General features: G+C 40.1%; 1 protein-coding gene across 3 annotated transcripts; it reads left to right on the top strand.

Annotated features, from left to right (window-relative positions):
• Positions 1 to 52,484: 52,484 nt before the first annotated feature.
• On the top strand, positions 52,485 to 220,020 carry FAM136A (family with sequence similarity 136 member A). Of its 3 annotated transcripts, XM_044083135.1 has the most exons (4): positions 161,948 to 162,294; positions 174,067 to 174,207; positions 191,305 to 191,403; positions 219,549 to 219,665. In XM_044083135.1, exons 1-3 carry the CDS (start codon positions 162,121 to 162,123, stop codon positions 191,380 to 191,382), a joined length of 393 nt encoding a protein of 130 aa, XP_043939070.1. In that variant the 5' UTR covers positions 161,948 to 162,120; the 3' UTR covers positions 191,383 to 191,403; positions 219,549 to 219,665. The 3 variants fall into 3 exon arrangements, with proteins under 3 accessions (XP_043939071.1, XP_043939070.1, XP_043939069.1); XM_044083136.1 differs by lacking the exons at positions 161,948 to 162,294; positions 191,305 to 191,403 and adding an exon at positions 52,485 to 52,663 and having other exon boundaries at positions 219,549 to 220,020; XM_044083134.1 differs by lacking the exon at positions 191,305 to 191,403 and having other exon boundaries at positions 162,074 to 162,294; positions 219,549 to 220,020.
• Positions 220,021 to 285,499: the final 65,479 nt, after the last annotated feature.

The following is a 285,499-nucleotide window of genomic DNA, read 5'->3' as shown; positions in this document are numbered from 1 at the left end:
ACTCTCACTCCTAATCACCATCAACACTCTCTAACACTCCCGACTTCCTCATACAATACCACAACTCCTCTCTAGGCACCCTTTCATATGCTCTCTCTAAATCCCATCAACACTCTCAGAGCAAACAACACATCTGTAGTATATAGTGTACATATATATGTATGAAACCATACTGCTGATAGCTAATCATCACCTCCCTTCTTAACCTAGCTTCCACTACTCTTTCCCATAACATCATGCTGTAACTGATCAGTTTAATCCCTCTGTAGTTACTACAGCTCTGCACATCACCCTTATTCTTAAAAGTCGGTAGCAAAACACTTTTTCTCTATTCCTCAGGCATCCTCTCACTTTCCAAGACTTCATTAAACAGTCTAGTTAAAAACTCCACTGCCATTTCACCTAAACAGCTTCATGCTTCCACAGGTATGTCATCTGGACCCAACAGCCTTTCCATTCTTCATCCTCTTCATAGCTATCCTTACTTCCTCCTTGCTAATCCACTGCACTTCATGATTCACTATATCCGCACATCATCCAACCTTCTGTCCCTCTCATTTTCTTTATTCAACAACCCCTCAAAGTACTCTTTACATCTGCCTAACACACTCTCCTCGCTTGTGAGTACATTTCCTTCATTATCCGTTATTTTGCATCTTTACTAGCTCGGTCCCTCTGTCTAACCAAATGGTACAGGTCCTTTTCTCCCTCCTTAGTGTCTAAGCCTTTATAAATTCATACACCTTATCCTTAGCCTTCACCACCTTTCTATTTGCCATGCACCTCATCTCCTTATACTCTTGTCTACTTCATCTCTTTGACAATCCCACTTCTTCTTCGCCACCTTCTTTCTCTGTATACTTTCCTGTACTTCTTCATTCCACCACCAGGTCTCCTTGTCCTCCTTCCTCCAGGTCTCCTTGTCCTCCTTCCTCTTTCCATATGTCACACCAAGCACCTTTCTAGCCATCTTTCTTACTAGCTCTGCTGCAGTTAGCCAGCTATTTGGTAACTCTTCACTGCCACCCAGTGTCTGTCTTAACTCTTCCCTGAATATCAACTCACAATTACCCTTTTTCAATTTCCACCATTTGATCCTTGGTGCTGCCCTCACACTTTCTTCATCTTCTTGATCACCAATGTCATCCTACAAACCACCATCCTATGCTGCCTAACTACACTTTCCCCTGCCACCACTTTAGAGTCTCCAATTTCCTTCAGACTGGCCCTTCTACATCAGACACAATCCACCTATGTGCATCTTCCTCCACTCTTGTGTGTCACCTTATGTTTCTCCCTCCTGTTTTTGCAAAATCCAATACCATATGACCTTCTGCATTCCTTTGCTTAACACCATACCCATCACTTCCTCATCCCCTCTGTTCCCTTCACCAACATGCCCACTGAAATCTGCTCCAATCACCAGTCTCTCACCCTTGGGTACAGTCATCACCACTTCGTCCAACTCACTCCAAAATTTTCTTTCGTATCTATTGCACACCTAACTTGTGGAGCATATGCACTAACAACATTCATCATTACACCATCAATTTCCAGCTTCATAAATGTCACTCGGACACACTTTTCACCTCCAAAATACTCTTAGCATACTGTTCCTTCAGGATAATGTCTACGCTATTTCTCCTCCCATCCACACCATGACAAAACAATTTGAAACCACCTCCGAATCACCTAGCCTTGCTCCCCTTCCATCTGGTTTCTTGTACACACAATATATCAACCTTCCTTCAGTCCATCATATCAGCTAGCACTCTCCCTATACCAGTCATAATGTCAGCATTCAAAGTTCCGACCCTCACTATCACAGTCCTAGCCATTACCTGCCTTCGGGCATGCCTTCCCCCTCTTCTTCAGCCAACAGTAGCCCAATTTCTGCCAGCAACCCGGGCCTCGACCGATCTGGTAGTCTCACAAGGGATAATTGGGCTAGGCTTAAAATGGCTCACAAGGGCAGTTAGCCTAGTATTAACCTATGAACCTATGAATCATCAGGGTTCCTTTTGAAGAGGGCCAAAGAGGAACTCTGCTTGACATGTATGGTCAGTATATTCCAGAGTCTGGGGAGTCTCTGGGTCAGAAACCTATCCCTCCAGCATGTTTTGTTCATTGTGACGACAAGGTTTAGATCCCTGTAGCATGTGCCTCTGAGGGATTGGGATTTCTTTAAGTGTAGCATATCCATCAGCTCTGGGTTTGACATGGCCTTGTATGTTAAGCAGAGATCACGTCTGAGTATACGATACAGTTTGGCTTCGTCAAGGGCAGATCATGCCTTTTGAACTTGGTCGACTTCTTCGAAACAGTCACCAAGGCCATTGATGAGGGAAAGGCAGTCCATACAGCCTACCTTGACCTTGCAAAGGCCTTCGACACAATACCCCACTCGGGTAGTGTAGAAAAACTTACCAGCTTAAATGTAAACCCATATGTCACAAGATGGGTTGCAAACTGGCTTAAGGACAGAACCCACAGGGTTAGAGTTGCTGGCGCTATGTCAGACTCCAAGCCAGTCACAAGTGGTGTCCCACAGGGCTCGGTCCTTGGCCCCCTATTGTTCGGCATCTACTTCTCAGAAGTACAGGCCAACATGGGAGGACTTTGGCTGACAAAGTTTGCAGACGACTGCAAACTGGGCGCCATAGTGGAAAGTGCATCGGACACGGATATCCTTCAGAAGGGACTCACGGAAACAGATAGCTGGTGCCAGAGCCAAGGCCTGAAGTTAAACGCCAAAAAATGTACAGTCATACCAGTCGGGGAAAAACTAAGGTAACCCCAAGCTACCATATAGGTGGCAATCCACTAAGCACAGAAGAGGTTATCAGGGACCTGGGGACCCAGGTTGACAGTGGCCTTTCTTTTGACACTCACGTTGCTAAAGTGGTTAGAAAGACCTTCTACATTGCCCACCTGATCATGAAGGGATTCACATCCAGATCTAGTGAGGTCATTGTTCCCCTGTACTCTTCACTTTAGTACAATGCCCCATTTGGGATGTATCTCACCCTACATCTGCAGCAATTGGAGAGACCCCAAAAGTTCCTCACCAAAAGGATAAAGGGACTCCAAAATCCGTCATATGCTGCCAGATTGAAGAAACTCCAGCTCTATTCAGTTGCATACCGTCTGCTCAGAGGTGACATGTGCCTGACATACAAGGCCATGTCCAACCCGGAATTAATGGACATGCTCGACCTCAAAAAATCCAAAACCACTAGAGCAAGCGACTTAAACCTTAGCACGGATATAAATAGGACGTGCTGGAGGGAAAGATTTATCACTGAGAGACTCCCTATGCTGTGGAATAAAATCCCGATCCATGTGAGGCAGAGCACCTCGCTGGCTCTGTTCAAGAGAAATCTTGACCTGTGGATGGGAGATCGTAGGTTTATCCCGGGAATCATCTCTGTGTCACTGCTGGACAGAGGCACAACAAACTAATGGGCACAGTATTTTTTCATATAAGGGGTGGCGTAAGCCACAAAAATTTGGGCTAGGCTTATAAATGCCTTAGGGCAGATAGCCTAGTATAAACCTATGAACCTATATGCGACAGAGTATAGGTGGAGTTTTTTTAGACTGTCAGCACAGGGCATCTGCTTTAGGCCTGTGATTCTTTTATTGAGGTATTTCTGCTGCCTTTCCAGTTGTCTTGAGAGGTACATATCAAACTGGGCGTTGTATTCTATAATGGGTCTAATGAGGGATGCATACACTGGGACAATGACCTCCTTTTTTCTGGATGAAAACCCCTTAGTGATGAGGGGTGCCCCAGAGAAGGATTTCCGCACTGTTGTGGCGATGTGGTTATCGAAGGTGAGACTACTGTCCACCTCTGTCCCCAAGTCTCATCACACTTTCGGTGTTTAGTGTACTGCCACCTATGTGGCAATTCACGGGTACATGTTTTTTTTTTCCCCAAAGGGGATAACTATACATTTCTTGGCATTGAGCTTGAGCCCATGGCTCCAGTACCAAGCATCTGTTTCTGTAAGGCCCTTTTGTAGAATATCCACATCATTTGGGGAATCAGTAATGGCTCCCAGTTTGCAGTCATCTGTGAACTTTGTTAGCCAGAGTCCCTTAGTGTTGGCCTGTACTTCAGAGAAGTAGATGCCAAACAAGAGCGGTCCCAGGACTGAACCCTGAGGTACTCCAATTGTCACTTACTTTTACAGTGTGGGTTCTGTCACTAAGTCAGTTGGCAACCCATCGAGTGACGTAGGGATTAATGCCCAGCTTAGTAAGTTTATCTAAGATTCCAGAGTGCAGGATGGTGTCGAAGGCCTTGGCGAGGTGGACCACCTTACCCTTGTCCATGGCTCTGGAGACTGATTCAAAGAAGTCAATCAGGTTCAGGAGACAAGTTCAGCCCTTCACAAACCCAAACTGCATGGGGTCCAGTGTTTGAAGGTTGCCAATGTCTTTGTTTATAAGTTCCATGATAATACGTTCCATGGCCTTGCAGATCAGGCTTGTCAGACTGATGGGGCGGTAGTTCCCAGGATCCAAGATGGATCCCCCCTTGTGGAGTGGGATAACTGCAGCTCTGCACCACTCAGTGGGCACGAAGCATGAGGTGAGGCTATGATTAAACATGACACTTAGGTGAGGTGCCAATTCATTTTGTAGTTCATGTAGTACATAGCCTGGGATGTCATCTGGTCCCATGAATGCTGTATTCTTAGCTTTGGAAAGTGCATTTTTTACCTGTGTGGCCGTTATTACTGGAATTTGGCAAACTTTCGGTATTGAGATGGGCCCTTTAGGGGGTGGGGGGTAAAGTTTGCACTGAATCGATCTGTCAGGATATTGGCTATATCCTTCAGATAAGTACATTTAATGCCATTCTGTTGTAGCTCAGAGCAGATCTGAGCATTGGGATTTAGATTCTTGACATAGCTATAGAATGCCTTGTGGTTGTCTTTGAAATCTTTGGCAATTTTATTTTCATAACTAGCTTTGGAGGATTTTATGAGTTATCTCAGCTTCTTACTGAGCTGGTAAGGGAGTTTTTTGCATCCTGGGATTTTCCTTTTTTCTGCAACAGTTTCTTCGTTTTGTTGTAAAGTTTATGGCAAGGGACCACCAGATTTCCTTCCTTTTTTTGGAGGAGAGTGTCTTGGTTCTATTGGGGATGGCACGATTCATGCACGAGTGGATGTGCTCGAACAGTGCCTTAGTGTAGGATTCAGCAGTCCAACTTTCGGTTCCCATCTGCATGGCCGTCGTGAAGTTTGTCACTTCTAACTTCAGTAGTATGAAGTTGGCTTTGGAGAATTTTTTTATGGAGGTTTCCTTACTTGGGGGGGTGGGGGTGGGATGTGGATGTCAAGGGTGATTAGCTTATGGTCAGACCTGACCAACGAGGGGGTGACCATAGGTGTGGAGCATCGATTTCCCATGTTGGTAATGACCAGGTCTAGGATATTGGAGCTCCTGGTGGGACTAAGGATTAGTTGATCCAGGGCATTGGAATTTATGAATTCCAAGAACCGTTGGGCAAAGGTGTTGCTATACGGGCAGTTTTCCCAGTTAATTGCAGGGTAGTTGAAATCACCCAGTATTAGGGTGTTTAGTTGTCTCAATATTTTCCAGTATGTTTAGAAAGGTGTAGTGAGAATCTTGGGGCATGGTGGGGGATCTGTAGCAAGCTACAATTTGGATTGCAGTCTTACCTAGTGTTAACTGCACCTGGAGAATTTCAGACGCATTGTGTTGGGCAACTAGCCTGGTGGTGTGAATATCCTTTGTGAATATGGACACTCTTCCACCTTTAGTGTTTCGGTCCTGGTTTGGTGGCCGAAAAGTGTGGTAAAAGTTGTAGCCTGGTATTGCAGGGGTTCTCTCTGGAGCCTTGAACCAGGTCTCAGTTACTGCACAGATATCAATGTTCTCCATTTTTAGGCGTGCCTAGAGAGAGTGCGGGTGTTGCCTCGTGCTGATATCTGGTATATTTTAAAGTGTATTTGAGGAGGCCGTGTCAGGCTTGTCTTTACACCCTCAGCATATGTTATGGGCCTAGCCTGGTCATGTGTTGTGACTGATGGGCTGCTTTTGTGATGTATGGTGTTTACCAATAGTGGACTGGTGCAAGAGGCTTGCCTCTGTTTCTCAAATATTTACATCTTTCAACGGTTTACTATGAATAGGTAAAAGCATTGTACAGTCTGTAAGTATTAGGAAGTTGCTACACTGCTTTAGAATACTTTAATACAATTAGTGACCACAGAAGGGGTGAGCAGATTGTTGCACTGCAACATTGCATTGCAGGGAGACTACTATCGGAGACCCTGAAGATTTATGGGTAAGTATTTAGAATGATACACCAAGGTTAGCTTAGATGGTAGCAAATCTAGCAGTACTCCGTGAAAAGATGGAATTAAGCTTTGTTGTACAAAGCACTGATAATTCCACACAACTGTTTGTTCAGTTTCATTGAACAAGTCATGATTGTTTATGTAGACTACCGTTTTCAGGGAAACGGTAAATTAACTTAGATATATTCAGTTCTTTGGAACTAGCGCACACCCACACACACTAAAGGCATTACTTTTAGCTTAATATGTACTCTACTATTAGTTTAGAAACTCTGGGCTCCTCTATTACATAAACCAAATGATGTTCATCATGTTATACGGCTGCAGTCATCACACTTGGGTTATCCTGCTGTCAGGCGGTCCTGCAGTCGGCCGAATCCCAAAGTCTTGGTCCGGCGTCGGTTGTCATCGCTTCTTCCCTGACGTCAGTGCAACAGGGGGATAAGAGAGGCAGCCAACGCCATTTTCTTCAGTCTTTCTTGCCGCGCGGTGCCCAAAGCAGAAGCAGTTTGCAAGTGCTGGTCGGCTAGCTCCTGAGATTTTTGAATCGAATTTCAGCCAGAGTTCTTCTCTAAAGCTAAGTACCCCATTGGGGAAACTTTCCTTGCCTCAGACCGATGTCAGACAAAGTTAATAATTGCATTTCTTGTGGGAAGCAAATACCTCATAAGGATTTTTATTCTTATTGTATTCCTTTCCTAGGCCCAGACCACAACGTCTCTGGTTGTCGGTTTTGTGCTAGGTTCAAAAAATGTACAATCAAGCGTCGGGCAGATTTCACCCAACATTATTTTGGCAGAAAATTTAACTATAGCATGTCGTCGGAGCAACCGACATCAGCAATGATTAAAAAATGCAAGGGTAAGGACAGGCAACCAAGGCCAAGACCAGATACCGAGGCCTCAGCAAGGCCTGCCGCCGGTTCTCCGGTTTTCAGCGAGGTGCCTACGCAGCACCTGACTACCGCTGATTTAGAAATTCTGACGGCCTCCCAGACAGAATCAGCTGGGCCTCAGGAGCCGGTTCCATCTCACCCCTCGGACGCCAACCCTGACGGTGATCCACAGATTTTGGACAGGCCTTCGGTTTCTGAAGGTGTCTTCAAACCAACAACTATCTCTATTAAGTCTTATGCTAAACTTAAAGCCCCCTTAAAAGTTAGGAAACCAGGTCCACAGACCCCCCCCCCCCCACAGGCCCCTATGCCTAAAAAACAGATGCTTAAGATGGCTGAGGATTTAATTACCCTTATCAGGGGTTCACAACCCCCTCCTGACAAAAGGCCAAGACTGGAGGAAGATTATCCTTCCTCTGACCAAGCATCCATTTCCTCAGCTAACTCTGAGGACCAGGATTATTCCTTTCCTCCTTATGAAGACTCAGATGCTGAAGAGTCCATTCCCTCTGTCTCCCCACCTGAAGACTACTCTTTTGGGGAAACTTTACACACCATGAGGAACACTTCCACTGGGAAGGCCAAGGTTACTCTGACTAAGAAAAGACTCCGTGAGTTTCTTCTTCTTCCACAGCATAGACCCCTTGCAATTCTTCCAGTTTTAGACATTTTGGATGGTGTTTACACTGAATCTAGTCTAAACCCAGATTCCTTACCCCCTGCACCAGCTAAACCAGACAGATACTACCGAGTTCCTGATTCTCATAAGTTTCTATATAAAAGCCCTGTTGCAGACCCCAAAACCATTTCCCAGGGTCCCAAAGGGGTGAAGGTCACTACTGCTAAGAATCCACTACCTTCTGAAAGAAATTCCAGAGCATTAGAAAGATGGGGGAAGAAAGTGTATACGTCTGCCACTTTGGCCATGAGGGCCTTAAACTGCCAATTCCACATGCTAAAATACCAGCAGTACTTGATTACACAGTTAAAGCAGAAAATGATCCCTCAGACAGATCAACCTGATTTCAAAGAGATGCAGGATTTGCTGCATGCAGCAGAACAGGTAGGAAAGCATACTTTACAGTGTGGTTTTGATTCATTGGAAGCCTCATGTAGAGCTGCTGTCACAGGATCTGTAATACGTAGACATGCTAAGAGCAAGCCTTACCAGAACATGTCAAAGCAAAGTTATTGGATGCTCCATTGCAGAAAGATGTGTTATTTGGTGTCAAAGCAGAGGAAGTTTTAAAGAAAATGGAAGAAAAGGCAAAATCTATGCAGACAGACAACCTCCTCGTTTCCGCAGAAACAGGCCATCAAAAAACTGGTCCTTTCCTGCATCAGACAGACCCCAAAGGGGTAGGTACAGACGCCCAAGGGGCAGAGGCCAGCCACAAGGTTCTTTCAGGCCTAGACAATGGCATACAACAACTCAAAGAGACGAAAGATCTCAACCCTTCAGGAAACAAACACAATGACTTCCCTCTTCACCTGCCAAGCAAAATTGCCCTGGCAGCACCTTTGGGAGGAAAACTGGCTCTATTTCCACAAAATTGGTGCATCATAACAAAGGACAAATGGGTTCTGGATATTATTACCCGAGGCTACAGATTTCATTTTCACACTTTACCACAGATGAGAGGCATGCCAAATCTGCCTCCAAGTCAATGGTCAGAGGCACAAACGCAAATTTCAGCTCTCATGGATATGAAAGCAATTCAAAAGTTACCTACAAAGGAGCAAGGTCAAGGTTTTTACTCAAGGCTATTTCTAGTACCAAGAAAGGACAAAGCCTGGAGACCCATTTTAGACCTCTCAATTCTAAACACATACCTGGAGGTACCCAAATTCAAAATGCTCACACTACAGCAGCTTCTTCCCATGCTGGGCAAGGAGTCTTGGCTGGTAACGTTGGACCTCAAAGAGGCATACCTGCATGTCCCTATCAGACAAGATTGCAGAAGATACCTCAGATTTTTGGCAGGTACAACACATTATAAATTCTCTGCATTGCCCTTTGGCTTATCTACTGCGCCCAGAGTATTTATGAAATGCCTGGCATCAGTAATTGTATACTGCAGACAAGGAGGAATACAAATTTATCCATATCTGGATGACTGCCTGGTCCAAGCGGACAGCAAGGCCATTCTATTACAGCATCTGGCATTTGTAACAAAAGCTGCTAAGTTGCCTAGGGTACACAGTAAACAAAAGGAAGTCAAAGCTAATACCCTCACAAGACATATAATATTCCTGGGTACAGCATCTGGCATTTGTAACAAAAGCTGCTAAGTTGCCTAGGGTACACAGTAAACAAAAGGAAGTCAAAGCTAATACCCTCACAAGACATATAATATTCCTGGGTGCCAGCTTAAATACAACGGCCCAGATGGCTTATCTCATGCCAGACAAACAAAAACAACTGACTCAATACTTCAAAAAGATGGCAACTTTTACCCAGCTCACTGCAAGGAAAATCCTGCAGGCATTGGGGTTCATGGCATCCTGCATTCAACTAATTCCACATGCAAAGCTGCATATGAGGAAATTACAATGGTACCTGAAACGTGTATGGACTCAACACAGGCACAGCCTTGAAACAAGTATACCTCTCATTCCCTGCATTCAAAAAGAGTTCCTATGGTGGGCTCAAGCATGTCAAATAAACAAGGGTCTTCCTTTTGTCTTACCTCCAGCAAACCAAACTATGACAACAGATTCTTCAGTCTACGCCTGGGGAGCACACATGGCAGGACAGTGCATACAGGGCAAATGGTCTGCAAAACAAATGCATCTGCACATCAACCAAAAGGAGATGCTAGGTGTGCAAAATGCACGGACAGCCTTCAAGGACCTCTTGCATCCAGGACAACTACTAATAAGGACAGACAACACCACAGTTATGTGGTACATAAACAAACAGGGAGGAACACACTCCTACCCTTTATGCAGACAGGCAATGACGTGGAACACAGCATTGACTTACCAAGTACAACTGCAAGCACAATTCCTGCCAGGAAAGGAAAACGTATTGGCAGACGAATTAAGCAGAAATGTGGCAGATCCTCACGAGTGGAGACTACGCCCACAAGTATTTTCAATGATAACTCAAAGGTGGGGATACCCAGACATAGATCTATTTGCCTCCCCCAACAATTGTCAACTACAGAAATTTTGCACAAGGACTTATTCCCTAGTCTGGAAAGTGGATGCCCTATCATTCAGTTGGACAGCATTGACAGTCTATGCCTTCCCACCACTACCTCTCTTGACCAAGGTATTACTGAAAGTCAGATCAGAGAGACCACAAATGATCCTCATTGCTCCGGACTGGCCACGTCAGCACTGGTACCCATTACTAAGGACCTTGACCCACAGCCCTCCATAGATCTTACCTCAATTCCCACTTCTGTTGACTCAGCAAAACTCTCAGATCCTTCACAGTCAGCTCAGGACTTTAAATTTAGCTGCATGGAGAATACCTTGAATTATCAATCAACACTTCACTCAAAGGACATCCTGAATGTCATTTTAGAGGCCAGGAGGCCCAGCACCAGAAAAACTTACTCAGACAAATGGAAAAGATTTTGTGCATGGAACCAGGCTAAAGACCAAAATCCTTGGATACCAAACATTCCTCAAATACTGCAATACTTAACCGAGATGCTACACAAAGGCATTTCTTTCTCATCCATTAAGATCCATGCTTCAGCCATTTCAGCTCAATATAATACGGATCCTCCCATATTCTCACACCCTTTACTAAGGCAGTTTCTCAGAGGGGCTAAGAATATAAGACCCCCCCAGAAAACCCCCAACGCCAGCCTGGGACCTCAACTTCGTTTTAGAAAAATTAACGCTGCCTCCTTTCGAACCAGCCCTCTCAGCAGAACTACAATACTTGTCATGGAAAACAGCTCTGTTGCTGGCTATCACCTCAGCTCGCAGGGTCTCAGTACTACAGGCACTTATGGCAGTGGAACCTTTCATCATTTTCCATCAGGACAGAGTCTCTTTACGAACTAATCCTACCTTTATGCCAAAGGTAGTATAGATTGTGGCTTTGAATCAGACCATTCATTTACCCACCTTTTATCCAAACCCCCAGAATAAAGGAGAAAGACTCCTTCACTCTTTGGACATTCACAGACAGCTACGTTACTATTTGGATAAGACAAAGACCTTCAGAAAAACTGACCAACTCTTTGTATCCTATGCTGCAGGTTCACAAGGAAAGGCTATTTCAAAACAGACCATCTCCAAATGGATAGCACATCGTATCTGCTTTTGCTACTCGCACCATGGGAAAGCAGTGCCCGTTAATATTAGGTCCCATTCTACCAGGGCTACAGCAACCTCAGCAGCCTCTCAGGGGGTTTCCAACCAAGGACATTCTGGAGCCAGCTACTTGGAGTTCAGTGCACACCTTTACCAAGCACTACCACCTTCCATTATACTCAAAAACCAGGGTAGTTTTGCCACTGCAGTTCTGCAGGGCATCCTAGCTTCACCTAACCCAGTTTAGTACCAGCCACCCATCCATAGCTTTGGGATTCAACCCAAGTGTGATGACTACAGCAGTATAACACGATGAACATAGTACAGTTTTGTACCTACCATAAATGTAGATGTTCGAGTGTATATACTGCTGCAATCCAGGTTACCCTCCCACCATCCCCTCTACATACCAGGGTGTTAGTTATAACTCCATGTACATCAATCTATTGGATGCATGTCTATATGGTGTATTTGCTAACAGCTAGTACTATTGTTTATCTACTAGGGTATTTTTGCATAGTTATTTGTATTGCCTTCCTAGTTGGGGGCACCTGACATCTGGGGCAAGAAAAACTGAAGAAAATGGCGTCAGCTGCCTCTTTTATCCCCCTGTCGCACTGACGTCAGGAAAGAAGCGACGACAACCGATGCCGGACCAAGACTTTCGGATTCGGCCGACTGCGGGACCGCCTGACGACAGGATAACCCAAGTGTGATGACTGCAGCAGTATATACACTTGAACATCTACATTTATGGTAGGTACAAAACTGTACTTTTTGCTTCTAAATTATTAACAGTACACTTCACAGTGTATTTTCTACTGAGGTACTGTTAAGTACATTTTATTTCAGTAGCATGACAAGATGTTAATTTCATATTTAGCTTTTGGCATGTCTCTTTTTAACTTTGCATTAGACTGAAATATGTAACAGTCATAAAACTAAATGCACAGAGATCTACTGCCACTTTGTGGTGGCTTTAGTATAGAAGCTATTATTATTATCATTATTAGTATTATTATTTTACAGTTGTTAGCTTAAAGGAGAACTCCATCCATATATCAAGTTTTTATTCCGAAAAAGTGATTTCCCTTCCCCTATAATTCAACCCCACACACGCCATGTACAGAAAAAGCATAATTTAATAATAATTCCACCTGTTTTATGTCTAAACTTATTTCTGTTTGCAATTCTTTCCTGCACATGTTCTTTGTGTTTCACTGTTGCAGTCATCACATTTGGGTTATCCCTGCCAGGGTAGCCCTCGGCCGGCCCGCATACCAGAGGCCTAGTATTTCTGCATCTGTTGTTGTCGCTTCAGGACTGACGCCAGGTCATCAGTAGTATAAAGTAAGGCAGCCGACATCATTACATCTGTCTTTCTTGCCGTGGAGCCTGAAGCAGAAGCAGATGTTCATCGTGTTACCCTGCTGCAGTCATCACACTTGGGTTATCCTGCCGTCGGGCGGTCCCGCAGTCGGCCTGAGTTCCAAAGTCTTGGTCCGGCGTTGGTTGCTGTCGCTTCTTCCCCGACGTCAGTGTGCCAGGGGTATACAAGAGGCATCCGATGTCATTTTCTTCAGTCTCTCTTGCCATGCGGTGCCCAAAGTAGAAGCAGTTCACAAGTGCCGGTCGGCTGACTCCTGAGATTTTTGATTCGAATTTCAGTCCGAAGTCTTCAATAAAGCTAAGTACCCCGTTGGGGAACCTTTTCTTGCCTCAGTCCGATGTCAGAAAAAGTTAACAATTGCATTTCTTGTGGGAAGCAAATACCTCATAAGGACTTCCATCCTTATTGTATTCCTTGCCTAGGCCCAGACCACGACGTCACAGGTTGTTGGTTTTGTGCTAGGTTTAATAAACGAACTATCAAACGCTGTTTTGACTTCGCTCGACATTACTTCGGTAGGAAATTTAATTATATCATGCAGTCAGAGCAGCCGATGACCGGCATGCATAAAAAATGCAAGGAGAAGGACAGGCAGCCTAGGAACAAGCCAGACTCCAAGGCCTCTGCTGGGCCTGTCGCCGGTTCTCCGGTTTTCAGTGAAGCGCCTACGCAGCCCCTGACGACCGCAGAATTGGAACCCCAGACAGCTGCGGATTCTCAAGCGGAGTGTACTAGGCCGACGCAGCCATCCTTATTAGGCCCTTCTGACACCGGAGCAGAAGGAGACCCCAGTGCAGTGGAAACACCTTCGGTTGCAGAAGGTGTCTTCAGACCGACTACACTCACCATTAAATCTTATGCTAAGCTTAAAACTCCTTTAAAACCAAAAAAAGACTGTGCATCAGTCTGCAGTTCAAGGCCCCATGCCTAAGAAACAGATGCTTAAGATGGCTGAAGATTTGATTACCCTAATCAGGGGTTCCCATCCCCCTCCAGATAAAAGACCAAGACAAGAGGAGGATTATGCTTCCTCTGACCAGGTTTCTATTTTCTCAGATTCTTCTGAGGAACAGGATTATGCTTCCTCTGACCAGGTTTCTATTTCCTCAGATTCTTCTGAGGAACAGGATTACACTATTCCCCCTTATGAAGACTCTGATGCTGAAGACTCTATTCCCTCAGCATCTCCCCCTGAAGACTACTCCTTTGGGGAAACTTTACATACCATGAGGGACATTTCCACTGGGAAGGCCAGGACTACTCTGATTCTAAGAAAAGGCTCCGAGAGTTCCTTTTACTACCCCAGCACAGACCACTTGCTATCCCTCCAGTTTTAGATATTGTGGATGATGTTTACTTGGAGTCTAGTCTAAATCCAGACTCTCTACCTCCTGCTCCAGCCAAACCAGACAGATACTACAGAGTACCTGATTCACACAAATTCCTTTATAAAAGCCCTGTGGATGACCCAGAAACAATTTCCCAGGGTCCCAAGGGGGCTAAAGCTTCTATGGCTAAAAATCCTGTGCCCTCTGAAAGGGATTCCAGAGCCCTAGATAGATGGGGAAAGAAAATATACACCTCAGCAACTCTGGCTATGAGAGCATTAAATTGTCAGTTTCACATGCTGAAATATCAGCAATTCCTAATGTCTCAATTAAAACAAAAACTGTGCACACATTCTGAACAGTCTGAATTCAAGGAAATGCAGGATCTGTTGCATGCAGCTGAACAGGTGGGCAAACACTTTACGATGTGGATTTGATTCATTGGAAGCTTCTTGTAGAGCAGCTGTTGGGTCTGTCATACGTAGACATGCTTGGTTAAAAGAACAAACCCTACCTGATCATGTTAAAGCAAAATTATTGGATGCACCTCTACAGCAGGATGTATTATTTGGTGTCAAAGCAGAAGAGGTTTTAAAGAAAATGGAGGATAAAGCAAAGTCTATGCAGACTGTCAAGGATTTTTTACAGGTACAATCTCCTCATTTCAGCAGAAATTGGCCAACAAAAAAATGGTCCTTTCCAGCTTCTGACAGATCACAGAGGGCCAAATGACACCCAAGGGGCAGAGTTCAGTCACAAGGCCCTTACAAACCTCGCCAATGAGGTACTGCTACCCAGAAAGGAGGAGAAGACAGGCCCCAAGCTAGCAGAAGACAAACGCAATGACTCAATCCTCAAACTACCAAGCAAATCTCTCCTGGCAGCTCCCTTGGGAGGAAAATTAGCATTTTTTGCAGACAACTGGCACATCATCACAAAAGACAAATGGATCCTAAACATTGTCTCACAGGGATACAGATTCCACTTTCACACCTTGCCAAGGATAAAAGGAATGCCAAACCTACAACAGCTGACTCAATATTTCAAAGTAATGGCAACAAAGACCCAACTACCAGCAAGAACAATTCTGCAGGCCTTGGGATTCATGGCATCTTGCATACTACTAGTACCATTTGCAAAACTGCATTTGAGGAAATTACAATGGTACATGAAAAGCGTATGGACTCAGCATAGCCACAGCTTGGAAACAATGATAGCACTCATTCCCTGCCTTCAACAGGAGTGTCTATGGTGGGCACAGGCATGTCACCTCAACAAGGGTCAGCCTTTCACCTTACCCACAGCCAGGCAAACTATGACAACAGATGCATCGGACTATGCCTGGTGAGCACACATGGCAGGACAGTGCATTCAGGGCAAATGACTACAGATCAAAGGCATCTGCATATCAATCAAAAAGAAATGCTAGCAGTACAGAATGCCCCAACAGCTTTCAAGGACCTCTTACACCCAGGACAACTAATAATAAAGACGGCCAATACCACAGTTATGTGGTAAATAAACAAGCAAGGGGGCACACATTCCTACCCTCTATGCAGGCAAGCAATGACCTTGTGGAACACAGCACTGTCTTACCAGGTTCAATTACAAGCACAATTCCTGCCAGGAAAGAAAAACACATTGGCAGACAACCTAAGCAGAAACATCATGGATCCACAAGAGTGGAAACTAGATCCACAAGTATTTGCAATGATAGTTCAAAAATGGGGACGCCCAGACATAGATCTGTTTGCCAGCCTCTAAAACTACCAACTTCAAAAATTTTGCACAAGGACATTCCATCCACAAGCTTGGAAAGTGGACGCCCTCTCAATCAGTTGGAAAACATCAACAGTGTATACCTTTCCTCCACTGCCTCTTCTAGCAAAAGTACTGCTGAAAGTCAGATTAGAGAGGCCACAAATTATACTCATTGCACCAGACTGGCCACTCCAATTCTAAGGAACATGGCCCACCATGGATTTTAGCACAAATTCCTCACCTGCTCACCCAGCGAGACAATCAGATTCTACACAGCCAGCTCAAGACTTTAAACCTGGCTGCATGGCAAATTACCTAAACAACCAGCCAACACCTCTATCCAAAGCTGTTATGGATGTCATTCTGGAGGCCAGGAGGCCCAGCGCAAGGAAAACCTATTCAGACAAATGGAAAAGATTTTGCACCTGGAACCAGGCTAAAGGCCAAAATCCCCTTGATCCAAACATTCCTCAGATTCTACAATATTTAACTGAGATGTTGCACAAAGGACTTTCCTTTTCATCTATTAAGATCCACGCCTCAGCAATTTCAGCTCATTACAACACGGATCCTCCTTTATTCTCACATCCACTCCTACGACAGTACCTCAGAGGAGCTAAGAACATAAGACCGCCCAGGAGAGCACCAACACCTACTTGGGATCTCAACTTTGTTCTGGAAAAAGCTTACACTGCCACCCTTTGAACCAGCTTTTTCAGCAGATTTAAAATGTCTTTCATGGAAAACTGCCCTGCTACTAGCAATAACCTCAGCTAGAAGAGCCTCAGAGCTACAGGCAGTAATGGCAATGGAGCCTTTCCTCATTTTTCAGCAAGACAGAGTCTCTCTACGAACTAACCCTTCCTTTATGCCAAAGGTGGTATCCAGTGTGGCCCTAAACCAAACCATTCATTTGCCCACCTTCTTCCCAAATCCCCAGAACAAAGGAGTAAGAATCCTGCACTCTTTGGACATTCACAGGCAATTACGTTACTACTTGGATAAAACTAAGGCTTTCAGAAAATCTGACCACCTCTTCGTAACCTATGCTGCAGGACCACAAGGAAAAGCTATCTCAAAACAGACCATTTCTAAACGGATAGGGCATTGCATACATTTCTGCTACACGCATCATGGGAAACTGGTACCTGCTAACATTAGGTCCCACTCCACCAGGGCTACAGCTACATCAGCAGCCTTTCTCAAGGGACTGCCAACCAAGGATATTCTGGAAGCTGCAACTTGGACTTCAGTGCACACCTTCACCAAACACTATCACTTATCTCTATATTCTAAGACTAGAGCTGGTTTCGCCACTGCAGTTCTGCAGGGCCTACTAGCTTCTTCTAACCGTGTTTAACTCCACCGCCCATCCTTAGCTTTGGGATTCAACCCATGTGTGATGACTGCAGCAGGGTAACACAATGAACATAGTACAGTTTTGTACCTACCATAAATGTAGATGTTCGAGTGTTCACCCTGCTGCAGTCCAGGTTACCCTCCCTCCATCCCCTCTGAACTAGCTGAACTTATCTATACCCCTCTATCCTATACAACCTCTGTGGTGTATTTGTTTGTGCCTGAAGGTTTTGTTTATATATATATATATATATATATATATATATATATATAGCACCTGACATCTTGGGCAAGAAAAACTGAAGAAAATGGCGTTGGATGCCTCATATATGTATATCTATATCTATATCTATATCTATATACCCCTGGCGCACTGACGTCAGGGAAGAAGTGACAGCAACCGACGCCGGACCAAGACTTTGGAACTCAGGCCGACTGCGGGACCGCCTGACGGCAGGATAACCCAAGTGTGATGACTGCAGCAGGGTGAACACTCGAACATCTACATTTATGGTAGGTACAAAACTGTACTTTTGCACAAGTGCCGGTCGGCCGCTACCTTAGTTTCATCTACCGAATTGAAGTTGAAGTCTTCTAAAGCTAAGTATCCCATTGGGGATCCTTTTCTCTTGCAATAACCGACATCAGAAAAAGTTAATAATGTCTCGCCTGTGGAAAGCAAATACCACACTGAGACTTCCATTATTACTTGCATCACTTGTTTAGGCCCAGACCACGACATCCCCCATTGTCGCTTCTGTGCTTTTTTCAACACCAGAACTGTCCGTCGTCAGGCCTTTATTGTAGCCAGATATTTTCGCTTACAGTCTTCGAATTCCAATATGGCTTCGGTAAGCCATCTGACAGCAGATCTTCTGAAAAAAATGTAAAGATAAAGACAGAGACAAACCACACAGGTCCAAACATACCAATGATGCTTCCGTTAAGCTAGTCATCAGTTCTCCGGTCCTCAGTGAGTCACTTTCGCAGCCCCTGATGCCTGCATCTGTGGATTTGCAGGCCGCTACAGATACCCTTTTGGAGTCTGGTATGCCACAAAAACTCTTCTTCGGCAAAGGATCATGCAGTTGTCTCTACCTTGGATGGGTTTGGAGCCACGGAGCAGGCAGTGGCTTCCAAGGAAGTCCTTCACACTACCGATTCTCGACACAAACCAACATCTTCTTTCATGACTACCGTTCTTTGGAAAACTATAAAGTTTCTTAGGCCCAGGGTATGAACCACACCCAAGAAACCGACAACCCACTCTCAGGCACCTGCTTCCTTGCCTCAGTCTCAAATGCTTAATATGGCGGAAGACCTTATCATGCTGATCAGGGGAAACCAAGCTACTCCCTCCAAAAGGAAAAAGAGATCTGTTCCCTGTAGTTTTTTTCTGAACAAGAGTCCGATGACTCTGATGCATCTGAATATGAAGACATGCAACCCCTCTCTACTTATGAGGATTCTGATGCAAAGGATTCCATCCCTTCAGCCTCTCCCCAGAGGATTTTTCCTTTGGGAAAAACCTGCATACCTTAAGGGAGCATTTCCAATGGGAGAGTCAAGACTGCCCTCAGTCTAAAAAGAGACTCAGGGAATTCCTAGATCTTCCACAGCACAGACCCATGGCCATCCCCCCAGTCCTGGATGTTGTGGAGGATGTTTTCCTGGAATCCAGCTTGACTGCTGACACCCTCCCTCCTGCGCCCAGAAAAAACAGACAGGTACTATAGAGTCCCCGACCTACACAAATGTCTTTTTAAAAAATCCTACTGCTGACCCTGAGGTAATTTCTCAAGAGCCTAATAAAGGGATAAAAGCAACCTCTGCTAAGAATCCCATCCCCTCAGACAGGGATTCCCGAGCACTAGACAGATGGGGTAAAAAAGTATACACCTCAGCTACTCTTGCTATCAGGGCACTAAATTGTCAGTTCCATTTGCTAGCAACATACCCTGGAACTCCTCAAACAAAAAATGTCTTCCTTTCCTGCTTGGGCAGAATCTAAAGAATTACAAGAGTTAATGCATTCTGCAAGTCAAGTAACTGAACACACCTTGCACTCTGCATTTGATGCCCTAGAAGCTTCTTGCAGGGCAGCAGTCACTGGATCTGTCATTAGAAGGTATGCATGGCTTAAGGAACAGCCCCTGCCAGTCCATGTCAAATCTAAATTGTTGGATGCCCCCTTGCACAAAGGCAACTTGTTTGGCACTAAGGCAGAAGAGGTCTTAAAAAAGATTGAAGAAAAAGCAAAATGTATGCAAACACTTAAGGATTTTTTAGCAGTCCAGCCACCCAGGTTCAGCAGGCATAGTCTCACCAAACACTGGTCCTTTCCTGCTCCCACCAAGCCAGTCCAGCTTAGGCCCTGGGGAACCAGACCCCCAGACAGCAGCCACAGGGAATGCAGAGATCTAAGCAGTGGACTACCTCCACTTCAAAACCAGGGAGTTCTAAGCCACCCCCTTATGGTAAGAACTCACAATGACTCGCCTCCCTCACTCCCTCCTTCTGCCCACCTTCACTTACCCCTAGGAGGAAAACTCTCCTTTCACGCAAGCACCTGGGCCACCATTACCAGTGACCACTGGGTTATGAATATAGTGTCTCAGGGATACAAATCTTCATTCCGCACCTTTCCAACCCCAAAAGGGTTCCCAGATCTACCTCCAAACCAGTGGGCAGAGGCTCAAAAGCAAATCCTTTCCCTGCTTTCTATGAGGGCAGTAGAGCACATTCCTGCAGAACAGATGAGCCAAAGTTTCTACTCCAGACTTTTTCTGGTGCCCCATCCTCGATCTATCCATTCTAAACACCTTCCTGGTGATCCCAAAATTCAGAATGCTCACGCTCCAGCAGCTGCTACCCATGCTTTCCAAGGACGCTTGGCTAGCCACTCTGGACCTGAAAGAGGCCTACCTCCACATTCCTATCAGGGAATCATGCAGGAAATATCTCCGTTTCATAGATTCATAGGTTCATGGGTAGGTACTAGGCTATCAGCCCAAGGGCCTACATAAGCCTAGCCAGCAAGGTTCCATAGGTTAACACCACCCAAGAAAGTTATTTTCCTGTGCCACTGTCCATCAGAGACACAGAAGTGATCCCTGGGGTGTATTTCCTATTTCCCATCCACTCAAGATTTTTCTTGAAGAGTGCTAATGAAGAACTTTGCTTGACATAGATGGGTAGCTTGTTCCAGAGTATAGGAAGTCTCTGGGGCAGGAATCTATCCCTCCAGCATGTCCTGTTTATTGTGGTGATCAGGGCAGGATCTCAACACTTTCAATTCTCTCCGCTTCCCTTTGGCTTATCTACTGCTCCAGAGTTTTCACAAAATGTCTGTCTTTGACCATTGCCTTTTGCAGACAAAGAAATATCCAGATTTACCCATACTTAGACGACTGCCTTATTCAGGCAGACAGCCAGAAAAAGCTGCTCAAGCACCTGGTCTTTGTAAAGACCCTACTAACTTCCCTAGAGTACACAATCAACAAAAAGAAGTCCAAACAGGTGCCCACCCAAAGGATTATCTTCCTGGGAGCAAGCCTGGACACAGCATCCCAGATGGCATTCCTTACACCAGAAAAACAAATTTTCCGGACGGACTACTTCTCTCAACTAGCTACCAGGCCCTAGTTATCTGCAAGGAAGATCCTGAAAGCTCTGGGGTTCATGGTGTCTTGCATACTACTCATTCCATATGCCAGACTGCATATGAGAAAACTTCAGTGGTACCTAAAAAGCCTTTAGTGTCAACACTCAAGACCTGGAGACTCTTATACCCATGATACCTTGCCTCAGAAAAGATTTTCTTTGGTCAGCAACAGCATGCTCCCACAACAAGTGACTGCTTTTCTCACCACCCCCCACCTGCCAGACCCTCACCACAGACGCATCAGACTACGCTTGGAGTGCACACCTGGATGGCAGGTACATACAGGGCCAATGGAGCCTGCAGCAAATCCCTCTGCACATCAACCAAAATGTGATGATGGCTGTCCAGCATGCCTCGATAGCTTTCAAACCCCTTCTCTCCCCAGGGGCTCTCCTGATCAAAACAGACAACACCACTGTGATGTGGTATATCAACAAGCAGGAAGGAACTCACTCCTACCCTCTATGCAGGCTGGTCATGACTCTTTGGCACACAGCCTCTGCCATGCAACTGCACTTGTTAGCACAATTCCTACCAAGCTGTCTCAACTCTCTGGCAGACCAATTAAGCAGAAATCTTCAAGACCCACACGAGTGGCAGCTCAACAGAAGAATCTTCACCCTAATAAGTCAGAAATGGGGCACCCCGAAGGCTGACCTCTTTGGCTCCCACACCAACCATCAGCGCAGCAAGTTCTGCACCAGGCAGCATTACAGCATGGCTTGGAAATTAGATGCCCTGTCCTTCCCCTGGGTCAATCTATTGGTCTTTGCCTTTCCTCCACTACCTCGCATCCCCAGGGTACTGCTCAAAATAAGAGAGGAAAAACCAAGGACAATTCTTATAGCTCCAGACTGGCCTCGCCAGCACTGATACCCCTTGCTGCGCAGCCTGGCCTCGCCAGCACTGATACCCCTTGCTGCGCAGCCTGTCCCCACTACCACCATGGCATCTTCTTCAGATTCCAAACCTCCTGACCCAGAGGGAAGGGGAATTTATGCATCCCCATTTGCAGACACTCAGTTTGGCAGCTTGGCTTATTCCCTGAACCCGGATCAATCTACCAACCTCAATAAACAGTTTCTAGATGTTATCCATGAGGCCAGATGCCCTAGCACTAGAAAGTCTTGTGCTGACAAATGGAAAAGGTTCTGCACCTTGATCCTTCCCTCTCATCCTGGATTACTTAGCTGACCTACTACACAGTGGCCTATCTTTCTCCTCAATAAAAATTCATGCCTCTGCTGTTTCTGCTCATTTTCCCACTGAGCAGCCCCTTTTCTCCCAACCCTTTGATCAAACAGTTCCTAAGATGGGCTAGCAACTTGAGGCCACCCAGAAGGGCACCAACCCCAACTTAGGACCTTTACTTTGTATTGGAAAACCTCACCCTGCCCCCTTTTGAACCAGCTTCTGCAGAGCTAATATTTTTCTCCTGGAAGACAGCATTCCTTCTGGCCATCACTTCAGCCAGAAGAGTGTCCGAGCTGCAAGTGCTCATGGCTGTGAAACCCTTCATCATCCTCCATGCTGACAGGGTATCCCTCAGAACTAACCCATCCTTCATGCCCAAGGTGGTGTTCAGTGTGGCTCTCAACCAAGCCATTCATTTGCCCACCTTTTTTCCTAACCCCCCAGAATAAGGGGAAATAGATTCTGCACTCTCTAGATGTGCACAGACAGCTCAGATTTCATCTAGACAGGGCTAAATCCTTCAGAAAGTCTGATCAATTGCTAGTTAGCTTTGCTACAGGGGCAGAAGGCAAAGCCATCTCCAAACAAACCATTTCCAAATGGATAGCACACTGCATCCATTTCTGCTACAAACAACTTGGAAAGCCTCCCTCCAAGGGGGTCAGGACTCATTCCACCAGAGCAGCCTCCACCTCTGCAGCTTTCCTCAGAGGAGTCCCCACCAGGGACATCCTGGAGGCTGCCACCTGGACATCTGTTCACACTTTTACCAAACATTATCATTTGCCTCTCTTCTCCAAATCCAGGGTAGAGTTTGCCTCTGCAGTCTTGCAGGGTATCCTAGCCAACCCCTAGTTTCTTTGACTGCCTGCACCCATTTCCTCAGCTTTGGGAATCAACCCAATTGTGAGGACTGCAACAGTGAAACGAAGAACATAGTACAGTTGTGAACACTTACCACAAATGTAGATGTTCGAGTGTATTTCACTGTTGTTGCAGTCCTGGTTTCCCTCCCTCCCCTTTCTTCTCTTTCCTTACAGGAAGGTCATCTACTTTGACCTGGACTTTAGAGAAATAGCTGCCAAACAGTAAGAGGGCCCAACACCGACCCCTGTGGTACTCCACTGGTGACAGGTCTACCGGAGGAGGTGGAGTCAACAATTTTGAGATTGCGTGTTCTGTCAGTGAGCCAATTGGCTACCCATCTAGTAATGTAAGGGTTGAGCCCCATCTGGGAGAGTTTCTCAATGATGCCAGAGTAGGGAATTTTGTCAAAAGCATTGGCAAGGTTGAGATAGGCGGTGAACACGGTCTTACCTTCATCCATGGCTTTGGTGACATTCTCAAAGAAGTCCACCAGGTTTAATAAGCACAATTGACCGTTAATGAAGTCAAACTGGGTTGGGTCCAGCGTTTGGAGGTCACCTATGTCCTTGTTAAGGTCCTTGATGATTCTTTCCATGGCCATGCAGGTTAGACTTATGGGCCTGCAGTTCCCAGGGTCAGATGATGCCCCCCCCCCCTTTGTGCAGGGGATTACTGTTACTGTTCTCCATTCTGCGTTCTCAAGCTCTGATTAAAAAGAACACCAAGTGGGTCCACTAGGCCTTGTTTTCCATTGTTTAGCAAACAACCTGGGATATTATTTGGTCCCACTGAGGCTGTGTTTTTGGCCTTGGCAAGTGGAGAGATGACCTGTTCTATAGAAATACTAGACAGAGGGCTGATGTCAGGTATGCTTTGGGATATGGTAGATGGGGATAGGGGGTGAAGTTTGCACTGAGAATTGTATGCTTTCTTTAGTAAAGGTTTGCCTTTCTTATGAATTATTTGTAACATATTGTCTTTAAAGCTATACACTATTTTAAAGTGGTACATTCCGAGTACTTTTAGACTTTTTTTTTGGTTATAGTGATGCTGTTTAGTAGAATTCACTTTAGTTTCCAACACCAACTCAAAGAAAAAAGCAAAATGCAAACATTTTAAAAAAAGCATTCTTAAATTATATATATGTGTGTGTGTGTATATATATATATATATATATATATATATATATATATATATATATATATATATATGTGTGTGTGTGTGTGTGTGTGTGTGTGTGTGTGTGTGTATATATATATATATATATATATATATATATATATATATATATATATATATGTATGTATGTATGTGTGTGTGTGTATATATATAAGCAGGATAACAGATATATATATATATATATATAAGCAGGATAACACCAATCCCCCACTATGAGTGGTAGAGGTTAATTCCAAATAATGCTACAGACTGATATCAGTTGGCCTTTCATGTAGAGCATTTAAGTGGTCTGCCCAACAAATCCAGTATTATAAATGACCATCCCTCTCCAAATACAGAAGCCAGGGGAGCCATTTGGGGCCATATGTTTTAACCCATATTTTTCCATTTAGGCCTCTTGTCTTCAACTTCAGCTGTCACCTCCTTAATTAATGGTTAAGAAAGTTTCATTTCTTCATTACAACATTTTTGGCCATGATCCTTAATCACATCCAGTAAATTCTGGCCATTGCTAAGCAGGCCCTCAATTACAAAAGACCCCATAAATTACAGCTTAGGCTCCAAACAAAGATCTTCCCATATGCTTAATATCACAAGTGATCGACACGACTTGAGAGAGAACAATTTAGGCCAGGCTCCCCAAAAAATGTTGTCATGTTTCTGGAGAGCTTAAACTGTGACATCTCCAGCAAAAGTCTGGTACCCCAGGATATATTTTTTCTCAGATGATTGTGGGTATTAAAGTACTTGAGCATGTACTCCCAAAGAAAGATCCTAAGGTACCTATACCTACTCATATATTTAGTGACCAAACATTTACAGGGCCAGAACCTTTAAAAGTATTCGGGCATCTGAAACATTTGTCCAGTTGCCCCTGATCAAATTAAAAAAGTACTGACGTAGGTGTTGAAATACATTTATATATTTTTTTAATTAATCTTACAAGTTCAGCCTCCCCGTTTAGTATATTTGTTAAATGTTTTCTCCAGTTCACTGGTGAGACCCTACTCTCTGGTATGCTTTAACTGCTCTTTATAATAAGACTTAAGAATCCTATTAGATTAAAAAGTTTCCTTTCCTTTTGTTAAAGTTGTCCAGAGATTTCTTGTATGAATGAAAATTGCTTCCCTAATTAGTAGTATTCAAACACCTGCACAACCAAGCCTGAATTGCTATGTATCATACACCTTTAGCCCAACAGGCCTTAACTGGAGTGAAATACAGTACAACTTATTTGCTTAAAACATAGTCACAAATTCATTACTTAGTCTTCCTAAATTTCTTTACCATCCCAGTTTACGCAATATCCCTTACCTCTGAACAATAGTAAAAAATGAAAACTCTCTTCTTCAGCCCATTCCTGTTGCATAGTTATCTAAATCATGTCATAATTTAAATTGGACTATTTGCAGAGAAAGCTCAGTCAGATTGCCAAGTAATAGAGTTGGAAAGCAGGCAAAGCTAATTTCCCTTAATTATAAGGAAGCATTCATTTATTTATTTAGCAACACCCTAGGCTTTGCTTTCAGCTATATACATTGAATTACAATGTTTCTAGTTATGGCAAATAATTTTAGTGAGGTGGGCCAAGTTTTGTTTGCAAAAAGATAAAGTGGGAGATGAAACATTTTTTCACAAAGGCCATATGGTCGATATCCAATAACTGACCAACTGATCTTCCAGCTTGACACCATAACTTTCATTTTTCCTATGTAGTTCATTGGATAGCAAACTCTCTCACAAAGAGAGCCATATAAGTTAGGGTGGGTGACTATAACTCCCCCAGAAAATTTTTTTCTAACAGTGTACCCATGGTTTAGTGCTTGGGCCACGCCTGTTTGGCATTTGTTTTTCAGAGGTCAGTGTTAATGCTAAGTGTTCGTGGCTGACCAAACTTGTAGAAGATTGCAAACTTGGGACCATCATAAACTCACCAGAGAATACCAAAATCCTCCAAGACAGCCTGTCCCAAGCAAATAGCTGGTGTCAAAACCATGTAGTAAAACTAACTGCTAAGAAGTGTATAATCAAATTGTATCTTTTGGGAAGCATGACTTTCCTTGTAAATAAAACACTGATGACACACTCCTGAACATTGTTCCTGTAGTTAGGGATCTGGAAACCTATATCGATAAGGAACTGTTCTTTGGTCACTATGTATCCAGTATTCTTTGTAAGTCTTTTCTCATTGCACAGCTTATGTCTACAGATGTTGTATCAGTTCCAAGGATGTAATTGTTCCACTGTACTTAGCACTCATTAGAACAATCATTGAATATAATACCCCTTTTGATGTATACTTGTCCAAACATTTGTCAGAACTGGAAAGAACACAATGCCTTCTCATTAAAAAATAAATAAGTAAATCAAGGGCTTAAGTCATAAAATCTATGTAGACCGTCTCAAAGTATTGTTCCTCATGTCAGTATCATACAGGCTACTGAGAGGCGACCTCTGCCTTGTGTGTAGAGCTTCGGCAGGCAGCCGTCTCTCATACCCGTTACACATTTGCAAGTTCAGTTGTCATGAACACTCGTTCAAGGAATCTCCATCTCTTTTGCAAAATAAACTAAACATGTTGGAGGGATAAGTTTGTATCACAGAGAAATTCACTTCTATGGAAACATCATCTGCTTCACATAAAACAAAGTGCTTCTCTTACTCTAGCCAAACATAATTTGGATGAATGGATGAGTAACAGTAAATTCACCCCCGTCCCTTGTGGGTAGAAGATGCATGTAAATGTTCCCACTTGTCCTTGTTTACCCCATCTCTGGGTTATTTGTATGCAAAATATAAGGGCTAAAAACTACTATGGGAATGTACGGCTAGGCTTCTTAAGATCCTCCCAGATCAATAGCAAGGTGACCATTTTGTTACAGGACCTAAACTGGGATGCTTGAGGGCCACCCCGGGAAGCCAGGTCTGCAATCCTATTCTCCCAGCCCCCTTGGGAGTGGAGATAGGGCAGCCATTTCATCTTGCTCTGGGGCAGGCAGGTTGGCCTCTTGTCCTTCACCAGGCAATGTGGAGATGCCACTCTGTGAATAGCACCACCCAGGAGGCAAGAGGCTACCATGCCAGGAGGCTTGAAGCGAAGCACATTCGTCGGCACTTGACACTGTGGGGGTGAAAGAGACTGGGGCGTGCTGCAAAAAGTGCAGAGATGGGGGGACCCAGGGCCATCTCCCCTTGAATTTGAAGGCCCTAGGTGCAAGGCAAAGTGGAGAACCGGTGTCACGGAAGTCTGGATGAGGGACTGTCTGAGACTTCATGGCCCAGCAGAGTTCCAAGAGGCTGGAAAGATCCCCAGAGAGGCTCCTAGAGCATGCATTACACTGCATGATTTGGCAGCAGTTAGGAGATATGTAACCCTGGAAAAGAGCTCTCTCTCCTGGGTAGAAGTGGAACCCCGGGGGGGTCAGTTCCGATGGAAGTATGGAAGGGAGAGAGAGAGAAATGGAAAGTGACTGGTACAGGACAGCTCTTGCCTGGGTGAGGGGGTACAGACTAAGCCCCCTCTGGGACAGAAGTCTGGAAGGGGGAAGAGAGGCAGATGGGTGAAGGGGGGGGGGGTCAGGAAAAACTCCCCACAATGGAAATCCATAAGGGAGCATTAGGGCAGACAGCAGCAGGACCTGGAGATCTCCTTTCTGGGTGAGTGGGGTCAGGCACCCCCATGATGGAAGTCCTTAAGGGAGCAACTGGTGGACAGGGGTGGGGCCTGGAGAGCTCCTGCCTAGGTAAGTGGGGTCAGGCAGAACTCCCCATGATGGAAGTCCTTGAGGGAGCACCGGGGTGGACAGCAGAGGGGTCTGGAGAGCTCCTGCCAGGGTGAAGGCATCCAACTTCACCCCATAACCGACAGCATCCTTGAAATATCTCAAAGTCTACAGAGCTGCTCTGGATGGGAAAGCAGGGGGACTCTGAAGCCTTCATGAGAGAGGATCTGCACCTCAATGGCCAAGGGGAGTTCCAGAGGAGCAGACGGGATTGGAGGGAAGCTCCCCTGAGAGGGTCCGAGGGCATGAGCGATCTGGCATGATTTGGCAGCCTGCAGAAGACATGCAGGCGGCAGAGTCCCCTGACATGGGGGTGCCATGGCTGGGGAAGGTCTCTTGGCTAGGTCAAAGGGGAGGACTGTAGGGTTTGGCCCTGACAGAAGTCAGTACGGGAGCGCCAGGCAGATGGGTGTAGGGCCTGGACAGCTCCTGCCTGGGTGAATGGGGTGAAGCGGAACCCCCCCCCCATGATGGAAGTCTTTGAGGGAGGGAGGGAGTGACTGATGGTGGCAGGGCCTGGAAGACTCCTGCCAAGGCGAAGGCATCCAACCTTACCCCATACACAATGGCATCCCTGAAAAATTGCAAAGTCCCCAGAGCTGCTTAGGATGGGAAAGCAGGGGGACTGGCCACCCTGGGAAACCAAGTCACCAGTCAGATTGAGCAGTCTAAACTGAGACATTTCTGTGTCCCAAGGACAAAGTTTGGGATTCCAGGACTGAGACTTCCAAACTGGGACTGTCCTGGAAAAGGTGGGATCATTGGTCACCTTGATCAATAGCCTAGTAAGTGCCTATAAACATGTAAATAATTTTACATTACTTTTAATTGAAGAAGCTACCTTTATAGCTAAATGCTTTACCCAATTTTAGTTCCATATGCCTATAAAGTGACTAAGAAAACTTCTTGTCAGGCTGTAGTTTATGCAAACAACCTGTGTCTTCCCCACATTCACCTTGTATCCAGAAATTTTCCCTAAATCCTATATTAAGTCAAACAGTTGATGTCCTCACTTTTAATCAGTTAGGTATAATAATAGATCATCCACATAGAGAACTAGCTTAGACTCCCAGGCAGCCCACATGTTGTCTCTTATTTCAGATTTGCATATAGCTTAAACCAAAGGTTCTACTTAAATAGCAAAATGTAGGGAAAGTGGTCAACCTTGTTTAGTGCGCTTATGAAGGTAGAAGGGATCTGAAAGCCTCCCATTAGCTTTAACCCTGGAGCTGGAACCATAAAGTGTTTGCCACAAGTATAAGAATCAGGAAAACAATCCTCCCTTCACATCTATTTTTTTGTATATACATTTTACACAGTTGAAAGATTTTTTTTCAGCACTGAGTGAAATTACAGTTGGTGGGTTTCCCATGGTTACATCTTGTTCTAACTGCAACATTTTGCAGGTGCGTTTGCCCTTTACCTCTCATTGAAGCTGTGCCAGAGTGGATAGATTAACCTAATCACAACTTCAGTCTCATCATGGATATTCCCATAAAACATCTATAATCAGAATTCAAAGTAGCTACTGACCTGTACAATGTTGGCAGGAGGGGATCTTGGGCTTTCCCTTCTTTAAGAAGAACTGCGATTGCTGCTTCTTTCCAACTACCTGGCTTTTTTTTTTTTTAACCATTTCTTAAACTGTGTTGAAGAGCTTCTGAAAATTATCAAGAGCTGGTCTGTCATTCAAAGCATCAAACTCCCTGGGTAGACTGTCTGGTTTTGGGTCTGTAATATTCTTTGTACCTTCTCGTTCTCACAGATAGCCATTGTGTACCCATGATATTTTTTGGAAATACTCTCAGGTTTATCCCTCTAGAAAACTGTCCAATACTTCACTTACCTGGTCAGAAAGGACAGGGAAAATTATATAACTCCCTAATTTCACTTACCTGGTCAGAAAGGACAGGGGATAACTCCCTAAAGATTTTTGTGACCTGTAGAGTACCTACTTCTACCCAATTAGCCATTACATTTTTTAACCTTATGGCTATCCCAGCTACTTTCTTTTGCCATAAACATAGGGACAGTGATCTTTGAGATACTATGAGATTCTCAAAATATTTAATCTTAGCATTCACTTTCCTAAAGTCCTCCTTTCTGTCTATAATACTTTAAATTTCTGATTGTGCCTCTGCTGCCGACTTTACATGCCCATCTGTTTTTAGTAACTAATCCTGCTAGGAACTGAGCAACTAATCTACCCATAAACTCATTCCTTCTTTCTTCCAAACTTCCTTTGATGTGATGTCATTTTCATTTATTCCTCAACTGATGGATTCGGATCAGAGACTCTGATCCAACTTGGCCACTTCTTCCAGAGTGTAGGATCCTAGAACTCTTGAGCTCCTCCCTTTACCCATAATGCCCCATCAACCTAACATACTGGCAGCAAATGAGATCTGAGGTATGTTAGAAGAGTATATGAGAGGGAAGAAAAAGTTAAATTATAAAAAAATAGATCAAGACTCGTGTAAGACCAACAAGGAAACACTTGAATAATGCACTACAACACTTGAGAGTTCACAACCCACTTCTGTACTTAGTGAGCTCTGAAGCGTTGTAGTGCATTACCACAAAAATAAACAGTTTCTTGTGTGTGACCATGCAAATGGAAGTGAAACTCGGACTTAAATCCTTCTATTATAAAACAAATTTAATACGTGCACTGGTTAGCGCTTTCACAATAGCTTCTTCAGACCATCAAGCACATTACTAAACACACAGCCTTAAATACTAATTACAGTTATGATGTAACTCCATTCTAAAATACGTTAAACTTTAAATAGCAAAAAAACGCTTGCTTATAAATGTTATATAAAATCAAACAGATTATGAATATTAAAACACACAAATGTAAAATTTAAATATAACTAAATAGACTATTGATTCTAAAGCATCTAAATATAATCAGATATTCAGCGAGCTTTCAAAATTGGTTTAAGAGAAGCTCTTTCATTGAGACCATGGTTTCTATCTGCTCAATCCATTCTTAAACAACAAGAAACTTTATATAACCGGTTCCCGAGTTGTATGGTGGACCGGGCTTTAGGCAATTTATTAGATGGTGTATTGGTTTATGAAAAAAGTACAGTTTTGTACCTACCATAAATGTAGATGTTCGAAGATCCACATTGCTGCAGTCCTTACTTATGGGTAGTCCGCTGTCCTCGGTCGGCCCGAATACCAAAGTATTAGGCTGACGTCGGTCATGGGCGCCTAGATCTGACATCAGAGCGTCAGGGTATAAAGGCGCATGACCGACGTCATATCCTCAGTCTTTTCTTGCCCCAGATGCCAGAAGGCCAAACCAGAAGGGCCACAGCCAAAAACAGAATATCTCCCAAAAACATGCCCAACAACAACCATCACCTAAAGCATAGCACCAAGTCAAACTACAGTGGGGAAGGAGGGAGGGTAAATTGGACTGCAGCAATGTGGATCTTCGAACATCTACATTTATGGTAGGTACAAAACTGTACTATGTTCTTCATCTCACATTGCTGCAGTCCTTACTTATGGGTAGAATCCCAAAGCAACGGGAAAGGGAGGATGGTAAAAATCATAAAGCATTAGGGGCCGCTAAAATGCCCTGTAAAATTGCAGTGGCAAATCCAGCCCTAGACTTAGAATAAAGAGGAAGGTGGTAGTGTTTAGAAAAGGTATGCACTGAACTCCAAGTAGCTGCCTCCAAAATGTCTTTTGTAGCTACCCCCCTTAGAAAGGCCGTAGAAGTAGCAGTAGCCCTTAGTGGAATGAGGCCTGATTCCAGCAGGAATCTCCTTACCATGATGGGAATAACAGAAAGAAATACCAAACCCAATCCATTTAGAAATAGTTTGTTTTGAAACAGGTTTACCCTGTGAACCCAAAGCAAAAGAAACAAACAATTGCTGAGACTGTCTGAACTCCTTGGTTCTGCTCAAATAATAACGCAACTGCCTGTGAATATCCAAAGTATGCAAAATTTTCTCCCTTTATTTTGGGGTTTGCATAAAAAGTAGGCAAATGAATAGTTTGATTTAAGGCCACACTAGAAACCACTTTAGGCATAAAGGAAGGATTAGTACGCAAAGATACCCTATCCTTATGAAAAATCAGGAAAGGCTCCACTGCCATGAAGGCCTGTAATTCAGAAACCCTTCTTGCAGAGGTAATGGCCAACAAAAAAGCAGTTTTCCATGACAAATACTTTAACTCGGCAGTAGCTGCAGGCTCAAAAGGTTGTAGAGTAAGTTTTTCCAACACAAAATTGAGATCCCAAGCAGGAGTAGGAGCTCTACGTGGGGGTCTTATATTCTTTGCCCCTCTATGAAATTGCTTAAACCAAGGATGGGAGAATAAAGGAGGGTCACAATCATAATGAGCAGAAATGGCTGCAGCATGAACCTTTATTGAGGAGAAAGACAAACCCTTGTCCAATAACTCAGTAAGATATTGAAGAGCAACACTTAAAAATCAGGTTTGGAGACATCAAAGTCCTTTCCTTTGCTCCAAATAAAAAATCTCCTCCATTTATCAGCGTAAACTTTCCTGGTACTAGGCCTCCTGGCCTCCAAAATAACATTCAAAACTTGTTGTGGAAGCTGAGACCCTCCAGAGTCTAAAACAGAATATGCCAGGCTGTTAGATGCAGAGACTGAATCTTGACATTGAGGAAGTGACTGTCCTCTTGTGACAAAAGGTGCGGAATCAAAGGCAGAGGCCATGGAGGTTCTCGCACTAAACTCCTCAGTAGTGGGTACCAGTGTTGTCGAGGCCAATCCGGTGCTATCAAAATCATGGTTGGCTTGTCTTGTCTGGCCTTCAAAAGTACCTTGGGAAGAAGAGGCAGAGGTGGGAAGGCATATACATGCAGATTGTTCCAACTGAATGATAGAGCATCCACCTTCCAAGCTGTGTGATGAAACATTTTTGTGCAAAACTTTGGCAACTGGTAATTTAGTGGAGAAGCGAACAGTATGTCTGGAGTTCCCCATAACACTGTCAACTGTTGAAATACATGAGGATCCAATTTCCACTCGTGAGGATCCACTATTTGTCTGCTCAATACATCCGCTAAGGAGTTCTGTGCTCCTGGTAGAAACCTTGCCTGAAGATTGAGGTGTAGATTGAGAGCAGTTTCCCACAGAATCATCGCTTGCCTGCAAAGAGGGTAAGAATGGGTTCCCCCCTGCTTGTTGATGTACCACATGACAGTAGTGTTGTCTGTTTGAATCAACACCTGCCCTGGGTGAAGGAAATCTTTGAAAGCCATCAATGCAAACTGGACTGCTAACATTTCCTTTAAGTTGATATGCAAATGCTGGAGTTTGACAGGCCACGTGTTTTGCACCCATTTTCCATCTAGGTGTGCTCCCCAAGCCTTGTCCGAGGCATCTGTCGTTAGAATCTGACTCGCCTCTGGCCGGGTCACAGAGAGTCCCTTGTTTAGGTGACATTCCTGAGCCCACCACAAAAACTCCTTCTGAATGCAAGGTAGTATCTGAATGACAGTGTCTAGATCTTGGCAGTGCTGAGTTCACACATTTTTGAGATACCATTGAAGCTTCCTCATATGCAATTTGGCATTGGGAAGCACCAGAATACAAGATGCCATGAACCCCAAGGCTTGAAGGACTGTCCTTGCAGTCAGCCTGGACCGTAGAGACATTTGCTGGAAATAAAGAGAAAGGCTTCTTTGTTTGTCCGGGGTCAAAAAGGCCATCTGGGAAGCTGTATTCAGTCTCACACCCAGAAAGCACATGTCCTGAGAGGGTACTAGACTGGACTTTGTTTCGTTCACAGAATACCCTAGGCATCTTAACACTGCCATCACATACTGTAAATGATGAAGAAGTTCGTCCTTTTCTTGTGCAATAATCAGGCAGTCGTCCAAATAAGGATAAATCTGTATTCCTCAGTCTGAAAAATGCTATCACTGGAGCCAGAACCTTTGTGAACACTCTGGGCGCAGTAGATAAGCCAAAGGGCAATGCAGAGAACGGATAATGTAAATTTCCAGTCCGAAAACGCAGGTACCTCCTGCAACTGGGCCTGATAGGAACATGAAGGTAAGCCTCTTTGAGATCCAGAGTAACCATCCAGTGCTCTTTTCCCAACAGAGGTAAAAGTTGTTGTAAAGTCAGCATCTTGCACTTTGGAATGTCCAGGTAAGTGTTGAGGATAGATAAATCCAAAATTGGTCTCCACGTGTTCCCTTTCTTTGGAACTAGAAACAGGCGAGAATAAAATCCTTGGCCCACTTCTGACAGAGGAACTGGCTGTATAGCTCCTATTTGAAGAAGTAAAGAAATTTGTGAGCCTCTATCCTTTGCCGAGGAGGGACGTCTGGCATGCCTTTGAAAGGAGGCATGGTGTGGAAATAGAACTTGTAACCTCGGTTTATAATGTCCAATACCCATTTGTCCTGGGTGACTAAATGCCAATTTTGCTTGAAAAGAGCCAACTTTCCTCCCAAAGGAGCTGCCAGGCAAGAAGAATCTGGCAGCTGAAAATGCAGGTCATTGGGCCAGTTTACGAAAGGACTGGCCCCTGCCCTCACCAGCAGATTGAGCAGGCGAACTCCATTGTCTCGGCCTGAAGGTACTCTGAGCTCTGCCCCTACCACGCCTAGATCTACCCCTAGACTGAGAGTCAGAAGAAGGGTACGTCCACCCCTTAGTAGGCCAATTTCTACTAAACTTTGGAGGTTGTACCTGCAAAAAATCTTTAACAGTCTGCATAGACTTAGCCTTGTCTTCCATTTTCTTTAAGACTGACTCCACAGGAGGACCAAACAAAACTTCAGACTGTAAAGGGGCATCCAGAATTCTAGACTTAACATGCTCAGACAAATTCTGATCCTTAAGCCAGGCGTGCCTACGAATAACTGAACCAGTGGCAGCTACCCTAGAAGAAGCCTGTAAAGCATCAAAACCACACTGCAAAGAGTGCTTACCCACCTGTTCAGAAACATGCACTAAATCCTGCAATTCTTTACACTCTATGCCCTCTGCCAAAGCATCCACTTTAGATCTTAGCTGAGAAAGGAGGAAATTCTGATACTTCAACATATGAAACTGGCAGTTCAAAGCTCTCATTGCTAAAGTAGAAGAGGTATACACCTTCTTACCCCATCTATCCAAAGCTCTAGCTTCCTTATCCAGAGGAACCGGATTCTTAACAACAGAGGCTCTAACACCCTTAGGCCCCTGACTAATAGTTTCTGGGTCCGCCCTAGGACTCTTATACAGATATTTATGAGCCTCAGGCACCCTGTAATACCTGTCCGGTTTAACTGGGGCAGGAGGCACAGAATCTGGATTAAGGGAAGCTTCCGAGAAAACATCTGAAACAACATCCAAAACCGGAGGTATAGCTAAGGGCCTATGCTGTGGTAAAAACAAGAACTCCCTAAGCCTCTTCCGTGAATCAGAGTAATCCTGCCCCTCCCACTTAAAATGCTCCCTCATGGAATGCAGGGTCTCTGAAAAAGAAAAATCCTCTGGAGGAGAAGCAGAAGGAGTGGAATCCTCTGCATCAGAATCAGAATAAGGAGGGAAATCTTGTATGTCTTCAGCAGAAGACTCTGAATCATCTGAGGCCTGCTCCAAACTTTCCAACTCTGGCTCCATCCTGGGCCTCTTATCAGGAGGGGGCATAGAACCTCTAATTAAAGTAATCAAATCCTCTGCCATTTTAAGCATGTGCTTTTTAGGCACAGACCCTGAAGAACCAGAACTGACACCAGAGGAAGGCAAAACAGACCTGCTCTTAGAAGGAGCCTTAGAAACAGTAGCAGAAGGTCTAACCACCTTAGGCATAGAAGGGAGAATAGTAACCTGAGAGGCCCCTTCAGCCTGACCTGCCTCCTGAGAGGCCACATCTTGTAAAATCAAAGTTTCCCCCTGGGACTCAACAGAAACTTCAGCCGGATCCACCTGTTCAGCTGTAGCTTCTAAAGGTCCGGCGTCCAAAACGGACGAATCATCCTGCCTAGGCTTTAAAGATTTGTCTTTGCGCTTCTTAGTAGAAGCAGGCGTCGGAACATCCGACGGCATATTATAATTACACCTTTTGCCAAAGACTAACCTAGCGCAATCTAACCTCCGTTTTATAGTGCGCTTATTAAACCTAGCACAAAACCGACACCCGACTACGTCATGCTCCGGTCCCAAACAAGGAATACAAAGCGAGTGGTAATCCCTATGCGGTACCTGTTTCCCACAAGAAATACAATTATTCACTTTTTCTGACATCCGGCACGTAACTGAGGCAAGAAAAAACAAAAATATTCCCCAACGGGGTACTTAGCCCAACTTGGCATCGGTCTGAAACTCCGAAAACGAAAAATTTCAGAACGCCGAACGGCACTTGCAACGCTGCTTCTGCATCGGACCATGCGGCAAAAAAGACTGAGGATATGACGTCGGTCATGCGCCTTTATACCCTGACGCTCTGATGTCAGATCTAGGCGCCCATGACCGACGTCAGCCTAATACTTTGGTATTCGGGCCGACCGAGGACAGCGGACTACCCGTAAGTAAGGACTGCAGCGGACTACCCATAAGTAAGGACTGCAGCAATGTGAGATGAACAACATCGCTTTTTGCAACAGAAACAGACAAAAATTGACAGACACTAGAGATTTTAAAGAAGGCCATGTCTTCACTTGGCCTAGGACTAAGAGCTATGGGACAAGAGAACAACCATAAAAAGGTCCCAGTTATCCAGCCACAAAGAGATAGATTGGAAAGCAGTATAGGTAAATTGTCTGCTGACATTTTGACATCTGCACAGGACACTGATAATTTTGATAATTCAGTGGATACTGCTTCCATTGAAAATAATATTGTTAAGACACGTTGATGGTCTGAAGAAGCTATTGTGAAAGCGCTAACCAGTGCACGTATTAAATTTGTTTTATAATAGAAGGATTTAAGTCAGAGTTTCATTTCCATTTGCATGGTTACACATCAAGAAACTGTTTATTTTTGTGGTTATCAGCTTTATTTACACTTGGTGTGTGACGTTCACTCCTACGGGTGTATTATTTTGTTTTCTCGTTGTAGTGCATTATTCAAGTGTTTCCTTGCTGGTCTTGCACGAGTCTTGATCTTTTTTTTGTAATTTAACTCTTTCTGGATGGATTTACAGCACATCAGCAAGTCAGATGACATCAGAAATACTTGGTCTAGGGATCTAAACCTCTTCTACAACATCAGTAGAGCAGTTTGGAGGTACAGGTGTATCTCACAGAGGATAGTGCTGCTCTGGAACATACTCCCCATCCACATAAAATTCATCCCTGTCCATATTCATGCACAACTTTGATCTATGGATAGGAAACAGAAAATTTACCCCAGGACTGTCCCCTGTACTACGAATAGACAGAAGAAGCTCCTAAATGCTTTGTCCCATGCATGGGTCCCCTCAAATTATTTATGGTGTCATCTCAGTTATTCTCATGAGGGGTGATATATATAATTATCGACCACAGGATGGGTAAGGCCAATCTCTAACTAATGGGATTGGTTAATTTAAGCACAAAAAAGGAAACTAACTAGGCTTAAAATGGTTTGCAAATTGTAGCTGGCCTAGTACTTATCTATGACCCTATGAGAGCCTGTACTAAATCCATTCTTTTATAGATAAGATGTGCATGTATTTGAAGGGTAGTGATCGAGTGATGTTTCCGCTTTTATTTCTCTTAGTTTTCTGAGGAAGTTGGTGTATCGTAACTGACAAAAAGCTTGGGAGAAGCTTAAACCTAATAAATTTTGTTCGTTTTACATTTTGGCGACTTGGAGTTTTATTTTGGTGTTCTCGAGGGACGGAGGAGTTTCGTTCATCTCATCTCTTTTACAGTGAAACCATGAGCTCAGTCCACTTGTCATCCGAGCATGGGTGACTTTGTACTGGCCAGTAGTCATTCCTCGATCCACTCATTTCTCCAGTTTTCTCTGGTGTAGTCCTTTCAGCCACCACAAACCAGGGGTCAGTCACAGTGTCTGAGATGAGCATTGGAGAATTATCTTTACTGGAACATAGAGATATAATGGGGATGCTGTTGGATATACCTAGGGGAACAGGCCTCTTGATTGAGCAGCTATTCTTTTTCCAAGTCGGTCACTTAAAAAAAAAAATAAAAGGTTAAACTTTGCTAATCTGATGATATGGTATCTATAAAAAACATTTGATTTTCATACTTCAGCCAAAAAATTGTTACAGACCTGTAAATCAGGTCAGGCAAAATATTCCAGAAGAAGACATGTCAAATGATTCTGAAATAATCAGAGACAGGGCTTCTCCTGCAGCTTCAAAAGCCCAAACCTTCAGTGCCGAGGAAAACTAGTCCTCAAATTCCCCTGGAGGAACTTTCTTTTTCTCTGATTATTGCAAGGATGAATGATGCATTTTTATGGAAACATGAATGTTCCCCTGGAATTGAGAAGATATGTTACAGGTGTATACGCCTCATTCTGTGTGTATTCCTCCTCTAGTATCAGCCTTGAAGGATGTATGTTATGCTGCCTGTAATAACCCTGATTCAAATCCTTCATTGCCCAAAAAGCAGAACAGGCTTTACAGAATTTTTTAAACAAGCATTTGATTTGATGTTGTCATTTTCATTAATTCCTCAACTTTTGGGTTTGGAACAGACTCTCAGATCCGACTTGGATGCTTTTTCCAGCTTGTGGAACCCTGAAACTCTCAAGCTCCTCCCTTACCCATAATGCACCAGACACCTAACATACCTCAGATCTCATTTGCTGCCTTCAAATACAGATGGGGCCATTATAAACTTTCAGGTTAGCTTGCTAGTTTTTGTGAGTACAAGTCTTTTTCAAGAAATGTTGTCTTGAAACTTCTTTACTGCTTTCCTCCTTTTTGTGTGTTACACTTTTCATGTGAATCTTATTACCATAGCTGGTATTTTTTTTCCTTGCACTAGTTTTAGTACCTTTCTAATTAGCATCATTGGTAACTTTTTTTCCTTTTTTCCCTTGTTTTACACATTAAAAAAAATCTTGTATAACTGTGTAGTTCTGTTATAGATTCAGTTAGCTCAAATGTCAGAATCCTCTGGGTTTTAAAAAATGTATAGCCTGCGGCCAGAAAATACCAGTCAGAAGCACACTAAATGTGTTTATTATCTAGGCCGTGTACATCTAGACTCAAGTTATGACATCTGCAAAGCTTTCAATCCCAGAGCTTTGATAGATCGCTTTGGGTCCAAAGACCAGTGTTAGTACTACCCCACCAATATTGGCTCCTTCTCTGATCTGACTTTTGTTTTCAGAGAAGTTGGATCTGAAGATTCCAGAGTTATCCACATCAGATCCAAAGATTGTTGTATATTCAACTCCAGTAATGTCTCTGAGTGGACTAGCTTTGAGCACTTCTGAGCCGGATGACTCTCAGAGCTGTAGCTCGAGATCTGGGGTGTTGGAGTCAACTCCAAGATTCAGAGCCGTCTCTGCCCCTTGGAGCTTTGGTGTTAGATAGCTCAGCTTTGACTCCTCCTTTGGGTAATCTGCCTTTAGAACAAAGGGAGATGATAGGCCAGAAGCATGTCTTTTCAGAGCCATCAGTTTATTTCTCTCAGAGGCATTCTTTTTTCGAGGTGGTAGAGAGCTTTCTCTATTCGTAGAGTCAGGACATCTCCCTCTCTCGGCTCCGACTTCCTAACCCCACTCGTCTCTTGGCCTTGAGCCTCAACTTCCTATGTCATGAGGACAGCAAGCCCAGGTAAATCACCAGTATACTCAGCAAGCTTTAGTAATTTCTTGTAATACTTCTCTGGAGCATCCCAACGAAGAGGTTCTGAGAAAGAAAATGTGCAAGAGGAGGCACTTAGACTCTCCACAAGAGTCTGTCACAGAGGATACTGATTTTGATGTGAGGGAAGAGTCCCCATAGTCAAGAGGATACTGATTTTGATGTGAGGGAAGAGTCCCCATAGTCACCACCTGATGACGTCTCCTTTGGATTCTAAAATTCTAAAAATTTTAAAGCAAAGGGGTGGCTGGTCTCCCATCAACCCTTCCCAAGAGGAGTCAGTATTCCTGGAGGCTTTTGGAGCTGGCCTGTCTACCTCCTGGGTGACTCCACCTGCCAACAGGGTCATTGATTTGGTCTCTCAATGGGCATGGAAGGAACCTGACACCATTGAGCCAATTCCCAAGTGACCAGATAGGATCTTGGCACCACTGAAGGACAGAGAGTTCTACAGTAAGGGAGTACCAGTTGATGCTGTGGTTGTAGCAGCATCCACAAAGAAGGAACTAGCAGAACAGAGTTCCTCTGTCCACCCCCCAACAGGAAGTCTTGAACTTTAGACAAATTCAGGAAACATGTATATGCTTCAGTGACTTCTGCCCTTGAGTCACTGAATTATTTGGCACACTTGACAAGACTCCAGAGGGACTTGATTAAGGAACCTACCAAATCCCTCTCTGGCACAATTTTTCCTGATGCAGAGAACACTATTACCTTGCACTTGGCTACCCTCCAATCTATTTCAAATTCGTCCACGAGATTCATCTCACATGCAGCTGAAATACCTCATGGGCAGTGGTTTCATGCATTTCCATCAGGAGCCATGCTTGGATGTACATGTATGATTCGGCAGAGCCCTTCATGTCTTCCTTTGTGAACGCTTCCTTTAATGGAAGTTCTTTATTTGGCCCCAAAGTAAAAGACACACACTCCATGTGTGAGCAGGAAGGTAAAACCCTGTCTGCTGTGGTGTATGTTTTTTGATCCCTGAAAGGACTTCTTCTAGGAACCAACAAGGTGAATGAAAAATGTGGGTCAGAAAGTTCCAGGGTCTCTTTCAAGATCCACATGGAGATAGTTCCTCCAGGGGCAAAGGGGGGAATTCTAATGGAAGGCACCATCCATGCAGCAGAGATGGTCTGCAGAACCAGGGATCTAGAAGTACCTTCTGTGACAGATCCTACCAGTGCTCCTGAAAGGAGGCCCAACTGTCCATCTCTGAAATCAGTCAGGGGTTATTTATCCCTGCACCAGAGAGCCTGGCTAGAGATTACAAAAGATTCATGGGTGCAGAGGATTATATAATACTCTTTTCCCTACAACCCCCTTTGATAGTAAACAAAGTCCCTGATGTTACACCCAATCAGAGGGAAGCAGCAGCACTAGAAATAAAAAAGCTGCTAGCTAGAAAAAAAAATCCAAGAAGTGCCCCCAGACCAGAGAGGGTCTGGAAAAGATTCGTTTTAGTGCCAAAGAATTCGGGGCTGGAGATCAATTTTGGATCTCAGCAATCTGAACAAGTCAGTTCAATACACCAAGTTCCAGATGGTCACAATTTAGTCTATTCTACCTTTTCTACACAAGGACGACTGGATGTGCTCAGTAAATTTTCAGAATGCATACTGCCACATCAATATGAACAGACAGTCCAGGAAATATGTACGCTTCGGACTGGGAGCCAGTCATTACCAATTCAGAGCTCTGCCTTTCGGTCTCATAACAACCCCCAGTGTGTTCACCAAGTGTAATGGCAGCAGTAGTAGCTCACTTGAGGCTACAGAGATTCTGGGTGTTTCCATATTTGAACTACTGGTTCGTAACGTCTCCAACCAGGCTTCATCTGATGAAAGCACAAGACTATATACTCCAGTTATGCTCTTACTTGGGAATTACCATCAATTACAAGAAATCTCAACTCAAACCAGCTCAAGTATTGGAGTTCATTGGATATATGGTAATTATGACAGCCTCTCTACATCCATCAGGAATTCAAAACATTCATTTCCAGGTCAAAAAGATCATTCAAAGTTCTCTTTCAGCTCAACTGATCCTTCAAGCATTGGGATCAATATCTGCTGTCATTTTGGTACTATTAGCAAAGTACAAAGAGAATACTTCAGTGGACCTTAGAGACTCAATGGTCCATTCTATAGCAGCCAGATAAAGATAGCACAGGATTGCAAGAATTACCTCCTATGGTGGATTTATTCCGGTCAAATAATAGAAGGTCATCCCTTTGTTTTCCCTCAACTGAAAGCCGATCACAGACACTTCTCAGATTAGGTGTGCGTGTGTGTGTGTGTGTGTGTGGGGGGGGGGGGGGGCGCATTTCTTGTGAAAGACAATTCAAGGCATATGGTCCCCAGAAGAGGCCAATACACGCATCAGTATTCTGGAAAAGAAAGCTGTCCTAGCACTGCAGGCATTTCAAGACATTCTCCCCTCTGGGACTATTGCAATTCAGATGGACAATATATCCATAGTCGGTTACATTAATAAACAGGGGGGACCAAATCCTACCCCCTCTGTTGAGAAGCCACGAGAGTGTGGCAAAGGGAGATCTCAAACAATTGGTTTCTAAGAGCAACACACATTCTGGGGAATTCCAATGTGATTGCAGACAAGTTTATCAGGTCCATTCTAATGCCTCACTGGTGTTCCCTCAATATGAAGGTGGTAGGATTTTCTGCCACTGGGAACAACCATACTGCAATCTCTTTGCATCTCCGTAAACTATAAGAGCAGCAGGTTCTTTGCCTTGATCCCCCCCACCAGGGGAGTCACCAAGGGACACTCTACTTTATTGGCTCCTGGTCTCCTTTGTGCTTATCCCGTTACCCCTAATCCCTAAATTTCTTCAGAAAGCATTTCAATTGAAGAGCACAGTTATCCTCATTGCCCCTTATTTGGTTTCCCTTTCTTTGATTTCATCTTTGTTCCCCATCAGATAAAGAAGTTAGGTACTCACCATAACATTCCATCTGTGTTGTCCTTTCTCATTCTTATCAACTTCCCTCCCTCCAACCCCCTCCATGTTTAACTTTTGGAAGGATTGAAAAATGCTGAAGGAGTCCAGTGTTTTTTTTATTTGAGCTCCAGATGCTGTTCTCTCTTTATTGCATTATCCTCACAGGCTTAAGGGGCAGCAAACAAGATCTGAGGTATGTTAGGTGTCTGGGGCATTATGGGTAAGGGAAGAACTCGAGTTTGTGTTCTATAAGCTGGAAAAAGAGGCCGAGTCAGATATGAACCCAACAGTAGAGGAAGAATGAAAATAGATGACACAAATAGAATTTTATGGTGAGCACAACTTCTTTTTTTCTTACCTTAGGTGCAACCATATTAACATCTTCTCTAGCAGGGATCAGGCTCCCGGTGACAGCAAATCCTTCCCCAGTGGACACGGAGGAGATGATTTTGGACAGATTTGGTAAGAGCTACTGTATCTTCCCAGAAGGCAATGCCTGTCTCAGTTTTATTGTTTCCAATATTTCTCAAGTATGTAAATATGCCTTAAGGAGTGTGCATGATTGTGCTGATACTGTATCTAGGGCAACTGTTTTGAGGAGGTATGCCTGGGTATGAAGTCAAACACTTTCTGATGAGGTAAAGTTTGAAGTTTTGAATCCACCTTTAGACAAGGGGGCAGTTATTTGGCCATTCTGCTACTCGGGTCCTCCAACAATTGAGAGAGGGAAATTAATTCAGGTAGTTTCTAAGATTTTTCACTCCCCTTCCAAATCTCTCAGATCCTCTTTCATGCCTAAGAAACAAAGCAAAATAAGCAATCTCTGCCTTCTCAGACCAAACAGGAAAACAAAGAGATGGCAGGAGGAGAATAAGAAATGAGGATCCTGTCCTACAAAAAAAGGGAGAGTCTACAACTTCATAATGGCTATTAGCATTCTTCCTTCCTCTTCCTCCCTTAGTCTATCAAAATCTGCCCCAACAGCTGTCTCTGTACATTCCCCTTTATTGTGACGCTCATGGGTGTTAAAGGTGGTTTAGGATGCATACATGTGGCACTGAATACAGAAAACTCCTTTTAAAGGAGTGAGTTACACACTGGGAACCAAACAGAATATTTTCCTCAGGTTTTTCTGCATTTGCTGAGCCTAGGAGTCATCGAACCAGTGCCATTAGGGTCTATGTCATAAAATTGAAACGCAAACTCTCAAACGCTCACATGGGCGAATAATCATAAACTCGAAATTGGTATTGTGGGGGCACCCCCCCACTAAATATATATTCCTACTCCAAGATCACACTACAGTGAGGAAAGGGCAAATATTCCGATCTTCACTGTACTGTGATCCCAAAATACCAATTTCAAGTTTATGATTATTCGCTCATGTGAGCGTTTGAGACTTTGCATTTTTGTCATTCTAAAGTAGACCCTGCTGTTATATTAAAGGGGCAAAGACTTCTATGCCAAAATGTTTTTGGTACCAAAGAAAGTGTCTTCTTGGAGACCAGTTCTAGATCTTTCCTTTCTAAATGTGGAAATTCCAAAAGTCAAGATGTTGAACTCTTCAGAGTCTACTACTTTTCATTCCCCAGGAAAGCTTTATGGTAAAATTGGGCCTAAAAGATGTATACCATCACATTCCCATAGTCAAAGGTGTCAAGAAATTTCTTAGATTTTAAGTATCTGAATCTCACATTCCCATAGTCAAAGGTGTCAAGAAATTTCTTAGATTTTAAGTATCTGGATCACACTTTCAGTCTCTGCATTACCCTTTGGGTTACCTACCGCTCCAAGGGTGTTTACAAAGTGTCTCACTTCAGTCATAGCTCACCACAGGCTGAATGGCACTCACATTTTTCCTTCTTTAATCAACTTATCTTAGCAGAGTCTTCTCCCAGATGTCAGTAGTCCTTAACATTTTTTTTCTCTGCTGACTAATCTGGGATTCCAGATAAACATTCAGATATCCTTCCTGAGCACTTCACATTGTCTTTCTAGGATGATTTGTAGACACTCTGCAGCAAAACATTTTTTGATGCAGGAGAAGGTAGATTTTTATCCAAAAACCTTCATAAGCTTCTCAACTCAGCCTCAGACGTCAGCCGGACAGTTTCTCAGATTTCTGGGCTTCACGGCATCTATGACTCTTATGATTTCTCTTGACAAGTTACATGTGAGATAGATTCAGTGATATCTAAAAAACACATGGACTCAGCACTTACAGAATCTGGATTTTCAGATACCAATCTGGGGCTTTATAAAAGAGGAACTGCACTGGTGGAGACTGCAAATACAAGCAAATTCAGGTCTTCCCTTTTCCTCTTCAACCTGTAAGTCAACCTGTAACTACAGATACCTCAGATTTTGCTTGGCGTGCAGTTTCCATGAGGGAAAAGGTGCAAGGCCTGTGGGATTCTTCAGACAGACCAAAGCAAATAAAAATATGTTGGCTGTGATTCATGCCTTAAATCTGTTCATCTTCTGTGGTCTCCCAGACCTCTCCAGGTGATTACAAACACCACCACAGTGAGGTGGTACATCAGCAAGCAAGGCAGTAGAAGATCATACCCTCTATGCAGACTGGCTGTGATCACTTGGGAGTTAGCTCTTCAGCACTGTTTATCCCTCCAAGCCTTTTACATTACGTGAGAGCAAAACAAAGTGGTAGACAAGCTGAGCAAGAAAAGGACAAACTCTCATGAATGTAAACTGAATGGGGGGGGGGGGGTCTTCCAGAAATTGAACAAGTTGTGGGGAACACTTCAAGTAGATCTCTGTGCCTCCTTTCAAAGCAGACAACAGATTATGCTCCATGACTTCATGCAAAGAGGCATGGAAAACAGATTTTTTTTTATTGGATGAGAATGTTCCTTTATGCATTTCTACCCTTTTCACCAATATGCAGCATAATTCTGAAGATTCAAAGGGATTCTCCAAAAATAATTCTGCTACCCCCCACCCCTTTGGCACAGACATCAGTTCTCCCTTTCTGTGGAAGTGGAAATTACCACAATCTTCCTCACACAATGGTCGTACTCACACAAGATGGGGTAGCTTGATGTATGCCAATCTCAAACATCTTCAACTAACTGCAAGGATTACTCATTTCCAATACCTTTTAGGCACCTGTTTTCAGAGGGCATGCAGCAGGTACTAAAGGAGTCTAACAAAAAAAAAAAAAAAAAAAAGTGTCACTATTTCTCATTTGTGCGTAGTCAGTAACCAGGGCCCTTTCAGGAATTATGTGCCACTGCTGCTCAAATATTTTTGTGAGTTACTAGCCTCTGGCCTTTCATACACCTCTGTCAAGGTACAGCTAATGGCCATTTCAGCATGGATCCTCCACTGTCTTCAATGTTTTAGTCAGTTTCTGAAAGAAGCGTTACATCTGAGACCACCACACAAACAGGTTGCTTGTTCCTCTTAACTTTGTGCTGGAAAAGTTAACCACATCTCCATTTGAACTTGCATGTCAAGCAGATTTAAGGTTCATTATATGGAAAACTGTTATTCTCACTGACCTGACATCCGAAGAGAATGTCATGAGTTGCAAGCTCTCATGGTAAGTGAACCCTCTCTGATCTTCCATAAGGACAGAATGTCATTAAGAGCAAATCCCTTGTTCATGCCCGAGGTTGTTTTAGAGTTTACTTTGAATCAAGCCATCAATCTCCCAGAACCAGGGAGAAAGGTTTTACATACTCTGGATGTGCATAGGCTGATCAGGTGCTATTTAGCAGTACCCAATCCTTTAGAAAAGTTGATCAGCTCTTTGTTTCTTATGCTGGGACTAAGGACAATGCATATCAAAACAGACTACTTACAGGTGGCTGTCCTCAGCTATTGCCTTTTGTTATATCCACCATGGTAAACCTGTTCTGGACAGTATCAAGGCACAGTCTACGAGGGCCTTGTTTTCTTCAGTGGCATATTGGAAAGGGCTGGAATCTAGAATCATTCTAGAGGCAGCAATATGGTCCACTGTGCATACCTTTACAAAGGCATTACAAACTGGATTTTTTTTCTAGATTCAGGACTGGTTTTGCTAGGGCCATTCTCCAGGGGCTCCTGGATCAATATTCTTCCTCCTTCCAAACTGGATATGCTTTGCTAATAACCCATATAGCCTAAAGGCTAATGCAGCAGTGGGAATGATGAACATAGTACAGTTGTGTAAGTTATACTTACCCATAAAAGTAGATATTCGAATTCCTCACTGTGCTGCAGTAGTTGCACCCACCCTCCATCTCCTTAACATTGCATATAATTATGGTTGAGAAATAGTTTTGTGGTTATATCTTTGATTATTTCAGGATGAGTACACTACTACTAAACTATTAGGCAAACATGGCCTGAAGATTTTCTACTCTGAAAACTGATTTTTCTCTCCTCAGGGCTGAGGGGTGAGAAAAGAGAAATGAGGGGATTATTGAATCCAACAAAATTTAAGTTCAGGTAAAATTAAATATCAGCACTCCTTGGTTTTCAGTCGCCTATGTCATAGACATGTAGCCAATTCAAAAACAGTCAAACAGGTGACCAGCATCTCACTTGGCAGTATTTTTGCTAAGTAAACACTTCAAATGTAACACATTTCCTGTTCAAAGACTTCAGGATTTCCAACATCACGCCCTGCAATTTCAGATTCAAAACTGCTGTCTCCCTTGCAGCCATTTTCCCACAAAACAATTTATAAAGTACCTTGGTTGACTTCTGAGGCTGCTTTTCTAAGGCAACACATGATCCTTTCATCTGGTGTGACTTTTCTTTCTACAGACAATCAGCTTTTTTGCAGACCTCAGTTCATCACCTTCTTAGTTTCAGTGATGAAAGATTTAACAACCTGGGGGGGGCAAGGCATTAAGTCTGTGCACCTACATCGACTTATGGATAGGAGTGAGTGCATTTCCACCTTTTGTGACCAGGAGAGTCCTGTTTTCAGCAAGTCCTTTTATCTTTAAACAGCAAAAGCTACCTTGATTTCCAAAGAAGAAATAACCTGCCTTTGAGAAAGTAGGTAGCAAATCATGGGGTTTTCTCAAGACTCTGGACAGCTATTTGATGTGTCCATTCTGTTTCATTCTCCCCTTCAGAAACACCAGTAAACTTGGCTCGCTGTTTGATAAATCAGTAATGGTTTGTTCCCTCTTCACATGAAGGAAAGACATAGAATCAAGCCTGGTCTTCCAACTCCACAATCTTGGGCTTGATTTCCCTTAGTGGTGGCTTGGTTGTTGGTAACACAGAATGACTTCCTTTGTATCTGTATTCAAAGTAGCTGTTTCATCCAAATGGACTGTAACAACCTATTCCTTTTCAAGTCTTACTGCTTCTGCCACAGAGAGAGTTTTCTCCACTGTAGCCTCCAACCTGGTTACCACAGCTGTAGTTCATGCAAGTATCAGGAGCTCTCCTGGTTCCCTCTGGCAAACATTGCTATCCATAATGACAGTTTGCTGCGTATTGTCTTATTGAGCAGGGCTAATCAAAGTGAAAAAACTGTGCACCTCCCATCCAAGTATATTCACAAATGAAGACTTGCTGGCCCACATTAGCAAAAACAAAACAAAAAAAGTCAAGTATCAAAACCAAAAAAAAGAGAGAGACAAAGTTTACCCTGACAATATTTCCCTCACTTCTATAATGCTTTTAATCCTGCACAGGAATGGGCAACCTGATAACTCACTTCACTAGTGCAGAGCATAAAAGAAAGGGAACAAATTGTAAATGCTCAAGGACACAACTCCCCCAGAAGTCTTTAATGATGCTTTTTGTGCTGCTTCTGAATTTATTCAGCTTTCTGCTGCTATGTGAAGATAATTTTAAAATAAAAAAATGCAGCATCAAAGCCCTACTTGATGGGTCCTTGGGTTGATATATCCTCACCAATCAAAATTATATACTTTTTATGTAAAATCTTATATTCTGGGGATGTCTGTAAATCTGTACTTATGCATGTCATATGTAACATGCCAGTTGAGTAAAACACTTGCATTCCTTGCACCCAGCAGTTCTTGTTTGCTGTTCAAACAGTTCATATTTTTATACAGACAACTTTATTGACTCATTTCAAAATCCACATAACTTTACTACGTAGATCAGTTTCAGAAACTGAGTTTTCCAATGTATGTAACATACACTGTAGTGCAAAAAGGCGGAGAAAAAAATGGGCAAGTTAACAGACCTTTTCAGCTTGCAATATTACATATGTTGCTATAGTGTCATAAGCAACATTTAATCTGTTACTCATATTGATGAGTCTTCACAGTTAAGAACTGTATGTGCCCCCAGCTTTAACCCAGTAAGTAACTGTTTAACAATTTTTTTATTGTAATATTCAGTAATTCATAATCACCTTGCTGCCTTTGTAATAATTTAGCTGCCCAATAAGTTACTCATGTGATCTATTTTTCATGTTTCACTCTTGGCTCTACACCTAACATTATAAGATTTTGCCACTCCCTTTATTGGATTTCATTGTTTTTGGATTTCATTGTTTTGTAAACCTTTTCTATCATTGCTGGCTTTGCTGCTTTCCATAATCAGGTAATCTACTATTTCTGCAATCATCAGTACTGTAAGTTAGTTTTGGTGGGGGGTAGTTATATCTTCATATACCAGTGCCTCTGAAACTTTGCTAGCCGGAGAACCCCTTTTATAAAGGAAATATTTTGGTAGACCCCTAAAGGTGGCAGTACACATACATTATGTTTGGATCAACTCCCCACCCCACCCCCGCCACGCAGCCATTTCAGTGTCCCATTACTTGGCTATTTCTCCCCAGTTGTCATAAACACTGTTTAAAGGCTATTTCTCCCCAGTTGTCATAAACACTGTTTAAAATTCTCAGTATGCATACTGTTTTCTGCTTTACTTCTACAACGATTACAGATTTTGGATTTAATTTAAAACTTCTATTTCAAATTTTATAGCACAAACCCAGGCAGACATTTGCTAAAGCTAAACAAAGCAATACAGTCTCACAATGAAAACAGACTTAGCATTAAAACCTATCTGCCTTTGAAACTCACATTCACTGAAACCCACATTCAAAGAAAATGCATCTGGCAAGTGTTGGATTAAGTTTACCTTTGGACTGTTTTCAAACCATAGGTCCTCTGTGAACAATTTTAGGATCATTCAAAAGTTCTTTGATTCACCTTCTTAACTGTACAATTAAATTTTAATACACAATAAATTATATCCCTTGTGTAATGCAGCACCACTTGGTAGTATGTGTTTTAAATGTATAGTTTTGCACATTTTTCCCGTAAGCAATAAAACAAAACATGAACGAATAATGACAAAACTGGCCAATTCAGTACATTTCAACCATAAAAGGCCATTCAAATGTCTGTCATTACAATCCACCAGTATCAGTCAATATACACAATCTCTGCAGAAGTAAAAGCAATGTGAATAATTCCACCTTAAAGAGATCTGCAACTAATGAAAAGGTTGCTGCTAGCAAACAACTTTATTTCAGCGTTTCATCTACAAATTCGGTGCCAGCTTCCCTTGAAGTATAAATTGCCTACTTAGTTTACATTAAAAAAATGGTAAGCTGGTAATATTGCATGGATGTCGCACTGAAAACAGGTTCATAGTTAGTAGGCATCTCATCCAAAGGAGGACATATTCAGGACTTCAATACCCCACCCCATAAAAATGCAATTCAGCAATACATCAATATGCTGTGGGAGTAGAACCCACAGCCTTCTGCATTAAAAGGCAAGTACATCACCTGTTGTGCTACTAGCACTGCTTTGAAATTTTCTACCACAATAGTGATATCATTTGCTAGCTAAACAAAGCAGTTGCACATTGTAAACAGACTTAGCATGAGCAGCAGTAAACTTTCTTCCCCTGAAGTTCACAATTCCTTGAAAATGCACTTAAAACTAAATTCCATGAAAAATGCGCCTGTCATAATGGGGGTACAAAAGGTGAAAACTAAGGACATATTTTGATTATTGCTCTTATGAACACAGAACGTTAATAGAACAACAAGTTTTGGATTAGTACGAATTTTCTGAAGGCTATGAAGTCTAAAGCTCAAATGTCTGACTTCAGTACTCAACGATTTGTCAGGGATTTTCCAGAAAAACAGAATTTTATTAGAAACAGACTGAAAATATGAGGCAAAAACCTGGACAGCTGAAGGGCATGCTGTCTACCTCTTACACACACACGAAAGAGTTGGAAAGGCTACTTCAGTTACCGGTTAACAAATAACTAAGTAATCACAAGTTCAGCGAGTTTCGCAAATAACGCAAGTGAAGGGCACAAAGCCTTACTCCCATCTAAGGAGTTACTAGGTTCTGCCTGAAATGCACCCTTACTTTTGAATATACACCTCGCTAAATAAACTCATCAGCTACTCAAGCCACACATTGCCACACATTCTTTACATTGTCTCAAGTTTAAAAAAAAGTTACTGCCCTTGCTTTAAGAAGATAGCAAGCATCATGACCATGCAACACCTTGCCCCACAGCTGCAAAATGAGATCAGCCATACCTTACTACACAACCTCCTAACCTCCAGACTACCGAGATCTCGTAGCTCCTCCTAATAAAGTTAGGCAGATTTGGCTGGAAGCAGCCAGGTATGTCTTCTCTGTAGACTACTTTGAGATTGAAGGAGCTTTTTACCAAAGTTAGAATTACTGCTTTATTTGTTTAAGGCCACCCTAAACAGATGCTCAAATTTCCAGAATTCTAACAAGGCTCAAAAGTATTTTTAACTTAAGCGCTTCAGTACAAACTCCGCTGAAGTTAACCTGCAGGAAAATAAGTATTTATATCTCTCACTGAGCAAGCAATCTGGCATCAGTTTCAAAGAAATGATTTGCCAGAAAAAAATACAATGTGGTAGTGCAAATAAGAAATGTTCACCCCCCAAACAGCTTAACAACATTACAGATGACTGACTGCTAGTAATTTCTACACACGAAGTCACAGAAACACGTCCAAAAAGAAAATGTAAACTGCTTTACTCCATTTTAACGCAACCCACCTTTGCTGTTTTCTTACCGCAGTTCTCACTACAGTACCTCACATGAGAAACTAAAATTTCCAGAATTCTAACAAGGCTCAAAAGTATTTTTAACTTAAGCGCTTCAGTACAAACTCCGCTGAAGTTAACCTGCAGGAAAATAAGTATTTATATCTCTCACTGAGCAAGCAATCTGGCATCAGTTTCAAAGAAATGATTTGCCAGAAAAAAATACAATGTGGTAGTGCAAATAAGAAATGTTCACCCCCCAAACAGCTTAACAACATTACAGATGACTGACTGCTAGTAATTTCTACACACGAAGTCACAGAAACACGTCCAAAAAGAAAATGTAAACTGCTTTACTCCATTTTAACGCAACCCACCTTTGCTGTTTTCTTACCGCAGTTCTCACTACAGTACCTCACATGAGAAACTAAAGGTGAAACTAAAGTTGTGAAGAAAGTTGTCACAGACTTGCACAGTCTAGAACAGTAATCCCCAAAGTTCAGGCATTGAGTTATGTTACACCCACTTTGGCGTGTACGCAAAGTCCTCCTTAAAGGAGAAGACACTTGCATCGCAAAGTAGAGAGTTTTTTTTTGTGTGTGTGTGTGTTTAAATTGTCAACCTGGAGCTGCAAAAGTAGAAGGGCGCACCTCCCCCTCATCCTATGGTTCTGCCGCCTTAGAGGGTAAGTGAGCAGATGTTCAGCGTCAGCTGCAAACACGGAAGTTGTTCCTTCTTCTCCTCTAAAAACTAAGGACAAGCAGCTGCTTAGGTGTAGACGTGGAAATTTGTTTTTTTTTTTTTTAATACATTTTGGATGAGCGGCACAACTTTTCTTTCCGCATTTACAGGGTCGGGTCGGGTCGTGGATGATGCCCGAAATCCAGGTAGGTGCAAGTGAGTTGCGGACCCCTACATTTTATTGTACGGACCCCAGTTTCGGAAACACTGTCATTACCATCAGATAAAGCAATGTAGTGAGCAATACCACTGTTTCAAAGACTTCACTGTTGAGGTGCCATATCTCTTCTTTAAATCCCTCTAACACCCTATAGCTCCATAATACATTCTTCCCATGTACTCACCTCTCCCATTCATAGCACTCAACTTTCCAACTCCAAAATGTAGAAAACTTCCTCTCATAATGTGGAATAAATGGACAAATTGTGGGACACTCACTAACAACTGTAACTAGGAAGCTCACATGATGGATAAAAAGTGATTTGATATTGTCTCAACTTGTGGGTATGTCTGATCCATCTAGATCCAATGCTGTCAACTTCAGATTTTGGATCCAAGAATCAGGCTCCTCGTTCCTTCCCATAATTCCCCTCCACCCTAACAGCTCCTCAGATCTTGTTTGTTTCTTGAACATGCAGGATGTGGTCACCAGGGCTCCATACTTAACCTTTGTGTTCTGAGGAATTCTTTCAGATAAGTCTCTTGTTTCTACAGGATCTTCTTGCTCTGTACATTTTTGAATAGTATATTTCTGAATATAGCAGGTCTTTAGCTTTGTAGTTACTGTTATTGTTATAGTTCTTTTCTCAGTCTTGCTGTTGAGCATTTCCCAACCTTTCTTCCTCCCTTCCCTCTGATATAAAAAAGAGAAGTACATTTTTTCTAGTTTTTAGTTAGAGTTCAGCCTGATAAGATCTTGATTTCACCCAGAGACAGACCACACTGAAGCAAGGGGCCTGCAGTGGATGCCATTGTGGTGGCGGCCACTAAGAAAGAACTCTTCAAGAAGAGTTCTTCTCTCTATCTCTTGAGTAGGGAGTCTCGTGCCCTGGACAGGTATGGAAAGTAAATTTTTGCCTTAGCAGATTAGCCCTATGTGCGTTGAACTATCTTGCCCATCTGACTAGAATTCAGAGAGCTTTGATCAAAGAGCTGTCCAAATGCCCCTTTTGAGGGGTTCACCTTGTTTGGACCTAATATTAAAGACACACTAGGAGTGAACAGGATGGCAAAACTTTGTCTGCAGTTGGCTTTCACTTTTCCATCCCACAAAGGTCTTTCTCTTGAAACCATAAGAATGGGAAATTAATATGGTTCTGAAAATCCCAAGGTTTTGCTCAGGACACTCCTGGAGACAGACCCCCCCCCCTCCCCAGGGGCAGAGGGGCACCATTGGAATCACATTAGAAGCAGAGATGGCCTCCAACACCAAGAGTTTCATGGGCCATTCACCAACAAATCCTTCCAGCACTCCTGATCCTGCAAGATTGCCCAACTGCTGCATTTTGGAGGCAATCGGGGGCACTTATCTCTGCACCATCAGACCTGGTCAGCCATCACTCTTAGGTCATGGGTACTGAGTAATAACCAGAGACTGCTACATCACCTTTCTGTTTCCCCCAAAACTGTCGCAAAAAAGCCATTCCGATGTTCTGCCCCCACAAAGAAAGGCAAATTCCCAAGAGAGTGTAAGGCTGCTAGACAAAGGAACCATCCAGAAAGGTCCAGACCAACAAGGATCTGGAGTCTACTCGAGATTATTTTTAGTAATGAAAAATAAATGGGGACCTTAGGCCAGTTAGTCAGCTAAATCAATTTGTAAAACAAAGTACATTCTGAATAATCAGGGTGCAGTCCATAATACCTCTGCTGAGGAAGGACAATTGGATGTGGTTGTTGGACCTGCAAGATGCCTTCTATCACATCAAGATATTAAGGTAGTTGAGAAGGTTCTTTCACTTTTGGCTGGGAGCTAGTCATTTTCAGTTCAGAATGTTGTTGTTTGTGCTCACCACAGCCCTCAGGCATTCATCAAGTGTATGGTAGTTGTAGCAGCACATGTCAGACTGTAGGAGATTAGGGTTTTCTCTTACCTAGATGAGACTCATGGCTGCAACCACAATGGCTCTAATAATCTGAGTCAGAGACTCCTTGCTGCATTTGCACTCATACGTACAAATCACGATCAAGCTGGAAAAATTCAAGCTGATTCCAGTCCAAACCATAGAATTCATAGGATGCCATCTGAGCACCACCACTCGAACTGTGCTAGACTTTCTATGTCAAGAATAGTAACCTGCACTAACAAGCTTCACAAGTCCTCTCTCATCAGCATCTGCTAGTGAGATTCATCCTTCATCTTTTAGGCACTATGGCAGCATCCATCACTCTTGTCTCTCATGGCAGATTCCGCATGAGGACCCTCTCCATTCATTGGTCCATTCTTCATCACCCAGCCTTGTTGAGACTTGTTTGCAAGCCCCACTAACACCAAATGCCGCAACTCTTTTGCCTTAATTCCCCAAGAAAGACGGTTCCCGAGGGGATGCCTTGGTCCACTCTCTTTTATGATTACCCTCCAATTCTACTGATAACTTAATTTCTTCAGAAAGTTGTCTGGTGCAAGGCAAAGGTGATTCTCAGCATCCCCTTGTGGCCTCGACAAGTATGGTTCCCATTCCTGTTGCCTTATCAGGTGTACCCAACCTAGGTGCTGGATCCCCTTCCAGATCTGATCCCTCACCCGTCCGGCAAGCCTCACCCTGACATTAAATCCCTAAGTCTGGTCACTTGGTTGCTCCACTTCAGTGATGACCAGAAACTCCAGGCTTTTGTCCAGTGTTATTCACATTTTATTGTCATCTCAGAAGCCTTCTACCAGGAAAGGTCACAGAAACAAGTATAACAGATTTTCTATCAGGGATTCTGCCAAAGGTCTAGATCCTTTTTCTGCTCCTTTACCATCAATTCTAGACTTTCTTGCAGACATTTTCCATGCAGACGTTAGCTATCCCATGGTTTAAGTTCAATTGGCAGCTATTTCAAATTTTCACATATGTGAAAAGCAGACCCCTGTTGCTGTTGAGGGAGGTGCATTTGGAGAAGGGAAGGAGCCTGGACCTTGGATCCAAAGGTTGAAGTTGCCAGCATAAGATCTGGTTGGATCAGTCAAACCTGCAAGTTGAGTCAGATGGAAAAAGACAACTAGGATCTAGCATTATGCTAAGTACATAACTTTGTTTACTTTATAGTTACAAATTATTTTCATGAATTAATATGATTCTGTATTGTTAACTGTGCACATTGGTTGACAAAGTTCTTATAACTGAATGTGTGACAAACCCTTTCAATGTGGAACACTGAGGAGCATGGGCTTTTTAACTCTTAAAATGAAGAGCACTCCTTATAATGAGGTGCACTTGAGGAGTATGCCCCCATTCTGCACCTCCAACAACTTCAATCTGCATATCCTTTATAACCTATATGGGGTATAGAAGTATATGTGAAGGCACTTCCATGCAAATATGCTGCACCATCATGGTTTTGTGGTGTACCTTAGTAACCTATTTATTTTGGCCCATGTCTCCAAGATGTGTTTAACATGAACACAGTATCTGAGTAACTCAGACAGGGCTTTCACTGCCCATCTGACACGGCATTTTCCATCAAAAGACGTTTTCTGGCTTGCAATAACAAAGTAACCAACTCGGGTTGGAATAGGGTGAATTATTAACCTATCTTCAATTTTTCTGCTGTTTTGAAGAGTCCTGTCTTTATATTCCAGTCCCCATGTATTTTTCAGGTAATATCGTAAACCAGCATGTAATCTATCCAGGTTCCCTTTCTAATGTGCTCCATGTAGACAATATTAGTCACTTGGCTTGACCAGTTCATCAGTCTTTGCATCAGAATCTTTTCACATTCTTGAAACTCAGGTAAGACAGTAGTATTAACCAAGGCAGAATTTGATTCTTTACCATATATTGTCATAAGGTTTCCAACATCAGCTTGAGAGAGAGTGGAGTATTCCTCCTTCCCTTTAACCACGGTCAAAAGATTAGTTCCCTATCCATTGCCTGTACTACTTCCGTACAATTACTATTTGTTTTCAAACAGAATTATATACCTGTGCCTATAGTATTTATTTATAGTGGCTTAACTGAGTTACCTGTTTGTAGTCTTTGGGGTCTAGTACTCCTAAGCCTCTTAAATCCATTTGGGCACATAACTTTATCCATGCCACCCTTGATCTTCTACCCGCCCATGAGATACTGATTATCTTCTAACTGAACTCAGTCATGGCTGCTCTGTAAAGGACTGAAAAAAATAATGTGGGGCAAAACAAAATCTTTCATTGCTTAAATGCATTCATCCAGCTCCAATAAAATTTGTTTCATGAGCTATTTCCTCTCCCATATTTCTCTGTACTCATCTGTTCCTGTGACTGAATCCTCGAGTTTATGTGAATCAGATAACCAATTATTTGACCAGGCTAACCCTGTTCAAGGAAAGAAAATACTGCCTCAGTGCTGTGGAAGGGACAAAGTTTATGAACACCTCCCTGGTCTTTTTCTGATTTATCTTACAGACAGAGAACTGTCCAGATGTCACCAGCTGTTCAAATATCTGCTTATGGTTGCATTCTGGATTGGCCAAGTACAGAGTATATCATCTGCATTTAAAGACATTATAATCTTCTATCCTGCTATCTAGTAACCCCTTAATCCAGACCTTTTTAATTTAGCTAAATGCTCCAAATACAGAGAAAATGACCAGGGGAAGCAAACAGCCCTATTTTGTACCTCTAGTGAGGCCAAATGCTTCATATAGTCCCATGTGTTTTTTAAACTTGCCTCTGATTCCTGATGGAAATCTATTGTCAGGTGGTTCATAGGTTGGTACTAGGCTATCGGCCCTAGGGCCTATACAAGCCTAGCCATAACAATTCCTTGGCTATTTATTCCCACAGTATTTACTTCCCTGGACCGCTGCCTAGCAGGGCAATTGACATGATCCCCGGGGTGAATTTCCTACCTCCCATCCAGTCATCAAGGTTCCTTTTGAAGAGGGCCAAAGAGGCGCTCTGCTTGACATGTATGGGCAGTCTATTCTAGAGTCTGGGGAGTCTCTGGGTCAGGAACCTATCCCTCCAGCATGTTTTGTTCATTGTGATGACAAGGTTTAGATCCCTGGAGCATGTGTCTCTGAGGGATTGGGATTTCTTTAAGTGTACCATGTCCAACAGCTCTGGGTTTGACATGGCCTTGTATGTTGAGCAGAGATCACCACTGAGTAGACAATATGTGTCAGAGTGTAGGTGGAGTTTTTTTTAGACGGTCAGCATAGGGCATCTGCTTTAGGCCTGTGATTCTTTTAGTGAGGTATTTCTGCGGCCTTTCCAGTTGTTGCAGATGTCTTGAGAGGTACATACCAAATGGGGCATTGTATTGTATAATGGGTGTAATGAGGGATAAGTACAGTGGGACAATGACCTCCTATTTTCTGGATGAAAAGCCCTTAGTGATGAGGTGTACCACATAGAAGGACTTCCTGACTGTTGTGGCAATGTGGTTATCGAAGGTGAGACCACTGCGCACCTGTCTCCCTAAGTCTCTTATCACACTTTCGGTGTTTAGTGTACTGCCACCTATGTGGTAATTCATGGGTACATGTTTTTTCCCAAAGGGGATAACTATACATTTCTTGGCATTGAGCTTAAGCCCATTGCTCCTGAACCAAGCATCTGTTTCTGTAAGGCCCTTTTGTAGAATATCCATTTCATCTGGGAATTCAGTAATGGCTCCCAGTTTGCAGTCATCTGTGAACTTTGTTAGCCAGAGTCCCTTAGTGCTGGCCTGTACTTCAGAGAAGTAGATGCCAAACAATAGCGGTCCCAGAACTGAACCCTGAGGTACTCCACTTGTCACTTGCATGGAGCTGGATTTGGAGTCAGCTACTTTTACGGTGTGGGTTCTGTCAGTAAGCTAGTTGGCAACCCATCGAGTGACGTAGGAATTAATGCCCAGTTTAGTAACGTTATCTATGATTCCAGAGTGGAGGATGGTGTCAAAGGCCTTGGCGAGGTCCAGACAGGCTGTGTGGACCACCCTACCCTTGTCCACGGCTTTGGAGACTGATTTGAAGAAGTCAATCAGGTTCAGTAGACAAGATCGGCGCTTCACAAACCCAAATTGCGTGGGGTCCAGTGTTTGAAGGTTGCCAATGTCTTTGTTTATAAGTTCCATGATAATACATTCCATGGCCTTGCAGATCAGGCTCATCAGACTGATGGGACGGTAGTTCCCGGGATCCAAGGTGGACCCCCCCCTTGTGGAGTGGGATAACTGTAGCTGTGCGCCACTTAGTTGGCATGAAGTCTGCGGTGAGGCTATGATTAAACATAACACTTAGGTGAGGTGCCAGTTCATTTTGTAGTCCGTGTAGTATACAGCATGGGATGTCTTTTGGTCCCATGAATGCTGTATTCTTAGCTTTGAAGAGCGCATTTTTTACCTGTGTGGCCATTATTACTGGAATTTGGCAATCTTTTGGTATTGAGATAGGCCCTTGAGGGGGTAAGAGGGGGTTGAAGTTTGCACTGAATCGATCTGCCAGGATATTGTCAATATCCTTGGGATCAGTATATTTAATGCCATTCTGTTGTAGCTCAGAGCAGATCTGAGCATTGCCATTTAGATTCTTGACATAGCTATAGAATGCCTTGTGGTTGTCTTTGGAATCTTTGGCATTTTTATTTTCATAACTAGCTTTGGAGGATTTTATGAGGGATCTCAGCTTCTTACTGAGGCTGGTAAGGGAGTTTTTTGCATCCCGATTTTCCTCTCTTCTGCAACAGTTTCTTCCTTTTGTTGTAAAGTTTGTTTATGGCAAGTGACCACCAGATTCGCTTCCTTTTTTTGGAGGAGAGCATCTTGGTTCTGTTGGGGATGGCACGATTCATGCACGAGAGGATGTGCTCATACAGTGCTTTAGTGAAGGATTCAGCAGTCAAACTTTCAGTTCCCGTCTGCATGGGTGTCATGAAGTTTGTCACTTCTGACTTGAGTAGCATGAAGCTGGCTTTGGAGAAGTTTTTTATGGAGGTTTCCTTACTGGGGCGTGGGGGTGGGATGTGGATGTCAAGGCTGATTAGCTTATGGTCAGACCTGACCAACAAGGGGGTGACCATAGGTGTGGAGCATCGATTTCCCATGTTGGTAATGACCAGGTCTAGGATATTGGACCCCCCTGGTTGGACTAAGGATTAGTTGATCCAGGGTGTTGTAATTTATAAATTCCAAGAACCGTTGGGCAAAGGTGTTGGTACAAGAGTAGTTTTCCCAGTTAATGGCAGGGTAGTTGAAATCACCCAGTATTAGGGTGTTTGGTTGTATTTTAATATTTTCCAGTATGTTTAGAAAGGTGTAGTGAGAATCTTGGGGGCATGGTGGGGGATCTGTAGCAAGCTACAATTTGGATTGCAGTCTTACCTAGTGTTAGTTGCACCTGGAGAATTTCAGACACATTGTGTTGGGCAATTAGCCTGGTATTGTGAATATCCTTGGTGAATATGGACACTCCTCCACCTTTAGTGTTTCAGCCCTGGTTTGGTGGACGAAGGTGTGGTAAGAGTTGTAGCCTGGTATTGCAGGGGTGCTCTCTGGAGCCTTGAACCAGGTCTCAGTTACTGCACAGATATTGATGTTCTCCATTTTTAGGAGTGTCTCGAGGGAGTGCATTTTGAGGTTTAGACATCTGAGTAACATTACCTTCAGATTTTGCATTCTTGTACCTGTTACAGTGGTGGTTTTGTCCTTTGCCTAAAAAAGGCACTATAGGGGTGGCAGGAGCCTTAGCCAGTAACCTAAATCCCAGGGGCAACAGGTGCAGACCATCTCTGGCAAAGCATCGTGGTCTGTCGATCATGTCATCCCAGGCAGACAGATACTGGATCCCCTTTGAATGACACCAGAAGCTTAGCCAATTGTTTAAGTCAATCATTTTGTTCTTATACTGTAGTATCATTCTGGGCAAAGGCAGGATGCTACTCAGGGCTAGGGTCATACCTGCCTGGGCCACATGATCCAAGAGCTCTTCCATGTCTCTTTTCATGTAGTCCAGGGATGTACGTCTCAAGTCATTCATTCCAACATGGGCAATGACAGAGTCATATTTGTACTTGTTGTGGAGTGACTTGAGTGCATGCGTTTTGTGGCAGATCCTGGCACTCTACAGGCAGCTGACTGTAATTTTCTCCTTGTTCAGCCTGGTGAGTGGGACATCAGTGTGCCTGACTATAGAGTCACTATGACTAAAGTGTTGGGTACATTGTCCTGCCTTAGGGGCAGCTGTTGGGTGGCACACTGGTCTTGTGAGCTATGTGACACTTTGGTTGTGATTGGTGTTTGTTTGCATTTCAGCTTTGGAGGTCCTTGTTGCTTGGGCAGGTTACTGTTAAGGACCTCCACATATGTGGGTTTAGTGTTGCTATGTGTGAGTGTTAGTGGTGTGGGTTTAGAAGGGCTATGTGTTGGTTGAGGTGCAGTGCGGGTGTTAACCTTCTCCTCTTGACTGTCTAGCACAATCTTGGGTGGAGAGAGCTTTGCTTCCAGTTTACTATGTAAGTGCATCTCTTGCAGGTGGTAGGAGGAGAGGGTTGTCTATGTACATGAGGCAATTGCTGCATTGCCCCAGTATGCCCAGATTCACCAGGTGGACAGGAGAAATCACCGGGAGCTGACCCTTGGATATGCCTGGTTTGCTGGGGGTTTTTTTTGTAAAGTACAAGAGCTGTTTTCCCCTTACCTTAGCAAGGTAATTTGCAGTTATAGGCTGTTTAGTGCCTACGATTAATTTCTCATTATTAACAAGGAAAGTTGAGTGCTTGTATCAGTTTAAGACTTCCTAGTGCTTTCCAGCAGGTTTTAAAGCAAGCGCTAGTCACAGGGATGCTTAAAGGTAAGATTAAAAAAAATGGTTTCTCCTAAACACTGCAGTGTGCACTAGAGGAGTTAGATATGAAAGTATGTAACTTAAGTTTTACCTGTCTAAAAAGTTAAGTTTTAGTGGAGAGTCACTATTTTTAAAACAGCAAGATAGATTGAAAGGGGTGGTCACTTTTGTATTCTGGTACTATGGAATACAGTAGGATGGCCAATAAATTTAAATATTTGAAGGGGATTGATTTCACAAAATGATAATTTTGTGCTTACTCACACAAGCCAGTAAAAACAGAGAGGAAATAAGATATATGGTCAAATTAACATAAGGGGAAGGCAACTAGAAAGACAGTGATGTTTAAGAGCACTACAGTAACTGGGTGGGAGGGTGAGAAAAAAATTTCTGCCTGACTCACAAGAGACAGAGCTGTGGTTTATTTTCAAGTTTTAATGTGCAGTTAAAAGCAGAATAGAAGTAAAACACAAGGGAAATAAAACAAAACACAGTATTCAAAATAGAAAAAGGCAATAAAGTAATACAAGTAAAAAGCAAACTAACCTTTCCCTCACAGCAAAGTGTAGCAGAGTCTAGGTGAGCCTTTCTAGTAAAGCAGTTGGGACAGTCTTTGGGGGCTATCCCAAACCTTATCAGTACTTTTCTCAAATATGTCCACTTGTTCCCCTCAAATGCCTTTTCTACATCTAAGCTAAAAGTGACACCTGTTTTCCTCTATTTTTAGAGTCCTGCACCAGTGCCATTCTTAAACTGACGGAATACTACATAAGGAGACTTCAGAGCCCTTGGTTATTCCTACTTGGAGCCATGGGTAGTCACATGACATATCCCTGTCAATGTTAACTCTTTCTTAAAGCCGCAGTCTATATCATCATACGTTACATCATCATTTTTAAAAAACAGCTATGGTAAAGAAATGCGATATGTTCTTCTAGTCATCTGCTGTAGTATTCATAACATGAGGGAGTTCCCTGCCGTAGGCCAGTATACAAAAGACTTCACTACTGTAGGGTGCATGGTATGTCACACGTAGGCTGTGATCGAATGTCGGCCATAAAGGTGACATACTCATGCACAGAACCTCTCAGCCACCAGAACTGAATGCCAGATTCCAACGTACAGTCTGCCTCAGAGTCATTTGCGATTCATCTAAATTCAGATAAGTGCCCTGTTGGGGAATTGTTTGACTTTTGTTACTGTCTTTCATTAGGGTTCATATCATCCAAGAGGGACAAGTGCCAGTGTGGATGACAAATTCCACACAAGGATAGCCACTTCCAGTGTCTATTCTGCTTAGACCCAAAAAACAACCACAAAAACTACTCTACTTGTCAGGCGTTTGTCCGAAAGACTTTAAGGAGTAGATTATGCTCCCTAGCTATCTACCTTGAGAACCAGCTCTTAAAGCTTCTAGCAAAAAGTGCTGTGGTGGGATCCCTGGGGCCTGAAGCCAAGTTGACTTTGAAGTGGAAGTCAAAAAAGCAAAGGCCTGAACCTTCTGCTGTACCTCTGGATACCAACATCTCTCTCTCAAGGTGGAGGACAGCCCAGAAACATGCCCAGTTCACAGCTCAGATCTGCAATGTCCAGGCTGCCCTGGATCCGAGCATTAGCATGTCAGTAGAGGATGAGTAGGCATATGTGTCAGATGTCTGAGGGTAACCATGGCTCATGATTATGAAAGGCCCTATGGGCTTCCACAAATCCTTGTTAGGGAAGAGGTATATTCTGACATGATCAAATGTAGACTTGCATGGGAAAAAGAAACAAAAAAAACTCACAAGCATTTGTCTCCACCAAAAGAATCTGCTAGTGATTGGCAGCAATTCACTCAGGGCCTTTTCAATGCCCTTTTGTCACTTAGGCCTCCTCCAGGTTTTACAACCCCCCTCCCCACCCAGTACTGTCTCTCCACTTAAAAGAACTAGAGAAGGGGATACATCTGAGGAAGAGGCATCTTCAGAGGATGAATCCCTGGCTTACTCTTCTTAGATCCCTTCCCCCTGGATTATGCCTCCCCTGAAGAGGAATCAAATGGCACAGACTAACCAATGGAAGACTTGTCTTTTGGAGACACCCTACCTAAGATGAGAGATCATTTTAAATGGGATAGTACTCAAGTATCTGAAGTACAAAAAAGATACTATGACCTGTTACAGGTGGAATCACCTAGCCCATCATCTGTCCCTTCTGTCTTGCCTGCCTTTCTTGATGCTTTTGCCTCAGCTTCCCAGGCACCAAATTCCCAGCTACCTTCCCCCACAAAGCCACACCACTTCTACAAGGTCACAGGGGACTGTACATTTCTCTTCAGATGCCCTTCTGTAATTTCTGTGGCTTCTGATAAGCCATCATTGCTGCCCTCCACTACCCTCTTAGAACATCTGATAAGGATAGCAGGATCCTGGATAGACTAGGCAAAAATGTGGGTTCTGGCGTGTAGCTCGCAAGACATTTCCCTGCGAGCTACATCGCCGAAACCAAATGGCTGCAGCAGCACTTTGCCGTAGTGCAATATGGCTGAAAAGCATAGCCGCTGCAGCTGTAATCTATGAACGGAGATATTAGACCTGGTGGTGATCCTTACAGACAGCGGTCCAGCTGTATTCAAGCAGAGACAGCCATACTGGATGTGTAACACATTCCTTATTCTCATTCAAGGAATGCATTTATTTAATTATTTATTTTGTTGACAGACGTCTGAAAACAAAATAAATAAATAATTACATAAATGCATTCCTTGAATGAGAATAAGGAATGTATTACACATCCAGTACGGCTGTCTCTGCTTGAATACAGCTAGACAGCTGTCTGTAAGGATCGCCACCAGGTCTAATATCTCCGTTCATAAATTACAGCTGCAGCGGCTATGCTTTTCAGCCATATTGCACTACGGCAAAGTGCTGCTGCAGCCATTTGGTTTCGACAATGTAGCTCGCAGGGAAATGTCTTGTGAGCTACACGCCGGAACCCCAAAAATGTACACACTTCTGTCACTCTAGCATTCAGGGCCATAAATTACCAAACACATATGACCAAATTTGCATTAGAACTTGTGTCCCAACTTTCTCAGGTAATTGCAGGCCTACCCGACTCAAAAAAATAAAATATTGGCTACTTCTTTGCTTGGTGCTTCTTCTCAAGTAGCACGTCACTCCATAAAATGCAGCTATGATGCTGCAGAGGCTTCTGCCAGAGCAGCTGCTTCTGGATCAGTAATAAGAAGATTTTCTTGGCTAAGACTTCAGTCTTACCTGAGGACATAAAAGCCAAACTTATGGGTGCTCCTCCAGATAATTCTGCCTTGTTTGTACCTACAGATGCTAACCTGTTCAAATCTTTGCAGGAAAAGGGTAAGGAGCTGCAGGAATTGAAACATATTTTTGTTTCCCCAGTACCCAAGTTCCAAAGAAATTACTGTGCAAAGCCTGTATTTGTGCTTAAACATTCCCATCACACACAACCCCAAACAAAAAGAGTGACAGAAGGCCACAACAGCCTATGTCCCCACTGGCAATCCCGAAACTTAAGCTGCCCTTTCCAGACAAGCCATCCTGTCTTTGACTGCTTTCCTCTTCCCACCCACATTCCACTTTCCCAGTGCCTTCTCCTCTCCCTACCAGCCTGGGAAAGCATAACTCAAGATGCCTGGGTCCTCTTAGTTGATCAAAAAGGGTACTTCATGGTGTGGGATCAACTACCCACATTCAGGGGCATCCCTCAACCTCCCAAGGAACAACTTGCCTTTTTCCCAGGGATGTGTTTCTAGACATTGTCCACTAGTGGGGTATTTCTCATACAGACCTTTTTGCCTCCTCCATGAACAGACAACTTCCACAGTTTTGTGCCAGAGAGCCCCATCCTCTGGTCTGGAATGTGGATGCCTTTTTATCTCTTGGAAGGGGATGTTTCTATATGCATTCCCTCCCCTTCCCCTCATACCAAAGGTCCTGTACAAAGTTCAGCAGGACAAACCAAACATCTTGCTGGTGACTCCCTTTTGGCCAAGACAGCACTGGTTCCCTCTCCTCCTGCATTTTGCCAAGGGTGATCACTACAAATTATCTCACAGAGTGGACCTCCTCACACAAGACAAAAGAACCCTCATCCATCCCCACTTGGCGACTCTTCAGTTGACCCTGTAGGTGATAGGGTACTAATCCCTTTCAGACATCTCTTCTCTGTGGATGTGCTCACAGTCCTGCAGGAGGCCAGGAAACCAAACACCAGAAAATCTTACTTAGGAAAATGGAGGAGATTTTCAGTCTGGTGTATGAAATGAAATCAGGACCCATTAACTGGGTAAACTCCCCAGATTTTGACTTATTTGTGTAAATTGCTCAAAGCTGGTTTGGCTTACTCCTCAGTAAAAGCTCATATGTCAGCCATATCTGCCTCTATCTCCCCCCCTCTTAGCTAGCAGATTTGAGGCATAATTCATTAAAAGTGTCCTACACATTAGGTCTCCCAGGAAACCTATTCCACCTCCTTGGACCTTAATTTTGTTTTGGAAAAGCTAACTCTCCCACCCTTTGAGCCAGCTTCCTCAGCTTCTCTTTAGCAGTGTTCCTGGAAACTGTGTTACTCCTAGCCTTAACTTCTGCCAGACGAGTGTCTGAACTTGTAGGCCCTTATGGTATCTCCACCCCTTCTAGTCTTCCAGAAAGACAGGGTCTCTCTGCAGACAAACCCCTCATTTACGCCTACACTTACCTACCTTTTTCCCTTCTCCCCAGAACTCGAGTGAGAGGATCCTCCATACTTCAGATGTCCACAGACAACTTGGATTTTATTTGGATAAAACCAAGGTTGTTAGAAAGTCAGATCAGCTTTTTTTTCTTACAACCCCAGGCCTCTGGAGTAGGCTGTATCCAAGCAGACTCCTTCCTCCTGGATTTCCAAGATTATTTCCTTCTGCTACACTCACCATGATAAGACTCTCCATTCCCCTGTTAGGACTTATTCCACCAGGGCTGTTGCTTCATCTTGGGCCTTTGTCAAGGGATTGGACAATAACTCAGTTCTTGAAGCAGCTACATGGAGCTCGGTCCATACCGTCACCAAAACAGTACAAGTTAGTTGTAATTTCTAAATCTAGAGCAGGATTTGACAGAAACATACTGCAGGGCTTCCTGGAAAGCTCCTCAGCTACAGCCTCCTCCCTTACTTCAGGAGCCTTGGTATTTTTTGTTATGTTATGAATACTGTAACAGATGAATGGGAGGACATAGAATAGTTGTGTAAAATCTTACCGTAATGATAGATTTCCTTCTCTTCACTGTTGCAGTATTCCTATCCCTCCCTCCTTTCCCCTGGCCTTGCTTCTTCTAGGATGATTCTTACCATACTTCCTTAGGCTGGCATTCCCCCTGGGGCAGTTAGATCTGAGTATGGTGTGTGTGTACATTACTATTATGGCCAATGTCCAATTGCAGCGTATGTATGATGTACTACGTACCCTACAGTAGTGAAGTCTTTTCTGCACTGGCTGACTTCAGGTCACCTACAGCGGGGGGCTCTCTCATGTTATGAATACTGCAACAGAGAACAGAAGGACATCTATCATTATGGTAAGATTTTACACAACTATTCTATATTTAGAATTATATGCATCTATTGCAATATGTGGTATAGCTGCATTATTGTTATATCAGTTTGCCACTTTTATATACACACATTTTAAGAACCAAACATATTTCAACATTCAAACGTAATGGCATTGATAAAAGAATGTTTTGCAATTGTGTAAATCGCTTTACAAATTTTAGTCTATATATTATACAGAGTCATACTATCTTGTCATTTTTAAAATCAGTCAGCAATATTTGGAATGTTATTTAGGAATTTTTTGCATAATTCTCTAGAATTTCATTTTTAGTTATAACAAAATCTGAAGAAGTTTTCTGAAGTAAAACTATTTATTTATTTTTATTATTATTTATTTACATTTGTTTACCAAGAAATTCCGACTGGACACAGGTCCATTTTCAGTGGAGGCCCAGGGAGAAAAGCTCCCATACAAGCAAAACAAGTAAAATATGTGGTAAACATGAACAGCAAGGATATGGGTGCATAAAAAGTAGCAATACACATTAAAAAGTAATAATGCATGTAGAAGTGACATTGTGAACATAAGATGACATAGAATGCACACATTATAATATGTTGATAACTATGTTTACATAAATGATAAGAATAAACAATTACACCATCTAAACTGTTTAAATTGACAGTTATAGTTAAGTACACGTACAGACATATACCTGACATACATGATATGGTGATGTAAGCAGGAAGCGTTAGAGGAAAAATCAGAGGGAGATGAAAAGAAAGGGGGGATATAATGATCTGACTATGGGAGGCAGGGGAGGAGATAAGGTAAGGAGAGGAACATAAGCGAACATAGGAAAAATATGTCTCTAGCACTTACATCTTCAGTTTGCTCTGCTTTTGTATCTCTACTATGAATGTTTTCTGGTGGGTCTTGATGCAGAAAAAGCATTTGACAGAGTAAGCTGAGACTTTATGAGAAGAGCAGTGGAAGCATTTGTATTCCCTGATAAAATTGTAAGGTTGATAGGGATCAGAGGCAAAAATTAAAGTGGGTGGGGTCATCTCTGATAATTTCTGCTTGAGCTGAGGAATGAGGCAAGGGTGTCCTCTTTCTGTTTGCATTATGTTTAGAACCATTGACAAAGAAAATAAGAGGCTCAGAAATTCAGGGATATAATTGGTATGGTAGTCAAGAAAAGCTGTCTCTGTTTTCAGATTAAATTATTTTATACCTGACAAAACCGGAGAGAGACATTACAGTGTTGTGGTACATTTTGAGACAGTTTCAGATCTTTTCAGGATACAAAATGAATGAAGCTAAAACAAAGGCACTAGAGGCAAATTATGTACCCAAATACGAATTAGTTCAGCAATATCCATACTCATAGGGACATGATAAAATGAAGTATTTAGGAGTACAGATTAAGAATGATTCCGGTGTACCAGCTAAAGATATGTGGAAAGAGACTAAACAAAAGATAATACAAAAACTGAGAAAATGGAAGCTCTGTTATATGGATATCGATAGTAAGATACAAGCAGTTAAAATGTTTTTAGTCCCTTTAGTCACAGATCAGACATATTTTTATCAACCAGTGGAGAAGTTGTGGATAAAAATTAATAAAGAGCTGAAGGATTTTATGGGAAGATGGCAAGATTCAAGTAGGATAATTTTATTCTTCCAATAGAACAAGGTGGACTGAGATTACCCGATTGAATGGGTATTTCAGAGCAACACAGTTAAGGCTCCTATACATAGCACAAGCAGAAAATTACAGTTCAAAGTGATGATGAAACAGGGGGGAAGCTAAGCTTAAGAGATAAGGAGAGAGTGGGATTTTGGATGCAAAAGAAGAATAACAATAACCATACAGAATACTATATTCGTAAAATATCAGAAAGTATTCTAAGAACTAAGCCAACATGAAAATGGAGAAATGAGATTCTACTGATAGGGATGACTGCAATTAGGGGTACAGAAAATATGCAAGATAGGGCTAGAATTTACTAGAGAAAACTGGGAAAAGAACCAAGTTATTGTGAGCAAATAATTAGAGAGGGAAAGGTAACAGAATGGGAAGAGGTCAAGAATATGTTTGGACTGCAGGCTTGAGACTACCTTCCCCATCAATGATTGATATCAGAATATAGGTAAAGAGAAAAGAAAAGGGAAATCCTACATAAAAGACTAGCACAGGTGGAATTTTTTGAAGAATGAAAAACAAAAGCTGCTGTTAAAAAAGAGATAATTAGTAGGGCATATAAAATATTGCATGATAACTATAGAAATCAGTCAAAGGAGTTTAGAAAGGACTGGGAAGTGAGACTGGCTAAACAATTCACAAAGAAACAATGGGTGGATATATGGGGTCTATATTATTTGAACAAAGTTTTACAACTTTGAATACTATATGGGCGACACCATATGGTCGAAGTTATAAAACTTCGAATAGTGAAAAAAAAAAGTCATCTAACGTGTTAAAGAGGCTACATATCACTTCACTTAAAACTCATTTCACCTAAACTCATTTCACTGAGACCAAATCACTGAAAGTTTATTTCACCTAAAACTCATTTCACTGACAAGTAGTACTCTAAGGCAAGTCAAAGGTATATGCCCTTTACCCTGCTGTAGTGCAATCTTGCTGTTAGTATATATAGTAAAGGGGGTGTGCAGCCTCCCACATTGGCGAGTATGGGGGGCATAGCCCCCCACCTAGTTGACCTTTACCAAATAATGTAAAACAAAACCAGACAACATAAAACCAAAATAAGTGGGGGGGCTATGCTCCCCACACCCCACAATGTGGGGGGGGCTGCGCCCCCACACCCCCCTAACTATATATACTAACACCAGGATCACACTACAGTGGGGAAAAGGACATATACTTTTGACTTGCCTTATTGTACTACTTGTTACTGAAGTGAGTATTAGGTGAAATGAGTTTTAGGTGACATGATATTTAGGTGAGTTGGTCTCAGTGAAATGAGTTTAGGTGAAGTGATCCGTACCTGTTAAAGCAGGGGGGTAAACCCCCCTGCACCCCCCACACCACCCGCTCTTTAAATATACCAACTCCCTTTACTGCATTACAGTGCGGTCTCGGAGTTGTTATATTGCCCCCCTGCCTACAACCCTTAGTTTAGGGTTTAGTGTTTTATTTTTTTTTTTTCCAGTATTCAAAGTTTTATAACTTCGACCATATGCTATCGCCCATATGGTATTCGATGTTATAAAACTTTGTTCAAATAATATAGACCCAGTATATGTATGTCTCCCAAACATGCAACAAAGTCTAGAAGATTTACGATCTTTGCGTGGAAGTGTTTACATAGGTATTTTTATATCCCAAGTACACTCCAAAGAATTTTTCCTCAGGAAGACCGCAATTGTTGGTGATGTAATGAGGGAAGAAAGAGGTAGTTGGGAACATATTTCTGTGGAGTGTAAAGAGTTGGCTGATAAACATTCCCTGCAGGCTACCTTGTCAGAAATGCTGGGTGAGTGAGTTGGCATAACTAAGAAAATTATTTTTTGAGATTTGATACAGAATCGGAATTGCCTATACATGGTAAGGTCTTGCTGAATTTAATTTAGGTGCTCATTTATTTAAGTGATGTTGAACACACACTGATGTTGACCATTCCAAGCCTTGAAGCGAGAATATGGGGTCATTACTTTAGAATCCTGGAGGACAATGTTGTGCAGATTCATGCCTTGATGGTGTTGCATCTTCTGGGCTCCATAGTAGCTATTATCTTAATTGTGCCATTTGCATACTCTCAGAATATGGATGTTGCAGTGGACTGTGAAATGTTAATGGCTAACCAGCAATCATATGCTCATTAACCTCTGTTTGATAAGACTATTGTGACCAGGCGATGTAACTTTGGACATTCTCCACTCATCTATAATATATTTGAAGCCCAACCTGCTACAGATTCAAATAACTGGTATTCCATCTTCACTGGGGAAGCTCAACTAGGCTCCCACACTGCACACAAGATGTGAGCCACCAGAATCAGCCAGTTGGAGCTCAGAATGGTTCCCCTGTCCTTGAAGTCATTGGAGAGTGAGAAGCTTCTAGGGCTTTTCCTTATCTGATTACACAACCAGTCCATCATGTGCTTTCCTAAGTGAGCACGGAGGGACAAAACCATAGCCCCTGTACAGGGCAACAATACTTGTCTGGTAGTAAGCTACATATGGGGAAAACACTGTTCTCAGTATTCTCAAAAGATTGTAACTCAGGATCATCAACTATGTGGATTATCCAAGCCGTTTCTACAGTCTTTTGTTGGATTTGTAGATGCAGAACTGGTATCTGTTGGGATCTTTTAAAGTGGGCACCCTGAAGATCAGCTTATTTAGAATGAGAAAAAAGGTAGAAGTTGATGCAGTATCTCTTTCCTGTGGCATGGAAGTTTCCCATATGTATTCCCACTTATTCCAGACTCAATATAAAGTACAAGGAAGAAAGACAAAAATTTCTTCTCACTTTCCCTTGGCTTCTAAGAAGGGCATGGTTTCAGATTTTAAAATCACTGGCAATTCAGGAAGCCCTTTCAGTCCACATCAGGGAAGTCTCCCTTTGTTTAGGTGACAGCCAGCACCACTTAAGGGACTATTTTGTTAACTAATATCCACTACCAGCATCAAATTTGCCACCTGGGGCCTCAGAGATGGTTGACGCTATTAAGAAACCTTCCTTATAGCAGGTCAATTCCTCTGAGTGAAAACAGTTTTCAATTTGGGTATGGTGGTACATAATATCATCCTGTTATGTCAATTATATATGTTGTGGATGCATCTCAAAATACCTGTATGATACTTAATTAGTAGGGCATATGAAACATTACATGATAATCATAGGAATCAATCAGTGGATGTTAGAAAAGATTGGAAAAGGAGATTGGATTAGTAATTCACAAAGAAACAATGAGAGGATATATGTATGGCTGTCAAATATGCAACAACATTTAGAAAAGTTAGAATTTTTGCTTGGAAGTGTTTGCATGGATATTTTTATACCACTAAGAAGACTCTGAATAATTTTTCCTTAGGCAGTTTGCAAATGCTGGAGGTGCAATAGGGAAAAAGAGGTAATTGTGAACATATTTTTTGGGAGTGTAATGAGTTGGCATACTTAAAATTTCTCTGCATACTATGTTGGAAATACTGGGTGAGCAAATTGGTGTAGTTAAGGAAATGATTTATTGCTTTTTGTTTTTTTGATTTGGGATACAATATCTAAATTACCTAGACATAGTAAGACCTTGCTAAGTTTAATTCTTGTGGCTGCCAAAAGAAAAGCAATTACTAGAAAATGGAAATCAAAGTATACACCAACTGTACTTGAAGCAGTGAATATACTGAGATAAAAGAACTGGAACTGGGATCTTTAAAAAAGGGTAGCAGTAAATTACGTAAAAAATGGGAACTGTGGGAACATTACATGCAGAATAACATTTTGGAGAAGGAATGAGGTTTAAGGGAAGGCAGGAACTGAGTGAGCTATGTAATGCTGTTTTGACAATGACTGTACAGATTATATGTGATGTATAATGTTTGTAACAGAGCAGACATCTATATGGTTTGTTTTTATTTATATAATTGCATGATTGCCTATGTCAAAGTGATAATTCAGTAAAGATGATTAAAAAAAAGATAATTGTATCATTTAGGTCTAAGTATTTCATGGTCAGGGTGTATGTATCAGTTTGTGCTCAACATGATCTTATGGAGTGTAAGATTGTGGCCCAGCTCTTGGTCAAGTAGATATTTTAACTAGACCTACATCTCTGTCCTCCTATGAACAATAATTTCCTTGTATAGGACTTGCACCTCAAGTTAGATAGGATTGCCTGTCAATCAGCAGTTTTTTTATTTTTTGCTTTGGAAAATGCTTTTCCTAGTGGCTATTCTCTGACCATCAGCATTACTTTAGGCTTTTATGTGTTGGGAGCCTTTTCTACTCGTTCACAAAGGTGGTATGCCACTAAAGATGAACCACTGATTCCTTCTGAGAGTGGTTTTGGGGATGTCGCTGCACCCCTCTATCGATCTTACAGTTTTATTTGTAGTGGGAAAAAAAACAGGGGAAGAGAGCCCTTCACATCCAAAATGCGTGCTTGGGTTTGCTGTAGAAGTTTAGAAGATGGACCAGTTCATCTCCTTTTTGTGAGGCAGGAAAGGGTTTGCAGTTGCCAAGCATTTACTTTCTAAATGGACTGCCAGCTACATTATTTTTCATGATAAGACAATGCTGTGGTCAAAGTTTACCCCATGTGAGAAGTGACTGCTCCCACTGTTTGCTTCAAGAATATCTTTATTGCCAATGTAATAACCACAAACCGAACTGCAAAAAACAAAAATCACTCAAAAAAAAAAATAACTGAAGATGCCCATTACACTTACAACACAAAATTTATTGTATGAGCATTTTCATCCACAAAAACACACTGGACCTCGTTTGATAAAACTGGACACCATTGAATCACATTTAAATACTTGAAACAATGCTGCCATCTAGTGGATATAAATATAAAACACATAGTATTACAATAAAATTAGGTTCATAGGTTCATACTAGGCTATCTGCCCTAGGGCATCTATAAGCCTAGCCAGAGTGTGTTTGGCTTTCACCACCCATTTTAAATTAATTTTGCTATGCCTTTTTTGAGGTTAGTATACTGTGCCTCTGTCTAACAGTGACACAGAAGTGATAGCTGGGGTAAACCTATGATCTCCCATCCACTCATCAAGATTCCTCTTGAAGAGAGTCAATGTGGGACTCTGCCTAACCTGGCCTGGGATTTTATTCCAGAGTGAAGGGAGCCTCTGGGTTATGAATCTGTCCCTCCAGCATGTCCTATTTATTTCAGTGCTGAGGTTCAAGTCTCTCGAGCATGTAGCTCGATGGGATTTGGATTTTCTGAGGTGCAGCATGTCCATTAATTCCGGGTTGGACATGGCTTTATACGTCAGGCACAGATCGCCTCTGAGCAGGCGGTATGCCGCTGAGTAGAGCTGGAGTTTCTTTAACCGGGCAGCATATGGCATCTGTTTGAGCCCTTTGATCCTCTTGGTGAGGTACTTTTGGGGTCTTTCCAGTTGCTGCAGGTGTCTGGTAAGGTACATCCCAAAAGGGGTATTGTACTCAATTATGGGCCTGATGAGGGATGAGTAAAGAGGTACGATGACCTCCCCTGATCTAGATGTGAATCCCTTCATGATTAGGTGGGCTATATAAAATGTTTTTCTAACCACTTTGGCCACGTGGTTGTCAAATGAGAGATTGCTATCAACTTGGGTCCCCAGGTCCCTAATGACTTCTTCTGTACTTAATGGATTACCACCTATGTGGTAATTTGTGGGCACTTTGTTTTTGCCAAAGGGATGACTATACACTTTTGGCGTTTAGCTTGAGGCCATGGCTCTGGCACCAGTTGTCTGTTTCTATGAGGCCCTTTTGGAGGATGCTTGTGTCGGCTGGAGAGTTGATTATGGCGCCCAGTTTGCAGTCCTCTGCGAACTTGGTCAGCCACAGTCCTTCCGTGTTGGCCTGTACCGCCGAGAAATATATACCGAACAAGAGAGGTCCCAGGACTGAGCCTTGTGGGACGCCACTTGTAACTGGTTTGGAGTCTGACATGGCTCCAGCAATTCTAACCATGTGGGTTCTGTCCTTGAGCCAGTTTGCAACCCATCTAGTGACATAGGGGTTTATATTTAAGCTGGTGAGCTTATCTATAATGCCCGAGTGGGGTATTGTATCGAAGGCTTTTGCGAGGTCCAGGTAGGCTGTGTGGACCACCTTCCCCTCGTCAATGGCCTTGGTGACTGTTTGTTTCAAAGAAATCGACCAGGTTTAAGAGGCAGGATCTGCCCTTAAAAAGCCAAACTGGGTAGGATCCAGTGTCTGTAGGTCCCTAATATCTTTATTTATGAGGTCCATGATGATCCTTTCCATAGCTTTGCAGACCAAGCTAGTCAGGCTTATGGGGCGATAGTGTCCAGGATCCGTTGAGGCACCACCTTTGTGGAGAAGGGACCACTGTTGCTGTACGCCACTCTTTGGGTACATATCCTGTAGTAAGGCTAGGATTGAACAGTAGTTTTATGTTTGGGTTTAGCTCTTCTTGGAGTTCATGTAGGACGCAGCCCGGGACACCATCTGGTCCCATTGATGCTGTGTTTTTTGCTTTGGAGAGGGCGGCTTTACCTGAGCATCTGAGATGTCAGGGGGGCAGCACTCTGTTGGGATAGATATTTGCCCTTTTGGTGGGGAGAGGGGGAGAAGTTTGCACTGAACCTGTCAGCTAGGATGTTGGCAATGTCTGTGGGCTCGGTGTACTTTTTGTCATTTTGGACTAATTCTGAGCATATCTGGGAATTCCCACCCAGGTTCCTAACATAACTAAAGAAAGCCTTGTGATTATCCTTAGTGTCCTGTGCAATTTTTCTCTTGAAGCTGGCCTTAGACGATTTTATGAGTGCCCGTAGTTTTTTGCTAATACTGATCAGAGATGCCTTCCCTTTTTGGGATTTTGCTCTATCATGTAGTAGCTTCCTCCTTCTATTGTATAGTTTGTTTATGGCTGGGGTCCACCAGACAGGACGTCTGCCTTTGGAGGATTGGGTCTTGGTTTTATTTGGGATTGCATGATCCATGCATTCCTGAAGGTGTTCATAGAATGCGATTATAAAGGATTCTGCGGTCTGGGCCGTATTTTCCACAGGCCCGGGGGGCTTTGAAGGATTTCGCCTCGGTTTTGAGGTGTGTGAAATTTGCTTTAGAGAAGTTTTTCACTGTGGTTTTCTGGGCAGGGGGTGGGGTCGGGATGTGAATATCCAGTGAGATTAGTTTATGGTCTGATCTTACCAGTGAGGGATACACTTCTGGTCTGGAGCATAGTGTCCCCATGTTGGTGATGATCAGTTCCAGTATGTTTTCCCCTCTTGTGGGAGTGGTAACAAGCTGTTCCATAGCATTTGAGTTTATAAATTCTAGGAACCTTTGGGCTAGGGTGTTGGAGCTAGAGTAATGCTCCCAGTCTATGTTTGGGTAGTTGAAGTCGCCCAATATAATGGTGTTTGGAGAGACCTTCATATTTTCCAGTATTCTCAGGAAGGCCAATTGGGGTTCCTGTGTTTGGGAGGGTGGTCTGTAGCAGCTATAAACTGGAAGGCAGTTTTACCCACAGTTAGTTGCACATGGATAGTCTCTGATGCTTTGTGCTGTGCCACCAACCTGGAGGTGTGGGTATCTTTGACGAATATTGATACTCCCCCTCCTTTTGTGGTTCGGTCCAAGTTTTGGGGCCGAAAAGCATGGTATGAGGTATAACCTGGTAGTGCTGGGGTGCTCTCGGGAGCCTTGAACCAGGTTTTTGTTACTGCACAGATATCGATGTTCTCCATGCTAAGGAGAGTTTCGAGTGCGTGCATCTTGAGGTTTAGACTTCTGGCTTTGAGTAGCATTACTCTTAGTTTCTTATCCCTTGTGATACCTATGGATGTGGGTTTGTCTTTTGAGCCTTGCCTAAAAAAGGCACTATGGGGGTAGCAAGAGCCTTTGCCAATATCTGAAAGCCCAGGGTGACAGGTGCAAGCCGTCCCTAGCGAAGCATCGTGGCTTGTCGAGCATGTCATCCCAGGCTGACAGGCATTGGATCCCCTTTGAATGACACCAACACTTAAGCCAATTGTTGAAATTGATCATCTTGTCTTCATATTGTGGCATCATTCTTGGTGAGGGTAAGATGCTACTCAAGGTCAGGGTCATACTGGCCTGGGCTACATGCTCAGAGAGCTCCTCTATGTCTCTTTTCATGTAGTCCAGGGAGGTACGTCTCAGGTCATTCACACCAGCATGGACAATGACTGAGTCATATTTGTACTTGCCTTGGAGTGACCTGAGTGCTTGTGTTATGTGGCGGATCCTAGCGCCCGACAGGCAGCTCACTGTGACCTTCTCCTTGTTCAGCCTGGTGAGCGGGACGTCAGTGTGCCTGACGATGGAGTCACCTATTACAAGTGTATCAGGTGTGTTGTTTAGCCTTAAGGGCTGTGACTGTTAGGCACACTGGCTTTGTGATCTATGTGTTGCACGTGTTTTGTTTTGGGGTAGCGGTTGCTTGGGTGTCTGCTTTGGAGGTCTCTGCTGCTTAGGCAGATTTTTATTTAGAGCCTCCAAGTATGTTTTTGTGTGTTTATGTGTTTGGTTTGTTGTCATGGTAGGTCTATGTGAGACTGGAATTGTAGTGAGTGTGGTTTCCTTCTCCTCCTGACTGGTTACGCCAGTACTGAGTTGAGAGAGCTTAGCCTCCAGTTTGGCTATATGGTTGCATCTCTCACATGTGTTGGAATTTGTTGGGAGGAGGAGAGGGTTGTCTGTGTACATGAGGCAGTTGTAACATTGCCTCAAGATTCCCAGATTCACCAGCTGGACTGGAGAGGAGATTGACAACTGACCTTTGGACATGCTAGAATAGTATTGGGAATTCCTTTATAATTGAAAAAAGGGGCAATGGGGAACAAGGTACTCAAGGGGAGTTTGTGAGGGTGTAGTGCTTTTAATTTTTTAGAGCTGACTTATATAATTGCTTTAGTGAGCAAGTGCCAGGTAACTTAAATGCAATGTGTTACAGGTAACTTAAATGCAAAAACGACAAACAGTAACTTTCTTTCAAGTGAAACAAGGAAATAAGTACAGTAAGCAATGCAGATATCACTAGGGATCCACAGAAGTGCTAAAAGGCCGCGTTTTAGGTGGAATTAGCGTTTCAGGGAAATAAACAAACAACAAGCATACAAATAAAGCTAGATGCAACAGGCCTGGATCTAGTCTATGCTACAGCAAACAAGGTGTACCAATTTCAGTAAGAAACAGTTAGAATATGCAGGCACTATAAGCCTTTAACCAGAAATTCCCTGCTCAGAAGGGCAGAGTCCAGCCTCTCCTCCCACAAGAGTGCAGACCGCAATCCTTCTTAACGTAAAATAACTGGCCTGAAGCCCAAGTGCTTAAACCAGAACTAATACACTTTTAGAATAACAGACACTGAGCTCTCAATCAGCAGTTCCCAACTTAGAAGGATGTAAGCTACCTGTCCTGCCACCACAGTGCAGGCCACAAACCTTCCTAATGTAAAACAACTGGTCTGAAGCCCAAGTGCTTAATCCAAAAGACTTAGAAATGATAGCTACACTTTAATCAAGTTACTACCAGCAGTAATAAATACAACTGAATACTTTAAAGAATGCCTGGATTAGTGCTCAAGTTATATAAACACAGCTAGATTCAGCAGGCCTGGATCTAGTCTATGCTACAGCAAACAAGGTGTACCAATTTCAGTAAGAAGCAGTTCAAATATGCAGGCACTATAAGCTTTAACCAGAAATTCCCAGCTCAGAAGGACAGAGTCCAGCCTCTCCTCCCACAAGAGTGCAGAACACGAACCCTCTTAATGTAAAATAACTGGCCTCAAGCCCAAGTGCTTAAACCAGAATTAATACACTTTTAGAATAACAGACACTGAGCCCTCAATCAGCAGTTCCCAACTTAGAAGGATGTAAGTTACCTGTTCTGCCACTACAGTGCAGACCACAAACCTTCCTAATGTAAAACTAGTCTGAAGCCCAGGTGCTTAAACTAAAAGGCTTACAATGAGTTACACCAAGCAGTAATAAATACAATTGAGTACTTTTAAGATGATGCAAAAGCAAAATAAAGTAGGAAAAAAACACAAATACAGTAAAAGCAGATAAAAAAAAAAAAAAAAAAAATTATTTATTTATTTATTTATTTATTTTATTTTGGAAAGAGAGAAAGGAGTAGCAGAAACTAAGCTGATTGGCCTTCTCAAATGCCCTCCCTGTACTGGGTAGAATGAGGTAATGACACTAGACTGGGAGGAGGGTCCCAGATCAAATTTACACTAGGGGCGGGCAACTGCAAAGCCACCAACTATAAAAACACTATACCAACAGGGAAGGAGGGTGGGAAACAAACTGCAGAAATGTTACTCACAGCTGAAAAGCAGCAGTGAGCCTTTAAATGAAAGTTTTAAACAGCTAAAGGAGCCACTAGAAAAAAGAGTTTAACTGCAACAAGTTATCATAAACAAACAACCCAACAGATGCTTAATAAGAGTGGACAATTTCCAGTTAATACCTCACACACAGTGAAACTAGCTAGAAAAAATACACAGTACACAAAGTGCTATAAACAACAAAGAAATAAAGAACAAAATAAACAAAAAACAGGATACTTAATGTTATATATTGTAGCTCCGGGTTTGCTGAGTGTCCTTCCTTCGATTAGCTCACTGTAAAATGGCTGAACACTTACAACTGAGCTTCTTAGGTAACAAAGTTGAAACCTGAGACAGCTTTTAAGAAAGAAATCTCAAAAGAACCAATGAGGTGCTTAGTCTAAGCTGTAGTCCAGGAGACCTCAGTCAGCCAATGACCTCAAACAATTCTCTCTCACTGAAATGCCTGATGGCTTTGGCTAAAACAAGATGTCCCTGAATTATGTGCTCAGACACACAGCCTCCACAAACACTAGGCCCAAATACAAGCCTGAATATGGAAATGCTACAAATATCCCCACTACTTAGAACAAACTGCAGAAATGTTACTCACAGCTGAAAAGCAGCAGTGAGCCTTTAAATGAAAGTTTTAAACAGCTAAAGGAGCTACTAGAAAAAAGAGTTTAACTGCAACAAGTTATCATAAACAAACAACCCAACAGATGCTTAATAAGAGTGGACAATTTCCAGTTAATACCTCACACACAGTGAAACTAGCTAGAAAAAATACACAGTACACAAAGTGCTATAAACAACAAAGAAATAAAGAACAAAATAAACAAAAAACAGGATACTTAATGTTATATACTGTAGCTCCGAGTTTGCTGAGTGTCCTTCCTTCGATTAGCTCACTGTAAAATTAGCATTGAATGTTTACTTAAATCAATAAAGGTCGAGCTTTATTAATCGATTAAGTAAAGCATCGAATAATGTAAAAAAAAAAAAAAACTAAATGGCATAGGAGATTTCCATTTACTTGCACGGTGTTCTTCACTTTCGATATTGTCGTGCCAACAATATCAGACTCGATGTTGTCAGCTTATGACAAAGTGAAGTAGACCCTAAAATTACAATGAATGTAACCAAAAGTTATCACAAACTGTGGACCTTTTGAAACTTAATAAACTGATGATGGAAACTCTATCACTGATACCTGGGGAATTTGCTGCATTTCGCAAGCCCTGCAAATACAATTCCCATCTCTCTAGGTAAGTTTTCCAGTCACTACCCCTCTCAAACTGTGAAACTTTTTCCAGTATATAAAACACAAACTTTTTGAAATGCTTGCAACTATTAGAATGTTTAGCTAAAGCAAAAAAACACATGTAGATGAACCAAAAGAAAAGAAACACCAAAACGAAAATTGCAGCCAACTGGAAAATATCTTTACTTCTTTGAACAGATTCTGGTACCTCGGACTTCGCCTTCATTGGAATAAATTATTCTGAATCACACCAGCTTATATATACACCAATTATTTCAATTAAACAATCAAATAAATTCATCAATTAAGAAATTTAGAAAACTTTTAAATTTGTCACAGCATGTTATTATAAATCTTTAATATTACTTACACACATTAATATAATACTTAAATTTCTAAATTCATACCATTTGGAAACAGGGTTTTATAGTTTATTATAAACCCTGTTTCCAAATGGTATGAATTTGATTGTTTAATTGAAATAATTGGTGTATATATAAGCTGGTGTGATTTAGAATAATTTATTCCAATGAAGGCGAAGGCCGAGGTACCAGAATCTGTTCAAAGAAGTAAAGATATTTTCCAGTTGGCTGCAATTTTCGTTTTGGTGTTTCTTTTCTTGTTTAGCTAAAGCATTATTGGTACCCTTTTTCCTAATCACATAATCAAGTTGGTAAATCCTATTTTAATGGATTTACTGTCTTTACAACATAAAATGCTTGGCATATACAAACAATATGATACATAACCCACTCCAGGAGTATTACAATTGAATTTACCATTGGGGTAAATAGTCCTAGAATAATTACCCACCGTGAAATTGGAGCCTTTATGTATAAACCTACATTGGCTGCATGCTCTACATGTAAACATGCCTTTTGTAGCCATGTGATGCCCCATTTCTTACAAGGCACTTTTCAAAAGTATTCTTCAAGTTCACACCCTTCTTAAAAACCACAATAGGATTCTTACCCTAGTTTCCCATCCAACCATTGCGTTTTAATGTACATAGCCCAGGTACTTGTTAAGATATTCTTCACCCCTTTACATGCACTATTGTAACTACAAATATATGACCTAGAAACTGCTGTGTGTTGCTAGTAAGATCATCCATGTTAGGGGTCCTATCCTGGGTACAAAACCCAGTAATATCCAATCCGTGTTTTAATACTGGATCTGATGTTGTCAATTTTTATTCTATCCTCAACTGATAGGTTTGGATCTAATCCTTGGTTCTGACTTGGCTGTTGTTAAAGCTCGTGGTAAGCAAAAGCTCTCAAGCTTTTCTCTTACCCATAATGCACCAACCCTAAATTACCACAGATCTTGTTTGATGCTTTTTGTGAAAAGGCATGGTTAGCCTAGCTCTCGAGCATTTTCAGATAAGTGATAGTTTTCCTTCAGTCTACATCTTTAAAACTTAAACACTTTATAAGTATTCTAATTTTTTTCTCATAGTACTAATCCCTTACTCTCGTATGTTTTTCATATCTCTTAAATTACCATTGGTGGTAATTTCATCCTGCCTCTGTCTCTCGTACAGTTTGTAGCTGATCTTTTATCTCTCCATACTTTTCCTTTTACACTCCTGTGTAGACCTTTACCATAGTTGGTATTTTTAATCTGCTTCTGTGTTCAAAAAAAAAAAAGCCTGTATTACTTACCTTTCCTTTGGAGAAGAAAGGCCCCTTGGGATTTAAAAAGTGTGTCAAGTGTGGGCACAAGCTTTCACTGTCAGATGCCCACACATTATGTGTTTACTGCCTTGGGCCTCAACATTTACAAGAGGATTTCTCAATAAGTCATGGTTTCAACTCTATTGCTCTTGTTGAGAGAAGAAATATTAAAAGGTTTATTACCATCTTCCTTTGGAGAAGCGCTATATGGATCTCAATCCCCCAAAGGTAAAGCTAAAGAAATGAAGCTTTCATCTCCAAAGCCATCCACCTTAACTTGAGTCATCTAGAAAAAGGCCAAAGTCACACCCAAGAAGATCTCAAAGTTTTCCTCCCTCAGATCCGAAGAGGAAAAAAAGTGATGGATCTGACTATCTCAGATCTGTCGATTAAGCAATCAGATCAGACAACTTTGAGTCCTGTAGTTTCCCCCAGGACCAGATACTCTGCATCCATTGATCCTGTACCTTCTAAGGTGCCTTCACTGTATTTGGAATGGCACCGATCCAAGTCTCCTTCTCTTGCCTCAACTTGTTCATCCAGAAGTCTAACAAGAAGATATGGAAAGGATGATGTGGAAATTCATCCCAGCACAGATTCAGATGGGTGTCTTGCTGGCTCCTATTCCCTCTGGTCAGGAGATGTGTATATCAGCAACACCCCCTCTTCAACCTCCTCCTCCGATCCCTTCGGTTGTTTGAGTCCCTGGATTTGAGCCTTCTGGGTCCATCTTGCTTGCATCCAAAGTTTACCCTGAATGCTGCAGTTCAGATTTCTTCAGCTCCAGATGACTCTCAGAGCTGAACCTTCCCTGTCAGGTCTGAGGTGGTGGAGTTGACTCCAAAGTTGTTGGAGCCATCTCTGTCCATCAGAGCCTCAGCACTGGATAGCTTGGCTCTGGCTTCCTGCTTGGGGAGACTGCCATTGGAGCAGGGGAGGACAGTGGTCCAGAAGCTTGCCTTATCGGTGCTGGGGTCTTCTGTCTCTCCTGGGCAATCAGCCTTCAATGTGAAGAGGGCACTATCTGTTCTGACAGGATGGACAGATTTAAGCTCCTCAACCTCCTACTCTGTCTCTGTGCTCAAAGCCTTATCATTCTTTACCACAGGGACAGTCAGTCCGAGATCTCCAGGCTTCCCAGCAGGGTATTACAATTTCTTCTGATACCTCCCTGGAACATCTCACTGAGGAGGTCCCTAGGAAGAAGATACGCAAGAGGAAGCATTTGGACTCTACACAAGTGTCAGTCACAAAGGATACGGCAGTCACAAAGGATACGGACTGCGATGAAGGTGAAGGTTCCCCATGATCACCTCCAGAAGACATCTTATTTGGAGACATCCTTGAGATCCTAAAACAGAGAGGTAGTGGGACTCTCAGCAAACATTCATGTGAGGAGTCAGTATTCCTGGAAATTGTTGGTACTGGCCCATCTACCTCTTGGGTTACTCTGCCTGCCAATGAGCTCAATGAGTTGGTCTCTCGGCGGGCATGGAAGGAACCTGATACAGTTGAACCCATACCTAGAAGACTGGACAAGATTCTGGCACCACCTTTGCAGAAAGAGTTTTGGGCTAAATGTGTGCCCATTGATGCCGTGATCATGCCGGTGGCCACTAAAAAGGAACTTGCCGAATAGAGTTCTACTGTTCATCCCCTAACAGGGAGTCTAGGACAATGGACAGGTTTGGGAAGTCTGTCTATGCTTCAGCCACTTTCACCCTAAGATTGCTGAATTATCTGGGGCATTTTACTAGGATACAGAGGGATTTAATCAAAGAACTTTTAAATACCATCTTTGGATCCATTGTTGCAGAGATACAATCATCTGTAACGTCTCAGTTGGCTACCCTACAATCTATTTCAAATTCGTCCATGAGGCTTATTTTGTATGTAGCTGAAGGCACCTCAAGGGCAGCTGGTTTAGACATTTCCATCAGGAGACATGTCTGGATGCACATGTGATTTTGTGGAGCCCTTCAAGTCTTTGTTTGTCACTGCTCCTTTTGATAACTCTTCCTTGTTTGGCCTCATAGTGAAAGAAACTTTATCCACGTATAAGAAGGATGGAAAGACTCTGTCTGCAGTGGGCGTATGTTTTTCCCCTCAGAGATCATTCTCAAGAAATTACTGAGATGGTCAAAAGATGTGGTTCAGGAAATCCCAGGGTCCTTTTCAGGACAAACGTGGAGAAAGTTCCCCCAGGGGCAGAGGGCAGAACTCAAATAGTCGATGCTGCCCCCGTGACAGAGGAGGCCTGGAAAACCAGGGGTTCAGAGATTCTTTCTTGGACAGACCCTACCAGCGGTCCTGAAAGGGGGCCTGAATGCTCACCTCTGGAGGCAACTGGGGGTCGATTATCCCTGTACCAGAGAGCATGGGTAGACATAATAAAAGACACTTTGGTGCAGAGGATTATTTCCAGTAGAATACCCTTTTCCCTTCCACCTCCAATCTTAAGGAAAATCCCTGATGTTCTACCCAGTCAGAGGGAAGAAGCAGCAATTCAAATACAAAAGCTGCTAGAAGAAAGTCTCATCCAAGAAGTCCCACCAGACCAGATAGAATCCAGAACTTACTCAAAGTTCTTTTCAGTGCCAAAGAAAACAGAGTCTGGAAACCAATTTTAGATCTCAGTAGCTTGAACAAATCAGTGCAACACATCAAGTGTTGGGTGGTCACAGTTCAGTCCATTCTCCCTTTTCTGGGTAAGGATGAATGTATGTGTTTGATAGACCTTCAGGATGTGTACTATCACATAAAGATGAAGTCGATCCAGAAGATACTTATACTTCTGGCTGGGAGCCTGTCACTACCAGTTCAAAGTTCTACCCTTTGGTCTCACCACAACCCCCAGAGTGTTCACCAAATGCATGACAGTAGTAGCAGCTCACTTGAGACTGCAGGGATTCCGTGTGTTTCCATATCTAGATGACTTATTGCCCCAACCAGGCATCACTTGATAAGGGCAATAAATCAGGTTCTCCAGACTAGTTTTCTTCTGGGGATAACTATAAACTACAAGTCTCTGCTGTAACCAACTCAAAATTTGGAATTCATAGGAGTAGTTTTCAACACAAAATCAATGATAGTTTCACTGCCTCCCTGAAGAGTACAAACTATCAGATCACAGGCTAGGAAAATAATGTGATGCAGCAAAAGATATCAGCACACTTGGTCCTTTAAGCTCTAGGATCAATGTCAGTGGCAATAACCTGAGTACCTTTAGCCAGATATTTTATTAGGATTCTCCAAAGGATGCTAGGAACACAACGGTCGATACTTTACCAACCCCTGTCACCTCTGATATGAATCACTCAGACATGCAAGAGAGATCTCAGGTGATGGATGTGGTCAGGTCAGGTTCTACAAGGCCGTCCATTCGTTCCCCCTTAGCCCAAGGCCATAGTGACCATGGACACTTCCCAGTTGACATGGGGGCATTTTCTGGGAAAAACAGTCCGAGGCACTAGGTCCCCTGAAGGGGCCAACATGCATATCAATGTCCTAGAGATGAGAGCAGTGCTTTTAGCATTTCAGACCTTCTCGTATGCTCTCCCTTCAGGGACGATTGCAGTTCAAATGGACAATATGTCAGTAGTTTGGTACATCAACAAACAAGGAGGGACCAGATCATATCCCTTGTGTTGAGAAGTGCTCAGAGAATGGCAATGGTTAGTCTCTTCCAACTGCTTTCTCATAGCAACACACATTCCAGGGAAGTCCAGTGTGATAGCACACAAACTGAGAAGGTGTATTCTTCTACCGCACAAGTAGTCTGTCAACAAGAATATGACGAAAATGATTTTTCATTGATGGGGCCAGCCTTGTTGCGATCCTTTTGCTTCTCCCCTAAACAACAAATTAGCAGCCATTTTGTCCTAATCCCCCCACAGGGGGAATCACTGAGGGATGCTCTACTTCATGATTGGCCCCCTGGTCCACTTTATGCCTACCCACCAATCCCATTAATTCTGAAGTTTTTGATGAAAGCTGCCAGGTTGAAGAGCAAAGTCATCCTCATTGCACCATACTGGCCTTTACAGATTTGGTTTCCCTTCGTTTGGCCTCACTTAATTCACCAACCTTAGATTCTGGATCCAACTCTAGACCTCCTGTCTCACCCAATGGACATGATCCATCTTGACATCTTAAACCTCAGACTGTTGGCCTGGTTTCTCCAATTCTGTTAATAGCCAGACAACCGACACGCTCTTCCCCTGTCCAGCATATACGTTTATCTTCCCATAAACATTTAACACATAAACCCTGTACAAGTAAATGGAAAAAAAAATATTTACTGGGCACAACAAAATCATGTAGAGCCACTTTCAGCTCCAATATATAACATACTCAAGTTTTTAGCTTTACTTTTTAAAGAAGGTGCTAGTTCCTCAACCATTAAAGTTCAATTAGCAGCAGTATCAAAATTTCACATTGGATTTGAAGGTTCTTCAGTGGCCTCTCATAAATTGTGCAGAGCTTTATTCCATGTCACTCTATTTTTGAGACGTCCGTTCAAAGATCCTACTCCCCCATGGGATCTCAATCTGGTACTGCAGGCACTAATCCATTCCTCCTTTGAACCAGCTTCTAAATGTGACCTTAAGTATCTTACTTGGAAAACTATTTTTCTAGTAGTCATTAACCCTGCTAGATGAATTTGAGATTCAAGCCTTGTCTTCAAAACCTCTATACTTGATCTTTCACAAGGATAGAGTGGCTCTATGAACAAATGCCTCCTTTCTTCCCAAGCTGGTATCGGAATCTAATACCAATCAGTCTGTTAATTTGACAGTATTCTTCCCTAGATTTACAAATAAAGGTGAATACATGTTACATTTATTGGATGTTCATAAACAATTACATTTTTACCTGCATAGAACAAAAGACATCAGAAAAACAGACCAATTGTTTGTTTCCTTTGCAGAACTGAAATTGGGTAAACCAGTCACAAAAGTAACTTCAGCAAGATGGCTGACTGATTGTATTTCAGTTATCTATAGCAAACTGGGTATTACCTTACCACACCCAGTACGAGCTCATTCAACTAGTTCCATGGCAACTTCTTCAGTTTTTTTCTGACTAGAGCTTCCATGGATGACATATGTGCAGCAACAACTTGGGATACTCAAACTTCCCACCCACCAGTGCCCATCCTTTCAGTTCTCAAACTTCTGGCTGAATGAGCTGCTACAGGAACATCATTGTCTTTTATATTGAGCTCCAGATAGAGTTTTCTCCTTTGTTCAGCAAATGCAATTTTACATCTCCTATATGTATACATTTTAAACATTCTTTTCTGGTAAACAAATCAGCAAACAAGATCTAAAGTAGTTTAGGGTTGGTGCGTTATGGGTAAGGGAGAAGCCTTAGAACTTTTGGTTACCGTGAGCTTAAGTAATGGCCGGGATGGATCCAAGGATCAGATCCAAACCCATCAGCTGAGGAAGAATGAAAATGGACAACATAGATGGAACATTATAGGTAAGTACATAACTTCTCTTTTATACTGACCTTCTCTGTCTTGAACCACATATTCTACCAACCCTTCAATAAAATTCAATGGGTAATCCCTCTCATGAAACATCTTAACTAAAGTTTTAACTTCAACTTCAAATATTCTATCCTCAGATACTAAATGAGATAGTCTTATAAACTATGTTTTAACTACATTTTCTTCTGCTAAATGGGATGATGACTGTTAAAATGTAACAAGCTATTAGAATATGTTGCTTTTCTAAAAATGGTAGACACAAAACATCCCCGTTTGACATCTTTTTAAATTGTTGTGTCTAAAAAATAAATGGATTCTCTAATGTACAGACCTTTAAATGTTAAATTATGTAGTCTTATTTAAATAATCTAAAAATTCATCCAGTGCAGTAATACTACCAGTCCCAATACTAAACACATCATCCAGAAAGCAGAGGTAGCTCTTGATACAGTCTCTACAAGTGGAGGGGAATACAAAATTCTTCTCCCACCACCACAAAATTATGTTGGAAAATACAGGGGTTGCAGAAGAACCCGTAGCTACACCCCTTATTTGTTTAAAATATTCTCCTTCAAAATGTACAAAATTGTTGCTCAAAACCAAATTCATGGCTTCCACAACAATATCAATAGTTTGTGCATTTAATTTTGAACCACTAATTAAAGTGTCCTGAAACCACTGTAGCCCTTCATCATACGGGATAACTAAAAACATCTTTGACATCCACAGTAAAAAAAAAAAAACTTACTTCATCATTAAAGGACACCTGGCACAACATATCCAAAAAGTGCCAAGTATCTTTAAGCACATATTTTTTGTCTTCAAAAAAAGATTTCCAGACTTGGTTGACAAATTTTGCTAGGGGTCCAGTTTTTGACCCTAGTGCTGATACTATGGGTCATTATGGTGGATTAGCAACCGATGTATACACTTTCAGTATGCCAAAAATGTTTGGAATTATTGGCTTCTCCACTCTGTAGTATTCCAAGGTGGTAGGATCAGTGTCAGAGTTAGTAACTAGATCCTCCAGCCAGTAGTCAATCCACTGGTATGCCAAATTGATCTCATTCTTACTAATGTCCAAAAACAATTCCATGTCATGCAGGGACTGCAACATTTTTTTGTAAATATATGTGGCAGTCCATCACCACTGCTTCCCCACTCTTGTCTGGTTTCATTATCCTAAGTGACTAGTCAGAAGAAAGTTCCTTGACTAACTTCATTTTGTCTTTCGATAAGTTAAAATAGCCCAGCCATTTATTCAAAGCCCTCACCTCATTCTCACAAGCGGCTTTGAATGAAGCCAAAACAGGATTCAATGGTGGTGTAAAGACACTTGATCTATGTAATTTCTGTTTAAATTCACCCCTTCCACCTCCATCATTAAAAAGAAAAGCCAAATTTAATTTATGCACAAAAAGTTTCATCCCAAGAATACCATCCACCATATCAAATTTCCTTGCTGGAACAAAATAAATCACCAAGCAAGGGAGTAATTTTTAAATAGCTGTAGTTGAAAATGTTGAAACTTTTAAATTGGTGTACTACACCATCATCAGAATGTGTGTTGCCCTTCATAATCACCACCATTGTCTCTGGTAACCCTTTATTGGGTGGGCTTCCTCCCTCTGGAAGTTCTTCCTCAGTGGTGAGTTGCTGTCTTCCTACATATTCAACGTGTTGTTCCTGTTGTAAATCCTTGATGAACACAGTAATCCCCTCAGTTCATCAAAAAAAAAAAAACCTTACCTTGTTCCAAGTCATGGTTACTTGTGTTGTTCGGACCCTCATCCCGATTGTTGACTGTTCATTCCATACCACTGGGCATAGGGTATGCCTGATTTGTTTCATATCGAATTCTGTCCCTCACCTGCTTCTTTTCTTTCTTCAGTCAACTGTTATGCATTCCCTGTCAGTCCTCTCAAAAGTATCACTACACAGTACAGTAGCCTTGAGGCTGTCGAACAGTAAACCGTTGGTGATTTCCTCCTCCAAAACTCTAATTTCATTCTCCAACTTTTTCAGTGTCCTTTCATTGTCTCTGTACAAGATCTCCATGTATTCAAGGCCAATCCAGTCACAAAAACAAAGTAGATCTTCATGTAAAGGTGTTTCCTCCTGCACAACATTAGGAAATTTGTATAATCGTAGCCCCATCGGTACTCTTTTAGTTGTAATACTGTCTCTAAAATATAACTTGTCCAATTGAAATCTCCTACATTTGGAAAGGAGTTTCTCAAACTCATTCATTTTTGCTTTCAAGGTGATGTCTTTATCTGTAACCGCAGGACAATTCTGACCAGACAAATGTAATGGTTGCTTTAGCCAGTCATTAAATGTAGAATTCAATGTAGAGCTGACATTGTTGCACGTACTTTAGGTCTAGTCCCTTCTGCTGTAAATCTAGCATCTGTAAGATTCTGAACATTAACTGTTTCCCCATTATTATTGTCAATATCTGTGCAGTGGGCACTTGTCTTTTGATGTACGTTTAGTAAACATTACTGCCTTAACTGCTGCTTGGGGAGGAGAGCTACTTTTGGGAACCCACTACTCTAGAACTCAGACATTTAGGCTTATGTAATTCTCTGATTGATAAAAAGTTCTTAGAGTTATATCCCATAGTTCAGCTCCATTCTCTCTATTAAGCCTGCTCTGGTTTGAGAACAATTACAATAGAAACACTGTCTTTGTCTTAGCAAAAGGCAAGATTGTAGTCCAGATATTTTAACCCCCCCAAAAAAAAATTCCTTCCAGCCTTTTCTTGCAGTCATGCCCCTGAACAACCTTGTCAAAGTACAGAAATTTACATGATTTCTCTACCTTCTGTACCATCACTAATATTTCAGGAAGCATGAGTAATTAAGTGTAAATATGGAGAAATGCTTTTCCATCTGCCATTTTCTCAGAGTACCTGAATACCTAAGTGAAGCTTTTTTTTAGTTCATGACCATTATATTTAGAATAGCCACAGCACCACCTTCATTCTTTTTTTACATTTGCTTTTTGTCCCTATGTCTGCCAGGCATCAAGCCTCCCCAAACAGATGTGAGTTCATTTAGTCCCGCTTACTGGGTATCCCAGTATGGGAGAGACATTTTAACAGAGAAGCCATCATCTAGGCAGCCATGACAGTGATTTGTGTTGTGTATGGTATTCTGACAATGAGGTCATATTACTTGGATCCTAACTTCTCACCTGAGTGGAAGACATTTAACTTTCTCCACCATAGGGGCCAATATACTTTCTCCATGTTAGTGCATGCATTCATGTATCGCCAGTGAAGGCTGCCTCCTACATGGTTGGTAACCAAAGATCCCACAGGGGCTGTTCTTGCATTGCTTCAGCTTCTCTGAGGGATTATGGCATGATTGCTCACTCTGCCCCTTTATCCTAAGATAAGTGCACCCATCCTCTCCATGTCATCTCCAGCAGATGGCTGTGCCACTAATTAAACCCAGCTTGTCTGGGTCACAGGGCTTTTATCCCTTTATGCCAGTGAAGCTGACTCATGTAGCTTCTTTCTTTTTGCTAATGATAAAGGATCTGTGCAACTTACCTTAACTAAATGACTGTTAACTTGTTTTAGTCTCCAATAGTTAAACAACTTACCAGGTGGTATTTCAGTTTATCTTCTTCTTTCTAGATGGCTTCCACTCCCACTATGGAATTCACTTTTTCCACATCATTTTATATCAGAGTGTTTGCTTTCAGAAGGCCATTCCAAATGTACTTATTTTCTTCTCCAAGTGTACAGATATGTCACTGAAGGTCTCTTCATCTTGGGTTTTCATTTTGTCCAGTTTATGAAGTATTATTCATTTATTTTTAAACTCTACCTACCCTTTGAGCCAGCTTTGCATTTTTTTTAATCAATAGGAAGTGTGAGGCTGGAAGCTGATGTCCCTTCGTCTGACAAATAAGAAATGAATGCTTTGTGTGGACAAGGGATTTTGATGTTTGTGAATGTGGCACTTTGCTATTTCTGAGACGAAAATGCATAATGAATTTTTGACAGAAACAAAGTTATTAAGTAATTTAATGCTGTGCTTTTAGTTTCTTTGCCTGTTTACAAGACTTGCTCATGCTGGAATATGTTAAATGTTTTACTGGCTTCTTTTTTGTCAGATAAGCCTAAGAAAAATGATGGATGTTCAGAAATGAGAAATGTAGTTTCTCTGAGAAATGACTATAATATTTCCCAGAAAATATCTGTAACATTTTATGTTCTTCGCAAGTATCAATGCAGCTGTATAGTTCAACAGAGTTCAGACATCTTTCCAAACTTTCAGAGCTTTGGACATTCATAAATGTTGTGACACATCATTGCACTCATCAATTACTCCATTGGTTTCATTCATGTGACTTCAAAAGCAATAAGGTCCTTTTTGAGGAACTGTTTTACTTTTTTTCTGTCAGTTATGTATTTTAGTTATTTGATAGATGATAGCTGCCTTTAGCCCTTTTAACGGGTCTATATTAGATAATCGAACTTTCAAAAGTTTGACTGTTATATGGTTGACACCATATGATCGAACTTTTAAAAGTTCGAACATCTAATAAAAAAGAATAAACTACACAAATAACCTACCTGAACATTTTAAGCAGGGGGGGCAAGCCCCCGCTCTTTAAATATACCAACTCCAAGAATGCACTACAGTGCAGAAAAGGGAAACCTTCCCATTCTGTGCTGTATGGAGGATCTCGGTTCAAACTTTTAAAAATTCGATCATATGGTGTTGACCATATGACACTCAAACATTTGAAAATTCGATTATCTAATATAGACCCCCTTTTAACTATATTAATTTGTGAGGTTTTTTTTCAGGATTAATGATACCTCTGGAAAGGCATACCAGCAAGTGTGAGTGCAGTTGACAGATTACAGTGAAATGCTATTGCTTTAAATGCCTTTACTGTCTTGGAGAAGGTAAGAGAATACCTCATATCTTTTTCCAAGCACTGCACATTATTTAAAAAGAAAACATTGATTCACAGATTCACAAACTTAAGGGCCTTTTGAAATATCAGAAGCTTCTACAGAACATTGAGCAAAGTAATGTTATGTCCTTTCTAATTGTTTATTAGGGACTTCTTCCTGTAGGTGTAAAAAGCATAAATCCAAGTTCTACCTAATTTAAAACTGAGGAAACTAGCAAGTAAGGTTTCCACAGGCAGGGTGTGTGAATCTTTAGTAATCCCATGAACCATGAAAAAGCCTTAACACACCAACCCCAGAGAGTGCAACTTTGTCTCTAGCTCTGATGCCTGCTTCTCCTGCTCCATCCAATGTCAGTACTTCTTTAGAGGCTGAGAATGGTGGAGTAGATTAGCTTCAGTTCCCTCCCATGCATTAGTAGAAAATACATTTGTGTTGCAGCCAGTTGTTGGTTCCCAGGTGCCCACAGATTGCCAGCTCAGTGATGCATGCAGAAAATTAATGACCACCCCCACTGGCTTGTTTATTTAGAAACCTGTGATTTCTGGTTAGGAAGTAATTTGAGCCCAGAATAATAGAAAAACATTGGCAGCATGTCTCACATTGCTCCCTTGGGAACAGATGCCCCTCCCTGGGACATCTAGCCAACAAATGCTTGTCCTAGTTCCAGCCATATTTCATTATAGGTGCTTTATGCAAAAATACAGTGCTGCTTGGCAAAGGACTAATGATCTGTCACTCTGTCTTGCCGAGTCCAGTGCATCAGGTGCTATGCCTTCTGCCAAACCAAAAGGGGATCCTTTGGCGGGGGTTATTCAACTCAGACATCAATGAAAAGGAAGAACCACACCTGGCATATTTCAGTCAGCTTTACCCACCCTTGATTATGACTCAGATGAAGAGGAATTACTATTTACACACTTGTGAAGATGCTTCCTTCGGTGTGACACTAAATTTAATGAAGAAAACATTTAAATGGGGAGCAGAGAACAGCCAAACTCTTGTAAAAAGGTACCTGGAGTTGTTGGAGATTGAGGGGCTCAAACCTATCCCAATTTCTCCTTTATTTCAGGTATTTGAATATGCTTTCAGCAATACTTCACTGCTTGATTCTTACTCACCAGCACCTAGAAAAGCAGAGAAGTGCAATGTGTTAGAAAATCAACTTACCTCTACAAAAATCCCGTAGTAGATCCAGTGGCCATTTTTTGCATGGAGATCAAAGCTGATTTCTGCTGATAACACTCCCAGATGACCAAGACAGCATGGTGCTTTATAAATATGATAAAAAAGACTAATTCTTCCTCCCTAGCCATAAGAGATATTAACTGCTATAAACATGTTACAGTACTAACTTGATATCATAAAGCAAATGGTAAGTATGTTAGAAGGCATAGCAATGCAAATTCATTATTTTTCCTCATATAATAAAATATTCAAGGAAAACAATAACTGTTTAAAATATCACTTATGAAACTAAAAATAAAACCAGATAGCTCACGACAATATTAACATAAATAATTTAATACATGATTTCACATACAAATCATGCTTTATCAGCTTAAATTTATTATCCAGTTTTCTGCTGCTGAAAAAAATGTTTTAAAATAAAAAATCTGTTTTCCTGGTGTGTAAGTGGCTTTGACTCTACAGAGATAAAAAGGAAACTAAATTTAATATTTTTTTTTAATGACTAGAAAAAAAAATTGTAAAGTCATGTATATACATCAAGAAAAAACAGGCATATATATGTATGTATATATATATATATATATATATATATATATATATATATATAGTTTACTACTGAAATAAAAAGTGTTTTGCTCGTTTATTCATGACATCGAATGAGAATGCCGAAACCCCTTATAGTTTTTGAAGCAGAAGTTTGAAACTGTTATTACCATCGTTTCTCAATTAGATGCATTCAAAATAGCCCCACTGCCATCCATCCTTTCACAGTTTCTGCAGGGGGGCAAGCCCCCCACACCCCCTGAAAATTGTATGTACCAACTCCGTAATTGCACTACAGTGATGAAAAGGATAAATTCCCTGTTCCTCACTGTACGCGATCTCCATTCACAATACCGAACTTAGACTGACTACCGAATCACGCTTCACATTCATTATTGTGAGTATGTAGAAGTCTTGTTCGGCATTGTGCATCTTTGAAACTGTACTTTCTGGCACTTGTCGTTTGATCATCTGCACTTCAAGCTTTCGATAGTAAACACACACACACTATATATATATATATATATATATATATATATATATATATATATATATACACACACACACACTAAGTCATTTATACCTAGAGCATCACTCATATGCTGTATTCTGCTTCATATCTGCCACACCAGTTGTATAAGTTGACTTGACTCATTCAAGCCTTCAGGTATTGAAAGGCAGACCACACACACTGCTCTTATTTAAATATAACAGTTGTGATACTGCATTCATTGTTGTGAATGAGCAGTTTAAATGTGTGAAAATGATTTTAACTGAACAAGTTAGTAAAAAACTAATTCAGTTTAGTTTAAAAATGTCCCCACATTTGCATTTACTGTGACAATCAGCAGCAGACAATTGCTGACAACCTATCAGGAATCCAACCCGTCACTGATTGGCTGCTGGCACATGTGAATGAATGAGTTAACTATAATTCACAAATTAATGCCATTGCTGTGCATATTTTGAGGGACTATGCAGGTATTTTTATTTATTTTACATTTGTGGGTATTGAGATTTTGCCACACTTACTTTTAAGAATTATTATATTGCTTCATTAGGAGAGATTATGACAACAGCATCCATGAACTGTCACTGTAGTTGAAATAGGTTTGAATAAACAGTTTCAATTAAATTAATATCATTCCTAGAGGGCTACGCGTGTTTACAATGCCTAACCAAGGCAAGGATTATCCGGAACTCTTGGCTAAATGGCAGCGACTGAACATTGAATTCAGTCGGAAATATCTTCAGCTATTAATAGAATTTTTTATACCAGAAGAAGAGAAGTTAGTACAAACTATAAATTTTAAACAACGCGAGCTGTTTATCAATTTTCCTATTGATCTGGTAAGACCTTTACTAGATAATTTATTAGACTGTATTTCAGCTTTTGAGAGGAAACTATTACAGCAAATGTGTAACAAAGCTGCAAGGGACATTAAAGATTTTAAATTGGGCCATGTCTTTACTTGGCCCAGACTGACACAAGAACGTATTAATAATGTTAATGCAAATAGTGACAATAACACTCTGAATGCTGGCATTGATATTAATAATAGCAATACCTATGTGAATAATGCTAATAACAATGTTGCTGTTAAAAATTGTTTGAACTTAAATGAGGATGTTCGTGAAAGTCATGAAAGTAATGATATGGCAAATAACCCCCCCAATCCTAATGAACAGCCTGAGTCTGCTAGACTTATACCACATAGGGCTATTAGAAATGAGGAATTAATACAAGATACTAGTTGCAATGACTCCACGGATGTCATACATATTATTCATCCAAGTGTAGATTCTAGCAATAATTTATATCCGAATGTCTGTGTAGTTAAAGATAAACCGATAGTGCCTGAAGTGGGCTCTGGAGCTGTAGTTAGACCTAAGATAATGCGAACTTCAGACAATTTAAATAATAGTATGAATACTGAGCTTTCTTTTCCTCTACCGGTACGTATAGACAAAGGCCCACAGAGGCCGCGTTCGGTGAGTCGAGGAAGGCAGAAGAGGAAATTCTCAGGGGATACTTTAACTCATCACACCCTGAAGAAAATTTGGACCAACAAACGTTAGTCCATAATTTATCCAGCCTTGATTTGAGTAGTGAAGATATCCAGCTATTAAATAAGGGCTTGAACTTTATTCCTAAAAACTACAGTAAGTTAACTGACACAATCATAGATATGAAATTATTCTGCAGAAATGTTATGTTAAGGTTAATGTATAAGACGCCCAATGATAATAAAACATGCAATAATTCCTTTACATTTAAAAAATTGAGTGACTATATACCTGTTCATCATCCTTTAATAGAAGCCTATTGTAGATTGACTGAGGATGAATTACACTTATATTATGGAAATAGGCCTGTAAAGAATAGACATAAGAAAATGGATAATCTTACTTTTAAAGAAAGACAGAGTTTAAAGAAACTACAAGATAATAGTACCATCATAATTAGATTGGCTGATAAGGGTGGTAGTATTGTAGTTATGGATGTGGTTGATTATGAAAGAAAGATGATTCTGTTACTACAGGATAAATTTTATGAACCTATTTCGTATGAAATAGTTAATAATATTACAAGGTATGTAAGAGACACATTATTAGATATTTACAGAAGTGAGCTGATAGAAAAAGAATTATATGACTATTTAAACATTTCTACACCTACTATTCCAGTTATTCAAGGACAACCTAAGATACACAAAGATCATATGAACCCACCTATGAGACCTATAGTCTCAGGTCGTGGATGGATAACGGAACATTTATCCATATTTGTTGAAAAACATCTAAGGGGAGTTTTGAATAAGAACAATATAGTACTAAGGGATACAAAGCAATTTTTGATTGATTTATATGATTGTATTAAATATAAAGGTCTCACTGCAGGTTGTCTCTTCGTCACATTTGATATACAATCATTATTTACAGTGATTCCCAATGAACTTGGACTGACTTTTATTTCACAATATTTACATGACAATAGTGACTATACTTCTGTTCATATAGATTTAATTGTTCATTTTTTAGAATTAATTCTAGAGAACAATATTTTCATGTTTAAAGATATGATATATAGACAGAAAGATGGCGTAGCCATGGGCACTTCATGTGCCAACAGCTACGCCAATATGTTCCTAGCACATTGGGAAAAGGAAGTACTGTTTGAACAACAACCTTTTAAGGAACATGTTATATTTTATAGACGTTTTGTTGATGATGTCTTTGTTCTGTGGGAAGGAACAATTAGTCAACTTGAATCAATGCATTTGATTATGAATAATCTAATTCCATGTCTTAAATGCAATTTTCAGTAGACAGGACTGATTTTTTGGATATATATGTTGAGAGATTACAAGATAATCTCATTAACACTGGAGTTTATCGTAAAGCTTGTCACTGTAATTCACTACTATCTAGATCTAGTATGCCTCCACCCTATATTTTTAAAAACATTGTAAGGGGACAAGCTATTAGAGCTTCAAGGCTGAACTTCACAGATAGTGGTTTTAATTCTGAATTAATTGACTTGAGACAGAGATTATTAGACAGAGGTTATGATATTGCAGAGATTATTCCCCAGTTAGACATAGCCAACAGTCTACGATCCACACAAGCTATGCCCTATTCTGGATCTAGCTATATAGAACATATTACACCATATATTAATAAACAGAAACATGTGAAATTCTCTACCTCTTTTTCCACGGATTATTATGACATTAAATCAATTCTTTATAAATATTGGGATATTTTACAGGTAGATGATGAAATAAAACAAGTAGTAGGAGAGATACCAAGTTTTCTTTTTAGGAATAAACATAATTTAAAAAGAATATTGTGCTATCAGAAATCTGATAAATATCACAGAAATATTGGATGCACTAAACCTTGTGGTAATTGTAATTTTTGTTCTTTTATTGATAGTAGCACAGAATTTATGCATCCTGATTTATTAAAGACCTTTAATATTAATGCTGAAGCAAATTGTATGACCCCTCATGTCATATATTTAGCTGTCTGTAAAATATGTTCATTATTTTATGTTGGGAAGACGAATCGCACATTTAGAGACAGAATGAGAGAGCACCTGTATCATATCAGAAAATGCTCTAATCATAATGCATTAGCAAAGCATATAGCATTATATAATACAGAACATACATTTTCTTTTAGAGTACTACAGGTTGTTACCCCTAATATTAGAGGAGGTGACATTGTAACGTATACAGAGATCAAGGAAACAGAGTGGATTATATTACTGAAATCAGATAGAGGACGAGGCCTGAATGAAAGGGCCTCAATTAAACCTAAACTCAGACAACGTAGAAATGTTAGGTGATTTTTATTATGATATATATTTTTACATATTTATTCATTATATTTATTGTACACACACACATATATATTTTTATACATTTTTACATATTTATTACTATAGTATATAAAATTTTTATATATATGTCTATATATACATGAATTTTTTATATATATATATATATATATATATATATATATATTTATGGGTTTTTATATGTGTATATATATATATATATATATATATATATATATTTATGTGTTTTTCTATAGGGTCACTTATACTTCTACCTGATTCTATACCACCTACATTGACAGATTGTATTTAGAGTTTAGATGGAACTGTTATGATTTGTATACCTTTAAATGAAAAATGTTTTAATTGAGCTTAATTGCCTGCTTAGATTAATTTGTGTATATAAAGAGAATGTCAGTCTAGATGTTATGAGAGATCTGATGAAGCTACTTGCGAAAGCGCTTATCTGTGTCACAATAAATATTCTTGGACTTTTTATATGTGGATTTACCTGACTCTTGCTTTATACACGTGGAATACTTGCTTTTGCTTCGTTCCATTTTATTTCATTTTAATTTAAAACTGAGGAAACTAGCAAGTAAGGTTTCCACAGGCAGGGTGTGTGAATCTTTAGTAATCCCATGAACCATGAAAAAGCCTTAACACACCAACCCCAGAGAGTGCAACTTTGTCTCTAGCTCTGATGCCTGCTTCTCCTGCTCCATCCAATGTCAGTACTTCTTTAGAGGCTGAGAATGGTGGAGTAGCTTAGCTTCAGTTCCCGCCCATGCATTAGTAGAAAATACATTTGTGTCGCAGCCAGTTGTTGGTTTTGAATATGCTTTCAGCAATACTTCACTGCTTGATTCTTACTCACCAGCACCTAGAAAAGCAGAGAAGTGCAATGTGTTAGAAAATCAACTTACCTCTACAAAAATCCCGTAGTAGATCCAGTGGCCATGTTTTGCATGGAGATCAAAGCTGATTTCTGCTGATAACACTCCCAGATGACCAAGACAGCATGGTGCTTTATAAATATGATAAAAAAGACTAATTCTTCCTCCCTAGCCATAAGAGATATTAACTGCTATAAACATGTTACAGTACTAACTTGATATCATAAAGCAAATGGTAAGTATGTTAGAAGGCATAGCAATGCAAATTCATTATTTTTCCTCTCTGACTAAATATATACATAATAAAATATTCAAGGAAAACAATAACTGTTTAAAATATCACTTATGAAACTAAAAATAAAACCAGATAGCTCACGACAATATTAACATAAATAATTTAATACATGATTTCACATACAAATCATGCTTTATCAGCTTAAATTTATTATCCAGTTTTCTTCTGCTGAAAAAAATGTTTTAAAATAAAAAATCTGTTTTCCTGGTGTGTAAGTGGCTTTGACTCTACAGAGATAAAAAGGAAACTAAATTTAATATTTTTTTTTGATGACTAGAAAAAAAATTTGTAAAGTCATGTATATACATCAAGAAAAAATAGGCATATATATGTATGTGTGTATATATGTATATATATATATATATATATATATATATATATATATATATATATATTTATATAGTTTACTACTGAAATAAAAAGTGTTTTGCTCGTTTATTCATGACATCGAATGAGAATGCCGAAACCCCTTATAGTTTTTGAAGCAGAAGTTTGAAACTGTTATTACCATCGTTTCTCAATTAGATGCATTCAAAATAGCCCCACTGCCATCCATCCTTTCACAGTTTCTGCAGGGGGGCAAGCCCCCCACACCCCCTGAAAATTGTATGTACCAACTCCGTAATTGCACTACAGTGATGAAATGGATAAATTCCCTGTTCCTCACTGTACGCGATCTCCGTTCACAATACCGAACTTAGACTGACTACCGAATCACGCTTCACATTCATTATTGTGAGTATGTAGAAGTCTTGTTCGGCATTGTGCATCTTTGAAACTGTACTTTCTGCACTTGTCGTTTGATCACCTGCACTTCAAGCTTTCGAAAGTAAACACACACACACACACTATATATATATATATATATATATATATATATATATATATATATATATATATATATATATATACATATACATACACATACACTATGTCATTTATACCTAGAGCATCACTCATATGCTGTATTCTGCTTCATATCTGCCACACCAGTTGTATAAGTTGACTTGACTCATTCAAGCCTTCAGGTATTGAAAGGCAGACCACACACACTGCTCTTATTTAAATATAACAGTTGTGATACTGCATTCATTGTTGTGAATGAGCAGTTTAAATGTGTGAAAACGATTTTAACTGAACAAGTTAGTAAAAAACTAATTCAGTTTAGTTTAAAAATGTCCCCACATTTGCATTTACTGTGACAATCAGCAGCAGACAATTGCTGACAACCTATCAGGAATCCAACCCGTCACTGATTGGCTGCTGGCACATGTGAATGAATGAGTTAACTATAATTCACAAATTAATGCCATTGCTGTGCATATTTTGAGGGACTATGCAGGTATTTTTATTTATTTTACATTTGTGGGTATTGAGATTTTGCCACACTTACTTTTAAGAATTATTATATTGCTTCATTAGGAGAGATTATGACAGTAGCATCCATGAACTGTCACTGTAGTTGAAATAGGTTTGAATAAACAGTTTCAGTTAAAAACTGTTGTACTAAATGTGTTTCTGATATATGTTACACCAGTAAACAGATGAGTTTAAAAATAACAGATCAGCATTTCCCCTTATCTTCTCATGTTTCTGTCAAGTTTATATTGTTCCTAATATAGTTACGCTGCAAATCAGCTTGTTAGAAGTGCTGCATAATGCATATCTGTACATGCCATTTCAGTTTTCTTTAAATTTTTTATTCCTTATTCTAGTGAAGCACACTATGGACCAGATTCATAAACACTGAATACTACCACACAGGGCTCTGTGTGCTGTAGGAGGGCAGACAAAGCCTGATCATAAATTCCATTAACACCATGTAGCAGAATCACACAAGCCCCCCCACCCCGATTGATCTTCCTATATGGTGCCCCAACCACCTACACCCCCCTGCTAAATGAGCCTACCCTCATAATTCTACACATTTGAGGAAAGCCTTCACAGTATTGTAGGCATTGGGCTCCATAGATTAAGCTACAGGGTTCTAACATTGTGAGTCAACTGCTGTAATGCTGATGGCTGCAGTGATCTCCCCCACTGGCTAGCATGTTGCTCAGCATACAGCACTGAGCAACATACTTGTGCTGACACACAAGAGATTTCTCCTTACTTCTCTGATATTCAGTAGGAAAATCTTTACCAGCAGAAGAATCCAATACAGTGCAGGCAAACCTGCTAACACACACTGTCTTGTCCCTTCCTCTGTGATCCTGATGGGCTCCCACCACTGGCAGCATGAAGAGCATCCGATCCCCGCATTACCATAATATGCAATGATCCCAGTGCATCAGGCATACATAATACCTGTGAATGAATCACAATAATTCAAGCCTCCAGCATACAGCACTACAGTGTAAGGCAGTACAGTATTCTTCAGCATGCCTTATCAAGTAACTACTATAACTAATTAGAACAGCAAGCTACACAACGTGTTGCTCCCTTACACAGTAGAGCTTTGTAGGCTCACACAGCTACCTTTCAGTCCCAAGTTCAGAAACACCTGGTATGTATGCATCATTCAAGAAAACAGAGTGGTGACTGTGTGCCCTTGGGGAGTACCATGATTCATGCATTTGAATTCTGGTAGTGCCTAGTAAACTTATAAAAATAGTGAAAGTGATGCATTTATGTATTATTTATTTATTTAGAACCCGTTTTTTTTTTTTCTACGAGTTTCAGGCTTTATTTTTAAACACACTTATTAACCTTAAAAACTGAGCAATTACCTGGGTCTGCAATACAGTTATAGAAAACAAAACAAGCCATTTTAAACATTTTTCATTAACTTCATGTATTAAAGTTATATGTTTTCTTTTAAAACAGTTATTCGCGCCAACATTACACAAATTGCTTAAGCAAACTTCAAATTTATATACAGCTGATTGCTCAGTGTTTTAAAGTACAATATTTGTTTGCCATTTAAACTATGAATGAAAAGATTATTTGTATGGCATGTTTGACTCTGTTGTTATTTAGTCTTGAGAAATGGCTGCAGGAATCTGAAAGCACTTGATTCATATTGTTTGTTTTTGTATAGTCCTGACAAAGCAATGATAAAACAGAATTTACACTGTTGACAAGGGTGAGATTTATTATCCAGATGGTGTTGGAAGACGTAGGTGAAGCTCCTGGACTATACGTATGTATTATGTACAGATCTACTTTGAGCTTGAGAATACCATCTTGAACAGTGCTTCACTGAAAAAAGAATGTAGAAAGATAATCTTGTCGAATTCTCAAATCATCACATAGTTTCAAAGCAATGAAACATTAATATAAAAATATTTCACAAACATAATTTAAACTAGAATGAACATTTCTCTGTTACAGTAACTCATGCATCCCACTTGTGGACAATTTTACCCGAACCCCTCTGAAACAATATGCACTAACTTCAACTTTGCAGTTATTCAGAGAAGATTGAAGGGTCGGTCTTGCAAACAAAATTAATGGCCATCATAAGGATCACTGCTGTTATAGAATTCATTATGCTTAAAGTGCAGGCAGATGTCTATTCATCCAGTCTGACTTCCAGAATTTTGGATATCACCAGAGTGGTGCCTATTTCTTCTTCCATCTTCACACATGGATATCAGTAGGATGCTCACTACAAAACACCAGACCATACCTACTTCAATCCTTTTTACTTCTCCAAGCAATCAGTAGTCTGTCCATGAGCTTTATCCAGTGCCTTCTTTAATACTTCAATAAGGACCCAATATGAGATTTCTTTTTCTGTCTGAATAAGCTTTCAGTCCTTATAAAATAGCAAAGATCAGAAAGCTAGCGTCAAAGGGCATCACTGGCAGATAGCCTTAAGTGATCTGATTTTCACATAAACCAAGGGTTCAGGCATTGGTTTGATACAGCATTGTCTGCCCTGGTTCCTATGTCTGCTTCTCCAGTTTCCTCACTTGCTGATGGCAACAGTAGACTGATGGTCTCACAACCAAGTTAGGCCTCACTAAGATTTACTATTGTATTACAACTGGATATAATTTTCTAGACAGCTATAGGCGATCACATGATGAATATTCTTTTCTTCTCTTGACATTCCAGATGTTCGTGTTTCACTGTTGCAGTCATTGCGATTGGGTTATCCTGGTGGCAGGCTACCCACAGTTGGCCTGAATTCCAAAGTCTAGGTCCGGCGTCGGTTGCTGTCACCTCCTCCCTGACGTCAGTGCGCCAGGGGTATAAAAGATGCAGCCGACGCCATTTTCTTCAGTCTTTCTTGCCTCGCAGTGCCCGAAGCAAAAGCAGTTCGCAAGTGCCGGTCGGCCGACTCCTGAGATTTTCGTGTTCGAATTTCAGATCCGAAGTCTTCATTAAAAGCTAAGTACCCCATTGGGGAAACTTTTTTTCTTGCTCCAGACCGATGTCAGAAAAAGTTAATAATTGTATTTCTTGTGGGAAGCAAATACCTCATAAGGACTTCCATTCTTACTGTATTCCTTGGCTAGGCCCTGATCACAATGTTGCTAATTGTCGGTTTTATGCTAGATTTAACCAACGCACTATTAAGGGTCGGTACGATTTTGCATTTCACTATTTTGGCAGAAGATTTAATTACACAATGTCGTCGGATAGCCATCTGACTACCGCAATTCAAAAGAAACACAAAGAAAAAGAAAAAGACAGGCGTCCGAGGTCCAAAACTGACGATGAGGATTCTTCTAAGCCAGTCACCGGTTCTCAGTGAGGCGCTTTCGCAGCCCCTGACACCCGCTACTTTAGAGCTGCAGGCCGCTTCCGACTCCCACATGGAGCCGACTAGGCCACTAGAAACTCAAGGTATTGGAACCTCGGAAACTATTCCCCTCAGATGGATCCGGAGCCACTGAGCAGGCATCGGCTTCTGAGGGTGTTTTCAGACCTACACAGTTATATGTTAAAACGACTTCAGCTTCAAAGGCAAAGACTAAATTACCTCTAAAGACAAAGAAACAAGTAGAACAGCCCCATGGACAGGCCTCCATGCCTAAAAAACAGATGCTCAAAATGGCCAAAGACCTAATTACTTTGATCAGGGGTTCCAATCCCCCTCCTGATAAGAGGCCTAGGCAAGAGTTAGAATATGAATCTTCAGATCAGGTTTCCATTTCTTCTGATTCCTCTTCTGAATAGGAATACTCTCTTCCTCCCTATGAGGATTCTGATGCTGAAGAATCTATCCCTTCAGCCTCTCCTCCTGAGGATTATTCTTTTGGGGAAACTCTGCATACCTTGGCTATAAGGGCTTTAAATTTTCCTGTCAGTTTCATATGTTTAAATATCAGCAATATATTATGTCACTGCTTAAACAGAAAATACTGATAAATTCTGAATGTGCAGAAAACAAAGAAATGCAGGATTTATTGCATGCAGCTGAACAAGTGGGAAAGCATACTTTGCAATGTGGTTTTGATTCTCTGGAGGCCTTCTGCAGGGCCGCTGTTACGGGTTCTGTCATTAGGAGGCATGCTTGGTTAAAGGAACAGAATCTGCCTGATCATGTTAAAGCAAAATTATTAGATGCTCCATTACAGCATGATACCTTGTTTGGTGTTAAAGCAGAAGAGGTGTTGAAGAAAATGGGGGACAAAGCTAAATCTATGCAAACAATCAAGGATTTCTTACAGGTACAGCCTCCAAGATTCAGCAGGCACTTGCATACAAAGAATTGGTCCTTTCCAGTGTCAGATAGGCCACAAAGAGGCAGGTACAGATGACCTAGAGGCAGATCCCAGCCCCAAGGCTCATACAGGTCTAAACAATGGGGTACTTCTACCTCCAAAAGCGGAGAAGACAAATCACAGCCATACAGGAAACAGTCCCAATGACTTCCCCCTGCCTGCGCCAAGCACTTATCTTCTGGCAGCACCTTTGGGGGAAAACTAGCACTTTTTTCTCAAAATTGGCACATAATAACCCAGGACAAATGTGTGTGATATAGTGTCACAAGGCTACAGGTTTCACTTTCACATCCTGCCAAGGGCAAACGGTTTGCCAGACCTGCCAAAAAATCAATGGGCAGAGGCACAAAAGCAAGTGTCATCCCTCATGGACACGAGGGACATTCAGCAAGTACCACAGCAAGAGCAGGGACAAGGATTTTATTCAAGACTGTTCTTGGTGCCCAGAAAGGACAAAGTCTGGAGACCAATACTAGACCTATCTATTCTAAACGCATATCTGGATATTCCAAGATTCAAAATGTTGACTCTGCAGCAACTTCTGCCCATGCTGGGCAAGAAGGCTTGGCTTGTGACTTTAGACCTAAAAGAGGCATACCTGCATGTCCCAATCAGACAATCATGCAGAAGATACCTCAGATTCATTGCTGGCTCATTGCACTACCAATTCTCTGCACTGCCCTTTCGCTTATCTACTGTGCCCAGGGTCTTCACAAAATGCCTGGCTCCAGTAATTGCATTTTGCAGACAAAGAGGAGTACAAATACATCCTTACTTGGACGACTGCCTTATTCAAGCAGAGAACAAGGACATTCTACTACAGCATCTGGTGTTTGTAAAAATATTACTAACATGCCTAGGGTACACAGTAAACAAAAAGAAATCAAAACTAGTACCCTCTCAAGAGATAATATTCCTGGGTGCAAGCTTAAATACAACTGCCCAGATGGCTTATCTCACGCCAGACAAACAAAGGCAACTGACTACTTATTTCAAAATGTTGGTAACAAAGACCCAGTTATCTGCAAGAAAAATTCTGCAGGCTTTGGGCTTCATGGTATCCTGCATTCTGCTAATTTCATATGCAAGACTGCATATGAGGAAACTTCAGTGGTATCTAAAAAGTGTTTGGACTCAAAATTGCCACAGCCTGGAAACAATAATTACCCTCATTCCCTGCCTGCAACAGGAGTTTCGATGGTGGGCAAAGGCCTGTCACCACAACAAGGGGCAGCCATTCGCTTTACCCACAGCCAGGCAGATATTAACAACAGATTATGCCTGGGGGGCCCACATGGCAGGAAGATGTATTCAGACCACATGGTCCGCAAGCCAAATGCATCTACATATCAACCAAAAAGAGATGCTAGCTGTTCAGAATGTCCTGACAGCCTTCAGGGATCTACTTCATCCAGGACAACTACTGATAAAGACGGACAATACTACAGTCATGTGGTACATAAAAAAGCAGGGAGGCACTCATTCCTACCCTCTATGCAGACTAGCCATGACTTTGTGGGACACAGCATTGACTTACCAAGTACATCTGCAGGCACAATTCCTGCCAGGAAAGATAAATACTCTGGCAGACAAACTAAGCAGAAACCTCATGGATCCCCACGAGTGGAAATTAGATCCGCAAGTCTTCAGCTTGATAACAAGGAATTGGGGATGCCCAGACATAGATCTATTTGCTTCCATTCACAAATGTCAACTACAGAGATTCTGCACAAGGACTTATCACAAGCAAGCATGGAAAGTGGATGCTCTATCTTTCAGCTGGAAAAACTTAACAGTATATGCCTTTCCTCCACTGCTTCTCCTCCCAAAGGTACTCCTAAAAGTCAGACAAGAGAAGCCAAAAATGATACTGATTGCCCCAGTCTGGCCTCGCCAGCACTGGTACCCAATCCTAAGGAACTTGTCTCAATACTCAGCCTGGACATTACCTCAAATTCCTCACTTACTGTCCCAACACGACAATCAGATCCTGCACAGCCAACTCAAAACCTTAAATCTGGCAGCATGGCGGAAAACGTAGTCATTCAAAACACAACTCTCTCTAAAGTGGTGATGGATGTTACTTTGGAGGCCAGGAGGCCTAGTACCAGAAAATCTTATGCCGAAAAATGGAAGAGATTGTGTGCTTGGAACCAGGCACAAGGGATTGACACGACTGTACCGAATATTCCTCAGATTTTGCAATATTTAACTGAGATGCTGGACAAAGGCCTATCCTTCTCATCAATTAAGATTCATGCCTCTGCCATTTCAGCTCATTACAATACAGAGCCACCAATTTTTTTCTCATCCTTTATTAAGGCAGTACCTCAGAGGAGCCAAAAACTTAAGGCCTCCAAGGAGATCACCAATACCTGCATGGGACCTCAATTATGTCTCGGAAAAACTCACCCTGCCTCCTTTTGAGCCAGCCGCTACAGCTGATATAAAATTTTTAGCATGGAAAACAGCTCTGCTCCTAGCAATAACCTCTGCAAGACGAGTCTCAGAGCTACAGGCACTCATGGCTGTGGAACCTTTTATCATTTTCCATCCAGATAGGGTTTCTCTGAGGACAAACCCGACATTTATGCCTAAGATAGTGTCCAGTGTGGCCCTTAACCAAACCATTCATTTGTCCACCTTTTACCCAAACCCACAGAATAAGGGTGAGAGACTTCTGCATTCTTTGGACATACACAGCTGCGCTTCTACTTGGTCAGAACCAAAGCTTTCAGAAAGACTGAGCAATTACTAGTGGCATATGCTGCAGGATCACAAGGAAAGGCTATCTCAAAGCAGACTATTTCAAAGTGGATAGGCCACTGCATTCATTTCTGCTATTCACAACATGGCAAATCAGTGCCTAAGGGCATTAGGCCACATTCAACCAGAGCAGCAGCCACTTCAGCAGCCTTCCTCAGAGGAGTACCAACCAAAGACATTTTAGAGGCTGCAACCTGGAGTTCAGTGCACACTTTTACAAAGCACTATCACTTACCACTCTACTCTAAATCCAGGGAAGGCTTTGCCACTGCAATTCTGCAGGGCCTCATAGCCACTCCTAATCCTATTTAGTTCCAGCCTCCCAACCTTAGCTTTGGGATTCAACCCAATTGTAATGACTGCAACAGTGAAACACGATGAACATAGTACAGTTGTGTACTTACCATAAATGTAGATGTTCGAGTGTATTCACTGTTGCAGTCCAGGTTACCCTCCCACCACCCCCCTTATCTTTGCTGGAACGTATATGTACTTCTCTATTCTATACAACCTATGTGGTGTATTTGCATGTAGATGAGGGAAAAATTTACCTTGGTGCATGCATGCTTTATTGACATATTTTTAGCCTACCCTTTTGGGGGCACCTGACATCTGGGGCAAGAAAAACTGAAGAAAATGGTGTTGACTGTATCTTTTATACCCCTGGCACACTGACGTCAGGGAGGAGGTGACAGCAACCAACACCGGACCTAGACTTTGGAATTCAGACCGACTGCGGGTAGCCTGCCAGCAGGATAACTCAATTGTAATGACTGCAACAGTGAATACACTCAAGACATCTATATTTATGGTAAGTACACAACTGTACTTTTTCTTTATTCAGTAATACAGTGATACAGTTAAAGGACTCATGGTGTTGGTTTTGGCACACTATTAAAAAAAGGCTGAATATGGTTCACTGAAAAAGATGTATTTCAGTCACTGCTGGCTTAGCCAACAATTCCATCAGAGATACTTCCAGTATGGTTTCTGTCTAAACAGCATGTTAACATTAACTCTCTCAGCACAAGAAATGAAAACCCTATAGAAAAGCCAGTAATTAACATTATTTTAGAAGGAAAACATTTCTAGTGAATTGTTAATCATTCTGAATTCCTACCAAGAGGAAAACATGACTTTGTGATACAGCCTGTCCAAAACAAAAAGAGAAAAACAGTTGCAGTTGGGATAAACCACATGGTTGCCACTCATGGAGTGGGTAAGGCCGCAGAAATATTAGACAAAACAGTGTCCCATTTTAGAGGAGAAAACTGATGAATGTACTCTGAAGTGTTCAAAATAAGTGGGTCATTTGAGGAATATATAAAATTAAATAATAAAATAATTGATGATATTGAGGATGTACTAAGCAAACAGTCCAATGAGCTAATGCTGCTTTGAAAGTATGATACAGAAATAAAAGGAAAATCAGTGAATATGAAGTCTTACAGGAAGATTTAACAAAGAAGCTGATGGAATTAGAGGACAAAGCTAAACTTGAAAATTTAACAAACTTTCTGCTATACTAGAAAAGATGGAAGGTACTAATTGCATGGATTTTATGAAAGAGCAAATAAGAAAATGGACAGAAATTATTCAACAAGACTTAATGACTGAGAGGGCTCACCACATGTACACCCGAAACCTTTCTACCACAAAACTGCCAAGACCCATTCTGTTAAAATTCCAAATATTCCAACAAAAACAACTGATGTCTAAATAATGGCACAAGGAAAAGTTCTTAAAATGGAGGTAAGCAAGAGCTCTTCTGGAGTGACTAGACACAGAAGGAAACAGGTTCATACCAGCAATGAAGAGCTGTAGGGAAATGGGACTGATTTATCCAGCACTATTTATTTTTTTTTCCCTCCTGGCACAAGGGTCTTCATGAAAGTTGTCCAAGCTTTAGAAGAAACTGACAGGGTCCAACAGAATGCATGTCTTCATCTGAAAGAAGTTCTGTGGAATGATCATCCGTGAGCAAAATGCATTTACCAGAAGTCAGAATGGAGGTTAGCCAGTAAAAACTTTCTCTATGCTCAAGAAAAATAATGGCTGACCACTAGATGGACACTCAGGAGCTAACAAATGAAAATAAGAAACTTGGATTAGATTCATATGATGATTGTGAAAGAGATGGACTATCTGGATAAATAACAATAATTCAACTATATTTGTAAAGATGTGATGTAGGAGAATGTGAAAGCATAAATCCCACTGCTTAAGAGTGACTAATTAATGGGCACTTTGAATTTGTTGAAAAGTACATCTAACAGTGGGAATAGGGAATGAATTTGTGTCAGGTGAGATGTTCTTATAAATTTGTAATGATAGTTTCATGGAAAATAAATAAAAAAAGAATGAGTGACCATGAGGGAGAATAATTTATTTATTTATTTTATATTTGATGACAAGGCTAGTCTAACTGGATATATGTCCATTTTCAGTAGAGGCCCAGGGAGAAAAGGTCCAAGACATGTGCAAAAATACAATGTAAAAAGAAGTACAGTAAAGATATATACAAACTGAAATATAGAAAGTAGTAGCAGTTAGGAAATAAAACCAAAAAGAAAAACTTTTTTTTTTTTTTTTTAATAGCAATAGATAAACATTCTTATAACAATACTAACTTCAATACTAGCAATAAACATTCTTATAACAATACCACAACTGTGCTTCACAAGGTCCGTAAGGAGGTATACATACATAAAGATGAATGGTTGTTATTAATGAGACATAGGAAAGTTAGTCTGGATTAGTACAGGAACATAACCAGTGTGTATTTAGATATAATTTGAGTTTCTTTTTAAATAGTGTAAGAGAAGACAGAGAAGTGAGATCGGTAGCTAGTAAATTCCATAGATTTCCAACAGTATTAGAGAACAGGGTATCACCTGCTGAATTGTTGGATCTGCAAGTGTTAAAAAGAAGTTTGTTGGATGAGCGTAAGTTTATAGGATTACTGTAGGGGGTGAAGATACTTGAGAGTATTGGAGTATTTGAGGGTTGATAGAGTGTTTTGTGGGCTGTAGTAAGCTGGAGAAATTGTAGATGGTGTAGAAACTCTAGCCAGCCAAGTTGTTTTAGATTAAGGCAGTGATGAGTTCTGAAAGGAGAGGCAGTAGCAAATCTGGCAATATTGTTATAGGATACTGCTAGTTTGTTGAGGTTGTTTTTAGAAAGATTTGTATAAATGGGTGAGGCATAGAGTAGAGTAGAGATTAGGTAAGTTCTAGCTATAGCAGCCCTAGCTACTGGTGTAAGAAAGGGTTTGATTCTGTAGAAGGATCCAAGTTTCTTGTTGACTGTTTTTATAGTATTGTTAATATGCATGTCAAAGTTGAGGTTATTGTCAATTGTTATTCATAGGAGTTTAGTAGTTGGGTCGGGAGAAATAAGAGTACCATTGTTAGATGTGAGTGTGAAATGTGTGGGTGTGGACTTACGGGTTGGTGAGAAAATTAGCATTTTAGTTTTTTTGGGGTTTAGGAGGAGGCAACGGTGTGTGAACCATTGTTCAATAGCATTAAATGCTATCTGGGTAAGGGTTTGTAATTCAATTTGAGAAGTAGCTGAGCAGATGATAGTAGAGTCATCCGCATATTGAATGCATGTAGTGTGTGGAATTGCTAACTGAAGATCACTAATGTAAATGGAAAATAGCAGCGGACCTAATATGGAGCCCTGAGGGACACCAAGGGAGATGGGAAGGAGATTAGAAAGGTTGTTGTGCCAGAGTACTGCCTGCTGTCTGTTTTCAAGGTAAGATTTGAACCAATTAATGGCTAAGGGAACAAGTGATAGAGATTTCATTATATGTAAGAGGAGTTGGTGATTAACCATGTCAAAAGCTTTGGATAAATCAAGGAATACTGCAGAGGAAAGAAGACGTTTGTTACGTTTTTTGTTAATACAATCTGTGAATGATAACAGGGCAGTGGTGGTACTGTGATATGGTCTAAAGCCGTGTTGACAGTTGGCAAGTAAGTCGTTTTGGAGAAGGTGATTAAGCAGTTGCTTATGGATAGACTTTTCCATGATTTTTGCCAAAGGAGATAGCAGAGCTATAGGACGGTAGTTAGAGAAGTCATAAGAATTACCACCTTTGTGTAATGGAATGATGTGAGAGATTTTCCAGATGGATGGGATATTTCCTTCGCTTATTGTTCTATTGATCATAATGGATATGGGGTAGGCAATGGCTTTAGCACCTTTTTGAAGATATTCTGCTGGGAGTTGGTCAGCTGAGGGGGTGGTAGGTTTTAGTTTTAGGAGAAGGGAGCATATAGTGGAAGTAGAGACAGGTTGTAACTGAAATGAAGGGGGAGTGATTGAAGATGAAGTAGGAATATTAGAGGTGTCAGGAGATAGGTGGCTGGCAAGAGATTGGATGGCATTGGTAAAGAAGGAATTAAAGGCATTGGCAGTGTGAGTGGGATTGTTGGGGTTGGAACCTAGTGGGTTGGGAGTGATGGATTGTCCTGGGTAAAGAAGTTTGTTAATGCTGTTCCAAAACTTTTGTGGTTTATTATGATAAGTCTGCTGTGCTTGGTGGTAGAAGGTTTTTTTGTCTAGTAAGATGGCTTTTTTAGTACTGTTTCTAAGTTGCTTAAAGGTTTGGTGATCTAATGGATTCTTAGCAGTTTGCCATTTTGTCCAGGATTTGTTTCTCAGAAGAATTTTTTGCCTATTGTCATTAGAGAGCCAGGGGGCTGGTTTAGTTTTACATCTAACAGAGCATGCTGGGGCATGGTTGTTCAGGATGGCTAAGAATGTGGTACTGAAATAGGCTACTGCTTCATCTAGTGGGAGAGATTTTAGTGGTGACCAGTTACATTGGAACAGTTCTGTCTGGAAGAGTACAGGATTAAATTTCTTACTGTTGCGTACACATCTGACAGTGTTAGGGTAAGCTAGGTTAGTTTTATATCTAATAATATAGGTGAGGGTGTGGTCACTTAGGTCATCAGGGAGGGTTCCTACTTTGTACGTTTGATGAGGATTATTAGTAAGTATCCAGTTCAGGGTACTTTCTTTGTTGTTGGGTTTATTAGTTCTGGTGGGGGAGATGATAGTTTGTGAAAAGCCGTATAAGTTAATATGGGTGGTGGGGTGTACATTACTACAGGTCTGCCAGTCTATGTTAAAGTCTCCAAGGATTAAGGTTTCTTGTGGGTGATTAAAAGAAGTCCAGTTAAGAATATTTTCAACGGTATTTATGTTATTTCCTGGGGGCAAGTATAAACAAATAACATTATGGCTTTGCAAGAGTTGATTTGAAGTTTGGAGATAAGCATTTTGGCTCTATTGTCTAAAGGTGGATTAAGGTCTATAGTGCTAATTTGTAGTTCTGTTTTATATAGGATTGCGACCCCTCCTCCCTTTTTGGTAGTGCGGTCTTTTCTTATGATATTATAACCTGGAGGGTTTAATTCATTGTCTTTAACAGTAGGTTTTAGCCAAGTTTCAGATAAGCATAGAAGATCAAATTGGTGGACATCTAAGAGGGTGTGGAGGTGAGGAATGTTATTGTTAATGCTACGTATATTGAGATGTGCTATGAGGAGAGAGTTCTTGGGCTTTGAAGGGGCTATGGAGCTAATGGTGTAAGTATTACATTTTCCAGATGTGGGGATATGGTTTGGGCCAGGGTTAGGATGTATGTCTCCATCTAGTAGGGAGTGAAGGTAGTTATGTGTTTAGGGTAAAGGTGTTTACTAAAATTGCCTGGTAGGATTATGATATTTAGATAGGTATGTTTGATGGGTGTAAGTCTATGATATTTAGGAAGAAGGTAGCTGGGTTTGTATAAGATATTTAGGAAGTTTAGAGAGGTTGCTAGTGGAGGTGTGGAAGTGTGTTTGGAGGGTAAGTGAAAGGTGGAGTGTAATGTTGTTCAAAGGAGGTTAGGAGATGGGCAGTTGTGAGAGAAGGAAAAAGTAAGAGAAGTGAAAGGAATAGGTATGGGGTGGGTGATGTGGACATGGTGGGAAAAATAAGTGGGAGGAGAATTAAAGGTGTGGAAATAGGCAGGTATAGGGAAGAATGTGTTGGAGGTAATTTGTAGGAGGAGGAATGGGAGGTGTGGTTTGGTAATTAGATGATTAATGTGATTGGAGCAAGTGTTGTGGGGGTGTGGTCTTGGAGGAATAAAGCTAGGGGTACTGGGGGCGGGTGGAATTTGGGGGCAGGGCAGGGGAGCGGAGTGAGCCCGCAGGGCAAATGGAGCGGGAAGAGACTGAGGAGTAGTTTGTCAAAGAAGACAATCAGTGAAGTGAGGAGAGTGTAGGTGAGTCTGAAGGTAGGAGGTATGGGAGAGAGATAAGAGGCTTAGGAAGAATGGATTTAGGATGTTGGAGGAATAGACAGTGATTTAAGATGCCTTAGGACAGAGAAGATAGGGAAGCCAGTGAGTCAAAAGAAGCTAGGAACTTAGTTGGGGAGATAGAACAAGGAGGGTATGATAAAGGTCAGAAAGCCTATTTAAAGAGATATGGAAGAGTAAGGTGTAGAATAAAAGGACAGAAAGCTAGTATATAGGTGCCACCTAGTGGTCAGCTACCTAATTGCAATAAGTAAGTCAGCTAAGGGGATATCTGGTTGAGGGAGAAGGGAGATAAACTGGTGTGTAAAAGAAGGGTAAGAGATGAACTAGAGTGGGGAAAGTATGGGGAAAGAAAGATGAGGAAAAAAATGGGGCTAGAGGAATGCTAGAAGGAGGAGGTAGTTTGGCTGCTGGCTGACCTGACTGGGGTCTTGCCTAACCTAGCAATATATTTAAAACGCGTTATGGATACAGTCTTTCAAGTAGCAGAGGCACCACATACTTTCACTGTCTTTTTCAGCGAGGTCACACAGGGAGCTGGTAGTGAAATACTTTGTACAGGATTAATTCCTTGGGCAACAAGCAGAGTACATTCAGTTGGTCAGGCGCAGGGACATGCAGGAACACAAAGGTTTCACTGTCTTTTTCAGGGAGGTCACACAGGGAGCTGGTAGTGAAATAATTTGTACAGGATTAATTCCTTGGGCAACAAGCATAGTACATTCAGTTGGTCAGGTGTAGGGACGTGCAGGAACACAAAGGTGTAGGAGGAAGCTCCAGAGCAGGGTGCACAGCAGCCAGGTACGGGGTGAAAGAAGAAAGATGGCGTCCCCTAGAATGGGGTATAGATATAGATAATACGGGAGTAAACATGCAATAGGATTTAATCCTGGACAGCTTAGCAGTCAATGGGTGTGTAGTTGTGGACAAAATCAGCAGTCTTTGGTTGCAGGTTATTGAGTACTCTATTCATAACACTTTACATTTTTAATGCATGTGCTGATCATTGCATAGTTACACAACTGTAAAGGTATTTATTTTCATGGATTTTGTAAAGAATAGATCATTCTCAGAAGGGAAAACTATAAATAGTGAAATCACAAATTCCTAGTTCAACAATCTAATTATCATAGGTGCAGCAGCATTCACTATGTAGAGATCTCTAAGAGCTGAAAGGGGGTATGTTGTCAGCAGGGAGGTGGAGAAGGTGGGAAATGTATTACTGCTAGTAGATGGGCGGCACCCCTACTAGAACCATACTGAGGTAATCAAATTGTCCTGAAAATCAGTTAAGGGTTGTTAAGATGGTTAATTGAGGCTGTCATTTCAACAGTTCCTAAAAAGCTAAATTCCTATCTCTTACAGAAGCAAGGGCAGACAAAAATTCAGAAATTTCATAACTGAGAAAGGAAATAAATTATAAATAAATATGCTTGTGGAAGACATTGGTTCTTTTGTAGATATGACTGGCTAAGTAACTGAATAGTGACTTAAAAGCATAAACCTTTTTTTTTTAAGAGCTAATATGTAAAAATAAAAGATGAAGGTAAAAATACATGCATGTTTCCTGGGCATGGGGAGGTAAATATGTCCCTAGTGGTGAGTGAGAAAAAAATCCTTGCACTTTTTCAGGCATGATCACACACTGCAGCATACTATGTCACTTTTTTTTTAAATTAACACCTGCACAACAATAAATCTGTTTAGAAGATCAGTTCCTAAACTGGAAAGTAGTATTATATAAAGTTGTAAATATTAAGACTATGTTTTGGGTGAATGGAGGGTGTTTTGTTTGCAAAGTATTTTTTAAAAATTAGACATGAGTGTGGGGGTGATTACTTATTTATTTATTTGAAATGTGAAAGAAATATGTATGCCAGCCTGAATGGAAAATGAAAGATGAAAGAGGGAAACTGAGTAAAAATATACTGATAAATACATCAAAAACTAAGTATATATCTGGGAGACATAAATTGAAAGGTGAATATTTAACACGGCACACAGTGATTGCAACTGTATACTCATTTAAGGACCTGGGTATATGGGTAGATTCAGCTGTGAGTTTTTCTAATCATATCATACCAACCAAATGGTTAATGATAGTTACAGAACTATATGTCGTATAAAAAGATTTATAAAGTGTAGGAAATCAAAAATGACGAAGTTGTTGTTTGTTAGTTACACTAGACCCAAACTTGAGTATGGAATAACAATATGGAAACCCTATAAGAAAACAAGCATGAGCAAACTGAAAAGAGTACAGCGGAATTATACCAAGGGCATTCATGGATGTGAAAATTTAAGTTATTATGAAAGGCTACAATATCTGAACTTGTACAGTGTCTCTTACAGATATCTAAGAGAATATCATATTCAAGTATATAGGGCATTTAGAGACAACTACCTCTGGGAATGTTTGGAGTTTTCAAAAAGTACTACAGAATCATCAGACAACCTGTATGTCATTGAAAGACCGCCAAAAAGGAGGAAGTAGATACATTTTGGAGAAGTATCTATGAAGATCCTGTGGAATGGAAATCAAACCAGAAGTAGATAAAAACCAGGCAGGAACTGAATGTGCTAAAAAAAACAAAAGAAAGAATATAAGGTGAAGGACCAGATGAGAAGGCAAGAAATGTGGAAAAAACATAAAGTTGCAAGTAAAGAAAACCTCTGGAAGAGCCTCATGTTGATGAAGAACGAATGCAGGAATGGTTAAGGAGAGATGAATTCACATCAAGAAATAAAAGGTTAATATTGGCAGCCCAAGATAGTGGGCTACATACACACTAGATTACAAAGTCCATTGAACATGTGGGAGAAACAGACATATGTAGGTTTTGTAAAACCAAATTGGAAAGAGTCACACACCTTGTTGCTGGTTGCGACGCACTAATGGCAGAGGGACTGTATACTGAAAGACATAATGTGGTGAGACTGTTACACTGGAGAGTGTGCAAACATTATGGTACTGAAGTGGCTGAAAAACAATGGAAACCTGAGTCACAAAGAATCAGAGAAAATGATGAAGTTTATATCACATGGGATCACCCAATACCAACAGTTCAAAAGATAGATGATAGAAAACCGGATATAGTGGTCCAAGAAAAGAAGACAAAAGTAGCATTGATCATTGAAATCACCACACCTAGTGACTACAGTGTCTTGCGTACAGAGACACACAAAGTCATAAAATTCCTTGATCTGCAGGCAGAAACGAGAGCCATGTGGAAGAAAGATACCCAGACAGTTCCAATAGTAATAGGAGCAACTGGTCTTATAAAAAAAGAATTTACAATCATATTTAGATGTGTTACCAATTCATGTAACATCGTACGAATTGCAGAAGGAGTCATTACTGGGCACATTGAGGGTGCTGCGAAGAGCACTTTTGGCTGACATCAAAGAGTGAAACAATACTAATTTCATGAACTTTAATCATACTTTGACTTAGGAATGGGGTCCATTCCCGTCATGGTATTAGAAACCCAAAAGACTTGGAGAAATTAAAAATGGGAGAAAAGATTCTATAGGAATGAGAAGTGTACTAATTGGTTCCTGACAGAGTAGGTGATGCATGGAATGACTACCAAATTACATTAAAGCAAGTACCAGTTTAGATATTTTTAAGAACAACCTTGACACTTATAGGAACAAGTGTTTTTGTATATTGGCAAGTTAAAAGGGCTTTTAATGCCCATACTTGAAATATTTGTATGTATGTAAAACTGTGATAAACATTGGAAGATTTGAACATAACTTAACAATAGGATGACTTTTTTGACAGTTTTAATGTGGAATGTTAATGGCCTTACAGGTCCAAAAGCCAGAAAAGATACTGTTACAAACAAAGAGAAACACTTAAGAACACATGTGAATGTTTTGTGCATGTAAGATGAGGAATCAATGTGTCACAGGAAACAATATACCTTTCACTTATTATGATATGCTACTGGGGCAAATGCACAGAATTAATATTTCACAAGAGCATGCTTACATGTTACACAACTTCAAAACACATCAAATAGCAGTGTTGATCCATACTCCAATAATATTAGACCCAAATGTAGAAGACTTTAGAAACACAGTCAGGCACTGACATTGTTCACATACTTATTAAAAAGAAAACATTTAAAGATTGTGCATCGGGGGGGGGGGTAATTAAAAGATCTTCTTGGGAAAATAGAAGTTAGACCATCTGGTCTAATGGGAGCCTGGGAAAACATAGTCTGACTTTAGAAATATAGTTAAAATTAAAGCTAGAGTAATTGAACAGTAATACAAGAAGATATCTGGAAGGTCTCCAGGCACTACAGAACAGAAAGGACAAACTATAACGGAGGAGGAAGAAGACTTAAGATTAAAGAAAACAATGGAAAATGTCAATAGTATAAGTAAATTTAGAATAATAGCTATAAAGCAGCTGTATAATGAGAAAAGTCAAGGAGCTCAAAATATATTAGTGCAAAAACTTAATAGAAGGTGGTCAGAACATTAATCAAGCATAAAGACTACAGGACCAAGAAATAATGAGAAGCTTGGAACGTGTACTGGAATTATTAATAGTATATTATGAGAATCTATATGAGATGGAAAGTTTGGCTAGAGATATGGACAACCATTTGTTACAACACCTCAAAATTTAAACCTACTAAAAATGAAAGAGGAAAATGTTGCACAATTGATGACCACTGTAAATACAGACGAAAAAAAGCTGCAAATCCAGAAACAGTCATCTGGGTATACCCCAAGGGTGGCTACAATTCCAAAAGATATTTGGAAAATGGGGAATTATAAAGAGTTGGCACACTTTGTTTAATAATATTAAGATGGGGAGTGAAATATCTGGAACATGAAAAAAGGCAATAGTGGCAGTAATCCTAAAAGAGGATGAAGACCTGGAAGACCCTGCATCATATAGGCCAATTTCAATTTTAAACACTGACTATAAAATATTTATGGCAATAATAGCCAAAAGATTGGCAGTAGCACTGATAATGTTAATAAATTTTGTGGAAGGCAGGCAATTTTTTGATAACATACACAGAAACAATGATGGTACTGGAGAAATCCGGATTCAGAAAAGAAAATTGACAAGGTCTGTAATTTTGCTCTTCCACAGAGTTTGATTGCTTTGGTGACAAGAGTCTATGATGGATCAACAATTAGAATACAGGTGGGAAAAAGTATTTTGAAGGAACTATACTTAAAGGACAGACAGAGATATCCACGACCCTCTTTTTTGCTATTAATTTGGAAAGATGAGAAAATCTCTTTATTTGCAGATGATAGTACTTTATGTTACTGGGTCCTGTTTAGGACATTCCTAGACTATTTAGTGCACTGACACACCTTTAAAGTATTTTTTAGGTTATAAAGTTAATAAAGGAAATACAAAAGATACAACAGTCAACACTGTCCCTAATTCAAAAGAAGGAACATTTTTTGACTGTTGTATCTTTCGTTTTTCCTTTATTAACTTTATTTCCTAAAAATATTTTTCAACAGAAGATGGATGACCACCTGGTCTTTTTAGTTGGGGTAGTTGTTTAGACTTATACATGCCAACTGCAGCCTTTTATTAGATAAGGTGGTGAATAATGGCAGAGTAAAATGGATTCAGGATGCATTAGGGTCTGGAAGGTGAGATGAGATCATTTGAAAGATTTTCTGATAATATTGGAGATACGATGATTTAAGAACAGCTCAAAGTCTATGTAACTCCTTAATCCTGGATCAGAGTGTTAATCTTAATGTGAATTCCACTTACATTGTACTGTGCAAGAGCACTAGTTTTACAAATGTGGCTTTATTACATTTTTTTGCATTTATGGGGAAACCATGTTTACAACACCAATTATTAATGTGATGAAGGCCTTGTTGGAGTATTGGTGAATCTGAGGATGAAATTAAGATTCCTAGTTTTCAGTCATCTGCTGCTTTAGTTGGCTGATGGTTATTAGCATTTGCACGTACTTCAAATAAAGAGAATCCAAATAGGAAAAGGACCAAGACATAACCTTGAAGGATTCCACTGTATACCTTTTTTCTTTTTTTGAAGAGGGTGCCATTTATTCTGATTATGTTCTAGCAGGCAAAAAAAAAAGTGAGCTACAAATGGGTTAACGTGTAGTCAGGTTAGCAATATTTATGATGTCAGAGTGGAGAATGGCATTAAATGCTTTGGCTATGACCAGACAAGCAATGTGGACAGGAAGTCCATTACCTTGGGCTTTGGTGACTTTTTCAAGGGATCTGATAAGGCATAAGAAGGCATGCTGTGAAAGGTCTAGACTCTAAAAATCTTGCATGTCCTTACTGATTAATCCTACACTAATTTGTTCAATGGCTTTACAGTTAAGTCTAGTAAGGCTGATGGGCCTATAATTACCTGGGTTATTGGAGGGGCCATCTTTGATTGAAGATGTTTAAGAGAGTTTTGACTAGGTGATGCTTTAACTGTACCAGTAAGCAGATAGAAATGTCATTTGGCCCCACAGAGTGTTGTTGTTTATTTTTTTGGAGAGGTTGTTCAGACTTATTCGATTTGATGATGTGAATTTAGCCTGACATGTTATGTATGTGTGTGGGGGGTGCAAAGGTACGGTACAGTACCCGGAATTAATTTTTTAGACAAGATGTTATGTATGGTTTCTCTTTCTGTGTAGGTACTCCTGTTTACAATAACTTCGGAGAATGAAAGGGTATTCTTGTAGATTATGCATACATATCTAAAAATAGCATTACGGTCATCTTTAGTTCTGGTGGCTGTCTTATGCTCAAAAGCAGCCCTTGTACCTCTATTAGTATTCTTAAGTTCCTTACTAATTTGGTTAAGCCTTTTATTTATTTATTTAGCTGGGAGGAGCAATGTTTATATAAGACTGCAAATTTGCATTTCTTGTTGTATAATGTGATGCCTTTATTATCTCAACAGACTGGATATTTAATGTATTTATTGTTTTACTTAGAACAGAAGGGGACAATTTCTCCATACAGTGCTTTAACAAGTTATAAACTTCCTCACTGTTAACTTTTGGGAATTCAGGGTGATTGAGCAATTTGTTTTTTTCAAAAGGGTTGATTAAATGTAATAAGTTGGCTTTGATAAAGTCCCCAAATATAGATGGATTATTGGGGCTAGGGAGGCTGGACTTGAGACGGAACAAGATGACCAAGTGGTCTGATTTAACAAGGGACATGAATGCTTATAAGCTGAGAAGAGGACAGGGGAATTATTTAAGTCAAGATCTAGTAAGTGTGGGTTTTAAGGAGAATAACTATGTTCCCAGGATCTGGAGTAGATAATGTCAAGAAAACCCTGGGTATAACAACTGGCATATGTGAAAGCGGGTCACTTCATATCTGGTTAAATAAAAAGTCTCCTAATAAAAAGTTGTTTGGTTTGACTTGCAGCAGGGATGTTTGTTTACACAGTTAGTATGTTCCTCCAATGAAATAGGGAGGGTCTTGAAATTACCAATAATGTAAAATTGTGAAGAGAGTGATTTGCACCTGTAAATCAAGGTTGATGTAATCAGGGATGAAATGCATAGGAGTGAAATCCATAATAAATATGGATATATCCTCCACCAGTAAATACGCACAAAGATAAGGAATGAGTCCACAAAATGTTCAAACTACAGCAGCTTGTTCCTCACAGCATAAACACGTCCACACCGACACCAGTGTATTGTGAAACACTTGTTTAATAAATAAAATGCAGGTAAAAAACACGGTTGAGTGCTTTCATCTAAATTAATTAGACTTCATCAGAACAACTCTACTATATTTCTACACAGTTTAAATACTTTTTTGACCCTAATGGAGTTTACAAGTCATTACAACAATTACATATTTAAAGTGCCAGTGTGCATAACCATTTAAAACCATCCCAATTGCTTCATATATCATTAATACCTTAAAATCACTTCACAAAATTTTTAAAACTTATGAACATATACTGATTAAACTTCTATCTTAGTATATTTGAGAAAATTAATGAGAATAAATAAGAAAATTTAATGAGAATAAATATATTGCCTTTGAATACTAGGGTCACTTCCCTAGCTAACTAGATTTTCCAAAATGGGCTTTACGGATATATGGTCATTGAGACCCGGGGGTGAGGAGGAATTTAGTTTGATTTGCCACCTGGCCTCAAGCTCACCTAATTTCTTTTTAATACATCCACCCCTCGGGTTTTCTTTGGCTATATCCAATATGCCAAAGTGAAACTCATTACAACCATTATTCTTAGCAATATGCCTCCATAATGCGTTATTAGTATCTTGCCTTTTTATATTATAATAATGGTCGTATATCCTTTGTCTGAGACACCTATCTGTCTTCCCTATATAATAACAGGAACATTTTGTACATTTGGCCACGTATACTATGTGTTTTGTTCTACAATTACCTTTTTTAAAAATAATATTTGTATGATTTGTGTCTTCCAACATAATACTATTCACCTTTGTAATATATCTGCATTGATTGCAGGTACCACAACTCTTTGTCCCCCCTGCAGCCCCTATTTCTCTATCATTTCCTTTTTTCCTTTCTATCTCATTCTTCATGTTAAACCCATTTCTGGACACAAACTTGGGTGCTTTTCCTACTATATCCACAATTTTTTTTATCTGTCCTAAATAAATTCCAATTATTGGAAATAATTTTCTTTACCTCTCCACTCCATGGGGTGTATTGTACTATACATGCTCTATTATAACCAATATTTTCTGCTTCATTCACCTTTTTTACATTATTCTCTTTTCTAAGGGGACCTTTGCCTAGCAATGGTATATATTTTTTACCCTATTCTTTCCTTACATATTCTGTTACGTCCACTACCAACCACCTGGGATACCCTCTTTGAAGGAACATTTCACCTATATTACTCAATTCAAGCACAAGATCAGCATAATCAGAAGTCATCCTTGCTGCTCTAATGCATTGGCCTCTAATTATACTTCTTTTTTGACTTAAGGGATGACAACTTGAAAAATCCAAGTAACTATTACTAAATGTATCCTTCCTATGTATATTCATTTTTATTTTATAGTTTTCTATTTCAATCAAAGTATCCATGTACGCTATTTTATTTGTGTCAACATTAAAAGTAAATTTAAGCCAACCACATCTTGAATTTAAATAGTCTTTAAATTTATCTAGTTCCATAGGGGTACCCTTCCAAATCAGAAACACATCATCCAAGAAACGAAAGTAACATGACATGTTTCCATACCATTTGGTTTTTATAATAAATTCCTCCTCCCAATCATATAAATAGAGATTCGCATATATGGGGGCACATGCTGCCCCCATTGCTGCACCCCTACGTTGTATATAGAACTCTCCTTCAAATAATATATAATTATATTTTAAAACTATTTCCATAAATTCCAAGATTAAAATTCTCTTATCATTGGTTAAATGACTGGCCTTTTCCATCTGAGTTTCTAATCTTGATAATCCAGCGTCATGAGGTATGCTGGAAAATAAATCCACAACATCTATCGTAACCAGTATACATCCAGGTGTTATCATTTCATTTTTTAGTCTGCCTAGAAAATCCCATGAATCAATAATGATATGTTCTATTGAAATATAAACAGGTTTTAGCCAGGCATCCACCACCTTTCCAAAATTAAAAGTTTTAGACCGGTTACCAGATATTATAGGACGAAAAGGTGGATCTAATATGTTTTTATGAATCTTAGGTATACCTATAATCGTACTAATAATGGGTTTCTCTATTTTTAAAAAATTATATAAGTCCATACTAATCCTTTCTTCAATTAATAAATCTTCGAGGCATAAATTTATTTTATTATACCCTATATTCACTTCATTCCTGGATGATGGATGATAGTTACCAGAATTGAGGAGAATATCATTAATCTTATTTTTGTACTCCTCTTGATGAAATAGGACTACCCCACCTCCCTTGTCGGGCTTCATTATTCTTATCATCTTATTATTTTGCATTTCTTTCAAAATAGCCGCTTCCTTTTTGTTTAAATTATAGTTAATTTTACTCTTATTCACTTTATTCTTATAAGCGTAAAGATCATCTACCACTATCTTTTCAAACGTGGCTAATGTACCATTCAGTAAGGGGGTGTAAGCACTTTTTTTCTTAAATTCTCCTCTAAATTCATTATTAATATTACTGTTTTTATTATTGTTATATAAAACTGCTAAATTTAACTTTCTAATATATTTTTTTACATCAATTATGCTATCCTCCACATTAAATTTCCTCACCGGAACAAATTTCATCCCTTTACTAAATAGGGTGAAGTGCTCTTTATTCAATTGCATATCAGTATAGTTGTGAATATGAAATTGTTTATAGCCACTAGTAATCGTATTAAGTTTCACTATCTCTTCTTCGTCCACCCTTGGTGGTATTGGTACTTGTACCCATCTATATTTTCCTTTTGATGGTAATGTGTTTGTTTTTGCTTCTTGTTTATTTCCTCCCAATCGCCATCTTTCTCTAAAAAAACATCATTATTATTACTTAGATTCGGCCTATTGTACTGTTGTCTATAGGTATTGGTATTCCGATTCCCTTTCCATCTATCTTGATTTTTCCTCTTTTTTTCATTACCACTAAATTCCCATCTATATGCTGTGCCCTTTGCATATTGTTCAAGGTCCCTATTAAATTTCTTACATTTTCTTTCAAATATTTTATCCACTTGATTCTGTACCCATATGTACTGTGTGTCCATACTGTATTCTAATTCATCATACAATAAATCATTAACAATATTCTCATTTAACTCCTCTAGTTCATTCATTAATACACATTTTTTTATCATTACAGCTTATAATAAAACGCATAAACATAAAACCAAATTCATCAAATAATTTCATACATTGCATTGTTGTTTCTTCATCCAATTCTATACCCATAGGGTATTTAAAAAATCTTAACCCCATAGGTACGATATTAGTATCCAAACATTTTTTCAAGTAGCCATTCTCAACTTGTAGACTATTACATGCTTTTAATCTTTTTCCAAAAACATATATTAAATCTTTCAGTGTCTTGTTATCGTTATACATCTCATTACTGTCCCTTTTATCGTCTTTTTTATTATTTTTACATCTCTGGTCAAAGTCATAATTATTGGCTACAAAGTTATTAAAATTAAACTTATTGCAGCCAGCGTTAATGTTATTTGTATGTACATTGAAATCTGTAACAACAGTACCTGGATGTTTGGTATTTTGTACCATTGTATATGTCCTTTTGGGCGGGATCCGTTTGGGTTTAGCCCCTGAGATAACATAATCTGCCTCCGATCCGATCTCTCTAGCTCCGGTAGTCCGGTCCAATCGACCAACTGCTCGAGAATAGGATCCATGAGAGGTGCTGCTCCTATGTTGCACGCTACCTCGTGGCTCTCCCTGCCCGTTAGGAATCAAATCTTCGTTGTCTCTCATACTAGTAGAACGCGATGACATCACAGGTAGACTTCCTTTAGCGGATTGCGCTGGCTGGCTCATGAGCTCTATAAGCCTCGTAAGTTCCCCTCTCATGATGGCCATCTCTGACTGCAAACTTTTAATTTCGTCCCTCCGAGGCAAAAAAATGGATGGTAACTCATCCAATGAATCCATGCTGTATTTCCGACCACAAGTAAATACGCACAAAGATAAGGAACAAGTCCACAAAATGTTCAAACTACAGCAGCTTGTTCCTCACAGCATAAACACGTCCACACCGACACCAGTATATCCTCCACCAACATTAGTCCTGGAAAAATGATAGGTGATGATCCCTGGAACAGTAGGAATGTTGTTTGTAAACTGGAACCAGGTCTCAGTAGCCACAATATGTGTGTGTTCTCTAGATAAAGGAAAGCTTCCAAATTAGGCATCTCTGACACTTCTTGTGTTAAGCACAGCCATCCTAATGTCTGGCAGACTTGAGTTGGTCAAGCTAGACTGTCTAGTATTTTTTCTTTCTCTAAAAGTAACTCTGGTGTGAATTATTATTATTTATTATTTTTTGGACAAATTCAAAAACCCTAGAATAGCAGGTGCAGCTCATCCCTAAAAAAATAGGAAAGATCTGTCTACTATGTACTCTCAAGCTATCACAAACTGAATCTTCCTAGAATGACACCATGTACCTTGGAGTTGGTATATATGATTTTAGGGGTATGAGAGGCTTGACCTCCAAGTTGGGGTTATTTATTTAGAGGTATCTGATTTGGTAACAGCACATTTTGAGGTTATGTGACTGAAGAATTCAGGTGCAAGCAGTCTTGTTATGATTGTTTATAATGGAAATGACCACCAACATGTCTCTGCATTTTCTCCTAGTTCAACTGCCTGAAATCTTTCATCCCAACAAAAGTAATGACAGGTTCATGGTCATATTATGAATGCTTTATAAACTAGAGGTTCTAAGTGACATCCCTAATCCTAGCACTTCAGCTGATGGTTACCCTGTCCTTGGCCAATCTGGTAAGTGCAGAGTCTGTATACCTGCCCACTGGAGTCACCAGTAACTAGGACACTTCTGTAATATTATTTATTTTAGCAGTAGGCTCTGTCTGCTTTAATGGTATTGCCTTTTTAACTTGGTGATATGCCCAAGAAATACTAGACATTGATGTTGAAGTACTTGCATGAGTTATGGGTTTACATGAGTATGAAACTATGTGTGGCTGAGGTGCCTTATAATATGTCTTGAAGGACATGGGTAGAAGTTTCGCTGTCTCAGCATATCTGAGTTTGTGTTTACTCTCAAGATCTAAGAACTCGTCTGCAGTTTGTTAATGTTACTGCATCTCTCGCGGATGACTTTTGTGTTACATAATAGCAGTGGATTATTAGTAAACATGAGGCAGTTGCTAAACTGCCACAGGATGCTTTGGAAGACTAAGATGGCCGTGGAAAAAGAATTAGTCTGTAGCTCCATAGTTGGTAGATGGATACGTAGGTAAAGAACGGCACTGGCTGAAAAGGTTAGATACAGTGCTGGTAATAGAACGTTAATCATTAATCACTTAGTCTGTATTAGGTACAGCAGTGGGCTATAGATAAGGGGAAAGTATGACACTAGAGGTAGGTAACAAGACCAAAGACATGATGAGATAATGCTAAGATTTAGAGGTATATCAAAAAGGGGAAAGTATCAGAAATACAACCTAATAGCAGCAGTACAATAAGTATTAACAGGTAGTGTGGCTGCAAAAAGCCTTACCGAGTTATGCAGTGGCAGAAAGGTAGCGAAGAAGTAGTTATCAGCACAAATAAATCACTCTACGAAGTGAGCACTTGCACAACAGATAAACAATGGACAGCAGAGAGCCAACAAATGAGCACCTGCTAAATACTGAGCTAGCTAATGAATAGGCAACAGAGAGTAATAAAATGGGGTTCAGTTAAGACATTAATCAAGAAATAAACACTAAATACAAAACAGTAGAAACATATTACAAGCATATGCACCAGCAAGGCACTAAAATGTGGTTCAATTAATAAAGTGGTAAACACACAAATATGTCTTGATTATTAAGGTGGTAATCAAATGACTGAATGCAATCAATCACAATAGTGCAACTAAACTATAGTTAAAGAGACAGAAAGAAGAGAGTAAAATTTGGTTGAGGCAGGCAAAATGCCAACGACATCACCAGCAGCAGCTACGTGACGTCGTTGGTATTTTACCGGCCTCAACCAATCAGAATGGAGCTGAACAGTTGAGGGAGGTGATCTTTAACATGGCGGACATGCGTTCACATTCGGTGAACGCTGGTATGGGGAGTTCTTTGAGTATTAACCAGGAATTTAATAAAGCTGACTTTGTTTTTGAGAAATGGGCATCTAAGAGATTTGTTTTCTCTGAGGACAGACCCCAACTGCAAGAAACTTACAATGATCTTCTCAAGGTATTCAAGGAGAAACTTTTACAATTAAAACTGTACAGCTTGATACGGACTATTTAAAAGAATGTGTAGCAGTTAGGAGGGTTCCAAAGGGGCTACAGCTCTGGAAATATCCCAACAATGTTGACAACAACAATATTTTCCACAAGGAACCTTTGGAACTGTTTAATAATTTTGGGATTGAATTATTGAAGTGAATGATTAGAAATTATGAAATGCAGAGAGATAATGTTATTAAGGAAGTGAATGCTTTACATGACAAACTGACATGACTGTCTTTTCAATGTAGAAAAAGTTAAATATAATGCTGTGTTTAGAGAGATAAATACACACTGTGAAAATGTATTAGCAAGGAAGGTTAGGAAATTACAGAGGGACCTAATTGAATACAGGGAGGGGAACACTTACCCACTTCCTAAGAGGGTGTACAATATTGGGAATTTGGAAGGTGAACATTTGCATGAAGAAGCATTCATTCAGGAAGACAGGAATGTCAATGCTATGCATAATATCCCTTTAGAAGAATCCCCCTAACTAGAAGCGAAAGAATTGCACAGAAGCAGGGACAATACAACTTGTACAATTCATACAACCAGTTATAGGGGAGGGGGGCAGGGGAGAGGTTGGAACAGCAACAACAGAAACTTTATGAGAAAGAACAGTCAGGGGAAAGGTCAATATATGGAAAGGTAAACCACGGAGATGATATTGTGGTTACAGAGAATGGTAAAAATGTTTCCAAAAACAATTTCAATATTTTTAATTATACAGATCTTGAGATAAAAAAATGAATAAATTTCATTATTCACAAAGGGTTTTCAGTTTGTACCCACCAGGCCACTTAATGTTGTAAACAGCTTGGTGGACTTCAAGTTATTTTTGAGAAAATTAAACCTCAAATTGTTTTTTAAAGAAAGTAGTAGGAATGAACTTAATCCGATGAGGTCTAGTACCTTCAACCCCCCCTTAATCCTGTTTTGAGAATTTTTGAAGAACTAGTGGCGCAAGACATTAGGAAAATAAATAATTATAAGGATATGGTGAGAAATTTAAACCATTTGCAAGAAAATTTGATTCAAGAATTGGTTCAAAACAGGGTTAGAATTATGAAACCCGATAGGGGGTGTGGTACTTATGTATATGACTGATTATGAAATGATGATGTTTGAGATTCTTAATGATGAAGTGAAATATAGTATAGCATCCAGAAATTAGATAAATGTTGCATGTGCTAAGATTCAGTATTATCTAAACTACCATTTGTTACAGGGAGCAATCAATAAGAAATTGTATGATTTTTTTTACATGTGGAAAAACCACATATACCAGTAATATTTGGGATACCCAAAACGCATAAGGGAATAAAAAAACTGGCCTTTAGACCAATTGTGTCAGGGGCTGGATACATTACAGAACCTTTGGCCACATTTGTGGATTACCATCTAAAGAAGTTTGTGGGCTCCTTAAAGCACATCACTAAAGACTCATGGGACTTTCTTAGGAACACAACTGCTGATAAATACAGCAATACAGTTATTGTGGTCACTGTGGATGTTGTGGAATTATTCCCCAGCTTTCCACATGGGTTAGGCATTGAATGGTTCCAGGAGGTACTGGCAGAAGTTAGATACCTGGATGCTAACACTATAAATTTGATTGCAGAGTTCTTAGAGACCATTGAGGAACAATTATATGTTTTTCAATGTGGAATACTACAAGCAAGAAAGTGGAGTGGCTATGGGGGCGGCATGTGTCCCCCATATGCCAACCTAGTTCTATACTACTGGGAGAAAAAATACATCATGGAAACTACACAGTCCACCTACATAACTTACTATACCAGATTCCTTGACGATATTTGTATTCTTTGGGATGGACCTATGGAAGAATTGACCACTTTCTTGGTTTATATAAATAATACCACCCCATTTTTGAGATTTACCCACACTGTTTCCTCTCAGGAAATTAATTATTTGGACATTAGATTGTACAAAGACCCAGTTAACAATTGTTTTCAGTCCACCATTTTCAGAAAATACACATTTTCTAACTCATATCTTCATTTTGAGAGTAGCCACCCTTTTTATCAAAAAAAGGGCATTGTTAAGGGACAGATTATTAGAGCTTCGAGGATGTGTAGTGATGATGAGATATTTGAACTAGAGGTGAATGTTATCAAAGAATTATTCACTCAAAAGGGTTACCCTAGGGACATGGTGGACACTTTGGCAGGACTGACACGTGATAGGGAAGTTAAATATCCCCCATTGTTACGTAAAGGTGGTGACAACTCTATGAATCATGAGCACATCCAAGTGGAATATGACTGCGCCTTTGTTCACACGTTTACTAGTAATTCTGTGGAAGTGGAGGGGATCATCAGAAAACATTGGGCTATTTTGAAAATACATGAGGGAAACAGGGTGTTGGATTCCTGATCTACCACAATTTATTAGGAGAGGAATTACTTATTATAATGAAGGAACCTAGAGGAAGAAGGGTACTTACAGGTGTGATAGGTGTAATCAATGTCGGTACATTATTGGAAAGGAGGAAGTTAATTTAACTACTAGGAATTACAGGTTTAGACGTAATGGTTATTATACCTGTGCAAGGGTGGTATACCTGGTTGTGTGTGAATCATGTTTTAGCCTTTATATTGGAAAGACAGAAAGGAATCTCAGGAGAAGAATATATGAACACATATATGATATTTCTAAGCAGAAGGAAACTAATGCACTTTATAAACATTCACTAACATGTCCCAACTACAGCTTTAAGTTTATGGTTGTAGAACAGTTAACTGGGGATGCCAGGGGTGGTAACTGGGAAAACAAGCTGGAGTATACGGAACTATACTGGCAGATAAAACTTGACTTTGGCAAACCCCCTGGTTTGAATGATTGCATTAGTATTTCCAGTGTTTTAAAACTGAGATCAGCTAAATTATGACATTATGTACAGCGTGTTGGCATTTGACTAATTGTATCTCTTTGCAATGTAAATATATTAGTCAAATTGCAATTTGTATTAACTGAACATGTTTTTAGAGGTGTTCACCTTTTTATATCTTGTGAAACAGTATGTGTCTTTTAAAATTTATGTCTGAGTTAATTTACAACACTGCTATTGGTCCTTTTGAATGGATATACCTATATAATAGGACTTAGAAATTGTAATAATTGTTCTGAGGAAGCCTGACACTTTGTTAGGTGAAAGCGCTTAACTTGATTATTGTCCTGTGGATTTTATTACCATTGTGGAGTGCTGTTTTTGTGTTAATGGACTTATTTCCAAATTTCTGCGAGCATTTGTGATTATTTTATTCAGTGTGGTGGAGCTGTGCTGAGTCGAATGGACTGCACAGGCAATAAATCTTGCTTTGGAAGCTGTGGTGTCCTTCTGCTCTGTACAATACACATACTTTACAGGAAACTTTTATAATGAAGACAATACTGGATACAGGCACTCAAATAGTGAGGGGATAATTATAACTGGTTGCCATGTCTGGACTCATATAAATGTGAACGAATATAAAAACAGAGAGACAGAGTAATGTATTGTTATGTAGTGGAAAGGAGGCCCTTGGACAAGGACAGAGAAGATGATTAGCATGAGACAAAATAGAGATGAAGTTCTGCGAGTGATGAGTTAGTAAGGAATATATAATGGAAGGTATGTGTGGCCAGAGAGATATGTGTTCGGGATAAGAAGAAGGTTAGCACCTTGTGATGCCCCAACACTAGTTCAGTAATCAAGGAGCCTTAATCCTCACCACTGGCAACAGTGGGGAATGTACACACTGGGAGGATGACAAGTACACACACAGTAAAGTGCAATTTCCCTTAACAGCACACAGAGACCACAGTCAGTCTGGGGCTGGTTTCTTCCTCTTTTTCCAGATCCTCAATAAGACTCCTCACTGGCACAGCTATGGGGTTGACATCTCAGCTGAGTGGCCAAACCAAGACCTCCAGAACCCTCTCTGTCCAACCAGTGCTTTGTGTCCCATCTCAAGTAGCTGACACACACACACACACACACACACACACACACACACACTTTGAGGTTTGATTTATACGCACACACCTGGGAAAGGCTGGCACAAGTTTACTATGCTCCCTTCTGCCCAGACTATAAGGTAGATTCCAGCGCCACCAGCCACTACTTATTGGCTACTTTAAGCCCTTAACAAAGGTGGCCAATCCTACTGTGTAATGTTACTATTAATCCAAATGGTAGTTTTACCAAGAACAAGGCTATTAGGAGTGGCCTGCACAATGTCACCAAATAGATATACAAGTACTCTCAGAGCGTAAATATGTCTCACAAATATCAGCCACAAAGATAGGTTTAAATATATTTAATAATAAATAATTAAAGAACAAGAAAATACTCAATAAATCCTTACAGTAACTTCAGAATTCAAAATCACAGGAAATATTTAAAACAACATTGCAGGCCAGTCTCAAATAAATACAGAAAACATCTAAGCTATACTTCACTATATTCCTAACTGAATCAAAGAGAAATTACTGTACCCTAGTTAACTTACTTACAGCAAGGCAAGTGCAGATGTGGTAAGTGGATCTTTCCAGGTCAAAGACAAAACAGAAAATGTGCAGTCACTCTCAGAAAGTTCTTAAATTAATATCAAATATTACTGCTGGAATACTTGCAGCATGACAATTTTTGAGACATAGTGGCTAATCAAATTTACACTAACTAAAAAGAACAAACAACAAAGGGAAAGGCTAGAAAAATACTGCTCTACAATTAATAACAGCAGTAGAAACTCTGTGTAAAGTAAGACACATTTTTGTTAACTATAACAGCAACTGAGAAACAATACACTTTTGACACAAAAATAACAAAGCGAGAAGATTAAGGGTGGCCCTATAGATTCAAAAAGGGGGAAAAATGGGAAGGGAAGGAAAAACGGCCCTCTAATTTAAATGGGCCGGAGGCCCTCTAACTTAAACAGATTTCAAATACAGGAATTTATAATAACTACACTAAGGAGATTCAAAAACAATTAATATTATAGACAGAATTTGACTTTAAAGGTAAAAAGCGATTAAAAAAAGAAATAAAAGACTTAGCCCATAGCTGATTGACTTCCTCCTTGCAGCGTGGCAAACGAGATCTGGGGTATTATCCAGGTGCATCATGGGAATGGTATGAGCCCACATGCTGGGTTAAAGTCCTCCAGCTAGCACACAGGCCGAGACTGATCCAATGGATTGGATCAGACCCATCTGTAAGAATTAGGATGAGATTGACAACATCACATCAAATATTACTGCTGGAATACTTGCAGCATGACATCACTTTTTGTCACCTGACTTCAGTTCCCAGGTTCAAAAACAACCATTGCTAGAAACTGGTAACATTTAGCATCTCCCTGTAAAAATACAATCTTTAGATGTTTGCAGATCCTGGAAGTCATAAAACAATAAAACACTTCTACATCTCAAGCCTAGTAATTATCACTCTTTCAAGGCAACACAGAGAGTCCCTTAGTGTAGACATCCTGTTTCCTGTTGACTGAAATTGAAAGATAACATCTCTTATTTATGGCCCAGCAATAAAGTACTTCAATTTCAACTATTCTTACGTTTTGCAAGTTAATCTCCTGTTAAAATGCATACATCTAAACAATTACAATAGTGTATAAAAATATCTCTTTACCATACGTTTATACAATATGACCTACAGTTCTGATATAGTTGTAACACAAGCAATTGCATCCTGCTGATATTCACAAATGACATATAACTATTTACAAAATTCTAGGCAGCTGTGCCGGCAGTATCTCATTCTGTCACACTTCTACATAAATCATAGTAATATTCTCAAATGACATATCATTATTTACAAAATTCCAGATAGATGAGCTGGCAATAGTTCCTTTTGTGACACACCTTCAGAAGGTGAGTGACATATTAGGGAAGCATGCTGGTGATGGTTAGTTTAGAAGAAGTGAGGCTGTCTGCAAAAGAGATGTGCTGCAGTTGGTAGTAGCAGTATGCTATTGTGTGGAAAGAGGTTTACGTATCTCTTTCCATACATGACACCAGCTCAAGATTAATTTACTTTTTTAAACATCTTTATTCATTTATCATATTTTAAGTTGTAATAGGTTTACATACATTAACATAACATAAAATAAACCATTATAAAATGTAACTGTTATTGTCATGCAGAATACATGTTTTCCTTTTAACAATTTTAATTCACTCCATTACATAAATTACTCAATTCATGCCTTCCCTTAAATCTCACTCCTCCTCCTGAAAAGTATTCTGCATGTATTGTTCTGAAAAATTCCATTTATTTGTATGAAATGTGTCATTTCCTTTTCTAAAGATCCCACCACCTCTTCTTTTATCTCCTTCACAAAGTCCAGAACATTATTTATGTTGCTACACGTTTTGATTTCCATTTTCTAGTAACTGCTTTTTTGACAGCCAGTAGCATTAAACTTAGTAAGCCTTATTTCTATCCTATATTTCAGCTCAAATGATTAATTTCCTCAGTTACAGTCACTTGTTCCCCCAACATTTCCATCAAAGTACTCTGTAGGGTATTTTGAAAAAGCTGCCAATTCATTACATTCCCAAAAAAAAACAGTTCCTAATTATCTCTCTCTTCTTCATCACATCTCCAGCATTTACAATCTACCCAAAGATAAATCCTCTGAAATCTACTGTGGATATAAAAATACCCATACAAACAATGTCATGCAAAAATCCTAATAACTACTGGACATTATTGCACACTTGGGAAGCCTGCAAACATCTTCCCATTGTTTAATTGTAAATTTCCTTTCTGTTCTCTTTTTTCAACCTCCCCTGATTGATTTTTATGATTAACATGCAATATATTATGCACCAAACCAATTATCCCTTTTTAATGTCAGCTTCTGTTCTAGATTCAACTAAAAACAGAGCTGTCATTCACTTAGCACCCCTATCCCTTTGCTTATTTTGTGTTACCAAACCTTGATAGGAAGGCAGTCTCCAATCTGCAGTCCAAACTTCTACTTAGCCTTATCTCACTCTCTTACCTTTCCATCCACAGTTAATTGCTCCAAGACCTTGGTTGTTTTGCTAATTTCCCTCAGTAAATTCTAGCTCCCTCTTGCCTACTTTTTATATCCCTATAGGCACAACTAAATGCCTCCTCATGAACACCACTAAAGCCAGGGATGCTTACTACTAAGACTGTGTACTTTAACCCCTGAACACTAACATTTCACTACACATAAGCTTTAAACATATAAACTGTCCTCTTTTAGGCAGTTCTTAGCAGACCATTTAAAAAATACTATAACTTGTTCTATAACCAATTCACATGCAATCTGGTATAACTGTAGAAGGTAAAAAAATTCCTCACATAGAGAACCGAAGGGCATCAAGTCTTGTCTTATAGCAAAAAGACTACAGCAACTCTTGCACTTCTGAGTATCCTATCACCTTCTTAGAGGAGACCTCTGTCTGAAATGCAGAGCAATAAAGTGCATGCTATTTGAAACCCTTTAATTAGAATATAACTATGGTGACCTGAACATAAGAGGACACTCAGTACTAGTGAAAAATACCAACCAGGCTGTGAAATGTGTCAACTTTATAGCGCATAAGACTTCTATCTCTATGGAATAAAATCCCCTTTTTAATTAAATTGTGTATATCAAGTCATGCACACAAGAAGGAACTGGCAAACTACATAGCACCTACAAGTTCCAACATGGGGTCCAAGTCATCAAGCTGTTCGGTGGCCAGTAGGCCTTGAGCTTATTCACCAAACCTGTGAATCTATGACTACTTGGTGATCTGAAATATTTTAAGTGAGTTTACTATTCATCTTAATCCCTCATTGCTGTATTTATTATTTTGCATCTATTCATTAAACTGGGTCTACTTCACGTTGTTGTAAGCTGACAATATTGAGTCTGACACTGTCAGCACGACAATATTGAAAGTGAAGAACATTGTGCAAGTAAACAGAAATCTCCTTAAGGGGAGATTTCCGTTTACCGCAATGCAGTGCGGTCTCGGAGTTGGTATATTTAAGTAGGGGGGTATGGGGGGTGCAGGGGGGCTTGCTTCCCTGCCTACGCCATTTAGTTTTTTTTTTCCGTTATTCGATGTTTTACTTAATCGATCAATAAATTTCATCCTTTATTGATTTGATTAAGTAAATCTTCGATAACGTGATATAGACATATTAAACCACCTTTGCATACAAATATAGCATTTTGAAACATGAATTTAATTGTCTGTAGAAATAATACAATGCATACTACACTGTATTTCCTTAGGCTGCCTACTTATTTAACTGACCATTTATACATTCTCAAACAACCATGAATCCTGTTCTGGCAAACAATGGGTATTAAGGAGGAGAATCAATCCTGGACAGTATGTCCAGACCTGTAGATCAGGTAGCAGTGGATGTATATATTTTTATTATACCTCAATGTTTGTTGTTTTTTTTTTAACCTTCCCCTGCCCTCCTTCAAATGATATTCCAAGTCTACAGTCATGGAAGGTGCCTGAAGTACAGTTCAAATCCCAGTTTCCCCACAAAAATGCTTGCCTACTTTTTCCAATGATACTAAAGAGTCTTTGCAAAATGCTTCTTAATGTCTTCTCCACTAAAACTCTTATTCTGGGATATGGCTTTCATGTTCTAAAGCAATGTCTTTGCTGTGCTAGAGTGAGTCTTGAAACATGGAGACTGAATGGCTAAAAGATTGGACTTAAATATACCGTGTCAGAGATGCCATTTCTCAGAATATTCCCTTTTTCTCCAAGGTATGGTGATCTCAGAGTTAGTATATATAAGATCAGGCAGTGTGGGGAGCTTAGTGGGGCTTACCACCCTACAAAAAGAAGTTTTAAGGATCAGAGCAGTTTTCAAAATTCAGTCTTCTCCTGTATTTTTAATCTTTTTTTTATTTTACTCGTTTGTTGGCATTCAGCATTTTGAGTATTGACATTTCAAAAGGTAGCCCATCAACAACCTCTATGATAAAATGAAAAAACAACTGGCAATTGCTAAAATATGTTCACTTCGTTATTGTAAAAGGGATTTAAAGCTGGTAAGTAAGTTTTTATCACTGGGAAATTTAAGACCAACTACAAGCTAGGGATTGCAACTAATTCAAAAGACAACCATAAGGCCTTTTTCAGGTAGATTAGGCAACTTAAAAATAACTGACAACTCTGTACAGAACATATATCCGATGGTACCGCCTTCTCCAACCCAAAGGATGTTGTTAATATTTTTTTGGACAAATTAATTTACAACTATAGCTTACCCACCTTCCCCTCTGCCCCTTCCACTACCCTCACATCCTTGAGGTCAATTTGGAGCAAGTCCTTTTAGCACTTTCCAAAAATTAAACTCACTACTTTCATGGGACATAACAACATCCCTGAATGTCTGCTGAAAAGCTTAAAGACCCACCAAGCAAAACCTCACCATCAACTTTTCCACTTTGAGTCTTTCCACTGTACCCCTGAGGTATGCAGAATGGCAGTTTGTGGTGCCTTGCGTAAAAGTGGTACTGCTGCTAACCCTGGGAATTACAAGGCTATTAGTTTCACTAGTATTATTTACAAGGTTACAGCTGAAATAATAAACTGATATTGGTGACCTTATATCCCTAGATACATAACCAATTTGGCTTTGTAAAAGGCAGAACATACCTGCCCAACCTGGTTGAGTTCTTTGAAAGGATTACTGAGGGAAAAGATAATAGGCATACAGTCCACACTGCTTATATAGACCTTGACAAGGCCTATGATACTATCCCCATGATGAGATTACTGACAAACTCTACCAATTCACCATTAACACATAAAACAAAAACCGTATCATTAAGGTTGGGGGTATATGCTCTAGGGAGAAAAATATCACTAATGATGTCCCACAAGGCTTTGTTCTAGGTCCCTTCCTCTTTTGTACATACTTAAAATGTGATATCAAGGAACTATGGCTAACCAAGTTTACTACTTCTTCTTTCGGCTTTTCCCGGTTAGGGGTCGCCACAGCGGATCACCTGTCCGGTCATGATTGGCAGTGGACTTTTACGGTGTCGAGTTGCCAGCCCGGCGCCCAGCCTTCCACAGAAGGCACACACACACATGCATGCACTCACGCCTAGGGCCAATTTGGAGTGTCCAATCCACCTACAGCATGTCTTTGAGATGTGGGAGGAAACCGGATCGCCTGGTGGAAACCTACGTGACCACAAGGAGGACATGCACCCCAGCTGAGGATTGAACCAGAGAACCTCTTGCTGTGAGGCGGCAACGCTAACCGCTGCACGACTGAGGCCACCCAATGATAATTGCAAACTATGTGGTGTCAAACCCAATTCTGATAGTCAAATTTTCCACCATGTGCTGAACCAAGCAAATGGCTGGTGGTAGAAGTATAGCTGGCACAACATGTGCCTCATCTTTTAGCTCTTCAGGTGAAGAGCAAAAAAAGGCACTTTACTGTATCTTAAACTGATCTAGCAATCAGCTTATTACAGATCCATGCCACCCCCACAAGCTCTTCCACTAAAGAGAAAAAAAAAAAAAAAAAAAAAACACATAAATTTATTCTATTGCCACACCAACAAGGTGGCCAGATGCACAACATACCCCCCACCTCCCAGCTTTCATGTCCAGTTTCTGTGTCCTGCCCCTCCTCCATCTTACTACAAGAACTAAATAAATAATACTTTTCCCTTATAAACTGTAGCAAACAGTTGCTACATTTTATACCCTGCTTGCATAGAGCGCTACAATGTTTATGTTTTAATTTAAAAAAAAATCTTTTTACAAGTTGCAGCAAACAGTTTATACCCTGCCTGCACTACAGTGCTCAGCTTTTAGTTTAAAAAAAAATGTGTGTGTGCGTATATATATATATATATATATATATATATATATATATATATATATATATATATATATATATATATATATATACATATATATATATATATATATATACATACATACATACATACACACACACACATATATAAATGTATCTATGTATATATTTTTTTTACTTTTAAACTGTATCAAACTGTTTGCTACAATTTAGCAAGCAGTTGCTAAACTTTAGACCATACGCAGAGTGTTACAGTGCTCAGGTTTGACCGTAAACACAATACCAGCATTTAAAGGCTGGTATTGCATTAGATATCAGGATTGGCTGACCCCCCCAACACTTTGCACCCAGGGGAGTTGTCCCTGTCACCCCACCCTAGCTATAATACTGCCTAGTGTATTAATCATACCCTTAACACCAAGAAGTGTAGCATGGTTTCCTTTGGTAAATCTAACATTACTACAGCTTAATATATACACAATTCTCCACAGTAATGAGAGACTACGGTTCGTATGCTGATAACAGACTCTCTTTTTGACCATGTGTCTGTGGTGGTTACACAATCCTTCTAGCTTTCACAACGTATCCTTTGTGGTATCTCCTCAAGGATAATTACAGTCCCACACTATTCATCCTTAATTATGCCCATTATTGAATATACTGCACCTTCAGCATGTACTTCTCTAATACCAAAACCAAGCTTGAGAGACCTCAATGTTTCCTTACCAGAAAGATTTCAGATCTCAGTATCCTTAGCGAATTCAATACACTAATAGCCCCGTCTCTGTACTCTGTCATACAGACTCCTGACGGGTGATCTCTGCATAGCCTCCCATGATATTAATGTTCCAGAACTCTTTCAACTTCTTCACCTCAGTGGAACCATTGATAAAGCAAATACCAGTACTAGAGAACTAAACCTTATCAATACCATGAGATGGCATGACAGATACCTAACCCAATGCATCATATTCGTATGTGTCTGGAATAATGACTTTACCTATCAAGCAGAGTACTTCCCAAAACACCTTTAAAACCAACCTGGATGATGACTGCAAACTGGGGATATGTGGAGAAAATCCACTTAATGAGATCATCTTCCAAAGGTCCAGATTTTTGCCTTGTATTTTAGTCTGTTGCTCATAAACTTTGTGTTTTTCTGGCAAACCACTGAAGACTGAAGCCACAAAACAGTATCATACATTTGAGTTTCAGATTTCATACCCTTTAGAAAATGCATGCTAAGACAAAATCTGTTATCCTAGCAGTTTTTAAGAGCAATATTTAAAATCTGTTCATATTTTTTTTTTACCTTTGTCCCCTCTCTTATTTTGGAGTTGTCTTGATATATTGCATTAAGAGGTTGAGGTATGAATGAGATACATTGTCAGTCTTCCTCCACGGCTGTTGGCGCAGAAGTTGCAAGCTATAGTTCTTGTGGTACTGGGGTAGATTCCCCAGCTCTCATTTGCCGCCTCTGTGACATTGCTCCTGGGTCGACCCTGAAAATGGACCATGTGTCCAGTGGTTCTACCAGGTTAACAAATAGGATTATTTTTATGTTGTGGCTGGGCTTCTTGATGGCCATAAGCGAAGTAAGAATCTATGATATTATTGGGCCAGATGGGATATTGAAGGTATACTCCTCATGAGATTTTGGAATCTATTAACATTTCACCTGGAGCTACATAATACTCACGGCTGGCCTTAGACATAGGCAAACTAGGCAACTGCCTTGGGTGCAGTACAGGCTGGTCTTGTAAAGGGCACAAGTTTTATTTATTTATTTTAATTAATTTACTTTTCTCATTACATGCTGTTCTCTGAGCCCTGTCTGAATGAAGGACGCTGGAACCATAGGGTGAAGAGGAGGGGCAAGCACCCTCCCATATTAAAAAAAAAAAAAATTCTTCACTTTGCGGTAGTAGAGTCTTTTTCCTTTAAGGAGGAATATGCGTGCATTGTCACGTGTGGAATTTAAGCTAGCAGTTCAGTTAAGAGAAGGGTTAAGTCCATCTGTGCATGTGTGTGGCTATTTGGTTAAAAAAGAAGGTAAGTGTATGTCTGTGTGTAATTTAAACCATTCGCTTCTGTATGACCAAGGGCTCTGGGTACAGTTCCTGGCCCCCTTACTCCACAGTAAAGCTGTAACTGTACACATTTTGTAGTTGATGACAGTGGATGTATAAACTAGGCTGAATGGGCTGTGTGAAAGGGACACCTTAGAGTCGATCTGAACAATAACCAACTCTCTAGAAGAAGTTAGCTATTCCATCAGTTAATAAACCCTACTTACACCACACAGTTGCTGGATGTTACATTCTTGCTGAGCCTACAAACTGAAAGTTTACCACCCGGAAACTCCAATCACAGCCCTGCTGTCACTAGCGGTCAGAAATACAGTGAATTAAAATTAAGAGGAAGACTCGCAAACAACTTTCTTGCTGAGCATACAAACTGAATATTTACCACCTATCCCAATCACGGTCCTCCTGTCACAAGCTGTCAAAAATACAGTGAATTCAAATTAAGAGGAAGACTGACAAACAGCTTTCTTGTTGAGCTTACGAACTGAATATTTACCACCCGGAAACCCCAATCATGGTCCTCCTGTCACTAGCAGTTGGGAATACAGTGAATTAAAAGAAAGACTCACAAACAACTTGTAGGTCCCTTGCTATACTTTGTATTCAATATAAGGGAATACTACTTACCCAACCTCCCAGTTATATGTCTTACTGTATGAAATACCCTGTTTTGTAAAGCACATAGCCTGGGTCAGCAGCTGTAGCTACCTCTCTTCCTTTACCTCTGCACACTCTTCTTGTACCAAATCTTAACCTTGTACTTTCCTATCATACCATAGCTGTATTTTTCTCTTTCTATTTGCTTATTACAGTTATCAGTAAGTGTTTGCCTTATCCCATGTCTGTTTGATACAGAATCAGCTCAAGCACAGAACAGAACTGTATACTAGTCTTTCCCTTCCTAAAATCAGGCATAAGCAGTGATTGTAGCACTGACTGTTACTGGTCGTAAAGGCTAAATTGTGCTGTGGTGTACTCCAAACAACATATTAGTGCAGAATAGCTGATTGTTTCTTCTTGCTGAAACAAGCTGACTCGGCTCTGCCTGCTATGCTCGGGCTCACTCCGCTCCTCTACCCTACCTCCATTCCCAACCACCCCTGTATCCTGCCCTTTATACTTATTAAGCAATGCCCCCTAGCTCAACCATCCAATCAGGCCACTGCCCCTCTGTTACACCCACCACTGTTATCATAAACCAATACTTCAGCCACTGACTTCCCACCACCTCCACAGATCTCACCTACCTCAAAGCTACCTATCAATACCTCAACCAGGGAAACACTATAACATGCCCTATCTGCTCTCCTTCTCAGTTACCTCTCTTAGATGACAACCCTTTCCTCTATAAATCACAAAATGTTACCCCTGCATGGCTTGCTTGCCATAATCCTCTTAATTTCCGCACATATTACTTATTAACATCAAAACATCAACCACATATTTAGTCAATCCCCCACTTATTCAACCACACCTAAATGTAAAGTCATCCTTACTAATCATCGCACCATCAATATATAATTCCACTAACATAGATATGGCCACATTCAAAGTTCCTAAGTACCAAACCCAATTCCACATCTCCCTACAATATGATGAATTTGTATCTAAATATGTATTGGCTATCATTCGTATAACATCACAGCTCATACTCTGTGGCAACATACACCCAAACCCTGGGCCCAAAAACAGTCCCAACACCAACACCCAACTACCAATAGATATAATAAACTCCCACGGAAAATCAACAGACCTCCTAATTCTTAATATTAACATAAGAAGTATGCTTAAAAAAAACAACAGAACTACATGCTATCCTGTCACTATATTCCCCTGATATAGTTCTTTTCACAGAGACCTGGCTCAAGCCACAAATTAAAGATACTGAAGTACTCCCTCCAGGTTATAACATACTCCAGAAAGACCATACATCTAAGAAGAGTGGTCGTACTGCCCTATCTTTCAAAAAACAACCTTACTATTGAAGTCATAGACAATCATCACCTCCCTTGCTTCAATAACGCAGAGACTTTATTTGCCAAACTTAAGCTCAATTAAAAAAACAGCTTAACATCACTGGTACCCCCACCTGGCAATAACATTACTACAGTCGAATCTATCCTCCACCGGGCATCATATACTCTTCCCCCAAGAAGCAGTAATACTGGGTAACTTCAACATAGACTGATCATCCATCAACTCACCCCTCCCCACTAACCTCCATAGCTTTATGCAATTAATCCAGACCTCCACCAGGATAGATAAATCATCCAAAAAAGAGAGTCCACACTGGTCTGGATCCTTACAAATCATCCATCCCTATCTCACTACACAGGCTCTCTACCAGACACCCTTAGTGACCACCTCCCGACCTTCCTACTAAGGCACCAAATTAAACCAATTAAAACTAACCTTCAACAAATATGATATACAAAGAATTTCAAATCCCAAAATTTCACATCCGAACTAAATCACCACAACTGGGGTCCTCTCTCAAACCTCCCCCTAGATGAAGCAGTAGCTATTTTAACACCACCTTTCTTAGTACTGTTAACACCCTAGCCCCACACAGAACAGTACGAACAAAGTTCAACCACTCCCCTTGGCTCACCAAAAGTACTCGACAACTCATAAAACAAAGAGATAAGGCGTGGGACACCTGGCGTCAAAATAAAACAAACACAAATAGAAGAAATTCCTTGAGCTAAGAAATCTAGCCAAAGAAACAAGTTAGATCTGACAAAAGAAATCACTACTCTGAAATCCAATCTAAACACAAAATTAACCTACACAAATTCTGGGCAACCATCAATAAAACAGTCAAGACGAACCAAATCCACTGTAGAACACTGGTTTATTGCTAGTAATCTTAGTAACACACCAACAAAGTACTTAGCGCTTTCACCCATACAGAGGGCATCTTCAGAGTACAATCACATTCACAAAAATTTCAATTTAAATAGAAGCAGCAATTGATGGTTATTCAATTAGTTAATCAACTGTGACTAATACAAAAACATCTATTGTTAATTAAATCTAACGTCTATATATGTATCTCAAGATACATTATAGTCCCTAAAAATATGTATATATATATATATATATATATATATATATATATATATATATATATATATATATATACACACACAAAAAAGACAATCCACATCAATAATTCTAAGGAAGAATAGTTATCTATATGTGTATAATACATGTAATAGATACTTGTAATAAATATGATAGTTAAAAGTAATAATAATTACAACTTTAACACATTACTAAAAATATAAATATTAATATATTAATTTTATTGATATAAAACCACACAAAACAATACTATTTAAATAGGCCTTAAATACTTGTAAAAATTGAATAAAAACTGTAATTATATGAATTGTGATTTATATTTGAGTATACTGGCTATGGAAATATAGTCATTGATACCAGGGTACATGTTTGCATTGAATCTTAACTGCCACAAACACTCCTTAACTTCTAATAATGTCGTTTCGTCACCACCTTTGTTATTGTTGTAGGGTATTCTATCAATCACAAAAAATAAAAACCTTTTAAAATTATCACATCTTGTGCTATGTATATAAAGTGCACTAGTGAATTTAAAAGAGTATTTTGAATCAACACAGGTTATGAACACATACCTTAAGTCCAAGATGGGCAAAAGTGGTGTATGCCATGTTTATAAATATATTAATGATGGTCCATATGTAGTAGTCCCAAACTTTGGAAAAACTATTAGATGCCCGGGACACTGTAACTGCAAAACTAAAATGGTAGTATATCTTGCTACCTGTTCTACATGCCCAGCATACTACGTAGGGAAAAATATTAGGATGCTCAAAGACCGAATAGGAGAACATGTAAGAGACATCAAAAAGAAAAAAGACACTAGTGCACTTTATATACATAGCACAAGATGTGATCATTTTAAAAGGTTTTTATTTTTTGTGATTGATAGAATACCCTACAACAATAACAAAGGTGGTGATGAAAAGACATTATTAGAAGTTAAGGAGTGTTTGTGGCAGTTAAGATTCAACGCAAACATGTACCCTGGTATCAATGACTATATTTCCATAGCCAGTATACTCAAATATAAATCACAATTCATATAATTACAGTTTTTATTCAATTTTTACAAGTATTTAAGGCCTATTTAAATAGTATTGTTTTGTGTGGTTTTATATCAATAAAATTAATATATTAATATTTATAATTTTAGTAATGTGTTAAAGTTGTAATTATTATTACTTTTAACTATCATATTTATTACAAGTATCTATTACATGTATTATACACATATAGATAACTATTCTTCCTTAGAATTATTGATGTGGATTGTCTTTTTTGTGTATATATATATATATATATATATATATATATATATATATATACAAATATATATACATATTTTTTAGGGACTATAATGTATCTTGAGATATACATATAGACGTTAGATTTAATTAACAATAGATGTTTTTGTATTAGTCACAGTTGATTAACTAATTGAATAACCATCAATTGCTGCTTCTATTTAAACTGAAATTTTTGTGAATGTGATTGTACTCTGAAGATGCCCACTGTATGGGTGAAAGCGCTAAGTACTTTGTTGGTGTGTTACTAAGATTACTAGCAATAAACCAGTGTTCTACAGTGGATTTGGCTCGTCTTGACTGTTTTACTGGTTATCCTATCTGCTGGAATTCTACAACCATCAATAAAATATTGCAGCCAGGAAAAAATCAGTACACCACCCCCAAATATCAGTACTACTATCTCTAAAATTGCCACTCAGTTTAACCAACACTTCACCAATTCCATTCTAAATCTCACTAATACTAATTCACCCACAACATACCCAAATCTCAAGGACCCAACAACAGACAAAAATTGCTTCTCCTTACAACCTGTCCCTATCTACATAATTTATAAATACTTGACAAAGCTAAAGCCCGCAACCCTAGCAGCTGATCAGCTACCAGCAGAATACCTCAAAATCACAGCCAAAGCCATCGCTTACCCCATTTCCCTAATAATTAGTAGGTCAATCTCTGAACAACACATCCCAACCCTTTGGAAAATTTCACATATTATACCACTGCATAAAGGCGGAAGTTCAACTGACTTATCTAACTATCGACCGATTGCCACTCTTTTCCCCCCTGTTGAAAATCTTAGAGAAATGTATTCAGTTCCCAGGTTCTAAACCATCTTCTAAATAACAATCTGCTGGCTAATACACAATACAGATTTCACCCCAACCACAGTACCACTACAGCCCTAATTAGCTTCAGCAACATTGTAAATCATTAACGAAACAGCAGCAACCTTGTATCCACTATTTTTCTAGATCTCTCCAATTCTTTCGACACGGTCTCACATCCCAAACTCCTAACTGTACTCTATAAACTTGACCTAAGCAGCACCACAGTATCATGGTTCAAGGACTACCTATCCAACTGTCAACAAGCTGTAAAATGGCAAAATTCTCTATCCCCTCTTCTTCCAGTAATCATAAGTGTCCCACAGGAATCCACCCTTGGTCCTTTCCTGTTCTCCTTATTTACCAATGACCTCCACAAAGCCACCCTCCACGCCAACATGGTCCAATATGCTGATGACTCCACCCTGATCTGCTCTTCCCCCTCTCCAACTACTGCAAAAGATTACCCAAGAATCCTTTACCGCTGTTGAATCAGGGTTAGCTGACTCACAGCTAATACTCAACTCTAAAAAAACAAAACTAATGTTATTTCATCCCATAAAAGCTATAGACCCTATTTCCCCCTTTAAAATGATCTCCTCTAACAACACCCTCATCTTGCCTGTTCCACAGACCACACTACTAGGAGTTATAATGGATAACAATATAAAATTCGACAAGCACATGGCACAAACAATAACAAAAGTACACAAAAAACTCGGTACCCTTTACAGATATAAAAATTACCCCATTGACAACAGTAAAGCCATCATTGCTAGAACCCACCTAATTTCTACATTATTCTCTGCTTCTTCCATACTAATTAATCTAAACAAAGGTAACTTAAACAAACTAACCAACTGCTTTAACAAAATTGCAAAGTTTGCCACCGACTCAGCCTACAGGACCCATCATTGTCTAGCCTTCAGACAATTATCATGTCTGGAATTAACAAACGTACTTACCTATAACCAACTTATAACCACCCACCAAATCTTATACCACCCCGAAAAAAAAAAAAAACAGCTCTTCAAGGTCTACTAAACCATTATACAAACAACCGTGTTCTAAGATCCACCAAGAAAGCTCTCATTGAAGTAACCAAAGACAGGAATACCTGTGGTGATTCTGTGTACTCCAGTGCTACTGCTAAAATATGGAATACCCTTCCTCTAGATATCACGATCTTGGACAGCAAGCCTAACTTCAAAAACATCTTCGGTCACACTTACTCAGGTCTCGGTACTGTACCTCCACAGACCCAGGATAACCTGATGCCAAAGCAAATTCTGTACATTAGTCCACACTTACTCTCCACTATTATAACTCAGATCTCCCTGCTATAAATCCCCCTCCCCTGCTAACACAGCACCACTTATGTCCTAATCTGAATACAAAACCCCCTACATCATCTTCATAGTTCAAGCTCATCCCAGAAAGTACAAATCATTTCTTCTTCCAACTGTATCAGTCTCCCTCAGGTTAATACATGGTTTACACCCTGACTAACACCAGTTTTCTCCCAAAGTCTTCGCTGGCACAGTCCCAAATACTTATGCCTGTACATTTATATAATACCCATCTTTTTGGCAATGTAAACTTCTTGAAAAAATACCTTTATCCTTGAAATTGTTCTCTTCTCTAAATTTATATATATATTGTTGTTATCATATTGTTTTATCTCAACTGTCCTACAAACATTATGTATTGTCAACGGCTATAGCAACATTTATGTATTTTTGTATGTACCTTTATTTTTTATGTAATGCTTACAGGTCTACCGTTTGTACCTTTATGGAGATTTTCTCTCCAGGCCTCCACTGAGAATGTTTTTGTTTTGTTTTTTTTTACCCAGTCAGACTCTCCTGGTAAACAAATATAAAATAAAATAAACTGCTGTTTCTAAATTGTCTGATAACAATTGCTTAAATTATAATACAATCAAAAATTGTCTATTGGAAGGCTTTAAGTTAACACCTTAAGCTTATAAGAAAAAGTTTTGTGAGCATATGTGCAAGGCTGATTAAAGTGTGTGTGTGTGTGTGTGAATATATTGCTGAAATTAGCACTTATTTTCATAGGTGGGTGAGTGGGTATCAAGACACCACTTTTAAAGGGCTGGCAGACATTTTGGTGAGGGAACAAGCCCTTAGCACTTTGCCTGAGGACATGCGAATCTGGTTGGCAGATAGGGAATGCAATACTGCAGATGAGTTGGGGAAAAAGGGAGACCTATACCTAGCAAGCAGGATATCAATGCACAGGAAAGGGATATCCAGTGCTCCACATGGGTCTAAGGGAACCCATGGTGGGCAGCCTAAACTGCCCCAACAGAGTCTCTGCCAGTAACAGGGGAAGCCACTAGTTCAGACACATGGCCAGGATCAAGGGTTAAATGTTTTAAATGTAACCAGTGGGGCTATGTAGCATATAGATGTCCACCGAGAAAAAGTGGGAAGCAAAAGGTAAGGGAGCCAGCAAGTGGGAATAACAGAATACCCAGCAGTAAGTTGTCTGGAGACAACAAGGGTACCAAACTACCACAAGAGGTTATATGCTATATTTGTAGATGGGAAACAGGCCACTGCTAAGAGAGACACAGCCTCTCACCTAACCACTGTTAAGCCTGCAATGGTTAAAGAGGAGCACTACTTGCTTGGGCAGTCTACTCCAGTCACAGCTTTAGGAGGGACCCCATTCCAAATACCTTTGGCTGTGGTTCACCTTCACTGGGAGGGTGGAAAAGGAAGCAAGCAAGTAGATGTGTTTGAGGATATCCCTGCAGATGTCCTGATAGGGAATGATTTTGATAATGCAGTACCTTGAGTGCATGCACTTACACTCAGGCTTGGAGACAAGCATGTGGTTCTGGTAGCCTGGGGGGACCCTGACAGACCGCACACTTGAAGCCAGGACTGGTGAGGTGGTTACTTCAGAGAGGGAGCTATCCTGTAATAGTAAAATGAAGGTGAGCCACAGCTGCTTGTGGGTACTGCTGTTCCCTTGGACAGAGTGACTGCAAGAGCAGAGGTGAGTAGTTGTACTCAGGCTGATGAGAAACCGCTGTCAGAGGATACCAGACTTCCTGTGGAAGGGGAACTGGAAAAGTTACAGAGAGAGTTGAGACAGACTAAGCTCTCAGACCCTGTATTGCAAGGCTTGAGGGAGATAGCCAGAGAGGCACCTGATTCTCAAGGAAAAAGGGAATCTGTAAACTGGGACAAAGGGTTACTGTATAGAGAGTGGACCCGTGAGAGAGGGCTAGAGCATGAGAGAATATAGCAGTTGGTAGTGCCCATAGCCTACGGTCAAGCGCTTCTAGCCATAGCCCATGACATTCCCTTTGCATGTCATATGGGCATAAAGTGTACAAAGAGACGTATTCTGCAGAACTTTTATTGGCCTGGGATTTCTAGGGATGTAACAGGGTACTGCAGGACCTGTGAGCAGTGGCAAAAGGTAGGCAAGGCAGGAGGCAGTGTCAAAGCTCCTTTGGTGCCTTTGCCTGTGATTGAGGAGCCATTTCAGAGGGCAGCCATGGATATTGTGGGGCCTCTGAGTACCCCAAGTTCCACAGGGAAGAAGTATATCCTAGTGGTAGATGATTATGCTACCAGATACTCTGAGATGGTGGCTCTGTCCTCCATTGAGGCAGAAAAGGTGGCAAATGCTTTGTTAGAAATTTTAGCAGGGTAGCTTTCCCAAAAGAAATACTGACTGACAGAGGTGCCGGTTTCATGTCAGACCTGTTGGCTTGTCTGTGGAAACACTGTAGGGTAAAGCACCTAAGGACCACCCCATACCATCCCAGACTAATGGTCTGATGAACAGGATAAGCTTTACACTAAAGACCATGCTGCAGGCATTTGCAGACCAGTTTAATAGGGAATGGGACAAATATTTGCCCCATCTGCTGTTTGATTACAGAGAAGTGACCCAGGAATCCAGAGGTTTTTTTACCCTTTGAGTTGCTGTATGGACATAGGGTGAGGGGACGTATAGAGTTGATTCATGAAGAGTGGGAGGGTATGTGTGAATCCCACAAGGAGTCTGTTGTGGCATATATCCAAAACCTCAGGACAAGGCTCAGGGAACTCATGGGCTTGGCTCAGGAGAACCCGGCAGAAGCCCAACAGCAGAAAAAGGAATGGTATAACAGGAATGCTTGAACTATAGAGTATGCTGTCCTACAGCATGGTTCTCATTCTTGTCAGACACAACAAGCTGCAGGCAGCTTGGGAGGGACCCTTCAAAGTGGTAAGGAACATCAGTGATGTTAACTATATGGTAGAAATGCTAGGCAGGAGACAGGGCACAAATTGTACCATGTTAACATGATGAAACCTTACCATGATAGAGAGACCCTGGTGCTAAGTATTTGCAGTAGAAGGCTGGAGGAGTCTGAGGGGGATCTATGGCTACAGGGAGCCAGCCAGCAAATTCCTAAAATAATGGGCGATTTCAACTACCCTACCATTAACTGGGAAAACTACTCATGTACCAACGTTTGTGCTCAACATTTTCTGGAATTCATAAATTCCAATGCCATGGATCAACTTATCCACACCCCCACCAGGGGCAGCAATATCCTAGACCTGGTTATTACCAACATGGGCAACCGGTGCTCCACACCAGAGGTCAATTCCTTGTTGGTCAGATCCGATCACAAGCTAATCACCCTAGACATCCACATCCCACCCCTACCCCCCATTAGAGAAACCACAGTAAAAAATCAAAGCCAACTTCATGCTTCTTAAGACAGAAGTGGCAAACTTCATGACACCCATGCTGATGGAAGATAGAGGTATGACTGCTGAATCCTCCACAAATGCACTTTATAAGCACTTACACGAGTGCATGGATCGTGCAATCCCTAACAGAACCAAGATGCTATCCTCCAAAAAAAGGAAGCCAATCTGGTGGTCCCCTGCCATAAACAAATTCTACAACAGAAGAAAGAAACTGTTGCAAAAAAAGAGTAAAATCCCATGATTGGAGAAACTCCCTGGTCAGCCTCAGTAAGAAGCTGAGATCCCTCATAAAATCCTCCAAAGCTAGTTATGAAAACAAAATCGTCACTGACTCTAAAGACAACCACAAAGCATTCTATAGCTATGTCAAGAATCTCAATGGCAACACTCAGATCTGCTCTGAGTTGCAGCACAATGGCACTAAATACACAGAACCAAGTGATATTGCCAACATCCTGGCAGATAGGTTCAGTGCTAACCTTACCCCCCTGTTATCCCCTAAAGGGCCCATCTCTATAACCAAAAGAATGCAAAGTTCCTGTAATCATGGCTGCACAGGTAAAAAACACACTATCCAAAGCCAAAAACACAGCATTCATGGGACCTGACGACATCCCAGGCTGTGTTCTACATGAACTACTGAACGAACTGGCACCCCATCTAAGTACCATGTTCAATCATAGCCTCACCTCAGGCTATGTGCCCACTGAATGGCGCACAGTGACAGTTATCCCACTCCACAAAGGGGGAGACACCACAGACCCCGGAAACTACCACCCCATTAGCCTAAAGAGCCTGGTCTGCAAGGCTATGGAATGTATCATCATGGCACTTATAAACAATGACAGTGGTAATCTCCAAACTCAGGACCCCACCCATTTCGAGTTTGTAAAAGGCAGATCATGTCTCCTAAACTTGACAGACTTCTTTGAAGCAGTCACCAAAGCCGTAGATGAGGGTAAGGTGGTTCACACAGCCTATCTAGAGCTCGCCAAGGCTTTCGACACCATCCCCCACTCTGGAATTATAGATAAACTCACTAAACTAGGTATAAATCCCTATGTCACAAGATGGGTTGCCAACTGGCTCACAGACAGAACCCACACTGTGAAAGTAGCAGACTCCAAATCCAACTTCAGACCAGTGACAAGTGGAGTACCACAGGGTTCAGTCCTGGGTCCTCTCCTGTTTGGTATCTACTTCTCTGAAGTACAGGCTAACACAGAAGGTCTTTGGCTAACGAAGTTCGCAGATGACTGCAAACTGGGAGCCATAATCAAAACTCCAAAAGATGTGGACATCCTACAAAAGGGCCTCGATGAGACAGATGCTTGGTGTCAAAGCCATGGCCTCAAACTCAATGCCAAAAAGTGCATTGTCATCCCATTTGGTAAAAACTCAGTACCCATGAGCTATCACATAGGCGGTAGTCTCCTTAACACTGAAAGTGTGATAAGATACCTTGGGACACAGGTGGACAGTAGTATCCCTTTGATAATCACATCACCACAGTAGTCAGGAAATCCTTCTACGTGGCACACCTCATCACAAAAGGTTTCTCATCCAAGAAAGAAGAGGTCATTGTTCCCCTCTACTCGTCACTCATTGGACCCATTATAGAGTACAATGCCCCTTTTGGTATGTACCTCACAAGACATGTACAACAACTGGAAAGGCCACAGAAATACCTCACAAAGAGGATTACCGGCCTCAAACAGATGCCCTATGCAGACCATCTCAAAAACTGCAGCTTTATTCCATTGCATATCACCTACTCAGAGGCGATCTCTGCCTAAAACACAAAGCTATGTCAAACCCAGAGCTTTTAGACATGCTCCACTTAAAGAAATCCCAATCCCTACGAGCTACATGGTCTAGGGACCTAAACCTTGTCACCACAATAAACAGAACATGCTGGAGGGATAGATTCCTGTCCCAGAGACTTCCCATACTCTAGCGCTCTTCAAGAAAAATCTTGATGATTGAATGGGAGATAGGAAATTCACCCCGGGGATCACTTCTGTGGCTCTGCTCGACAGTGGCACAGGAAAATAATTTTCTTGGGTGGCGAAAGCCAGGGTACCTTTGGCTAGGCTTATATAGGCCCTAGGGCCAATAGCCTAGTACCTACCTATGAACTATGATGGAGCCTAGGGTTACAGGCATATGATAGAACAGTGCAGCACTATACTGGTGTTAGCAATGCAAAAGCAGCAAGAATCTCAAGACAGGATATGGGGTAATGTATTCCCAGATAGGCTTAGCCCTCTCAAGCAAGGTTTCTTAAGGGCCACTTAAAAAACTAGCTTCAGTCTTTGGGGGGGGGGGGGCAAGTGTGACAAAGGAGGGTACTGCCAGCACAGCTATCTGGAATTTTGTAAATAATTATATGCAATTTGTGAATTTCAACATGATTTATATAAGATGCTTGTGTTACAAATGTATTAGAACTGTATGTCGTGTATATCAAACTGCTGGTACAGAAGTGTGTGTTGAAAAGTGCTGTTTGAAATGTAAACACAGTGTGCCCTACTAGAATAGAACAGAAATGTACATGCACTGCTATAACTGTTTAAATGTATATATTTTAATAGTGGAAACTGAAATACAGGAGATTAACTTCAGAAAAATAACTGAAATTACTTTATGGCTACGCCATAAAAGATTGTGTCTCCTTGCTGCATTGAAACTGAAAGATACTATGTCAAAAACTAGGGAGGTTTCTGTATTGTCTTTGGAGTGAACTAATTACTACCTCTGAAAGCATGAAAGAATGTAATTGTTTTATGACTTCCAGCATTTGCCAAAGATCTGAGTTCTATGTATTTTCACAGGTAGATGCTAAATACTGCCAGCTTCTAGCAGTGGGGGTTTCACTTGGGATAGAGTTAGATGACAAAAAATATGTAATTCTGTAAACTATCCCAGTACTAATATTTTATATTAATTTGAGAACTCTCTTGGAGAGACAGTGCATTCTGTATTCAGTCTTGGACCTGACAAGAACCATTCACCATACATCTGCCTTGCTCTGATGAGGTAAGTTTTTAGGGAACATTACAATTCTTTTTGATATAGTCAGGAATATAGCAAAGCCTAGTTTAGATATTTTTTTATTTATTTGCAACTTTCCTGCTATCTTGTTATAAATATTTCCTGTGATTTTGAACTCTGATATTGGTGAATATATACTATTTTCTTGTTCTTCTTATTATTATTAAATATATTTAAACCTTTTATTGTGGCTGATCTATCTAGAAATATTTAACTTTTGAGAGTACTTTCATATTTATTTCATGATACTGTATGGGCCACTCCTAACAGTGTTGCTCTTGGTCAAACTACCATTTGTGTTCATATTAATATTACACAGTTGGACACTCTTTGTTAAGGGACTTAAAGTAGCCTGGACACAAAGCATTGGTTGGACAGAGAGGATGCTGAAGGTCTTGGCTTGGCCACTTAGCTGAGATCTCAACTCTATAGCTGTGCCAGTGGGAAGTATTATTGGGGATCTGGAGAAAGAGGGAGAAACCAGCCCTGGACTGACTGTGGTCTCTGTGTGCTCTTAAGGGAAATTACACTTGATGCAGAGAGCTGCATCTGGAAGTACTGTGTGTGTACCTGTTATTCTCTCAGTGTATGTCCCCCACTGATGCCAGTGGAGAGGATTGAGGTTCCTTGATTACTCATCCAGTGGTGGGTCATCACACTGTAAATGCATATTTTGCACCTCCCTGAAAAATGCCCCTTTCGTTTGCCTAGTATTGTGTCAAAAAGACTTAAGCTACTGTACACAGGGAGGAGAGAGTTTGCTATTGTACTTTCATTGAGCATTAAGGCTCACTCACCTACCCCAAAGTAAATTAAACTGTTTAGATTAACTTAAGTAAACCTCTGAAACAAGGCACACGTGCTTCTATTTTCTGAGGACACGACTTTTATAGTAAAATATGTGTGAAGGAGCAACAGATAAGGCAGGCTTATTAAAGGGAAATTCCACCTTCACTTGTAGTTTAACTACATTACAAGATATCTTTTTCTTCCTATGCATTTAAATAATTTAAGGAAATGACTGGAGTGTCTTTCTTGGGGAGTGACCTACCTGTGGGTGTGGCTCAAATAGGGGTGTTTCATGAGTATGGTGTAGGTGGGGCTTAAGGGGCACCAGAGCACTACTTTGCCTAGGGTGCCATTTCAGCTAAGGCCAGTCCTGAGTACCACCTTTTTTTCTAAATAATACAACTTTTTATCCAGAAATTAACTCACTTCCTTGCTACTTCTTTTTCTTTGCAGTTACTTTGTAAGCATTTATTACATATTTAAATGTAGGTCTAATCCAATCAAAAATGTTATAAACAATACAACTATTCATAGTCGGCATTATGCACCTGCCAAACCCACAGCAGTGGAGAGACCCTGATTGTCTCCCTGCATACAACGGCCCCCACATGAACAAGCCATGGGTTTCTCTGTCTCCTCCCTTCTTTGCTCAGAGCCTCCTGGACATTTGCATGGCTGTGTAACCTCACCGCGCACTCCCATTTTTTGACTGGGTGCTGCTCACGACCATACTTCTTGCTCTATTTTTCAGGCATTTGTCCCTAAAACTCTTTGTAGGAGGTTTTCTTTGTATCTTGAGAACCAGCTTCTTAAGCTACTTGCTGCAGATGCTATGGATGGAACTTTCTCCTCTGATGGTCAGCCGTCAGGGAAGAAGGTGCATAAGGTAAGGCCTGAATCTTCCACTGTCCAACCTCTGTCAGGAGTTTCTCCCGAGGTTATTACAAACCTGGAGACTTCCCTGATTGCATTCTCGGATTCCTCTACTGTGTTTGGGTTGGAGTTTGGTGAGGATCTGGCAGGCAGCACATCCGACGAGGCTTTGCAAGCATCTATTTCAGGCTTTCAGAGAGAACCACGGTTGATTATGTCTGAGGAATCTAGAGGGGTTCTTCAGTTTCTCTTTAGGGAAGAAGTTCCTACTACAGTTGTGGAATGCCATCCTGAATCAGGGCTTCTAAGGTTTCTAGGATGGACATCCCCTTAAAAAAAGAAACAGAAAACTAATCATGTTTCTTCTGCTCCTAGGGATCCACAAAGTGAGTGGCAGGCCTTTACTCAGTGGTTATTTAATGCTTTACTGTTGTTGAAGCCTCAAGGGGTTTTGGTTCCTGCTCCTCCTTAGCCCCCTTCATCCCCTAAAAGGCCCAGTGAATTGAATTCTTCTGAGATGGATTCTGGTGATGAATTCCTTACTTATTCTACCCAGATTCCTTCTTCTTTAGACTATGGGTCTGAGGAGGAGGACTCTCATACTCTAGATAATCCTTCTGAGGAAATTCCTTTGGGGACACAATCTCTAGGATGATAGAATGCCTCTTCTAAGGCTACTGCTTTTGGTTCAGTTCTGAGGAGGTATTATTGGCTTCGGCTTCAACCTTTACCCGATGATATTAAGCCTATGTTGATAGATGTTCCTCTAGACAATAAACTTTTGTTTGGGGAAGCAGCTGCTGGTTTAAAAAAGGTTTAAAAAAAAAAAATAAAAAAAGTATCTGCTTTTACTGTATTTGTGTTTTTTCTTACTTTATTTTGCTTTTGCGTCATCTTAAAAGTACTCAATTATATTTATTATACTAACCTCAAAAAAGGCATAGCAAAATTAATTTAAAATGGGTGGCGAAAGCCAAACACACTCTGGCTAGGCTTATAAATGCTCTAGGGCAGATAGCCTAGTATGAACCTATGAACCTTAAGTCTCTTCAGGACAAGGGGAAGGTGTTACAGAAGCTTAAAGATGTCTTTGTTTCTCTTGTGCCTAAATTTCAGCAAAACTACCCTTCTAAGCCAGCCTTTGATCGTAGGCAATCTCACCCTCCTTCTAAAGGTAAAAAGGATGGTAAATGGACTCCTCCTGCTAAGGCCACTAAGACTGCAGAGATTCTTAAGCCTTCCTTTCCTGACAAACCAGGTGCCATCTGACTATCCACGTCTTCCCAGCCATATTCCTCTGTGTCTTAACCTTTATCTTCCTGTTTGGCTCTGAATCACTCATAATCCTTAGGTTCTGTCATTTGCAGGGGTACTTCATGGTCTAGATTTCCTGCCCTCCTTTTATGGGTATTCCTCAGCCTCCTTGGGAACAACTTCCTTTTTTCCCCAGAGGTTTTTTGATACCTTTTGTCTCAGGGTACTATTCAAGAGGTGCCTGTGTTCCAAAGGGGGAAAGGGTTTTATTCAAGAATGTTTCTAGTGCCCAGAAAAGAATGTACTTGGAAACCTATTCTAGACTTCAATCATCTAAATACCTTTCTGAAGGTGCCCTCCTTTCAGACATTGCCTTTTCAGTCCCATTTTCTTCTCTTGCTCCCTCAGGCCTTTTTGGTGTCTGTGGATCTCAAGGATGCTTATCTCCATATTTCAATCCATCCTCTTTTCAGGAGATTTTTGTGTTTCTCTTTTGTGCTTCCTGGCATTTTCAGTTCTGTGCTTTGCCATTTGGCCTTTCTACTGCCCCAAAGATATTCAGCAAATGCCTCGCTCATGTGATTGCTTTTTGCAGGCTTCAAGGGATCCAAATATTTCCTTATTTGGATGACCTGCTGATTCAGGCATCCTTTCCAGAGGTTCTTTTGAAAAATCTTCGTTTTACCATTTCTCTTCTTCAGAGCTTGAGGTTCACAAAAGTCTTCTCTGACTCCTTCTCAGGATCATGTCTTTCTGGGTTACATGATTCAGATGGTGCCAGTGTTGGCATCCATGCCTCATCCAAAGGCCTTAACTCTTATTTCTTTCAAACTCTTCTTCCCCTGGCCAGGGAATTTCTGAGACCTTTGGGGTTCATGGCTTCCACCATTCTGATGCTCCCTCTGGCCAAACTCCACATGAGAAAGTTCCACTGGTTTCTGAAGTTGGTGTGGCTTCAGCATGTGCATCCTCTAGACTTTCCAGTTCCTCTTCTCCTGTGTCTCAAGAAAGAACTTCTGTAGTGGATTCAGGGCTCCCTTTTCAACCTCCTCTTCCCTCTCAGGATTTGTTCACAGATGCTTCAGATGTGGAATGGGGAGTAACGTTTGTCTCTCTGAGGGTGCAGGAAATGTGGTCGCCTCATCAGCAGATGGACCACATTAACATCAAAGAGATGAGAGCTTTTAGTCTGGCTCTTCAGGCCTTTTATCCTCTCTTCTCTTCGAGGCCTCTCAAGGTGTTTACAGACAATACCACAGTTATGTGGTATATCAACAAACAAGGGGGTACAAGGGCTTACTGTCTTTGCCAGCTGACATTTCTGGTATGGGATCTGGCTATCAAGTATCAAGTGAATCTTCAGGCAGTTTATATTCCTTCAGCTCAGAACATTGTGGCAGACAATCTGAGCAGGTCCTTCACTCAATCCCATGAACGGATGCTTTATAGGTATGTGTTTCTAGACATTGTTCACCAGTGGGGTATTCCTCAAGTAGATCTCTTTGCCTCCACTCTGAACAACTTCTTCTGTTTTGAGCCAGAGTCCCAGGTCCTCTGGTATGGAAGGTGGACGCCCTCTCATTTTCTTGGAAGGGGGTGTTTATGCATTCCTTCCCTTCCTATCATTCCTACAGTCTTGTTCAAGATTCAACAGGATGCTCCAAAAATCTTGTTGGTGACTCCATTTGGCTGCAACAGCACTGGTTCCCTCTACTTCTGCATCTAGCCAAGGGCAGTCATCACAAGTTACCTCACAGGGTGGATCTCCTCACACAAAACAAGGGGTCTCTCATCCATCCCCACCTGTCCACTCTTCAACTGACACTGTGATAGGGTTTTGATCCATCATAGACACCTTTTTTTCTGAGGTTGTGTTGCAGGTCCTGCAAGAGGCCAGGAAACCTACTACTAGGAAATCCTACTTGTCTAAATAGAAAAGGTTTTCTATTTGATATCTTTATCGTGACGTGGACCCACATTCTGTGGATGTTCCTTTGGTTCTCTCCTATTTGTGTGAGTTGCTCAATGCTGGTTTGGCTTATTCTTCTATTAACGCCCACTTATCAGCTGTTTCTGATTGTCTGTCTTTAACTCCCCCGTTGGCTTCCAGATTTGAGGCTAAGCAATTTCTTAAAAGCGTCCTTAATATTAGACCTCCCAGGAAGCCTGTTCCTCCTTCGTAGTATCTTAATTTCATTCTGGAAAAATTGACTCACGCTCCTTTTGAGCCTGCTGTTTCAGCTTCCTTGCAACATTGTTCTTGGAAGACAAGTTATTTTGTTAGCTCTTACTTCTGCCAGACAGGTGTCTGAGTTGCAAGCCCTTATGGCTTACCCACCTTTTTTGATATTCCATGAGGACAGGGTGTATTAATCCTTCTTTCATGCCCAAGGTGGTTAATGAGTTGTTGCTTAATCAGTCTATTAATCTGCCTACTTTATTCCCCCTCCGCAATCTGATAGTGAGAGGGTGCTGCATACCTTACATGTGTACAGACAGCTCATATTTTATTTGGTAAAGGTAAAGCTATCAGAAAATCTGACCAGTTGTTCATTTCACGTATTCCTAGGTCTTTAGGTTTGGCTGTTTCCAAGCAAACTATTTCCACTTGGACTGCAAATGCTATTTCATTTTGTTACAGTTTTCATGGTGACAGCCTTCCTTCTTAGGTTCATAGCTGTGTACTAGGCTAATGGCCCTGGAGTCTTTACAAGCCTAACCCATAGAAGTGCCCTGGCATTGTGCAGTAACTCAGAGCAAACCTGGGTAGTGCCGTGGAGATTCTTGCTATAACTATAGAAGGCTTTGAGGGTTGTTTTTAGTGTGTGCCACAATTCTGCCTTCATAGCTGGCTTTAGAGGTTTTGATGAGAGATCTCAACTTTTTGTTCAGGCTAATAAGGGAGTTTTTCCAATCTTGGGACTTCACCTTTTTCTGAAACAGTTTCTTCCTTCTTTTGTAGAGTTTATTAATGGCAGGGGACCACCAGATTGGCTTCCTTTTTTGGAGGAGAGCGTCTTGGTTCTGTTGGGTATGGCTAGTTCCATGTATTTATGTACATGCTCGTACAGTGCAATGGTGTACGATTCGGCAGTCATGCATCTATTTTCCATTGACATGGTTGCAGTGAAGTTAGCCACCTCTGTTGTTAGGAGCCCAAAGTCAGCTTTGGAGAAGTTTTTCATGGTGGTTACCTTTACGGGGGGGGTGAGATGTGGATTTCCATGGTGATTCATTTGTGGTCAGATCTAACACCAGGGAGGAACTGACTATTGGTGTAGAGCAACGGTTGTCCGTGTTAGTAATAACCAGGTCAAGGATGTTGCTTCCTCCAGTGGGGGTAAGAATGAGCTGGTCCAGGGAAATGGAACTGATGAATTCCAGGAAGCGTTGGGCCAGTGTATTGGTGCATGAGTAGTTTTCCCAGTTGCTGGAGGGGTAGTTGAAGTCACCAAGTATGAGTGTGTTGGGTTGGACCCTAATAGTTTCCAGGATACTTAGGAACGTGGAGTGAGTCTTGGGACATGGTTGGGGACCTATAGCAGGCCATGACCTGAATCGCTGTCTTACCCAGTATTAGTTGTACCTGAAGTATCTCGGATGCGTTATGCTGGGCTACTAGTCTGGAGGTGTGTATATTCTTTATGAATATGGAAACACCACCACCTTTGGAGCTTCGGTCCATAATCTGGGGTCGAAAGGTGTGGAATGAGTTATAGCCTGGTAGTGCAGGAGTGCTTTCTGCTGCTTTAAAGCAGGTCTCCGTTACAGCACAAATGTCGATGTTCTCCATTTTGAGAAGTGCTTCGAGCAAGTGCATCTTGAGATTTAGACTTCTAGCATTGAGTAGCATGACCCTCAGATTGCATTTATTTATAGCTGTTACGGTGGTAATTTGTTCTTTGGAATGTCACCTAAAAAGGCACTGTAAGATTGGCAAGAGCCTTAGCCAGTATCCGGAAACCCAGGGGTGACAGATGCAGGCCATCTTTGGCAAACCCAAGCAGACAGATTCTGGAACCCCTTAGAATGACACCAGAAACTTAGCCAACTGTTGTGTGTCCATGTGTACCTCTGCAAGACTGGCTACCATCATGCAGTACAGACGGATGTCTATTAAATGCCAGGCAGTGTGTAAATGTACCTCTGTGACTGTGAGTGGCTACCTTGCTGTGGTTCAGGAGCTTGTTATAATAACATTGGTACTAAATGCCAGTCAGTTTGTGTACCTTGGTACTTCAAGTCTTAATGGCTTGAATGTAGTAACAATATACAGTGATTGTTAAATGGTGCTGGATGAGCATGACAGGGAAGGGGTGTGATGGCAACGTGGTCACACTTTATATTCTCCTGGGTTGGGCCCCCAAAATGCTACCACCGGCCCTGCAACTATTTTAAACAGGTTTCGCACCAATTGTAAGGGAAATACATCTGTCCACAGCTCTCAACTTTCCATCATCAAAATGCGCAATAGTATTTTTCATAACGTAGAACAAATAAGCCACGTGTGGAACGCTTTTTAATACCAACTAAAAACGTGTTACTTTATAATCGTATAAATTTCTTTAAATGACTTAATTTGATTCACCTTAAGAATTAACATTGCCTAATAATTTATGAATGTGGGTCATACCCTTTCGAGATGAAACAGCGAGGAGCGTGGAACTGTTACAACTCAAAATGAAGTAGTCGGGAGGTATACATCTGCCAACAAACGGAAAATTGATTGCAGTTATACCTCCAAGATGCCCTTTCGTTGCTTTCTCGCCCCGGAAGTGTTTGCTGGTCGTGCCCTGTATGTATGTCCTTCTGGCTGGTGTATATATTGGCTATTTAGTGTTCATTTGTGTAATCCTGGTAGTGTTGGGCATACAAGGAGGAAGAAATATGGCAGAAGCACAGCAGCGGGTTGAAAAAGCCGTTGATGAGATGGTCAAGGAGCTGGAAAGGAACTATATCAGAAAAATGCAGGTGGGCTGGTATGAATCCACGTGTGACTTAATAGAAGCCGATTTCATGACTCGGGGGTATGCCGCTTTACAAAGAAAACGCTTACTTTCCACTGTAGACGTTTATTACTTTATAAGATCTCGGCTTCCAGTCTGTTGTGCTTCTGTTTCAATTGACTGCTAATGTAACTGAAAGCTGCATTTGCAGTTGCCATACGATCCCAGTCTCTTGACGTAATCTGTTCGAAACCCTTTTCTGTCATTAACCTCGTAGCGTCACTGCGACAGTAAACACAGTCACTTACCCTAGGACACAATAGTGTAGAAAATAAAATGTTTATGGTGTCTTACTTTGCAGCCTAAATTGTTTTGTTTGCTTTTTTGTTTCTTGACCAAGTTCCAAAGGTCACATTTCCGCGACAAGTTTTTTCTTTGCATCCTATCTCCGTAGCTCTGGGCGTGGTTTATTTGATAGTGAAACTTGTCGGAATTGGTAGGCGGGTCTTCCTGTAGCGTGCGTAGATTGATATTTAGTGGAAGAACGCGCCAGCAGCTAAACTGTATAAAGTCTGAATGAGGAAGATGCCAGTTAATAGCTTGCAGAATGCGGTGTTATTTAACCTCTTCAGCACGTGAACCAGCGAAAGAGCCAATAATTTTCAGCCACACTTTTAAATATTTTTACCCCTGAATTAGAAAGTTGGTAGAATATGAGTACACCAATTGATGTGTATTTTTTTTAAGTTTAAAAAAAGCTTCTAACCTTAGTTCCAGGACTTTTACTTCCAGAAAGTAGTCGTATTAACTTGAGAAGTCGACATAATAAGAGAAAATGGGTGTAGAACTCTAATGATAGTCATTTATCAAACTGTAATATACCACCTGTTCTCTCAAAATCACTAGGTTTAGGAGGGATTGAGAGGGACCGAGCCAACGTTTTAGTTAAATTCAGGGACAATTAAGAAGTATATTAACTGTAAATAATTCATTAATTCTTAGATATAATCCACCACCTTCTTCTTAAAAGTGTGACTTTAAAATTAAAATCTTAAGAGGTCAGGGCAAAATTATGAGCAAAAATATAGGGCTGCCCTAAAATATATCAGGGATAGTTGAGGGGTATGCTGAATGTCTGTATCTTATGTTCTCTCATCTGTCAGTTTCAATTGCTTGTGTTGTCTGCCGATCTGAGCTGGCAAACTGTCACACAATAGCTTGTCCAGCACTCAAGCTCTCTCTCTGTGCTGAGGAGGGATGCTGGGTATATTGGGAAAAGGATGCTAAGGATGGAGCTGCCAGGTAAGAGGAAACGAGGAAGGCCTAAGATAAGGTTTATGGATGTGGTGAGAGAGGACATGCAGGTGGTTGATGTGACAGAGCAAAATGCAGAGGACAGGAAGTAATGGAAACAGATGATCCGCTGTGGCAACTCCTAAAGGGAACAGCCGAAAGAGAAGAAGATATTGCCTTGGCCTCCTCCTTATTCCTCAGAATTTAGAATGGTTCAAGTGCATTATACAATTTAAATAGCCATTGTTTCCGTTTAAAAATTCTTGCCTCTTCCATCTGTCTTTCGGATGTGTACCTAACTTTTATCTGTGTGAGAGAAATGTGTTAGGACTTCAGTCTGTTTTCCTTCTCCTCTTGTCTACTTGAGAGAGCCCTTTTTTTCTTCTTCTGCTGGTTGAGGCCTCCCTGAGCCTTTAAAAAATCCTTTTTGACTGTTTTTGTCCATTGGTCAATTTATCCATATTTCATTCTGGAAAAGGATTCAGGCTTTAAAAATGCCAGAAGTGCAGGCATAAGATCCGACCACAGGACCCATGCCAACAGTGTGTCATTGACCTAGGACCTAAGCATTTGAATGCTCATTTTGATATTTGCTCTTTTGACTACATTCCATAGTGGATAGAAGGAACAAATTAGGCATTTTCCCTGCTATGATGGGCGACTCAGCCTATACAGCTTAACGTCAGCCACCAAATGGAGAAGTTAAACAGGCTACTTAACTAGAAAGGGAAAAACCCAAAGACAGAGTGAAAGAGGGAAAGACAAGATTAAATATAAAAGGAAGATATCTTCAGACTCTTGTCTGTTTTACCTGGCTCCAAAAATGTCTAAACCTTCCACTTTTATGATTTCTCTGGTTCCAACTCCTTCAGATCCAGCCGTACCTCTTGCCTTAATCTTGACCATTCTTGATGTTGAGAAGATCATAATTCTGGATAAATCGCTGAAGAAAATCACTACACCAAGCTTTTAGTCTTCTGAGAGGGAGCTCTTGAGATTTGTGAATTCAAGATCCCACTGTTGCCTCAGGTGCACTAGGCCTTCCAGAAGTATATTGGAGTTTGATTAGAAACGGATGACAGCCTTCGTAAATGTGCAAACCAGATATGGAAGTCATACTATCCCATTCCACTTCAAGGGTTTAGAGAGCTAGCCTTCCCATACCCTTTACTTTTACTCCTTCCCCAGCTGCCATATTGGAATCACTGGTATTGGAGCTGAGATATCCCCCCGTCAGCCTCCTGCTGGTTCTGTGTGCACCTTTTGGATTGACTCTGACAGGTCATCCAACTTGTTTGACTCCAAAAATCCTTGGAGCCAAATGTGTCCCAGAGCTGAGACCTTGGAACCCACCTCGTTGACAGCTTGCTTACTTCAACACCAGTCTCTGCCTTGGGTCAAAGCGATTCATTGGCACTGAGGATGCAGTCCTCCAGTCAGTCTCCCTTGGCCATTATAGACTTGAAGCCAGCTTGGAAGTTGCCTTTTTTGGTGTTTTCAGTACCAGTGTCAGCACTCAAAGCATTTCAGAAAATTTTAGCCTGCCAACTGATGCAGGAAGAAGGTGGACCTAATGTTTTGACTCCACCTCTACATCCCAGTCTGTCTGCTGCCTTTAATTCTCACCATCTCTTCCAAGGACAACCTAGCTCTAAAGGCCTTATCCATCACCTTAAGGGCATAAAGACATCTCTGGCTCTTTAAATTATTCTTCCTCCGAAGTACATAGAAAGTGTAAGTATAAAAGAAAGGAGACACCTGGATTTCCTTTGGGAATCTCTCACTGAGGACATGGATCTTGATGAAGGTTCTTTCCGTACCTTCCCAGAAGACACTACTTTTGGTGAAGTCATGGAATTGATGGTGACAATGCAAGAATTGGTCCACTGACGCCCCTTCCTCTGATGAGGAAATGTTCATCGAGACATTCACAGCTGGCCCATCTTCTCCTTAGGCAGTCCGTCTTGCTGACCTTTTCATTAATGTGGTCACAGAGAGGGCATGGCTTGACCCATATGTACTGGAACGTATTTTTGCAAAAACTGGACTTAGTTCTCAGGCCATCCATTGACCACACCTATTTGAGCAAGGGACTTGGTTAACAGCAGTCACTAAGAAGTGCTACTGGAAGAGAGCTGTAAGATCCATATGCCTAATAGGGAATATTTCCTTGAAAATTAACTGGACTAGATAAAAGGATTTCCTGACTATGGCAGAAAGATGATGATAATGTGAGATAGAATTATCCAGGTTTGTTTGTTATGAACAAGTTTGTCCAAAGAGGAGTACCACTTATAACCTGTGAGGTGGCAGCAGCTTATTTGACAGATGCTAGTATGCTATATGGCATGCTTGAAACAGATTTTGATACACCAGGACTGGAGTTGTGTAGAATCAGTGAATGAGCAAATAATAGGGCCCAGCATGTAGTCATCAGCAAACGTTGGTGAACTACAGTTTTGGGATATTGTTTTGAATATCTGCAAGATAAATACCAAACAGGAGAGGGTCCAGCACTAAGTCCAGTGTTACTATACTAGTTATAGTTTTATGTTCAGGGAGGGTACCAGCAACTTTCACAATCTGAGATTGGTTAAATAGCCAATTTACAAAACAGTGGATTGCCATACAGGTTTAAATTGTTTGTCTAATTTTTCAATAATATCAGTTTGGAAGATAGTGTCAAAAGCCTCAGCCAGGTCAAGATGAGTAGTACAAACTGAGTGACCACTGCCCACAGTCCTTGAATCTTTTTCAAAGAAGCTTATTAGAATCGGGAGAAAAGCCTTGCCCTTTACCAAAGCAATCTAATTGAGATCTAGATCAGTCAAGTTGCCTTTGTCCACATAAATGAGTTCAGATATTACCCTGCATATAAGGCTGGCAAGGCTGGGTTTTCCAAGATGGCAGCACAACTTCAGCTCTGTAAGTGTGAAAAAAAGAAACTGAAACACAAGGAAGAGGAAGTCTGTCACTCTGAGTAAATTCAGTTACTGGCTAGTAAGTGCACTGCCTGGATGCCAGCAAAGAAGAAACAGAGTCTGAAAGAAAATAAATTAGAAAATGTGAAGAGAAACCATTGGCTGTGAAGAACCCTGCATCTGGTCAGCAAAAAGCAGTTCAACATCCAGCTTTGGTGCAAGACATGTCTTCCAGTAATCTAGAAGAAAAAATAAGTCAATGTGTTCAGAGCTGATTAAAATAAATGAAACACTGAAGGATTATATCAACTCAAATAATAAAAGGCTGGACAAATTGGATGACACTTTAAACAGATATTCAGTGGAGGTGATAAGACTACAAAAATCAGAGGTCAAAATGAAGAAAAGGCTGGCTTGGTATGAGACTGCTCAATAAGAGATATTTCAAAAATGGTAGATTTAGAGGACAGAGCACATAGGAAAATTCTGAGATTTTTTTGCTGTACCAGAGAAACTAAAAGGGACTGACTGTATTAATTTTATGAAGACACAAATAAGCAACTGGACTGGTATTCCACAGCAGGAACTGTTAATTGAAAGGGCACATCACGTGTATGCGGCAGGTCTGGAACGTATTTTTGCAAAAACTGGACTTAGTTCTCAGGCCACCCATTGACCACACCTATTTGAGCAAGGGAAAACCAAATTAGTAAAGATGCAAATCTACTAGCAGACAAAATTGATACTGACAAAACCTTGGCAAAAGGGCAAAGTGTTAATAGCTGGAGACAGTATAGTGTTTGTGGAAAGTGATTATTCACTGTACAGTAGGCAGAAGAGAAACATTTTTCCTTTAATTGGTGAATGTAGAGAGGCACGTATTAGATTAAAGCTGCTGCATCCAGCTGGCTTCAGAATAGTTTTTCCTTTAGGATCAAAGCCATGTTTTGATACAGAACATGCTAAAGAGGAAATTCAAAAGTCTAACCAAAAAAAGTGAGCCATCAAGCAGAAGGGGGGAGTCTTATGCTCATTCTTTTGAAAATAAAGCACACAGAATAATTTCCAATGTTCCAAAGGGAAATGGTTGAGAGACAGAGAAAAGGACAGGAATTGACCAGAAGAATCTGAAGTTAGGTGATGGAGATGAACAGGAAGAAAACCAGCAACAAAGAAATTAGTGAATAAATGTGGGACTGTAAGGTGTCATTTGCATTTGTGAACTACTGCTGTATTAGAATAAGTGGAAACGGTGAACCTTTGTTTACTTTGTTAAATGTGTGGGGAACTGAAAAGCATTTGCCTCACTTCATGTCATTAATGCTTGGAAGGACACTGAGAGGAGGGAAAGAAGAAGGTAAAAAGTAACTGCAAGCAAAACAATTTCTGTTCATAACAATGTTTCAATAATACCTTTCACAATGTAAATTGCTTGTTTTATAGTCAAGTATTTTTAGTTGTTGTATGTGTTAAGGTTACAAAAGTAAACAGATGCCTTTTCCCTTCTTCTTTCTTGGTATTAAGAAAAGTGGGCACTACAGTGCAAAAAGAGGACGAAAGTTAGAGAAAAGCATGTTTAAGTTAATAGGCCGTAGTCTTGGATTGTTGAGGTGGGGGTGTGGTGGAAAAGTACACCGATCATAATAAATGTAGGGCTGAGATAAGTTGTATCTTATGTTTGCATAAATCAATATCTTTTAGTTTTTATCTAATAACAATAAAAACTAAGTTGATAAGAAAAACTGTATAAAGGATTAACCTGCCGAACATTAGTAGGTGCATGTATCACAAAAACTGGAAGCAGACATTTAAAAAAGTGCCATATATTACAGGTGGGAATAATGACTTCTTACCATAATGATGACACTTTCCATATTATCTTTGATTGTGAATAGTCTCACAGGTATAGACAAAAAGAAAAGAATAATCATATTAAGAAATGCAGAGTGCAAGTAGTGCTACAGGAGACACAGCTGGCAAGAACTGAGCATGTGGATTTGACAAAGAAAGGATTTCAGTGTGGATATTCAGTAGAATGTCAGGGACAAAAGGAAAGAGAAGAATATTAATTGTTAGAAGGGTGCTAATAGTATAAGCCGTGGTGGTGCAGCAGTAGCATTGTTGCCTCACAGCAAGAGGTTCTCCCGTTCTATTCTTGGCTGAAGCGCCTTCTTTGTGGAGCCTACATGTCCTTCCCACAGTTGAGGGGCATTCGAAAGACATGCGTAGAATGGGCGTGCCTTTGCTGAAGGTTGGGCGTCAAGCTGGCACCTCAGCACCTATAAAAAAATCTACTGCCAATCATTAGTGGACCGGAGTATTGTTGTGGCGTCCCCTAACCAGGAAAAGCCGTAAGAAGAACAAGAAGGGTGCTAATAGTGATAGAAGAGGATGCATCTGCTGGGACTAGAAGAGAAAATATAACAAAAGAGGGTAGATTTCTGAAGAAATTTATGAAAATACTTGGTATGGAAAATGGGAATTCAGTAGTAAGAACTCTGAGAGGATTTACATATTATTCCCCAAGGTACAATAACTGGGCTAGACAAGACAGAAATTATATTCCACAGGAACGTGTGAATTTCACTGAGAACTTTGACACACATCTAGTAACTATTTCAGGTCATGCGCCAATAATTACTTGGATAAAATTGCAGGGGATAATGAAGTAAAGATGAGAGACACTTGCACTTTCCCACCTATCTGTCAAAAAGAGAGGAAATTAAGGAATGGGTAATGGAAATTATATGGGAGTTATTAGGGAAGATAGAAAGTTCTCCAAAAGTTATAGATAGTGAGTGGGATAAAATGAAAGTGAATTAAAAAAAAATAGGGAAGAACTAGAATAAAGAGATCTGGTTAAGTATCATTAATTATTTAGAGGGACTGACAAAGGTTAAAGTGTTACAGAATATGAGGAATCTGAGTGCTAAAGAGAAAATAAAGGAATAACTGGATAATATGCATGAGTTTAGAAATACTGCTTTTAAGCAACTGTTATTTTGCTAAATACAGAGCACAACAACTTTAAGCACAATGACTTTAGCAACAGAAAGTAGAAAGGGCTGTTGCCAAACTTAGCGAGTCTAGAACAAGAAAAATAACCAGAAATCCTATACAGGTATTACAGACATTTTGGAAATTTTATAAAAATTTGTATAAAGCAGAGATATGGAGAAATCATGAAAAGGCACAAATGGAAATATTTGTGAAAGACTTATGTATGCCAAGGTTAGAGGTAGATGAGGCTCAACAATTAACAGTTAAGGTAGGAGAAGATGAGATACAATTGGTAATGTATAAAAAAAATCTGCAGGAAAATATGGTATTCCAATGGAAGTTTGGAATCTTGGAAGGAAGAAAGTGATAAAGATCTGGAAGCTTTTGGTTAACAGTATTTTAAAAGGAGAGGAGGCACCAATATCCTGGTAAAAAGATATGGTGGCTGTAACACCTAAAGACGGTATTCCAATGGAAGTTTGGAATCTTGGAAGGAAGAGTATTCCAATGGAAGTTTGGAATCTTGGAAGGAAGAAAGTGATAAAGATCTGGAAGCTTTTAGTTAACAGTATTTTAAAAGGAGGGGAGGCACCAATATCCTGGTAAAAAAGATATGGTGGCTGTAACACCTAAAGACAGTAAAGACCCATCAGATCCAGCTTCATATAGGCCCATTTCAATTTTAAATCATGATTATAAAGTGTTTATGTTTACAATGGCTAAAAAGTATGGCAGAGGAGATGACAAAATCGATTAGGTATGGATCAGTGTGGTTTTGTGGAAGGGAGGCAAACATTTGACAACATTAATAGAACAAGGATGGTCCAGAGTGATACAGAATGTAAGAAAATACTTCTGCTGTTGGTGGATCTTGATACAGAGAAAGCATTCAACATAGTAAGCTGGGATTTTATGAACAGGGAAATGGAAGCATTTGCATTCCCTGATAAAATAATAAGGTTAATTAGAAGGATACATGAGGGATCAGAGGCAAAAGTCAAAGCGTGAATGTTTCTGTCTGATAAGTTGTGTTTGAAGAGAGGAACCAGTCAGGGGTTTCCTCTTTTCACACTTATTTGCATTCTATTTAGAACCATTGGCATAGAAAGTATTGGGCTCAGAAATTCAAGGATATAATTGATAAGGTGTTCAAGAAAAGTTGCCTTTATTTGCAGATCTTTTACACCCTCCATTATTTGATTTTTTATTTTATAATTTGCAAAAATGTTATCATGATAGAATATTTTTTAAAGGCTAGAAAATTCCAGTGTGTGTGTGCTTTGTAATACAAGACAATAAAAGCTCAAAATTTTAATGAGTGCAGTGTCCTGTTGTGTGAAATAAAAACAGCCATTTATTTTTAGGTAAGCCTGTTCCATATGAACTAAAATGGCTGCTTAACAAATTATGCTGACTTTGGTTGATTTTCCTAACATGTTTGTTTACAGAATTATTGTCGGAGTATTGCAAACTAGACAGAATTGTTATGATGTTGATTGTAATTTCAAATATGTTGTGCTTGTAAACAATTTTTTATATCACTATCTTGCATAATATTATATTAAACCATTGTATTCCTAGAAGTATAACCATTATATTCCCAGAAGTATGTATTTAGGTATAATAACAAGCATTGCTTATAGTGCTGATTTTTTTAAAACATTTTTAGTTTAGTTAATATTGCATATTCATTTGAATGTATTTTACTTAAACTGTAAGAATAGTGTTAGCCACCTGGGGTGTGTGCTTTAGTAGCAGAGGGATGAAACAAGTCAGGGCTCCACTTGAACATTGCCTGGGCTCAAGAGCATACAGGGTTACAACAGATAAAAAGCAGAACAGTTTACAAATCTAGGAAGGCTTGTACTGTGCATTATATGCATATGGTGGTGTTACAGAGGAACATGCGGTAGGTATACATACGGTAAGTGCGTGGTATTTGATCCAAAGTTACAGGGCTTGCACAGATTTTGTAAACTGTAGTTTTTTTTTCTCAAATTTTTTAAGATAATGCACAGTTTATTTTTCGCATAGAACTAAATGTATTTTTTGGATTTCCTTCACTGGTTAAGGTAAGGGTGGTGATGTCTTCTGAAGTACATGAACTTTCCTCGGAGTACATTAATGGCCAGTAGTTCCCAAACTGTAGAGCACCCATGTACTAGTGGCTTGTACAGTTACCATCTACCTCAGTCCAAGTGAGATGGTTCCAATTTCGGATGTGCTGTCCCACAGAAACATTCAATGGAAACCTAAACGTCTTTGTTTCAGTGCCCAGCAGTTAGTACTTCAATGTTTTTTCATGTTTATAATGTTCACAATGCTGGCAGTCAAGGCAGACACTCCACATCTTAGTACCTCTCTTATTTTTGTGTCTTAATGTCATTGTTGGGGAGGGGGGCTGTCAGTTGCTGATGATTCGTCCACTCAGACATTGGCATTTTCCTGCCTTGGGAGAGGTGGGAAGGAGTAATTGGCTGGGATTTTAATGTTCAGTCCGGCATAATTGTTTTGTTTAATTTTTAAACTTCGTTGTATAGAACTAAGTATGTTTATTGTAGGTTTTGTACAACTGTATTGCAATTTAACAATACTTGCCTCCTGCCTAGTCATGGCTGAAAAGGAGTCCTTGCGCCAGTCCACTTATTATGAAGCTGATTTGTAGATCAGAACTCCACCTTTTCTGCATAAAAATACACAATAGCTTTCTTCAGTAAAAAAATGTAAAATGGGACCAGTATTTTGAAACCTTGTAGCATTTTATGGTGCACATTACTGTGAAATATAAAGATGGAGCTTTGCCCATATCCAATAGGCACCCTCACACATGGCTGCTATTTAGTTTTTTTTCCCACTGTATATTTTTATGCATTTCACTAAATTCATAATACATTTGGAGCATGTGCTACACACAGTCTAGATTTTGACTGAAGATATCTAATTAATACTAGTGATGACCTACATGGCATTAAATGACAAAACTTGTTTGATAATGCAGCTAGGGTGACATAATTTCATATTGTATATACTATATACATTGCATTCTGAATTATGCAACAAGAGTGAGAGCAGTGAATATTACTCTATTCAGCATACTGTTTATTCACATATAGATGCACACATAATGTATAGGTGTACTTTTATCGTCTCATAATTTTAAGGTTAGAACCCACACCATATTTACTGCCCCTTTTCTTTGCTCTCAAAAGTTGCACTCTTCAGAGCTGGACATTGTATTCCAGCTGAGACCGTATCAGTAACCCGTACCGTCATAATCCACTTTTTTTTTTTCCCCCACCAGTGTCAAGGCTTTTTCTGCATATAAACATCTTTACGAATTTCACTATATCCTTGGTATGTTGTTTGCTCCTTTTTTATTTGTCTACTGTAATTACCTTTACCTGTTTTGTTCTTTCACTATTATCATCTTTCCTTCCATCTTAGTTTTCTTTTTTACATACTTGTGGAGAAAAGTACAGCAGGCTTTTACACCTGTTCATTTGCCATATTCAATAATACTCCTCTAGTTGAACAAGATCTTGCTTGATTTTTTTCCAGTATTTCCGATTGCATATCCGATTGTGCTTTTTATCTTTCCAAAGAGAGCCTACCTTTGCTTCATGTATTTCCACACAATTATTAATGCAAACTTTACAAAAGGCGTCTTCAGCACTGATCCTTGTCCTCTGTTGGTCACTTTCCTTTACTCTGAGCACTAGTCATTTTAGTTTTCTGTCAAGTCACCCTGTTGAAGATGCAGGGTCAATTTTTGTGGCACATCAGCTGATTAATCTTCTAAAGTCTAAGAGCTATTGCTAGCAGCCCACCTGTTGGTCATCCTCTTGAAGTTGAAGGGTCCATGTGTGTGGTTTATCTGCCGATTACTTTTCTGAGGCCCAAAAATTATTCCTTGCAGCCCAACTGCTAGTCATGCTTTTGTGGCTTCTGGCTTGATAGTTGTACTTCCTTGTTTGCCACACTTTTGGGGCATCAGAGTCAATCCTTGCATCACTGTGGTGTTCACTGTTCTGTTTGGGTCAGTCCTTGCAGCATGGTGCTGATAACCAGCCTACTCTCCTGTGGCTGATCCTTGTAGTACCATGTGAGTGTTCTTTTCTGACCTTCGAGCAGATCCTTGTGCCCCCAAACAACTTGTAACTCTTCTGTGGCTTTAGGATGGTCATTGTGAACCATTGTTTGGTAGTGAATAAACCTTGTAGCACTCCTGCTTTAAGCCTCCCAGTTTTATATGGAGTTTCACTTGTCATTATTCTCTGTCTCTTGTCTTGCAATAAATTTCTTTTTGTTTGTCAACATGTTTTCTAAGGAATCTTATTTTCATTTCTGGTTATTTATCAACACGTTTCCCACTGTTTCTTATTCAGAGAAATTCTGTAGGGATCTAGTAATGTGGTTGGTGATGAAAGCAATTTTCAGGCACAGTGTCTTTTAGTTTTTCAGCTGCTTCCTTAATAAGATTTTTGGGCATTTGCCACACATCTAGTTTTTGATGATTGAACTTTTTGAGTATTGTTTGGACAACAGCTTGTTTTCATACTTAATGTTTGTGTTATTGTTTTTAGGCAAAGATGTTCCACTGCAGTGCAGCTTGTTGTGAGGACAGCACTGCCTCCATGCAGCACGTTCACACTTGCATAGAGCGTTGCCATGCACCACTTGCACAGGCACAGGCAGGGGTAACCAGTGAGTTGGAGCGATTTCAGGTGAGTTATCAGCATTGATCTCAAGAAATATGGATTATGTGGTTAGCAAAGTCATTTTAAAAATGCAGTGTGGTCAAATGGGATAAGATTATTTTACCTTTTCACTGTTAAATTACTGAGAATAATCTTCCATTGGATATAAAATGCAACAATACTCTTGGTTCCTTTAAGGCAGTCATTTGACAGTTGGACATGTACCCAGCAATTCACCCCAGGCTTGACTTTTTTTTTTTGCCCTCCTGGAGAAGGGAGGTAGCATATGAGGGTGAGTATTGGCAGAGTGATTGTCGTCCGTGTACTGACTCTGTATTGTAAACTCTGTCTATGTAGCCATGAAAACAATGTTGCAGCTTTTTCTCAGTCTTGCTAGATCATTATAGTGTATTATGTACAAAAGTAATATTTTTTCATTATCAGTGTGTATTTATAATTTATAGATTTTTTTTTTCGTTATGCGTTTTTGACAAAATAAGATGTATTCATTGCATTTATTCTTCAGTTATCCACTTTAGCCAGTCCAAGGTTGCAGTAAAATGGGAGATTATCTTGGTGAACACAAGGCATTGAAAGTAATCCTGTGGTCAGGACTTCATTCTGATGGAGGATATGTGCGTACATGCACGTGGTGCTGCTACCTATGGGCAGTTTAGAGGACTGCCAGCTCATCTTCAGCATATCTTTAAGATACATTCCAAAGTGGCCATTGTATTCTGATGGGCCTGGTCTGTGTGGAGTATAGAGGGCTAAGGACTTCTTTGAATCTAGAGGAAATACTCTTTGCATTCTGATGGACCGGATCTGTGTGGAGTATAGAGGGGTAAGGACCTCTTTGAATCTAGAGGAAATACCCTTTGCAATCAGCTGAGCCAGATAGCATTTACTTACCGCGTTTGCAACGTGATAAATAAAGGAGAGAGAATTAACTACCCATGTTCCAGGGTGTCTTAGAACATTGTCATTTTGGAGTGGGATGTTGTCTGTGTCATAAATTTGGTTGAGGGATTGTTTACCAAATATAGCAGTATTACACTTTTTAGCATTTAGTTTTAACATGTGCAAGTTCAAGTTGTAGCTTCTACATGTTAGTAGGAGGATTTGAAGATGATACCCAGTTTAGAGTCTTCTGCATATTTGGTTAACCAATGATCCAGTTTTTTTTTTTCATTTGGAGATCAGAAAAGTATGTACCGAATAGTTCAGGATCTAATGCAGATCTTTGAGGAGCTCCTACACTGGTTACCTTCTTGCTGTCTGAGAAGGCACCTGCCACCATCATTGTGTGGCTGCTGTTCCTCAGCCAATTTTAATATTCACTTAACTACATAGGGATCAATTTGAAGCACATTTAGATTTATGTTAGTATGTGGTATGGTATCAGATAGTTTGGTGAGGTCAAGATATGTTGTATGGACAGCGAGACCACTGTTCATGCCTTCTGTTAGTCCACAAAGAAATTTACCAGATTTATTAGGCATTATCTACCCTTAACAAAACCAAACTGCTGAGAGTTATGTCTTATAAGAGTTTTAATATCCTAGTCTATTGGGTCAGTTATGACCCATTTCATGGCCTTACATGAGGCTCATCAGGCTAATGAGTCTATTGTTTCTGGAGTCCATGGTGGGGCTGCCTTTGTGAAGTGGCATCACAAGTGCTGTGCACCATACCTAAGGAACAAAGCCAGTGACTAATTGATTTATTTGCAGTTATTTAACTAGGATAGTCCATTGGACCAATAAGAACCCGTTTTCAATGGAGTCCTGGGGAGAAAAGCTCCAACACAGAGATAAACAACAGTTTACAAATTAAATCTTTTCTGGTTATAAGACAAAATGAAAATTACAGCAGTTAACAATAAAATTAATAGGTTACCTTTAGCAGAAAACAAACAAGGCATTTCTTTAGTAAAATACGGTTTTGTGAAATGGAAAATTACCATTTTAAAATTATAAGAAGTTATTTGCAATTGGCTTAGTACTTGATAGATCTAAGTATGAAGTTGGTATCTGGAATAAATGAGATAGTTGCCAGTAGGAAGCGGAGAATAGGCTATGAGGGGTGGGAGCAGCAGGAGCATTCCCATGTGGATGTTAGATGTGCGTGAAGTGATTTTTTTTTTAAAGGAAAGGAGGTTAGTGGTGGTACGGATGGAGGGAGTTCCATAGGCATGCCAGGGCAAAGGACAGGAGGTTTTGTCCTGGGGAGTGAAGGGGTTTGTACAGTTCTATTAGGTTTTGGTTGCTAGATCTTAGTAGTCTTTCTGGGTGGTGCATTTTAAAGGTAGAGGAAAGGGAAGGACAAGAGGGAGGGGTGAAAAATGAGTTTGTGAGCATGAGTAAGCTGAGTATATGAGAGATAGTTAGGAATCTCTAGCCAGTTTAGTTTGTGGAGAGATGTGCAGTGATGGATGCAGTGATTTTTGGCTAGAGGCAAATTTTGTAATTTTATTATAACAAGAGGACTGTCTTGAGAAATGATTGTAGGTTTGTTAGGAGAGGGGCACCATAAAGAGGAAAGGGATGAGAAATGTAGTTGAGAGAGTGAGCTTAGTATTAGTAGTAAAGTATCAATTGTGTCGGTAGAACATGCCAAGTTTTTGGTGGGTTTTCTTTATGTTTAGTTGTAGATGGGAATTGAATTTAAGCTGGTCATCGGTTTGGACTCCTATTAGTTTGGTTTCAGATACCAGTTCAAGAGGTGTGTTATTATGGCTGGTGATGGAGAATAGGTTTCTGTCAATGGTGTTGGTTTTAGAGGGGGTAAATACCATAAGTTTGGTTTTTGACATTTTAAGTGCTAAATGATCGTCTTTCATCCACTGTTCTGTGGTAGAGAAGGCATCTTGAGTCAGCTTTAAGAGAGTGGGGATGGATGTAGCAGCACAGATAATTGCTGAATCGTCTGCATATTGAATAAGGTTAACGTAAGGGATTGAGCGGTAGAAATCATTAATGAATATGTTGAAGAGGAGGGGACCCAATATGGAACCCTGGGGGACACCAGTGGGGGTGTTAAGGAAAGAGGAGATGGCTTCTTTCCACTTAACAGCTTGCTGCCTGTTAGAGGGGTAGCTGGTGAACCAGTTAAGAGAGGAAGGGGATATGTTTAGGTTGGATAGTTTAGTAAGGAGAAGGTTGTGAGAGATAGTGTTGAAGGCCTTAGAAAGGTCAAGTAAGAGGGTAGATACAATAAAACCAGAATCCCTGGCTTTATTCACAGTTTCCAGGAAGGAAAGGAGGGCAGTCATAGTGCTGTGACTGGGTCTGAATCTGTGTTGAGTGGGAGCTGGTAAGTTGTTTAAAAGATAGGGAAGGAGTTGAAGATGGATACATTTTTCTAGGAGTTTCAAGAGGGGAGAGAGCATGGCGATGGGATGGAAGTTAATAATATTGTTATTATTCCCTCTTTTGTGCAGGGGAATGATGAAAGCCTTTTTCCAGAGTTGGGGTATAAGACCTTCTTGGATAGAGTGATTGATTAGGATGCTGATAGGGAAGTTAATGGCATTGGCGGCTATGCTGAGGAAAGATGAGGGAATGTTATCGGGGGCATTGGTGCATGGTTTTAGCTTTTGCAGGAGTTTTTTATGGTAGAAGTAGGAATGGGTTTTATGGAGAAAGGTGTGGGTTGAGAGGATGGGGGATGAGAGACTGGAGGTGAGGGGGTGACAAGAGGAGATGCAGCAGTAGGGGTTGAAGTGTTGTTAAAGAAGGATGGGGTTAATTTGGAAAAAAAGAGTTGAATTGGGTGGCCAGATCTATATCTAGTGCATGTGGGTTAGGACTTGGATTTTCAGTTGTGCCAGCTTTTAGGAGGGTAGTTATACCTTTCCAGAATTTTTGTGGATTGGTTTTGTGGTTGTTTTGAAGTAAGGAGAAGTAATTCTGACTGACTGCTGTGATAAGCTTTTTGACTCTGTTGTGAAGTGTTTTGAACATATTTAAGGGTGGTGGGAGTTTTGTTTCTTAGGTAACGTGCCCAGGCTTTGTCTCTAAGATGCATGGCAGTTATTGTGTTTTTTGTTAGCCAGGGGGCGATTTTGTTTCTTATTCTTTTGGTTTTTATGGGGGCATAACTATCTAGCAGTTTTAGGAAAGTTGTATTAAAGTGTGCAGTAGCATTATCCAGAGGTAGAGATTTTAGCAGGTTCCAGTTAAGAGATTTTAAGGAGTCAGAGAAAGCTTTTCGGTTGAAGTTCTTTAGGTAGCGAGTGGTAATGTAATTATGAATTACTTGTAAGGGAGAAGGAAGACCCCTGGCAAAGATGGGAAAGTGGTCACTGAGGGAATCAGGAAGAGTTTCACTGTCAGTGTAGTATTGGGGGTGAGAGACTAAGATCCAGTCTAGGGTGCTACCACTGGAGAAGTTTTGCCTGGTAGTGGAGTTGATGAGCTGAGAGTAATTATATAGGTTGATATTTAGGGGGTGTGTAGGGGACTGAATGGAGGACCAGTTAATGTTTGTGTCTCCCATGATAGTTTCATTACTGATATTGGTAGAAAGCCAAGAGAAGATATCTTCAAGTACTGAGGTATTGTCTCCAGGGGGAATGTAAAGGGAGGCTGTGCATATGTGTTTGTTCATTTAACTGAAATAGAGCTAGTATTAGTTCAGCATTGGTGAAGTGGGGAATGGTTTTATTATAGGGAATAATGGATAGGGAGGATGAATAGAGTAGAGCTACTCCACCACCCTTTTTGTGGGCCCTGTCGTTTCTGATGATGAAGTAGTTAGGTGGTAGTATTTCAGTATTTTATATATATGAGGTTTTAACCAGGTTTCAGAGATAGCTAAGATGTCAGGTTTGTTATGGAGAAGCCAGGCATATGCAGGTTGGGAATTTTGTTAGCTATGCTTTGGGCATTTAGAGAAGCTAGTAGGATGGATTTAGATGTAGAGGAAGAGGTGTTTGGGCCAGGGTTAGGGTGTATATATCCAGACAGAAGTATGGTTGTTAGATGTTAGATTAGGCTGAAGAGGTGTTTGGATTGCTTTGTTTCTATGTTGTGTATTATTAGATTTGTGAGGGATTTGGAGGTTAGAGGGGGGCAAGAGATTTTATATGGAGTGATTAGTTTGTGATGAAAAAATAGATGGTTGTTAATGGGATATAGGCTAGGGGATATTGAGATAAATGAGTGTAAGTGTGTTGTGTGGAGTGAAGTGGTTATATGAAGGAGTGGTGAGTGAGTTATGGTGCTGGGCTGGGTAAGGTAGTGTATGTAAATGAGGTTCAGAAGAAGTAATAGTTGAATTGAGAAGGAGGTATGTTTTGTAGGCATGGTGTTGAGAAAGGTAGGAACTGGATTGTTAAAAAGGAAAGGATGGGTGGGGTGATGGTGAGTCCGGGGAGGGAGAAGGAAGATGATTGTGGTGTGATGGGTGGAGTTTAATAGGTAGAGAGGAAGTAGGAGTGGTTAGGTGGGTATAAGTTTAGATGTGTTGTGGGTGGGTGGAAATTGGGGGTAGAGGAGTGGAGTGAGCCCGCAGGGTGAACAATCAGTCAGTTTTGTGGGAAAGAGCCCAGGGGCTAAAAAGTTATCTCTGAGAGGAGGGAATTTGTGTTAAAAAATCTAAACAGTGAAGCTTTGTCACTCCAAAAGTACTGTAATTACAGAAGATGACTTAGCTTTGGGATGTCCTTAACACTATCAGAGTTTGAGCAGGGTAAATGACATTTGCGTTTAGAGTTGGGACATGTTAGACAGGTTAAGATGCTTCTTTACAGTTAAACTAACTTTAAGCTAGGAAGACCGGGTAGGTATTCAGTTAGGGTGTATTGGTTTACTTTAAGTAGGAAGTGCAGAGAATAAACACTGGATGCTGAAAATCCTTTGGAAACAGAATTATCACAGCATTTTCATGAATCACAGTACAGGAATTAGAATTAACATAGCGTTTCCATAATTCACGGTAAGGGAATTGGAAGGGATAATACTGCCACCTAGTGGCCGAGAATAAGAAGTGGCGTCAAGGTATAATCCAAAGAGAAGTAGATAAATATCGGGTGAGGGAGTGAAGTCAAAGTGGGGGGTAATGAGGGACATTAGATGGTAGCAGGCCGCTGGCAGATACGAGGCTGAGCCCTTTCCTGGGACAATGTATCACAGAAATAACTTTTCAAAGAGAAAGTAGCACCAAGTGAACTACATACATTCAGCAATCCTTGGGGGAGGTGCTGTATTGTGTTACAGGACGGTATTGTGCTCCAAAACTTGTTGTTACTTCAAGGGCAGGGTGGTCCGTGAGGCAGGTAGCAGTAATAGGAGAGGATAACACACACACAGACACAGATAGCAAGAGTATTGAAAAATGTACAACATGCAGTAGTTGAAGGTACACGCCTGCGAGTGAAGCCAGCAGCTTGCAGGAGGAACGGTCAGGAAGGTTGGGAGAGGAGTCTTCAGGTTTAATAGCTGTAGGAGTCCATCTACAAGAGATCAGCAGGCCATAAGGTATGTTATCAGATCCCATGGAGGATGTATTTTTTTGTTTTTGAAAGTACGTTTAGCTAGTGTTCATTTGTAATGATAGGGTTTTGAGATAATGTGGAATATGTGGTTTTGTCTGGTTACCTCAGGAATGAAATTTTTTTATGATTTTTACTGGATCCGAGTTAGTATTGCCATTTTGAATAGGTTCAGGGCAATGTGGGTTTTAATTTTCTGATGCAAATAAAGAAGGGTATGTAATTATTCTTAGCTTTTAATGCGAGCATAATTCATGGTGCCTTTTTTTCCTGGTGGTGTTTTTGTACCTTCAATATTTTTTGGTGTTGACCTTGATTTATGGGTCGTTACTTTTGATTTATATTCTAAGTTTTTTTTCCATTTATTTATCTACGTGGAACACCAGGCTTGTTTGCTCTTGAATTTTTTCATTTTGTTTGGTTCTGGTAGGAGCTGTCAAGTTAATGCATTTATCTAGGTGAGTGTTGACTTTATTTATAATACTACTAGTCGTGTCAGCATTTTTTGGGTTCCAGTTATAATTCAATTTTGAGATCTCATTTTGGAATTTCATGAGGTTAGTACATTTAAAGTGTGTGACTACTGTGATAGTTGCATCTAATGGTTGAGATTTTGAAGGAGAAGGCTATCGGTTTCTTGTGAGACTTAACTAAGTAGGGGTATACTAGTGCAATACTGCATATAAATGCTATATTTTTAAGGACTTGGTCAAGAATATTTTGTCCTTTGGTGAGTTCTTTGACTGCTTGGTCCAGGAAGTTCTTGTTTATGAAGTAAAGGGATTTTTGTGCATAACCTAAATTCAAGGTATGGGTATCCCAGTTTATCAAAGTTAGTTTCCCAGAATGATGGAGTTCCTGTGTATTTAAAATTCAACAAGTATGTTTAGAACTGTACATGGTTTTCAGGGGCCATTGAGGTGGACATGTAACATGCAGTGATCTGGTAGTTGGTTTTATTTAATGTGATTTGTGGATTTGTTTGTTTATTCTGTAGGAATTTGCCTTAAGGTAGTTTAATCTTTATCAAAAGTGGATACTCCACCTCTTTTTCTATTGGGTCTAAAGGCATGGTAGGCACAAAACCCTGATATAAAAGGAGTACGTTCTGCATTTTTAAACCAAGTTTCAGTAATAATACACATGAATGTTCTTCAAGGTCAGGAGATTTATTTATTTTACTATTTGTATCTGTTTGAAATTGGGTAGGTAGAATGGACCAAGACCCTTTTCAGACCAGATGGACAAACACAACAGAAGAGTAACGTACAGTGATATAGTTGTACGAATGTATGCAGAAATATGTAGCCAAAATATATACAAAAATATATACAGTTAGTACTAATTTGCATACATAATTAGTAATGAATGACAAGCAAAGCAATGCCGCACTGTATAGATCAGTTACACAAAGTTTTAGAGATGAGGATGGCTAAAACTAGGAGTGCATAACAGAATTTTTAGCTCTTATTTGTAAAGCATATACATGCATATTATGGAGTTGCTGAGAAAGAACTATCTTGAAATATACAAAAGTTTCTCTACCCCTTAAATTAGGAAGAAGATTGATCTAGAAGGTAGCTCTAGATCTTGAAAAGGCCATTTCACCGATAACAATTTTAAAGGTTGGTCTCTATAGAGAAATATGACCAACATGTGAATTACTTTGGGATTAGTTTGGTTGTCTGAAAGGGAGAAGGGGGACAATATCCTTCATTCAAAACTTTTTATATTAGTAAACTGAGTAAGTAAGTGGACCTTTTATTTACATTGAGCTAATTTACCTTCTGCAGCTAAAAGCAGTTGTGGATGTGGGAATCGGCAAGAAGAGCAAATCTACAGATTTGTTTGTTTATCTATACTGTGATGTTTTTGTATTTTGGGAAGAATGGAAGGTTGGGAGAGGAAGACCATATTCCCTCTTTAGGGAGAGGAATATATTTACTTGGTGCCAATCCTACTGTAAGGGAGCGAATGTAAGGAATTCTGTAGCATAGCTTCAGTTGGAAAATGATTTTGTTCAATATTATCTGTGTGGGTGGAGAAGGTGAGAGAATGGTCAAGGGTAAGCTCTTAAGTAGTTATCTTTAGTAACACTGGGTATGATGTTTTGGTAATCTGATTTTGTAAGTGTTAGTAACTCGGTATTTATGAGGGGATGAGAATTGAGACTCAAAAGTAGAGATTAACAAAGGACTGTTGAGGTTGAGTTTACAGACTGTTGGGACATTAATTATCTTGAAATAGTAGAGTGTCATCAGAGTAGTAGGGCACAATGTTCAGAGAGAAAAGGTCATGGGTGGGTCATTGTTGAGGATAAAAGGTGGCATAGGTCTGAGTCATGAGGGGCCACTGTGTTAAGTGTGCCAATTCTGGATAGGTGGTTATTAGGATGCACCTGAGATGTTCTATTCTCCAGATAACTACAGAACCATTTAATTGTGTTTGGGCCAAAGTTAAGTCTGGCGAGCTTGAAGACCAGCAGGTTGTGGTAAATTGTTTCAAGTGCCCTAGTCATACCTACAAAAATACTAACGGTAATGAATAGTAGCAGAAGGTAGCAGCTGTGGTGCTGAAAGCATTTCTGAGTCCATGTTTATCTGACAGAAGACCATAGCCATTTATGTACTTCAGTAGTTGTTTGTAGAGAAACTTTAGCTACAGGACATAGAGTGGAGATAGGGTACCAGTCTTTTTGGGTTTTGAGAAGGATATTTTGGGAAGGAGAAGAATGATGGAATGTTTTAAGCCTGAAGGTAGTATACCAGTAGCAAGGAAGAAGGTGTAGTTAAACATAACAGGTTTGGCAATTTTTTAGCAGCTTTGCTAAAAAAAAAACACATAGTATGAAGATTTGAGTGTTTAGGAGATAATTGTTTAAGGTTACTAAGCAGGCTGTTTATTTATTTTGCAGAGATTTCCCTAAAGTGGAAGGTAGCTGAAAATTTAACAAGAGATTAGAGTGAAGTTTGAGAAAGGTTATTGAGTGAAGTTTGAAAGGAGAACTCCATCCAAGTGTCAAGTTTCTTCCCCAGAAAAGTGATTTTCCTTCTCTGTAATCAAACATTAAACATGCCACACACACACAAAAAGCATCCTTTAACAATTATTCCATTTGTTTTTTATGTTTGAACTTTTTCCAGTGTGCCTTTCTTTCCTGTATTTGTCTCATCATCTGTTACATCATGAAGGCTACGAAGAGTGGCAGAGTAATTAGGGTTAGGTCACTTATTCCAGCTATAAAGCCATTAAGAAAACTGTCTTTTAAAGCACATTTAAATGCCACTGTTTTATCAGTCACAGATTGCAAGCATCACACTTCAGATAAATAGTGTAACCTGAACAAAAGCAAGGCTTTCAAGTGTAGTTTTCAGTTGCAAATGGACAAGAAAACACAAGTTGTATGTAATTTCTATTATTGTAAACTACTTATCTTTCCCTTTAATCAAACTGAGAGTGCCACAAAGAAAAACACATTTTCATCGTACTTTTCTTATTTTTTCTAAGTATTTGAATTTGCATTTTTTCCACACTTTTTCGGTAAAAGCACAAGTGTCTTCTGGTGTTTTGTTGCAGTATTTTTGCATTGCATACAGTTTTATTGAGACAAGTCTGAGAATTGGTAAATATAAACAGAATGCAAACAAATCAAGTGAACAGCGACAATGGAGCAAGCGGAGGTCACGTAGCTTGAACAGCAGCTTGCACCGGGTGGTGGTGTAACAAAGAACTAAATGTGCTGGAATTGCACCGTATCCATAAAACAGACAGCCTTTAGTTAGAAACAGTTCACTATGAGAGCAGTTTGCAAACCCAGAATGATAATCCACAACGTATGCGTTACTACAACACTCCGCCCAAGTCTCCACTCGAATCAAAGGATGAAAGAAACCACTCGGTCCAAAGTACTGTATAAAACTGAAGTTTAATGTGAAAACAGCTCACACTAGTTTAGCGCTTTCATCTGCTTAAACGCAGACTTCCTCAGAACTAGTGTGTCCCTTCATGATCGTTCATTTTAAAAAACATTTGGCGCCAATGCTTTAATCATTTCTTAAAGAGACAAACATGTAACAAAACAAACATTATGAATCTTTGGTAAAACTTTTAAAAACTTTTAAAACTACACATATACATTAATATGTTCCTAAGACCTACATGTATTAATGGTCCAAACATAGAAACAATGCTATACACTTTGAATTTAAACAGTATGTTTACCCTCTAAAAATACCATCTTCATGTTTTAAATCCAGCATTTAATGTATTGTACTTTATCATATCCTATTGCAAAACTGAAGCTAAACATATAAACCTATAACTAAGAATCCAGAATCAAAAAAGGTTTAATACTGATAAAGTCGTTAATACCTGGACTTCTGGTGGAGTCTGTCAGGATCTGCCATTTACTCTCTTTACTGGCCAATCTAGTCTTCCAATCACCCCCAAATGGTCCTTCTTTTTCTTGATCTATGATAAAGAATGAAAATGTGTGTTCCTCTCCAAATTCTTTTATGTGTCTAAATAATGCATTATTACAATCCTTCTTTTGAATTTTATAGTAATGCTCGTACACACGCTTCCTAAGCTCCCTTTCTGTTTTGCCTATATAATAGGCAGAACAGATTTTGCACAGAGCTAAATAAACAACACGCTTGGTACAGCAATTACCACCAATACTTTTAATTACAGTTTTGTTAATATCACCCAATACTATTCTACTACTGGTGTTAATAAACTTGCATTGGTTGCATCGTCCACATTTACTGGTAAAAATCCTTCCTTCCTTAGTAGTCACCTTTATTGGCCTTATACTTTCCAGTAATCTCTTAATGTTGGGACCAGTCTTGTAGACAATTCTGGGCTTGACCCCTACAATCTTCCTGTTGGAATCAACTACAGTAATAATGTCCCAATATTTATTTAGTATATCCAAAATTCTAATACTGTATGGGGTGTATGTTAAAACACATACTCTGCCTGTAAATCCGTTCATATGCTTAGTTGGTACCATACTTTCTATCTTGTGACCCAGTAGGGGTTTGTATTTATGCCCCCATTGTGTTTCCACATAGTCGATCACATGATTGATCATACCACTGGGGTATCCTCTTTTTCCAAATAGTTGTTTGATAAGGCCCATTTCTGTTACCATTATTTCTCTCGTTGATGACATCCGAGCACATCTGATCCCTTGCCCCTTGATAATGGTTTTAAAGATATGGGGAGGGTGTTCACTACCATAAAACAAGTAATCATTGGAAAAAGTACTTTTGCGATGGATCTTGGAAGTGAAACCCTTGTCAATTAATTCAATAAAAACATCTAAATAGGCTATGCCTTGGTTACTCATATTGTATGTAAACTTAAGGTAATGAGTTGTACCGTTGATGTATTCCAGGAATTCCACAATTTTGTCCTTTGGACCATTCCACAAAATAAAAATGTCATCTAAAAATCTCACATAGAAGGTAATAAACTTCCAGAATTGGCAGGAGGTGATAAATTCATTTTCCCAGTCTGACATCACTAGGTTGGCAAAGACAGGGGCACAAGATGCCCCATAGCAACCCCTTGTTTTGCCTGAAGAATTCGCCTTCGAATGACAGGTAGTTGTGGTCCAATACCAGGCCCATCATATCAATAATTAAGTTAATTTTGTCCCAAGGCATGTTCGAGAAACTTCTCAAACTGTTCGCAAACCTTTCAAGTCCTTCATCCTTAGGTATGCTCGAGAATAAATCACACACATCAATGGTGAGTAGTGTACAATCTTCGGTCCAAACATCAGGAGTGAGCCTGGATAAAAAATCCCAAGAGTCCTTTAACATGAAGGGAACATCCTGAGTAACAGACTTGGTCCATCTGTCAATGGCAACCCCAAGGTTATACGTCTTAGAACGGGATCCCGATATGATGGGTCTAAAAGGTGGCTTGCTGAGAGATTTGTGGATCTTTGGTATCCCCACTATACGAGCCATTACCGGATGGTCCACTTTTAAAAAGTTGTATATATCCTCGGTGATGCGATGATCAATCAAATACTCTTCCAAAGCCAGGTCGATTCTTTTGAAGCCTATGTTGATCTGATTAATGGAAACCATCTCGTAGTTCCCCGAGTGATGTAAGAGGTTGTATATCTCTGCTTTGTAAGCTAAACTGGGATAAATGACAACCCCCCCACCTTTGTCCGGCTTCATTATTCTCACATCCCGGTTGTGTCTAATCCCGTTCAACATAGTTCTTTCTTGCTTGGTGATGTTGTCTCCTAGGGGGTCTATATAATTTCTTTGCTCTCTACTAATGGCTTTATTTAAATAGTAGATGTCCTTGCATACCATTTTTTCGAACACGTTAACCTGTGTGTTGCCACTGGGAACAAAAGCACTTCTTTTCTTTAATTCCACCGTTTCGTACGTACCCCTCTCTTCATTGTGTTCATCAAATAGTAAAGCCAAATTCAACCTTCTACTGAAAAGTTTGATCTCTTTGATGTGATCCACTATGTTGAATTTCTGTGAAGGTACAAATTTCATACCTTTACTCAAAAGGGTACATAAATCATCCTCAATAACTAGATCTGTGTAGTTGAAGACCTTGAAGCCTTGTCTCTTTAAGAAATGATTAAAGCATTGGCGCCAAATGTTTTTTAAAATGAACGATCATGAAGGGACACACTAGTTCTGAGGAAGTCTGCGTTTAAGCAGATGAAAGCGCTAAACTAGTGTGAGCTGTTTTCACATTAAACTTCAGTTTTATACAGTACTTTGGACCGAGTGGTTTCTTTCATCCTTTGATTCGAGTGGAGACTTGGGCGGAGTGTTGTAGTAACGCATACGTTGTGGATTATCATTCTGGGTTTGCAAACTGCTCTCATAGTGAACTGTTTCTAACTAAAGGCTGTCTGTTTTATGGATACGGTGCAATTCCAGCACATTTAGTTCTTTGTTACACCACCACCCGGTGCAAGCTGCTGTTCAAGCTACGTGACCTCCGCTTGCTCCATTGTCGCTGTTCACTTGATTTGTTTGCATTCTGTTTATATTTACTAGTTGTTGGTTCCAGCGATGGCGGAAGCTGTGGAAGGGGCGTCGGCTTTATCGAACAGTGAGGAGGTGGTAATACTAAGGGCTGAAGTTGCCGTTCTGCAACAAGACGTGAAAAAACTCATGGATATGGTGACTACTTTATGCAAAACAACACAGAATTGTGTCAGTAACGAGCGTACATCATCGCAAAACGATACCCCAAGGGGTCATGCCAGTGTGTGCAATGATGCAATAGCTACTGTTGGGACATATACGGACATCCCAAACGGACAGGGATGTAACTCTAACCACGACAACTCTTTTCATAGAACATGTCGTATTGACATGGATCTAAAAGACGGAAACACAACGGAAACTCCGGAGAAGGATTTTACTTTCGACTTCAGTTTCTTTCAAAGTCGGGTTGAAGCAGAAAACAGAGGAGCTAAACCCAAAAGCGTATTACCGCAAAGGACTTATTCCACGACGGCTCGAATGCCAAACACCAAAACTACAGGTACTGTGTATAATGGCAACTTGTTTCATTCTAGGGACACTCGCCGTGTTTCTAAAAGTGTCATGAATGATAAAGAAGGTGTTAGGGACTACAAAGCCATTAATAACTTTCTTAACAATGACTACAATTTTGAAGTACATACCTCTGATCGCAGATATGTTACCAATTTGAACAAATCATCCTGTGACAATGAAAAGGGTGAAACTATAAAAAGCAAAATATATAGTATGGGGAACCACTTAATACAAATACAAAACATTAAGATGGACAAAGCTTATCTTACTCAATGTATTAAATCCAGGATTGTGCCCAAGGGTATCAGATTTTTTAAACTTCCTATGGGAGTTGAATATAATGAATCCATTATCACTGAATTCAACAGTTTGTTTGATGAATTCGGTTTTATGTACATGAAATTGTTGTTAAAATGTTATGATGATAAATTAAATACTTTAGTGGAAGAAGTGGAAAAAGTAAATGAAATGATTTTAAGAGACCCCTCTTTTGAGTTATGGAGTGAGTTATATCACAAACAATTTCATCAGGCGGACATAGCTGTTGAGCACACTCACAACAGGAAAAGCAAGAAGTTGGAGCGTGACATTGAATCATACAAAACCTTTAGAGTATACATTTGGCCTCATGATAGGAAGATTAGAGGGGAAGAAAGGAATGTCCAATTTAGGAATAGGAGGGAGATGAACAGACAGGAGAATTTTCAGGGGGGAAGGCATCACCTGAATTATGGGAAAACGTACCACCAAAACTTCAGGAAGTACACTTACGATTAAATGTGGGGAATGTGGATGACACTGATGGCTGTGGTCCTGACACAAACATACCCTCCCCATCCAATGCTACCACTAGGGACAACATCCATGATATTCCGGAACCGACAGTGTCAACCTCGCTAGGTGATGAGCTCCCCACCATTAAAAACTTTGAAGGCTTCAAGGTCTTCAACTACACAGATCTAGTTATTGAGGATGATTTATGTACCCTTTTGAGTAAAGGTATGAAATTTGTACCTTCACAGAAATTCAACATAATGGATCACATCAAAGAGATCAAACTTTTCAGTAGAAGGTTGAATTTGGCTTTACTATTTGATGAACACAATGAAGAGAGGGGTACGTACGAAACGGTGGAATTAAAGAAAAGAAGTGCTTTTGTTCCCAGTGGCAACACACAGGTTAACGTGTTCGAAAAAATGGTATGCAAGGACATCTACTATTTAAATAAAGCCATTAGTAGAGAGCAAAGAAATTATATAGACCCCCTAGGAGACAACATCACCAAGCAAGAAAGAACTATGTTGAACGGGATTAGACACAACCGGGATGTGAGAATAATGAAGCCGGACAAAGGTGGGGGGGTTGTCATTTATCCCAGTTTAGCTTACAAAGCAGAGATATACAACCTCTTACATCACTCGGGAATCTACGAGATGGTTTCCATTAATCAGATCAACATAGGCTTCAAAAGAATCGACCTGGCTTTGGAAGAGTATTTGATTGATCATCGCATCACCGAGGATATATACAACTTTTTAAAAGTGGACCATCCGGTAATGGCTCGTATAGTGGGGATACCAAAGATCCACAAATCTCTCAGCAAGCCACCTTTTAGACCCATCATATCGGGATCCCGTTCTAAGACGTATAACCTTGGGGTTGCCATTGACAGATGGACCAAGTCTGTTACTCAGGATGTTCCCTTCATGTTAAAGGACTCTTGGGATTTTTTATCCAGGCTCACTCCTGATGTTTGGACCGAAGATTGTACACTACTCACCATTGATGTGTGTGATTTATTCTCGAGCATACCTAAGGATGAAGGACTTGAAAGGTTTGCGAACAGTTTGAGAAGTTTCTCGAACATGCCTTGGGACAAAATTAACTTAATTATTGATATGATGGGCCTGGTATTGGACCACAACTACCTGTCATTCGAAGGCGAATTCTTCAGGCAAAACAAGGGGGTTGCTATGGGGGCATCTTGTGCCCCTGTCTTTGCCAACCTAGTGATGTCAGACTGGGAAAATGAATTTATCACCTCCTGCCAATTCTGGAAGTTTATTACCTTCTATGTGAGATTTTTAGATGACATTTTTATTTTGTGGAATGGTCCAAAGGACAAAATTGTGGAATTCCTGGAATACATCAACGGTACAACTCATTACCTTAAGTTTACATACAATATGAGTAACCAAGGCATAGCCTATTTAGATGTTTTTATTGAATTAATTGACAAGGGTTTCACTTCCAAGATCCATCGCAAAAGTACTTTTTCCAATGATTACTTGTTTTATGGTAGTGAACACCCTCCCCATATCTTTAAAACCATTATCAAGGGGCAAGGGATCAGATGTGCTCGGATGTCATCAACGAGAGAAATAATGGTAACAGAAATGGGCCTTATCAAGCAACTATTTGGAAAAAGAGGATACCCCAGTGGTATGATCAATCATGTGATCGACTATGTGGAAACACAATGGGGGCATAAATACAAACCCCTACTGGGTCACAAGATAGAAAGTATGGTACCAACTAAGCATATGAACGGATTTACAGGCAGAGTATGTGTTTTAACATACACCCCATACAGTATTAGAATTTTGGATATACTAAATAAATATTGGGACATTATTACTGTAGTTGATTCCAACAGGAAGATTGTAGGGGTCAAGCCCAGAATTGTCTACAAGACTGGTCCCAACATTAAGAGATTACTGGAAAGTATAAGGCCAATAAAGGTGACTACTAAGGAAGGAAGGATTTTTACCAGTAAATGTGGACGATGCAACCAATGCAAGTTTATTAACACCAGTAGTAGAATAGTATTGGGTGATATTAACAAAACTGTAATTAAAAGTATTGGTGGTAATTGCTGTACCAAGCGTGTTGTTTATTTAGCTCTGTGCAAAATCTGTTCTGCCTATTATATAGGCAAAACAGAAAGGGAGCTTAGGAAGCGTGTGTACGAGCATTACTATAAAATTCAAAAGAAGGATTGTAATAATGCATTATTTAGACACATAAAAGAATTTGGAGAGGAACACACATTTTCATTCTTTATCATAGATCAAGAAAAAGAAGGACCATTTGGGGGTGATTGGAAGACTAGATTGGCCAGTAAAGAGAGTAAATGGCAGATCCTGACAGACTCCACCAGAAGTCCAGGTATTAACGACTTTATCAGTATTAAACCTTTTTTGATTCTGGATTCTTAGTTATAGGTTTATATGTTTAGCTTCAGTTTTGCAATAGGATATGATAAAGTACAATACATTAAATGCTGGATTTAAAACATGAAGATGGTATTTTTAGAGGGTAAACATACTGTTTAAATTCAAAGTGTATAGCATTGTTTCTATGTTTGGACCATTAATACATGTAGGTCTTAGGAACATATTAATGTATATGTGTAGTTTTAAAAGTTTTTAAAAGTTTTACCAAAGATTCATAATGTTTGTTTTGTTACATGTTTGTCTCTTTAAGAAATGATTAAAGCATTGGCCAAATGTTTTTTAAAATGAACGATCATGAAGGGACACACTAGTTCTGAGGAAGTCTGCGTTTAAGCAGATGAAAGCGCTAAACTAGTGTGAGCTGTTTTCACATTAAACTTCAGTTTTATACAGTACTTTGGACCGAGTGGTTTCTTTCATCCTTTGATTCGAGTGGAGACTTGGGCGGAGTGTTGTAGTAACGCATACGTTGTGGATTATCATTCTGGGTTTGCAAACTGCTCTCATAGTGAACTGTTTCTAACTAAAGGCTGTCTGTTTTATGGATACGGTGCAATTCCAGCACATTTAGTTCTTTGTTACACCACCACCCGGTGCAAGCTGCTGTTCAAGTCTGAGAATTGGGTAAGGAAGATTTTGATAAAGACTCTTAATTCTATCTGCAGTAGTATAAACAGTGACCGCAACACAAGCCCTCTCAGCCCAAGTAACACCTATTAATCACAGATATCAGATTTCTTAACTTGAACGCTGATCTCGAGTTGTTACTTCGAAAAGAACTATTAAGCTACATTTGTAAGCCAATCATTCAGCATTTCTTGCTGTTTTAGAGGTGTCCACTAGTAAAAAAACAAAGGAAGGAAAGTAATCAAAAATGTGAATTGATGGTGATAGTAAAAAGTAGGCAATCACAGTACTGCTGTAAACTGATGAGAGAGAAAACCACATTAAATGATCCTCTCATCCTGGGGATTTCTATCTATCCATCTGAAATGACATCAGGGAGGCAAAGGCCTTGACTGTAAAGAAAAATCATGCTACCCATGGCAGCCCCCTTTCAGTCAGGCCATTTTGGAATATTACAAATTAGAAGATAGTAATAATATCAACTACTTACTTTGATGCATATACGTTAGTATTATAGAAAAATTCAAGATATGCTGAAAAAGATTTTGTATGTGGTTCTCCTTTAAAGGAAAACTCCACCGTCTCATACAATTTAACTCAATTGTTAGGTTTCTTTTCTCCCTACAATATGGTTCCAGCATTGTGTATGTACCAGAAACCTGCTTGTAGTTTGTAAAACGTTTATTTCCTTGCATTGGAGTCAAAGGAAGGGAAAACTCCCCTACTTCTTTTTTAAACTCAACTTCTCACATACTTTTCAGACAAAATTCGTCTCCACTTGCATGACATATCATAGACACAGTTAAATATGTAGTTTACTCTGTCGAGTACTGCTGTCAATTTCAGATGGGTAATTAATCCTGTTAATGCCAGGAACACAGCAGCTGATATAAAAAAGACAGAAAGCTGTGGAATTGTTTCCACTTTTTTATTGCAGATGGGAGGAGAACCTAACACTCCCCTTTCATAGCAAAACAAAGCAATTAGATCAGTCAGGGGTTTAAAGGCAATTGTCAACTCTTCTGACAAATTTACATAAGCAGCAACACAGTACTGAAATTCTAAGCTTTAAATGTTACTTATAATAGTTTGTGTTAAGATAACTTGAGTAGTAGCAAAGATTTCTGTGACAGTTAGAGAAGTCAGTAAATATTTTTTTCTTGTAAAGTATAAATGCTTTTACCGTTTTCAAGCCCCCCCCCCCCCCCACACACACACACACAGGCCAGAACTGCAGAAAGAGAGTCAGGTGGCAACCCTATAAACTAGGTGCATTGATACTGTTCATAAAAAAGGTCTTTTAAGCTTTGTGTGACATTCTTCCAGAGGGAGATGCATATCTGGTACATGCAGATCCATTGTAAGAGATTCCCACTGACTTTGTCAGTCCCTGCATTGTCAGACAGCAACCATAACATACAGCTGAATTTACTTTAATATACATTTACTATGTGCCCTTGCATTAAGAACAGTAAGAAAAGGAAATCAGAAGTACTTAACTGTGTTTAAATGCACGCACACATGCTTTTGTACACATGTACTTTATATGCATATACAGAAACACATACTAATATATATATATATATATATATATATATATATATATATATATATATAAAATGTGTGTGTGCAATAAGTGTGCATACAATGAATTGTTTATAATAAACAACATAGTTGAGCATTATTAATGTATACATTCTAGTAAATGTTGCTCAATGATTTACTTGGTCACTGTCACACATTGGCTATGTGTTCCATGTAATATTGGTCAGTGTCTTTCTGTCAGTATTTTTTATTTGTATTGATAAGTGCATTTAATAATTATTATCTTTGCCAGTGTAGCTTATATTTTGGCTGAAAAGGGTCCTGGGACCAGGTCACTTTCCTGGTTACCAAAGTATAAATAAATATGAAACGGAATAAAGTAGGGGGAGCATGACAGAAATAATTGAGGAACTAGAAAAGCACATTTTAAGTCTGCATCATTCATGAGAGAGAAAAAGTCTCCAACTGAAGGCTTTGGTAAGTAGCAGACAGGCTAAGTTTAGAGTCCTACTATTTGTCACTTGTAAATGTACAGCAAGGATTATTTACTGCAGTGAGAGTATTCACACCTGAGCATGAGAGTATGGGGCAGGGTTTATCAAGTTTGTTAGGACTACAAAAGACTCCTCTTACAGAAAACTGTTTTTATCTGCTTTTTTTGCTGCAAGTAGCTAACTGCTATTTATAGCATAGAACAAGCTCTGGCAGATGGATAAATGAGGCTAAGTCAGGTAAACAGAGAAGCAGCTCTTTACAGAAGGTGTGTTTAGATGACAGTGCTTCACAGTCCTGCCATTATATTTTAATGGCATGAGAAAACAGCAGCACTTCCTTATGTCTGGCATGAGTCATATAAAGAGGACTTGAAATGTATTCTGGGAAGAAGGAAGGAAAGCAAGAAAATAAGATCACGTTACCATGACAGGCCCCATCATCCACCATTTTGAGAGAAACGCATTAAAATTGTAAAAGAAGCACTTGGAGTGATTTTGAGGCATTAAAATAGTTCAAAAACAGACACAATGAAAATTCTAAGGTGGAGTTTTCCTTTAAATGTTAGAGGGACAGACTGAGTTTGTGATGTCAAAAACAGAGGAAAGATTTATTGTCTTCCACAGAGTTACTGCTGTTATTTCCCTTATCCATGTAAAGGTGGTGAGAATTGCTATAGATGTGACCAGTCAGTTGCTTAATTCTTCACAAAACTGCTTGGAATTGTACACAGCTGACAGTTGTGTATCACACATGTAGATGTTTTTTGCAACATTATTGGCTGTTGTAGTTTGTTTTCTTGGGTTAAGACACTTTTTGAAGTAGATTTTTATTATTTTAGTTTTGTTCCCATGTATGCCATGCAGTGTCCCTTTGTTTTATTAGTTTCTTGAAATCTCCTGCCAGCCAAGTGCAGACTTATCCCCCTAAGTCTTCTGAACAGATGGGAAAAGGATGTCCTGAAAATTAGAGTATTTATGAAAAAAAGATTGCTCTACTGTAGGATTGTTTTTAAGGTACACATGAGGCCAATCTGTAAGCCTAAAATGGTGTTGGAGGATGTGGAATTGATACTCTGACTGAGTGTGCTTCTCAGCTGATAAGTATATTTTTTGGCACTTTTTAACTGTTCAGAGTTGAATAAAAAAAAAAAATTGAATGCAGTTCAGAATACATTTTGAATAAATTGCATTTGTATTTGCTTTAATACTGCTACACACTCAAGTGTGCTAGCTTGCACTGCACTTGAACTGTTTTTAGTGCTGTTTTAGCTGCTTTTCTGTAAAAAAAATTATAAGCTTGTTTCCTGGCTTTCCTGTAACTAGCCTAGTTCAGATACAGATTTGCTGTATCCAGGACTGCTTGTAAGCTTCTGAGTGGCGCCAAAGTCTGCTCTTCAATTTTCCCTTAGATCTGCTAGTTCTCTTCTCCCCTGCACTTTTACTAGCTTATTAATCTAGCACTTTACCAGACTTGTAGCAATTATAGCACACAAAAGTGCTACCAGCACTAAACGTTCTACAAGGAAACAGCTCCAGTACTTATTACTAATGCCCACCCCTCCAGACATGTCCAAAGGCCAGTTCCCTGTGCTTTCTCCTATTAACCTGGTGAACTTTGGCATCCTGAGGCAATGTAGCAACTGCCTCATGTACACCGATAACCCTCTCCTCTTGCCTCCCAACACTCAGACTTGTGAGAGATGCACTTAGATATCCAAATTGGAAGCCATGCACTCTCCAGCCAAGACTGGAATAGCTGATCAAGAGGAGAAAGTCAACACTTGCACCACACCACATGGAACACACAGCCCTCCAGAACACACACCAGCACTACCTTCATATAAAAACACAAACCACACATCCACCTTCATGGAGGCTCTCAATAAAAATCTACCCAAACAGCAGAGACCTCCAAAGCAGAAACGCACTCGTCCACCACAGTAAAACACTAATCATGAGACACACAACTCTCCTAAACAGTGTGCCACTCAACCAAAGCCCCTAAGGCAAAACAGCATGCCCAGCACACTAGGCCTAGGTAACTCAATAATGAGGCACACTGATGTCCCACTCACTAGGTTGAATAAGGAGAAAGTAACAGTCAGCTACCTGCCGGGCACCAGGATTCGCCACATAATGCACGCACTCAGGTCCCTCAACAGCCGGTACAAATATGACTCTATCATTGTACATGTGGGTGTGAATGACCTGAGACATTCCTCCCTGGACTACATGAAAAGAGATATGGAGGAGCTCTCGGATTATGTAGCCAGGCGGGTGTTACCCTAGCCCTGAGCAGCATCCTACCATCACCCAGAATACCACACTACAAGCAGAAAATGATTGATTTCAACAATTGGCTAAGTTTCTGGTGTCATTCTAAGGAGATCCAGTATCTATCTGCCTGGGATAACATGACTGACAGACCTCGATGCTTTGCCAGAGATGGCCTGCGTCTGTCACCCCTGGGCTTCCGGATACTGGCCAGTGCTGTTGCCACCCCTGTAGTGTCTTTTTTAGGTAGTATTCCAAAGACTAAATTATCACCATAACAGCTACAAACAAATGCAATCTGAGGGTCATGCTGCTCAACGCTAGGTCTAAATCTGAAAATGCACTCACTCGAAACACTCCTTAAAATTGAGAACATCGACATTTGTGCCGTAACAGAGACCTGGTTCAAGGCAGAAAAAAGCACCCCTGCACTGCCAAGCTATAACTCATTCCACACCTTTCGGCCCCAAAACCTGGACCAAAGCTCCAAAGGCAGTGGTGTTTTCATATTCATAAAGGATGCGCACACCTTCAGACTGGTAGCCCAACATTACACATCTGAGATACTTCAGGTGCAGCTAACATTGGGTAAGACAGCGATTCAGGTTGTAGCCTGCTGTAGGTCCCCAACCATGTCCCAAGACTCACACTCTATGTTCTTAAGCACCCTTGAATATTAGGGTCCAACCTAACACTCTCATACTGGGCAACTTCAACCACCCCTCCATTAACTGGGAAAACTACTCGTGTACCAATACAATTGCCCAACGTTTCCTGGAATTCATTAATTCTAATGCACTGGACCAGTTCGTTCTTACCCCCGCTAGAGGTAGCAACATCCTTGACCTGATCATTACTAACATGGGCGACCGTTGCTCTACACCAGTAGTCAACTCCTCCCTGGTTAGATCCGACCACAAACTAATCACTTTGGAAATCCCCCCCCCCCCCCCTGCATAGGTAACCACCATGAAAAACATCTCCAGTCCTAAAAACAGACCTGGCTAACTTCACAGCACCCATGCAAATGGAGAATAGTTGCATGACCGCCGAATCATACACCAGTGCACCATACGAACACGTACACAAATGCATAGATCTCGCCATACCCACTAGAACCAAGACGCTCTCCTCCAAAAAAAAGGAAGCCAATCTGGTGGTCCTCTGCCATAAACAAACTCTACAACAGGAGGAGGAAACTGATGCGGTATAAGGTGATGTCCCAAGACTGGAAAAATTCCTTATCAGCCTCAACAAAAAGTTGAGATCCCTCATCAAATCGTCTAAAGCTAGCTATGAAAACAGAATTGCAGCAGATAGTAAAGACAACCACAAGGCCATCCATAGTTATGTAAAAAATCTCCATGGCAATACCCAGATTTGCTCTGAGCTATTGCACAATGGTACCTCTTATACTGAGCCAAAAGATATTGCCAGTATATTGGCCGACAGATTCAGTGCCAACTTTACCCCTGTCTCCCCCCCAAAGGACCAGTCACAATACCAGTAGATTGCAAGGCACCCAGTATTACTGCTGCACAGGTTAAAGCAGCACTGTCCAAGGCCAAGAATACAGTTTCTTTGGGACCTGACAATATCCCTGGTTGTGTTCTACATGAACTACAGAGTGAACTGGCACCTCGCCTGTGTGCCCTGTTCAATTACAGCCTCACCTCAGGCTTTGTCCCTACCGAATGGCGCACTGCTACAGTCATCCCTCTCCACAAAGGAGGAGCGACTACAGACCCTGGGAACTATCGCCCCATTAGCCTGACGAGTCTGAGATGCAAAGCTATGGAATGCATCATCATGGAGCTAATAAACAAGGATCTAGGGACTCTCCAAACTCTGGATCCCACACAGTTTGGTTTTGTGAAGTGTAGATCATGCCTGCTCAATTTGGTCAACTTCTTTGAGTCAGTAACCAGAGCTGTGGATGAAGGCAAGGTGGTTCATACAGCCTACCTTGATCTGGCCAAGGCCTTTGATACCATTTCCACTCAGGAGTCATAGAAAAACTCACAAAGCTAGGCATCAACCAGTATATCACTAGGTTGGTTGCAAACTGGCTCACAGGTAGAACCCACAGTGTGAAAGCTGACTCCAAGTCAGACTGCCGACCAGTCACGAGTGGAGTCCCACTGGGTTCGGTCCTGGGTCCTCTTCTGTTTGGTATCTAGTTCTCTGAAGTCCAAGCCAACATGAAGGGACTCTGGCTAACAAGTTCACAGACGATTGCAAGTTGGGAGCTGTTATCAACTCCCCAAGTGATGTTGACATCCTACAGAAAGGCCTCACTGTGAGCAACGACTGGTGTTAGAACCATGGCCTTAAGCTCAATGCTAAAAAATGTGTCGTCACCCCCTTTGGGAAATAACCCGGTTCCCATGAATTACCACATCGATGGTAGTCCACTGAACACAGAAGGCGTTATAAGAGATGTGAGAACACAGGTTGACAGCAACCTCTCGACCACCACATTGGCACTGTGGTCAGAAAGTCCTTCTGTGTGGCACATCTCATTACTAAGGGTTTTGCATCCAGGAAGAAAGAGGTCATTGTCTCCCTGTACTCTTCCCTCATTAGGCCAGTCATTGAGTACAATGCCCCATTTGGTATTTACCTCACTAAACACCTGCAACAACTGGAGGGACTGCAAAAGTACCTCACAAAGAGGATCCTATGCCTTAAACATTTGTCCTATATGAACAGACTAAAAAAAATCCAGCTATTCTGTGTCTCATATTGCCTACTTAGAGGCGATCTGTGCTTGACTTACAAAGCCATGTCTGACCCAGCTCTGTTAGAAATGCTACATCTAAAGAAATCCCAATCCTTCCACACCACACGCTCCAGAGACCTCGACCTCATTACCACAATCAACATACCATGCTGGCGGGACAGGTTCATAACCCAGAGACTGCCCATGCTATGGAATAGACTTCCCATACATGTCAAGCAGAGCACCTCACCGGCCCTCTTCAAGAGAGATTTTGATGAGTGGATGGGAAATAGAAAGTTCACCCCAGACATCACTCCAGAGGCTTTACTTGACAGAGGCAGTGGGAACTAAGGTCGGGTGGCATGATGCCAGGTTAATCCTATGGGCTAGGCTTGTAAAGGCTCCAGGGCCATTAGCCTAGTACACACCTATGAACATGTAAAAAAAAAAATGACAGGATCCACACAAAACTGCTTTAAATAGCTGATAATAACCACTCTGTAGGCCTCCACGCCACACAATTGTTCACAAAGCAGCCACTGAAATCCAAGTTGGTAAATAATCCAATAAGGCTTTATTAAATATCCAAACACAGTTAAATTCATTGTCGAGCGCTTTCATTCCTACACACTCTATATGGGACTTTTTCAGAACAGTTAATGCATTATGACTCATCCTTTATATACTAATTCATTCAGTTAGTTCAGTTAACTAATTAAAATCCCCTGGGGATCACTTCAGTGGCTCTGCTGGACAGCGGCTCAGGGAACTAATCTAAGGGGGCGGCAAAAGCCAACACATTCTGGTTAGGCTTATAAATGCCGTTGGGCAGATAGCCTAGTACCTACCTATGAACCTACATAGGTACTATCCCCTCTTTTTTATATCAAACTGTTAAAAACATAAAGTATGTATGCATATATATATATATATATATATATATATATATATATATATATATATATATATATATATATATATACTATAAAAATTGTAAAAAAAAATTATAAATTACAGAACTTTGTTACATTCCTCATCCTCATAATAAATTGGCATTGACAATGCCACAAATATACTAAAACTAAGTGTAAAATGTTTAAAAAATACAGATGCCTTAAGTCATCACATAATTAATTAATTGAACTAATTGAATGAATTAGTATATAAAGGATGAGCCGTAATGTATTGATTGCTCTGAAGAAGTCCCATATAGAGTGTGTAGGGACGACAGCTCTTGACAATGCATTTAACTGTGTTTGGATCTTTAATAAAGCCTTATTGGAGTATTTACTAACTTGGATTTCAGTGGCTGCTTTACAAACAGTTGTGTGGCGTGGAGGTCTACGGAGTGGTTATTATCGTTTATTTGATTTATTGAGCAACCTTTCTGCTGGTTTGTTTTGCTTTAAATAGCTAGACACAGCACAGAACCCACATAAAAAAGCAGTGGGAACAGCAAACCACCTTCAATTAACAGCCTGTAATTTCAGATTCAAAGAAAATGCAGTAAATTACATAAAATGATGGAACCTCTTAAAATCGATTTAAATAGTTAGACAACGTTAAGTGCAGTGCAGTAAGTATACTTTCCTGCTGAGTTGAGCAAAATGTAGTCAAAATGCCTTGTTTGGCTTTAGCTTCTGCACAGGAGCTTCAGTAGGTATAGCATTTTATTATGCCTTGTCAAGAGTCACAGTACCTTGTGTGTCACAGTGAATAATTATTGTGATATATACTGAAATTGTATCGAATCTGTATAGTCCATGAAAGTTTTTATGACTCCCTTAAAAGTCATTGTAGCAGCATGCACACTCCATTTTTATTTACAGTCAGAAAGCCTGCTTACTAGTGCTTTAAGTTTTTATTTTATAACTTTGGAGTCTGCAGCCATATAGCTGACTTGGTACCATTTTATTTGTTGAAATTACTGACAGGACTGATGTTATAGAACACACACAGACACACAGTTTACCTGCTGACCTTGGAAGGGCAGGACGTATATAACTTCTCTGGCAACTGTGAGACATCTCATGCTTAGATTTCTCTGCACTACACATGTTTTTATAAAAACTATAACCAGTATATGTGGGTTGTTGTTAGCGCTAAGGACACCTGACCTAGAAACGGGGATAAAAGATCACTAGTCCCCTTCTGGTAAGTAGAAGCTAGTACAGAACACCCATACAGCATGTTTAAGCTCTGTATGAAGCCCCCAGGATACCAGAGGGAATGGGGGTTTAGGATGAGAAGAACAAGGACAAATATGCTGTGGGAGTGGTATTCAAGTAAAAACACAGCATCTGTTTGTAGTAAAACCATTGTGGAGATTCTTGCTATGCAAAAAGTCAGTTGCCACCCATTTTATTAAGCATGGTTGTAAAATGGTGAAGGAGAAACCAGCTATATTAAAACTGTAATCTCTGCTGAACTATGTAGTGATGGTTGTAATTTATGTAAACCAGCTATTACTATATTGTCTTTTAACATAACAGCTATGTTGTGGGATTTTAATACAGTGATGCTTCTGCATCACATCAAAACTGAACTAATTGAAGCTTCAACCACGTGAAACAAAGTTACCAAAATTTCAGCTCAGTGCTGAAGTGTCTTTCAGCATGGGGGCTCTAGTCTCATGGGAGAGCTTCATCCCCCCCCCCCAACTACTAACTCTGCAGTTTTACATGCAGAAAATTACTTTGGGCACACAAATGGAAACCACTTTGGTAGGGATTTCCAGGGGGGGGGGGTGGTGGCAGTGATCAGTGTGTTCTACATTAGGAAATAGAAACTGACAAGTTTAAACTTCTCCACTGTACACTCAATCAAAAGTAGAAAAAAAACACTGTAATGCATGTTATATAATGGACTGTGTGACACGTGTCCATTTAAACAAGCTAGCAGACCTTTGGTGTGTGTGTTTCATCTATTTAGGTCTATTTGCTCCCCCCATGTATACTTCCTGTGGTGAAGGCCGGGCAGTAGAAGTCCCAGTCATCATCCATCAACTGGTATGGGACCATAACCTGGTTGTACACTTAGACAGAAAGCTAAGGCAAACAAGTGCCTCATGACCCCCTCTCTCCTGCTTTCCCTTACCTTTATTCTGCTCAGGCTACATTCCTCTCGTATCCCAGGTGGAAGTACAGCATTGGGCAAATGTGGCATTGTTAGAAGAAGGTGAGCAGGCTGTTGTCCAGTGTGTTTATGTAACCCCTCCAGCAGACAGTATACTTGCTGACCTAAGTCAGTGAGCTTGTGGGTGGTCACCTTTCTTCTGCATCATAGTATCACTAGGCTGTCTGTAGGGCCTCACTTTAACACTGTGTTTACCAGTGCTTTTAACATATGGCCTTTTCTGACAAAAAGATGCCTTCGCCCAGAACAATGTCATGTGTGGAAGCAGAAGTTAAGCAGTCATTAGTAAGTTCTCTTGTGTGCATCTAGCCAGAATTAGCTTGGATAAATCTTCCAGTCTTCCTGATCTGCAGTTATACGTGATGAATGAATGTCAGGATTTCCACAACTGCTACTGTGTGCAGAGAGTGACAAGGTAACATTATGTGCTGTAAACAAATGCTCTCTTGTTTGTCCATTCTACCATTAAATGCCCTTGTCTTTGCTACTAAATCAGCTAAAAACTGTTGTTTCCATAACAATTTCTTGAGGTTTAGGCTGTCCTTCCTTAACTATAAATAAATAAAGAATGTGCATGGTTGCCACACACGGTGCAAGTGAAACTTCTGTAAGGAAGTGCAAAGGAGCTTGTACTGTACCATTTGCTTTATTTCACACTTCCTTACAGAGGTTTCACTTCTACCGCACTTGGCAACTACACACATTCTTTTTTTTTTTCTTCTTCTAATTCTTCTGTGTGGAATGGATCGGGATTGTAAATGCGATGTCTATGGAGGACAAGTTCTGTTATAATCTGAAGTTAGCACTAGAGATCTCAGCTCTTATCAGTGAAGTTAATGGGACCAAAGGCTGCCAGTCTTCAGGGACAGATCTTCTTTTGCAGACAGCAGGACAAGACATATATGTGGGCAGTAGCAACAGTACGTGCACACTGCCCACAAGAAATCTTTGTACTTTCTGTTCTGTTTCTTGATTTACTAAACTAAGGGTTATAATAACTGATTTTATAGCAGCAAGCAATGTCTTGTCTGCAAGGAAGTACACATTTACAGATTACTTGTGTAGAAGTCTTCAACAGTCCCCCCCCCCCCCCCCAAAGACTTTTTGTAACTGTCAGGGCATGGGATATATCTGTGGGCATGAGAGCAGTACACACTGCCCACTGAAATTACTCATTTTCCTTCTTTAAAAACTAGTGGTGTGTGTGTGTGTGTGTGCACGCGCTGGCAGAGTTTGGGTTGGAAGTCGCACTACCTCTGTATGAGGTAGATAATCTATCTTTGGGTGAACCTTTTAAAGAGTATTTTTTTTAGGTTCTTTTAACTATGATATAACAGTCTAGACCAAGGGCATTTGCTACATGTTATACTAACCAAATTGTCATAATAAATTATAAAGGGTAGAGAGGGGAAGTCGAGGTAGATAGCATTTCTGAAAATGGTGAACAGCATAGGGTCCCAAGACAGATCCTTGAAACACCTTGTGACAAGTGGACAGGAGATGAAGAAAAGATTCATCTTCATTTTTTGTCATAGATAACCAGTTAATACAGTCTACCTTGAGACTAGTGACTTGTAACTCATTTAGAGACCATAGTTCCACAGAGCTAAGATTGTTTTACTTTACTTTCATGTTGTATTTTTCATCTCTCTTACCAACCTAGTACTGCACACTGCTATTACTCGTGTTTCATTCTATCACAGTGGCCAAATTCATAATCCCATGTTGTCTTTTTCCTGGGAATGCTATCCCTGCTGGTGTTACCAAGATGTAGGCACCCAATTCCTGGCTAGGGAACTCTTCAGGAGGGACATTTTATCTTTAGGACACTGCTAGTCCACTATCTGTAATACCCTAGCCACAGGTCCAACTCGCCACTTACATTCATACTCGCCACATTTAGTGGTACATATTGGAATGTGGAACCAAATTTTTGTCCACGAAATCTGTGAGAAGGGACTTCATCAATATGGACTGTGCTGTGGGTGAACCAAATTCAGTTAACATTCTGGGCACTGAATAAGCCATCTTAGGAGGAATCAGAATAAAAGGTTAAGGTCATGTCACCCATCACCCATGCTGAGAGAGGGGTTACTTTATTCCTTCTGCAGGAGCGTTACCTGGGAGAGGACCCCAGTACTGTCCTGGACAGGAGCCTCATAGCACAAGCTTGGCAAAGGAGTGCATGCACTTCACCAAGCATCATGAGTCCATGGAAGCACTCATTTGTGAGTAAGTTGGCATACTCGCATTATACACCTGTCATCCTGCTAGAGGTTGTCACTGGCTGTGACCTCTCCCTGTTGACATCTTCCAGTAACAGGAGCAGGGAGAAATGAATTATCCTGCTGGGGACATGGCTGAATAGTCACAAGAATTGGGGGAGCAAAAAAAAAAACTCTGGGCATTCATATTTAGCCTTGTAACCCTTATTGCCACCCCACCGCTTGGAGTGTACATTTTGCAAGTTTTTAGGTACATGTTTCTTAAACATTTAGTCTCAAGTGCTAGCAGAGCCAGCTAAGTATGGGCACACCTAGCAGCTACTGCCTCCCAGGCTCCACTAGATGATAGCGCTGATTGAAATTTCTTTATCCAGAATGAAAGAACTGGCCTTTACATGCTACATGTGAGCTAACGGTTTCAGCACCAAGGAATATATTCTGACCCAACTCACATGTATAATTGGAAAGAGAGTTTTTACATCACTGGGCCTGCTGATTATCTTTTAGGTAAACAGGAGATGCATCTGTAAGCTTGCCATCCTCCATTCCTGTACAAATATACATGTATTTGAGATTTACTCATGTACTTTATATTTAATCCTAGGTTCTGCTATTGATTTTGAAGTGAGACACACAGCTAAGGCCATTTGGTTTGTAATCCAGGGTCTGTAATGAGTGTGTTTTGTTATTTATGTAGCCAAGACTAAGGTGAGTGATAGCAAGTCTATAGTATGTGAGTGAAGTGCATACACTTGAATGGAAGATGGAGTTCAAGCCTTTTGAAGGCAGTCCATTGAGCTGTTATTGAATGTAAGAATTCTATGGCCCAAAATTAGGCCTATTGTCTCCATATACAAAAAGTATTATGATAGTGAGAAGGTGGTGTTTCTTTCAAGCTGGTAACTAGGGAGAGGGCATTACTGTGGCTTGCTGACTTCTCCTTAAGTGGAGTGGGGCATCTAAAGGGAAGGAGGAAGAGCAACCATTTATTAACATGTTTTGTGAGTGGTATTCGTTACAATAAGAGCATAAAGGGCAATGTAGGATGTGAACATTTTGATATATGCCCTGGATTGAATGTGCTAAGATGGGAAGAACAAGTAAAGGATGAGTCAGACGCAAGTTGTAGTAGAATAAAAAGTAGAGTGGTGGTAATGGAGGTTGGTAGTGTGAGAGAGGTCCACAGTAGGTGGGTGGATGATAGCAGGTGAAGTCAGATAGTGTGGTAGATGATATGCTGGGAAATTGTGTGTAAAACTGTACGCACCATAACAATGGATGTGTGTAGTCCATTTTTATTCTTCCGTAAGTGATGGGTCTTGGATCAGACCTTGGATCCAGTTCTGCCGCTTCACTAGATTAACGGATCCGACTTTTGATCTCATTCCTTACCCATAATGCCCCACCAACCTAACATACCTCAGATCAAGTTTGCTCTATACAGAATAAATAGAAAAAAAAAACAGCAGAGATAAAACTGGAGCTCAAACAAGCAACAAAGAGTTCCCAAGAAAACTCCCATAGGTGTTCTTCAGGAAAAAAGAGAAGGGGGTGGGGAGGGTGGAAAGTTAAGAAAGAATGAAAATGGACAGCACAGATTCATCATTATGGTGAGTACATAGCTATCTGATGTCTTCATTTTCGTTTATTCCTCAAATGATGGGACAGAGTCCCCAGCTAGATGATCCTTTGGTGGTCCTCCTGGAAGGATATGTTGGAATACTGTAGAGCCAAAGGCAGCTCTGTTCCTAGATATCAAATCCAACTTGTAATGAGCAATAAAGGTATGAACATTGGACCAAGTGGCAGCTGCACTGATGTCATCAATCAAAGCTGTTGACCAAAAGGCTGAAGAAGTCGCCACAGACTGCAGAAACATGGGGAGTAGAGGTAATGGAAGATAAGCGTAGAGGAAACCAGGGGGCAATTGTGGACTAGAGAATCTCTCGGTGACTCCCCTAGAGGGAGGGATCAGAGTGAACAATCTGTTGCACTTGTTAACGGGGAAAGCAGAGAGATCACAACATAGCTGATCCCATTGATGGAAAATTCCTTTTGCCACTTTGACGTTGAGAGACCACTTGTGAGGCATCAGAATGGACCTGTTTAGTGTGCCTGCAAACACCGTGGATTTCCTTGGTATATATTCATTGCAGTGAGAAAATGTTCAGAAGGGATCACGTATCACCTCAGTCTCATTGCCTCATGACAAGAGGGTAGGACCTGGGTGTCAAGTCCCCCAATCTACTTTGGCACTAAAAAGAACCTTGAGTAAATTCTGGCTCCTACCTAGTCTGGGGGTCATTTTGGATGACTGTTTTTTCCAGCAGCTTTCTTATTTCTAGAGCTGCTGCATCCCTCTGACTGAATGGATCATCGGTGACCTTCCTCATTTTTATGGAGGGAGTTTGAGAAAATGGTATGAAGTACACCCTAGATATGATCCTCTGCATCCAGGAGTCTGTTGTGATGGATGCCCAGACTTCTAAGTGCAGAGACAAGCACCCCCAACTGCCTCCAGAGAAAAACAGCCAAACAGCCTTTCAGGAGCACTGATAGGGTTTATCCAAGAAGGAATCCCTAAAACCCTGCTAATGCAGGCCACCTCTTCTGCAAGGACAGCATCTTCTGTTGGAGTTCCCTCCTCTGCTTCTGGGAGAACCATCTCCTCATGAGGAAAAGGACTTAGGATTTACAAAACCATCTTTTTCTACCTCCTCATTGATTTCCTGAAAGGGTCTCTGAGGGGATGGTAGAGAAACAGATCCTGATGGCAGACAAGGGCTTTCCTTCCTGCTCACTTTTGGGGCGCATTTCTTCACTTTTGGGGCCAAACAAAGAATATCCACCAAACAGGGCACTAAAGAATGAAGACTTGAAGGGATCTGCAAAGTTACACAAGTGCATCCAGGCATGTCTTCTGATGGCTATGCTTGAACCTATCACCCTTGATGTGCCCTCTTCAGCATGGGAAATCAACCACATGGACACATTAGATATGGACTGAATGGTGGCCAGTTGTGAAAAAAAAAATATTCTGGTCCTCCGCAGACATGGGTTTAGAAAGAGATTTGGAGAGCTCCTTTATGAAATCTCTTTGCAGTCTGGTAAAATGTGCCAAGTAATTTAACGACCTCAGGGCAAAGGTCACTAAAGCGTAGTCATGCTTCCCAAATCTGTCCAAGGCCCTAGATTCCCTGTTAGGGGGATGGGCATATGTGATCTGCACTATGAGCTCCTTTTTGGTGGCCACTGCTACAACCATAGAATTTACTGGGACCCCTTTACTCCAGTGTGTCCAGTCTTTTGGGTGGGCTAAAAATTTATCAGGTCATTTGGGAATTAGCCCTAAAGTATCTGGTCCCTTCCATGCACGGAGTGAGACCAGATCTATTAGCTCATTAGCTGGAGGGGTCATGTAACCAGAAGGCTTCCAGAAACACTGACTCCTCCTGGGAAGGAGGATCGGAAGACCATCTTTTTGCTTTCAAATTTCAAGTATTTTTCCAAAGGAAATATCCTCAGCGTGGAGATGTGGGGCACCATTCCCCTTCATCAAAATCAGTGTCTTCAGTGAGAGATTCCTGAGGGGAATCCAGGTGTCTACTTTTACACTTCCTTTTCCTAGGGACCTTATTGGTGGGATGGTCTGGTGAGGTAGCAGAAGAGGCAAGGAAAACCCTAGAGACTGACTAGAGGCTTGCTTGGGTAAACTGTCCTGGTAGCATAGAGGTGAGAGGCTGAGAACTCAAACCCACTGGTGGAATAGAAGCAGAATCCAGGGAGAGCAAAGGTGTCCTAGCTCTAGGCAAAGAGATAGATGGCTGTCTGCACTACCTCAAAAGCAAAGCATCTAGCTCTCTCCAATACCTCAAAGGCAGAGGGTCTAGGAGAAACAGAAGTCCACAGCACCAGAACAGAAGACTCATGCTCTAGTGAACCCTGAACTTTTCCAGAACCCTGCCTCAAAGAAGTAGTTGGACTTAAGCTGTCCAGCACCAAAACCCCTAGGAGCAAAGACAGGCTGCAGTAACTTCAGAGTCTACTCCAACCCTGGAGCCACTGCCAATGCGTCAGCTCTTAGAGTCCTCCCTCTCCAAAAACAGCAGAGCGAGGTGACTTAGAGACACTGTCTGAGTCAACCACCTGTCTTCATATCTGACGACGACATCCTTGGGGCTCTCTCATATGAGGGCTCCAAATCCACAGGTTGGATCAGAGAAGGGTATATAATTATCGATTCAGAGGAGGGCAGGCTCACAGGTCCAGTGAGAGGTGGAGATGGGATTACTCCCACCTGGATCTGAGTGCTGAGGAACTTCCTCATCATCTTGTCCACCTCTGCTTCAGACAAGCTCCTGGAGGACGTTGGGGAAGAGCTGGTTGATGGTGGTCTGGAATGTCTCTCAGGTGTTTCTTGAAAATGAAAGATGAGTTAAGGTTGAGGGGAGATCAACTGCAGTGAAAACCTAGGCAAATGGGTCCGAGGCGATCTTGGCTTTGATGCATTCAGATCCGACTATATCAGATCTGATTTTTTGGGGTCTATATTAGAACATTGAATGTTCTAAATAGCAAACGCTCTAAAGAGTGAAAATGCAGGACCTCAAAATTGTTATTGTGGGGGGCTGTGCCCCCCCCCGTTAAATATATATATTCCAACCCCAAGATTGCACTACAGTGAGGAAAGGGCAAATATTCCGATCTTCACTGCACTGCGATACTGAAAAAAGCACTTCGGGGTCCTGCATTTTTGCTCTTTAGAGCGTTCTCTATTTAGAACATTCAATGTTCTAATATAGACGCGATTTTTTGGAAATCTCGACAGGCGGCTCGGAGGACAGAGCCAATGTACAGTCTGGTGTCCTTTTCCTAGGGTCCTTATCCTTGGAGGGTGAATCAGTCTTCCTTTTTCAGACCTCTTTGAGGGGGGTTTGACACCCAGTCACTAGAGAGGAAGAGGGAAGAAGATCTTTTAGGACCAGCTTATTTTTCCTGTCATTAAGGGCCCTGGAATTAAAGCTAGCACAAACAGAACAAATTTTCAACTACAGAGTATTGAAAAGATTCACTCTAAGGCTCGAGTGAAGGAAATATGCATTTGATTGATATGACTGCAAAATGAGATCTGAGGTATGTTATGTTGATGGGACATTACGGGTAAGAGAGGTGCTCAAGAGTTGGATCAGTGAATGTAGTGAGGCGGCTGAGGTGGATCCAAAACCCATCAGTTGAGGAATGAATGAAAATGACAACATGAGATCAGATATTTGCAGTAAGAGGAAACCGGGTAATAATATCATAATGTGAGATGTGTTTACAGTTGCATTCCCTTTCTTCCTTCTAATGCATAGTGCGAGAGATGTTTGCAATAGGGGACTGGTTAACAACAAAAGGGTGAGATTAGGTAGTAGGAGAGCACAGAGTAAGAGGAGAGAGGATGAGAGAAGGTGAAATAAGGGAATGTGAGGAACATTCACAGTAGGAGTAGAGTGGGTAGTGAGAGAACAAGATCAGGTAGTGTGCAAGAGAAACTTTGTTGAGAATCGGTAAAAAGGTGAGTGAGATAAGATCACATGAAAAGTGGAGACATGATTATGAAATGGTATGTAAGAAAGTCCATGAACTGTATTAAGTAACAGGTTGTTCAAAACTTGGAGGTGGGTTTAAAGAATATAGGTATTGCTGTGTTTCCCAGAAAGAAAGGACAGAGACACTTTGGGACACTGAGTCTTTTCATAAAGAGAGAGGGCATTGTGATGTTAGTTACTGTGGAGAAAATAAGCTCTGTAGAGATGCAAGAGGGAGGGCGGCTGCGGTGGTGCAGCAGTTAGCGTTGTCGCCTCACAGCAAGAGGTTCTCTGGTTTGATCCACGGCTGGGGTGCCTTCGTGCGGAGTCTGCATGTCCTCCCTGTAGTCGCATAGCTTTCCCCCGGGTGCTCCAGTTTCCTTCCACATCCCAAAGACATGCTGTAGGTGGATTGGACACACTAAATTTGGCCCTAGGCATGAGAGCATGCATGTGTGCGCTTTCTGTAGAAGGTTGGGTGCCGGGCTAGCAACTCGATACCGTAAAACTCCACTGCCAATCATGAGCGGACAGGTGATCCGCTGTGGCGACCCCTAACCGGGAAAAGCCGAACGAAGAAGAGATGCAAGAGGGAAGATAAAGATTTGGATGAGATATGGTCAGAAAACAAAGTAGTTTTAATAGAAGGCTAGCCTCAAAGCTTTGGTAAACAGCAGATGTGTGTCTTTATCTGTGTGTTGGTGTGTCTTTATCTGTGTGTTGGGTAATAGCGGAGTGCCCTTTGTAGACTTCACACCTAAAACAGTCTTGAGTGGATGGGTGGGGGCCTGACCTGACCATATTTAATAGTCCTAGAATGGAAGTGAGGATGTAGGAAATTAAGTGATCACATCACTCTTAAAGTGTTGAACTGATAGAGGTTGTAAGATGTGAATGAAAAGGAGAAATAATGCTGTGTGCAAGTAAGTAGAAAAGTATAAACACAGAGCCAGGATATAAGGTGATGAACCACAGAATTTAGTCATTTTAAAGGGTAAACTTAAGTAAATCGGAGTATAGTAAAAAGTATCACTTGTCAGTTCTTGGCAGAGAATTTTGCACTGTGTTACAGTATTACATTAAACAGAGAGTTTAAATGATGTTTTTGCTTGCATGTTAATAAACAGGCATTTAATTTACTATTCACCAGTTTGCATACTGCAGTTTAAAGTTAATTGCAGTACTTGCAACCAAGGTGAATGAGTTTTCCTGCAGTTACAATAGTACTTTTCCCACCTATCTGCAAAAGGTTCCCTCTTCACTTACCCTTTGTACCCTTGTAGTAGGCTTCTGCAGTATTTAACATTTGGCCAAAAAAGTTGTCCTAACTAAGATTGTACAATATCATAAGTCATCTGTAGAACACATCTATGTGAATAGTAATTGACTCTTGAGAAGTGGAGAAAGTGTTTTGGTACCTATTTTTAAGAATAAGGGTGATGTGCAGAGCTGTAGTAACTACAGAGGGATAAAACTGATCAGTCATAGCTTGAAGTTATGGGAAAGAGTAGTGGAAGCTAGGTTAAGAAGGGAGGTGATGATTAGTGATCAGCAGTATGGTTTCATGCCAGGAAAGAGCACTACAGATGCGATGTTTGATCTGAGAGTGTTGATGGAGAAATATAGAGGTCAGAAGGAGCTGCGGTGTGTCTTTATGGACTTGGAGAAAGCATATGATAGGGTGCCTAGAGAGGAGTTGTGGCATTCTAGGAGGAAGTCAGGAGTGGCAGAGAAGTATGTAAGAGTGGTACAGGATGTATATGAGGGTAGTGTGACAGTGGTGAGGTCTGCAGTGGGAGTGACAGATGCCTTTAAGGTGGATGTGGGATTACATCAAGGATCAGCTCTGAGCCCTTTCTTATTTGCAATGGTGATGGACAGGTTGACGGACAAGATCAGACAGGAGGCTCCACGGACTATAATGTTTGCAGATGACATTGTTATCTGTAGTGAGAGTAGGGACCAGGTTGAGGAGACCCTGGAGACGTGGAGATATGCTCTAGAGAGGAGAGGAATGAAGGTCAGCAGGACTAAGACAGAATATATGTGTGTGAATGAGAGGGAGTATAGAGGAATGGTGAGGATGCAGGGATTAGAGTTGGTGAAGGTGGATGAGTTTAAGTACTTGGGATCAACAGTTCAGAGTAATGGTGAGTGTGGAAGAGAGGTGAAGAAGAGAGTACAGGCGGGATGGAATGGGTGGAGAAGATTTGTGACAGACTGGTACCAGTAAGAGTGAAAGGGAAGGTGTACAAGAGGGTAGTGAGACTGGCTATGTTGTATGGGTTGGAGACGGTGGCATTGACAAAAAGGCAGGAATCAGAGCTGGAAGTGGCAGAGTTAAATATGTTGATTTGCACTGGGTGTGACAAGGATGGACATGATTAGGAATCGGTATATTAGAGGGTCAGCTCAGGTTGGATGGTTTGGAGACGGAGAGGTGAGATTGCGTTGGTTTGGACATATGCTGAGGAGGGATGCTGGGTATATTGGGAAAAGAATGCTAAGGATGGAGCTGCCAGGTAAGAGGAAAAGAGGAAGGCCTAAGATAAGGTTTATGGATGTGGTGAGAGAGGACATGCAGGTGGTTGGTGTGACAGAGCAAGATGCAGAGGACAGGAAGAAATGGAAACCGATGATCCGCTGTGGTGACCCCCAGCGCGAACAGCTGAAAGAGAAGAGATTGACTAAGAAAAGTTGATTTGTGTGGTAGCATGCTAGACTTATTTTTGTCCACCATTTGGCACTGAATATACAGAGTGGGACTACAGTCAAGAGATGGGTAGCTAGTAGGGAGATTTTACTGCTTAAGCATTTGCAGTGTTCTATGGTTTGGAGCTGAACAACTTTTTCCAGAAAGTAGTTTCCTGCTAAGAAAACAGCGTGCCATTAGTGGTTCTGTAATTAAATGCCAGCTTTTTTCAAAGGGGCAAGCCTCCCTGCACACCCCCTGGTATTGGGGGAAAGCCATCCTTGAACTTGTGTATACCAGTTCCATGGCTGCACCAACAAAAAGCAAGAAATCTCCCTAAACAAGTGAGTCCTTGCTAGCACACACTTAAAAACCCCACTAGCAATGATTTCCTATGGGGAAACAGCATTCAGCATTATGATATGTCTTTGTTTCTGTGATCTAGTGACAGTTGGAGTAATTTCACCTTGAGCATGTGTAGGGGAGCCGCCATATGTAAACTTGCACCACTATCCTGGCTGTGTGTGGTGAAACAGTATGACTGATTTGAGGTTCAGACTGGTACTAGTGGGAGGTATATAGTGCCGTCTGCTGCAGATTGGTATGATAGTGAGCTAGTAGTTTTCTTGATGCAAATTACTACCAGTCTGAAGTGAAAAGTGCCAGTTCAAACTGATATCTGTGTGAGGTGAATAGCTCCATTATACAAAATGTAATCCATTGTCAGCATGTTACCTAGGCTAGTATCTGTGTATTGCCCATGGTTAAGCATTACTGTAAGTCTTGGCAGTATATTGTCGCTGTGTATGCTAAAATAGGTATGTCTTGTTTATTTTTATGTATTTATTTCATATTTAAGTCTACTTTGATTTCTTGTGTTTCTTTCCCAGTACATATATTGTTGTAGTTTCATATTTTGTGATGCAATTGTATTTTCTTTTGTGGTAAGTAGCTCAGTTTCTTCAACTTAAAGTTACTGTGTTAATTTTTTACATCATGAGGAGTGAAACATGTATTGTACTGATGCCAGACTGAAAACATTGCTGTGGGCAAGGACAGTCTGCACAATCTATAACCTTTAAGAATGAACTGCTTCCCCATTCCAAAACTGAAAAATGAGAACCATCACCTCACATGTTGTTAAATCCCTAAGGCTGGGGGCATATCCAGAGTGTTCTTTGCAAGTGCTGTTCAGGCTGCTTGCAGATTTAATCTGTACTACACTTCCAGCCAGTTGTCCTGAAACTTTGTACAAGCTGATGTCCTTCCATATCGGTGTTGCAGTATTCATTACATTAGGGATCACCTGCCATGGGTGGCCCAGCATCCGGCCAGAATACCAAAGCCTACAGGTTGCTTTAAGGTACACTGTATGTTACACACATGCTCCTCACATAGTGGAGGGCATAAAGGTGACATCCAGATGTATCATCCTCAGAAGTTCTATGCTGCTAGTCTGAATGCCATCTTTTGATCATTGGTCTGAATACCTATGTTCTGTTCCTGGTTTCACCAAACCATTGCAGGTAAGTGCCACATTGGGGTAAATGCCAGTGTGGGAGACAGATTTCCCCATAAAGACCGCCACTTCCACTGTTTGTTTTGCCTTTGCGCCTCACACGACCATAAGTCCTGTTCCATCTGTCAGGATGTTGTTCCTAAAACCTTATGTAGTAGACTTTCCTCTTTGGCATTGTATCTTGAGAATCAGTGTCTTAAACTTCTCACAAAATATACGTTGGAGGGAAGTTCCTGCCCCGATGGACAGCCATCGGGGGAGAAGGCCAAGAAGCCTAGACCAGAATCTTCTGCTGTTAAGTCTCTGCCGGATGTTTCTCTAGAGGTGAGTGAATGACTGGAGGTTTGCCTGGCTTTGTTGTTAGATTTCTTTGCAGCGACCGGGTTGGAGGCTGGCAAGGATCCGACTTTAAGCACGTCCGAGGAAACTTTGGAGAGGATCATTTTGGACATTCAGGGGGAACCACGATTGATAATTTCCGAGGAGCCTAGGGGTGTTTCTCAGATTTTAGTCCGAGAAGTCCCCTACTACCATTATTGAATATCATCCTGGGTCAGAGCATTCTAAGTTTTATAAGGTAGACGTCCCTTTGAAGAAAAAACAAATAAACATACTTCTCCTGCTCCTAAAGTGCCACAAAGTAAGTGGCAGGCCTTTATTCAGGGTTTGTTTAGTGCTTTGATGGCATTAAAACCTCCTCAGGGAGTTTCTTTTCCAGACCCACCTTGGTCCTCTACTCCCCTTAAAAGGTCCAAGAAGCAGGATTCCACTGAGGAGTCCCTTGCTTACTCTTTTCAGATTCCTTCTTCTTTGGACTATGGGTCAGAGGAAGAGGAATCTACCAGTCCTGATACTCCGTTTGAAGGGATTTTTTTTGTAGACACAATCTCCAGGATGATGGAGTTCTTTAAATGGAATTGTGCTCAGGTCTCCGGGATTCATAAGAGGTACTAATGAGCTGCGACAGATGGAATCTCCTAAACCTTCTGCTGTTCCACCTGTTTTGGCTGCTTTGTTGGAAGTGTTTTCCAATGCCTGTAAAGCTCCAGATTCTCAGCCCCTGGCTCCCAAGAAACCTGATGGGTTATATAGGGTGCCTGAGGACTGTAAAGTATTGTACAAGTTTCCGGCTGCTGACCCCTCAGTGGTGTCTGTAGCCTCTAAAACGTCCTCTCCCTTCCTTCCTTCTCCCAAATTACTGCCCTTTGATAAAGATAGCAGAACCATGAAACGGCTGGGTAAGGAGGATTACACCTCCGCTACCTTGGCTTTTAGGGCTGTTAATTGTCAGACCCATATGTCTAGGTATGTGTTGGCTGTCCTGTCTCAGGCTTGTCAGGTTATGTCTGATCTTCCAGACTCTGAGGCTAAAACTTTTGCTCGTTCCGTGTTAGGGACTTCCACCCAGGTGGCTCGTCATTCCATCAAATGTAGTTATGATGCAACAGATGCTTCTTCTAGAGCTGCTGCTTTTGGGTCAGTGATGAGGTATTCTTGGCTTCAGCTTCAACCTTTGCCCTTTGACATCAAGGCTAAGTTGATGGATGCCCCTCTTGATAATAAACACTTGTTTGGTGTAGCTGCAGCTGATATGTTTAAGTCCCTTCAGGATAAGGGAAAGGCTTTACAGGAACTTTTAAATACGTGTCTGTTTCTCTGGTTCCTAAATTTCAGAGAAATTGCCCCAAAAAGCCAGCCTTTATTTGCAGGCAATCTCGCCCTCCTCCAAAGGGCAAAAAGGGTGGCAAGTGGGCTCCTACTGCTAAGGCTACTCTGACTTCAGCTTCTCAGAAGCCTTCCTTTCCAGATAAACCAGGTGCTGTCTGACTATCCCATTCTTACCAGTTACTTTCCTCTCTCTCTCTCTTCGCCTCTCTCTCTTCCTGTTGGCTACAGATTATTCAGGATTCCTGGGTCCTGTCCATTATTCACCAGGGGTATTTCATGGTTTGGAAATCCCTTCCCCCTTTTATGGATATTCCTCGGCCCCCTTAGGAACAATTCTCCTTTTTTCCAGAGGTGTTTTGGTACCTTTTGACTGAGGATACTATTCAAGAAGTGCCTGTTTCACAAAGGGGGTTTTACTCCAGGATGTTTTTAGTACCCAGAAAAGAGGTTACTTGGAGACCAGTTCTAGACCTCTCTCATCCAAACACTTTTCTGAAGGTGCCCTCCTTTCAAATGTTGTCCCTTCAGACTTTGTTCCCTCATTTGCTTCCTCAGGCTTATATGGTGTCTCTGGATCTCAAGGATGTTTATCTCCATATTCTAATCCATCCTCTTTTCATGAAGTTTTTTATGTTTCTCTGTTGCTTCTTGGCATTTTCAGTTCTTTGCTTTGCCCTTTGGCCTTTCTACTGCCCCAAGGGTATTCACCAAATGCCTGGCTTCTGTGATTGCTTTTTGCAGGATTCAGGAGATCCAGGTATTTCCTTACTTGGATGACCTGCTGTTTCAGGCATCTTCTCCAGAGATCCTGTTGCAAAATCTCCATTTTGCCATTTCTCCTCTTCAGAGCCTGGGGTTTACAATACATCTCAAAAAGTCTACTCTGACTTCTTAGGACCATGTTTTTCGGGGATGCAGGATTTAGACGGCGCCTTTGCTGTCATCCCTGCCTTCTCCCAAGGCCTTGTCTCCTTTTTTCAAGACCTTCTTTTTCTGGCCTGCATCGCAGCCAGGGAGTTTCTAAGAGCTCTGAGTTTTATGGCATCCACCATCCCTATGCTCCCTCTGGCCAAACTTCACATGAGAAAGTTTCAGTGGTTCCTGAAGTTGGTTTGGCTTCAACATGCTCATCCCTTAGAATTTGTAGTTCCTCTTCTACCTTGTCTAAAGAAAGAACTTCACTGGTGGATTCGTCAGTTGTCTCGAAACCCAGGGCTTCCCTTTCACCCCCCCCCCCCTTCCCTGTCAAGAGTTGTTCACAGACGCCTCGGACGTGGGATGGAGAGCAGCTTTTGGCTCCCTAAAAGTGCAGGAGATGTGGTCACCTCTTCAACAGAAAGAGGATATCAATTTCAAAGAGATGAGAGCTCTTTTGCTGGCCCTTAAGGCTTTTCAACGTCTTTTTTCCTCAGAACCTCTCAAGGTATTTACAGACAATACTACAGTGATGTGGTATGTAAACAAACCGGGGTGGGGTGGGGGCAAGATCTTATCCTCTTTGCCGGTTGGCAGTCCTGATGCGGGATCTTGCTGTCCGTATTCAAGTGGCTCTTCAGGCAGTTTACATTCCCTCAAGTCAAAAGATTGTAGCAGACACTGTGAGCAAGTCCTTAATCCAATCCCATGAATGGATGCTTCACAGGGATGTTTCTGGACGTTGTCCACCAGTGGGGTACTCCTCATATGGATCTATTTGCCTCCCCTCTAAATAGACAGCTTCCTCTTGTGCCAGAGTCCCAGTTCCTCTGGTTTGGAAGGTGGATACCCCCTGTTTTTCTTGGAAGAGGATGTTTCTTTATGCGTTCACTCCCCTTCCCCTCATTCCAAAAGTCCTGTTCAGAATTCAACAGGATTCTCCCAAAATTTTGTTAGTGACTCCCTTTTCGCCGAGACAGTATTGGTTCCTTCTTCTTTTGCATTTAGCCAAGGGCAATCATCACAAGTTCCTTTACAGGGTGGACCTACTCGCACAAGACAAAACTCTTCAACTGACATTGTGGGTGATAGGATTTTGATCCCACATAGACACCTTTTTTTCTGAGGACGTGCTTAAGGTTCTGCAGGAAGCCAGGAAACCCACTACTAGGAAATCTTACTTGATCCAAAGGGAAGAGGTTTTCTGTTTGGTGTCTTTCTCATAACCTGGATCCACTTTCTGTGGATGTTCCTTTGCCTCTCTCCTATTTGTGTGAATTGCTCAATTCTGGGTTGGCTTGTTCTTCTGTTAAGATCCACTTATCAGCAGTTTCTGCCTGTCTGCCTTTTTTTTCTCCTTTGGCTTGTAAATTTGAAGTTAAACAATTTCTTAAAGGCATCCTTCATATTAGGCTTCCCAGGAAGCCTGTTCCTCCTCCTTGGAATCCTAATTTTGTTTTGGAAAAATTGATTGAAGCTTCTGCTGTTTCTGCTTCCTTGCAACATTGCTCTTGGAAGACTGTATTTTTGTTGACCCTTACTTTTGCCAGACGGGTGTCCGAGCTTCAAGCCCTTATGGCTCACCCTCCTTTTTTGGTGTGTTATGTCCTTGTGTACTAATGCTTCTTTTTATGTCCAAGGTGGTTAATGAGTTGTCCCTTAATCAGTCTATTAATTTGCCCACTTTTTTCCCCTCTCCGCAGTCTGCCAGTGAGAGGGTGCTGCACACATTGGATGTGCATAGACAACTCAGATTTATTTGGATAACACTGATTTTTAGGAAATCTTATCAGCCGTTTGTTTCTTTTCATCCTAGGTCCCTAGGATTAGCTGTATCCAAACCAACTATTTCTTCATGGATCTCTAAAGCTATTTCCTTTTGTTATTCTTTTCATGGTAAGAGCCTTCCTTTTCCTGTTAAGGCTCATTGTACTAGATCTGTGGCATCTTCTGGTGCTTTTTTCAAGGGTTTGGATACTAACTCTATTCTTGAGGCAGCTACCTGGACTTCTTTGCAAACTTTTACCAAGCACTACAAGTTGGATGGAATCTCCACAGCTAGAGCTGGTTTTGCTAGGGCCATCCTTCATGGCTTGCTAGAGATCTGTACTGGTCATTCCTCCTCCTCCCAAGTTTCTTCCTGAGCTTTGGCACTCTTCCTAATGTAATGAATACTGCAACAGTGATGTGGAAGGACATAGTACAGTTGTGTAAAAGCTTACCATAACTGTAGATGTCCTTCTCTTCACTGTTGCAGTATTCACCCCACCCCTCCTCCCCCTGGTCCATTTCTCTCTTGGATGCACAGATTACCTCTTCTTTTCCTTGGACTGGCATTTCTACTGGGGCTCTCAGTTCTGAGGATGATATGTCCGGATGTTGCCTTTATGCTGCATGCTACGCAAGGAGCATATGAATGGCATACCTTAAAGCAACCTAAAGGCTTTGGTATACTGGCCGGATGTTGGGCCACTGTTGGCAGGGGATCCCTAATGTAATGAATACTGCAAAAGTGAAGAGAAGAACATCTATTGTTATGGTAAGATTTTACACAACTGTACTTTCATTTAACAAGATGTGTTGAAAAGGATTGTGCATATCTGCTGGTATAGATAATTTCCATTAAAGTTAACAAAAGCAGAAAGACCCGTGCACTGCTTTCTTCTGACTCTTTCAGACTTGTCTTTTCAGGATCGATTAACTCGCTGTACAATGGACTGCAGTGACAAAGCCAAAGATGCCTTTGATTCTGGTACTAAGGAGCCAGTGGTGAAACAGTTACTCAGTTCCTGCGTTGTGAAGTGCGTGGATGATCACATTAACCTAATACCCAGCATGACAAAAAAGATTCAGGAAACATTAACAGCTATTGGAAAATAGCACTTGTAGTTTCTGAACTATACAAAATCACAGACATAGGCTTGCTGTTCTAGCTGGTATTAAAATGTTTTATACACAAAAAAACAAACCTGAAGGAAAGCTGATTATCTTGTTAGTTTTGTCTGACACAGATAACTTTACAAAGTTGTGCACAGAGGTTTTCAGATCATGTAGAATTGGATCAGGTCATTTCCTCAGTTATCTCTCAACAGAACACTAAACTGAGTTACTGATAATGAACAGTAATGTTCTACATGGAATAAAACCAGTAATACCTGATAAATCATTCTTCTTCACTGTTTGTTATGCTGAAATACTGCATGTTCCTCACCTACCTGTGCTTTCTACATGGGTAACCTTTCCTGTGGAATGAATTTTATGTATGATTGTTAATGTATTTGTATGTGTGTTTGTGAATTTATGCAGAAAATTGTTTTTCACCTCAGTGGTGTAACTGTATCAACAGGACCAGAGTAGGGTAACAGATCATTGCATCAATGCTGTTTTCAAGCAGAAGAGTATATTTTTATCCTTCACATTTTTAAAAAGGCAGCTTGCACAGTATCCCTGCCAAGGGGTGGTTAATTAAATTAGAGTGAACGTTTGGAGGATACTGCAAGTAAAATCTTGGCTTAAAGCTACGGAGGATAAGATGATAATGAAGTACGGTTACTAGTGAGGTACCTCAAGGCTTGGTATTTTTTTTTCCATAGGTTCATAGGTTGGTATTAGGCTATCAGCCCTAGGGCCTGTACAAGCCTAGCCATAACAATTCCCTGGCTATTTCTTCCCACATTATTTACTTTCCTGGACCCCTGTCTAGCAGGGCGACTGACGTGATCCCTGGGGTGAATTTCCTTTCTCCCATCCAATCGTCAAGGTTCCTCTTGAAGAAAATTCTAAGCTTGTTTCTTGCCTTTCCTATAACTACTGTAGTCTAGATACATAGGTTCATAGATTAGTACTATATACTATAAACTTTATTCATAACATTTGTAATTTGTAACATGAATTCACATATTAATAACAGTAAAAAATCACAATAATGCTATCCATTATCATTTTAAAATGCATTACACACAGTTTGTCTCAGCTTTATTCTTTTACTGTTGTGTATTACAACACACTCATACTCGTATGTATTAGTTCTTACCAACCTACTTATTCTCGTCACCTATTTAAGCATCATTTTGCATATGTTTCTTCCAAATGCAGTGCACCAGTTATTTATGTGAAAATAATTTCCCACCGTCCTATAAAGATCCCATCTCTACTTAATTTATTACATTTACAATATTAAGTACTTATTTTACAGCTGGCTTAATCTTTGATTCCTACTTTTGTGTAATTGCAATTTTTGTTTGTTAGTAAAATTAAACTGCGTCTCAACAATTCTAAACCTAGACACCAACTCAATAGTATCATCTCCTTAGTTAATATAATACATTCCCCCGACAACTATACCAGGAGATTCTGTAGGGAGTCTTTGTATACTGTTAACTCCACACATTCCTCAAGGTTCATTATGGGTTCTAAATATTTTGTATGTCTTTATGCAGTTTACTCCAGAACACATGAAAGAAAAATGTGCCTTTTTGCTAATATTTTAGAAATGTAAATGAATTAAAGCACAAGAAAAGATGTAAAGGTTGAAAAAGCACTTGAAATGTTATACGACTAGTCAGAAACAAGAAAATGTAAAATTAGGGCATATAAATAAATGCAGTTTGATTACAGAGGAAAACTGTGGCAGAAATGAAAGAAAAAGGTCCCTGCAGTAATTCCATCAGTTGAACTGAAAGTAAATAAGCAATAATAGTAAACAACAAGGAAGACTGTGGATTCAGCAGTAGAAAACAAGAAGTTATTATCCCTTTCTGTAGCTAGTCACTGATGTCATGTCAAGAGGTTCAGTTAATAACACACAAAAACAATAAATGTGTTCCAAGTTCCATGAGGTCTGTACTGCAGCTGATGTTTCTAGAATTTGGTTATACTACATGGCATGCTAATCATTCCACTTAGCTTATTAACTACTCCCACATTCTATATTCCATTTTAAAAGTATAAAGTAATCAGCATTACAGATAGATCAAACAGCATGCATTAAAATACATTGATTGTTACAAATTAACCTTAACTGTATACTAGGCATGTCATTTTAATGCACAGTAAAAACACATTTCTAAAGTCTTTTGCTGCACTTTCAGTAGCAAAATGTAAGTAACTGTTCATCCTAGATGTTTGTAGTTTCCTACTATATACAGAAACAAGTTGTATAGTTTTTCGTGTAAAAGATGTTATTTTTGCACTTAATTTTGTTGATAAGCATGGTCTCTTGAAAATGTTCTTGAAGCCGAAAACTTTTGCAATGTCATCATGAAAGACTGAACCTACAACCCTCATTACATAAATTAGTATATAAGCCACTGCGTTTTCATGCTAGTTGCAGCAACATGAGAATCTTTTATGGCCTAGTAAGACATGGCAGCCATGTCTCACAGGTAGAAGTAGCGCCACTTCTAAGAAAGTATGTTGTTTTTATTATCCATGGTGCCTTGCTGGAGTATGTAAATCATTGCAGGTACCTACAGTGATATAATTTTGTTGTGGGTATGATCATAAGGAAAACAAACTGAGTAGACAGTGAAAACTAAAACATAAAAAGATTACCAGTATATCTGGATTAGGTTGAAGTACAAGTTTTTTTTTTAAATAGCCATTAACCCAGCTCAGTCTCTCTGATGTAATGGGTGTTTATAAGCAGTGTGAAACCAGAGTTATTACTTTACGTTAGAGTAGTTTTTTATGTATTTCATTCATAAAGTCTATACCAGTGAGATCCAACTGTATGCCATAACAAGCAACCCAGTAAGGGGCAAATAAAGTAGTTTGATAATTTAGACTTGTTACAGGTGTTTTGTTAATGTAATTGATATGGGAATCTTATTTCAGTGAAGAACAAGTAGTTTGTGTCTTTCGGCTTTTCCCGGTTAGGGGTCGCCACAGCAAAACTCCGGTCCGCTAATGATCGGTAGTGGATTTTTACGTACCGGGTTACCAGCCCTGACGCCCCATTCACGTATGCCTTCACACAGAAGACGCTCTAGCTGAGAATTGAACAGGACAATGTCTTGCTATGAGGCGACAACGCTAAGTAGTAATACCCAGATATTTAAACAGGGAATGTTTGTTACTTACTGACCCTAAAGACAGGAAGAAAAACATGTCTACCCTAGTCAGGTCATTTTATAGCTCAAGAAGTTTAATTTTTACTAGCCAAAAGCTCAGTGGAATATGGAATATTTCTAATCCTGTACTTCCCGCAAAGATCAGTCTTTCATTCCTCCACTTCCCTACATGAGTTGAAAACGTTGTAATGCTCTTCCTACTATACTATCTGAATGCAAAGTTGGTGGTATCCTGACCTTAAACTGAGTTTGCTTAGTTCTTTATTTCAATTACCGTCACTTATTATGTAAACTACTGTTAAAGGTAGATGTTTTTAGTTAGTTCATTGTATGCGTCTACTTGGCATTCTTATGTCCGTGCATATTATTACCTCACTTGTTTTTTGTTAGTCTGGAGGGATAACATTGGGTGTAAAGTCAATGTGGTCAAGCTACTAGCTGTATATTTAGATCTGTATGTGGCTTTTTCTTGTTCATATCTCATCATATACATCTTTATATTAATTTAATAATATAAGCATGTCACTATTGTCTTATTTACTATTAATTTATTTTTTTACTACTCATTCAGTACTTATTCAGTATCTGCATCTCTCCAAATCAACATGCAGAAAGATAACTGTGGACAAAATCCCTCTTCTTTCATCACATGGAGTGTTTCCATTTCTTATTTATTTATTTACTTTTGTTTCTGCTACAGAAGCAACTTTTCATCAACACTGGTGTTTCTGAATTCTAAACCTACATGTTTGTCTTAATGTTGTAAATATGTGACTGTTTATTATATTCCCACAGGCACCAGACTATGAGCATTTTCTCTCAGTTGTGTTTATAGTACATACTCCTTGCCTTGTTTTGTAACCTCTATAAATTCAGTACATAAATGTATATTTATCTTTTAAACTGTTACTATATTCTCTTTCAATTTTAGTTTGGCAGATGCATTTGGCACATATATTACTTATATAAGTCTATACATTACATGTCTTATTTCTTTATTGTATTCTGAATTTTCCACCCACCTTTTTACACACTGTACTGAAATAGTTGAAATGATTACATGGAGTACATGTTTACATTAGTGTTCTTTTTGTGGGGTATGACTTTTTACAGTAAACTAACTACTTGGGTTATGTCATGTTTGCAGCATTCACATTCATAGCTTGGAATAATTTTTCTTTTGCACACTTTTTCCTTCTTTTACTGTATTTTTTTACATTTTTACATTCAGTTGTATTTATATATTGTCTTGCAACATTCTGTTTTCTTCATCTGTATCTTTAACGTCTTGCAAACCAAGAGATTTTCAGATGTTGACTCATACTGTACCTTCTTCATAATTTTACAAAAGCTGCATCTCTGAATTATTTGTATCATTGTTTATTACCCATGCTTTTTCTTCAGTGTTGCACCTGGCAAAACAGCACAACTCACTTCTGGGTCCTTTGTATGCTAAACTCTTCACAAATGTAGGTATTATTCTAGCATATCTGAATTGTTGATTCATCTGCCCAGGTCAAGGTATGTTCTCTAATTTCAGTTCAGCTGCATTGCCTATTTCTTCAAATATTTTCCACATACACAGCCTTGAAATCAATGCTGTCTGCATAAATCTTATTGTAAATATCGCTGATGGAGCAATTCCCACACAGAAAGACTAGGGGGAATAGGGGACACTTAAATTACATTTCACATTCAAATTTGTTAGTTGTTTTCAAAGCAGAAAAGATTTACACATTATACTTAATATGACAAAAATGCCTTTTCATAATTCAACATTTTCACATAATCATACTTCTTTCTTCATATATTACATATAATAAAAAGCTTTCCTTTAACTCATAAATTAAAATGTTATATTCTGTGATCAAAACCCGCGGTGGTGGTGCTGCGGTAGTGTTGTCGCCTCACAGTAAGACGCTGTCCAGTTCGATTCTCAGCTAGAGCGTCTTCTGTGTGGAGACATGTGTGAATGGACGTACCTTCGTTGAAGTTTGTGCGTCAGGCCTGGCAAGCCGGTACATAAAAATCAACTGCCAATTATTAGCGGACCGGAGTTCTGCTGTGGCGACCCCTAAAAGCCGAAAGACACAAGCAAACATTCCATGTAATTACCACTGATCTAACCCTCTTCATATTTGCTGTTAACTACCATCACTTATACCATAATTACAAAATAGTACTTGTTTGTTTTGTGGGGTCTATATTAGAAGCACGCAAACCCTAATCCGTAAACGCTCACATGAGCGAAAATACCGGTGATGGAAGTTGCTATTGTGGGGGGCTGCACCCCCCCCCACACCCCCCGCTAACTATATATTCTAACTCCGAGGTCGCACTACAGTGAGGCAAGGGCAAATATCCCACTCCTCACTGTAACACGACCCCGCAATCACACTTTCGAATCCCGGCATTTTCACTCATGTGAGCGTTCGTGGTTTAGGTTTTTCGTGATTCTACTATAGACATGTTTTGTGTACCATAAATGTCAGTTTCCACTTTTCACTCAAATGGTCCCATAATAAATTGTTTACAGATGAAAATTAAACCACTCATTGATTCATACTTTATTGCTAGGTTACTGACCACTGGAGGCCTTTTTTAGTCTAGCCCTACTTCCAACCTTGTATCTGTAAGGTAAACACCTTGACCATTATACAAACCCCATCTCCATTAATACCCCCCATCACCATTTACTTCATCCATCCTTTAGTATTTTATATTGCTTTCACCACCAATTTTTGTAAGAAAACTAAGTGTGCTTCACTTATATTTTCATCTGTGATTTTGTATACCTTTTTAAAGTTGTTACTTTTTCTCCTTATTGAACCTCATAAAATAATTCTTCTGTTATTCTTAAGAATAGTTTCTTCTTCCCATGTGGACTTAGCTCTTTACATTTTCCTTGACTAGCTTTGTTTTTTTTTTCTCTTATTTTGATGCTTTTCATTTCTTCAGGGCTATTTTATTTACCTATTGTTTTCTGCTCTTTATCCTTCAACAATCATTTTTCCCAAGAAAAAGTGTTAAAAGAATGTCATAGAATTTATTAAATTTAAACAATTCTCCTTTACAGGTTTTCCATAAAGTCGTTTAATAGGGTTAAAGTTATTCCCCCACATGCTCCAAAACTACATTTCAACTGCATTTGTATAGGAAAAACAATAACCTCAAAAAAGTAATCATTACTAAAGATTTCAGATACTGGCTTCTTCTTTTGCTTTCTCGCCCCATATCCTGACTCCCAAAAATAAATAAAATTTACATTTTTAAGAAATGTAATACAGTATATCTCAACGTTTTTGTGTTAATACATATAAATCTTCTGTCTTAGAGGTGTTTACTTTTAATATTCCATTTACTTCAACATTTTTTATATACCCAAAGCCAAACAGCGTCCTCCTTTGCTAAAGCACAAAATTTGTCTGAGTACTCAACAGCTTCTGGATAAACACAACTCATTCCCTGAATTTCCTTTCCCATTAAAACAGTGTTTAGACTCTAATAAATGTATATAACAAATATGTAATAATGGACTTAATGGACATACTTGTCTCACACTACTCTTCATACTCAATTTTACACCCCCCTCGCCCAAAAAAGTGGACGTCCTTGTCTCATACCACTATTTGCACTAAATGTCATACTCCCAGAAAAGTTATCAATAGCCTGCCTATCATTTTAATGAGGACTTGTACTAATTACAATATAGTCAGCCTCCATACCACCCTTTACAAAACATAATGTATCACTATTGTTTTTAGTTTTGGCCAGAAAACTCCGACTTGCACAAATTATCTCTGTTAATGTTCTTGCTATGCTTTTTAATCATCCTAGTAGTTACTTTAAAATCCAAATTTAACAGGAAAATGACCTCCATGTTTAATATGAAATAACACTTTTCATTTATTTATATTAAGCATTGCATATGCTTTCTTTCTTTATAACAGTTGTCATTCAGTCCAACATTAGACACATTGCTCAGTTCCTGCCTTCCCTGAAACCACACTTCTCCTAAACATTATTCTGCATGTATTTTCCCACATATTCCATTTATTTGTATGAAATTTTCTCCTTCCCTTTTCTGAAGATCCATCTTTTAAGTTTTGAATTTCTTTTACAGTATTAAATACTTCAAATACAGTTGGTTTAGGTTTTTATTACCATTTTCTAGTGAAATTTTTTTCGTCTGCTGACAGAATTATACTATTATGTCTAGGCAACCCAGCTCAAAAACAGTCATATTCTTAGTTACTTAGGTACTCTGTAGAAATTGTTAAAACCTGACCAACTCGATGCACCCCCCCCAAAAAAAAATAAATAAATAAAACTTTTTTTTTTTACCAGTTACCCCACTCTTTCCCATCACACTTCCAGGATTTGCTATCTACCTAAAGAAAAATTCTCTGAAATTTGCTTGGGGTATAACAATACCTATGCAAACACTTCTAAGCAAAAATAGAATAGTTGTGTAAAATGTTACCATAACCATAGATGTCCTACTCTTCCATGTTGTAGTATTCTAAACATGGGGATCCTTTGCCTGAGGTGACTCAAACATCCAGCCCATATACAAAACCTTAGCCTGGCTGCTGTATGGTGGATGGAATGTCACACTTGGGTACCATAAACCATAGGCCATAAATGTGATGTCCACACACACATACCTCAGAACTGAATGCCCCAGTCAGACAGTAGTCTAAGGGAAGCTGAACAGATGTCTTAGTGGGGGTAGGAGGGAGGGATAGGAATACTGCAGCATGGAAGAGAAGGATATCTACAGTTATGGCAAGATTTTACACAACTTTTCTATGTCCTTCTATTCTCATGTTGCAGTGTTCTAAACATGAGGGAGAGTACCAAAGCTCAGCATGTGTTATGGGTGGTGGAAGAAGAACCTTCTATGAAACCATGCAGGATGGCTTTTGCAAAGCCTGCCCTAGCATTGGAGATACAGTCCAGCTTGTAATGTTTAGTGAAAATGTGGACCGAAGACCATGTGGCTGCCTCTAGGATAATGGCAGTATCTAAACCTTTGAAAAAAGTCCCTGAGGAGGCCGTAGCCCTAGTAGAGTGGGCCTCACAGCACAGGGAAGGTGTTTGCTATGGAAAGAGTAGCAGAAGGTAATAGTGTTGGAAATCCAGAAAGAAATTGTTTGTTTGGAGACTGCTTTCTCCAGGGCCCTGGGGTGAAAGGATACAAAACTGGTTAGACTTTCTGATATTCTTAGTCTTGTCCAGATAAATCTAAGTTGCCTGTGAACATCAAGGGAATTGAGCACTCTCTCTCTGTCATTATGTAGAGAAGGAAAGAAAGTGGGCAGGAGGATAGACTGGTTAAGTGAAAGTTCATTGACCACTTTAGGCATGAATAATGGGTTTGTGTGAAGAGAGACCCTATCCTTATGAAATATCAGGTATGTTGGGTTTGTGTGAAGAGAGACCCTATCCTTATGAAATATCAGGTATGTTGGGATAACCATAAGTATATGTAGCCCCAAAACCCTCCTAGCCGAAGCTAGAGCCACTAGAAGCACTGTTTTCCAAGTGCATATCTTCAGAGAGGCTGACTCTTCTGGCTCAAAAGGTGCACTGTTGAGTTTTTCAAGAATGTAATTCAGGTCCCAAGAAGGGGAATGGGTTTTCTTGGTGGTCTAAGATGGAGCACACCCTTAAGGAAAAGCTTTACCTCTAATCTGGATAGCAGAGGTAAACTGAGAAGTTGGCAAGTGGAAATAGCTGGTAAATAGACTTTCACTGAGGAATATGGAATTTCTTTAAGTAGCTCACACAAGTAAGACAAAACTAGGGTACATCTGCCTGAAAATGATCTAGTTGTTTGTGAAGACACCAATTGGAGAATATTTTACATTTAGATAGGTAGGATCTCCTGGTAGTGGGTTCCTTGGCCTCCTGCAGGACCGAAAGCACGTTCTCTAAGTAAAGGTGTCTAAAAGGGATCAGAAGTTTACCCACCCACAGGGTCAATTTGAGGGTTTGTAGGTGTGGGTGGATGAGAGATCCTTCTGTTGTGTAAGGAGGTCCACCTTGTGAGGTAACTTGTGGTGATTGCCCTTGGCTAGTGAAAAAAAGAAGTGGGAACCAATGGTGCCTTGGGCAGAAGGGAGTCACCAGCAAGATTTTGGGATTGTCCTGTTGAATCTTCAGCAGGACTTTCTGTATGAGAGGGAAGTGGGGGAATGTATAAAGAAACATCCCCTTCCAGGAAATCGAGAATGTGTCCACCATGTCTGAGGAGAGGGAGTTGTGCAGAATAGCTGTAGTTGTCTGTTCTGAGGGGAGGCAAACAGATCTATTTGAGGTGTACCCCACCAGTGGACTGTATCTAGAAACACATTCTTGTGCAACATCCATTCATGGTTCAGAGATATTGACCTGCTGAGAGCATCCACCTGAACATAGTTTTGTGAGGGAATGTAAACTTCCTGCAGCATTACCGTGGAGGGGGTGGGTATTTCCCAAGCTTGGATAGTCAGCCTGCAAAGTAAGTAGGACTTTGTTCCCCCTTGTTGTACCAGACAACTGTGGTGTTGTCTGTGAAGATTTTTAGAAGTCCTGGGTGTATGAAGGGAGGAATGTTTTTATGGCTAGGTTAAGGGCAGTCATTTCCCTGATGTTGTGTTTTTTTTTCCTTTGGTGGTCCCATTTTCCCTGAACCTTCAGACTATTCTTAGTTGCTCCCCACCCCAGGTCTGATACATCTGCGTACATCTGTTGAGCCGCAGGGAGAGGTTGTAGAAGTAATACTGGGTTCAGGTGAATTTGCCAGATCCACCAATAGATCTCTTTCTTGAGACATGGAAGGAAGGTAATCTGAAATTCTAATGGGTGGGCATGTTGGGACCAAACATTCTTTAGGTACCATTTAAACTTTCTCATGCTCCACCTAAAGAAATCCAAATCACTGAGAGCCACTCGCACTAGTGAGCTAAACCTCGCCACAACAATAAGTAGAACATGCTGGAGGGATAGATTCCTGTCACAGAGACTCCCCGTGCTTTGGAACAAAATTCCTAATTACATTAGGCAGATCCTCACTAACACTCTTCAAGAGAAACCTTGATGAGTGGATGGGTAACAGAAAATACACCCCTGGGATCACTTCATTGGCTGCTCTTGACAGAGGCTCAGTTAATTAATTAATGAGTCTGCAAAAGCTGACACACTCTGGCTAGGCTTATAAATGCCCTCGGGCAGATAGCCTAGTACCTACCTATGTGTAACCTGGCTAAGGGCAGCATTGGAAGTGTAGCTGCCACGAATCCCGAGAGATGTAGGAACACTGTGTCTGAAATGCAGCTGGCTACGAGTAGGTCCTTGAAGTATGAGGTTAAAGATGTGACCTTTTCTGGGGGGAGGAAAGCCTTCATCAGATCTGTCCTTATTCTGAACCTCAAGTACAAATGATCTTGTAAAGGGATCAGGGAGGACTTGAACTGGTTAATGGTGAATAGTAAATGCCTTTGGAGGGTATTTGGGTGATCTGCCTGGATAAAGAGATCATCTATGTATGGGTAGAGCTGAACACCTTTTCTACAAAAGGCTACCATCAGAGCTAGGCATTTTGTGAATATCCTTGGTGCTGTGGACAAACCAAAACCCAAGGCAGTAAACTGATAATGTAAGGGTTACACAGCAAAATGCAAGTATTTGCGATAAGATGGGTGGATAGAGATGTGAAAATATGTGTCCTTCAGGTCTAAAGTGGCCAGATAAGAATTGGGGATCAATGGCAGAAGAAGAAGAGTTTGAAGGGAGAACATGAGGAAGGTGGGAACATGGAGAAAGGGGTTTAGGAGGGACAGGTCCAGGATGGGTCTCCATCATCCATCCTTTCTTGGTACCAAGACGAGTCTTGAATAAAACCCTACTCCTTCTTGTACAGGTGGAACCTTTTGAATTGTGCCCTGATGGACAAGATCTTGAATGACCTGTGGGATAAAGTGAATTTGGTCCTTTGGAAGGTGTGGGATGCCTTTTGGGAGGGCATTTCTTTCCATGTCATGAAATATCCTTTTTCCACAATTGACAAGATGCAATTGTTTGAGGTGATGTGTCTTGCCACAGAGGAAGACAATGAGATAGGCGGGCAGAAAGGGGAAGTTTGTTGGTAGGGGTCTGACAGTCACGCATTGTTGTGCCTCTCAGGAAAGGGCTGTCTAAAAGCAGATTGGGAGAAGGTAGGCCTGGCAGAGGATAATTTCCTGGCACCTGTTCTTTGTTATGAAGAGGTTGGTGTGGAGGCCTTCCTGACAAATCTGGGTTTGGCAGGGTAGTTTCAGTGAAACTTTGGCACTGGTGATACAAAGAGATGCTTGAGGTCCTGCAACTCTTTGCTTTTCTCTTGCAGGGTCTTAAAAAGCTCTGCTGACTGTTTACCAAAAAGAAATCTATTATCAAGTGGATCATCCATGATTTTAATTTTGAAATGATCAGGCAGAGGTTGTAACCTAAGCCAGGAGTACCTCTGGACAAAGGCAGCCAATCTAGATGATGCTTCAGCAGTATCATAGCTGCATTTTATACAGTGCCTAGTAACCTGTGCAGCCAATGAGAGGGTAAAGGCAACCCGTGCTTTACTGGAGGAATTGGGAACAGACATGAGTTGGTCTAAGGCCCGAGATACAAGAACCAGTGCATATTTTACCATATGAGTTTGGTAGTTGATGGCTCTGAAGGCCAGGTTTAAAGATGTATAAATTTTCTTCCCAAACATGTCCATCATTTTGCTGTCTTTATCAGATGGAAGCAAAGAAGAAGAGGGAATCTGTTTGGATTGCTTTTCCGGTGACAGCAATTACAGCAGGGTCTGCCAAGGGGGGCTTAATGAGAAATTTGCAGCTGTCAGGTACTTTATGGAACCTGTCTGGTCTCTTTGGTGCAAGTGGCTGAGAATCTGGAGTAATGGACGATGAGGCAAAGGCATCCAAGTATGCAGGAATGATTGGAGGGATGGCTGAGGGAGAAGGGGATTCCATGTGGAGAAGCTCATAATATATTTTTTGAATTTCTGTCATTTGAGTGGAATCCCACTTGAAATAACCCCTCATTATGGTAATTGTTTCCCCAAATGTAATGTCTTTTGGTGGGGAGTCACATTCTAGGGAGTCCTCTTCCAGTGAGCAGTATCCTAAGGGGGAGGCCAGTTGTGAAGTATAAGAAAGGGACTCCTCAGTAGAGGAAGATACCTCTTCTGGAGTTTGAGGCAAGGGGCCTAAGGATGTAGGTTTGGGACCCAAGGCTGGTAGAGTAGACTGGGCCTGTGAAGTAACAGGCCGAAGGGCCATGAAGGCTTGGAAAAGAGATTGGGAAAATGCTTGCCAATCTAGGATACCCTCAGAGGAAGCAGACAAGTGTTTAGTTTTTTGCTTCCTTTTGAGTGATGGTGTCATAGGTCCGGTCTGAGTAGGTGTAGGGCTAGGATCCAAGGTCATAGTAGGAATTGATAAAGTCTCCTTGGTAATGGAAGCTGGCAAAGAGCATTTGGGTGAACCTGGTCCTCCCCAGATTGGAAACCGATATTGATATTACATCAATGGACAGAGAAACTAGAGCGATGTCCGAAACGGAACCTGCCATAGCCAACAGACGTACCTCAGCCCCTAGATCAGTGGTTGACAGGATGTCCGAATGCACAGGTGCTTTTTCATAGGTAGGTACTAGGCTATTGGCCCAAGGGCCTACGTAAGCCTAGCCAGCAAGGTTCCATAGCTTATGCCACCCAAGAAAGTTATTTTCCTGTGCCACTGTTGAGCAGACACACAGAAGTGATCCCCGGGGTGTATTTCCTATTTCCCATCCACTCATCAAGATTTTTCTTGAAGAGTGCTAATGAAGAACTTTGCTTGACATAGATGGGTAGCTTGTTCCAGAGTATGGGAAGTCTCTGGGACAGGAATCTATCCCTCCAACGTGTCCTGTTTATTATGGTGACAAGGTTTAGGTCCCTAGAGTGTGTAGCTCGGAGGGATTGGGATTTCTTTAGGTGTAGCATGTCCAACAGCTCTGGGTTTGACATAGCTTTATATGTTAGGCAGAGATAACCTCGAAGTAGGCGATATGCTATGGAATAAAGCTGGAGTTTTTTGAGGTGGTCAGTGTAGGGCATTTGTTTGAGGCCTTGAAACTTTGGCCTTTTTCTTAGGCGGTTCAGCCAATACATTGGGCATCGCTTCCATGCCCAAGGCTATTCTCTTAAGGCCTTGGTTCTAAATGAAAAGATTAAGGACCGCTAGATGGCTGTGTAGGGTCTTCGGGGCAAACAACTGTCAAATAGAGCAGGATTTGTAGTCGCTGGAAGGCCCTAAGCAAAAGAGGCAGAGGGTCATGGCTGTCTTTGTGCAGGATTTGACGTCGGCCCTTACGTCTTCCCTTCCTAGATGACATGGATGGAATTGGCTAAGAATTAAACAAAAAACAGCAGCAACCAGCACTAGAAAAAATAAAGGTTCCCCAATGGGGTACTTATCCTTTTAGATGTCTTTGGCACAGAGCAGAACAAGCAAGTTAATATTCAGCTGGCGGCAGAGATGTTCTGATGTCTTTGTGTGCGGACGTCACATTTATGGCCTACTATGGTACCTACGTGTGACATCCCACACACCATACAGCAGCCAGGCTAAGCTTTTGTATATGGGCTGGATGTTTGGGTCGCCTCAGGCAGAGGATACCCATGTTTAGAATACTGCAACATGAGAATAGAAGGACATCCTATATATTGTGTGCTTAGTTATTATGCGATATTTTATACGCCACTACTAATTATCTCTTTTTTTTTTTTTTAGCAACAGCTTCTATCCTAGATTTAACTCTTAATACTATGGTTCCCTTGCCAGTTTTCTCTAGAAAATCCCAGCCCCCCTTGCCTGTTTTCTCTACCCCTACTTGCACAACTTCTCTTTTTGGAATAAAAACATTCCTGACCCATATATAAAAGTAAAGGGATTAAAACATTTTCACAACTTGAAACGTATTATTCATAATCATAATCAAGAGCTTCCCAGTTTTTGTATTATCCTATGTGCAGTCTCTTCCCACATATCCTTAGCTGCTATAGTATAATCCTTTTTAAACCATACATCTAAATGCTTCATTCATTTTATATCCCAAAAAAGACGCAACTCTTTTGAAATATTCCATGTCATTATTTTAAATATATACCTGATGTTTCGTCATTTTTTCATTTCTTAATTGCTTTCCCTTCTTCCTCTTTAACTAACTAATAATAGTCTAATTTTTACTGGTTACTATGTTATTTCCTGGTGTTCTTAAATATATTACTTGCGTAAAAAAGTACTACTTACACAAATATTCCTGCTAATTTCCCATAAACCTTTTATCATCTCTGATACCTCAAACTATACTTTCTTTGAAACAATAAATGTCTCCTTTCCTCTACTTCATATACTTTGTTTTTCTATATTTATAAATGTTTCCTAAAACAATTAACCATTTCTTTTCATATGCATCTCTCATCCATTCTGTTCAAATCAACTTACTGTTTCTTTTTCTTTGGACAACTATGTAGTTGTTTTCTTAAGGTGCAAAACCTGTTGCCTTCCTTTTTACTTTTATTTCTGCCTCATTTAATTACTATTCTCCGTAAGTAATCTTTCAGTGTTTCCAGAAGAAATATATTCATTTCATATACATAAGGTGTAAACTGTCTGTAACATTATTAATTTCTCCCAAAACTGTTTAATCTTCAGACTTTCCAAGCTAGCTGCACATTGATCAACAGCATAATTTCAGCTTTCCCAGTGTGAAAAAAGGCACCTGATAAGGGCCAGTAATTCTGCCAATTTTAATAAAATTCAGTTATTGGCTAGTAGGTACCTGGATACTATCAAAGAAGAAACTTAGTGTGAAAGAAAATAAACTAGAAAAGGTGAAGAGAAAACCCACCAACTGGGAAAGTCCTGTAGCTGTTAAGCAAAAAATTAGTTCAACATTGCACTATGGTACAAGAGATTTGCTTCCAGTAATTTATAGGGAAAAATGTGCTCAGAGTTGAATAAAATAAATGAAACATGAAGTAGTATATACCAACTCATATAACAAAGTGATGGAAAAAAGAAACTTTAAACAGCTGAACTGATAAACCTGCAAAAATCAGAGGGCAAAAGGAAGAAAGGGTGGCTGTGTATGAGACTGCTCAAGAAGAATTGCTTAAAAAAATGGCAGAGTTAGATGACAGAGCAGGCAGAGAAAAACTGAGATTTTCTGCTGTACCAGAGAAAATGGAAGGAACAGACTGTATTAATTTTATGAATGTACAAATAAGTAACTGGACTGGTATTCCACATCAGGATTCCTTAATTGAAAGGGCACATCGCATGTGTGCTCGTAACCTGGCCATGAGAAAGCAGCCAAGACCTGTGTTATTAAAGGCAGTCATGCCAGAAGAAAAAGTTGATCCTGACAAAACTATGGCAGAAGGGCAAAGTATTAGAAATTGGAGACAGTAGAGTGTTTGTGGAAGATGACTATTCACAGTACACCAGACAAAAGAGAATTAAATTTATCATAGCAATCAGTGAATGTTGAGAGGCAGGTGTGAGATTCAAGCTGCTTTTTTCAGAATATTTTTCTGGAGAATCAAAGTTGTCTTTTGATGCAGAACAGGCAAAGGAGGATATACAAAAGCATGTCCAACAAAAAGTGAGCCATCAAACAGAAGGGGACTCTGCTTTTCATTCTTCTGATAATAAAGCTCATAGAGAGATTGTCAATGAAACATTTTCTAATGTTCCAAAGAAAAATGCTCAACAGAAAAAAGCACAGGAGTTGACGAGAAAAATCAGGAGTACATTGGGCCGGAGTCTGGGGTTGGGAAATGGAAATGAACAGGATGAAGGCCAGCAACATTGAATTTAGTGAATAAATGTGAGACCATAAAGCATCAATCACATTGGGAAATATGGTTTTAGAAGAAAAGGTGGCAGAGAAAGATTGGACTTTTGTTAACTTTGTTTAATGTATGGAGGTACTGAAAGGCATAAACCCCACTTCATGTCATTAATGTTTGGAAGGACATTAAAAGAAAAAATAACTGTAAGTAAAATAATTTTGTTCTTAACAGTAGTTACATAAAACATTCCATGACATAAATTGCATGTTACATAGTAAAGCATTTTCAGTGATTGTTGTATGTGATAAAGATGCTGAAATTAATGTGTTTTTTTTTTAGTTTTAAGAAATGTAGGCATTACAATATAAAAATATTTTTTCTTTGTAAAGCCTACATTTCTTAAAACTAACAAAGTAAAAAGAGAAGACAGCTGGACAAAAGCATGTATACGTTAATAGTCTGTAATCATGGGCTCGGGGAGGGGTATGGGGTGTATTATAATATATGTAGTTGAGATGTTTTCTTGTACTGTTGCAGAGGTGAATGGATTGATGCCCTTGGCTTAATCTAATAACATGCTATTTGCCTAAGTAGGCTTTAAAAACAAAGAGACCACTCTGAACGTAATTAATAATTTTCCTTTAGCAAATAACTGTTTAGTGTGAGTTGACAAGTCTGCAGCTTAGGGCAGTTGTGCATTCTATTCCTATTTTTCCATAAAAACAAGCTGATTACAAGTGAAGGTAATAAATCTTGAGACATCTGAACATTGTTTGCTGAGAGAAATATAAAAAAGGTACAAAGGTAAGCAGTTTGAAATTATTGGTACCTAAATTCTTCAGTACATTTACTAGTTTAATTTCAGGATAGCTCGTTCACTTTTTCTTAAGGATAAAAGTTAAGTTGTTTTCATGCTAATTTGTTTCATGGCTTTGCATATTATACTAAGGCTGATGAGTCTGTAGTACCTGGGGTCAGGTGATAGTCCACCCTTATGAAGAGGGGGTGACCTTTGATGCCCTCCTTTGACCTGGCGCCTAACTTGTTTTGTAGGTGCAGCTGAAGGGTGCCTCAAGTGGTACAACTAAGTCATGTTACAGGTTATTTAGGAGGCGACCGGGGATATTATCAGAGCCTACTAAAGCAGTGTTTCTGGACTTACCATGCATCTCCAGGGTCTGTTCCTGTTGATAGTTAGGGGAAATGCTAGAAGGGATTTCACCCAGGGTAGTGGGGGAGTGAAGGGTGAAGTTATAGCTAAATTTATAGCCAGTAAATTTGCTATGTTACCCTGGTCAGTGAAAATTGTGCCATTTACCACCAGTTCTGCACACTATTGAGTATTACCTTTAAGGTTCCTGACATAGATGAAGAAGGCCTTGTGATTGTCCATGGCCTTGGAGGCTATACTTACCTTGTAATTAGCCTTGCTAGACTTTATGTAACCTCTCAGGTTTTTATTTAGTTGCAGCAGAGAGCTCTTGTCTCTATGAGAGTTGTTCCTTCTGATTTTTGCTATGACTTTTTTCTATTGTTACATAGCCTGTTAAGGTAATGATTCCACCAGTGTGGTTTGCTTTTGGTGTTAGATTTGGGCTTACTTCTGGTAGGTATGGCAGCCTCAATGCAGCCATTTACATGTTTGCACAGGATTCTGTAAAAAATTCTGCATAGGTAGTAGTATTCTCGGGGTTTGGGGGAGCCATGAATTTTGGCAAACTGCCACTTTATAGGATGCAGTTTGCTTTAGAATACTTCATAACTGCTATGGATTTAGTTGGGTTTTATGAGCTTATTTTTATTTCAGGGGGGACAGCTTTGTGGTCTGACTTCAACAAGGATATGACATGTGGGGTTGTGTAACACTCTCCTATGTTAACATGGCTAACCTGTACAAGGGGGTAAGATCTAGTTCTGCCTTGCTTGTTTATGTACCACATCACTGTGGTGCTGTCTGTAAACACTTGGAGGTCTCCACTGTGCTGGAGCAGGAGTGGAGAGTGGGAGACATGAATTCTGAGAAATTTGATGTATCCATGTAATCTCCCTATTTACAAATCCTAAGACTAGAATTTGAAAAGTCAATGGCTGCAGATGCTGGGACCATAGAAATTTTAAATACCATTGTATCTTTCTCGTGTGGAGTTTTGCCACAGGTATGAGAATCATGGATGCCATCAGACCCAGAATCCTGAGGAATTTCCTTCCTGAGGTGGAAGTCAAGTGGAAACCCCATGTATAGATTATAATATGGATAAATTGTTTCCTGTGGAAGAAAAGCTGTTTTTACTAAGGTATGCAGCAGGACCCCCCCCCCCCCCCCAGAAAAACAATAATGTGAGAAGGAGTCGGGAAAAGACTTTGGAATGTTCTTTTAGAATCCCAGCCTTTGTATGAGATCCCTTACCTGAAAGAGAAATTCCTGACACTTTAAGACTCTGCAAAGATAAGCAAGTCATCTAAATAAGGACTCATGTGAATACCCAAGCAGTCTCTAGTAGACTATTACAAGAGCCACATACTTTGTGAACAATCTTGGAGCAGTGAATAGCATAAAGGGCAAGGCTAAGATCTGATAATGTGATCCACACACACACAATCTTAAGAAACTCCTGAAATCTGGATGAAGCGGAATGTGATGATATGCATCTTTTTTTAAATCTAAGGTGACTAAAACACAAATGATGGAGAAGAGGTAATGAGTTGTGAAGTGACATTTTGAACCTGGGTACTATCACAAACTGATGCAGGAAGAAAAGATCCAAAACTGGTCTCCAAGAGTCTTCTTTCTTTGGCACTAGAAACATTCTTTAATAAAATCCTTCTCCTAACTGAGGAGGAGGAACTTTGGCACTAGAAACATTCTTTAATAAAATCCTTCTCCTAACTGAGGAGGAGGAACAGCCTGTATTACTCCCTTGAGAAAGGACATGTTGAAAGACAGGAGGAAAGAGAAAGGTTTGTTCTGGCAGATAAGTAGGAATCCCCCTGTAAAGGAGGGATGGCCTCTCACTGTCATTTGTAGTCTTCATGGATCACATAAATAATCCATTTGTCTGAAACAATCTGTTGCCAAACAGAGACATGAAGATTCAGAATTTTTGGGAGATTTAAAGTACTGCATGGGAGGGAGGAATGAAGTTCTTCATATAGTCCTGTAATTTACTGAGCTGTCCTTTGTTTTGTGGGGGATTCCTGCTTTGTTTTTGGAACCTCCCTGTCATTGATTTTAAATGTTTGTTTACCAGCTGTATGCTATGACTTTATTTTGAGGAAGCAGAGAATTCCTTGGAAAGTTTGGAGAAGGAGGGTTGAAAAACCTGAGAGATTCCTTAAATCAGCTTTCCCCTCTCATCACACTTTTTGATGACCTCTGCAGCAGACTATCTAAAAACTATATCTCTGTCCAAGGGAGAATTCAACATTTCATTCTTGACATCCTTAAGGAGATTTGGAGAGCACAGCCAGGCAGACCTCTTCAAAATAGGTCCAGTGGCAGCAGTCTTGGAAGTATTATCCATAGAGTCATAGATGCATTGTAAACAATGAGTAGTAACTTGTGAAACCAACAAAGCTAAACAACACAAAGCAGATTATTCCTCACAAGAAGAAAACGATGACAAAACATTCTTCATACTTTCACAGTTAGCCAAGGTGAACTTCAACACATGAGCCTGACAAAAATTCTAAAAATTAAAATTGCAGAAGAAACTTGTCAAAAGCCTTCTCATCCTTGTCAGAAGGAGATGAATTAGAATTAGCAAAGTGTTTAGCAGTAGCTGGATTCATTAAAGAAATAGCTGTTTGGTCAGGTCTGAGATTCGTATGGTAAAAAAATGAAAGACTGAGGAATTTTATGTAATCTGTCTGCTTTTTTAGGGCAGTAGGTCAACTGTTGGGGAAATTACAGGCTATGACAAAAGCATTCTCCAAAGCAGGCAAACCTGGAGGGATATGTGAAGGTTCTGGAAATTACAGTTTTAACAAATCATAGTATTTTTGAGGGACTGAGAAACCTCATTATTTTCCCACTGAAAATATTGATTCATCCTGGAAATAGTCTCAGAGGAAGAAAATCCTCCACAGGGAGAATCAGAGACCACATCCTTTCATATTCCCTTACAGGTTCAATCTCCTGAACCTTTTCAGAGAAAGAGCAATCACTTTTCCCTTTAGCTGAAAGTGCTTTATAAGAAGGGTCAAGAGACTGCAAAAGGCCCTGAGCCAAGCATAATAAATTTCCATCCAGAGTAACTGGTACAAGAGAAGACAAATGTTTGTTTTTTAGTTTCGTTTTTTAACAGGAATTTCTGTAAAACAGACCATTTACTACCAACTTTCCCAGGGATGTTCATATGTCCCTGCCCCTTCTCCCAAGAATGTCAAGAGTGGCTTCCCCTTGTCCGCTAAGGGAACATCAGCAGTCATAGTGGATGTATCTAACCCCTGGTCCTAGCATACCTCTCAATCTGGAAACATCAAAAATCTGGACAAAGGCCCATGAAAATAGGTACAAATCTGTACACTGATTAAAATAACATTTGCCTACATAATTATGTAACCCCGCCCACTCCAATGGAATTGTGGGATGCCAACATTCAAATGCAAATTGAACAGATAAAATATTAAACACAAAGTATAACCAAAAATACACTCATATAAAATTAAAATAAATACAATTTGTGTAAAAAGTCAAATGAATTCTAATAACTACTAAACTGGTACAAAATAAAACTAAAATAAATACAAATCAATTTTTTATTAAAAAATCACATTAAGAAATATAGCATTAATGGATGATGGCATCAACAAGACTAGATTATGTCAACTGCCTGTTGGATAGCAACTGATTAGATTCTAATAAACAGTGAGAGAAGCTTTTGTTACAGGAATTGTTTTTGTTTTCCACAAACAGAACCTATCACCCCTAAGAGGGACATAGTTGGAACCCCTAAGGTGAATTTACAGATATCCATCCAATTGTCCAGACTGCATTTGAAGAGGGCCAGTGAGGTGCTCTGTTTGACATGAAGTGGGATTCTGGAGTCTTTTCCAGTTCCAACGGTGTGGTAACCTCTGGGAGATAAATATATCCCTCCAGCAGGTTCTATTAATGTCACATACCAGGTTAAGTCCATTAGAGTGAGTAACCCATGTACCATGTGCCTTATGGATATGCAGCATTTCCAGTAAAACGGGGTAAAAAACTGCCTTATATGCAAGGCAGAGATTGCCTCAGTAGTCTGTATGAAACAGAATAAAGTGACAGTGACTTCAGACGATTCTCATAGGACATATGCTGATGAAGACCTTGAATTTTCCTTTTGAGGAACATTTGTGGTCTCTCCAATTGCTGCAGGTGCTTGGAAATGTACAGACCAAAAGGGGTATTGGTATTTCTACAGAGGTTGCTCATGCCTGAATAACTACTTGGAAAATAGAACATTCCATATATCTGGCACAGCTAGTCCTACTCTAACTGGTAGTGCACACCAATGCTTTCCCTATGTTTAACTACATAATGCTATGATACTGTTATGATTAGAGCTAACAAGCAATACAGTCCTACTTGATACCGAACTACAGCATGATCTCAACTATATAAAACTGATTCTGAAACAATAAGCTTACAGATAATACCAATAAGACTACCAATGTGCTTTTTGCTACCCAGAAAACAACTGATTACAAAGCTTGTACATTACTGACTACTACCTAATCTCTCCTGTACCAATAGTTACCTCACAAGCAGAAACACCTCAGCATAGGTTCATAGATGTGTACTAGGCTAATGGCCCTGGAGCCTTTACAAGCCTAGCTCATAAGATTACCCTGGCATTGTGACACCTGACCTTAGTTCCCAGTGCCTCTGTCGAGTAGAGCCACTGGAGTGATCCCCGGGGCGAATTTTCTATTTCCATCCAGTCATCAAGATTGCTCTTGAAGAGGGCTAGTGAGGTGCTCTGTTTGATATGTATGGGAAGCATCATAATAAACCACACACATACAGAGGTGTTTGAGCAGCTTAAAGCAGTCTATAAAATTTCAAGCTTAACTATCAATGCTAGACCTGCCATTGCCATTAACGTTTTACTCCCAAGACTAGAATATGGTCTCCCCACTATCACACAGCTCTCAACACAAAAAGCAACACACATTAAAGACAAGCGCCATAACTGAAATCAAACAAAGCAAAAAGTAATTTCAGAAACTACTAAAAAAAAGTGTAGCCCAGCAAGTGAGAATTGGGCAACACTATTATTTTAGTACATGTAAAATGAAATAATGATCTAGTTGCTTACAGTTGGGTATACACAGTGCAAAGTTCTTCCTATTACTTCGCCCATACTTAAGCAGGCTCACCCTGAGATGATTTTTCTTAAACTGAGATAAGCAGGACTTACTTCAGCAGGTAAGACAGAGCAATTTAAGTATTACAATACAGATAAAATATTCAGTCCAGTGAAAGATATCTAAATAAAATTATGTGCTTTTGTTTGTTCTTGGCAAATAATAACACACAAAGGTATGCTGAGCCAGATAAAGTTTGAGGTACTTGTTGCTTGTTTCCCTGCATTACAATGGTATCTTATATGAAATCAAAGACGTCTAACCGACCTGACTAAAGATTTCCACCATTCCTTTAACAAGTTCTCAGACACCAACACACACATTTACATGAAATGGTGGGGCAACAATATGAGTTTAGAGTGCAAGATATACATTTTTGGTTACACCCATGGGATAGACTGGAAATGTTCATGCAGTATTACTCTGTTCACTATACCTTTACTAACAGTCGCCTCACTTAATATGGGTTAGAAAAAAAAAACATGTATTGCTAAAAGAGAAGGTGAAAAAGACTGACAGAGTGGACAGTAACTAAAGTGTAACTAAACTACGTCCAAAGAGGCAGTTAGCTCTCGTCTACAAGTTACCTCAGACTTTATTCAGTCACTCATCAGCACAGAAACTATGCATATTAAGTACGCCATGCAATGCATTTATTGAATCTCATTATGTAATTTGGAATGGATCATAAATAATCATACATTATTTTTTATTTTCCTAAATGTATTGCATTGACTTGAGAAGCAAAACTCCAGAATGTAAAAAAAAAAAAAAAGCTGCAGTCAACGTCAAGTATATACTTGAAGATGTCGTCTCCACAATCTTTAACAAGCAATCACTTTGGGGAAATAAGCACATCAAGAAGAAAATGTTTTACCTCTCCAGTTCTGCATTATTGTCCATTACAAAGCACAAATCCAGTTAAGTACAAGTTACAATATAATGCGTTATGCGTACTGTCACTGAGTGCAAACAACTTCTGAAAAATTCAACAGTAAAAGAGAGGCTTGGCTGTCAATATATTTAGAACAAAATCAAATAAACATTTATTTGAATCTAAAACTAGGGTTAATTATGGGAAATATTGTGTGTAACACAAAAAAAAAGAGAAAGAAAGAAAAAAATTAAGCTCAAAAGTAGCAGCTCAAGAAATCACACCTCTACCATTGTGCTCGGAGTATACTTCAGACCAGAATCCAACTCAGTTTTAAAAACAGGCATGCAAACATGTAATATACTCTATTCTTTTGTACATACCTGGAACTGGATGTCAAGACTCGTGTCACCAGAGAAAGTACATTTTCTTGTTTCTCATGGGAGTACACAGTACAGACACAGGTGGATGCCAGGCAAACTGCAGTGCAGACTTAGAGCAGTCAGAAGAAATCAGTTGGCAACTTGGCACAAGTTTAACTTCGTAAGTTTTTGTAATAAAATAGGCTGCTTAAAGTATTAACACATTTTGTAATTTAGTTCCTGGAGAAAGCCTGGTTCCCTGAACGAATGTGCCTAGTGGATTTTTAGTTGGTTTGAATTGTGAAGAGCTGTTCTACTGACTCGCTGCTGTGCTGGCCTGCTGCCACTATTTGATGCGTGGTGACGTCACATCAGCAATAAATTTTAAGTTGTACTCCCCCACCCCCCCAAAAAAAATCAGGAACTAAAGGGGCCACTCTTGAATTCATGGCACCCCATTATTTTGTCCTCAAAACCAGTAAATCCCGAGGAATTTGGTATGGTTGAGAGGTCTGATTCCCCAGGCCCCCAAAAAGTAAATTAACAACAGTTTCTCCACAGAAAAAGTAGTTTTAAACAACTTTTTAGCACAAAGGTCTGTTTCCTTAAAGTACAGAAAAGACATCCAACAAAAACACTTTTTCCAACTTAAAGGTAATTCTTTTACAGCAAAAGCAAGTTTTATGTGACAAAAAGGTAACATGGAAGTTTTTTTCCCCCTGAAGGGAACTTATTTACTTACAATGGAACAGCATTAGCCAACTTAGAGGTAGTAAGAACAGTGCTAACAAAAATTAAGTCAGAGAAAGCAGCAGGCTCAGATGAGGTCATAGCAGACATTTAAGATGTTGGATGAGTTACAGGAGAAATGGCTCAAGGAGGTGCATAGTATGGAGTGAAAGACATATTCCAGATGACTGAATAAAAAGCATTCTAGTGCCAGTGTACAAGTGCAAAGGGGACACCCACAACTGTGGGCATTATAAAGGTATCAAACTCCTGTCATGTTGCATGAAAGTTCTGAAGAGGGTGATTGAAATACATATAGCAGTAGAAAGTAAAATGGGAGATACTCAATATGGATTCAGCTCAGGATGCTTCACAACTGACCTGATGTTTGCAGTAAAGCAGATAGTTGAGAAGATGTTAGAGATGAGGAAAGAGTCCAACTGGTCATTCCTCAACTTGCAGAAAGTATATGACAAGTACCAAAAAGGCTGATCTGGACAGACATGAAATAGTTTGAAGTTCTAGAAATATTGGTTGAAATAATGCAGGCTATGTACAAGGATCCTTTGCCAAACAAGCTGAAAAGTAAGTTGTACAAAACAGTGGTGCAACCAGTACTACTGTATGGTAAAGAAACATGAGCATTAAACGCAAAGCAGTTGAGGAAGCTAGAGCTTATGCAGATGAAGTGCCTGAGATGGGTGATAGGATGCACACAGTGAGACAGACAAAGAAATGAGGGCATCATAGCAGAAGCCCAAGTAGCTATAAATGCAGAGAAGATAATAAAAAGAAGATTGTGATGGTTTGGGCAGGTGTGCAGGAAAACATAAGGTAATCTGACAAAGAGAATTTGAGGTGGTCAGGAAGAAGGTAATATATAATAGGGTATTCAGCAAATATATGGATGGATTGTGTGAGAAACCTGAGACAGTTAGGCATCACTGTTGAAAAAAGTAGAAGAGTGGCATTAGCAACTGTTGACAGTTGACATGACACCCCAACCCCATATAGAAAATGGAAAATTGAGGCTGATAATGATGATTCTGCTAACATTCTCAGCATAAGGAAGAGATCAGCCCTACTCTGGGGAAGTCTAAGGGTCTACCGTTCAGACCAGATGGTTGGACAACCACGTGCAACTAATTCCTATACATTATGAATTTCACTGTAGCAGTGATCCTTGTGATTAACATGTATGGTTGATTAAGCCTGAGAGGTAATATCAGAATGAGTCTTGCCTTTTCTTTCTTAGCATTTGGAGCAACATAAGGACAGCAACATGATGAAATATTTGAAGAAGTCTCCCCATCCAACAGAAAGAACAGTTCGATGTCCAGTTTCTATTGTATGGGAATCTGGCAAAAAAAAATACTGCAAGCTGGTAAATCTGTAAATGATATGGGTCTATCTTTTGGGTCACCCATCCCTGGTAGGACCTGGAAAACATGCTTGTCCAGTCTACCTCCAGAGGCTGGAATAGGATCTGCTGAGCTTGTCTATTGGGAAGTCATGCTCTGAAGGGATGTATGGGATAAGTAGATGCAGGTCCTGCATATTAGACAGGAATGGGTGCCCCCTCTACTTGCTTTTGTACTACAAAATCATAACGTTCTTGCAGTCTGATACTGCATTGAATGTTTCCAGTTGCCACACTGTCATGAGTACCTGGAAAGCCAGTATCAGAGGCATCATTTTTCTACACACTTATATGCTTACACAGCATTGAGGTAGTGTGGACCCTATGAACCCTGATCAGGGGCAGTCATTACTGTTAAGTACCTTTTTATTGTCACATGAGACATGCCCCAGCTTGCTAACACCTGTTCAGTTTGTCAGCTGAATTCTTTCTGTAAAGCATGTAACATGGGTCTGAGATGACACTTTTTTCCTCAAGTACCACTCTATCTTCCTCATGTATAGTCTTGTTTTATTGGCACCAGAATGACCAAAATTAGCATATAGCCCAATAATATCAGGAATATGTGAGCAGTCAGGTGTGTCCTTTTGGCCATGTGGGCAAAGAAAACTCTCCAGTTGGAGGACTTTCTCCTGAACCAGGGGCAATACATCTACTTTTCTTTCCAGCATGGCTACCTGTGAAAATGTTTGAGGTTACAGATATCAAGGTGGGTTTTATCGTATTCAACAATCTGAGGTTAGTCAGGCAGTAAAACAATGAAATAAACTACAGAGTCCTTTCTATATCTCCAAGGGTGGATGTTTGAATCAAATAATTGTCCACACAGTGTAGATGTAAATCCCTCAGTCCTGAGGTAGACAATTTTTTGGACCAAGCATCTAATGAACACTCACTGAAAAAAAAAAAATCCAAGAGCACTGAGGAGACCTGGTAGTGCTGCTTTACCATCATGAAAGACAAGAAATGCATACAATTCCTAATAAGAATTTATATGAAAGCATTTTTCAGATGAAGGGTTACCAGCAATACACATTGTATAAATAAAGGAAGGAGAACATCCATGGTTAGCATTCTCAGTTTATTACTTTTGAGAATTTTAGTCTGGTCAGTGCCAGGATGGCTATCCGAGGATCATCCTTCTTTTTGATCAAGTACAGTCTGGAATAAAGGTATCTGCTGCATTTTTGTCTGGAGACTCTTTCTACGGTACCAGACAAGATCTGTGCCAAAACAGGTGGCACTCTCTCAGGGAGGGTTGGAAGGAAAGTATTCCTAGAAAGGATGGAAGGACCTCAAGTCTAAATGATCACTCTAACTCACCAGTTTGAAGTAAGACAGATCTGTATTTTTCCTGAAATAATAATGCGGGATGAGACAAGCATAGAAAAATAATGAGGCAGGGGGAGAGACTCTGCAGTGTTGGTAATGATTGCTTCTTACCAGGGCAAAATGTGACTTTTATTCCTTCCCTTACCTTGCTGTTTGCCCCAAACTCTACCACTTCTCTAGAATTGTTTCTTTTCCAAGGATTTTTTTTTCTAATTATCCCAGTAATTACAGATGAATCACCTTATCATTATGGACAAAGATATAATAAAGAATTAAATAATTTGGTTTTACATATATTTTTGTTTATTTTATTTTAAAATTGGTAGGAATCACGAGTGGATAGATCAACCTGACCACAGATCTTTCAGTAAAAAAGCAATTCCCCTAGGATGCAAAATTAGTAGGAATCCAATTGTTTTAAAATAAATATGTATAAAGAGAGAAACGGCTTCAGGTAAAACCCAGGTGCACAAAACCAGAACTATATATAACCAAAAATACACCGAGGTACCACACAATAGCGTCTTTAATAACACAAAAAAATAAATAAGAACAGTGGTGAGGGCTTTCGCAAAACTAATTGCTTCATCAGACAAGAAAATAAAACACTCCATTGCTTATATACAGATGGAACCATTGACTCAATCACTGATGTCATGCGTCAATTAAGGCATTAAAGCTATATAAAACTTATAAATGTAGAAAAGGCTACATATAGAGAAAACTGCATATAAAAGACACATATAAAATACTGCATGTAAATGCATATAAAAACTGCATACAAAAACTATATGCAAAACTATTGGTAAAAGACCTAAGTAATGTGCATAGATATAAACTCCATAGATACTGTAGCTATGAAAAACATAGATAAAAATAAAAGGCTAAAAATCTGGATCTAGTCATAAAATCTATCTACAATATGTATGTATAACTAAAAGTAGTCTATGTCTCTAAAATATGAATAAATATAAATATAAGTGTAATGGGTGTATGAGGTGCCTAAAATTAAACATGTTTGAGGCATCTTGCACATACCGGCTATCTGCAGCTGAGATTGATTTTCTTGATGTACATCTAGCTAAAGCTGAATTTAACTGCTTCAAGAGTAGAATCTTCCACTAACCAACCAGAAAGAACACATACCTACACAAAACTAGTATGCATCCCAGGCACATCCCGAGAAATGTATTAAAAGGGCAAGTTTATAGGACATTAAGATTACATGATGATGATGAGGATGCATTACTAGCATTAAATAATTTAAAATTTGAGTTTATAGCTAGAGGATACCAACCTGATGAAATTGATAAAACTATATCTGATGCATGGCATATGAGATCAACTAAATGTAGACCTTATTTTAACAACAACGAGGTAGTTCCATGTAATAATCCATCTAACATAAACTCTAGGCCACATAATGAATTTAGAGTAGTGTTACAGTTTGCGAGTGATGTCAACCAATATGTTGACGTAATTAAGAAATATTGGCACCTATTACAAGAGGTACCACAGTTGTAGGTTTATCACCTGTAAAGATCCACTATTCAGTTTCAAGAACAATATGTCACTCAAGAAACAGTTATGTAACAAGGATGTGCCTAAGAAAGCCATCCCTTCTTCACGTCAGGGTACTTTTCCTTGCAGGTCATGCAGTGCCTGCCCCTATATTTACAGTATAAATACCTATGTCCACCCCACCAAGCATTTTCAGTTACAGCTTAATACTTATTCTGATTGCAAGAGCACTGATGTCTATTATTGTTTTTGTCAGAAATGTCCAGTGTTTTATGTAGGTAAAACGAATAGATTTCTTAAAGACAGAATTCGTGATGTCAAAAATAAGAAACCCACTAATGCACTCGCCCAGCATATTATTAATACAAATAATTCACATTCTTTTAAGTTTTTTGTGCTACAGCGTATACACAAAAACATTAGAGGAGGGGATATAGAAAATTTTACTGAAAGCTGTGAACAGAGATGGATCATTAAATTGAATGCAGATAAATATCCAGGCCTTAATGGCTCTACTTCCTTGGTTCCTTTCTTGAAAGCAAGACGCCTCAAACATGTTTAATTTTAGGCACCTCATACACCTATTACACTTATATTTATATTTATTCATATTTTAGAGACATAGACTACTTTTAGTTATACATATATATTGTAGATAGATTTTATGACTAGATCCAGATTTTTAGCCTTTTACTTTTATCTATGTTTTTCATAGCTACAGTATTTATGGAGTTTATATCTATGCACATTACTTAGGTCTTTTACCAATAGTTTTGTATATAGTTTTTGTATGCAGTTTTTATATGCATTTACATGCAGTATTTTATATGTGTCTTTTATATGCAGTTTTCTCTATATGTAGCCTTTTCTACATTTATAAGTTTTATATAGCTTTAATGCCTTAATTGACCTGTGACATAAGTGATTGAGTCAATGGCTCCATCTGTATATAAGCAATGGAGTGTTTTATTTTCTTGTCTGATGAAGCAATTAGTTTTGCGAAAGTGCTCACCACTGTTCTTATTTATTTTTTTGTGTTATTAAAGATGCTATTGTGTGATACCACCGTGTATTTTTGGTTATATATTGTTTTAAAATAAAATTGAACCTGTAAGGTCAGATATCATTTAAATGTACAAAAATGCAGTATTCTTTTTGCATACATCTAGAAGTGTAGCCATATTAAAGGAGGCTTTTACAGTGTGCATACAGTTTTAGTAAATGCACTTTTAATCAGTGAAAATAACCTTCAGTCAAGAATACTGATCAGAATGTGCAGTACATTGAGAACAAAATGATCTTATAAAGCTTGGGAACCAAGGGTAAAGAGGCAATTAGACATTTACGGGGTTTTGGTATTATTAGGAAAGGAAAATGAAGAATATACAGACTATTTTAGTTTATCAACAATGTTACTGGAGATAGTATTGGGATATTATTCACATCTACCTCCACTGTACATAATAAAGCATTCTTAACCAACCTACAGTGTTTGCAGACTTTATTGTGAAAGGTACATAAAGGCACCTGTTCAGCACAGTTATGGGTACTTAACAAATAAAGACATTCATTCCAGTTGTTTCCAGTTCATATCAGTATCTACAACCATATTTACTATCACAATGGTGAGCCACCATCAATGGGTGGCGGTAATAACAGCAAATCCCAAAACCCCATAGCAACCTTATCAGCAGTCAGACTATGTGTATCCTACAGAGCAGCAGTACTTAAGAAATTCCACAGTAAAATCTCAAAAAAATTCAAACTCCAAGATAGCACTGTAAAATAAACATCCAGTTAACAGCAACATATCAGAAAACTTCACCATCTCCAAAGCAGATGACAGACTTTCAGGTTTCCAGTGAGATGTCAACCCCCCCCCCCCACCAAAAAAAAAAATCCTTAAAAACTGGAGTTTAAAAAAGATGAGAGATACCAGGCCACCTTCTTCAAGTAATTTTTACATTCCTTATGCGAGCATTCATTTTTGTTACAGTGCATTTCTACCTAAGTCAAATAGTAAATCTCAAAAAAAGTTTAAATACATCAGTAAATGTAAATTGTATAAATATGTCAAACAGTACTTCTACAATAAAAACACCAGGAACTGTGTGGTCTAAAGTTAAAAATTGTGAAAAGCAGTCTAAAAAACTGTGTTCCAGAAATGTTGATTTAAATTTCAACGTTATTAGTTCAGGAATCTTAACTCTTTCCAGATGTAAAACGGTTAAATCACAAAAGGAGACTATCACTCTGCACATTCCAAGAAAGTGTTAGTCAGCTTATATCAGTATGGTTTGGGGCTTAAATAACACAAATTCTTGTTTACAGTCTTCAGAAAGAGTAAATGCTACAGCTACAACACATGTAATTCAAAATACAAAGTTAAGTTGCAGTATTGCAAAAAACAGACATACACAGTCAGTATATGTAAGATGCAGATTTCCAGACAAGACATGAAGCAAACATTTATAAAGTCTCAAGTTCATGTTATTTCAAATACAGATGTTCAGCATGTAATTCAAAATACAGAGTTAAGTTGCAGTATTGCAACTACAGATATAAACAAAGTTTATATAACATACATATTTCCAGACAAGACAAACATTTCAAATACAGATGTTCAGAATGTAATAAATTCTAATTTATTGTTTTCAGAAGCCAGTGCAAATATTGCATGAGGGGTGATAAGAGGAATGCAGATTTTCATCAGTTTGATAAAGTAAATACCAACATAAATGATATACAGACTTCATGGAAAAATAAAGAAGAAATGCATAACTTACCTCAAGTCAATATTATTTCTAGTGTTTCAGGGCAAAATAAAGAAAAAAATGCATCCCATAGCTGAAGTCTGTGTTATTGCTAGTTCTATAAAAAGGGATTTTTTAGCTGATCTATAAAGGGTGTGGCAGTCCAGCACCAAACCAGATTGTTTGTCATTGTTTAAAGTTGCAAAAAATGACAATATTTCATTCTTTACAGAAAATAAATGATGTAATAATGTACTGATTAATACAGACACGTCAATTTCAGTTACAAATAGACCTCTACTAGAGGATACGAGTGCAACTACATCAGGATTTGAAGGGTCAAAGGTTACAGCAACCATACTAGGTATGGACATGTCATCAGAGTTGCACGTTGTTTTAGACTTCAGTAACAACATTTTATGGAAAAATAAAAATGCTACAGAATGCATGTAGTGCACACAAATGATGCTTGTAAGAATGTGTGTGCTGTAGATTGTGCAAATATACAATATCTGAAAAATTGATTACAATAGGAACATGCTTATTTATGTGTTAAAGATAAAATAAATCCCAGTTTAACTGTCACAACTGAAGTGCAGGGAGTCAGGTTACCATGTTTTCAGAAACAGTATCTTATTCTTCGGAAAGCTAAGATACTGGGAGTGACCATTAAGAAAAAAAAGTAACATGTTTTATATGGTATACCAGAGATGACAATTGAGTTAATTCACAGAATAAAGGATTTACAGATATGACAAATACATTTTTTGCATTAGTGATGTTCTTCATGTTTCACTGTTGCAGTCATCACATTTGGGTTATCTGCCTGCAGGTATCCCTCAGTCGGCCTGAATACCAGGGTCTTGGGATTTATGCATCGGATGCTGTCGCTTCTTCCATGACACCAGGTCATCAGGGGTATGAAACATGCAGCTGACGCCATTACATCAGCTTTTCTTGCTGTGCAGTGTCCATAGCAGAAGCAGATCGCAAGTGCCGGTCGGCTGCCTCCTGAAATTTTCATTTTTTTGATTTTCAGACCTAACGTCTTCTAAAGATAAGTACCCCATTGGGGATCCTTTTTTCTTGCTCTAACTGATGTCAGAAAAAGTTAATAACTGTCTTGCCTGTGGAAAGCAAATAGCTCACAGAGATTTTCATTCTTACTGCATCACCTGTTTAGGCCCAGACTGCGACATTCCTCACTGTCGGTTTTGTGCCTTGTTCAACACCTGAATTATTCGTCATCGGGCTATTTTTGTCACTAAATTCTTTCGCTTTCATTCTCTATATTCTGAAATGGCTTTCATAAGCCATCTGACTACCGATCTTCCGAAAAAACGTAAGGATAAAGACAGAGACAGGCTGCCAAGGCCAAAACTGCCGATGACGCTTTCGTTAAGCTAGTCGCCAGTTTGCCGGTACTCAGTGAGGCGCTTTCACAACCCCTGATACCCACTTCTACAGATTTGCAGGCCTCTACTGAGACCCATTCAGAGTCCAGTATGCCGCGAGATGCTTCTTCGACTATGGAACCTGCAGATATCTCTACCTTGGATGGGTCCAGAGCATCTGTGCAGGCACCAGCTTCTAAGGGTGTATTCAGGCCTTCCGATTTTCATATTAAACCAACAAATTCATTTCAAACCAAAAATACTGAATTTCTAAGGTCCAGAGTTTGCACTACGCCTAGGAAACTGATGACCAAAGCACATTCTCAGGCCCACATGCCTCAGAAACAAATGCTTAGAATGGCTGAAGATCTTATCACTTTAATTAGGGGAAGCCAGCCTTCCCCCCTCAAAACTACCAAGAACTGATTTTCCTTCTGATTCTTCAGATCATGACTCTGTTGACTCTGATCCTTCTGATTACTAGGACATACCCTTATCTACCTATGAGGATTCTGATGCAGAGGATTCCATTCCCTCTGCTTCCCCACCAGAAGATTTTTCCTTTTGGTGAAACCCTGCATACCCTTAGAGAGCATTTCCACTGGGAGTGCCAGGAATACTCCCAGTCCAAAAAGAGACTCAGGGAATTTTTAAACTTGCCTCAGCACAGGCCTCTAGCTATCCCTCCTGTTCTGGAAATTGTAGATGATGTATTCTTGGAATCCAGTCTTACCCCTGATACTTTGCCACCAGCTCCCAGGAAACCTGACAGATACTACAGAGTACCTGACTCCCACAAATTCCTCTTTAAGAATCCTACTGCAGATACAGAGACCATTTCCCAGGGACCTAAAGGCATTAAGGCTACAACAGCCAAAAACCCTACCCCTTCGGACAGGGACTCTAGGGCTTTAGACAGATGGGGTAAGAAGGTATACACCTCTGCTACTCTTGCCATCAGGGCTTTAAATTGCCAGTTTCATATGTTAAAGTATCAGCAACATATTATGGAGCTAATTAAACAGACAATAATGTTGATTCCTGATTGTGCAAAACATAAAGATTTACAAGAGTTAATGCATTCTGCTAACCAAGTTGGAAAACATACTTTGCAATGTGGTTTTGATGCCTTAGAAGCGTCTTGCAGGGCTGCTATCACTGGTTCTTTTCTTAGAAGACATGCTTGGCTTAAGGAACAAATCTTGCCAGACCATGTCAAAGCAAAATTACTAGATGCACCATTAAACCAAGAATGCCTGTTTGGTAATAAAGCAGAAGTCGTCCAAAAAAAGATGGAGGAAAAAGCTAAATCTATGCAAACTGTTTGATTTCCTACAGGTACAGCCACCTAGATTCAATAGGCATTGGCCTTCTAAAAACTGGTTCTTTCCAGTCCCTCCCAGGCCTTCTCAGTCCAAACCCAGGGGCAGCAGACCGCCAAGAGTACAGTCTCAGGGTATGCACAGATCTAAGCAATGGAGCACTCCCTCCTCTAAAACAGGAAGTAGTAAGCCACCATCCTATGGTAAAATCTCACAATGACTTATCCTTAATTCTTCCAAGCCTTGCCCAAGTACTTGCACCCTTAGGAGGAAAACTTGCCCTGCATGCAAAAAACTGGGAGTACATCACCCAGGACAGATGGGTCTTGAACATTGTATCCCAGGGATACAGATTCTACTTCCACTCACTACCAACCCTAAGTGGATGGCCAGACCTCCCCCCAAACCAGTGGGCAGAGGCCCAAAAGCAAGTACTTTCTCTTCTCAGTATCAAGGCTATTCAACCTGTTCCAGCAGAACAAAGGGGAGAAGGTTTTTACTCCAGACTGTTTCTGGTACCCAGAAAAGAAAACTCTTGGTGCCCTATCCTGGATCTGTCTATTCTCAACACCTTCCTGGTGGTTCCAAGATTCAAAATGCTAACTCTCCAACAGCTGCTTCCTATGCTAGCCAAGGACTCCTGGCTAGCCACCCTAGACTTAAAAGAAGCTTATCTGCACATCTCCATAAGGGAATCTTGCAGGAAATATCTCCATTTCAGAGCAGGCTCTATGCACTATCAGTTCTCTGCACTTCCCTTTGGCTTATCTACTGTGCCCAGGGTATTCACAAAATGCTTAGCTCCAGCCATTGCATATTGCAGGCACAGAAAATTCAAATTTACCCATACTTGGACGATTGCCTGATTCAGGCGGACAGTCAGGAATTGCTTCTCCAGCACCTGACGTTTGTAAAGAGACTTCTACCTTCACTGGGGTACACCATCAACAAAAAGAAATCACATCTGGTATCCAGCCAACAGATTGTATTCCTGGGAGCAAGCTTCAGCACAACTTCCCAGATGGCATTCCTCACTCCAGAAAAAAAAATTATTTGACAAGCTACTTCAATCTACTGGCCACCAAAACCCAGCTATCTGCAAGAAAAATACTGCAAGCCCCTGGGTTTATGGCCTCTTGCATTCTACTAATTCCATATGCAAGACTGCATATGAGGAAACTTCAATGGTACTTAAAAAGTCTCTGGTGTCAGCATTCTCAGCACCTGGAAACAATGATTCCTTGCCTAAGGACAGAGTTCCTTTGACAGGCTGAGGCCTGCTACCACAACAAAGGACTCCATTTCACTCAATCCCCTGCCACCCAAACCCTAACAACAGATGCATCAGACTATGCATGGGGGGCTCACATGGCAGGACAATGCATTCAAGGCAAATGGACCCCAAAGCAAATGCACCTGCATATCAATCAAAAAGAAATGTTAGCTGTACAGAATGCTCTGACAGCCTTCAAAGGCCTTATTCTTCCAGGACAACTATTGATAAAGACAGACAACACCACAGTTATGTGGTACATAAACAAGCAGGGGGGAACTCATTCCTACCCACTCTGCAGGTTAGCCATGGCTCTGCGGAACACAGCCTTGAGCAATCAAGTGCACCTGCAAGCTCAATTCCTGCCAGGCAAACTAAATTCACTGGCAGACGACTTTTGCAGAAATCTAATGGATCCACACAAATGGAAACTGGATCCCAATTCATTCAAGCTTCTGATCCACAGGTGGGGGGCACCAGAGGTGGGCCTCTTTGCTTCCCCTCAGAATTATCAGTTGAGCAAATATTGCACCAGAACTCCCCACAGCCAAGCATGGAAAGTGGATGCCCTGTCCTTTACATGGGAAAACCTCTCAATCTATGCCTTTCCCCCTCTGCCCCTCCTCTCAAAGGTTCTACTAAAGATCAAACAGGACATGCCAATGACAATCCTGATTGCAGCAGACTGGCCACCCCAGCACTGGTACCCACTTTTGTGCAGTCTGACAGTACTGCCACCATGGCACCTGCCTCAGACCCCCTCCCTGCTGTCCCAGCAAGAGGATCAGATTTTGCATCTTCAGCTACAAACCCTGAATCTAGCAGCCTGGCTTATCCCCTGAACTTATCACCAGCAACCCTCAGTAAACAGGTGTTGGATGTCATCCTTGAGGCAAGGAGGCCTAGTACTAGAAAATCCTATTCAGGTAAGTGGAAAAGATACTGTTCATGAAGCCAGTCTCAAGGAATGGACACAACTGTGCCCAGCTTATCTCATATACTAGATTACTTAACAGAAATGCTCCACAAAGGCCTACCCTTCTCTTCAGTTAAGAATCATGCCTCTGCCATCTCAGCTCATTATAATACTGAGCCACCCCTCTTCTCTCATCCTCTGGTTAAACAGTTCCTGGGAGGAGCCAAAAATTTAAGACCCCCCCCCCCCAGGAGAGCACCCACTCCAGCCTCTGGGACCTTAACTTTGTATTGGAAAAACTCACGCTTTCACCCTTTGAACCTGCTGCTTCAGCAGAGTTAAAATTCCTCTCCTGGAAAACAGCTTTACTTCTGGCCATCACTTCAGCAAGAAGAGTGTCTGAATTGCAGGCCCTTATGGCCATGGAACCCATCATTATCTTCCATGCAGACAGGGTTTCCCTCAGGACTCCCAAGGTGGGATCTAGTGTGGTTTTAAACCAATCCATTAATTTGCCAACCTTTTTCCCCTAATCCTCAGAATAAAGGGGAAAGGATCCTACACTCCCTGGATGAGCACAGACAGCTTAGGTTCTATCTGGACAGGACTAAACCTTTCAGAAAAATCTGACAGGGCCTGCTTGCCAGCCCTAATGCTTCTTGACTGCCTCCACCCATCCTCAGCTTTGGGAATAAACCCAAATGTGATGACTGCAACAGTGAAACACTAAGAACATAGTACAGTTGTGTATACTTACCATAAATGTAGATGTTCAAGTGTATTCACTGTTGCAGTCCTGGTTACTCTCCCTCCAGCCTCCTGACTTCTCTATACTTCTTCCTATTCTTTTTTGTTTTTCTATATCTTATAACATTGGTATTTACTTTCTACTGGGGGTGTTCCACTCCATGTAATTGCTTCATATTGTGGGGGCTCCTGACATCTGGGGCAAGAAAAACTGATGTAATGGCATCGGCTGCATGTTTTATACCCCTGACGACCTGATGTCATGGAAGAAGCGACAGCATCCGATGCATAAATCCCAAGACTCTGGTATTCAGGCCAACTGAGGGCTACCTGCAGCCAGATAACCCATATGTGATGACTGCAACAGTGAATACACTCGAACATCTACATTTATGGTACATGTACACAACTGTACTTTTTATTTACAGCCCAGGTCAGCAAGCTGAATTAAAGACAGTACTTTATGCCATAAACAGTATAGTAAAAATCAGTTTAATGTTATTAGTAACAGTTCTTACTATTTATCCAAAAAAATTGTAGGCAGTAATGATAAATCCTTGCAGAATTCAGTGGTACTGGAAAAGTTAAATGACGCCAGCTAAGGAAAGAAATTCTTTTGTAAATTATGACCTGGGGGTCACAGAGTAAACGTAAAAAGTTCAAGAGTTAAGATTAATTTATAGAGGTGCAGAAATATAATGTCAGGGTACTACTTCAGTTTCATTTGAGGTTATGACAGGGAAAACAATGTCACTGAGGTTTCCATTTGATTTAATGAAGTTACAGCCTTTCCATTTCACTGTAGCACATTATCAATTCAGTTACAGACTTGCAAGAATGTATTTATTAATAACATTTGTCTATTTCACTATAGTAAGTTATCAGTTTGCATATAGACTTACAAGAGTTTATTAGCAGCATATATTTCATGCAGAAAATGTAAATAAAGTCAAGCCAACAAGCAATGGTACTGGTTTATAATTGTTAAAGCTGCAAATGCTATTTTAAGGACCTGATACTACTATTTTTGTGCTTTGCAAATATTGCTACAAAAAAACAAACTGTCAGTTTGAATATTTAAATAATTTCCAGGTTGATTTTCCAGAATACATATTTAAATATGGTCAAGAAAAATATTACATCAGGCACCCAGCCTTGTACAGGAAATGGAAAAGGGGTGGTTTGGAAGGCCTACATGTACAATAAATCATCAACGGGCACTACAGTATTCGGAGGACTCTTGGGAGGCCCTTCCAGTACCTCAGCAGTGACTGAGACAACGGAGTGTAAGGCCTAAACTTAACAAGAGCTGTGGTGCACAACTCAAGTACCTGCAGAGACAAGCCTTCAATGTTTGTTTAAATGTGTTTCAGTTATCTAAAGTTAGTTGAGTTGTAAGATCAGGTATCCTTTAAATGTACAAAAATACAGTATTCTCTTTGCATAAGTCTAGAAATGCAGCCATATTAAAGCAGGCCTTCACAGTGTGCCTATAGTTTCAGCAAATGCACTTTGAATCAGTGACAATAACCTTCATTCAGGAATACTGATAAGAACAGAATGTGCAGTACATTGAGAACAAACAGATCTTACAAGGCTTGGGAACCAAGGTTAAAGAGGTGTGTAGACATTTACAGGGTTTGGTATTATTAGGAAATACTTCAGATGCCATCGGTTAAGTTAGTTCATTTAGAGTGGTATACAGAAAATCATTGCAGTACAGACACTCCAGCATGAGTACAGAAGTCAGGTCAAATATCCAGCATTCCATAATATTAATTATACTACTCAGGACAAAAGGAATATGAAAAATATATGGACTATTTCAGTTTATCAACACTGTTCTTGGAGACAGTATTCTGATATTGTTGACCTCTACCTCTGCTGTACATAATAAAGCATTCTTATCCAAACTGTAGTGTTTGCAGACTTTATTGTGAAAGGTATCAAAAACCTTGGCACATAAAGGAGAGACTGGCACCTATTCAGCCCATTTCTGGGTACTTAACAGATAACAAAATTCATTCCATTCTCATTCCAGTTTCTTCCAGTTGTTTCCAGTTCATACCAGTGTCTACAATCATATCAATTCTTACAGAATGCTGTCTCAGTTTAGCACACCTAATGCATCAGCAAAATAATTACTCCTAATGACTTAATTACACTACAGTGTCCCATTAAAACAAACTGGACTTAGAACCAAGAATTGTGATGGCATGCCACACAATTCATTAGCTCATACTGTCTCTTTTTCTCTAACACATAATAACATATGATTAACCAATTTATGCCCTGTCACTCAGTCCTCTAAAAGGTGAAATTGGTTAATATTCACCTGATCTCTTTGTTTATGTGTAATTCCCGCTGTTAGAGGTGGAGATTGTCTGTCTTGGAGATAGTCAGCAGTCTCACAGCTAAGACCAAATGTGTTACTTTAGATGCAGTCACTGAAAGTAATCATACATTAGGAAGTGGGTGTTATGTGTCCATATAGTGTCAGCTGTAGTCAGTGGCTAACCTGAACATTTTTACACTTTGAAAATAAAAAATCCCTGAAGAATGCACTGTGAACTAATGAGGGGGAAGACGGTGTCTGTGTTCATAGGTATGTGTGTGTGTGTGTGTACTAGGCTAATGGCCCTGGAGCCTTTACAAGCCTAGCCCATAGGATTACCCTGGCATCGTGCCACCTGACCTTAGTTCCTAGTGCCTCTGTCGAGTAGAGCCACTGGAGTGATCCCAGGGGTGAATTTTCTATTTCCCATCCACTCATCAAGATTTCTCTTGAAGAGGGCCAGTGAGGTGCTCTGCTTGACATGTATGGGAAGTCTGTTCCATAGCATGGACAGTCTCTGGGTTATGAACCTGTCCCTCCAGCATGTTCTGTTGATTGTGGTAATGAGGTTGAGGTCTCTGGAATGTGTGGTGCGGAGGGATTGGGATTTCTTTAGATGTAGCATTTCTAACAGAGCTGGGTCAGACATGGCTTTGTAAGTCAAGCAGAGATTGCCTCTAAGTAGGTGATATGAGACAGAGAATAGTTGGAGTCTTTGAGTCTGTCCATATAGGACAAGTGTTTAAGTCCTAGGATCCTCTCTGTGAGGTACTTTTGTGGCCTCTCCAGTTGTTGCAGGTGTCTAGTGAGGTACATGCCAAATAGGGATTGTACTCAATGATTGGCCTAATGAGGGAAGAGTAGAGGGAGACAATGACCTATTTCTTCCTAGATGCAAAACCCTTAGTAATGAGATGTGCCACATAGAAGGACTTTCTGAACACAGTGGCAATGTGGTGATCAAAAGAGAGGTTGCTATCAATCTGTGTTCCCAGATCTCTTATAATGCCTTCTGTGTTCAGTGGACTACCATTGATGTAGTAAATCAAGAGAACTGGGTTTTTCCCAAGGGGATGACAACACATATTTTGGCATTGAGCTTAAGACCATGGTTCTGACACCAGCCATTGGTCTCAGTTAGGCCTTTCTGTAGGATGTCAACATCACCTGGGGAGTTAATAATAGCCCCCAACTTGCAATTGTCTTGGAACTTTGTCAGCAAGAGTCCCTTTGTGTTGGCCTGGACATCAGAGTAGATACCAAACAGGAGAGGATCCAGGACTGAACCCTATTGGACTCCACTTGTGACTGGTTGGCAGTCTGACTTGGAGTCAGCTACTTTCACACTGTGGTTTCTATCTGTGAGCTAGATTGCAACAGACCTAGTGATATACTGGTTGATGCCCAGCTTAGTGAGTTTTTCTATGATTCCTGAGTGGGGAATGGTATCAAAGGTCTTGGCCAGATCAAGGTAGGCTGTATGAACCACCTTGCCTTCATCCACAACTCTGGTGACTGACTCAAAGAAGTCGACCAAGTTTAGCAGGCATGATCTACCCTTCACAAAAACAGTGTAGGATCCAGAGACTCCCTATATCCTTGTTTATTAGGTCCATAATGATGCATTCCATAGCTTTGCATATCAGACTCATCAGGCTAATGGGGTGATAGTTCCCAGGGTTTGAAGTCACACCTCCTTTGTGGAGAGGGATGACTGTAGCAGTGCACCATTCAGTAGGGACATAGCCTGAGGTGAGGCTGTGATTAAACAGGGCACACAGGTGAGGTGCCAGTTCACTCTGTATTTCATGTAGAACACAGCCAAGAATATTGCCAAGTCCCATAGAAGCTCCATTCTTGGCCTTGGACAGTGCTGTTTTAACCTGTGTAGCAGTAATACTGGGTGCCTGGTAATCTACTGGTATTGTGATTGGTCCTTTGGGGAGGAGCAGTAAAGTTGGCACTGAATCTGTCGGCCAGTATATTGGCAATATCTGTTGGCTCGGTATAAGAGGTACCATTGTGCAGTAGCTCAGAGCAAATCTGGGTATTGCTGTGGAGATTCTTTACATAACTATAGAAGGCCTTGTGGTTGTCTTTACTATCTGCTGCAATTTTGTTTTCATAGCTAGCTTTAGAGGATTTGAAAAGGGATCTCAGCCTTTTGTCGAGCCTGATAAGGGAGTTTTTCCAGTCTTGGGACTTTACCTTATTCTGCACCAGTTTCCTCCTTCTGTTGTAGAGTTTGTTTATGGCAGGGGACCACCAGATTGGCTTCCTTTTTTTTTGAGGAGAGCGTCTTGATTCTATTGGGTATGGTGAGATCCATGCATTTGTGTACGTGTTCGTACATTGCATTGGTGTATGATTCGGTGGTCATCCAACTATTCTCCATTTGCATGGGTGCTGTGAAGTTAGTCACCTCTGTTTGTAGGAGCCCAAAGTTAGCTTTGGAAAAGTTTTTCATGGTGGTTACCTTTGTGGGGGGTGGGAGGGATGTGGATTTCCAAGGTGATTAGTTTGTGGTTGGATCTAACCAGGGAGGTGTTGACTATTGGTGTAGAGCAATGATTGCCCATATTAGTAATGACCAGGTCAAGGATGTTGCTACCTCTAGTGGGGGTAAGAACGAGCTGGTCCAGGGCATTGGAATTAATGAATTCCAGAAAGCATTGGGCAGGTATATTGGTACATGAGTAGTTTTCCCAGTTAATGGAGGGGTAGTTTAAGTTGTCCAGTATGAGAGTGTTAGGTTGGACTCCAATATTCTCCAGGGTGCTTAGGAACATGGAGTGTGAGGCTTGGGACATGGTTGGGGACCTATAGCAGGCTGCAACCTGAATCGCTGTCTTACCCAATGTTAGCTGCACCTGAAGTATCTCAGATGCGTTATGTTGGGCTACCAGTCTGGAGATGTGCACATCCTTTATGAATATGGAAACACCACCACCTTTGTAGCTTCTTTCCAAGTTCTGGGGCCGAAAGGTGTGGAATGAGTTATAGCCTGGTAGTGCAGGGGTGCTTTCTGCTGCCTTGAACAAGGTCTCTGTTACAGCACAAATGTCGATGTCTATTTTAAGGAGTGCTTTGAGTGAGTGCAGTTTGAAATTTAGACTTCTAGCATTGAGCAACATGACCCTCAGATTGCATTTGTTTGTAGCTGTTATGGTGGTAATTTGGTCTTTGGAACACCGCCTGAAAAAGGCACTATACGGCTGGCAAAAGCCTTGGCCAGTATCCGGAAGCCCAGGGGTGACAGATGCAGGCCATTTCTGGCAAAGCATTCGAGTCTGTCAATCATGTCATCCCAAACAGAGAGATACTGGACCCCGTTAGAATCACACCAGAAACTTAGCCAATTGTTGAAATCAATCATTTTCTACTTCTACTGTGGTATTATTCTGGGTGATGGTAGGATGCTGCTCAGGGCTAGGGTCATACCCGCATGGGCTACATAATCCAAGAGCTTCTCCATATCTTTTTTCATGTAGTTCAGGGAGGTACATCTCAGGTCATTCACACCCACATGTACAATGACAGAGTCATATTCGGGGTCTAGATTACATCGTCAAACTCACAAGAGTTCGAACAATGTAATATCGAACCAGGAAGTTCGAAATGCAAAAAGTACGAAAACACAAAACAGCGATTTTTTTTTTTACCCAGGGGAAAAAAAATCACTGTTCTGGTACAAAAACAAAAAAAAAACACGTCTACTTTAAACTTATACTAATGTGGGGGGCTTTGCCCCCGTCCCCCACGTGCCCCCTACTTAAATATACTAACTCCGAGATCACACCACAGTGGAGGAAATAGCAAAGCCGTGAAAATGGCCTACCGATTTTTTTCCCTAGGAGAAAAATCTGTGTTCCAAGGCTTCGCTATTTTCACATTTCGAACATATGGGTTATTACAACGTTCGGACTCCTGTGAGTTTGACGTAATATAGACCCTCATATTCGTACCTGTTGTTGAGGGACCTGAGTGCGTGCGTTATGTGGCAGATCCTGGCGCCTGACAGGCAGCTAACTGTTACTTTCTTCTTATTCAAACTAGTGAATGGGACATCAGTGTGTCTCACTATTAAGTAACCTATGACTAGTGTGTTGGGCATGCTGTTTTGCTTTAGGGTCTTTGGTTGAGTGGCACACTGTTTAGGAGAGTTGTGTGTCTCAAGATTAGTGTTGTGTTGTCGTGGCGAGTGCATTTCTGCCTTGGAGGTCTCTGCTGTTTAGATTTTTTTTTTGTGAGCCTCCGCGAAAGTGGGTGTGTGGTTTGTGTTTTTATGTGAAGGCAGTGATGGTATGTGTTCTGGAGGGCTATGCATTCCATGTGGTGTGGTGCAAGTGTTGACCTTCTCCTCTTGACCAGCTATTCCGGTCTTGACTGGAGAGTGCATGACTTCCAATTTGGATAAATAAGTGCATCTCTCACAAGTCTGAGTGTTGGGAGGTAAGAGGAGAGGGTTGTCAGTGTACATGAGGCAGTTGCTACATTGCCTCAGGATGCCCAAGTTCACCAGGTTAATAGGAGAAAGGACAGGGACCTGGCCTTTAGACATGCCTGGAGGGGTGGGCATTAATAAGTGCTGGAGCTGTTTCCTTGTAGAACGTTTAGTGCTGGTAGCACTTTTGTGTGCTACAATAACTGCTACAAGAAGTCTGGTAAAGTGCTAAACTAATTAACTAGTAAAAGCGCAGGAGAGGAGAGAGCTAGCGCATCTAAGGGAAAAATTGAAGAGGAGACTTTGGCACAACTAAGAAGCTTACAAACAGTCCTGGATACAGCAAATTTGTATATGGACTAAACTAGTTATAGGAAAGGTGGGAAACCAGCGCAAACACAAGCTTTTAAACCCAAAAGTTGAAAGAGATGGAAAAACTGCCCAAATGGTTAATAAACTATAATTTCTGGGTCAGAAACCACTCTTCTAGTGGTAGATAGGCTACCTAGTGCTTACTACTCCCACTGATAAGCTAGACGGCTTCCCTACAACACAGAAAGGCTTGGGGGGGGGGCCCAGAAGCTTACAAACAGTCCTGGATACAGTAAATCTGTATCTAAACCATACCTCTCAACCTACAAACATCAAAAATCTGGACAAGGCCCATGAAAAATAGGTACAAATCTGTACACTGATTAATGTAAAATTTGCATACATGAGTAACCCTCCCCACTGCAATGGGATTGTGGGATACCAACTTTCAAATGCAAACTGAGGAACAGACAACCAAAATATGGCACCAGAGTCCCCCTGTAGCCATTACAATGTTCCATTACCTGGCTATTTCACCCCTTTTACCATAAACACTAATGTGTGCATACTGCTTTACTTCTACAATGATTATTTTGATTTTATTTTTACATTTTATAGCACAATGCACAAACACTAATATATATCTGATAAACAAGGCAATACTGTTTCACAATGACAATAGACTTGGCATTAAAACTTCTCTGCCCTTGAAACTCACATTCATTGAAACAGCATTGAAACCCACACCACATCCAAAAAAATGCATCTGACCAGTGGTGGATAAAGATTACCTTTGGGCTGGTTTCAAATCATAGGCAGCTGGCTTGCACACAAAACAAGAAACATACATGCCTTCTTTGATACATCTTCCTGACTTTATTAAATTATATTCTAATATAATCTTCTTCTTCTTCTTCTTTCGGCTTTTCCCGGTTAGGGGTCGCCACAGCGGATCACCTTGTCCGCACATTGAATGGCAGTGGAGTTTTACGGTGTCGAGTTGCCAGCCCGGCGCCCAACCTTCCACAGAAGGCACACTCACACCTAGGGCCAATTTAGAGTGTCCAATCCACCTGCAGCATGTCTTTGGGATGTGGGAGGAAACCGGAGCACCCGGAGGAAACCCACGCGACCACAGGGAGGACATGCAGACTCCGCACAGAAGGCACCCCAGCTGAGGATCGAACCGGAGAACCTCTTGCTGTGAGGCGGCAATGCTAACCACTGCACCACCGTGGCCGCCCTATATTCTAATATAATATATATATTATATTATATTAACTAATTTTATTATGTAAGGGAGTCTTCACGGAGTCACTATTAGACAGAGGCACATTATTCTAAATCTATTCTGTACACTTTTGTACCATTACATGGGGTGGCAAAAGCCACATCACTATGGCTAGGCTTATAAATGCCCCAGGGCAGATAGCCTAGTACCAAACTATGAAACTATATTCCTTGTATAATAGAGCACACTTGTTCGACTTAAGTTAGAGCACATTTTAAAATGTATTGTTTGAACATTTTTTCCAGTAGGCAATGAAACAGAATGCAGGAACCAATAATGACAAAACTGCCCAATTCAGAACATTTCCATCATAAAAGTCTACTTCTACACACACACACACACAATATATATATATATATATATATATATATATATATATATATAAATAACAGTAGTGTAAGCCATAGGCATCTTGCACAGCTTCTTGCACTTATTTTCAATTGTAGTTTGTTTTATTTTGGGGGGGGGGGGGCAAGAGGCCAAAAACCAGGGATAAATTTTAAACATTGTTTGTATAATTTTGGAAAGATGCTAGAATAAAATGTGCTACCACCATGCATTTCACTGCCAAGTCTTGAACCCAGGACCCTGTGCACTACAGTTGGAGCAACATACCTCTATATCAAATCAGCAGTTTCTAGAAAGACAGAAAGACAGGAAGACTGAAACTTTAATGACCATAATTTAGTGAATTATGTTTTCACTTCTCACCATAGCTCTCAACCTCTTAGCACAAAAAAACTGGACAAAGCCAATAATGGGGGAATACAGAATTCAGGTCTCATTTCTCTTTTTTCAGAAAGCAGCTAAAACAGCACTAAAAACAATTCAAGTGCAGTGCAAGCTAGCAGACTGAGTGTGTAGCAGTATTAAAGCAAATACAGTTTAAATAAATGCAATTTATTTAAAATGTATTCTGAACTAAATTCAATTGTTTTATTTAACTCGGAAAAGTTAAAACTGCCAAAAATATTCTGCTTGTTGTGGAGCAGCAATATACTGCAGACAAAGAAAAGGTAAGATCACCTAACAGTTTAGCAAAACTTCCTAAAGTGAGAAACATGGACCATTTGTTTCTGTTTGGGAACTACCTGAAAGGAAGAGGTTGCATTCAGTTTGTCGGGGTGGGATGTGCTGTAATACTGAGAAGACAGAGATAATCACCAGTTATTGCTTATGTAAAATCTGTTTTTAACTAAACACGTCCCTTGCTTACACTGCCATCTTGAAATAGTGTGTGTGTTTATGAGGAGGGGAAATAAACTTGATTACACTACCTGAGAAAGCTGTACCAGATATATAATGTTGCGATAAGCCTGTTATTATCTTCATAGGGATTGATTTCTTTTTTTCCTGTTAGGAAGGTGTTTATATTGATATAGGGAATTCCACAGAAGAAGAAGAAAAAAATAACATTACATCGCCTGAGAACACTGTTGCAGCTGACATCACTGTTACAAAGTTACCTTACACCAATAAATAACAATATGGATAATAAAGTAAAATTTTTAGGCCACATTAAAATTGTTGTCAATGCAGGTAACTCTATACGAACTGCAGAAAGAAGCAATTCTGGTTACACTAGCAGAAATAGTGGACAACTGCTTTCAGATTTACAGAAAGAAAGAAAAAGATAGTACATACAGGTACTATACATGCACAGTGAAGCTCAGAGTGTGAGGATAATTCTAGAACAATCCTTGCTTTAAGCTGCACCTGAAGTGTGTGTGTGTGTGGGGGGGGTCCTGCACTGCCATTGCCATCCACAGAATTACAAAAGAAATGGTGACAACAGAATCCCTTATCACAGACTCTCCAATAAGTGTTCAAGCACCTCTCGTATAACACAGTTTTATTCCATGAACGAACAGCACTACAAAAACTCTAAATACTGACAGCAAATAAATTGTAAAGACAAAAACAAGAACAAAAGGACTGGTTTAGCGCTTTCACCCACTCGTATAGTGGGCTTCATCAGATAAAAAAATATATAAAAAATATACGTAAACCAATCTTGGAAAAGACTTAATAAATTGTACAATCATAGGAGTCAAGGGCGGAAAGGGTACCCATTATTAAATTTATATTACAAAATTTATACTATGGAATTTATTCAGTCATTTAGTTATTCGATTGCAACTGGAACCACATTTTTTATACATATATTTTTTTATATATTTTTTATCTATATACTATTTATGCATCCTTGGATTGTAATTTTAACATAATAATGATAGTTGTTTTGTGAGTTTATTGACAGTTACAATATTTTATTAATTATTTATTCATTTGCATCACATATTCATTACTAATTAGGTTGTTTAAATTCATGTATATACAAGATATGGAGTGTAATTTTATAGGCATATACAGTAGTAATTCAGCAGTAAGAACTACTACCAAAAATTTGGAGACACTTGATCAAGTTTGATACACGTATTAGTTTATCCAGTCTCCACATATATCTACAAAGGTAAGCAATACTGTGTCAATAATTTTATCAACATATTAAGTTAGTTGTAACAACCCATATAGTTGAAAAAATTTTAATAGCTGTTTCAGTGACATATCTTTGTTACTGAATGGGGATTTGTAGTTTGCACATTGTTCAATATATAATTCACTGTTGGTTTAGCTTTAAGAGGCGCATACATAGTAACGGATACATAGTTTCATCTTGTATCCGTTGATTTTAGTGCCAAATTTAAAATATAACGTGACATATGGCTATGAGAAGATGTTCTGATGAAGCCCACTATACGAGTGGGTGAAAGCGCTTAACCAGTCCTTTTGTTCTTGTTTTTGTCTTTCCAATTTATGTGCTGTCAGTATTTGGAGCTTTTGTAGTGCTGTTCGTTCATGGAAGAAAAATGTGTTATATGAGAGGTGCTTGAACACTTATTGGAGAGTCTGTGACAAGGGTTTCTATTGCCATCCACAGACACAGAGTAAAGCAGATCAGAAATATCTAGGTGTATACTATTTTTCCCTGTGTGGTTGTGAAATGATAAATATTGACTCAGAACCAGAGTGGAACTTAATTACACATTAATATGTCATTTTATATCTCAGTTACAGTTTAAGTATAATGTACATTGTTATATATAATTTTTCTCATCTGCTTTAGTTCAACACTCAGAAATACAGTCATGTTGAGTTCAGTGGAGCAGCTTTCAATATTCCTTCCTGTCACAATACAATTCTTTAGATCATATTTAAAAGCAGATGTGTGTGTATAATTTTGTAGTTTTTCACAAATAATTTGTATTAACAGTATGACTCTGGTGTGTACAGCTTTGTTTTCAGAGGCATCCAGTCTTATCTCATTCAAGCCCAATTCGTGTTTTAAATATCAAGGCTATTTAAAATAATTTCCCTCCCACCCCAAGATGACATTATCCAACTTTATACATTTCTAAGGATGTGAAATATATTTCTCAGGGGAAATATAACTTCATGCTTGTGTGTGTTCATTACAATAAAAATCACATATTTCTTGTGCAAGTGTTTCTATTTAGTTACTGCACAGAGCCCCCCAAATGCCTGTGAATATTCTTTAAGCCTACCTAGCCTGTAGTACAAGTACTAATCCGCCTTTTATGTATTCTGTGAATTTACTATCAATTATATAAATTCAGTCTACATGAAGAAATGAAACCTCAAATAAATGCAACCATCAAGTATTGTAAATTTGTCATTGTGCTTGGGTCATGACTGAAAAGGATCCCAAGACCAGCCCACTCGGCCAGTTAACAAGAAAGAAAAAAAGACGGAAATATAGATAGATATTTTGACAGAAAATAATTGAAATAAAATATAAAACTAAAGCAGCCAGATATCTAGAGAGAAGGAAATTTCTGTGCATGAATACACAGTTCACCAGCTGAGCTGTTTGCGTTTTACCTTAACAGCTGTTCATTTAATAGTAACATGTATGAGAGTGATGCCTGTAACTTTTCTAGGGCATCAGAAACTGAAATTGAGCTTTTAGAAGTGCCTTACAGTATTGAACATTACCTGTTGTCACAAAGATTATGCTGAGCACCAAGTACTTGCCTAGATGAAACATTCACTATTGTTCTTTAATGTGCTCCTCCATTTTTATTTACATACCATATGTACTATGGAATATGATACCTCCAGTGCATTTCTCCCCTTATCATTCAGTATTAACATCAACCCCCTTTTTCTTCATTTTGTGCATGGAGTTAACTTGTCACATAAGCATTGACTATCACCACTGTCACACCACCTGGTGACTAGCCCTGCCTCAGTTCCTCCCCTTATCATTCCTACTATATATTAGCATTTTTAAATTAAAATGTTAAGAAAAATACAGTTTTCTCTCTGCTAAATTAATTGAAAATTCAGTTGAACTTTACTATTAGTGGCATCATCATCATCATCATAGAGATAATAATGAAGGTCTGCATCCAGAGACTTTCTTGGATGCATCATTTAGTTGTGCGGGACCACATTCAGTGCAATTCTATGGATGCACCCTGATGCAATTTCTGTGGTGCTATAACTGAGAGATTTGCCAGAATTATTTGAATGTGTTCTTTTCAAATAGTTTATGAAACTTTTTATTAGGAAACCTCTCACATAAAATGTGTACAGTGGTGGAAAATGCATTGTGGCATTTCAGCTATGAAGTGCCAGAACGTAAATTAAAAAAAAAAAAAAAAAAAGGAAATATTTTAAAATGTCTTTATCATGCCATTTGATATTTTGGCCTTTTTAAAAATCAAAATCAGCTATACAAAACTTGAGAAAGAAGAAATCCAGCACTCAGAAGTGTTTTTTTAATACTCTGGAAGTAGGCTACCCCAACAAACCACTTTTCTAATACTTCCTCAGAACCTGAAAAAATCCTGAGGAAGAAAATATAAGTAACAAATTACTTTTGTTGTTTACCAAGCATCACAACTTGTGGTGATGGTTCCATACAGAGATAGGTGTTTTGTAAATACAAACACACACACATGTGTGTGTATATATATATATATATATATATATATATATATATATATATATATATATATATATATACATACATATATACATACACACACACACACATATATGGGATCACTATGGAATACCGAAATTCCACAATCCCGAGACTCTAAATCCTGAGGACCAGAATATCGAGATTGAGGAATCTTGAAAGTACTGAATGGGGATTGCCATTCAGTGTGGAACGGGAATTTTGCCATTCACTCCACTCCACTCTAGTGTAATCTCGGAGTTGATATAGTTAAGATGCATGGGGTGTGGGGGGTACAGGGGGCTTGCCCCCCAGCATACAGGTTAGAATATTTTGTTTGATGTTTATTTTTTTATTTTGCGATTCCGCAATTGTGGAATTTCGGTATTCCGTAGTGATCCCATATATATATAAAATACAGTATTATAACTATGTATAAAATAAAATATACATTTTTTAAAATATTTTCTAAATGCCTTTATTAAATTATCTCAAGACATAGGCAAACATATATTAACAGAAAATAAAACAAACCATTTTAATGTTTTTCCATTTAAATAGAATATACTTCACATATATTTTCTTTGTTACTATCATCAGTCCAGCATTACAAAAGTTGCTGAATTCCTGTTAAACCTTGCTCCCCCTAAACATTATTTTGCATGTATTGTTCCCACATTTTCCATTTACTTCTATGTAATTTCCTCCTTCCCATTTCTGAAAACCTCTCTTCCATTTTTTTAATCTCTTTTATAATATTCAATACCTCAAATGCAGTCGGTATAGATTTTGATTTCCATTTTTTAGTAATTGCTTTTTTGGCAGCCAACATAATTAAATTTAATAAGGCCTATGTCTAGGGAATTCAGATCCTGTATCCCAGCTGAAAAGAATCATTTCCTTACTTGCAGCCATTTGTTCACCCAAACGTTCTGACAGAATACTCTGTGGGGAATGTGGGGAATTTTTTTTAATCTGCCAACTCATTACACTCCCAAAACATATGTTCCTAGTTACCCCTTTCTTCTCCATTACACCACCAACATTTGCTAGCCACTTGAGGAAAATTCTTTGAAATCTGCTTAGGGTATAAAATACCTATGCAAATAATTACAAAGATCCTAAACCTTCTGGACTTGGTTGCTTACTTGGGAGCCATATATATATATGTCTTCCCATTATTTTCTTGCAATTTGCTTTTCCGTTCACTCTTCCCAATGTCTTCTAACCTCCTCTAATTAATTCCTACAGTTATCATGCAATATTTTATATGCCCTACTAATTATCCTTTTTTAACAGCTGCTTCTGTTCTAGATTCAACTAAAAACTCTACCAGAGCAGGTTTTTCACTTAAAATTCCCCTATTCCTTTCTCTTTGCCTGTACTCTGAGATCAAGCCCCGTTAGGGAAGGCAGTCTCTAGCCTGTAATCCAAATGCCTTTGTGTCTCCATCTCACTCTATTACCTTTCCTACATAAGTTATTTGCCCCCAATATCTTGGTTCCTTTGCCAGGTTTCTCCAGTAAATTCTAACTCCCTGTCACTTATTTTCAGTATCAGCTACTTGTAGACATCCCTATTGGCAAAATCTCATTTATCCATTGTTATACTGGCTTACTTCTTAGAATACTTTCTTTTACTTTATGAATATAATATTCTGTGTGGTTATTATTCTCCTTAAGGATCTGCATCTAAAATCCCACTCTCAGTTTCTTGAACTTCCTCCTTACTTCATCATCATTCCTTTCTACTTTGAATTATAACCTTCAGATTGGATTTTGTAGGTGAGCCTTAAATGTGTAGTTCTAAAATATCCCTTCAAATCAAGTAAACCTAAACCACCTTGTTCTGTTGGAAGGATCAATTTTTAACTCATGCCCTCCTTCCTTCCCAAATAAATTCCTTCAATTCTTTGTTAATTGTTGTCCACAACTTTACCTCAGCTTTATAAAAGTATGCCTGACCCATGTACAAGTCTAAACAAACTAAAAACATTTTCACTGCTTCTACTTTAATTGCAGACAAAGAAAGGGTAAGAGCCATATCTATAGATAGTTTCCAGTTTCTAAATTTTGCATTATCTTTTGTTTAGTTTCTTTCCACATATCTATAACAGAAGCATTTTAATCCATGCTTCTAAATACTTCATCTTGTCATGACCCCTTAAATATGAGAATTGCTGAACCAGTCTGTGTGTGGTTACATAACTTATAGCTATAGCCTTTGCTTCATCTTCATTAATGTTATGTCCTTTGAAGACTTGAAACTGTCATAAAAATGTTCCCCAACACTGAAATTCCCTTTTCTGGATTTATCAGGTACAAAATAATATAATCTGCAAATAAAGCAAACTTTTCTTGATTACCATACCAATTATATCCTTGTATTTCTGAGTCTTTTTTGCCAATGGCTCCAAATATAAAGCAAATAACAAAGGGGAAACAGGACACCCTGCCTTGTTACTCTTTTTAAACACAGCTTATATGAGAGGAACCCTCACACTTTAATTCTTGCCTCTGAACCATCCTATATCCTTCTAATTAAGTAGCCCAAGGCACCCAGGAAACATAGTCATCCTTCTAATTAACTTTATTATTGTATTAGGGAATGCAAATGCTTCCAGTGCCCCAATGATAAAATCCCAGCCTACTCCGTCAAATGCATTCTCTATGTCAAGACCCACCAACAACAGAGGTATTTTCTTACATTCTGTTTCCTTCTGGATCATCATTGTTCTATTAATGCTGTCAAATGTTTGTCGCCCCTCCACAAAACTGCACTGGTCCACATCTATCCATTTTGGCAACACCTTTGACATTCTTTTAGCTAGTACAGACAAACACATTATAATCATGGTTTAAAATTGAAATGTGTCTATAGAATGCTGGGTATGAAGCTTATTTGCCATGTTTAGATAACACAGCCACCACAGCTTTCTTCCAAGATGTTGGTAATTCTCCTCCTTTTAAAATAATGTTACTATTTTTGTCACTTTTCCCTCCCAATTTCCAAACTTCTACAGGAGTATTATCTGTTCCTGGAGACTTTTCTGAAGATTGATTATACTTAATTATTTTATTTTACATTTGTTGACCGGGATAGTCTGTCTGGATACATGTCCATTTTCAATGGAAGCCCGAGGAGAAAAGCAAACTTACAAACAGATAAAGACAAGCAAATTACAGTATATGCACAAACATATTGTATTAACATACAGGTTACAGTCTCACCTTTCAACCCTATGAAGAATACAGTTTATATTCAGAGATATATACAAATATGTTGCATCACTGTTTTTATCTCATCATCTCCTATCTTAACTGTTAGTTGTTGAGCCTTGCCTACGTTTAACCTTGGCATAATTAAGTCTTCCATAAGTATTTCCATTTGTAGTCTATCTTGATTTACACATTTCTTTGCTTTGTACAAATTTTCATAAAAGTTCTGGATTATCTCTAAAATCTCTACAGGATCTTTGGTTATTTTCTTGTTATAGGTTCCCTAAGTTTGGTGACAACCATCTCAATGCTGTGTTGTCCAAGCCATTGTGCTAAAAGGTTTTGTGCTTTGGAATTGTTATAAAAAAACAGTTCCTTAATAACTGCAGTCTTTTTAAACTCATGCATATTATCCACATACTCCCTTATTTTCTCTTTATTACTCTGCATTTGCTTCTCCTATTGTTCTGTGAGATTTCTTTTATTCTGCAATAATTTAACCTTTGTTAGCCCCTCTAAGTAATTTCTATTGCTTCTTAACCATATCTCTTTTTTATTGTATTTCAACTCTATTTTTAAATTCCATTTTCATTTTATCACAGTCACTAGCTGTAGCTTATAAAGATATTTCTGTCCTCCCTAATAACTTTTGAATAAATTCTACTGCTCAGTTTTTAAATTCATCTCTTTTTAACAGGTATGTGGGAAAGTGTCAGTGTCTCATTTTTACTTCTTTACCCTGCATTTTTAGTTATTTTTTTTTAATTAATCAAGAAACATATTTATTAAATTATCACTCATGACATAAGCAATCCTACATCTGTATAAATGAAAACAAAACATATTGGCATAATTTTAGTTGCAAACATTACATATCACTTATAATCTATCTACTCAGTCAAACATTACATGGCTCATTAAAATCCTGCCTTGTTTTAAACCTCATTCCTCATCTGCATGTATTGTTCCCACAGTTTCCATGTTTTTTCTATATAATTTGCTTCAGTACTTCTAGTACAGTTGGTTTAGACTTTGATTTCCATTTCCTAGTAATTGCTTTTTTGGAATTCACCATAATTAGACTCAGCAAGGCCTTAGTATGTCTAGGCAATTCCTATTCTGTATTACAGCTCAAAAAAAATCATTTCCTTAGTTGTACCAATTTGCTGACCTAGTATTTCTACAGGGAATTTTTAAAGTCTGCCACCTCATTATACTCCCAGAAAATATGTTTCCAATTACCTTTCTTCATCTGACATTTGCTATCTACCCGAGGAAACTTTATTTGGAATTTACTTGAAGTATAAAAATACCTATATAAACACTTCCAAGCAAATAATAAAAATGCCTATATAAACACTTCCAAGCAAAGATCCTAAATCTTCTAGACTTTGTTGCATATTTGGGAGACATACCTATATCCTCATATAAGTTTCTTTGTGAATTGCTTATCAAGTCTTTCTTCCCAATCCTTTATAATCTCCTTTGATTGATTATTATAGTCATCATGTAATATTTTATATGCTGTACTAATTATTCATTTTTAACACCAGCTTCCATTCTAGGTTCTACTAAAAACTCTACCAGTGCTGGTCTTTGCTTAGGATTCCCCCTATTTCTTTCTCTTTGCCTATACTTTGATATCACTCCTTGATAGGGAAGGCAATCTCTAGCCTGCAGTCCAAATACATTATTGGCATCTTCCCATTCTATTACCTTTCCCTCTCTAATTATTTGTTCCCAATACCTTGGTTCTTTTTGTCAGTTTTCTCCAATAAATTCCACCCCCTCTTGCCTATTGTCTGTATCCCTAGTTGCAATCATCTCTATTGGCAGAATCTCCTTTCTCCATTCCCGTGTTGGCTCAATTCTTAAAATACTTTCCACTACTTTATGAATATAATATTATGTATGGTTACTGTTATTCTCCTTAAGGATCTGCATCCAAAATCCCAGTCTCTCATTGTTTCTTGAGCTTCCCTCATTTTGTCATCATCCCCTTTCACTTTGAATTATAGGTTTCTGCTTGTACTATGTATGGGAGCCTTAGCCATGTAGCTCTGAAATACCCCTTCAAATTGGGTAATCCTAGACTGCCTTGTTCTATTGAATGAATCAGCTTATCCCACTTGACTCTTGCCATCTTCCCCTCCCAGATAAAATCCTTCAGTTCTTTATTAATTGCTATTGATGACTTCTCCTCTAGTTGATAAAAATATGCCTGACCCGTGTATAAAACTAAAGGGACTAAAAACATTCTAACTGCTTGTATCTTGCTATCCATATTCATAAAACAGAGCTTCCAATTTCTTAGTTTTTGTATTATCTTTTTAGTCTCTTTCCACATACCCTTACCTGTCACACCAGAATTCCTTGTAATCCATACTCCTAAGTACTGTATTTTACATGCACCCATAAATATGGATATTGCTGAACCAATCCATGTGTGGGTACATAATTTACAGCTATTGCCCTCATTTTAGCTCTGTTAATTTTGTATCTTGAAAAGATATGAAACTGTCTCAAAATGTTCTTTAGTACTCAAATGTCCATGTCTGGTTTTATCAGCTATAGAATAACATCATCTGCAAATACAGCCAGCTTTTCTTGACTACCATACCAATTATATCCTTGAATATGTGAGTCCCTTATCTTTTTTGATGGTTCAAAATATAATGCAAATAACAAAATGGAAAGAGGACACCCTTACCTGGTTCCTGTGCTCAAACAGAAATTATCAGAGAGGAACCCACCCACTTTAATTTTCACCTCCGATCCCTCATATATCCTCATTATCAACCTTATAATTTTATCATGGAATGCAAATACTTCCATTTCCCTGCTCATAAACTCACAGATTATGCTGTCAAATCCTTTCTCTGCATCAAGACCTTTCAACAACAGTGGTATTTTCTTATGTTCTGCTTCCCTCTGGATCATCAGTGTTCTGTTAATGTTGTCAAACGTTTGCCTCCACTCCATAAAACCACATTGATCTATGTGTGTGTGTGTATATATATATATATATATATATATATATATATATATATATATATAATCAATTGTGGCATCACATCTGCCATTCCTTTAGTCATTATAGACATAAACATTTTATAACCATGTTTTAGGATTGAAATGGACTTGTATGAAGCTGGATCTGATGCCTCTTTATCATATTTAGGTATTACAACCACCACCTTTTTCTTCTAGGATGTTGGTAATTCTCCTCCTCTTGAAATACTGTTAAGGAAACCTTCCAGAATTTTATGACTTTTTTCCCCTCCTAGCTTCCAAGCCTCCACAGGAATACCATCTATCCTATATATTTATACATTGTTGACTTCACTTTAACAAAGTTATCTTTGACATAAGTAAGGATAACAGACCTTCCAGCATCCTATAGAAAGGGAACTGGTGAGATTACAAAGACTGTGCAAGAGTTTATGTTCTAGTAACTAAAACTGGTAATGTGGGTATCAAAACTAAACATTCTGTTAGAAACTATTTAAATGCACAAACCATTACAGCCATGTGAAAAACTAGCATTATTTGTTTCCTCAAAGCAATGGTAAACTTAATTTTGAGGAAACACTTTTAACGGCCATCAGGTGAGATATTTTGGAAACAAGGCCCATCCTCACAACTATTAGTTTGAGAATACAGTAGGTTTCTCATTGAAGGTGTGAGAGTACTACTGAATACACTCCCCAAAATACTCAGTATGTATTATGGGGGAAGGGATTGTTGGCAGGAGAAAGACAATAATGGCTGCAAAACAAATTTAGTAATAACTCTGTCATGGAGAGACAAATAATTTATATAAATATAAGTATGGACCTATATCTCTGTTTCTCTGTTATTCCTTGTCTTATCTTTGCATTTTGTTTTTCCTGTAAGCTGCATGAACACCCTACAAGAAATTTCTCTAATTTCCATCAGCAGATGATTTTGGTTTGATGGTGCAGTTTTTGAGAAACTTTTTTTCCAGAGGTGGTTAATTTAAATCTGTGAAGCTGTGATGTCAGGATGCTGTTATCGTAAGTATGGAGGGAGTAAGGAGAGGTTTTAATTGTTAGTTTATTTTACATTGGGGTAATACTGTTGGTGCAGTAATTTGAATATGGGAGTAGAAAGCAAAATAATATACCTTTCAATAACTGGTAAGCAGTTAACCTTTTGAAGATAAATGCAATAATGCTCAAACCTAGGAGAGATGTTTATAAATCTACATATCTGATTTAAGGTGGTTTAAAGTCTCTGCGTGTTCGATGAAAATTAGAATGAGATGACGGCAGAACATATTCTATTCTATTCTTGGTATCAACTTTTTTGCTATAGCCCTTCAGCAGGTTGAGCTCCTTCTGTGTGAGTCTGCATGTTCTCCCCGCGGTCGAGTGGCATTCGAAAGACATGCGTGAATGGGCGTGCCTTTGTTGAAGGTTGGGCTTTGGGTTGGCACCTCAGCACCATAAAAAAAAATCGACTGCCAATCATTAGCAGACCGGAGTTCCACTGTGGCAACCCCTAAATGGGAAAAGCCAAAAGAAAAACAACAACAAGGTCTGTACATTTCATAAAATCAAAGCAAGGTGTAGAAGTAGACCTCTGGGTCTGTATTCATCCACCAATGCTATTGGCTCATTGCTGAGGGTGGGAAGGCAGAGGTGTTTCACATAATCAGTCTTTAGTTGTTAATAATTTGACTGCCTTGGGTACATTCGCCTGTATAAACTGTTGTTTGTTTGAAAATTGCTCTCTCTTTTGCATTTATTAATGGCAAGAAGTTTGGCGTAACATACTTGTCACACAGTAGGGAGTAGTGTATGCATTAACATGTTCATTTTTTTTTTATTTTAAATAGAATAGAGAGAGAAGTTTTTTCACAGTCTAATAGTATTTGATTATACTTCTGTTTTTTTCTTCTTTCAAAAAACATTTTCTAATTTAAACATATTCTTTTTTATACTTTTCTTGAATATAATTCAGTATTTTTCAACATTGTTCTAAAAATCAGTCATTGTCAAATGATTATTCAGTATTTTTCCATCCACTTTTTAAAACACAGTTCTTTCACAAAGTCACAAATTAACATTTTAGCCCCTTATCATCTCTTATATATTGTTTCATGTTTGCAGTTTCTGTCATGACAACACAGTGATCTGAAAGCCACACCTCAAATCTTTCTACAGTACATTCTTCTAATCCTTCTGCTATAAGAATATAATCTATTTCAGTTCATAAGCTTCCTCTTCTGTATATATGTATGCATGCATGTTTTTTTTCCCTTTTCCAAGTTTAATTGTCCCATATTAATCATTTGTTTACATATACAATCATCTTTCCTTATTTCCCCCAACTTCTCCTCAAATTACAGCTGGAATAACAAAACAAAAGTATATTATTTTTAGCACAATAAATTCAAGTTCCTCAAATAAAATGTCCTTTTTTTATTGAAGTATAAGCATAAATACATATCACTCTTCAAACTGCAGAACCATTATCTTAAATCACACATACCCCTCTTCCAGGCTGAGTTACAATAAAATCTAAAAATGCAATATCCTTATTCAGGATTAAAAGTGCCACCCCAAAATACAAATCTTTCCCAAAATTCCACCGTATTTAATTTCATCATAGCTCCTCAGCTTGTAATTTCTGTTCTGTTGTTAGATTACAGACATTCACCAACATAAACCATCAACATCATGTTTTAAATACCATATAAAAATATTTGTTTCTTATATGACTTATAAGAAACATTGAATGTAAGTACTTTTAAACTAACCCTTTCCTTTTTTTTCTTTTTTTGCAGTTACATTTTTAATGAACCCCTTTCCCAACATTTTCTTTTTCAGCTCTATTTTCAACGCCATCCAGTTCATCTTCATTTGGACTTAAAAGTATAAAACCTATTGCTCAGATCATCATTGTATGTCACAGTTTCTTCCCTATCATTACGAAGCATGTGTTCATTCCCATCAGCTATAACTTTAATTATTATATTTTAATTCTTGTCTGAATTATCCGCCCCTTTCTTAGTAGCATTTAGTTCATCTTTATGTTCCATTTCACTTCCTGTGTCTGCATCATCATGTATGGTACAGTCAAACCATAAATGATTGTCCTCTTCACATTTTGTACTTTTTAACTTACAATTATTTTTACTATGTCCTTGATCACCACATTCTGTGCATCTTCTGTAGGGACATTCATCAATTAGGTGTGCCAATGAGCCACAATGAAAACAGGTTAATAGTTTACCCCAATATCTCAAAAAACCTTTATGTTCCCACAAAAACAACATTTGGAAGATGCATAATGTTGTCATCAACATAGTATAACATTCACTTCCCATCCCATATGTTTCTAGCATCATATGTTTTTCTAATATCGAGCACAGTTTTACATCTGCTTTCTGGAAAAATTCATAATTCAATATCTATTACTTCAGCAGTTCATTAATTATAGTTTCTGTTTTCTTTAAACAAAACAAGTGTGTCTTCTATTACATACGTATTCCACTACATGCAAAAAGATTTTTCATTGAATGCAGAAACACATTTTTCTGCTAAACTAAATGTCTCAAAAGTCAGTTCACTAAAAGATTAAATTCCCATGTGAATGAATGCATATATAGCCTCTACACAAAACCCCAAAGGGACAACAATACTATTCCATAAAAAAAAAAAAATATCTATCCAGTTCACCACTCTTAATTTCCACTCTTATGATAGGTCTGTGTTGCTCTGGCAAAGTTACAGTTTTTGTATCAGTATATCATTACCTGTGCTTAAAACTGAAGCACATGAAGAACTGCAAAACTTGATATCCATTCCTTTCTTCAACAGTGTTGCTAACAGAATCCTGGAAACATTCACGCCTCTCATGTGTAGTAGTAGCTGCTGTCACTTCCACTCCCTTGGACAAACAATATGCCACAATGTCCAATAGCAAAACAGCAGCAGAATCCTCTAGTTCCTCCTCATAAATAAGTTCCATTAATACATTATTTTTAAACCTCCTTTTTGTATTTCCACCACTTCAAAAGTCAGAATACCATCATCTACATTAGCATTACCCGTGCTGTCATCCTTAGAAGCAATTGTCATTTCAGATAGAAAAACAGCCTCCACACTCAACTCCATAATCTCCACCTCAACTTCCATGTCATTCCCTTCTGAGAACAGTCCTTGGGTTCAGTCTTCCAGAAAAGAATAGAGAAAGTACCCCAGTGCTCTGGACAAATTTCTCCTGTTCGGTATGAATGCCACTTCAGGTCTCCCCTGAAAAGAAATCATTGGCCTACTGGGACTAACCTGGTTAACAAAGTGTAAATAAATAAATAAAGGAAGAGTGGCCCATCAAGGAGGTGGTGGTGGTACCCAGTTTGCAGTGGTAGAAGGAGGGGCAGTTAATGATCAGATGTATAACCACATTGAATCAACCGCTAAGATTTCATCTATCAGAAAAGATTAGACAGCAGATAGCTAGTGCGGAATATATGGCTGTGCTCACTCTCTGTCTTTCTCTATTGAACAGACAGAGGGACAAGGATAAAGGGGCTACTTATATGACAGAAAAGCAAAGGAAAGTTATGGTTAGGAAGTTATGGAGAATGGAATCATTAGGTTCTCTGTATATGCAGAGATTTTAGGTGAGAGGTGTCTTAAGATGGCAGTAGGCACATGAACACAATTCAATATGGTCACAACCATGTGTTTGCAAAAGAGGCAGGTTGAAATAGTTGTGGCACAATTAGGAATACAAAAGAATGATGTAGGCATATTCAAAAAGGCTGTGGTCATAGACAGACCTTGGGCTGGTGTCTTGGATAGAAACAGAGGAGGGGTATTGGCAATGGAGTATGGCTTCCCGGCCAGACAGGTTATAGGTCCAATGAGAAAGAGATGAGAAGTTGAGTTGATGGAGGCACTGAAGGCCAGTCATGGAGAGGTGAAGTGATGCTGGGAAATGTTTTCCATACAGTTTTGGTTGGTGGCCAAATCCCCTTCATGAACAAATTTCAGCATTAGTGCTTTCCATGTGGAAAGCCGAATCACTCAGAAAATGCATGCTTCAGTTTTGCAGGTCAGTAATCCAAGGGGTCTCAGCCACCCCAGGTGCAGAAGGCAACCCTGTTTTCTCTCCTGATTCCAATAAAATGGGACATTTTAAGTGAGTGACTGCAAGGAGATAAGAAGGGGAGAATTACAAATAATTTTAAATCAATCAGTGAAAAACAGATAAAGTAAGGGCAAAACTGGAGAAGGAAGTCAAGGCAAATAGGTTAGCATGTCCAACTCAACAGCTGCCTAGAAAAGAATTTAGGACATTACCCATTGGTCTGGTTCTAAAGAAACAATGAGGTGAATAACAGCTTATTTATCTCCTGTCATCAGAAGCGCAGCAGGGGTGTGATGAAATTATAGGGGATTTGATTGAAAGTTACCAGTCATTTTTTTTTTTGCACCAAAATGCCAGTACAGAAAGACACTTCATGTAGCAAGCCCATATGAGCTTGCTATTATTTAAACAAAGATGTCCTTTTTTATTGCTCTTCACTTGAAGAGCTGAGGGGACATGGATCAGGCTGGTATAGAAAGCCAATTTGTACATAAGTACCCATCAACTTTCTACAGTAAAAGCTGAAGTCTCTATTTTTTTTTTTTGCTGTTCACTTGAAGATCTGAAGGGGGTGGGGAGATATATTGGGAATGGGCACCATCCTCTAGATGAGCCAGCTACGGCTCTGTCTGTCATAAATGGAAGAGGAGTCGGAGAATGATTACTTAGATGGCAGTGATGCATCAGCATGCTGCTCACCTTTAGATGAAGCATTTAAAAAAGTGAAGATGAGCATGGGTGGTGAAGTTAAACACAGACTTGGCCTTTAGTTGCCAACTTGGCATGATGGCCAACGGTGGTTGGGCATGGTATTTGAGGGACAATTCTACATGAAAAGAAGCATTCCTATGGGCTTCTCCATCACGTGCACAACATTTGAGAAGTTCAGTACATTTCTGCACTGGAAGACAGTGCAAAACACAGTACACTGCATGGATAATTTTCTCTTTGCAGATTAGAATAGCATGCAGGAATGCCAACAGATCGCTAATGACTTTACCCAGGTATGTGCAGAACTTCGGGTCCCATTCTCAGCTAAAAGGCTGAAGGGCCTAATACCAGATGTTTATTTTTAGGCATAGAAATTGCTAGTACAGCAGGCTTATGCAAACTGCTGGAGGACAAAGTGGGTAAACTGTACACAATTTTCAGCGACACTTTGAGGCAACAGAAAATGACACTAAGTTGCAGAAATTAATAGGTTTACTCAACTTGGCATACAGGGCCACCCTGGTAGGCAGAGCCTTCCTTCACTCATTAGCTATTAAGGAGTGAGGCTGCAGGAAGTCACATCACAGAATCAGGAGGACCACAGATATATGGATGGATCTAGAGGTTTGATGCAGCTTCCTTCAGGACTTTAGTAGAATGGCTATATGGCAGGAAAGCAACAAATGGAAGCAGCTGGAAATTTTTATAAATGCAGTGGGTAGAACTGATTTCGGGAGCTATTTTAGAGGTGAAGGTATACTTACGCATGGCCATTGGAGGTAAGGAATAAAGTGATGGTTTAGTGAGCCATGACCATTGGAGGTAAGGGACAAAGTGGGTATCCATTGCTGAACTGTTTTTTTTTTTCTCAGTGGCAGTGGCCTTGGAATTATGGAGAGAACAGAGGAGGAACAGGTTGATGAAAGTTAGATTGGGCAATAATGCCATGGTACACACTGTGACTAAGCAACCAGGATCAGGATCATTGTGGGCAGGTTAATGAGACTCTTTACTCATACATACTTAACCTTGACTGTGACTATCAAAGTTTAGCATATGCCAGGCTTAGAAAACTCTTTTGCCTATTCACTTTTTCATTTTTGGTGGGCCCATTTTATGACACTGGCACCAAACTTAGCACTAGTGCCAGAGTGGGTACCAGGCTAATAATGGACCGTGTGTCTGTTCATCGACAAGGATAATGTACGACAGGGGAATGCAACATTCTTATAGAAAGCTAAAATCTCATGAGGATGGGGAACCGTATAGCCCATTCTGAGTGAACAGATCAGGGCCTACATTGTGGTGATGAGGGATTTGGGCTGGAGTTAGGATAAAGCTAGGAGTTACTTGTTGGCTCTGCACTGGTTTTGCAAAGCACTGGCTGAGGGGGTTTGGCAAGGTCATTTCAAATGTGTACCATGTTTAAGGGATTGCGAGACAGTTGGGTTATCACATAGAGCCCAGAAGCCATCCTGAAATTCTATGCAGGTGACAATGTGGTCTTATTATTCAAGTCTTGCTTTTTAAAATCTATTTACAGGATATTTAGTTGGTCAGAGCTGGTCCAGCCCAATAGAAAGAAAAGTCAGCCAATACTACTGCCATGGAGAAATATTCCAAGGTCCAAGACAGAAGGGTCAATGGGTATGGCTTTATTCACCTGCAGGATTACACTTGACAATGCAGAGGTACTTTGAATGGATTAGACATGGTGCAACCTGCATCTAGGTCCAATCTGTTGTCACCAATGAGGGGAACCGGTCACACAATTCCAGTTGAGTGTTATAACTGGGAAGGTTGTGTGGCTTAGATGGGACCACACACCTACCACATTCTATCTAGATGGAGGCAGCATTGTACACTCATTAGGTGGGCACACAGGCAGTGATTTAACAGCTGGGCTGATGGAAGTCAAATCGCTACAGTATATGTTAGCAGCAATCTACTTTAACTATTCTCCTTTTTATTTACAGCTCAAAGATGAAAAATCAAGCATGGGTATGGATCATCGCCCATTCATACATAAAAAGACTGCAAATAGTGGCAGAAATGTGAACAGGAAGCTGGTGCAGGGAATGGAAAACTGTGTCTATGTAAAGTCAACTGTTTTGTGATATCAAGTATGAACATCTTAGATAGGTACTTCAACAAGCCAGAAACTGAGGGAGGGAACAAGCAGCTATTCTGCTGCACCTGAAGGGAAAATATATCAGCCAGATGCCAGTTAGAGATCTGTTAGAAATTATTAGACAAGAAGTTAGATTTATGAAGGAATGCTGGCCAAGGGTCAATACATTCTGGTCAGAAGTGGTACAGAGACTAAGCTGGAGGAAAGTCAGGTCTATTTGGGTAGTGGAGAGAATACTCCACAAAATCAATAATGAAATGGACAGATTGGTGAGGGATATGGGAGGCCATTACACAGCCTACCCACACATTAAGGCCAAGTGGCTAGAAATGTATCAGATGGGTGTAATGCACTTTTCATCAGAAGGGATGCAGTTTTTTTTTACTCAGTCCTGGAAGCTGAATTATCTAGGTAAGGCCAAGGGTTTAGACAGGTAGGAGATATGTTTGGCAAAAGGGGAGATGAAATCTCCCCTCCTTCTGTGACAGAAGGCAGGAAAAGTAAGGGAGGCCAAAAGTATGTGGGGGAGACAACAGTACTTACTAGCTGATCCTTCCACAGAGCAGATGTCCCCAAATAGTTGGAGTCTGAGGACTGTCCTGCCCAGCACCTTCTGCAGGTAGATTATTGTAGGAATTATATTAATACTGTAGGGCCAGATAGTGACAATGCTATCCATTTTGTAGTGCTTAGGTAGAGATACAGCCATCTGAAAATGACCTTCCTTATGCCCTTGTCAAAGTCTCCTTAGTAGTATAAATACCACCTTGAGTCTTCCCTGAAAAGAGGCCACCCACATAGTGATACTAACCCGGTTAACAAAGAATAAATACATAAAAATAAAAGCAGTGTTTTCATCTGTATATTTATGAACATCATGGCTCTTCACCTTATTGCTCAAGTTGTGGCTAAAAAATGTCCTCAAACCAGTCCACTCATCTAGTTAGCTAATTAATTAATAATTAACAAATAAAATACATTTTCTGTGCCTCTCATAAAATGTATGACTTTGCATCACATATATCTCAACTGTCCAAATTTTTGTAGAATGTGTCTCATATTTTTAGTCTGTTTCTCATAAAATTTGTGTTTTCGGCTAATTTTTGAGGATTGAAGTCACAAAATAATGACATACATCTGAGTTTCAGAA

The sequence above is a fragment of the Protopterus annectens genome, chromosome 9.part0 (assembly GCF_019279795.1).
Source record: "Protopterus annectens isolate FY-2018-M chromosome 9.part0, PAN1.0, whole genome shotgun sequence".
In the NCBI taxonomy this organism is placed as follows: domain Eukaryota; kingdom Metazoa; phylum Chordata; order Ceratodontiformes; family Protopteridae; genus Protopterus; species Protopterus annectens.
This window is presented reverse-complemented; position numbering and strand designations above follow the sequence as displayed.

Bases quoted from the DNA above. Each gene is read 5' to 3' on its own strand.
- FAM136A (XM_044083134.1), top strand. From the start codon at position 162,121: ATGTATGTCCTTCTGGCTGGTGTATATATTGGCTATTTAGTGTTCATT. The intron at 162,295-174,066 runs GTGGGCTGGTAT...TATTGTTTTTAG, and splicing joins ACTATATCAGAAAAATGCAG to GCAAAGATGTTCCACTGCAG. The intron at 174,208-219,548 runs GTGAGTTATCAG...TTGTCTTTTCAG, and splicing joins GTGAGTTGGAGCGATTTCAG to GATCGATTAACTCGCTGTAC.